Source organism: Taudactylus pleione, unplaced genomic scaffold (assembly GCF_031769625.1).
Source record: "Taudactylus pleione unplaced genomic scaffold, aTauple2 ptg001259l, whole genome shotgun sequence".
Taxonomy (NCBI): Eukaryota; Metazoa; Chordata; class Amphibia; order Anura; family Myobatrachidae; genus Taudactylus; species Taudactylus pleione.
This window is the reverse complement of record NW_028285659.1, coordinates 93797-355982: the sequence shown is the minus strand read 5'-3', so window position 1 is coordinate 355982 and position 262186 is coordinate 93797. Positions and strand designations below refer to the sequence as shown.

Here is a 262186-nt window from a genome sequence, read left to right as displayed (position 1 = left end):
TATCACTGACAGTCACAGTGTATAAGACAGTATATCACCACAGCAGGGATAGATATCACTGACAGTCACAGTGTATAAGACAGTATATCACCACAGCAGGGATAGATATCACTGACAGTCACAGTGTATAAGACAGTATATCACCACAGCAGGGATAGATATCACTGACAGTCACAGTGTATAAGACAGTATATCACCACAGCAGGGATAGATATCACTGACAGTCACAGTGTATAAGACAGTATATCACCACAGCAGGGATAGATATCACTGACAGTCAGTGTGTATAAGACAGTATATCACCACAGCAGGGATAGATATCACTGACAGTCACAGTGTATAAGACAGTATATCACCACAGCAGGGATAGATATCACTGACAGTCACAGAGTATAAGACAGTATATCATCACAGCAGGGATAGATATCACTGACAGTCACAGTGTATAAGACAGTATATCACCACAGCAGGGATAGATATCACTGACAGTCACAGTGTATAAGACAGTATATCACCACAGCAGGGATAGATATCACTGACAGTCACAGTGTATAAGACAGTATATCACCACAGCAGGGATAGATATAACTGACAGTCACAGTATATAAGACAGTATATCACCACAGCAGGGATAGATATCACTGACAGTCAGAGTATAAGACAGTATATCACCACAGCAGGGACAGATATCACTGACAGTCACAGTGTATAAGACAGTATATCACCACAGCAGGGATAGATATCACTGACAGTCACAGTGTATAAGACAGTATATCACCACAGCAGGGATAGATATCACTGACAGTCACAGTATATAAGACAGTATATCACCACAGCAGGGATAGATATCACTGACAGTCAGAGTATAAGACAGTATATCACCACAGCAGGGACAGATATCACTGACAGTCACAGCGTATAAGACAGTATATCACCACAGCAGGGATAGATATCACTGACAGTCACAGTGTATAAGACAGTATATCACCACAGCAGGGATAGATATCACTAACAGTCACAGAGTATAAGACAGTATATCACCACAGCAGGGATAGATATCACTAACAGTCAAGAGTATAAGACAGTATATCACCACAGCAGGGATAGATATCACTGACAGTCACAGTGTATAAGACAGTATATCACCACAGCAGGGATAGATATAACTGACAGTCACAGTGTATAAGACAGTATATCACCACAGCAGGGATAGATATCACTGACAGTCACAGCGTATAAGGCAGTATATCACCACAGCAGGGATAGATATAACTGACAGTCACAGTGTATAAGACAGTATATCACCACAGCAGGGATAGATATCACTGACAGTCACAGTGTATAAGACAGTATATCACCACAGCAGGGATAGATATAACTGACAGTCACAGTGTATAAGACAGTATATCACCACAGCAGGGATAGATATCAATGACAGTCACAGTGTATAAGACAGTATATCACCACAGCAGGGATAGATATCACTGACAGTCAGTGTATAAGACAGTATATCACCACAGTAGGGATAGATATAACTGACAGTCACAGTGTATAAGACAGTATATCACCACAGCAGGGACAGATATCACTGACAGTCACAGTGTATAAGACAGTATATCACCACAGCAGGGATAGATATAACTGACAGTCACAGTGTATAAGACAGTATATCACCACATCAGGGACAGATATCACTGACAGTCAGTGTATAAGGCAGTATATCACCACAGCAGGGATAGATATAACTGACAGTCACAGTGTATAAGACAGTATATCACCACAGCAGGGATAGATATCAATGACAGTCACAGTGTATAAGACAGTATATCACCACAGCAGGGATAGATATCACTGACAGTCAGTGTATAAGACAGTATATCACCACAGCAGGGATAGATATAACTGACAGTCACAGTGTATAAGACAGTATATCACCACAGCAGGGATAGATATAACTGACAGTCACAGTGTATAAGACAGTATATCACCACAGCAGGGATAGATATCACTGACAGTCACAGTGTATAAGACAGTATATCACCACAGCAGGGATAGATATTACTGACAGTCACAGTGTATAAGACAGTATATCACCACAGCAGGGATAGATATAACTGACAGTCACAGTGTATAAGACAGTATATCACCACAGCAGGGATAGATATAACTGACAGTCACAGTGTATAAGACAGTATATCACCACAGCAGGGATAGATATTACTGACAGTCACAGTGTATAAGACAGTATATCACCACAGCAGGGATAGATATAACTGACAGTCACAGTGTATAAGACAGTATATCACCACAGCAGGGATAGATATAACTGACAGTCAGTGTATAAGACAGTATATCACCACAGCAGGGATAGATATTACTGACAGTCACAGTGTATAAGACAGTATATCACCACAGCAGGGAAAGATATACCTGACAGTCACAGTGTATAAGACAGTATATCACCACAGCAGGGATAGATATAACTGACAGTCAGTGTGTATAAGACAGTATATCACCACAACAGGGATAGATATAACTGACAGTCACAGCGTATAAGACAGTATATCACCACAGCAGGGATAGATATCACTGACAGTCACAGTGTATAAGACAGTATATCACCACAGCAGGGATAGATATCACTGACAGTCAGTGTATAAGACAGTATATCACCACAGCAGGGATAGATATAACTGACAGTCACAGTGTATAAGACAGTATATCACCACAGCAGGGATAGATATAACTGACAGTCACAGTGTATAAGACAGTATATCACCACAGCAGGGAAAGATATACCTGACAGTCACAGTGTATAAGGCAGTATATCACCACAGCAGGGATAGATATAACTGACAGTCAGTGTGTATAAGACAGTATATCACCACAGCAGGGATAGATATCACTGACAGTCACAGTGTATAAGACAGTATATCACCACAGCAGGGATAGATATCACTGACAGTCAGTGTATAAGACAGTATATCACCACAGCAGGGATAGATATCACTGACAGTCAGTGTATAAGACAGTATATCACCACAGCAGGGATAGATATAACTGACAGTCAGTGTATAAGACAGTATATCACCACAGCAGGGATAGATATAACTGACAGTCAGTGTGTATAAGACAGTATATCACCACAGCAGGGATAGATATCACTGACAGTCACAGTGTATAAGGCAGTATATCACCACAACAGGGATAGATATAACTGACAGTCACAGCGTATAAGACAGTATATCACCACAGCAGGGATAGATATAACTGACAGTCACAGTGTATAAGACAGTATATCACCACAGCAGGGAAAGATATACCTGACAGTCACAGTGTATAAGGCAGTATATCACCACAGCAGGGATAGATATAACTGACAGTCACAGTGTATAAGGCAGTATATCACCACAGCAGGGATAGATATCACTGACAGTCACAGTGTATAAGGCAGTATATCACCACAGCAGGGATAGATATCACTGACAGTCAGTGTGTATAAGACAGTATATCACCACAGCAGGGATAGATATCACTGACAGTCAGTGTATAAGACAGTATATCACCACAGCAGGGATAGATATCACTGACAGTCACAGTGTATAAGACAGTATATCACCACAGCAGGGATAGATATCACTGACAGTCACAGTGTATAAGACAGTATATCACCACAGCAGGGATAGATATTACTGACAGTCACAGTGTATAAGACAGTATATCACCACAGCAGGGATAGATATTACTGACAGTCACAGTGTATAAGACAGTATATCACCACAGCAGGGATAGATATAACTGACAGTCACAGTGTATAAGACAGTATATCACCACAGCAGGGATAGATATCACTGACAGTCACAGTGTATAAGGCAGTATATCACCACAGCAGGGATAGATATCACTGACAGTCACAGTGTATAAGACAGTATATCACCACAGCAGGGATAGATATCACTGACAGTCTGACAGTCAGTGTATAAGACAGTATATCACCACAGCAGGGATAGATATCACTGACAGTCACAGTGTATAAGACAGTATATCACCACAGCAGGGATAGATATCACTGACAGTCAGTGTGTATAAGACAGTATATCACCACAGCAGGGATAGATATCACTGACAGTCACAGTGTATAAGACAGTATATCACCACAGCAGGGATAGATATCACTGACAGTCACAGAGTATAAGACAGTATATCACCACAGCAGGGATAGATATCACTGACAGTCACAGTGTATAAGACAGTATATCACCACAGCAGGGATAGATATAACTGACAGTCACAGTGTATAAGACAGTATATCACCACAGCAGGGATAGATATAACTGACAGTCACAGTGTATAAGACAGTATATCACCACAGCAGGGATAGATATCACTGACAGTCAGTGTATAAGACAGTATATCACCACAGCAGGGATAGATATAACTGACAGTCACAGTGTATAAGACAGTATATCACCACAGCAGGGATAGATATCACTGACAGTCAGTGTATAAGACAGTATATCACCACAGCAGGGATAGATATCACTGACAGTCACAGTGTATAAGACAGTATATCACCACAGCAGGGATAGATATAACTGACAGTCACAGTGTATAAGGCAGTATATCACCACAGCAGGGAAAGATATAACTGACAGTCAGTGTGTATAAGACAGTATATCACCACAGCAGGGATAGATATCACTGACAGTCAGTGTATAAGACAGTATATCACCACAGCAGGGATAGATATCACTGACAGTCAGTGAGTATAAGACAGTATATCACCACAGCAGGGATAGATATGACTGATAATCAGTGTATAAGACAGTATATCACCACAGCAGGGATAGATATCACTGACAGTCAGTGTATAAGACAGTATATCAAAACAGCAGGGATAGATATAACTGACAGTCACAGTGTATAAGACAGTATATCACCACAGCAGGGATAGATATAACTGACAGTCAGTGTGTATAAGACAGTATATCACCACAGCAGGGATAGATATAACTGACAGTCACAGTGTATAAGACAGTATATCACCACAGCAGGGATAGATATCACTGACAGTCACAGTGTATAAGACAGTATATCACCACAGCAGGGATAGATATAACTGACAGTCACAGTGTATAAGACAGTATATCACCACAGCAGGGATAGATATCACTGACAGTCACAGTGTATAAGACAGTATATCACCACAGCAGGGATAGATATTACTGACAGTCACAGTGTATAAGACAGTATATCACCACAGCAGGGAAAGATATACCTGACAGTCACAGTGTATAAGACAGTATATCACCACAGCAGGGATAGATATAACTGACAGTCAGTGTGTATAAGACAGTATATCACCACAGCAGGGATAGATATCACTGACAGTCACAGTGTATAAGACAGTATATCACCACAGCAGGGATAGATATCACTGACAGTCAGTGTATAAGACAGTATATCACCACAGCAGGGATAGATATAACTGACAGTCACAGTGTATAAGACAGTATATCACCACAGCAGGGATAGATATAACTGACAGTCACAGTGTATAAGACAGTATATCACCACAGCAGGGAAAGATATACCTGACAGTCACAGTGTATAAGGCAGTATATCACCACAGCAGGGATAGATATAACTGACAGTCAGTGTGTATAAGACAGTATATCACCACAGCAGGGATAGATATCACTGACAGTCACAGTGTATAAGACAGTATATCACCACAGCAGGGATAGATATCACTGACAGTCAGTGTATAAGACAGTATATCACCACAGCAGGGATAGATATCACTGACAGTCAGTGTATAAGACAGTATATCACCACAGCAGGGATAGATATCACTGACAGTCACAGTGTATAAGACAGTATATCACCACAGCAGGGATAGATATAACTGACAGTCAGTGTATAAGACAGTATATCACCACAGCAGGGATAGATATAACTGACAGTCAGTGTGTATAAGACAGTATATCACCACAGCAGGGATAGATATCACTGACAGTCACAGTGTATAAGGCAGTATATCACCACAACAGGGATAGATATAACTGACAGTCACAGCGTATAAGACAGTATATCACCACAGCAGGGATAGATATAACTGACAGTCACAGTGTATAAGACAGTATATCACCACAGCAGGGAAAGATATACCTGACAGTCACAGTGTATAAGACAGTATATCACCACAGCAGGGATAGATATAACTGACAGTCACAGTGTATAAGGCAGTATATCACCACAGCAGGGATAGATATCACTGACAGTCACAGTGTATAAGGCAGTATATCACCACAGCAGGGAAAGATATACCTGACAGTCACAGTGTATAAGACAGTATATCACCACAGCAGGGAAAGATATACCTGACAGTCACAGTGTATAAGACAGTATATCACCACAGCAGGGATAGATATAACTGACAGTCACAGTGTATAAGGCAGTATATCACCACAGCAGGGATAGATATCACTGACAGTCACAGTGTATAAGACAGTATATCACCACAGCAGGGATAGATATCACTGACAGTCACAGTGTATAAGACAGTATATCACCACAGCAGGGATAGATATCACTGACAGTCACAGTGTATAAGACAGTATATCACCACAGCAGGGATAGATATTACTGACAGTCACAGTGTATAAGACAGTATATCACCACAGCAGGGATAGATATAACTGACAGTCACAGTGTATAAGACAGTATATCACCACAGCAGGGATAGATATCACTGACAGTCACAGTGTATAAGGCAGTATATCACCACAGCAGGGATAGATATCACTGACAGTCACAGTGTATAAGACAGTATATCACCACAGCAGGGATAGATATCACTGACAGTCACAGTGTATAAGACAGTATATCACCACAGCAGGGATAGATATCACTGACAGTCACAGTGTATAAGACAGTATATCACCACAGCAGGGATAGATATCACTGACAGTCACAGTGTATAAGACAGTATATCACCACAGCAGGGATAGATATCACTGACAGTCACAGAGTATAAGACAGTATATCACCACAGCAGGGATAGATATCACTGACAGTCACAGTGTATAAGACAGTATATCACCACAGCAGGGATAGATATAACTGACAGTCACAGTATATAAGACAGTATATCACCACAGCAGGGATAGATATCACTGACAGTCAGTGTATAAGACAGTATATCACCACAGCAGGGATAGATATAACTGACAGTCACAGTGTATAAGACAGTATATCACCACAGCAGGGATAGATATCACTGACAGTCAGTGTATAAGACAGTATATCACCACAGCAGGGATAGATATCACTGACAGTCACAGTGTATAAGACAGTATATCACCACAGCAGGGATAGATATAACTGACAGTCACAGTGTATAAGGCAGTATATCACCACAGCAGGGAAAGATATAACTGACAGTCAGTGTGTATAAGACAGTATATCACCACAGCAGGGATAGATATCACTGACAGTCAGTGTATAAGACAGTATATCACCACAGCAGGGATAGATATCACTGACAGTCAGTGAGTATAAGACAGTATATCACCACAGCAGGGATAGATATGACTGATAATCAGTGTATAAGACAGTATATCACCACAGCAGGGATAGATATCACTGACAGTCAGTGTATAAGACAGTATATCAAAACAGCAGGGATAGATATAACTGACAGTCACAGTGTATAAGACAGTATATCACCACAGCAGGGATAGATATAACTGACAGTCAGTGTGTATAAGACAGTATATCACCACAGCAGGGATAGATATAACTGACAGTCACAGTGTATAAGACAGTATATCACCACAGCAGGGATAGATATCACTGACAGTCACAGTGTATAAGACAGTATATCACCACAGCAGGGATAGATATAACTGACAGTCACAGTGTATAAGACAGTATATCACCACAGCAGGGATAGATATCACTGACAGTCACAGTGTATAAGACAGTATATCACCACAGCAGGGATAGATATTACTGACAGTCACAGTGTATAAGACAGTATATCACCACAGCAGGGAAAGATATACCTGACAGTCACAGTGTATAAGACAGTATATCACCACAGCAGGGATAGATATAACTGACAGTCAGTGTGTATAAGACAGTATATCACCACAGCAGGGATAGATATCACTGACAGTCACAGTGTATAAGACAGTATATCACCACAGCAGGGATAGATATCACTGACAGTCAGTGTATAAGACAGTATATCACCACAGCAGGGATAGATATAACTGACAGTCACAGTGTATAAGACAGTATATCACCACAGCAGGGATAGATATAACTGACAGTCACAGTGTATAAGACAGTATATCACCACAGCAGGGAAAGATATACCTGACAGTCACAGTGTATAAGGCAGTATATCACCACAGCAGGGATAGATATAACTGACAGTCAGTGTGTATAAGACAGTATATCACCACAGCAGGGATAGATATCACTGACAGTCACAGTGTATAAGACAGTATATCACCACAGCAGGGATAGATATCACTGACAGTCAGTGTATAAGACAGTATATCACCACAGCAGGGATAGATATCACTGACAGTCAGTGTATAAGACAGTATATCACCACAGCAGGGATAGATATCACTGACAGTCACAGTGTATAAGACAGTATATCACCACAGCAGGGATAGATATAACTGACAGTCAGTGTATAAGACAGTATATCACCACAGCAGGGATAGATATAACTGACAGTCAGTGTGTATAAGACAGTATATCACCACAGCAGGGATAGATATCACTGACAGTCACAGTGTATAAGGCAGTATATCACCACAACAGGGATAGATATAACTGACAGTCACAGCGTATAAGACAGTATATCACCACAGCAGGGATAGATATAACTGACAGTCACAGTGTATAAGACAGTATATCACCACAGCAGGGAAAGATATACCTGACAGTCACAGTGTATAAGACAGTATATCACCACAGCAGGGATAGATATAACTGACAGTCACAGTGTATAAGGCAGTATATCACCACAGCAGGGATAGATATCACTGACAGTCACAGTGTATAAGGCAGTATATCACCACAGCAGGGAAAGATATACCTGACAGTCACAGTGTATAAGACAGTATATCACCACAGCAGGGATAGATATAACTGACAGTCACAGTGTATAAGGCAGTATATCACCACAGCAGGGATAGATATCACTGACAGTCACAGTGTATAAGACAGTATATCACCACAGCAGGGATAGATATCACTGACAGTCACAGTGTATAAGACAGTATATCACCACAGCAGGGATAGATATCACTGACAGTCACAGTGTATAAGACAGTATATCACCACAGCAGGGATAGATATTACTGACAGTCACAGTGTATAAGACAGTATATCACCACAGCAGGGATAGATATAACTGACAGTCACAGTGTATAAGACAGTATATCACCACAGCAGGGATAGATATCACTGACAGTCACAGTGTATAAGGCAGTATATCACCACAGCAGGGATAGATATCACTGACAGTCACAGTGTATAAGACAGTATATCACCACAGCAGGGATAGATATCACTGACAGTCACAGTGTATAAGACAGTATATCACCACAGCAGGGATAGATATCACTGACAGTCACAGTGTATAAGACAGTATATCACCACAGCAGGGATAGATATCACTGACAGTCAGTGTGTATAAGACAGTATATCACCACAGCAGGGATAGATATCACTGACAGTCACAGTGTATAAGACAGTATATCACCACAGCAGGGATAGATATCACTGACAGTCACAGAGTATAAGACAGTATATCACCACAGCAGGGATAGATATCACTGACAGTCACAGTGTATAAGACAGTATATCACCACAGCAGGGATAGATATCACTGACAGTCACAGTGTATAAGACAGTATATCACCACAGCAGGGATAGATATCACTGACAGTCACAGTGTATAAGACAGTATATCACCACAGCAGGGATAGATATCACTGACAGTCACAGTGTATAAGACAGTATATCACCACAGCAGGGATAGATATCACTGACAGTCACAGTGTATAAGACAGTATATCACCACAGCAGGGATAGATATCACTGACAGTCACAGTGTATAAGACAGTATATCACCACAGCAGGGATAGATATCACTGACAGTCACAGTGTATAAGACAGTATATCACCACAGCAGGGATAGATATAACTGACAGTCACAGTGTATAAGACAGTATATCACCACAGCAGGGATAGATATAACTGACAGTCACAGTGTATAAGACAGTATATCACCACAGCAGGGATAGATATCACTGACAGTCACAGTGTATAAGGCAGTATATCACCACAGCAGGGATAGATATCACTGACAGTCACAGTGTATAAGACAGTATATCACCACAGCAGGGATAGATATCACTGACAGTCACAGTGTATAAGACAGTATATCACCACAGCAGGGATAGATATCACTGACAGTCACAGTGTATAAGACAGTATATCACCACAGCAGGGATAGATATCACTGACAGTCACAGTGTATAAGACAGTATATCACCACAGCAGGGATAGATATCACTGACAGTCAGTGTGTATAAGACAGTATATCACCACAGCAGGGATAGATATCACTGACAGTCACAGTGTATAAGACAGTATATCACCACAGCAGGGATAGATATAACTGACAGTCACAGTATATAAGACAGTATATCACCACAGCAGGGATAGATATCACTGACAGTCAGTGTATAAGACAGTATATCACCACAGCAGGGATAGATATCACTGACAGTCACAGTGTATAAGACAGTATATCACCACAGCAGGGATAGATATCACTGACAGTCACAGTGTATAAGGCAGTATATCACCACAGCAGGGAAAGATATAACTGACAGTCACAGTGTATAAGACAGTATATCACCACAGCAGGGATAGATATCACTGACAGTCAGTGTATAAGACAGTATATCACCACAGCAGGGATAGATATCACTGACAGTCAGTGAGTATAAGACAGTATATCACCACAGCAGGGATAGATATGACTGATAATCAGTGTATAAGACAGTATATCACCACAGCAGGGATAGATATCACTGACAGTCAGTGTATAAGACAGTATATCACCACAGCAGGGATAGATATAACTGACAGTCACAGTGTATAAGACAGTATATCACCACAGCAGGGATAGATATCACTGACAGTCAGTGTGTATAAGACAGTATATCACCACAGCAGGGATAGATATAACTGACAGTCAGTGTGTATAAGACAGTATATCACCACAGCAGGGATAGATATAACTGACAGTCACAGTGTATAAGACAGTATATCACCACAGCAGGGATAGATATCACTGACAGTCACAGTGTATAAGACAGTATATCACCACAGCAGGGATAGATATCACTGACAGTCACAGTGTATAAGACAGTATATCACCACAGCAGGGAAAGATATACCTGACAGTCACAGTGTATAAGACAGTATATCACCACAGCAGGGATAGATATCACTGACAGTCACAGTGTATAAGACAGTATATCACCACAGCAGGGATAGATATCACTGACAGTCACAGTGTATAAGACAGTATATCACCACAGCAGGGATAGATATCACTGACAGTCACAGTGTATAAGGCAGTATATCACCACAGCAGGGATAGATATCACTGACAGTCACAGTGTATAAGGCAGTATATCACCACAGCAGGGATAGATATCACTGACAGTCACAGTGTATAAGGCAGTATATCACCACAGCAGGGATAGATATCACTGACAGTCACAGTGTATAAGGCAGTATATCACCACAGCAGGGATAGATATCACTGACAGTCACAGTGTATAAGGCAGTATATCACCACAGCAGGGATAGATATCACTGACAGTCACAGTGTATAAGGCAGTATATCACCACAGCAGGGATAGATATCACTGACAGTCACAGTGTATAAGGCAGTATATCACCACAGCAGGGATAGATATCACTGACAGTCACAGTGTATAAGACAGTATATCACCACAGCAGGGATAGATATCACTGACAGTCAGTGTATAAGACAGTATATCACCACAGCAGGGATAGATATCACTGACAGTCACAGTGTATAAGACAGTATATCACCACAGCAGGGATAGATATCACTGACAGTCACAGTGTATAAGACAGTATATCACCACAGCAGGGATAGATATACCTGACAGTCACAGTGTATAAGACAGTATATCACCACAGCAGGGATAGATATAACTGACAGTCAGTGTGTATAAGACAGTATATCACCACAGCAGGGATAGATATCACTGACAGTCACAGTGTATAAGACAGTATATCACCACAGCAGGGATAGATATCACTGACAGTCACAGTGTATAAGACAGTATATCACCACAGCAGGGATAAATATCACTGACAGTCACAGTGTATAAGACAGTATATCACCACATCAGGGATAGATATAACTGACAGTCAGTGTGTATAAGACAGTATATCACCACAGCAGGGATAGATATCACTGACAGTCACAGTGTATAAGACAGTATATCACCACAGCAGGGATAGATATAACTGACAGTCACAGAGTATAAGACAGTATATCACCACAGCAGGGATAGATATAACTGACAGTCAGTGTATAAGACAGTATATCACCACAGCAGGGATAGGTATCACTGACAGTCACAGTGTATAAGACAGTATATCACCACAGCAGGGATAGATATAACTGACAGTCACAGAGTATAAGACAGTATATCACCACAGCAGGGATAGATATAACTGACAGTCAGTGTATAAGACAGTATATCACCACAGCAGGGATAGATATCACTGACAGTCACAGTGTATAAGGCAGTATATCACCACAGCAGGGATAGATATCACTGACAGTCACAGTGTATAAGACAGTATATCACCACAGCAGGGATAGATATCACTGACAGTCACAGTGTATAAGACAGTATATCACCACAGCAGGGATAGATATCACTGACAGTCACAGTGTATAAGACAGTATATCACCACAGCAGGGATAGATATCACTGACAGTCAGTGTATAAGACAGTATATCACCACAGCAGGGATAGATATCACTGACAGTCACAGTGTATAAGACAGTATATCACCACAGCAGGGATAGATATCACTGACAGTCACAGTGTATAAGACAGTATATCACCACAGCAGGGATAGATATCACTGACAGTCAGTGTATAAGACAGTATATCACCACAGCAGGGATAGATATCACTGACAGTCACAGTGTATAAGACAGTATATCACCACAGCAGGGATAGATATCACTGACAGTCACAGTGTATAAGACAGTATATCACCACAGCAGGGATAGATATACCTGACAGTCACAGTGTATAAGACAGTATATCACCACAGCAGGGATAGATATAACTGACAGTCACAGTGTATAAGACAGTATATCACCACAGCAGGGATAGATATAACTGACAGTCAGTGTGTATAAGACAGTATATCACCACAGCAGGGATAGATATCACTGACAGTCACAGTGTATAAGACAGTATATCACCACAGCAGGGATAGATATCACTGACAGTCACAGTGTATAAGACAGTATATCACCACAGCAGGGATAGATATCACTGACAGTCACAGTGTATAAGACAGTATATCACCACATCAGGGATAGATATAACTGACAGTCAGTGTGTATAAGACAGTATATCACCACAGCAGGGATAGATATCACTGACAGTCAGTGTATAAGACAGTATATCACCACAGCAGGGATAGATATAACTGACAGTCAGAGTATAAGACAGTATATCACCACAGCAGGGATAGATATAACTGACAGTCACAGAGTATAAGACAGTATATCACCACAGCAGGGATAGATATAACTGACAGTCAGTGTATAAGACAGTATATCACCACAGCAGGGATAGATATAACTGACAGTCAGTGTATAAGACAATATATCACCACAGCAGGGATAGATATAACTGACAGTCAGTGTATAAGACAATATATCACCACAGCAGGGATAGATATCACTGACAGTCACAGTGTATAAGGCAGTATATCACCACAGCAGGGATAGATATCACTGACAGTCACAGTGTATAAGACAGTATATCACCACAGCAGGGATAGATATCACTGACAGTCACAGTGTATAAGACAGTATATCACCACAGCAGGGATAGATATCACTGACAGTCAGTGTGTATAAGACAGTATATCACCACAGCAGGGATAGATATCACTGACAGTCACAGTGTATAAGACAGTATATCACCACAGCAGGGATAGATATCACTGACAGTCACAGTGTATAAGACAGTATATCACCACAGCAGGGATAGATATCACTGACAGTCACAGTGTGTATAAGACAGTATATCACCACAGCAGGGATAGATATCACTGACAGTCACAGTGTATAAGACAGTATATCACCACAGCAGGGATAGATATAACTGACAGTCACAGTGTATAAGACAGTATATCACCACAGCAGGGATAGATATCACTGACAGTCACAGTGTATAAGACAGTATATCACCACAGCAGGGATAGATATCACTGACAGTCACAGTGTATAAGACAGTATATCACCACAGCAGGGATAGATATCACTGACAGTCACAGTGTATAAGACAGTATATCACCACAGCAGGGATAGATATCACTGACAGTCACAGTGTATAAGACAGTATATCACCACAGCAGGGATAGATATAACTGACAGTCACAGTGTATAAGACAGTATATCACCACAGCAGGGATAGATATCACTGACAGTCAGTGTATAAGACAGTATATCACCACAGCAGGGATAGATATCACTGACAGTCACAGTGTATAAGACAGTATATCACCACAGCAGGGATAGATATCACTGACAGTCACAGTGTATAAGACAGTATATCACCACAGCAGGGATAGATATAACTGACAGTCAGTGTGTATAAGACAGTATATCACCACAGCAGGGATAGATATCACTGACAGTCAGAGTGTATAAGACAGTATATCGCCACAGCAGGGATAGATATCACTGACAGTCACAGTGTATAAGACAGTTTATCACCACAGCAGGGATAGATATCACTGACAGTCACAGTGTATAAGACAGTATATCACCACAGCAGGGATAGATATAACTGACAGTCAGTGTGTATAAGACAGTATATCACCACAGCAGGGATAGATATCACTGACAGTCACAGTGTATAAGACAGTATATCACCACAGCAGGGATAGATATCACTGACAGTCACAGTGTATAAGACAGTATATCACCACAGCAGGGATAGATATAACTGACAGTCACAGTGTATAAGACAGTATATCACCACAGCAGGGATAGATATCACTGACAGTCACAGTGTATAAGACAGTATATCACCACAGCAGGGATAGATATCACTGACAGTCACAGTGTATAAGACAGTATATCACCACAGCAGGGATAGATATCACTGACAGTCACAGTGTATAAGACAGTATATCGCCACAGCAGGGATAGATATCACTGATAGTCACAGTGTATAAGACAGTATATCGCCACAGCAGGGATAGATATCACTGACAGTCACAGTGTATAAGACAGTATATCGCCACAGCAGGGATAGATATCACTGATAGTCACAGTGTATAAGACAGTATATCACCACAGTAGAGATAGATATAACTGACAGTGTGTATAAGACAGTATATCACCACAGCAGGGATAGATATAACTGACAGTCAGTGTGTATAAGACAGTATATCACCACAGCAGAGGTACCACAAGTCACATACAATGCATATAAATATACTTATTTATTTAGTATGTATTACCAGTTACTTATATAGCGCACACCTATTCCGCAGCACTTTACAGAGAATATTTTGCCATTCACATGTCCCTGCCCCAGTGGAGCTTACACTCTATATTCCCTACCACATGCTCACAAACATACAGCCAATTAACCTACTAGTATATTTTTGGACTGGAGTACACGGAGGAAACCCACACAAGCAGAGGTAGAATATACAAACTCTACACAGTTAGGGCCATAGTGGGAATCGAACCCATGACCTCAGTGCTGTGAGGCAGTAACGCTAACCATTACACCGTCTGTGCTGCCCCAGCACTAAATCAACTACTCAAGTCTCACAGGGCTGGTAGGATTTGTGCGCTGTATAACCTGGCCCCAAGGATACAGGGAGACTGGACCCAAAACTCCTGAGACCTGTAGCTTCAGAAAAGCCCCTGATTAATGGCTACTCAGCGTCTCATATAGGAGGAGGGTGAGGAGAAGCCACCCATAAACGGGAAAGCTCTTGTAAGTGATCACGCTCTGGACTGGGGGAGGGGCAGTCGGATGAGAGCCTACCTCCTCACTGCTGAATGAACCGCCAAGTGCCGCTGGCAGTACATGGTCCCCGAAGCCGGCTTTTAACCACCCCGGTGGTCTAGTGGGGGAGCGGGCGAACTAGTCGCCCCACTACAGTATCTTCTGGCGCGTCTCCACGGCCGGAATTTGCGTTACCAGAGCGTCATCCCGCATGACCGACCCCGAAGTTACGTCACCAGAGCATCATCCCACGTGACTGACCCCGAAGATACATCACTAGAACGTTATCCCGTGTGACCTGACATCCCCGAAGTTACGTCACCAGAGCATCATCCCGCGTAACTGGCTCCAATGTTACGTCACCAGAGCGCCATCCTGCGTAACCTGAACATTATATCACCAGAGCGCTATCCCACGTGACCAATCCCAATGTTACATCACCAGAGCGCCATCCCGCGTGACCTGACCGACCCAGATTTTACGTTACCAGAACGTTATCCCGCCTGACCAATGGTTGTCAACGCATGTGACTAACCCCAGCATTACGTCACCAGAGTGCCATCCCGCGTGACTGACCCAAAGTTACGTCACCAGAGCGCCATCCCGCGTGACTGACCCAACGTTACCAGAGCACCATCCTGTGTGACTGACCCAAAGTTATGTCACCAGAGTGCCATCCCGCATGACTGACCCAAAGTTACGTCACCAGAGCACCATCCCGCGTGACTGGCCCAAAGTTACGTCACCAGAGCGCCATCACGCGTGACTGACCCAACGTTACCAGAGCGCCATCCTGTGTGACTGACCCAAAGTTACGTCACCAGAGCGCCATCCGACGTGACTGACCCAAAGTTACGTCACCAGACCCACTTCACCAACTCAGATGTTACATCATCCGAACGCCATCCCACGTGACTGACCCCGAAGATACATCACTAGAGCATTATCTCGTGTGACCTGACATCCCCGAAGTTACGGCACCAGTGCGCCAACCCGAGTGAGCAACCCCAACTAAACGTCACCAGAGCACCACACCGCGTGACCAGCCCCGAAGTTACGCCACCAGAGCATCATCCTGCAAGACCTGACCGACCCCATTACACCACCAGAGCATCATCCCGCGTGACCGACCCCGAAGTTACGTCACCAGAGCATCAACCCGCATGACCTGACCTACTCCAAAATTACTTTACTAGAATGCCATCTCACGTGACTGACCCCAGAGGTACATCACCAGAGCGCCATCCTACGTGACCTGAATGACTCCAACATTATATGACCAGAGCACTATCCAGCATGACCAACCCCGTTACGTCACCAGAGCACCGTCCCACGTGGCAGACCCAGAAGTTACGTCACCAGAGCATCATCCCCGCGTGACCAACCCCGAAGTTACGTCACCATAGCATCATCCTGCGTGACCTGACAACCCCATTACGCAGCCAGAGCGCCATTCCACGTGACCAACCCAGAAGTTACATCACCAGAGCGCCATCCCATGTGACCAAGCCAGAAGTTACATCACCAGAGCATCGTCCCGCGTGACCGACCAGGGAGTTAAGTCACCAGAGGGACTTCCCGCGTGACCTGACCGACCCCGAAGTTACTTTACTAGAACGCCATCCCACGTGACCAACCCCAGAGATACATCACCAGAGCACCATCCTACGTGACCTGAACGACCCCAACATAACACCAGAGCGTTATCCCACGTGACCAACCCCAACGTTACGTCACTAGGAGCGCCATCCCACGTGACCTGACCAACCCAGATGTTACGTTACCAGAGCGTTATCCTGTGTGACCAATGGTTGTCAACGGATGTGACCAACCCCAACGTTACATCACCAGAGCGCCATCGAACGTGACCGACCCAACGTTACGTCACCAGAGCGCTATCCCGCGTGATCGACCCAGATGTTACATCATCAGAGCACCATCCCGTGTGACCGACCCAAATGTTACGAGCGCCATCCAAGTGGGCATAGAGGGGGAATATAATCCTGTGGAGAGCGCAGAGAGCCCGCAAGGGGCCAAATTTCTTATTTTCCTGGAAAGTGTGGGCAAAAACATCCACTTCCGCCCTCACTGACGTCACTTCCAGGTACAGCTGCTGGAGGAGTATTAGACTCTTCTACGTCACCAGAGAGCCATCCCGCGTGACCGACCCAAAGTCACGTCATAGTAGCGTCACGCGCGGGAACCTGCCGAACGTTACGTCACCAGAGGGTTTTCGCGGATGATCGATCCCGACATTTCGTCACCTGAACGGTCACGTGTGTGATGTACGTGTCATGTGACGCTACATACCGGCGTCTTAGTGATAGTTACTAGGACTGGGCCAATCAGGTGCGAGCAGTTGGCAGTCGGGCAGTGATTGGCTCGAGCAGCGCACGCGCACGCTTCCCGTGACGTCCATACTCAGGATTGGTAGAAATGGACATCAGATGTGTAAGTGGCAGCTCTGTCATCCAATAGACGAGCTACACAGTCCTCAGCAGCCCAATCACACAAGCCTCTTCTCCAGTGAGGGCGGGACGGAGTCTGAGTTAGCGCGGGAGTCAGACAGCTCGTATCCGGGCACTGAGGATGGGAGATCGGGAGATCAGGCGTCAGTAGTACCGGGATCACCCTCCTGCCCCTTCTACCTACCCTCCTGCCCCATCCTTCCCACCCATCTGCCCCTTCTACCTACCCTCCTGCCCCATCCTTCCCACCCATCTGCCTCTTCTACCTACCTACCTTCCTTCCCAATCCCACCCTCCTACCCATCCTTACCACACATCTGCCTCTTCTATCTACCTTCCTTCCCAATCCTACCCTCCTACCCCATCCTTCCCACCCATCTGCCTCTTCTACCTACCTTCCTTCCCAATCCCACCCTCCTACCCATCCTTACCACACATCTGCCTCTTCTATCTACCTTCCTTCCCAATCCTACCCTCCTACCCCATCCTTCCCACCCATCTGCCTCTTCTACCTACCTTCCTTCCCAATCCCACCCTCCTACCCATCCTTACCACACATCTGCCTCTTCTATCTACCTTCCTTCCCAATCCTACCCTCCTACCCCATCCTTACCACACACCTGCCCCATCTACCTACCTTCCTTCCCCATCTACCTATCCTCCTGCCCCATCCATCCCATCCTCCCCGTCTACCATCCCTCCAACCATCTACCTATCCTACTGCCCCATCCTTACCACCCTCTTGCCCATCTATGTACCCTCCTGCCCCATCTATCTACCTTCCTGCCCCATCTACCTATCCTCCTGCCCCATCCTTACCACACATCTGCCCCATCCTTCCTGCCCTCTTGCCCATCTACGTACCCTTCTGCCCCATCCTTCTTATACACCTGCCCCATCTATCTACCTTCCTGCCCCATCTACCTATCCTCCTGCCCCATCCTTACCACACATCTGCCCCATCTACCTACCTTCCTTCCAAATCCCACCCTCCTGCCCCATCCATCCCACACCGCTGCCCATCTACCATCCTTCAAACCATCTACCTATCCTACTACCCCATCCTTCCCACGCTCCTACCCCATCCATCCCACACCACTGCCCATCTACCTACCTTCCTGCCTGTCTACCATCCTTTCAACCATCTACCTACCCTCCTGCCCCATCCTTCTTATACACCTGCCCCATCTATCTATCTTCCTGCCCCATCTACCTATCCTCCTGCCCCATCCATCCCATCCTCCCCGTCTACCATCCCTCCAACCATCTACCTATCCTACTGCCCCATCCTTACCACCCTCTTGCCCATCTACGTACCCTCCTGCCCCATCTATCTACCTTCCTGCCCCATCTACCTATCCTCCTGCCCCATCCTTACCACACATCTGCCCCATCCTTCCTGCCCTCTTGCCCATCTACGTACCCTTCTGCCCCATCCTTCTTATACACCTGCCCCATCTATCTACCTTCCTGCCCCATCTACCTATCCTCCTGCCCCATCCTTACCACACATCTGCCCCATCTACCTACCTTCCTTCCAAATCCCACCCTCCTGCCCCATCCATCCCACACCGCTGCCCATCTACCATCCTTCAAACCATCTACCTATCCTACTACCCCATCCTTCCCACGCTCCTACCCCATCCATCCCACACCACTGCCTATCTACCTACCTTCCTGCCTGTCTACCATCCTTTCAACCATCTACCTACCCTCCTGCCCCATCCTTCTTATACACCTGCCCCATCTATCTATCTTCCTGCCCCATCTACCTATCCTCCTGCCCCATCCATCCCATCCTCCCCGTCTACCATCCCTCCAACCATCTACCTATCCTACTGCCCCATCCTTACCACCCTCTTGCCCATCTACGTACCCTCCTGCCCCATCTATCTACCTTCCTGCCCCATCTACCTATCCTCCTGCCCCATCCTTACCACACATCTGCCCCATCCTTCCTGCCCTCTTGCCCATCTACGTACCCTTCTGCCCCATCCTTACCACACATCTGCCCCATCTACCTACCTTCCTTCCAAATCCCACCCTCCTGCCCCATCCATCCCACACCGCTGCCCATCTACCATCCTTCAAACCATCTACCTATCCTACTACTCCATCCTTCCCACGCTCCTACCCCATCCATCCCACACCGCTGCCCATCTACCTACCTTCCTGCCTGTCTACCATCCTTTCAACCATCTACCTACCCTCCTGCCCCATCCTTCTTATACACCTGCCCCATCTATCTATCTTCCTGCCCCATCTACCTATCCTCCTGCCCCATCCTTACCACACATCTGCTCCATCTACCTTCCTTCCCAATCCCACCCTCCTGCTCCATCTTTCCTAACTGCACCATCTACCTGACCCTTCTCCGTCTCACCTCCCCCCTGTGTGTACCGATCCCTCTGACTGGTGTGTGTGTGGGGGTGGTTTGATGGTGACCTCTCTGACTGGGGGTGTATGTGGGGGGTAATGGCAATGACAATCCCTGTAACTGGGGGCTAGTGATGTTCCCTTTATTTCGGGAATGTGTGTGGGGGGCTGGCAGCCATCCTTGGGGGAGGTGATAGCGATCTCTTACTGTGGGGGGTAGTGATGTTTCCTTTGTTTCCGGGGGGCTGACTACAATCCCTCTGATGGGGGGTGATGATGATCCCTCTGGCTGGAGGGTGGTGGTTGGGTGTGTAATGGGGTGACAGTGACCCCTTTGACTGGGGGTGATGACAATCCGAGCTGTTAGATGACCCAAGTTGCAGCCCCCAGGGATTGGATCTCGCTGGTCCCTGACGTCCTCAGTGCGGCAATGTCCTGTGGTCACTGAGTGATGTCTGTTTTCGGTTACGTAACTAAGTCCTCTCGTTGCAGAGCTGGAGAAGGCAAAAGGCCAAGCTCAGCGGAGCCGCAATCTGAAAGAGGAGGCCGCAATATGCAACCAGCTGGGGGAGATCCTGGCTAAGAGCGGTGAGATAACACGTTACCCTGGACAAACGCAGTCATATGAGCGCCAAGTACCCCTTAGCTAGCTGCTGATGTACAGGAGATTTGGCGGTTTCTCTAACAGGTTTAGCGCATTAGCTGCGCTACTTGCCAGGCTTTGCGCACATTGTCTGCCGCGCTCTCCTTGCCCGCGCCCTCTGCAGCAAGTAGGCGAGTGCACGGGATGTCGCCTGACCCGTCTGCAGTACATGCACAATGTCATCTAATGCACAGCTGTAATGGCTAAAGGCCGCCATACACTGTGCGATATAGCAGCTGATCCGACGGATATCGCTGTTATATCGCACCGTGTGTGGGCATGATATCGGCCAATGCGCGCTCCCGTGGGGTCGTACATCGCACCCCCAGATCTTACTGCATGTTCACTTGATCTGGGGATGCGATGTACGATCCCATGCAGCGCTATGCGGGTGGGGGACGGGGTGCCGGCATATCTGGCGGTTGGCCAGCCGATTGCTCCTTGTGTGGGGACCCCGCCCGATATGTCGTCCGTCTGATCGCAAGGTGCATATCGCACCATATATGGGGGCCTTACTTGTCCATATGAGGCTGTTGAGGTGGTGTGGCCCAGTGTGTGGTGACCATTCTCTCATCTACTTCTACAGCCAGGTTCCAGGAGGCCGTGGAAGAGCATCGACAGGAGCTGGGAATCTGTGAGAGTTTGGCGGATGTTATTGGCTGTGCTGTGGCCCATCGGAAGATTGGCGAGTGTTTTGCAGAGTTGGGGAAGTATGAGGCTGCGCTGCAGGTAGGTGACCCCAGTGGGGGGCTTGGTGGGATTGGACACTTTGTTCCTCTGGCTGTGCGAGTCCTGAGTGTGTTGATGGTAGGTATAATAACTACATCCAGGGGAGGCAGGGCTGGTAGGATGTAAAGAAAAGAAGCCACCATCGGAACACCATCAAATGATTACCAGTTGATGGCGGCAAACATCGGAATGCTGCCATCGAATGGTAGAAATACTAACATCGAAAGAAAAACATTGATGATCGGCAAACATCGACCATTGATGTCCGTCCCTATGCTAGGGTGGGTTATGTATGTAGATGAGGCGTGTATGTTGTGCATTGATGGGCTACAGGGTTGGTCATGTATGTAGATGAAACGTGTATGCTGTGTATTGAGGGGTGCTAGAGTTGGTCATGTATGTAGATGAAGCGTGTGTGTTGTGTATTGAAGGGCGCTAGAGTTGGTAATGTATGTAGATGAAGCGTGTGTGTTTTGTATTGAAGGGTGCTAGAGTTGGTCATGTATGTAGATGAAGCAGACCATATTAAGTTAGCGGATATCACAGTGTAGGGATTACAGTCCATGGCAGGGTCCTTGGAGATGAATGTAAATAAATGGGGCGATTCGGATGTTCCCAGGGTGTGGGTGGCCGGCATTGTGTGATCTCCTTTATATAAGTCTTTGGTCCTCATTCAGAGTCGTTCGTATGCATCCGATGTTTCCAAACCACGCATGCGTACGGTTAGTTGTGCGCAGGTTAGAGGCCTGGCTGATCGTACAGCTTGAGGTTTGGTACGTGCTCTCACAAGCCTCAGAGTACAATCGATACTATCGATGTGACTGATGTTATGTCTGATGTTTCTATTTTGAGCCAGACAATGCAAGCAGCTAATAATCGTTTGTTGTAGCTAATAACACTGCTAATTAGCTTGTAATTGATTCAGCTGCGTTTGCATTAGCGAATAATAAGAATAAATTTCATGGTGACGGCTTATTCTATGCGTTTTTTTGGTAATTCTTGGAGTAATTTGCACACAACACAAGCGGCCGCAACTATCAGAAGAAAATTAACAAGTGGCCAAGCGCCTGGGGGAGGCGGCTGACGGCGGTGGTGCGCCTGGGGGAGGCGGCTGACGGCGGTGGTGCGCCTGGGGGAGGCGGCTGACGGCGGTGGTGCGCCTGGGGGAGGCGGCTGACGGCGGTGGTGCGCCTGGGGGAGGCGGCTGACGGCGGTGGTGCGCCTGGGGGAGGCGGCAGACGGGGGGGGGGTGTTTGTGGTGGTGTGTCTGGGTGAGGAGACTGACTGTGTCTCCACCCTTCCCTGCACAGCACCAGCGCCTTCATTTGGACTTGGCACGCTCCGTGTCCTCTGACATTGAGGAGCAGAGAGCCCTGGCAACCATCGGTCGCACTTACCTCTATATGTGTGAGGTTGGACAAGTGGAGAATCATCAACCAGCTGAAGAAGCCTTTGTGAGAAGTCTGACGGTCGTGGACGAGCGGCTGGAAGGTGAGAACACAACCACACGTCTCTCTGCTTCTACCGAAATCAACTTCAAGGGATATTTCTGCTCTCTCTTGTTTTTCACCTTTGTTTGCTGGGAACTTAGGGCCTGATTCAGACCCACTCGCGAGCGGCTGTCCGCTCGCAAGTGGGTCGATGTTATGGACTGAGCATGCGCACGACGGAGGGAGCTCCGTCGTGCGCATGCGCCAGACGCGACGAGCGAAGGAAAGTCCTTTGCTCGTTGTGTCCGATCAAAGGGGGCGTGCTGTCAATGTTGATTGACAGCACGCCCCCTTTGGTGGGCGTGCCTCCCTGACGGGGGCGTTCCCACGGGAACGCCTCCCGTCAAGCCGGCCCACTGACATCACTAGTGATGTCAGTGGGAGTGATTTTGGCTCTGATAGAGCTAAAATCACTCCGGAGCTTGCGGTTGAAAACCTCAACCGCAGGCTCCGGCTCGCAAATTCGATGGTCGCGATGGTCTCGACCATCGCGACCATCACAATGCACGCTTGTATAGCCTGTGGGTGGTGACCCACAGCTATACGAGCGTCCAGGAGGACGCTCCATGAAAATGGAGCCCGGCCCTCATTCAGAGCGTACGCTCTGCTCAGAGCGTACGGCTCTGAATGAGGGCCTTAATCTGCTTTATTGGGAAAAATAAATATATATTTAAAAAAATAAAAAAAATAGTTTATAAATCTGATCAGTACGTCCGATATTAGCTCCTCATACTCGCCCCCAGCTTAAATGATCAGACTCTGGCTGACCACTATCCAGCCTTCCCAGCCCACCTCGGTGTCTCCTCACCCCAAGTGGTGAGCTCAGAGGCCAGCAGGGTACATGTGACACTGAGGCCACGTCTCCTGTACCCTGCTGGCCTCGTCCTCTATAGCCTTAGTGGGCAGGGTCCTCGCTGTATGCACTCAGAGACATTTGTTCTGTTCTACGCGCTGAGGACGAGGCCGTAGAGTGATCTTCCTCCCCTCCCTGCGGCCGCAGGCCATGTACACCTTGCTAGCGATCCACCTCTGTGCACGTCTGCTGTCCATCCTAGTGACCACCCGAGGTCAGCAGATGCTGCTGTTATCCATGGAGGGAAATCACTGGTTGTATTTGTGTCTTCCAGGCAAAGTATCCACGAGAGATCTGAGCGAGATGAGAGCCCGTCTCTTCCTGAACCTGGGCTTCCTATATGAGATTATGGGCGAGAGCAATAAGTGCAGCTTGTACATCAGGAAGAGCATCTTCATCGCAGAGTAATTCCGGACGCTCTGAGTACATCTCCTCTCGGCTGTGACAGGGTCTCCCCTTCTCCTCACTCTCCTCCTCTCTCCCACAGGCAGAACCAGCTCCATGAAGATCTGTACAGGGCCAACGTCAATCTGGCCAGCATTCATCTGCGCAATGGCGAGCACTCCAAGGCCATCCGCTGCTGGGAGGCGGCCCGAGAGTGTGCCAGACGAATGCGAGACAAATATATGGAGAGTGAATGTTCTTGCAGCATTGGCCAGGTGAGGGCGCCTGGCGTTGTCACCGGTCTGTGTCTCTGTGTGCACAAACTATCAGACTGTCTCTTTGTATTGTCAGACGCTGCTGTCTCTGGGTGACCTCTCCGCGGGAAAGCGATCACTGAAGAAAGCCTTCCTTCTGGGCAGTCAGCGGCAGTCTGATCGGGACGTTGTGCGACGGAGCCTTAAGCATGGTATTTCCCCACGGTCATCTTTCTGTCTGCTGTGTGGAGCTCCGGTAATCCTGGGGGGTTATGGGGGGGTTCTTTTCGTTGTGTGTTCCTCCAGAGTGTTGTGGTGTGCCCCCTGTGTACGGTGCACCTCTGTCTGGGAAAGGGGGGCTCCTAGCGCTGTTAGCTCCATATCCTGTAGGCTTTAAAACAGTCGCGCACGGAGGTGCGCTCACATAAACGCACACGGTCCCGCTGCTCCTCACTATGTACTGGCTGTCTCTTTTCAGCTATTAGGGGGTGTCGTTTGGAAGAAGCGTTATCTGAACTAGCTGAAGGAGACCAGCAGGAGGCGCTGTCTTTACATGAGCAGCTTGGAGACCTGTACTGCAAAGTGGACTGTTACACTAAGGCTGTGGAGCATTACCAGATGCAGGTGAGGACTGACACTACTGAGCAGGACTGGCTCCTGTGAGGTGACCTGATATGGGTGTTATAGTGGCCATTTAATTATTAGCGCTGGGACCTCCTCCCCACATTCTGCAACCCTTAAATCCTCACCAGATCTTATCCCACCCCTCAGCATAATGGTCGCAGTCATGTGACTTCATCCTGTCGGCCTCCAGCTGAGATCGGACCCAGTGGTCATTTCGGTAGCTGTCCCCCCTACTGGGCTCTGCAATGTCAGCATGCAGAGCCTCTGGAAAGTCTTTGCGTTACTATGCACCGGCTCTGCCCTATCGTGTATCTATCTCCTGTCTCCTCATAGCTCCATTGTGCCGAGTCCTTGGGCCGCCCCGACCGGGAGATCGCAGTCATCCATGTGTCACTGGCTGCGACCTATAGTGATCTGAAAGACTACAAACAGGCTGTGAGCCACTACCGTGCTGAGCTAGGCCTGCGGAAAGGGAACCCCCATGAGGTGAGCGGGCATATGGTGATCTGGGGGGGGGAGAAGCCATGGGTGATTGGGAGCTATTCTGTGGTCGAAGGACTTGAGGTCAGTAAGAGGGTGGTGAAGAGGAATGAATGCCTGGACCTGAGGAAAGGGAGCCCCCATGAGGTGAGGAGGTATAAGGTGATCGGGGGAGGAGAGGAGAGGAACCCTAGTTTAGATGAGGCTCTATAACTTACTCATTATTGTATAGCAGATACCTGGACCTGAGGAAAGGGAGTCCCCATGAGGTGAGGAGGTATAAGGGGATCGGGGGGGAGGGAGAGGAACCCTAGTTTAGATGAGGCTCTATAACTTACTCAGTATTGCAGTGATTCCCAACCTCGGTCCTCAAGGCACCCTAACAGTCCTGGTGTTAGTGATAGCCATGCTTAAGCACAGATGGTTAAATCAAAATAACTGAAGTACTAATTAAGTCACCTGTGCTCAATTATGGCTATCCTTAAAACCTGGACTGTTAGTGTGCCTTGAGGACCGTGGTTGGGAACCCCTGCAGTATTGTATAGCAGATACCTGGCTTGTGGAGGTGTATGGGGGGAGTGGCTTGTGGAGGTGTATGGGGGGAGTGGCTTGTGGAGGTGTATGGGGGGGAGTGGCTTGTGGAGGTGTATGGGGGGGAGTGGCTTGTGGAGGTGTATGGGGGGGAGTGGCTTGTGGAGGTGTATGGGGGGGAGTGGCTTGTGGAGGTGTATGGGGGGAGTGGCTTGTGGAGGTGTATGGGGGGAGTGGCTTGTGGAGGTGTATGGGGGGAGTGGCTTGTGGAGGTGTATGGGGGGAGTGGCTTGTGGAGGTGTATGGGGGAGTGGCTTGTGGAGGTGTATGGGGGGAGTGGCTTGTGGAGGTGTATGGGGGGAGTGGCTTGTGGAGGTGTATGGGGGGAGTGGCTTGTGGAGGTGTATGGGGGGAGTGGCTTGTGGAGGTGTATGGGGGGAGTGGCTTGTGGAGGTGTATGGGGGGAGTGGCTTGTGGAGGTGTATGGGGGGAGTGGCTTGTGGCGGTGTATGGGGGGAGTGGCTTGTGGCGGTGTATGGGGGGGAGTGGCTTGTGGCGGTGTATGGGGGGAGTGGCTTGTGGCGGTGTATGGGGGGGAGTGGCTTGTGGCGGTGTATGGGGGGGAGTGGCTTGTGGCGGTGTATGGGGGGGAGTGGCTTGTGGCGGTGTATGGGGGGGAGTGGCTTGTGGCGGTGTATGGGGGGGAGTGGCTTGTGGCGGTGTATGGGGGGGAGTGGCTTGTGGCGGTGTATGGGGGGGAGTGGCTTGTGGCGGTGTATGGGGGGATGAACATATACTGGTTTGGCTCTTGCAGGAGTGTAGAACGTGGCTGAACATGGCACTGGCAGTAGAGGAGGATGGCCTGGGCTATGGGGAAGTGCAGAGCTGTCTGTCCAGTGCCTTGAAGTGCGCCCAGGAGATCGGGGATTCTCGGCTACAGGTGCGTCTACTTAATGTTTATTGGCAATTTATATAGCGCACACACATTCCACAGCGCTGTACAGAGAAAATATTCAGTCCCAGCCCCAGTGGTGCTTACACTATCTCTACATCTTACTATATCCATCTTACACTATATTCACTATCACATGTACACATGGAGAGAATATACAAACTCCACACAGGGTCGTGGTGGGGATGGAACCCAGGACCTCAGTGCTGTGAGGCAGTAATACTAACCATTACACCGTCTGCTGCCTATATCTTCTCTATATGTCTATGCAATGTAACCATACGTGCTCTTCCTATAAATGTACCCGGCCATGCTGCTCTCCCTGCAGTGTTACATACGTGCTCTCCCTATAAATGTACCCGGCCATGCTGCGCTCTCTGCAGTGTTACATACGTGCTCTCCCTATAAATGTACCCGGCCATGCTGCTTTCTCTGCAGTGTTACATACGTGCTCTTCCTATAAATGTACCCGGCCATGCTGCTCTCCCTGCAGTGTTACATACGTGCTCTCCCTATAAATGTACCCGGCCATGCTGCGCTCTCTGCAGTGTTACTTACGTGCTCTTCCTATAAATGTACCCGGCCATGCTGCTCTCTCTACAGTGTTACATACGTGCTCTCCCTATAAATGTACCCTGCCATGCTGCTCTCCCTGCAGTGTTACATATGTGCTCTCCCTATAAATGTACCCGGCCATGCTGCTCTCCCTGCAGTGTTACATACGTGCTCTCCCTATAAATGTACCCGGCCATGCTGCGCTCTCTGCAGTGTTACATACGTGCTCTTCCTATAAATGTACCCGGCCATGCTGCTCTCCCTGCAGTGTTACATACGTGCTCTCCCTATAAATGTACCCGGCCATGCTGCTCTCTCTGCAGTGTTACATACGTGCTCTCCCTATAAATGTACCCTGCCATGCTGCGCTCTCTGCAGTGTTACATACGTGCGCTCCCTATAAATGTACCCGGCCATGCTGCTCTCCCTGCAGTGTTACATACGTGCTCTCCCTATAAATGTACCCGGCCATGCTGCGCTCTCTGCAGTGTTACATACGTGCTCTTCCTATAAATGTACCCGGCCATGCTGCTCTCTCTGCAGTGTTACATACGTGCTCTTCCTATAAATGTACCCGGCCATGCTGCTCTCTCTGCAGTGTTACATACGTGCTCTCCCTATACATGTACCCGGCCATGCTGCTCTCTCTGCAGTGTAACATACGTGCTCTTCCTATAAATGTACCCGGCCATGCTGCTCTCTGCAGTGTTACATACGTGCTCTTCCTATAAATGTACCCGGCCATGCTGCGCTCTCTGCAGTGTTACATACGTGCTCTTCCTATAAATGTACCCTGCCATGCTGCTCTCTCTGCAGTGTTACATACGTGCTCTCCCTATAAATGTACCCGGCCATGCTGCTCCCTGCAGTGTTACTTACGTGCTCTCCCTATAAATGTACCCGGCCATGCTGCTCTCTCTGCAGTGTTACATACGTGCTCTCCCTATAAATGTACCCTGCCATGCTGCTCTCTCTGCAGTGTTACATACGTGCTCTCCCTATAAATGTACCCGGCCATGCTGCTCTCCCTGCAGTGTTACATACGTGCTCTCCCTATAAATGTACCCGGCCATGCTGCTCTCTGCAGTGTTACATACGTGCTCTCCCTATAAATGTACCCGGCCATGCTGCGCTCTCTGCAGTGTTACATGCGTGCTCTTCCTATAAATGTACCCGGCCATGCTGCTCTCTCTGCAGTGTTACATACGTGCTCTCCCTATAAATGTACCCGGCCATGCTGCGCTCTCTGCAGTGTTACATACGTGCTCTCCGTATAAATGTACCCGGCCGTGCTGCTCTCTCTGCAGTGTTACATACGTGTACGTGCTCTTCCTATATATGTACCCGGCCGTGCTGCTCTCTCTGCAGTGTTACATACGTGCTCTTCCTATAAATGTACCCGGCCATGCTGCTCTCTGCAGTGTTACATACGTGCTCTTCCTATAAATGTACCCGGCCATGCTGCTCTCCCTGCAGTGTTACATACGTGCTCTCCCTATAAATGTACCCGGCCATGCTGCTCCCTGCAGTGTTACATACGTGCTCTTCCTATAAATACCCGGCCATGCTGCTCTCTCTGCAGTGTTACATACGTGCTCTTCCTATAAATGTACCCTGCCATGCTGCGCTCTCTGCAGTGTTACATACGTGCTCTTCCTATAAATGTACCCGGCCATGCTGCTCTCTGCAGTGTTACATACGTGCTCTCCCTATAAATGTACCCGGCCATGCTGCGCTCTCTGCAGTGTTACATACGTGCTCTTCCTATAAATGTACCCGGCCGTGCTGCTCTCTCTGCAGTATTACATACGTGTACGTGCTCTTCCTATATATGTACCCGGCCGTGCTGCTCTCTCTGCAGTGTTACATACGTGCTCTTCCTATAAATGTACCCGGCCGTGCTGCTCTCTGCAGTGTTACATACGTGCTCTTCCTATAAATGTACCCGGCCATGCTGCTCCCTGCAGTGTTACATACTTGCTCTTCCTATAAATGTACCCGGCCATGCTGCTCTCCCTGCAGTGTTACATACGTGCTCTTCCTATAAATGTACCCGGCCATGCTGCTCTCTGCAGTGTTACATACGTGCTCTCCCTATAAATGTACCCGGCCATGCTGCGCTCTCTGCAGTGTTACATACGTGCTCTTCCTATAAATGTACCCGGCCATGCTGCGCTCTCTGCAGTGTTACATACGTGCTCTCCCTATACATGTACCCGGCCATGCTGCTCTCTCTGCAGTGTTACATACGTGCTCTTCCTATAAATGTACCCGGCCATGCTGCTCTCTCTGCAGTGTTACATACGTGCTCTCCCTATAAATGTACCCGGCCATGCTGCTCTCTCTGCAGTGTTACATACGTGCTCTCCCTATAAATGTACCCGGCCATGCTGCTCTCTCTGCAGTGTTACATACGTGCTCTCCCTATAAATGTACCCAGCCATGCTGCTCTCCCTGCAGTGTTACATACGTGCTCTCCCTATAAATGTACCCGGCCATGCTGCTTTCCCTGCAGTGTTACCTACGTGCTCTCCCTATAAATGTACCCGGCCATGCTGCTCCCTGCAGTGTTACATACGTGCTCTTCCTATAAATGTACCCAGCCATGCTGCTCTCTCTGCAGTGTTACATACGTGCTCTTCCTATAAATGTACCTGGCCATGCTGCTCCCTGCAGTGTTACATACGTGTACGTGCTCTCCCTATAAATGTACCCGGCCATGCTGCTCTCTGCAGTGTTACATACGTGCTCTCCCTATAAATGTACCCGGCCATGCTGCTCTCCCTGCAGTGTTACATACGTGCTCTCCCTATACATGTACCCGGCCATGCTGCTCTCTCTGCAGTGTTACATACGTGCTCTCCCTATAAATGTACCCGGCCAGGCTGCTCTCCCTGCAGTGTTACATACGTGTACGTGCTCTTCCTATATATGTACCCGGCCGTGCTGCTCTCTCTGCAGTGTTACATACGTGCTCTCCCTATAAATGTACCTGGCCGTGCTGCTCCCTGCAGTGTTACATACGTGCTCTCCCTATAAATGTACCCGGCCATGCTGCTCTCTGCAGTGTTACATACGTGCTCTCCCTATAAATGTACCCGGCCATGCTGCTCTCCCTGCAGTGTTACATACGTGCTCTCCCTATACATGTACCCGGCCATGCTGCTCTCTCTGCAGTGTTACATACGTGCTCTCCCTATAAATGTACCCGGCCAGGCTGCTCTCCCTGCAGTGTTACATACGTGTACGTGCTCTTCCTATATATGTACCCGGCCGTGCTGCTCTCTCTGCAGTGTTACATACGTGCTCTTCCTATACATGTACCCGGCCATGCTGCTCTCTCTGCAGTGTTACATACGTGCTCTCCCTATACATGTACCCGGCCATGCTGCTCTCCCTGCAGTGTTACATACGTGCTCTTCCTATAAATGTACCCGGCCATGCTGCGCTCTCTGCAGTGTTACATACGTGTATGTGCTCTTCCTATAAATGTACCCGGCCATGCTGCGCTCTCTGCAGTGTTACATACGTGCTCTCCCTATAAATGTACCCGGCCATGCTGCTCTCTGCAGTGTTACATACGTGCTCTGCCTATACATGTACCCGGCCATGCTGCTCTCCCTGCAGTGTTACATACGTGCTCTCCCTATACATGTACCCGGCCATGCTGCTCCCTGCAGTGTTACATACGTGCTCTCCCTATAAATGTACCCGGCCATGCTGCTCTCTCTGCAGTGTTACATACGTCCTCTCCCTATAAATGTACCCGGCCATGCTGCTCTCTCTGCAGTGTTACATACGTGCTCTTCCTATAAATGTACCCGGCCATGCTGCGCTCTCTGCAGTGTTACATACGTGCTCTTCCTATAAATGTACCTTGCCATGCTGCTCCCTGCAGTGTTACATACGTGCTCTTCCTATAAATGTACCCGGCCATGCTGCTCTCTCTGCAGTGTTACATACGTGCTCTCCCTATAAATGTACCCGGCCATGCTGCTCTCTGCAGTGTTACATACGTGCTCTTCCTATAAATGTACCCGGCCATGCTGCTCTCCCTGCAGTGTTACATACGTGCTCTTCCTATAAATGTACCCGGCCATGCTGCGCTCTCTGCAGTGTTACATACGTGTATGTGCTCTTCCTATAAATGTACCCGGCCATGCTGCGCTCTCTGCAGTGTTACATACGTGCTCTCCCTATAAATGTACCCGGCCATGCTGCTCTCTGCAGTGTTACATACGTGCTCTGCCTATACATGTACCCGGCCATGCTGCTCTCCCTGCAGTGTTACATACGTGCTCTCCCTATACATGTACCCGGCCATGCTGCTCCCTGCAGTGTTACATACGTGCTCTCCCTATAAATGTACCCGGCCATGCTGCTCTCTCTGCAGTGTTACATACGTCCTCTCCCTATAAATGTACCCGGCCATGCTGCTCTCTCTGCAGTGTTACATACGTGCTCTCCCTATAAATGTACCCGGCCATGCTGCTCTCTGCAGTGTTACATACGTGCTCTCCCTATACATGTACCCGGCCATGCTGCTCCCTGCAGTGTTACATACGTGCTCTCCCTATAAATGTACCCGGCCATGCTGCTCTCTCTGCAGTGTTACATACGTCCTCTCCCTATACATGTACCCGGCCATGCTGCTCCCTGCAGTGTTACATACGTGCTCTCCCTATACATGTACCCGGCCATGCTGCTCTCTCTGCAGTGTTACATACGTGCTCTCCCTATACATGTACCCGGCCATGCTGCTCTCCCTGCAGTATTACATACGTGCTCTCCCTATAAATGTACCCGGCCATGCTGCGCTCTCTGCAGTGTTACATACGTGCTCTTCCTATAAATGTACCCGGCCATGCTGCTCTCCCTGCAGTGTTACATACGTGCTCTCCCTATAAATGTACCCTGCCATGCTGCTCTCCCTGCAGTGTTACATACGTGCTCTCCCTATAAATGTACCCTGCCATGCTGCTCTCCCTGCAGTGTTACATACGTGCTCTCCCTATAAATGTACCCGGCCATGCTGCTCTCCCTGCAGTGTTACATACGTGCTCTCCCTATAAATGTACCCGGCCATGCTGCGCTCTCTGCAGTGTTACATACGTGCTCTTCCTATAAATGTACCCGGCCATGCTGCTCTCCCTGCAGTGTTACATACGTGCTCTCCCTATAAATGTACCCGGCCATGCTGCTCTCTCTGCAGTGTTACATACGTGCTCTCCCTATAAATGTACCCTGCCATGCTGCGCTCTCTGCAGTGTTACATACGTGCGCTCCCTATAAATGTACCCGGCCATGCTGCTCTCCCTGCAGTGTTACATACGTGCTCTCCCTATAAATGTACCCGGCCATGCTGCGCTCTCTGCAGTGTTACATACGTGCTCTTCCTATAAATGTACCCGGCCATGCTGCTCTCCCTGCAGTGTTACATACGTGCTCTTCCTATAAATGTACCCGGCCATGCTGCGCTCTCTGCAGTTTCTACTTCAGGGTCCATAGGGGGTCCACAGGGTTGACCTTGGGGTATAGGTTGGGAACCAAATCCGGGCACCACGCAGTTAAAGCTTTTAGCTCCCAGGATGCACTGGGTCCACTCTCCCTATAACCCCACCCCCAAGCCAGAGGCACCTCAGTTTAAGTTGGTGCCCGGCCGGAGTCGGGTCACCGTTAGCGCAGGGGGAGCTGATTAGCAGCCCCTAAGCTTATTTTATTTTTTTAGGGACAAAGTTTTTTCCATGGACTTTGGACTCTTCAGAGCGGCAGCGTCGGACTGTCCATAGGACGTCTAAGCTGCCACTCCGTCACCCCGCTGGCGCTGAGACGCCAGTACAGATCTGGGGATCTCAGCGGGACCCCAGAGTCTGTACTAGCCGGACTCTGTGGGCGCCCAGGACTGCTGCCGGATCCACGGGGAGCAGGTAAGGTCGCGGATCACCGCTTGCGGTGATCCGCGCATTTCAAATGCAGTCCTGTGCCTCCGGTCTCAGGGGACAGACCGGAGGCGCCGGCAGTGGCGGCGGGCCCCCCATACCCCGTGTGTCCACTAGACCACCAGGGACTTAACGATCGGTGCAGGGAGCCGGCGTCCCGGGGGTTAATAGCCGGCCAGGGGAGGCAGCCTTCCCTGTTACAGCGGCTCCTCCCCTCAGCTCAGCGCGCCTTTCAGTATCCATAGTCTGGCGTCGCTGAGCTGCTTCCTCCGCGGGCCACGCTTCCTCTGAGGTCTCCAGCGGCCATTTTATCTCTGTGGTGCAGCAGAAATCTCTCAGGATGGCAGTGAGTCCAGTCCCCCTGCGTACCTCACCATCAGGTCAGTGTACACAGCGCTGTAGCCTTCCCAGACACTGAATCTGGGCAGTTGAATGCAGTGTAATAGTGCAGTATATTATATGACATGTTTATGTATATATGTATATATCTGCATTGTATGTGACTTATGCTAGTGCTGACTGTACTTTATTCTCTCACCTGTCAGTGTATATCTATCCCTTTTCTTTATCTGCCCTAATACAGCTGTACTTAGGGTGGTTCTGAGACCTCACATTTATATACTTGTTAATATTTGTGTGGTTTGTCACATACTGTTGCGTGCTGCACGTTGCCATATTTTAGATGGAACTGTGTGTTGCATACGCTGAAAATGGGTCCCTGCAGCTAATTTTTGGCATCAGTCAGGACCAGTATAGCGCTGCTTAATATTTCCGCCAAGATTGGTCAGATATGTCTGACCAGGAGATAGAGCGTTATACTGCACCCATTTTTACTATCCTGCAAGTCATGTGCTGCAGGTGTTAGTGCGGAGGATTTGACTCATAAAGGGTTCTGTATGTGGCGTCATCTGGTGCCGGCCTCTTTCACGACCCCCTTGGGCGGTTTGTTTTCTCGGGATCCTCTCAATTGCGGATCGCCGGGCGGGCCCCATTGTTGTACCTCACTTGGGGTTACTTCACCATACTGCCCTTTTCATCTCAGGGTATCTCGCAGCTTCTTGCTCTCTTCCCCTGTGACACAGACTACCGCTCCCTGCAGGGGTTTTTCGCAGTATATGAATTCCCCCTGGTGCCACAATAGTCTGTCATTCCCCTTGCAGGGATTACCACAACAGCCACCCTGGGTGGATGTCGTTTTCTACGAAACGCTAATTGGCGTGGTTGACGCCCTGTGGTTACTTCCCAGTTGGCTCTGCCGTGAACTGGGTACTGTTCGGGGCTCTTTCCCTCTTACACGGGGGGAAGCCTATTTCAGGTATTATTATCCCTGCTTTAGGGCTGGTAGCAGGTCCATTCTGGTTAGAGTGAATGTTGACCTGCACCTGTATCATACACCCTCAGTATTGCGTGCCTTCGGGTTCCCTGTTGCTGACTAGCGGGTGGATCGCATAGCGGGACTCTGGCTGTTGCCAGATAGGAGGTGTTACAACAGTGTTTGGCCTCCTGTCCCAAATTCCCTGAGGGTCATCACGAGCCCCTCCTGGGGGGGATGGGCGTGTTACTCGTCTGATTACAGACGTTACTACGCCTCCCATTCCTGCGTGGTCGGATTCTTCGGATCCGTAGGTGGTAACTCTGCCTGAAATCAGTATACTTGCTTTCAGGAGTTGTTATCCATCCTACCATGGCTATAGCATGGTTGGTTAATACTATTGCATATTGGGTTGATGCATTTGTAACGTTTTTTCCCCTCCAACACGTCGGGGGTTCAAATGTATTTGGTCGCTCACGTAATATATGCTGTTGTCATAGGTGGAAATGCCTATATTGGATACCAGTCTCCTAACTTTCAGAGTTCCGGCTGCGACTGTATCCTCCGTAATACCCTATGGCTGAGCTCTGGGAATGCAGAGGTGCAGATACCATCTTTAGGGTTGATATTGTTTGGTCCTGACCTTGACAAGATTGTAGTAACATTGGCAGTATTACTAACGACAAGTTTACCGCTTTCAGCTATGCCCACTACAAGGCCTCAGACTAAGTCTGTTAAGTCTTTTTTGTCCTCTGGGTCAGCCTAAAGGTCTGTTTCTTCGTAGACTGTCGGCATCTACAAGGGCCGACATATCCAGTACCGAGCAGGCCTGGACTGCCAGCCGATCCTGCTTCTGAACCTACGGATATCTCTTCAGCCTGACGGGACAGGCCTACAACTGGGAGATACCGATTTTCTCAGTTCGCCCGGTATTAGTGTCAAGTTGCCGCGGCTACGTGGGTAGGAGGGTACGCCCTCTTTACAAGGGCCTTACAGATCCAGAAAGCTATGCAGTTGTTGCGGTAAGCGGAGCTAATTAGGCCATCCCCACTATCTCAGTGAGGGACTGGTTGTTCTGCTTTCTTTCTGGTGCGGTGGCTGAATGGTCCTCTTTGGCCTATTCTCTGTCTCAATTCCCTGAACCAGTTCCTAAAGCTACCTGGGCTCAGGAGGAAATCCCTATGCTCCATCATACGATGTTTGGAACCTGGGGACTTTATGGTATCACTGGATATACAGGACGCGTGCCTACGGGTACTTACAGAGACCTTTCCTCAGCATGGGCTGAGGTTTGCTGTATCACAGCAACACTTACAATTTTTCGGGCTCTGCCTGTTGGGACTGTCCTCAGCCCCACAGGGGTTTACCAGCGTTTTGGATTTTCTGACAGTTCTTCTGTTCAGTATATCCCAATGCTCCTGTACCTGGACGGCCTCCTGCTCTTAGCGGGATCACCGGGGTACTTTACGGCCAGGTCAGGATGACTGTGGCTTCTTCAGGGTGCAGACGTTTAATCAACGGGGAAAAAGTCCTCCCTGCATCCCTCTCTGGGTATTCTTCATCTAGGATCCCTGCTGGATTCTCAGAATCTGAGAATTCTTCTGGCGTAAGACGGAATCTCCTCTCTTCCATTAGGAGTACATGGTTGTCTGCGCAGTCGACAGATGTCTTTACACTCTGGGATGCATGGTGGAATGGGCTCAGTTCCATTCCAGGCCTTTCCATAATTGGCTCATCTCCAGATGGAATGAGTTTTTTCTGTCGGATAACTGTTCAAACGATGATGCTCTCTCCGGAGGCAAGTCGGTCCCTGTCCGTGTGGCTATGGCCATCTCGTCCAGGGTTTTCTTTGCTATGGACAGTGTCTGGATCGAATCCTTTTCAGTGCAGTTGGACGTCTGTCGATTCCACCCTGTCAATTAACTTACTCTGGCATAACTCTTGTTTCCCGGTGAACCTGAAAAGGTTCAGTCCGACAGGGTCAGGACAGTGGCTTCCTTTTTAGCAACACTGTTCGTTGGGTGGCAATGACAGGTATGTCACATATTCGGACATAGTCCGAGGGTCTCCTCCCGACCATCTCGGCAGCGTTCATTTCAGGAGCTCTCCATTGGGAAGCGGGAGTCCTCAGCCGTCACGACGTGCATCCCGGGGACTAGTCTCTTCCCCAAGAGAGGTTTCATCTCCTGGTGAGCAGGGGGGGCCCCCCTGAGGTGACCCTCATGGCCTTCTGACTTTATCACACTATGGTGTTACAGTTCAGCTTTGGGGATTCTGAAGCAACCTTCAGCGACTCTTTGTCGGTGAAGTGGTCCTTCCACTTTGTGTACCTGTGTTCTCCGGTCTCCCTTCTTCCTCAAGGTCTTTGGAAGTGTTTTCAATCGAGACGGAGATGCTTTCCTGCTGGTGGCTCCTGATTGCCCCAGATGTCAGGGGTACTTGGATCTTCGGAGTCTCTACATCGATACTCCATCCCTGATGCTTCACTGCCCGGACCTGTTGTCTCAGGGTCTTTGGTTTTGCCTTGGACCTGGGTCGTTTGTCTTTGACTGTGTCCTTACAGTGGTCTTACGGCTTCCCTGGCTTTGTCATCGTTGGAATGATTAGAGCACATGGATCAGCTTTTGCTGGGACCTACCACAAACTGTGGCAGCCATAAATCTTATGGTATTGTACCTGTCGATACAATCCTCCGGTGTCCAGGATTTCCAGATATTCTGGCATTCCTTCCGGCTGGCTTGGGTTTCACACTTGGCCTGGTCTTCCTGACAGTGCGGATCTCTACACTGTCAGTATGGTTAAGATATGGAATTGCTCCACTCTGGTATCCAGTTCATCCTTTGGAGTGTTTTCTTGATTATGCCTCCATTTGTCCTCCCTAGGGACTCCTGGGGAGTAAGTAGTGGTTCTTCGTTACCTCCGGGGACAGTCAATGGAACCGCTGGTTGTGATAGCCATTACATGGTCTATTGCTTAGGCTCTCTCTTTCTCTCAGGGTGTTTATATCAACCAGGAGAGTGTCTGAATTGGGAGCGTTCTCATGTGGCTCCCTCTTCTGGAGGGCATCATGTCAGGGTGGGAGTTGCTCTCGCCCTGTGTTGCTTCTTAGTGGTTTTCAGGTTCCATATTGTTCTGGAACTTATGGTACGGCCATTCTGTCCCCAGTCCTCTCGGCTGGTGTGGCCTCATTGACTGTGGTCTGGCCTCTTTGGATTTTTGTGATCCGTTCAGGTTCCTTACGGAAATCGGACTCCTTATTGGTGGTCTGAGATTTCTGGTTTTCACAGGAAAGGATGGCCGGCCTATAACCAAATGTTGGCTGGATGGCCTCGTAGGTCTTCCTCAGGGGCCTACCCATGGGTAGGCCTTCCTGTTGTTGATGCTTGTTTTTTCTCGGGCCATGTGTGCGGCTCGCTGTGGCGCCTCGGCTGTTTTACCTTACTAGGTGGCCACGTGGTCTTCTGTCCACACCTTTTTAAGGTTCTAGGCATTGGTTTCCTTTGCCTCTCAGGATGCTTCCTTTTTGGCGACGGATTCTCCTCTCAGCACAGGTGCGTCCCCACCCTTGGTTGAACTGCTTTGGGACATCCCCAAGGTCAACCCTGTGGACCCCCTATGGACCCTGAAGTAGAAAACAAGAGATATGGTAAGAACTTACCTTTGTTATCTCTGTTTCTACGAAGTCCATAGGGTCCACAGGGCGCCCGCCCTGACGCACCTGGCTTCATATGGGCTGTGTGGCTGGTCACCGGTTTTCCGTCTCCCATTTCGGTGAGTATGGTTATTGAGTGTTCCAGTTTTCTCTCTCTTTTTCTCTCCTCCTCCGGCCTTTGGCTACTTACAAACTGAGGTGCCTCTGGCTTGGGGGTGGGGTTATAGGGAGAGTGGACCCAGTGCATCCTGGGAGCTAAAAGCTTTAACTGCGTGGTGCCCGGATTTGGTTCCCAACCTATACCCCAAGGTCAACCCTGTGGACCCTATGGACTTCGTAGAAACAGAGATAACAAAGGTAAGTTCTTACCATATCTCTTGTTGTTACATACGTGCTCTTCCAATAATGTACCCTGCCATGCTGCTCTCTCTGCAGTGTTACATACGTGCTCTCCCTATAAATGTACCCGGCCATGCTGCTCCCTGCAGTGTTACTTACGTGCTCTCCCTATAAATGTACCCGGCCATGCTGCTCTCTCTGCAGTGTTACATACGTGCTCTCCCTATAAATGTACCCTGCCATGCTGCTCTCTCTGCAGTGTTACATACGTGCTCTCCCTATAAATGTACCCGGCCATGCTGCTCTCCCTGCAGTGTTACATACGTGCTCTCCCTATAAATGTACCCGGCCATGCTGCTCTCTGCAGTGTTACATACGTGCTCTCCCTATAAATGTACCCGGCCATGCTGCGCTCTCTGCAGTGTTACATGCGTGCTCTTCCTATAAATGTACCCGGCCATGCTGCTCTCTCTGCAGTGTTACATACGTGCTCTCCCTATAAATGTACCCGGCCATGCTGCGCTCTCTGCAGTGTTACATACGTGCTCTCCGTATAAATGTACCCGGCCGTGCTGCTCTCTCTGCAGTGTTACATACGTGTACGTGCTCTTCCTATATATGTACCCGGCCGTGCTGCTCTCTCTGCAGTGTTACATACGTGCTCTTCCTATAAATGTACCCGGCCATGCTGCTCTCTGCAGTGTTACATACGTGCTCTTCCTATAAATGTACCCGGCCATGCTGCTCTCCCTGCAGTGTTACATACGTGCTCTCCCTATAAATGTACCCGGCCATGCTGCTCCCTGCAGTGTTACATACGTGCTCTTCCTATAAATGTACCCGGCCATGCTGCTCTCTCTGCAGTGTTACATACGTGCTCTTCCTATAAATGTACCCTGCCATGCTGCGCTCTCTGCAGTGTTACATACGTGCTCTTCCTATAAATGTACCCGGCCATGCTGCTCTCTCTGCAGTGTTACATACGTGCTCTCCCTATACATGTACCCGGCCATGCTGCTCTCTCTGCAGTGTTACATACGTGCTCTCCCTATAAATGTACCCGGCCATGCTGCGCTCTCTGCAGTGTTACATACGTGCTCTCCCTATAAATGTACCCGGCCATGCTGCTCTCTCTGCAGTGTTACATACGTGCACGTGCTCTTCCTATAAATGTACCCGGCCATGCTGCTCTCTGCAGTGTTACATACGTGCTCTTCCTATAAATGTACCCGGCCATGCTGCGCTCTCTGCAGTGTTACATACGTGCTCTTCCTATAAATGTACCCTGCCATGCTGCGCTCTCTGCAGTGTTACATTCGTGCTCTCCCTATAAATGTACCCGGCCATGCTGCTCCCTGCAGTGTTACATACGTGCTCTTCCTATAAATGTACCCGGCCATGCTGCTCTCTCTGCAGTGTTACATACGTGCTCTTCCTATAAATGTACCCGGCCATGCTGCGCTCTCTGCAGTGTTACATACGTGCTCTCCCTATACATGTACCCGGCCATGCTGCTCTCTCTGCAGTGTTACATACGTGCTCTTCCTATAAATGTACCCGGCCATGCTTCTCTCTGCAGTGTTACATACGTGCTCTCCCTATAAATGTACCCGGCCATGCTGCTCTCTCTGCAGTGTTACATACGTGCTCTCCCTATAAATGTACCCGGCCATGCTGCTCTCTCTGCAGTGTTACATACGTGCTCTCCCTATAAATGTACCCAGCCATGCTGCTCTCCCTGCAGTGTTACATACGTGCTCTCCCTATAAATGTACCCGGCCATGCTGCTTTCCCTGCAGTGTTACCTACGTGCTCTCCCTATAAATGTACCCGGCCATGCTGCTCCCTGCAGTGTTACATACGTGCTCTTCCTATAAATGTACCCAGCCATGCTGCTCTCTCTGCAGTGTTACATACGTGCTCTTCCTATAAATGTACCTGGCCATGCTGCTCCCTGCAGTGTTACATACGTGTACGTGCTCTCCCTATAAATGTACCCGGCCATGCTGCTCTCTGCAGTGTTACATACGTGCTCTCCCTATAAATGTACCCGGCCATGCTGCTCTCCCTGCAGTGTTACATACGTGCTCTCCCTATACATGTACCCGGCCATGCTGCTCTCTCTGCAGTGTTACATACGTGCTCTCCCTATAAATGTACCCGGCCAGGCTGCTCTCCCTGCAGTGTTACATACGTGTACGTGCTCTTCCTATATATGTACCCGGCCGTGCTGCTCTCTCTGCAGTGTTACATACGTGCTCTCCCTATAAATGTACCTGGCCATGCTGCTCCCTGCAGTGTTACATACGTGCTCTCCCTATAAATGTACCCGGCCATGCTGCTCTCTGCAGTGTTACATACGTGCTCTCCCTATAAATGTACCCGGCCATGCTGCTCTCCCTGCAGTGTTACATACGTGCTCTCCCTATACATGTACCCGGCCATGCTGCTCTCTCTGCAGTGTTACATACGTGCTCTCCCTATAAATGTACCCGGCCAGGCTGCTCTCCCTGCAGTGTTACATACGTGTACGTGCTCTTCCTATATATGTACCCGGCCGTGCTGCTCTCTCTGCAGTGTTACATACGTGCTCTTCCTATACATGTACCCGGCCATGCTGCTCTCTCTGCAGTGTTACATACGTGCTCTCCCTATACATGTACCCGGCCATGCTGCTCTCCCTGCAGTGTTACATACGTGCTCTTCCTATAAATGTACCCGGCCATGCTGCGCTCTCTGCAGTGTTACATACGTGTATGTGCTCTTCCTATAAATGTACCCGGCCATGCTGCGCTCTCTGCAGTGTTACATACGTGCTCTCCCTATAAATGTACCCGGCCATGCTGCTCTCTGCAGTGTTACATACGTGCTCTCCCTATACATGTACCCGGCCATGCTGCTCTCCCTGCAGTGTTACATACGTGCTCTCCCTATACATGTACCCGGCCATGCTGCTCCCTGCAGTGTTACATACGTGCTCTCCCTATAAATGTACCCGGCCATGCTGCTCTCTCTGCAGTGTTACATACGTCCTCTCCCTATAAATGTACCCAGCCATGCTGCTCTCTCTGCAGTGTTACATACGTGCTCTTCCTATAAATGTACCCGGCCATGCTGCGCTCTCTGCAGTGTTACATACGTGCTCTTCCTATAAATGTACCTTGCCATGCTGCTCCCTGCAGTGTTACATACGTGCTCTTCCTATAAATGTACCCGGCCATGCTGCTCTCTCTGCAGTGTTACATACGTGCTCTCCCTATAAATGTACCCGGCCATGCTGCTCCCTGCAGTGTTACATACGTGCTCTTCCTATAAATATACCCGGCCATGCTGCTCTCTCTGCAGTGTTACATACGTGCTCTCCCTATACATGTACCCGGCCATGCTGCTCTCCCTGCAGTATTACATACGTGCTCTCCCTATACATGTACCCGGCCATGCTGCTCTCCCTGCAGTGTTACATACGTGCTCTCCCTATAAATGTACCCGGCCATGCTGCGCTCTCTGCAGTGTTACATACGTGTACGTGCTCTTCCTATAAATGTACCCGGCCATGCTGCTTTCCCTGCAGTGTTACATACGTGCTCTTCCTATAAATGTACCCGGCCATGCTGCTCTCTGCAGTGTTACATACGTGCTCTTCCTATAAATGTACCCGGCCATGCTGCTCTCTCTGCAGTGTTACATACGTGTACGTGCTCTCCCTATAAATGTACCCGGCCATGCTGCTCTCTCTGCAGTGTTACATACGTGCTCTCCCTATAAATGTACCCGGCCAGGCTGCTCTCCCTGCAGTGTTACATACGTGTACGTGCTCTTCCTATATATGTACCCGGCCGTGCTGCTCTCTCTGCAGTGTTACATACGTGCTCTCCCTATACATGTACCCGGCCATGCTGCTCTCCCTGCAGTGTTACATACGTGCTCTCCCTATAAATGTACCCGGCCTTGCTGCTGTCTCTGCAGTGTTACATACGTGCTCTCCCTATAAATGTACCCGGCCTTGCTGCTGTCTCTGCAGTGTTACATACGTGCTCTTCCTATAAATGTACCCGGCCATGCTGCTCTCTGCAGTGTTACATACGTGCTCTTCCTATAAATGTACCCGGCCATGCTGCGCTCTCTGCAGTGTTACATACGTGCTCTCCCTATAAATGTACCCGGCCTTGCTGCTGTCTCTGCAGTGTTACATACGTGCTCTTCCTATAAATGTACCCGGCCATGCTGCTCTCTGCAGTGTTACATACGTGCTCTTCCTATAAATGTACCCGGCCATGCTGCGCTCTCTGCAGTGTTACATACGTGCTCTCCCTATAAATGTACCCGGCCATGCTGCTCTCCCTGCAGTGTTACATACGTGTACGTGCTCTCCCTATAAATGTACCCGGCCATGCTGCTCTCTCTGCAGTGTTACATACGTGCTCTTCCTATAAATGTACCCGGCCATGCTGCTCTCTCTGCAGTGTTACATACGTGCTCTTCCTATAAATGTACCCGGCCATGCTGCTCTCTCTGCAGTGTTACATACGTGCTCTCCCTATAAATGTACCCGGCCATGCTGCTCTCCCTGCAGTGTTACATACGTGCTCTCCCTATAAATGTACCCGGCCATGCTGCTCTCCCTGCAGTGTTACATACGTGCTCTCCCTATACATGTACCCGGCCATGCTGCTCTCCCTGCAGTGTTACATACGTGCTCTTCCTATAAATGTACCCGGCCATGCTGCGCTCTCTGCAGTGTTACATACGTGCTCTCCCTATACATGTACCCGGCCATGCTGCTCTCTCTGCAGTGTTACATACGTGCTCTCCCTATACATGTACCCTGCCATGCTGCGCTCTCTGTAGTGTTACATACGTGCTCTTCCTATAAATGTACCCGGCCATGCTGCTCTCTCTGCAGTGTTACATACGTGCTCTCCCTATATATGTACCCGGCCATGCTGCTCTCTCTGCAGTGTTACATACGTGCTCTTCCTATAAATGTACCCGGCCATGCTGCTCTCTGCAGTGTTACATACGTGCTCTTCCTATAAATGTACCCGGCCATGCTGCTCTCTCTACAGTGTTACATACGTGCTCTTCCTATAAATGTACCCGGCCTTGCTGCTGTCTCTGCAGTGTTACATACGTGCTCTTCCTATAAATGTACCCGGCCATGCTGCTCTCTGCAGTGTTACATACGTGCTCTTCCTATAAATGTACCCGGCCATGCTGCGCTCTCTGCAGTGTTACATACGTGCTCTCCCTATAAATGTACCCGGCCATGCTGCTCTCCCTGCAGTGTTACATACGTGTACGTGCTCTCCCTATAAATGTACCCGGCCATGCTGCTCTCTCTGCAGTGTTACATACGTGCTCTTCCTATAAATGTACCCGGCCATGCTGCTCTCTCTGCAGTGTTACATACGTGCTCTTCCTATAAATGTACCCGGCCATGCTGCTCTCTCTGCAGTGTTACATACGTGCTCTCCCTATAAATGTACCCGGCCATGCTGCTCTCCCTGCAGTGTTACATACGTGCTCTCCCTATAAATGTACCCGGCCATGCTGCTCTCCCTGCAGTGTTACATACGTGCTCTCCCTATAAATGTACCCGGCCATGCTGCTCTCCCTGCAGTGTTACATACGTGCTCTTCCTATAAATGTACCCGGCCATGCTGCGCTCTCTGCAGTGTTACATACGTGCTCTCCCTATACATGTACCCGGCCATGCTGCTCCCTGCAGTGTTACATACGTGCTCTCCCTATAAATGTACCCGGCCATGCTGCTCTCTCTGCAGTGTTACATACGTGCTCTTCCTATAAATGTACCCGGCCATGCTGCTCTCTCTGCAGTGTTACATACGTGCTCTCCCTATAAATGTACCCGGCCATGCTGCTCCCTGCAGTGTTAAATACGTGCTCTCCCTATACATGTACCCGGCCATGCTGCTCTCTGCAGTGTTACATACGTGCTCTTCCTATAAATGTACCTTGCTATGCTGCTCCCTGCAGTGTTACATACGTGCTCTCCCTATAAATGTACCCGGCCATGCTGCTCTCTGCAGTGTTACATACGTGCTCTCCCTATAAATGTACCCGGCCATGCTGCTCTCTGCAGTGTTACATACGTGCTCTCCCTATACATGTACCCGGCCATGCTGCTCTCCCTGCAGTATTACATACGTGCTCTCCCTATACATGTACCCGGCCATGCTGCTCTCCCTGCAGTGTTACATACGTGCTCTCCCTATAAATGTACCCGGCCATGCTGCTCTCTGCAGTATTACATACGTGCTCTTCCTATAAATGTACCCGGCCATGCCGCTCTCTGCAGTGTTACATACGTGCTCTTCCTATAAATGTACCCGGCCATGCTGCTGTCTCTGCAGTGTTACATACGTGTACGTGCTCTCCCTATAAATGTACCCGGCCATGCTGCTCTCTCTGCAGTGTTACATACGTGCTCTCCATATACATGTACCCGGCCATGCTGCTCTCCCTGCAGTGTTACATACGTGCTCTCCCTATAAATGTACCCGGCCATGCTGCTCTCCCTGCAGTGTTACATACGTGCTCTCCCTATAAATGTACCCGGCCATGCTGCTCTCCCTGCAGTGTTACATACGTGCTCTCCCTATAAATGTACCCGGCCATGCTGCTCTCCCTGCAGTGTTACATACGTGCTCTCCCTATAAATGTACCCGGCCATGCTGCTCTCTCTGCAGTGTTACATACGTGCTCTCCCTATAAATGTACCCTGCCATGCTGCTCCCTGCAGTGTTACATACGTGCTCTCCCTATAAATGTACCCGGCCATGCTGCTCTCCCTGCAGTGTTACATACGTGCTCTCCCTATAAATGTACCTGGCCATGCTGCTCTCCCTGCAGTGTTACATACGTGCTCTTCCTATAAATGTACCCGGCCATGCTGCGCTCTCTGCAGTGTTACATACGTGTACGTGCTCTTCCTATAAATGTACCCGGCCATGCTGCTCTCTCTGCAGTGTTACATACGTGCTCTCCCTATAAATGTACCCGGCCATGCTGCTCTCTGCAGTGTTACATACGTGCTCTCCCTATACATGTACCCGGCCATGCTGCTCCCTGCAGTGTTACATACGTGCTCTTCCTATAAATGTACCCGGCCATGCTGCTTTCCCTGCAGTGTTACATACGTGCTCTTCCTATAAATGTACCCGGCCATGCTGCGCTCTCTGCAGTGTTACATACGTGCTCTCCCTATAAATGTACCCGGCCATGCTGCTCTCTCTGCAGTGTTACATACGTGCTCTTCCTATAAATGTACCCGGCCATGCTGCGCTCTCTGCAGTGTTAAATACGTGCTCTCCCTATAAATGTACCCGGCCATGCTGCGCTCTCTGCAGTGTTACATACGTGCTCTTCCTATAAATGTACCCGGCCATGCTGCGCTCTCTGCAGTGTTACATACGTGCTCTTCCTATACATGTACCCGGCCATGCTGCTCTCTCTGCAGTGTTACATACGTGCTCTTCCTATAAATGTACCCGGCCATGCTGCGCTCTCTGCAGTGTTACATACGTGCTCTCCCTATAAATGTACCCGGCCATGCTGCGCTCTCTGCAGTGTTACATACGTGCTCTTCCTATAAATGTACCCGGCCATGCTGCTCTCTGCAGTGTTACATACGTGCTCTTCCTATAAATGTACCCGGCCATGCTGCTCCCTGCAGTGTTACATACGTGCTCTCCCTATAAATGTACCCGGCCATGCTGCTCTCTCTGCAGTGTTACATACGTGCTCTTCCTATAAATGTACCCGGCCGTGCTGCTCTCTGCAGTGTTACATACGTGCTCTTCCTATAAATGTACCCGGCCATGCTGCTCTCTCTGCAGTGTTACATACGTGCTCTCCCTATACATGTACCCGGCCATGCTGCTCTCCCTGCAGTATTACATACGTGCTCTCCCTATACATGTACCCGGCCATGCTGCTCTCCCTGCAGTGTTACATACGTGCTCTCCCTATAAATGTACCCGGCCATGCTGCTCTCTGCAGTATTACATACGTGCTCTTCCTATAAATGTACCCGGCCATGCTGCTCTCTGCAGTGTTACATACGTGCTCTTCCTATAAATGTACCCGGCCATGCTGCTCTCTCTGCAGTGTTACATACGTGTACGTGCTCTCCCTATAAATGTACCCGGCCATGCTGTTCTCTCTGCAGTGTTACATACGTGCTCTCCATATACATGTACCCGGCCATGCTGCTCTCCCTGCAGTGTTACATACGTGCTCTCCCTATAAATGTACCCGGCCATGCTGCTCTCCCTGCAGTGTTACATACGTGCTCTCCCTATAAATGTACCCGGCCATGCTGCTCTCTCTGCAGTGTTACATACGTGCTCTCCCTATAAATGTACCCTGCCATGCTGCTCCCTGCAGTGTTACATACGTGCTCTCCCTATAAATGTACCCGGCCATGCTGCTCTCCCTGCAGTGTTACATACGTGCTCTCCCTATAAATGTACCCGGCCATGCTGCTTTCCCTGCAGTGTTACATACGTGCTCTCCCTATAAATGTACCCGGCCATGCTGCTCTCCCTGCAGTGTTACATACGTGCTCTCCCTATAAATGTACCCGGCCATGCTGCTCTCCCTGCAGTGTTACATACGTGCTCTTCCTATAAATGTACCCGGCCATGCTGCGCTCTCTGCAGTGTTACATACGTGTACGTGCTCTTCCTATAAATGTACCCGGCCATGCTGCTCTCTCTGCAGTGTTACATACGTGCTCTCCCTATAAATGTACCCGGCCATGCTGCTCTCTGCAGTGTTACATACGTGCTCTCCCTATACATGTACCCGGCCATGCTGCTCCCTGCAGTGTTACATACGTGCTCTTCCTATAAATGTACCCGGCCATGCTGCTTTCCCTGCAGTGTTACATACGTGCTCTTCCTATAAATGTACCCGGCCATGCTGCGCTCTCTGCAGTGTTACATACGTGCTCTCCCTATAAATGTACCCGGCCATGCTGCTCTCTCTGCAGTGTTACATACGTGCTCTTCCTATAAATGTACCCGGCCATGCTGCGCTCTCTGCAGTGTTAAATACGTGCTCTCCCTATAAATGTACCCGGCCATGCTGCGCTCTCTGCAGTGTTACATACGTGCTCTTCCTATAAATGTACCCGGCCATGCTGCGCTCTCTGCAGTGTTACATACGTGCTCTTCCTATACATGTACCCGGCCATGCTGCTCCCTGCAGTGTTACATACGTGCTCTTCCTATTAATGTACCCGGCCATGCTGCGCTCTCTGCAGTGTTACATACGTGCTCTCCCTTTACATATTCCCGGCCATGCTGCTCCCTGCAGTGTTACATACGTGCTCTCCCTATAAATGTACCCGGCCATGCTGCTCTCTCTGCAGTGTTACATACGTGCTCTCCCTATAAATGTACCCGGCCATGCTGCTCTCTCTGCAGTGTTACATACGTGCTCTCCCTATACATGTACCCGGCCATGCTGCTCTCCCTGCAGTGTTACATACGTGCTCTTCCTATAAATGTACCCGGCCATGCTGCGCTCTCTGCAGTGTTACATACGTGCTCTCCCTTTACATATTCCCGGCCATGCTGCTCCCTGCAGTGTTACATACGTGCTCTCCCTATAAATGTACCCGGCCATGCTGCTCTCTCTGCAGTGTTACATACGTGCTCTTCCTATAAATGTACCCGGCCATGCTGCGCTCTCTCAGTGTTACATACGTGCTCTCCCTATAAATGTACCCGGCCATGCTGCTCTCTCTGCAGTGTTACATACGTGCTCTCCCTATACATGTACCCGGCCATGCTGCTCCCTGCAGTGTTACATACGTGCTCTCCTTATAAATGTACCCGGCCATGCTGCTCTCTCTGCAGTGTTACATACGTGCTCTTCCTATAAATGTACCCGGCCATGCTGCTCTCTCTGCAGTGTTACATACGTGCTCTCCCTATAAATGTACCCGGCCATGCTGCTCCCTGCAGTGTTACATACGTGCTCTCCCTATAAATGTACCCGGCCATGCTGCTCTCTGCAGTGTTACATACCTGCTCTCCCTATACATGTACCCGGCCATGCTGCTCTCCCTGCAGTGTTACATACGTGCTCTCCCTATACATGTACCCGGCCATGCTGCTCTTTGCAGTGTTACATACGTGCTCTTCCTATAAATGTACCCGTCCATGCTGCTCTCTCTGCAGTGTTACATACGTGCTCTCCCTATAAATGTACCCGGCCATGCTGCTCTCTCTGCAGTGTTACATACGTGCTCTTCCTATAAATGTACCCGGCCATGCTGCTCTCTCTGCAGTGTTACATACGTGCTCTTCCTATAAATGTACCCGGCCATGCTGCGCTCTCTGCAGTGTTACATACGTGCTCTCCCTATAAATGTACCCGGCCATGCTGCGCTCTCTGCAGCGTTACATACGTGCTCTTCCTATAAATGTACCCGGCCATGCTGCTCTCTGCAGTGTTACATACGTGCTCTCCCTATAAATGTACCCGGCCATGCTGCTCTCTGCAGTGTTACATACGTGCTCTCCCTATAAATGTTCCCGGCCATGCTGCTCTCTGCAGTGTTACATACGTGCTCTTCCTATAAATGTGCCCGGCCATGCTGCTCCCTGCAGTGTTACATACGTGCTCTTCCTATAAATGTACCCGGCCATGCTGCTCTCTCTGCAGTGTTACATACGTGCTCTCCCTATAAATGTACCCTGCCATGCTGCTCTCTCTGCAGTGTTACATACGTGCTCTCCCTATACATGTACCCGGCCATGCTGCTCTCCCTGCAGTATTACATACGTGCTCTCCCTATACATGTACCCGGCCATGCTGCTCTCTGCAGTGTTACATACGTGCTCTTCCTATAAATGTACCCGGCCATGCTGCTCTCCCTGCAGTGTTACATACGTGCTCTCCCTATAAATGTACCCGGCCATGCTGCTCTCTCTGCAGTGTTACATACGTGCTCTCCCTATAAATGTACCCTGCCATGCTGCTCCCTGCAGTGTTACATACGTGCTCTCCCTATAAATGTACCCGGCCATGCTGCTCTCCCTGCAGTGTTACATACGTGCTCTCCCTATAAATGTACCCGGCCATGCTGCTTTCCCTGCAGTGTTACATACGTGCTCTCCCTATAAATGTACCCGGCCATGCTGCTCTCCCTGCAGTGTTACATACGTGCTCTCCCTATAAATGTACCCGGCCATGCTGCTCTCCCTGCAGTGTTACATACGTGCTCTTCCTATAAATGTACCCGGCCATGCTGCGCTCTCTGCAGTGTTACATACGTGTACGTGCTCTTCCTATAAATGTACCCGGCCATGCTGCTCTCTCTGCAGTGTTACATACGTGCTCTCCCTATAAATGTACCCGGCCATGCTGCTCTCTGCAGTGTTACATACGTGCTCTCCCTATACATGTACCCGGCCATGCTGCTCCCTGCAGTGTTACATACGTGCTCTTCCTATAAATGTACCCGGCCATGCTGCTTTCCCTGCAGTGTTACATACGTGCTCTTCCTATAAATGTACCCGGCCATGCTGCGCTCTCTGCAGTGTTACATACGTGCTCTCCCTATAAATGTACCCGGCCATGCTGCTCTCTCTGCAGTGTTACATACGTGCTCTTCCTATAAATGTACCCGGCCATGCTGCGCTCTCTGCAGTGTTAAATACGTGCTCTCCCTATAAATGTACCCGGCCATGCTGCGCTCTCTGCAGTGTTACATACGTGCTCTTCCTATAAATGTACCCGGCCATGCTGCGCTCTCTGCAGTGTTACATACGTGCTCTTCCTATACATGTACCCGGCCATGCTGCTCCCTGCAGTGTTACATACGTGCTCTTCCTATTAATGTACCCGGCCATGCTGCGCTCTCTGCAGTGTTACATACGTGCTCTCCCTTTACATATTCCCGGCCATGCTGCTCCCTGCAGTGTTACATACGTGCTCTCCCTATAAATGTACCCGGCCATGCTGCTCTCTCTGCAGTGTTACATACGTGCTCTCCCTATAAATGTACCCGGCCATGCTGCTCTCTCTGCAGTGTTACATACGTGCTCTCCCTATACATGTACCCGGCCATGCTGCTCTCCCTGCAGTGTTACATACGTGCTCTTCCTATAAATGTACCCGGCCATGCTGCGCTCTCTGCAGTGTTACATACGTGCTCTCCCTTTACATATTCCCGGCCATGCTGCTCCCTGCAGTGTTACATACGTGCTCTCCCTATAAATGTACCCGGCCATGCTGCTCTCTCTGCAGTGTTACATACGTGCTCTTCCTATAAATGTACCCGGCCATTGCGCTCTCTGCAGTGTTACATACGTGCTCTCCCTATACATGTACCCGGCCATGCTGCTCTCCCTGCAGTGTTACATACGTGCTCTTCCTATAAATGTACCCGGCCATGCTGCGCTCTCTGCAGTGTTACATACGTGCTCTCCCTATAAATGTACCCGGCCATGCTGCTCTCTCTGCAGTGTTACATACGTGCTCTTCCTATAAATGTACCCGGCCATGCTGCGCTCTCTGCAGTGTTACATACGTGCTCTCCCTATAAATGTACCCGGCCATGCTGCGCTCTCTGCAGTGTTACATACGTGCTCTCCCTATAAATGTACGCGGCCATGCTGCTCTCCCTGCAGTGTTACATACGTGCTCTCCCTATAAATGTACCCGGCCATGCTGCTCTCTCTGCAGTGTTACATACGTGCTCTTCCTATAAATGTACCCGGCCATGCTTCTCTCTGCAGTGTTACATACGTGCTCTCCCTATACATGTACCCGGCCATGCTGCGCTCTCTGCAGTGTTACATACGTGCTCTCCCTATACATGTACCCGGCCATGCTGCGCTCTCTGCAGTGTTACATACGTGCTCTCCCTATACATGTACCCGGCCATGCTGCTCTCCCTGCAGTGTTACATACGTGCTCTCCCTATAAATGTACCCGGCCATGCTGCTCTCTCTGCAGTGTTACATACGTGCTCTCCCTATAAATGTACCCTGCCATGCTGCTCTCCCTGCAGTGTTACTTACGTGCTCTTCCTATAAATGTACCCGGCCATGCTGCTCTCTCTGCAGTGTTACATACGTGCTCTTCCTATAAATGTACCCGGCCATGCTGCTCTCTCTGCAGTGTTACATACGTGCTCTCCCTATACATGTACCCGGCCATGCTGCTCTCTCTGCAGTGTTACATACGTGCTCTCCCTAAACATGTACCCTGCCATGCTGCGCTCTCTGTAGTGTTACATACGTGCTCTTCCTATAAATGTACCCGTCCATGCTGCTCTCTCTGCAGTGTTACATACGTGCTCTCCCTATAAATGTACCCGGCCATGCTGCTCTCTCTGCAGTGTTACATACGTGCTCTTCCTATAAATGTACCCGGCCATGCTGCTCTCTGCAGTGTTACATACGTGCTCTTCCTATAAATGTACCCGGCCATGCTGCTCTCTCTGCAGTGTTACATACGTGCTCTCCCTATAAATGTACCCTGCCATGCTGCTCTCTCTGCAGTGTTACATACGTGCTCTCCCTATACATGTACCCGGCCATGCTGCTCTCCCTGCAGTATTACATACGTGCTCTCCCTATACATGTACCCGGCCATGCTGCTCTCTGCAGTGTTACATACGTGCTCTTCCTATAAATGTACCCGGCCATGCTGCTCTCTGCAGTGTTACATACGTGCTCTTCCTATAAATGTACCTGGCCATGCTGCTCTCTCTGCAGTGTTACATACGTGTACGTGCTCTCCCTATAAATGTACCCGGCCATGCTGCTCTCTCTGCAGTGTTACATACGTGCTCTCCATATACATGTACCCGGCCATGCTGCTCTCCCTGCAGTGTTGCATACGTGCTCTCCCTATAAATGTACCCGGCCATGCTGCTCTCCCTGCAGTGTTACATACGTGCTCTCCCTATAAATGTACCCGGCCATGCTGCTCTCCCTGCAGTGTTACATACGTGCTCTCCCTATAAATGTACCCGGCCATGCTGCTCTCCCTGCAGTGTTACATACGTGCTCTCCCTATAAATGTACCTGGCCATGCTGCTCTCTCTGCAGTGTTACATACGTGCTCTCCCTATAAATGTACCCTGCCATGCTGCTCCCTGCAGTGTTACATACGTGCTCTCCCTATAAATGTACCCGGCCATGCTGCTCTCCCTGCAGTGTTACATACGTGCTCTCCCTATAAATGTACCCGGCCATGCTGCTCTCCCTGCAGTGTTACATACGTGCTCTCCCTATAAATGTACCCGGCCATGCTGCTCTCCCTGCAGTGTTACATACGTGCTCTTCCTATAAATGTACCCGGCCATGCTGCGCTCTCTGCAGTGTTACATACGTGTACGTGCTCTTCCTATAAATGTACCCGGCCATGCTGCGCTCTCTGCAGTGTTACATACGTGCTCTTCCTATAAATGTACCCGGCCATGCTGCGCTCTCTGCAGTGTTACATACGTGCTCTCCCTATAAATGTACCCGGCCATGCTGCTCTCTCTGCAGTGTTACATACGTGCTCTTCCTATAAATGTACCCGGCCATGCTGCGCTCTCTGCAGTGTTACATACGTGCTCTCCCTATAAATGTACCCGGCCATGCTGCGCTCTCTGCAGTGTTACATACGTGCTCTTCCTATACATGTACCCGGCCATGCTGCTCCCTGCAGTGTTACATACGTGCTCTTCCTATAAATGTACCCGGCCATGCTGCTCTCCCTGCCGTGTTACATACGTGCTCTTCCTATATATGTACCCGGCCATGCTGCGCGCTCTGCAGTGTTACATACGTGCTCTCCCTATACATGTACCCGGCCATGCTGCTCCCTGCAGTGTTCCATACGTGCTCTCCCTATAAATGTACCCGGCCATGCTGCTCTCTCTGCAGTGTTACATACGTGCTCTTCCTATAAATGTACCCGGCCATGCTGCTCTCTCTGCAGTGTTACATACGTGCTCTCCCTATAAATGTACCCGGCCATGCTGCTCCCTGCAGTGTTACATACGTGCTCTCCCTATACATGTACCCGGCCATGCTGCTCTCTGCAGTGTTACATACCTGCTCTCCCTATACATGTACCCGGCCATGCTGCTCTCCCTGCAGTGTTACATACGTGCTCTCCCTATACATGTACCCGGCCATGCTGCTCTCTGCAGTGTTACATACGTGCTCTTCCTATAAATGTACCCGGCCATGCTGCTCTCTCTGCAGTGTTACATACGTGCTCTCCCTATAAATGTTCCCGGCCATGCTGCTCTCTCTGCAGTGTTACATACGTGCTCTTCCTATAAATGTACCCGGCCATGCTGCTCTCTCTGCAGTGTTACATACGTGCTCTTCCTATAAATGTACCCGGCCATGCTGCGCTCTCTGCAGTGTTACATACGTGCTCTCCCTATAAATGTACCCGGCCATGCTGTGCTCTCTGCAGTGTTACATACGTGCTCTTCCTATAAATGTACCTTGCCATGCTGCTCCCTGCAGTGTTACATACGTGCTCTTCCTATAAATGTACCCGGCCATGCTGCTCTCTCTGCAGTGTTACATACGTGCTCTCCCTATAAATGTACCCGGCCATGCTGCTCTCTGCAGTGTTACATACGTGCTCTTCCTATAAATGTACCCGGCCATGCTGCTCCCTGCAGTGTTACGTACGTGCTCTTCCTATAAATGTACCCGGCCATGCTGCTCTCTCTGCAGTGTTACATACGTGCTCTCCCTATAAATGTACCCGGCCATGCTGCTCTCTCTGCAGTGTTACATACGTGTACGTGCTCTCCCTATAAATGTACCCGGCCATGCTGCTCCCTGCAGTGTTACATACGTGCTCTCCCTATACATGTACCCGGCCATGCTGCTCTCTCTGCAGTGTTACATACGTGCTCTCCCTATAAATGTACCCGGCCATGCTGCTCTCTGCAGTGTTACATACGTGCTCTCCCTATACATGTACCCGGCCATGCTGCTCCCTGCAGTGTTACATACGTGCTCTTCCTATAAATGTACCCGGCCATGCTGCTTTCCCTGCAGTGTTACATACGTGCTCTTCCTATAAATGTACCCGGCCATGCTGCTCTCTCTGCAGTGTTACATACGTGCTCTCCCTATAAATGTACCCGGCCATGCTGCTCTCTGCAGTGTTACATACGTGCTCTCCCTATACATGTACCCGGCCATGCTGCTCCCTGCAGTGTTACATACGTGCTCTTCCTATAAATGTACCCGGCCATGCTGCTCTCTCTGCAGTGTTACATACGTGCTCTCCCTATAAATGTACCCGGCCATGCTGCTCCCTGCAGTGTTACATACGTGCTCTCCCTATACATGTACCCGGCCATGCTGCTCTCTCTGCAGTGTTACATACGTGCTCTCCCTATAAATGTACCCGGCCATGCTGCTCTCTGCAGTGTTACATACGTGCTCTCCCTATACATGTACCCGGCCATGCTGCTCCCTGCAGTGTTACATACGTGCTCTTCCTATAAATGTACCCGGCCATGCTGCTTTCCCTGCAGTGTTACATACGTGCTCTTCCTATAAATGTACCCGGCCATGCTGCGCTCTCTGCAGTGTTACATACGTGCTCTCCCTATAAATGTACCCGGCCATGCTGCTCTCTGCAGTGTTACATACGTGCTCTTCCTATAAATGTACCCGGCCTTGCTGCTCCCTGCAGTGTTACATACGTGCTCTTCCTATAAATGTACCCGGCCATGCTGCTCTCTGCAGTGTTACATACGTGCTCTTCCTATAAATGTACCCGGCCATGCTGCTCTCTGCAGTGTTACATACGTGCTCTTCCTATAAATGTACCCGGCCATGCTGCGCTCTCTGCAGTGTTACATACGTGCTCTTCCTATACATGTACCCGGCCATGCTGCTCCCTGCAGTGTTACATACGTGCTCTTCCTATAAATGTACCCGGCCATGCTGCGCTCTCTGCAGTGTTACATACGTGCTCTCCCTATAAATGTACCCGGCCATGCTGCTCTCTCTGCAGTGTTACATACGTGCTCTTCCTATAAATGTACCCGGCCATGCTGCGCTCTCTGCAGTGTTACATACGTGCTCTCCCTATAAATGTACCCGGCCATGCTGCGCTCTCTGCAGTGTTACATACGTGCTCTCCCTATAAATGTACACGGCCATGCTGCGCTCTCTGCAGTGTTACATACGTGCTCTCCCTATAAATGTACGCGGCCATGCTGCTCTCCCTGCAGTGTTACATACGTGCTCTCCCTATAAATGTACCCGGCCATGCTGCTCTCTGCAGTGTTACATACGTGCTCTTCCTATAAATGTACCCGGCCATGCTGCTCTCTGCAGTGTTACATACGTGCTCTTCCTATAAATGTACCCGGCCATGCTGCGCTCTCTGCAGTGTTACATACGTGCTCTCCCTATAAATGTACCCGGCCATGCTGCTCTCCCTGCAGTGTTACATACGTGTACGTGCTCTCCCTATAAATGTACCCGGCCATGCTGCTCTCTCTGCAGTGTTACATACGTGCTCTTCCTATAAATGTACCCGGCCATGCTGCTCTCTCTGCAGTGTTACATACGTGCTCTTCCTATAAATGTACCCGGCCATGCTGCTCTCTCTGCAGTGTTACATACGTGCTCTCCCTATAAATGTACCCGGCCATGCTGCTCTCCCTGCAGTGTTACATACGTGCTCTCCCTATAAATGTACCCGGCCATGCTGCTCTCCCTGCAGTGTTACATACGTGCTCTCCCTATACATGTACCCGGCCATGCTGCTCTCCCTGCAGTGTTACATACGTGCTCTTCCTATAAATGTACCCGGCCATGCTGCGCTCTCTGCAGTGTTACATACGTGCTCTCCCTATACATGTACCCGGCCATGCTGCTCTCTCTGCAGTGTTACATACGTGCTCTCCCTATACATGTACCCTGCCATGCTGCGCTCTCTGTAGTGTTACATACGTGCTCTTCCTATAAATGTACCCGGCCATGCTGCTCTCTCTGCAGTGTTACATACGTGCTCTCCCTATAAATGTACCCGGCCATGCTGCTCTCTCTGCAGTGTTACATACGTGCTCTCCCTATAAATGTACCCTGCCATGCTGCTCTCCCTGCAGTGTTACATACGTGCTCTCCCTATAAATGTACCCGGCCATGCTGCTCTCTCTGCAGTGTTACTTACGTGCTCTCCCTATAAATGTACCCTGCCATGCTGCTCTCCCTGCAGTGTTACTTACGTGCTCTTCCTATAAATGTACCCGGCCATGCTGCTCTCTCTGCAGTGTTACATACGTGCTCTTCCTATAAATGTACCCGGCCATGCTGCTCTCTCTGCAGTGTTACATACGTGCTCTCCCTATACATGTACCCGGCCATGCTGCTCTCTCTGCAGTGTTACATACGTGCTCTCCCTAAACATGTACCCTGCCATGCTGCGCTCTCTGTAGTGTTACATACGTGCTCTTCCTATAAATGTACCCGGCCATGCTGCTCTCTCTGCAGTGTTACATACGTGCTCTCCCTATAAATGTACCCGGCCATGCTGCTCTCTCTGCAGTGTTACATACGTGCTCTTCCTATAAATGTACCCGGCCATGCTGCTCTCTGCAGTGTTACATACGTGCTCTTCCTATAAATGTACCCGGCCATGCTGCTCTCTCTACAGTGTTACATACGTGCTCTTCCTATAAATGTACCCGGCCATGCTGCGCTCTCTGCAGTGTTACATACGTGCTCTCCCTATACATGTACCCGGCCATGCTGCTCTCTCTGCAGTGTTACATACGTGCTCTCCCTATACATGTACCCGGCCATGCTGCGCTCTCTGCAGTGTTACATACGTGCTCTCCCTATACATGTACCCTGCCATGCTGCGCTCTCTGTAGTGTTACATACGTGCTCTTCCTATAAATGTACCCGGCCATGCTGCTCTCTCTGCAGTGTTACATACGTGCTCTCCCTATACATGTACCCGGCCATGCTGCTCTCTCTGCAGTGTTACATACGTGCTCTCCCTAAACATGTACCCTGCCATGCTGCGCTCTCTGTAGTGTTACATACGTGCTCTTCCTATAAATGTACCCGGCCATGCTGCTCTCTCTGCAGTGTTACATACGTGCTCTCCCTATAAATGTACCCGGCCATGCTGCTCTCTCTGCAGTGTTACATACGTGCTCTTCCTATAAATGTACCCGGCCATGCTGCTCTCTGCAGTGTTACATACGTGCTCTTCCTATAAATGTACCCGGCCATGCTGCTCTCTCTACAGTGTTACATACGTGCTCTTCCTATAAATGTACCCGGCCTTGCTGCTGTCTCTGCAGTGTTACATACGTGCTCTTCCTATAAATGTACCCGGCCATGCTGCTCTCTCTGCAGTGTTACTTACGTGCTCTCCCTATAAATGTACCCGGCCATGCTGCTCTCTCTACAGTGTTACATACGTGCTCTTCCTATAAATGTACCCGGCCTTGCTGCTGTCTCTGCAGTGTTACATACGTGCTCTTCCTATAAATGTACCCGGCCATGCTGCTCTCCCTGCAGTGTTACTTACGTGCTCTTCCTATAAATGTACCCGGCCATGCTGCTCTCTCTGCAGTGTTACATACGTGCTCTTCCTATAAATGTACCCGGCCATGCTGCGCTCTCTGCAGTGTTACATACGTGCTCTCCCTATACATGTACCCGGCCATGCTGCTCTCTCTGCAGTGTTACATACGTGCTCTCCCTAAACATGTACCCTGCCATGCTGCGCTCTCTGTAGTGTTACATACGTGCTCTTCCTATAAATGTACCCGGCCATGCTGCTCTCTCTGCAGTGTTACATACGTGCTCTCCCTATAAATGTACCCGGCCATGCTGCTCTCTCTGCAGTGTTACATACGTGCTCTTCCTATAAATGTACCCGGCCATGCTGCTCTCTGCAGTGTTACATACGTGCTCTTCCTATAAATGTACCCGGCCATGCTGCTCTCTCTACAGTGTTACATACGTGCTCTTCCTATAAATGTACCCGGCCTTGCTGCTGTCTCTGCAGTGTTACATACGTGCTCTTCCTATAAATGTACCCGGCCATGCTGCTCTCTGCAGTGTTACATACGTGCTCTTCCTATAAATGTACCCGGCCATGCTGCTCTCTCTGCAGTGTTACATACGTGCTCTCCCTATACATGTACCCGGCCATGCTGCTCTCTCTGCAGTGTTACATACGTGCTCTCCCTAAACATGTACCCTGCCATGCTGCGCTCTCTGTAGTGTTACATACGTGCTCTTCCTATAAATGTACCCGGCCATGCTGCTCTCTCTGCAGTGTTACATACGTGCTCTCCCTATAAATGTACCCGGCCATGCTGCTCTCTCTGCAGTGTTACATACGTGCTCTTCCTATAAATGTACCCGGCCATGCTGCTCTCTGCAGTGTTACATACGTGCTCTTCCTATAAATGTACCCGGCCATGCTGCTCTCTCTACAGTGTTACATACGTGCTCTTCCTATAAATGTACCCGGCCTTGCTGCTGTCTCTGCAGTGTTACATACGTGCTCTTCCTATAAATGTACCCGGCCATGCTGCTCTCTCTGCAGTGTTACATACGTGCTCTTCCTATAAATGTACCCGGCCATGCTGCTCTCTGCAGTGTTACATACGTGCTCTTCCTATAAATGTACCCGGCCATGCTGCTCTCTCTACAGTGTTACATACGTGCTCTTCCTATAAATGTACCCGGCCTTGCTGCTGTCTCTGCAGTGTTACATACGTGCTCTTCCTATAAATGTACCCGGCCATGCTGCTCTCTGCAGTGTTACATACGTGCTCTTCCTATAAATGTACCCGGCCATGCTGCTCTCTCTGCAGTGTTACATACGTGCTCTCCCTATACATGTACCCGGCCATGCTGCTCTCTCTGCAGTGTTACATACGTGCTCTCCCTAAACATGTACCCTGCCATGCTGCGCTCTCTGTAGTGTTACATACGTGCTCTTCCTATAAATGTACCCGGCCATGCTGCTCTCTCTGCAGTGTTACATACGTGCTCTCCCTATAAATGTACCCGGCCATGCTGCTCTCTCTGCAGTGTTACATACGTGCTCTTCCTATAAATGTACCCGGCCATGCTGCTCTCTGCAGTGTTACATACGTGCTCTTCCTATAAATGTACCCGGCCATGCTGCTCTCTCTACAGTGTTACATACGTGCTCTTCCTATAAATGTACCCGGCCTTGCTGCTGTCTCTGCAGTGTTACATACGTGCTCTTCCTATAAATGTACCCGGCCATGCTGCTCTCTCTGCAGTGTTACATACGTGCTCTTCCTATAAATGTACCCGGCCATGCTGCTCTCTCTGCAGTGTTACATACGTGCTCTCCCTATAAATGTACCCGGCCATGCTGCTCTCCCTGCAGTGTTACATACGTGCTCTCCCTATAAATGTACCCGGCCATGCTGCTCTCCCTGCAGTGTTACATACGTGCTCTCCCTATACATGTACCCGGCCATGCTGCTCTCCCTGCAGTGTTACATACGTGCTCTTCCTATAAATGTACCCGGCCATGCTGCGCTCTCTGCAGTGTTACATACGTGCTCTCCCTATACATGTACCCGGCCATGCTGCTCTCTCTGCAGTGTTACATACGTGCTCTCCCTATACATGTACCCTGCCATGCTGCGCTCTCTGTAGTGTTACATACGTGCTCTTCCTATAAATGTACCCGGCCATGCTGCTCTCTCTGCAGTGTTACATACGTGCTCTCCCTATAAATGTACCCGGCCATGCTGCTCTCTCTGCAGTGTTACATACGTGCTCTTCCTATAAATGTACCCGGCCATGCTGCTCTCTGCAGTGTTACATACGTGCTCTTCCTATAAATGTACCCGGCCATGCTGCTCTCTCTACAGTGTTACATACGTGCTCTTCCTATAAATGTACCCGGCCTTGCTGCTGTCTCTGCAGTGTTACATACGTGCTCTTCCTATAAATGTACCCGGCCATGCTGCTCTCTGCAGTGTTACATACGTGCTCTTCCTATAAATGTACCCGGCCATGCTGCGCTCTCTGCAGTGTTACATACGTGCTCTCCCTATAAATGTACCCGGCCATGCTGCTCTCTCTGCAGTGTTACATACGTGCTCTTCCTATAAATGTACCCGGCCATGCTGCTCTCTCTGCAGTGTTACATACGTGCTCTTCCTATAAATGTACCCGGCCATGCTGCTCTCTCTGCAGTGTTACATACGTGCTCTCCCTATAAATGTACCCGGCCATGCTGCTCTCCCTGCAGTGTTACATACGTGCTCTCCCTATAAATGTACCCGGCCATGCTGCTCTCTGCAGTGTTACATACCTGCTCTCCCTATAAATGTACCCGGCCATGCTGCTCTCTGCAGTGTTACATACGTGCTCTTCCTATAAATGTACCCGGCCATGCTGCTCTCTCTGCAGTGTTACATACGTGCTCTTCCTATAAATGTACCCTGCCATGCTGCTCTCTCTGCAGTGTTACATACGTGCTCTCCCTATAAATGTACCCGGCCATGCTGCTCTCTCTGCAGTGTTACATACGTGCTCTTCCTATAAATGTACCCGGCCATGCTGCTCTCTCTGCAGTGTTACATACGTGCTCTTCCTATAAATGTACCCGGCCATGCTGCGCTCTCTGCAGTGTTACATACGTGCTCTCCCTATAAATGTACCCGGCCATGCTGCGCTCTCTGCAGTGTTACATACGTGCTCTTCCTATAAATGTACCTTGCTATGCTGCTCCCTGCAGTGTTACATACGTGCTCTCCCTATAAATGTACCCGGCCATGCTGCTCTCTGCAGTGTTACATACGTGCTCTCCCTATAAATGTACCCGGCCATGCTGCTCTCTGCAGTGTTACATACGTGCTCTTCCTATAAATGTACCCGGCCATGCTGCTCCCTGCAGTGTTACATACGTGCTCTCCCTATAAATGTACCCGGCCATGCTGCTCTCTCTGCAGTGTTACATACGTGCTCTTCCTATAAATGTACCCGGCCGTGCTGCTCTCTGCAGTGTTACATACGTGCTCTTCCTATAAATGTACCCGGCCATGCTGCTCTCTCTGCAGTGTTACATACGTGCTCTCCCTATAAATGTACCCGGCCATGCTGCTCTCTCTGCAGTGTTACATACGTGCTCTCCCTATACATGTACCCGGCCATGCTGCTCTCCCTGCAGTATTACATACGTGCTCTCCCTATACATGTACCCGGCCATGCTGCTCTCCCTGCAGTGTTACATACGTGCTCTCCCTATAAATGTACCCGGCCATGCTGCTCTCTGCAGTATTACATACGTGCTCTTCCTATAAATGTACCCGGCCATGCTGCTCTCTGCAGTGTTACATACGTGCTCTTCCTATAAATGTACCCGGCCATGCTGCTGTCTCTGCAGTGTTACATACGTGTACGTGCTCTCCCTATAAATGTACCCGGCCATGCTGCTCTCTCTGCAGTGTTACATACGTGCTCTCCATATACATGTACCCGGCCATGCTGCTCTCCCTGCAGTGTTACATACGTGCTCTCCCTATAAATGTACCCGGCCATGCTGCTCTCCCTGCAGTGTTACATACGTGCTCTCCCTATAAATGTACCCGGCCATGCTGCTCTCCCTGCAGTGTTACATACGTGCTCTCCCTATAAATGTACCCGGCCATGCTGCTCTCCCTGCAGTGTTACATACGTGCTCTCCCTATAAATGTACCCGGCCATGCTGCTCTCTCTGCAGTGTTACATACGTGCTCTCCCTATAAATGTACCCTGCCATGCTGCTCCCTGCAGTGTTACATACGTGCTCTCCCTATAAATGTACCCGGCCATGCTGCTCTCCCTGCAGTGTTACATACGTGCTCTCCCTATAAATGTACCCGGCCATGCTGCTCTCCCTGCAGTGTTACATACGTGCTCTCCCTATAAATGTACCCGGCCATGCTGCTCTCCCTGCAGTGTTACATACGTGCTCTTCCTATAAATGTACCCGGCCATGCTGCGCTCTCTGCAGTGTTACATACGTGTACGTGCTCTTCCTATAAATGTACCCGGCCATGCTGCTCTCTCTGCAGTGTTACATACGTGCTCTCCCTATAAATGTACCCGGCCATGCTGCTCTCTCTGCAGTGTTACATACGTGCTCTCCCTATAAATGTACCCGGCCATGCTGCGCTCTCTGCAGTGTTAAATACGTGCTCTCCCTATAAATGTACCCGGCCATGCTGCGCTCTCTGCAGTGTTACATACGTGCTCTTCCTATAAATGTACCCGGCCATGCTGCGCTCTCTGCAGTGTTACATACGTGCTCTTCCTATACATGTACCCGGCCATGCTGCTCTCTCTGCAGTGTTACATACGTGCTCTCCCTATACATGTACCCTGCCATGCTGCGCTCTCTGTAGTGTTACATACGTGCTCTTCCTATAAATGTACCCGGCCATGCTGCTCTCTCTGCAGTGTTACATACGTGCTCTCCCTATAAATGTACCCGGCCATGCTGCTCTCTCTGCAGTGTTACATACGTGCTCTTCCTATAAATGTACCCGGCCATGCTGCTCTCTGCAGTGTTACATACGTGCTCTTCCTATAAATGTACCCGGCCATGCTGCTCTCTCTACAGTGTTACATACGTGCTCTTCCTATAAATGTACCCGGCCTTGCTGCTGTCTCTGCAGTGTTACATACGTGCTCTTCCTATAAATGTACCCGGCCATGCTGCTCTCTGCAGTGTTACATACGTGCTCTTCCTATAAATGTACCCGGCCATGCTGCGCTCTCTGCAGTGTTACATACGTGCTCTCCCTATAAATGTACCCGGCCATGCTGCTCTCCCTGCAGTGTTACATACGTGTACGTGCTCTCCCTATAAATGTACCCGGCCATGCTGCTCTCTCTGCAGTGTTACATACGTGCTCTTCCTATAAATGTACCCGGCCATGCTGCTCTCTCTGCAGTGTTACATACGTGCTCTTCCTATAAATGTACCCGGCCATGCTGCTCTCTCTGCAGTGTTACATACGTGCTCTCCCTATAAATGTACCCGGCCATGCTGCTCTCCCTGCAGTGTTACATACGTGCTCTTCCTATAAATGTACCCGGCCATGCTGCGCTCTCTGCAGTGTTACATACGTGCTCTCCCTATAAATGTACCCGGCCATGCTGCTCTCCCTGCAGTGTTACATACGTGCTCTCCCTATACATGTACCCGGCCATGCTGCTCTCTGCAGTGTTACATACCTGCTCTCCCTATAAATGTACCCGGCCATGCTGCTCTCTGCAGTGTTACATACGTGCTCTCCCTATAAATGTACCCGGCCATGCTGCTCTCTGCAGTGTTACATACGTGCTCTCCCTATAAATGTACCCGGCCATGCTGCTCTCTGCAGTGTTACATACGTGCTCTTCCTATAAATGTACCCGGCCATGCTGCTCTCTCTGCAGTGTTACATACGTGCTCTTCCTATAAATGTACCCTGCCATGCTGCTCTCTCTGCAGTGTTACATACGTGCTCTCCCTATAAATGTACCCGGCCATGCTGCTCTCTCTGCAGTGTTACATACGTGCTCTTCCTATAAATGTACCCGGCCATGCTGCTCTCTCTGCAGTGTTACATACGTGCTCTTCCTATAAATGTACCCGGCCATGCTGCGCTCTCTGCAGTGTTACATACGTGCTCTCCCTGTAAATGTACCCGGCCATGCTGCGCTCTCTGCAGTGTTACATACGTGCTCTTCCTATAAATGTACCTTGCTATGCTGCTCCCTGCAGTGTTACATACGTGCTCTCCCTATAAATGTACCCGGCCATGCTGCTCTCTGCAGTGTTACATACGTGCTCTCCCTATAAATGTACCCGGCCATGCTGCTCTCTGCAGTGTTACATACGTGCTCTTCCTATAAATGTACCCGGCCATGCTGCTCCCTGCAGTGTTACATACGTGCTCTCCCTATACATGTACCCGGCCATGCTGCTCTCTCTGCAGTGTTACATACGTGCTCTTCCTATAAATGTACCCGGCCGTGCTGCTCTCTGCAGTGTTACATACGTGCTCTTCCTATAAATGTACCCGGCCATGCTGCTCTCTCTGCAGTGTTACATACGTGCTCTCCCTATAAATGTACCCGGCCATGCTGCTCTCTCTGCAGTGTTACATACGTGCTCTCCCTATACATGTACCCGGCCATGCTGCTCTCCCTGCAGTATTACATACGTGCTCTCCCTATACATGTACCCGGCCATGCTGCTCTCCCTGCAGTGTTACATACGTGCTCTCCCTATAAATGTACCCGGCCATGCTGCTCTCTGCAGTATTACATACGTGCTCTTCCTATAAATGTACCCGGCCATGCTGCTCTCTGCAGTGTTACATACGTGCTCTTCCTATAAATGTACCCGGCCATGCTGCTGTCTCTGCAGTGTTACATACGTGTACGTGCTCTCCCTATAAATGTACCCGGCCATGCTGCTCTCTCTGCAGTGTTACATACGTGCTCTCCATATACATGTACCCGGCCATGCTGCTCTCCCTGCAGTGTTACATACGTGCTCTCCCTATAAATGTACCCGGCCATGCTGCTCTCCCTGCAGTGTTACATACGTGCTCTCCCTATAAATGTACCCGGCCATGCTGCTCTCCCTGCAGTGTTACATACGTGCTCTCCCTATAAATGTACCCGGCCATGCTGCTCTCCCTGCAGTGTTACATACGTGCTCTCCCTATAAATGTACCCGGCCATGCTGCTCTCTCTGCAGTGTTACATACGTGCTCTCCCTATAAATGTACCCTGCCATGCTGCTCCCTGCAGTGTTACATACGTGCTCTCCCTATAAATGTACCCGGCCATGCTGCTCTCTCTGCAGTGTTACATACGTGCTCTCCCTATAAATGTACCCGGCCATGCTGCTCTCCCTGCAGTGTTACATACGTGCTCTCCCTATAAATGTACCCGGCCATGCTGCTCTCCCTGCAGTGTTACATACGTGCTCTTCCTATAAATGTACCCGGCCATGCTGCGCTCTCTGCAGTGTTACATACGTGTACGTGCTCTTCCTATAAATGTACCCGGCCATGCTGCTCTCTCTGCAGTGTTACATACGTGCTCTCCCTATAAATGTACCCGGCCATGCTGCTCTCTCTGCAGTGTTACATACGTGCTCTTCCTATAAATGTACCCGGCCATGCTGCGCTCTCTGCAGTGTTAAATACGTGCTCTCCCTATAAATGTACCCGGCCATGCTGCGCTCTCTGCAGTGTTACATACGTGCTCTTCCTATAAATGTACCCGGCCATGCTGCGCTCTCTGCAGTGTTACATACGTGCTCTTCCTATACATGTACCCGGCCATGCTGCTCTCTCTGCAGTGTTACATACGTGCTCTTCCTATAAATGTACCCGGCCATGCTGCGCTCTCTGCAGTGTTACATACGTGCTCTCCCTATAAATGTACCCGGCCATGCTGCGCTCTCTGCAGTGTTACATACGTGCTCTTCCTATAAATGTACCCGGCCATGCTGCTCTCTGCAGTGTTACATACGTGCTCTTCCTATAAATGTACCCGGCCATGCTGCTCCCTGCAGTGTTACATACGTGCTCTCCCTATAAATGTACCCGGCCATGCTGCTCTCTCTGCAGTGTTACATACGTGCTCTTCCTATAAATGTACCCGGCCGTGCTGCTCTCTGCAGTGTTACATACGTGCTCTTCCTATAAATGTACCCGGCCATGCTGCTCTCTCTGCAGTGTTACATACGTGCTCTCCCTATACATGTACCCGGCCATGCTGCTCTCCCTGCAGTATTACATACGTGCTCTCCCTATACATGTACCCGGCCATGCTGCTCTCCCTGCAGTGTTACATACGTGCTCTCCCTATAAATGTACCCGGCCATGCTGCTCTCTGCAGTATTACATACGTGCTCTTCCTATAAATGTACCCGGCCATGCTGCTCTCTGCAGTGTTACATACGTGCTCTTCCTATAAATGTACCCGGCCATGCTGCTCTCTCTGCAGTGTTACATACGTGTACGTGCTCTCCCTATAAATGTACCCGGCCATGCTGCTCTCTCTGCAGTGTTACATACGTGCTCTCCATATACATGTACCCGGCCATGCTGCTCTCCCTGCAGTGTTACATACGTGCTCTCCCTATAAATGTACCCGGCCATGCTGCTCTCCCTGCAGTGTTACATACGTGCTCTCCCTATAAATGTACCCGGCCATGCTGCTCTCCCTGCAGTGTTACATACGTGCTCTCCCTATAAATGTACCCGGCCATGCTGCTCTCCCTGCAGTGTTACATACGTGCTCTCCCTATAAATGTACCCGGCCATGCTGCTCTCTCTGCAGTGTTACATACGTGCTTTCCCTATAAATGTACCCTGCCATGCTGCTCCCTGCAGTGTTACATACGTGCTCTCCCTATAAATGTACCCGGCCATGCTGCTCTCCCTGCAGTGTTACATACGTGCTCTCCCTATAAATGTACCCGGCCATGCTGCTCTCTCTGCAGTGTTACATACGTGCTCTCCCTATAAATGTACCCGGCCATGCTGCTCTCCCTGCAGTGTTACATACGTGCTCTCCCTATAAATGTACCCGGCCATGCTGCTCTCCCTGCAGTGTTACATACGTGCTCTTCCTATAAATGTACCCGGCCATGCTGCGCTCTCTGCAGTGTTACATACGTGTACGTGCTCTTCCTATAAATGTACCCGGCCATGCTGCTCTCTCTGCAGTGTTACATACGTGCTCTCCCTATAAATGTACCCGGCCATGCTGCTCTCTGCAGTGTTACATACGTGCTCTCCCTATACATGTACCCGGCCATGCTGCTCCCTGCAGTGTTACATACGTGCTCTTCCTATAAATGTACCCGGCCATGCTGCTTTCCCTGCAGTGTTACATACGTGCTCTTCCTATAAATGTACCCGGCCATGCTGCGCTCTCTGCAGTGTTACATACGTGCTCTCCCTATAAATGTACCCGGCCATGCTGCTCTCTCTGCAGTGTTACATACGTGCTCTTCCTATAAATGTACCCGGCCATGCTGCGCTCTCTGCAGTGTTAAATACGTGCTCTCCCTATAAATGTACCCGGCCATGCTGCGCTCTCTGCAGTGTTACATACGTGCTCTTCCTATAAATGTACCCGGCCATGCTGCGCTCTCTGCAGTGTTACATACGTGCTCTTCCTTTACATATTCCCGGCCATGCTGCTCCCTGCAGTGTTACATACGTGCTCTCCCTATAAATGTACCCGGCTATGCTGCTCTCTCTGCAGTGTTACATACGTGCTCTTCCTATAAATGTACCCGGCCATGCTGCGCTCTCTCAGTGTTACATACGTGCTCTTCCTATAAATGTACCCGGCCATGCTGCTCCCTGCAGTGTTACATACGTGCTCTCCCTATAAATGTACCCGGCCATGCTGCTCTCTCTGCAGTGTTACATACGTGCTCTCCCTATACATGTACCCGGCCATGCTGCTCCCTGCAGTGTTACATACGTGCTCTCCTTATAAATGTACCCGGCCATGCTGCTCTCTCTGCAGTGTTACATACGTGCTCTTCCTATAAATGTACCCGGCCATGCTGCTCTCTCTGCAGTGTTACATACGTGCTCTCCCTATAAATGTACCCGGCCATGCTGCTCCCTGCAGTGTTACATACGTGCTCTCCCTATAAATGTACCCGGCCATGCTGCTCTCTGCAGTGTTACATACCTGCTCTCCCTATACATGTACCCGGCCATGCTGCTCTCCCTGCAGTGTTACATACGTGCTCTCCCTATACATGTACCCGGCCATGCTGCTCTTTGCAGTGTTACATACGTGCTCTTCCTATAAATGTACCCGTCCATGCTGCTCTCTCTGCAGTGTTACATACGTGCTCTCCCTATAAATGTACCCGGCCATGCTGCTCTCTCTGCAGTGTTACATACGTGCTCTTCCTATAAATGTACCCGGCCATGCTGCTCTCTCTGCAGTGTTACATACGTGCTCTTCCTATAAATGTACCCGGCCATGCTGCGCTCTCTGCAGTGTTACATACGTGCTCTCCCTATAAATGTACCCGGCCATGCTGCGCTCTCTGCAGCGTTACATACGTGCTCTTCCTATAAATGTACCCGGCCATGCTGCTCTCTGCAGTGTTACATACGTGCTCTCCCTATAAATGTACCCGGCCATGCTGCTCTCCCTGCAGTGTTACATACGTGCTCTTCCTATAAATGTACCCGGCCATGCTGCTCCCTGCAGTGTTACATACGTGCTCTTCCTATAAATGTACCCGGCCATGCTGCTCTCTCTGCAGTGTTACATACGTGCTCTCCCTATAAATGTACCCTGCCATGCTGCTCTCTCTGCAGTGTTACATACGTGCTCTCCCTATACATGTACCCGGCCATGCTGCTCTCCCTGCAGTATTACATACGTGCTCTCCCTATACATGTACCCGGCCATGCTGCTCTCTGCAGTGTTACATACGTGCTCTTCCTATAAATGTACCTGGCCATGCTGCTCTCTCTGCAGTGTTACATACGTGTACGTGCTCTCCCTATAAATGTACCCGGCCATGCTGCTCTCTCTGCAGTGTTACATACGTGCTCTCCATATACATGTACCCGGCCATGCTGCTCTCCCTGCAGTGTTACATACGTGCTCTCCCTATAAATGTACCCGGCCATGCTGCTCTCCCTGCAGTGTTACATACGTGCTCTCCCTATAAATGTACCCGGCCATGCTGCTCTCCCTGCAGTGTTACATACGTGCTCTCCCTATAAATGTACCCGGCCATGCTGCTCTCCCTGCAGTGTTACATACGTGCTCTTCCTATAAATGTACCCGGCCATGCTGCGCTCTCTGCAGTGTTACATACGTGTACGTGCTCTTCCTAGAAATGTACCCGGCCATGCTGCTCTCTCTGCAGTGTTACATACGTGCTCTCCCTATAAATGTACCCGGCCATGCTGCTATCTGCAGTGTTACATACGTGCTCTCCCTATACATGTACCCGGCCATGCTGCTCTCCCTGCAGTGTTACATACGTGCTCTTCCTATAAATGTACCCGGCCATGCTGCGCTCTCTGCAGTGTTACATACGTGCTCTCCCTATAAATGTACCCGGCCATGCTGCTCTCTCTGCAGTGTTACATACGTGCTCTTCCTATAAATGTACCCGGCCATGCTGCGCTCTCTGCAGTGTTACATACGTGCTCTCCCTATAAATGTACCCGGCCATGCTGCGCTCTCTGCAGTGTTACATACGTGCTCTTCCTATAAATGTACCCGGCCATGCTGCGCTCTCTGCAGTGTTACATACGTGCTCTTCCTATACATGTACCCGGCCATGCTGCTCCCTGCAGTGTTACATACGTGCTCTTCCTATAAATGTACCCGGCCATGCTGCTCTCCCTGCCGTGTTACATACGTGCTCTTCCTATAAATGTACCCGGCCATGCTGCGCTCTCTGCAGTGTTACATACGTGCTCTCCCTATACATGTACCCGGCCATGCTGCTCCCTGCAGTGTTACATACGTGCTCTCCCTATAAATGTACCCGGCCATGCTGCTCTCTCTGCAGTGTTACATACGTGCTCTTCCTATAAATGTACCCGGCCATGCTGCTCTCTCTGCAGTGTTACATACGTGCTCTCCCTATAAATGTACCCGGCCATGCTGCTCCCTGCAGTGTTACATACGTGCTCTCCCTATACATGTACCCGGCCATGCTGCTCTCTGCAGTGTTACATACCTGCTCTCCCTATAAATGTACCCGGCCATGCTGCTCTCTGCAGTGTTACATACCTGCTCTCCCTATACATGTACCCGGCCATGCTGCTCTCCCTGCAGTGTTACATACGTGCTCTCCCTATACATGTACCCGGCCATGCTGCTCTCTGCAGTGTTACATACGTGCTCTTCCTATAAATGTACCCGGCCATGCTGCTCTCTCTGCAGTGTTACATACGTGCTCTCCCTATAAATGTTCCCGGCCATGCTGCTCTCTCTGCAGTGTTACATACGTGCTCTTCCTATAAATGTACCCGGCCATGCTGCTCTCTCTGCAGTGTTACATACGTGCTCTTCCTATAAATGTACCCGGCCATGCTGCGCTCTCTGCAGTGTTACATACGTGCTCTCCCTATAAATGTACCCGGCCATGCTGTGCTCTCTGCAGTGTTACATACGTGCTCTTCCTATAAATGTACCTTGCCATGCTGCTCCCTGCAGTGTTACATACGTGCTCTTCCTATAAATGTACCCGGCCATGCTGCTCTCTCTGCAGTGTTACATACGTGCTCTCCCTATAAATGTACCCGGCCATGCTGCTCTCTGCAGTGTTACATACGTGCTCTTCCTATAAATGTACCCGGCCATGCTGCTCCCTGCAGTGTTACATACGTGCTCTTCCTATAAATGTACCCGGCCATGCTGCTCTCTCTGCAGTGTTACATACGTGCTCTCCCTATAAATGTACCCGGCCATGCTGCTCTCTCCTGCAGTGTTACATACGTGTACGTGCTCTCCCTATAAATGTACCCGGCCATGCTGCTCTCTCTGCAGTGTTACATACGTGCTCTTCCTATAAATGTACCCGGCCATGCTGCTCTCTCTACAGTGTTACATACGTGCTCTTCCTATAAATGTACCCGGCCTTGCTGCTGTCTCTGCAGTGTTACATACGTGCTCTTCCTATAAATGTACCCGGCCATGCTGCTCTCCCTGCAGTGTTACATACGTGCTCTCCCTATAAATGTACCCGGCCATGCTGCTCTCCCTGCAGTGTTACATACGTGCTCTCCCTATAAATGTACCCGGCCATGCTGCTCTCCCTGCAGTGTTACATACGTGCTCTCCCTATAAATGTACCCGACCATGCTGCTCTCCCTGCAGTGTTACATACGTGCTCTCCCTATAAATGTACCCGGCCATGCTGCTCTCCCTGCAGTGTTACATACGTGCTCTCCCTATAAATGTACCCGGCCATGCTGCTCTCCCTGCAGTGTTACATACGTGCTCTCCCTATAAATGTACCCGGCCATGCTGCTCTCCCTGCAGTGTTACATACGTGCTCTCCCTATAAATGTACCCGGCCATGCTGCTCTCCCTGCAGTGTTACATACGTGCTCTTCCTATAAATGTACCCGGCCATGCTGCGCTCTCTGCAGTGTTAAATACGTGCTCTCCCTATAAATGTACCCGGCCATGCTGCTCTCCCTGCAGTGTTACATACGTGCTCTTCCTATAAATGTACCCGGCCATGCTGCGCTCTCTGCAGTGTTAAATACGTGCTCTCCCTATAAATGTACCCGGCCATGCTGCGCTCTCTGCAGTGTTACATACGTGCTCTTCCTATAAATGTACCCGGCCATGCTGCGCTCTCTGCAGTGTTACATACGTGCTCTTCCTATACATGTACCCGGCCATGCTGCTCTCTCTGCAGTGTTACATACGTGCTCTCCCTATACATGTACCCTGCCATGCTGCGCTCTCTGTAGTGTTACATACGTGCTCTTCCTATAAATGTACCCGGCCATGCTGCTCTCTCTGCAGTGTTACATACGTGCTCTCCCTATAAATGTACCCGGCCATGCTGCTCTCTCTGCAGTGTTACATACGTGCTCTTCCTATAAATGTACCCGGCCATGCTGCTCTCTGCAGTGTTACATACGTGCTCTTCCTATAAATGTACCCGGCCATGCTGCTCTCTCTACAGTGTTACATACGTGCTCTTCCTATAAATGTACCCGGCCTTGCTGCTGTCTCTGCAGTGTTACATACGTGCTCTTCCTATAAATGTACCCGGCCATGCTGCTCTCTGCAGTGTTACATACGTGCTCTTCCTATAAATGTACCCGGCCATGCTGCGCTCTCTGCAGTGTTACATACGTGCTCTCCCTATAAATGTACCCGGCCATGCTGCTCTCCCTGCAGTGTTACATACGTGTACGTGCTCTCCCTATAAATGTACCCGGCCATGCTGCTCTCTCTGCAGTGTTACATACGTGCTCTTCCTATAAATGTACCCGGCCATGCTGCTCTCTCTGCAGTGTTACATACGTGCTCTTCCTATAAATGTACCCGGCCATGCTGCTCTCTCTGCAGTGTTACATACGTGCTCTCCCTATAAATGTACCCGGCCATGCTGCTCTCCCTGCAGTGTTACATACGTGCTCTCCCTATAAATGTACCCGGCCATGCTGCTCTCCCTGCAGTGTTACATACGTGCTCTTCCTATAAATGTACCCGGCCATGCTGCTCTCTCTGCAGTGTTACATACGTGCTCTCCCTATAAATGTACCCGGCCATGCTGCTCTCCCTGCAGTGTTACATACGTGCTCTCCCTATAAATGTACCCGGCCATGCTGCTCTCCCTGCAGTGTTACATACGTGCTCTCCCTATAAATGTACCCGGCCATGCTGCTCTCTGCAGTGTTACATACCTGCTCTCCCTATAAATGTACCCGGCCATGCTGCTCTCTGCAGTGTTACATACGTGCTCTTCCTATAAATGTTCCCGGCCATGCTGCTCTCTCTGCAGTGTTACATACGTGCTCTTCCTATAAATGTACCCTGCCATGCTGCTCTCTCTGCAGTGTTACATACGTGCTCTCCCTATAAATGTACCCGGCCATGCTGCTCTCTCTGCAGTGTTACATACGTGCTCTTCCTATAAATGTACCCGGCCATGCTGCTCTCTCTGCAGTGTTACATACGTGCTCTTCCTATAAATGTACCCGGCCATGCTGCGCTCTCTGCAGTGTTACATACGTGCTCTCCCTGTAAATGTACCCGGCCATGCTGCGCTCTCTGCAGTGTTACATACGTGCTCTTCCTATAAATGTACCTTGCTATGCTGCTCCCTGCAGTGTTACATACGTGCTCTCCCTATAAATGTACCCGGCCATGCTGCTCTCTGCAGTGTTACATACGTGCTCTCCCTATAAATGTACCCGGCCATGCTGCTCTCTGCAGTGTTACATACGTGCTCTTCCTATAAATGTACCCGGCCATGCTGCTCCCTGCAGTGTTACATACGTGCTCTCCCTATAAATGTACCCGGCCATGCTGCTCTCTCTGCAGTGTTACATACGTGCTCTTCCTATAAATGTACCCGGCCATGCTGCTCTCTCTGCAGTGTTACATACGTGCTCTTCCTATAAATGTACCCGGCCGTGCTGCTCTCTGCAGTGTTACATACGTGCTCTTCCTATAAATGTACCCGGCCATGCTGCTCTCTCTGCAGTGTTACATACGTGCTCTCCCTATAAATGTACCCGGCCATGCTGCTCTCTCTGCAGTGTTACATACGTGCTCTCCCTATACATGTACCCGGCCATGCTGCTCTCCCTGCAGTATTACATACGTGCTCTCCCTATACATGTACCCGGCCATGCTGCTCTCCCTGCAGTGTTACATACGTGCTCTCCCTATAAATGTACCCGGCCATGCTGCTCTCTGCAGTATTACATACGTGCTCTTCCTATAAATGTACCCGGCCATGCTGCTCTCTGCAGTGTTACATACGTGCTCTTCCTATAAATGTACCCGGCCATGCTGCTGTCTCTGCAGTGTTACATACGTGTACGTGCTCTCCCTATAAATGTACCCGGCCATGCTGCTCTCTCTGCAGTGTTACATACGTGCTCTCCATATACATGTACCCGGCCATGCTGCTCTCCCTGCAGTGTTACATATGTGCTCTCCCTATAAATGTACCCGGCCATGCTGCTCTCCCTACAGTGTTACATACGTGCTCTCCCTATAAATGTACCCGGCCATGCTGCTCTCCCTGCAGTGTTACATACGTGCTCTCCCTATAAATGTACCCGGCCATGCTGCTCTCCCTGCAGTGTTACATACGTGCTCTCCCTATAAATGTACCCGGCCATGCTGCTCTCTCTGCAGTGTTACATACGTGCTCTCCCTATAAATGTACCCTGCCATGCTGCTCCCTGCAGTGTTACATACGTGCTCTCCCTATAAATGTACCCGGCCATGCTGCTCTCCCTGCAGTGTTACATACGTGCTCTCCCTATAAATGTACCCGGCCATGCTGCTCTCCCTGCAGTGTTACATACGTGCTCTCCCTATAAATGTACCCGGCCATGCTGCTCTCCCTGCAGTGTTACATACGTGCTCTTCCTATAAATGTACCCGGCCATGCTGCGCTCTCTGCAGTGTTACATACGTGTACGTGCTCTTCCTATAAATGTACCCGGCCATGCTGCTCTCTCTGCAGTGTTACATACGTGCTCTCCCTATAAATGTACCCGGCCATGCTGCTCTCTCTGCAGTGTTACATACGTGCTCTTCCTATAAATGTACCCGGCCATGCTGCGCTCTCTGCAGTGTTAAATACGTGCTCTCCCTATAAATGTACCCGGCCATGCTGCGCTCTCTGCAGTGTTACATACGTGCTCTTCCTATAAATGTACCCGGCCATGCTGCGCTCTCTGCAGTGTTACATACGTGCTCTTCCTATACATGTACCCGGCCATGCTGCTCTCTCTGCAGTGTTACATACGTGCTCTTCCTATAAATGTACCCGGCCATGCTGCGCTCTCTGCAGTGTTACATACGTGCTCTCCCTATAAATGTACCCGGCCATGCTGCGCTCTCTGCAGTGTTACATACGTGCTCTTCCTATAAATGTACCCGGCCATGCTGCTCTCTGCAGTGTTACATACGTGCTCTTCCTATACATGTACCCGGCCATGCTGCTCCCTGCAGTGTTACATACGTGCTCTCCCTATAAATGTACCCGGCCATGCTGCTCTCTCTGCAGTGTTACATACGTGCTCTTCCTATAAATGTACCCGGCCGTGCTGCTCTCTGCAGTGTTACATACGTGCTCTTCCTATAAATGTACCCGGCCATGCTGCTCTCTCTGCAGTGTTACATACGTGCTCTCCCTATACATGTACCCGGCCATGCTGCTCTCCCTGCAGTATTACATACGTGCTCTCCCTATACATGTACCCGGCCATGCTGCTCTCCCTGCAGTGTTACATACGTGCTCTCCCTATAAATGTACCCGGCCATGCTGCTCTCCCTGCAGTGTTACATACGTGCTCTCCCTATAAATGTACCCGGCCATGCTGCTCTCTCTGCAGTGTTACATACGTGCTCTCCCTATAAATGTACCCGGCCATGCTGCTCTCCCTGCAGTGTTACATACGTGCTCTCCCTATAAATGTACCCGGCCATGCTGCTCTCCCTGCAGTGTTACATACGTGCTCTTCCTATAAATGTACCCGGCCATGCTGCGCTCTCTGCAGTGTTACATACGTGTACGTGCTCTTCCTATAAATGTACCCGGCCATGCTGCTCTCTCTGCAGTGTTACATACGTGCTCTCCCTATAAATGTACCCGGCCATGCTGCTCTCTGCAGTGTTACATACGTGCTCTCCCTATACATGTACCCGGCCATGCTGCTCCCTGCAGTGTTACATACGTGCTCTTCCTATAAATGTACCCGGCCATGCTGCGCTCTCTGCAGTGTTACATACGTGCTCTCCCTATAAATGTACCCGGCCATGCTGCTCTCTCTGCAGTGTTACATACGTGCTCTTCCTATAAATGTACCCGGCCATGCTGCGCTCTCTGCAGTGTTAAATACGTGCTCTCCCTATAAATGTACCCGGCCATGCTGCGCTCTCTGCAGTGTTACATACGTGCTCTTCCTATAAATGTACCCGGCCATGCTGCGCTCTCTGCAGTGTTACATACGTGCTCTTCCTTTACATATTCCCGGCCATGCTGCTCCCTGCAGTGTTACATACGTGCTCTCCCTATAAATGTACCCGGCTATGCTGCTCTCTCTGCAGTGTTACATACGTGCTCTTCCTATAAATGTACCCGGCCATGCTGCGCTCTCTCAGTGTTACATACGTGCTCTTCCTATAAATGTACCCGGCCATGCTGCTCCCTGCAGTGTTACATACGTGCTCTCCCTATAAATGTACCCGGCCATGCTGCTCTCTCTGCAGTGTTACATACGTGCTCTCCCTATACATGTACCCGGCCATGCTGCTCCCTGCAGTGTTACATACGTGCTCTCCTTATAAATGTACCCGGCCATGCTGCTCTCTCTGCAGTGTTACATACGTGCTCTTCCTATAAATGTACCCGGCCATGCTGCTCTCTCTGCAGTGTTACATACGTGCTCTCCCTATAAATGTAACCGGCCATGCTGCTCCCTGCAGTGTTACATACGTGCTCTCCCTATAAATGTACCCGGCCATGCTGCTCTCTGCAGTGTTACATACCTGCTCTCCCTATACATGTACCCGGCCATGCTGCTCTCCCTGCAGTGTTACATACGTGCTCTCCCTATACATGTACCCGGCCATGCTGCTCTTTGCAGTGTTACATACGTGCTCTTCCTATAAATGTACCCGTCCATGCTGCTCTCTCTGCAGTGTTACATACGTGCTCTCCCTATAAATGTACCCGGCCATGCTGCTCTCTCTGCAGTGTTACATACGTGCTCTTCCTATAAATGTACCCGGCCATGCTGCTCTCTCTGCAGTGTTACATACGTGCTCTTCCTATAAATGTACCCGGCCATGCTGCGCTCTCTGCAGTGTTACATACGTGCTCTCCCTATAAATGTACCCGGCCATGCTGCGCTCTCTGCAGCGTTACATACGTGCTCTTCCTATAAATGTACCCGGCCATGCTGCTCTCTGCAGTGTTACATACGTGCTCTTCCTATAAATGTACCCGGCCATGCTGCTCTCTGCAGTGTTACATACGTGCTCTCCCTATAAATGTACCCGGCCATGCTGCTCTCCCTGCAGTGTTACATACGTGCTCTTCCTATAAATGTACCCGGCCATGCTGCTCCCTGCAGTGTTACATACGTGCTCTTCCTATAAATGTACCCGGCCATGCTGCTCTCTCTGCAGTGTTACATACGTGCTCTCCCTATAAATGTACCCGGCCATGCTGCTCTCCCTGCAGTATTACATACGTGCTCTCCCTATACATGTACCCGGCCATGCTGCTCTCTGCAGTGTTACATACGTGCTCTTCCTATAAATGTACCCGGCCATGCTGCTCCCTGCAGTGTTACATACGTGCTCTTCCTATAAATGTACCTGGCCATGCTGCTCTCTGCAGTGTTACATACGTGTACGTGCTCTCCCTATAAATGTACCCGGCCATGCTGCTCTCTCTGCAGTGTTACATACGTGCTCTCCATATACATGTACCCGGCCATGCTGCTATCCCTGCAGTGTTACATACGTGCTCTCCCTATAAATGTACCCGGCCATGCTGCTCTCCCTGCAGTGTTACATACGTGCTCTCCCTATAAATGTACCCGGCCATGCTGCTCTCCCTGCAGTGTTACATACGTGCTCTCCCTATAAATGTACCCGGCCATGCTGCTCTCCCTGCAGTGTTACATACGTGCTCTTCCTATAAATGTACCCGGCCATGCTGCGCTCTCTGCAGTGTTACATACGTGTACGTGCTCTTCCTAGAAATGTACCCGGCCATGCTGCTCTCTCTGCAGTGTTACATACGTGCTCTCCCTATAAATGTACCCGGCCATGCTGCTATCTGCAGTGTTACATACGTGCTCTCCCTATACATGTACCCGGCCATGCTGCTCTCCCTGCAGTGTTACATACGTGCTCTTCCTATAAATGTACCCGGCCATGCTGCGCTCTCTGCAGTGTTACATACGTGCTCTCCCTATAAATGTACCCGGCCATGCTGCTCTCTCTGCAGTGTTACATACGTGCTCTTCCTATAAATGTACCCGGCCATGCTGCGCTCTCTGCAGTGTTACATACGTGCTCTCCCTATAAATGTACCCGGCCATGCTGCGCTCTCTGCAGTGTTACATACGTGCTCTTCCTATAAATGTACCCGGCCATGCTGCGCTCTCTGCAGTGTTACATACGTGCTCTTCCTATACATGTACCCGGCCATGCTGCTCCCTGCAGTGTTACATACGTGCTCTTCCTATAAATGTACCCGGCCATGCTGCTCTCCCTGCCGTGTTACATACGTGCTCTTCCTATAAATGTACCCGGCCATGCTGCGCTCTCTGCAGTGTTACATACGTGCTCTCCCTATACATGTACCCGGCCATGCTGCTCCCTGCAGTGTTACATACGTGCTCTCCCTATAAATGTACCCGGCCATGCTGCTCTCTCTGCAGTGTTACATACGTGCTCTTCCTATAAATGTACCCGGCCATGCTGCTCTCTCTGCAGTGTTACATACGTGCTCTCCCTATAAATGTACCCGGCCATGCTGCTCCCTGCAGTGTTACATACGTGCTCTCCCTATACATGTACCCGGCCATGCTGCTCTCTGCAGTGTTACATACCTGCTCTCCCTATAAATGTACCCGGCCATGCTGCTCTCTGCAGTGTTACATACCTGCTCTCCCTATACATGTACCCGGCCATGCTGCTCTCCCTGCAGTGTTACATACGTGCTCTCCCTATACATGTACCCGACCATGCTGCTCTCTGCAGTGTTACATACGTGCTCTTCCTATAAATGTACCCGGCCATGCTGCTCTCTCTGCAGTGTTACATACGTGCTCTTCCTATAAATGTTCCCGGCCATGCTGCTCTCTCTGCAGTGTTACATACGTGCTCTTCCTATAAATGTACCCGGCCATGCTGCTCTCTCTGCAGTGTTACATACGTGCTCTTCCTATAAATGTACCCGGCCATGCTGCGCTCTCTGCAGTGTTACATACGTGCTCTCCCTATAAATGTACCCGGCCATGCTGTGCTCTCTGCAGTGTTACATACGTGCTCTTCCTATAAATGTACCTTGCCATGCTGCTCCCTGCAGTGTTACATACGTGCTCTTCCTATAAATGTACCCGGCCATGCTGCTCTCTCTGCAGTGTTACATACGTGCTCTCCCTATAAATGTACCCGGCCATGCTGCTCTCTGCAGTGTTACATACGTGCTCTTCCTATAAATGTACCCGGCCATGCTGCTCCCTGCAGTGTTACATACGTGCTCTTCCTATAAATGTACCCGGCCATGCTGCTCTCTCTGCAGTGTTACATACGTGCTCTCCCTATAAATGTACCCGGCCATGCTGCTCTCTCCTGCAGTGTTACATACGTGTACGTGCTCTCCCTATAAATGTACCCGGCCATGCTGCTCTCTCTGCAGTGTTACATACGTGCTCTCCATATACATGTACCCGGCCATGCTGCTCTCCCTGCAGTGTTACATACGTGCTCTCCCTATAAATGTACCCGGCCATGCTGCTCTCCCTGCAGTGTTACATACGTGCTCTCCCTATAAATGTACCCGGCCATGCTGCTCTCCCTGCAGTGTTACATTCGTGCTCTCCCTATAAATGTACCCGGCCATGCTGCTCTCCCTGCAGTGTTACATACGTGCTCTCCCTATAAATGTACCCGGCCATGCTGCTCTCTCTGCAGTGTTACATACGTGCTCTCCCTATAAATGTACCCTGCCATGCTGCTCCCTGCAGTGTTACATACGTGCTCTCCCTATACATGTACCCGGCCATGCTGCTCTCTCTGCAGTGTTACATACGTGCTCTCCCTATAAATGTACCCGACCATGCTGCTCTCCCTGCAGTGTTACATACGTGCTCTCCCTATAAATGTACCCGGCCATGCTGCTCTCCCTGCAGTGTTACATACGTGCTCTTCCTATAAATGTACCCGGCCATGCTGCGCTCTCTGCAGTGTTACATACGTGTACGTACTCTTCCTATAAATGTACCCGGCTATGCTGCTCTCTGCAGTGTTACATACGTGCTCTCCCTATACATGTACCCGGCCATGCTGCTCTCCCTGCAGTGTTACATACGTGTACGTGGTCTTCCTATAAATGTACCCGGCCATGCTGCTCTCTCTGCAGTGTTACATACGTGCTCTTCCTATAAATGTACCCGGCCATGCTGCTCTCTGCAGTGTTACATACGTGCTCTTCCTATAAATGTACCCGGCCATGCTGCTCTTCCTGCAGTGTTACATACATGCTCTCCCTATAAATGTACCCGGCCATGCTGCTCTCTCTGCAGTGTTACATACGTGCTCTTCCTATAAATGTACCCGGCCATGCTGCTCTCTCTGCAGTGTTACATACGTGCTCTTCCTATAAATGTACCCGGCCATGCTGCTCTCCCTGCAGTGTTACATACGTGCTCTCCCTATAAATGTACCCGGCCATGCTGCTCTCTGCAGTGTTACATACGTGCTCTTCCTATAAATGTACCCGGCCATGCTGCTCTCTCTGCAGTGTTACATACGTGCTCTCCCTATAAATGTACCCGGCCATGCTGCTCTCTGCAGTGTTACATACTTGCTCTCCCTATAAATGTACCCGGCCATGCTGCTCTTTCTGCAGTGTTACATACGTGCTCTCCCTATACATGTACCCTGCCATGCTGCGCTCTCTGCAGTGTTACATACGTGCTCTCCCTATAAATGTACCCGGCCATGCTGCTCTCTGCAGTGTTACATACGTGCTCTCCCTATAAATGTACCCGGCCATGCTGCTCTCTGCAGTGTTACATACGTGCTCTTCCTATAAATGTACCCTGCCATGCTGCTCTCTCTGCAGTGTTACATACGTGTACGTGCTCTTCCTATAAATGTTCCCACATATGAGCCCTGAGACTCCCGCGCTTATTACCAGAGCGTTGCGCTCCCTCTCTAGTTTCCTCTCCTCTCCGCCTCTCAGTGGATGCTCTCATGCACATAAGGGTTACATGGCTATTACATTATACATACATGTATTACCCCATGACATTGTTATCTCTGTCTGCAGAGGAAAGTGCTCCACCAGCTCCTGGCTCTGCAGAGGAAGTGGGACGCTGCGGGCGCTGGCAGCACAGAAGCGCAGTTACGAGAGATAAGTGGGGCCTCGGATGACGAGAGCAGTGAGGAGGAGGAGGAGGAAGAGATGGAGAACAGTGAGGCGCTGCAGGAGAGCGACCTGGAGCTGTCACAGAGCGGTACGTTTATTTGCTGCCGTCCATGTTATCTGCCCGTTATGTGCCGCCTGCCCCTATGGAAATGACGACACGCTGTAGGTCAGGGATATGACTGTACAGGGCTTCCGGCCTGTCACTCTCACTCTGCCTGCTGCAGGTCAGGGATATGACTGTACAGGGCTTCCGGCCTGTCACTCTCACTCTGCCTGCTGCAGGTCAGGGATATGACTGTACAGGGCTTCCGGCCTGTCACTCTCACTCTGCCTGCTGCAGGTCAGGGATATGACTGTACAGGGCTTCCGGCCTGTCACTCTCACTCTGCCTGCTGCAGGTCAGGGATATGACTGTACAGGGCTTCCGGCCTGTCACTCTCACTCTGCCTGCTGCAGGTCAGGGATATGACTGTACAGGGCTTCCGGCCTGTCACTCTCATGCTACCTGCTGCAGGTCAGGGATATGACTGTACAGGGCTTCCGGCCTGTCACTCTCATGCTGCCTGCTGCAGTTCAGGGATATGACTGTACAGGGCTTCCGGCCTGTCACTCTCGCTCTGCCTGCTGCAGGTCAGGGATATGACTGTACAGGGCTTCCGGCCTGTCACTCTCACTCTGCCTGCTGCAGGTCAGTGATATGACTGTAGCACAACCAATGCATTCCTGTAAACGTCTTCCAATCTGTCACTCTCATTCTGCCTGCTGCAGGTCAGAAACCCTTCTTTATATCTTGTCTGTTATTCAAATTTCTACTTCAGGGTCCATAGGGGGTCCACAGGGTTGACCTTGGGGTATAGCTGGATCTGGATTTGCTGCTCCCAGGATGCACTTGGGTCTGTCCTCCTTTATACCCCGCCCCCGGCCACAGGCACCTCAGTTTTAGTTGGTGCCCGGCCGGAGTCGGGTCACCCTGTCGCAGTGGGGCTGCAGGAGCAGCCCCTAAGCTTTATTTTAAAAGAGACATTTTTTTATTTTTTTCTACTTTTTTTTACACTTTTAGAGCGGCAGCATCAGACTGTCCTTTAGGACGTCCACGCTGCCGCTCCTTCTCCCCGCTGGCGCCGCGACGCCAGTATAGCTCTGGGGATCGCGGCGGGACCCCAGAGCCTGTACTAGCCGGGCTCTGGGGACTCCCTTGACTGCTGCCGGACGCGACGGGCATCAGGTAAGCCGCGGGTCGCCGCGTGCGGCGGCCCGCGGATACTTCAATGCAGTCAGGAGCCTCCGGTCTCTGGGGACAGACCGGAGGCGCTAGCGGCGGCGGGGGGCTCCCCCTCTATTGAGGAATATCCCGCGTGTTTGCTAGACCACCAGGGTAACAGGCTGGTAACGGGACCGGCAACCCGGGGGTTAATTGCTAGCCAGGGGAGGCAGCCTTCCCTGTCTAGCGGCTCCTCCCCTCAGTTCAGTGCGCCTTTCAACTAGCAGTCTGGCGTCGCTGAGCTGCTCTTATCTCTCGGCCACTCCTCCTCTGAGGTCTCCGGCGGCCATCTTTACTGGCAGGCATCGCAGACTCCCAGGCGGTATCAAGTGGACCGGTCCCCCTGTGTACCTCTCCCCTGCTAAAGGACAGTGTACACAGCGCTATAGCCCTCCCAGACACTGAATCTGGGCGGTTGATTGTAGCGGAAGGTGCAGTGAGTATAACTTTTCTGCATTGTATGTGACTATTGCTAGTGCTGCCTGTCTGTGACTTATTCTCCATTACTGTCAACTTATAACTATCCCTTTCCTTCTCCTACGGCCCGCAGGTGTGTGGGGGAAGGGCGTTTTTCTGAGACCCTCACTTATATAAAACACGTATTTGTGGGGTCAGTCACATCCTGTTGTGTGCTACACAGTACCATATCTGGGCTGTTGTGTCGCATACTGGTGAGTGCGCGGGTGTTAATACCGTAATTCCTCTGGTGATACCTGTTTCTTGTGATTTACGGTATCATGTCTGATGAGGAGACTGAGCGCTCTGTGGCTCCTGTGTTATTTTCCTGCAGACGCTGTGCTGCTGGAGTTGATGGGGAGGACTTATCTCGGGATGGTCTGTGCGGGCGGTGCCAGCTGGTACCGGGCCCCTCCAACCCCCCTGTATCACAGGACCCTCCTTGGACGATGTTTTCACAGGTGCTGGCGTCTATTGCGGACCGGTTATCGGTCCCATCAGCGGTCCCTTCTAGGGCGCTGCCGCAGCCCACCATCCCCCATTCCCTGGGTGTTCCACAAATGTTGCGGTCTCCCCTCGGGGCCCAGACTGTGGGTCCTTACTCGGGACTGCCTGTGTATGTGCAGTCTCCCCCAGTGACGCGTCAGTCTGTAGTGCCTTTGCAGAGTTTTGCTCCGACGGCTCCTCCGCCTTGGGTGGATGTTCTCTCCAGCTCCGTACAGAGTCTGGCGGCCTCATCCTCTGCGTTTCAGTCGATGTTGCAAAGTGATGTGCCACCAAGGGCGTCTAAACGTCCGGTTGTGAGTTCACTAGCTGCGCAGTTGTCGGACTCGGAAGTGTCCTCGGATGATGGAGAAATCCATGAAGACTCTGACTCTGATGCCATGGGGCAGGAGGTGGAAGCTAAGTCCTCCATTAATGTTCCAGCCTTAGTTAGGGCGGTGCGGGCTATCCTACATGGTGAGGATGATGCGCCGGCTCCTAGGTCGAAGTTTCCTAATTTTAAAAAGACCAAGGTGACTTCAACTGTGTTCCCCCTGTCTGATCAATTATCGGATCATATGGCGGCGGCCTGGCAATTACCTAGTAAGAGGTTCCATCCACAGAAGAGGTTGGCGGCGAACTATCCTTTTCCTGAAGCTCATTGCAGTAAATGGGAGACTCCGCCGGCGGTGGATTCCCACGTTACTCGCTTGATCAAAAGCGCGACGCTGCCATTGCCGTCTATCTCTTCTTTGAAGGATCCCACGGACAGGAAGGTGGAGACTTGTTTAAAGTCCATTTATTCTCTTTCCGGGGCGGTGGCTCGCCCGTCTATGGCTATCTCCTGGGTGGCTAAAGCCATTGAGGCATGGGCCAATGCCTTGGAGGATACCTTTCCTGATGATGCTCCGGATATCCAGAGAGCGTTAGTGGGACAGATGCGGGATGCAGCTTCCTATATTGGGGAAGCGTCTTTGGATGCCAGCCTGCTCACTTCTAGGGTGTCGGCTGCAGCGGTGTCTGCTTGGCGCTCCCTGTGGCTGAGGTCCTGGAGAGCTGATGCAGATTCAAAAAAGGGTCTGGAGGCCTTGCCTTTTAATGGTGATTTACTATTTGGTCTGGATTTGGACAAAATAGTGGATACTTTGGCTAAGTCCAAGTCGGCTTTCCTCCCTTCGGCCTCTGCGCCGGCTAAAGTGAGGAGCTCTGCCTTTCGGGTTCAGGGTAAGGCCAAGGGCCAGTCCTTCCCGAGACATTTGGCGACCAAGGCCGCACCCAAGCCCAAGAAGCAAGCATGGAGTGCTCGGCGCCCTTCTTCCAAGCAGGAGGATAAGCCTGCGGCCTGATGGGACGGGCCTCTCTCTGGGGGACCCCAGAGTGGGAGGCCGACTTCTCCAATTCGCCCAGTGTTGGCACAATACCACCACGGATGCCTGGGTTCGAGAAGTAGTCTCTCAGGGGTACGCCCTGTCTTTTCGGTTCAGGCCGCCCCACCAGTTTTTCTGTACGAGTCCTTCTCTGGACAAGACCAAAGCTGGTCAGATTCAGGTAGCTATAGAATACTTGCTACAAGCAGTGGTCATTGTTCGCGTTCCGCAGTCTCAGCGCGGGACGGGGTACTATTCTACTCTGTTTCTGGTACAGAAACCCAATGGTTCTCATCGCCCTATCCTGAATTTGAAGCCTCTGAACAGATACCTCAGCGTTCCCAGGTTCAGGATGGAAACGTTACGTTCCATCATTCTGGCGATGGAACCCGGGGATTATATGGTCTCCCTCGATATCCAGGACGCCTATCTCCATGTGCCCATAGCACCGGCACATCAGCGGTATCTGAGGTTTGCTATCCAGAACCATCACTACCAATTTCGGGCGTTGCCTTTCGGCCTTTCCACGGCTCCGAGGGTGTTCACCAAGGTGATGGCAGTTATGGCTGCCCACCTTCGGGGTCAGGGTATACGACTGTTGCCGTACCTGGACGATCTTCTGCTGCTGGCGAGCTCCCCGGAGGTGCTTCTTCGACATCTCCACCTGTCCATTGCTTGTCTTCAAGCACACGGGTGGTTGATAAATTGGAAGAAGTCCTCCCTGATTCCATCTCAGCGGATGGTTCATTTGGGAGCCCTGCTGGATTCTCGTCAGCAACGGATTTTCCTGACTCCGGAGAAGGTCTCCTCCCTGCAGCTGCGGATACACAGTTGCCTGAGCAGTTGCCGCCTGTCGGTCCATTCAGCTATGAGAGTTCTGGGGTCCATGGTGTCGACATTCGACATGGTGGAATTTGCCCAGTTCCATTCCCGGCCCCTGCAGGGGCTGATTCTATCGGAATGGAACGGGTTACCTCACCGGATCCGCTCTCAGATGCTGGTGTTGTCCCCGGAGGTTCGGCAGTCTTTGGCTTGGTGACTTCAGACAGCGCATCTGGTCGAGGGGCGCCCCTTTTGGATCCCGGACTGGGTGCTGCTCACGACGTATGCCAGTCTCCGGGGTTGGGGGGCAGTGACCGGCTCATTCTCCCTTCAGGGTCGTTGGTCCGCGGAAGAAGCACTTCTCCCCATCAACATCCTGGAACTGCGGGCTGTGTACAGGGCCCTGCAGTCGTCCGGCCCCGCTCTTCACGGAAGGGCGGTTCAGGTGCAGTCCGACAACGCCACCACGGTGGCGTACATCAACCACCAAGGGGGAACTCGCAGTCGGGCAGCAATGTCGGAGGTGTCTCTCATTCTTGCTTTGGCGGAGTGTCACGTTCCAGCGATCTCGGCAGTCTTCATTCCCGGAGTCCTCAATTGGGAGGTGGACTTCCTCAGCCGGCACGACGTGCATCCCGGGGAATGGTCGCTTCACCCAGAGGTGTTTCAGCTACTCGTGGACAGGTGGGGGCTGCCGGAGCTGGACTTGATGGCCTCCCGTCACAATCACAAGTTGCCCGTTTACGGGTCAAGGACAAGAGACGCAGGCGACTGTCTGGTAGAAGCACTGTCGGTGAAATGGACGTTTCACCTGGCGTATCTGTTTCCTCCGATATCCCTGCTTCCTCGGGTTCTGCGTAAATTCAAGCAGGACGGCGGCACGCTCGTGCTGGTGGCTCCGGCGTGGCCCAGACGTCCTTGGTACTCCGATCTGAGGTGCCTCTCCATCGACGCTCCATACCTTCTTCCTCAGCGTCGGGACCTGTTGTCTCAAGGGCCCTGCCTTTACCCGCATCTCGGTCGGCTGTCTTTGACGGCGTGGCTCTTGAGACAGCCGTCTTGAGGTCTAGGGGTTTCTCCAGTTCGGTCATTGGTACCATGCTTAGGTCACGCAAGCCTGCTTCCACGCGGATTTACCACAGGGTGTGGCGCACTTATTTTCAGTGGTGTGAATCCAGAAACTATGATCCGCAGGTGTTCCGGGTTTCCAGAATCTTGGAGTTTCTTCAGTCAGGTTTGGACCTCGGCTTACGCCTGGCCTCTCTGAAGGTTCATCTGTCTGTTTTGTCCGTGTGGTTTCAGCGACGGATTGCTACACTGCCAGATGTTCACACCTTTTTCCAAGGTGTTCTCAGGATCCAGCCTCCCTTCGTGCCTCCGGTGGCTCCGTGGGACTTGGCGGTGGTACTGAGGGTCTTGCAGGGTCCTCCTTTTGAGCCGCTTGAGTCGGTGGAGCTCAAGTGGCTGACGTTTAAGACCATTTTTCTCCTGGCAATTGCTTCTGCCAGGAGGGTTTCAGAATTGGGGGCGCTTTCCTGTCGCCCTCCTTTTCTGATTTTTCACCAGGACAGGGCAGTGCTCCGCACGCGTCCTGAGTTTTTGCCCTAAGTGGTTTCAAAGTTCCACATTTGTCAGGAACTTGTTGTGCCAGCTTTTCAGTCACCTGATCTTTCGGCTGGTGAGGCTTCCTTGGATGTGGTCCGGGCACTTAGAATCTATGTGGACCGGACTGCTTCGGTTAGGAAGTCGGATTCTTTGTTTGTCCTCTTCGGTTTTCACAAGAGGGGTTGGCCTGCCAGCAAGCAAACGTTAGCCCGTTGGCTTTGTTCAGTTATTTGTGAGGCTTATGCACAGGAGGGTTTACCTGTGCCAGCCTCTGTTAAGGCTCATTCCACTCGTTCTGTGAGTCCCTCTTGGGCTGCTAGACGTGGCGCCTCCACTGTTCAGCTGTGTAAGGCGGCTACTTGGTCTTCCATTCAGACGTTTTTGAGATTTTATGCGTTTGATACCTTCGCCTCTCAGGATGCATCCTTTGGGCGCCGGGTACTCCTTTCAGCACAGGAGCGTCCCCGCCCTTAGTTGAACTGCTTTGGGACATCCCCAAGGTCAACCCTGTGGACCCCCTATGGACCCTGAAGTAGAAAACAAGAGATATGGTAAGAACTTACCTTTGTTATCTCTGTTTCTACGAAGTCCATAGGGTCCACAGGGCGCCCGCCCTGACGCACCTGGCTTCAAATGGGCTGTGTGGCTGGTCACCGGTTTTCCATCTCCCTTTTCTGTGAGTATGGTTTCTTGTGTGTTCCAGTCTTCCTTCTCTCTGTTTAGTCTCCTCCTCCGGCCTTAGCTGCTTACCAACTGAGGTGCCTGTGGCCGGGGCGGGGTATAGAGGAGGACGGACCCAAGTGCATCCTGGGAGCAGCAAAGCTTTAACTGCGTGGTGCCCGTGGATCCAGATCCAGCTATACCCCAAGGTCAACCCTGTGGACCCTATGGACTTCGTAGAAACAGAGATAACAAAGGTAAGTTCTTACCATATCTCTTGTTATAATGTCAGATTGTGCCTTTATAATAGATAACGTTACAATAACATTATTCAGATAGAGGAACGGTCTGGTTTGTAATCTGCACCGTGATGAAAGTCGGCCGCTTCCCTACCCACACTCGTTCCTAGGAGGTGGGGGAGCTAGCGGTTGCACCACCAGTTACATGCGGCCGGTACCCAGGCCCAGCGCTGCAGGTGACACTGTGACCATGCCGTAGACACTTTGTTGCATCAACCGGGGGCTCTGTGGTTGCAGCTGTCCAGTTGCCCTGCGGTGGGCTTCTCTCATTTCCTTAGGCCTCTGCCCTGTATTGATACCCCTAAATCTCTATACTTGAATGTCGCTATTTAGCGCTACAAGTCACATAAGAAATAATTGCTTTCCAATCCAATTGTAGTTCCAAAGCCCTAAAAGTATAACGCGCTGTGATCTAGACAATTAGCGCAAAAAGCAAGTAAATACTAAGGTACATGCCGATACATACGCGTGCGCACTGACCCTGTATGCAGTATTTCAATCCTGAATCTGCGGTCAACGTCACCCAAGGATATGGAGGAAATGACTGACTACTGCCCCAGCTCACAAGCCTATATTCTGTACAGGTTTCAGAGACAGCAAAGGCACAGAATAGCAGATGCTCATTGGTTCTGGCTTCAGGTCACTCCGTTCATTGGTTAGTTCATACAGCGTCACTAGGGGTATGTCCCAGTTCCTCAGTTGCTTTGGGTGGTTTTCCCGCCGAAGAACTGGTTTAAACTAATTAAACACACTACATACAGATATTATTATTATTATTACCAGTTTTCTACTTCAGGGTCCATAGGGGGTCCACAGGGTTGACCTTGGGGTATAGGTTGGGAACCAAATCCGGGCACCACGCAGTTAAAGCTTTTAGCTCCCAGGATGCACTGGGTCCACTCTCCCTATAACCCCACCCCCAAGCCAGAGGCACCTCAGTTTAAGTTGGTGCCCGGCCGGAGTCGGGTCACCGTTAGCGCAGGGGGAGCTGATTAGCAGCCCCTAAGCTTATTTTATTTTTTTAGGGACAAAGTTTTTTCATGGACTTTGGACTCTTCAGAGCGGCAGCGTCGGACTGTCCATAGGACGTCTAAGCTGCCGCTCCGTCACCCCGCTGGCGCTGAGACGCCAGTACAGATCTGGGGATCTCAGCGGGACCCCAGAGTCTGTACTAGCCGGACTCTGCGGGCGCCCAGGACTGCTGCCGGATCCACGGGGAGCAGGTAAGGTCGCGGATCACCGCTTACGGTGATCCGCGCATTTCAAGTGCAGTCCTGTGCCTCCGGTCTCAGGGGACAGACCGGAGGCGCCGGCAGTGGCGGCGGGCCCCCCATACCCCGTGTGTCCACTAGACCACCAGGGACTTACGATCGGTGCAGGGAGCCGGCGTCCCGGGGGTTAATAGCCGGCCAGGGGAGGCAGCCTTCCCTGTTACAGCGGCTCCTCCCCTCAGCTCAGCGCGCCTTTCAGTATCCATAGTCTGGCGTCGCTGAGCTGCTTCCTCCGCGGGCCACGCTTCCTCTGAGGTCTCCAGCGGCCATTTTATCTCTGTGGTGCAGCAGAAATCTCTCAGGATGGCAGTGAGTCCAGTCCCCCTGCGTACCTCACCATCAGGTCAGTGTACACAGCGCTGTAGCCTTCCCAGACACTGAATCTGGGCAGTTGAATGCAGTGTAATAGTGCAGTATATTATATGACATGTTTATGTATATATGTATATATCTGCATTGTATGTGACTTATGCTAGTGCTGACTGTCTGTACTTTATTCTCTCACCTGTCAGTGTATATCTATCCCTTTTCTTTATCTGCCCTAATACAGCTGTACTTAGGATGGTTCTGAGACCTCACATTTATATACTTGTTAATATTTGTGTGGTTTGTCACATACTGTTGCGTGCTGCACGTTGCCATATTTTAGATGGAACTGTGTGTTGCATACGCTGAAAATGGGTCCCTGCAGCTAATTTTTGGCATCAGTCAGGACCAGTATAGCGCTGCTTAATATTTCCGCCAAGATTGGTCAGATATGTCTGACCAGGAGATAGAGCGTTATACTGCACCCATTTTTACTATCCTGCAAGTCATGTGCTGCAGGTGTTAGTGCTGAGGATTTGACTCATAAAGGGTTCTGTATGTGGCGTCATCTGGTGCCGGCCTCTTTCACGACCCCCTTGGGCGGTTTGTTTTCTCGGGATCCTCTCAATTGCGGATCGCCGGGCGGGCCCCATTGTTGTACCTCACTTGGGGTTACTTCACCATACTGCCCTTTTCATCTCAGGGTATCTCGCAGTTTCTTGCACTCTTCCCCTGTGACACAGACTATCGCTCCCTGCAGGGGTTTTTCGCAGTATATGAATTCCCCCTGGTGCCACAATAGTCTGTCATTCCCCTTGCAGGGATTACCACAACAGCCACCCTGGGTGGATGTCGTTTTCTACGAAACGCTAATTGGCGTGGTTGACGCCCTGTGGTTACTTCCCAGTTGGCTCTGCCGTGAACTGGGTACTGTTCGGGGCTCTTTCCCTCTTACACGGGGGGAAGCCTATTTCAGGTATTATTATCCCTGCTTTAGGGCTGGTAGCAGGTCCATTCTGTTTAGAGTGAATGTTGACCTGCACCTGTATCATACACCCTCAGTATTGCGTGCCTTCGGGTTACCTGTTGCTGACTAGCGGGTGGATCGCATAGCGGGACTCTGGCTGTTGCCAGATAGGAGGTGTTACAACAGTGTTTGGCCTCCTGTCCCAAATTCCCTGAGGGTCATCACGAGCCCCTCCTGGGGGGGATGGGCGTGTTACTCGTCTGATTACAGACGTTACTACGCCTCCCATTCCTGCGTGGTCGGATTCTTCGTATCCGTAGGTGGTAACTCTGCCTGAAATCAGTATACTTGCTTTCAGGAGTTGTTACCCATCCTACCATGGCTATAGCATGGTTGGTTAATACTATTGCATATTGGGTTGATGCATTTGTAACGTTTTTTCCCCTCCAACACGTCGGGGGTTCAAATGTATTTGGTCGCTCTCGTAATATATGCTGTTGTCATAGGTGGAAATGCCTATATTGGATACCAGTCTCCTAACTTTCAGAGTTCCGGCTGCGACTGTATCCTCCGTAATACCCTATGGCTGCGCTCTGGGAATGCAGAGGTGCAGATACCATCTTTAGGGTTGATATTGTTTGGTCCTGACCTTGACAAGATTGTAGTAACATTGGCAGTATTACTAACGACAAGTTTACCGCTTTCAGCTATGCCCACTACAAGGCCTCAGACTAAGTCTGTTAAGTCTTTTTTGTCCTCTGGGTCAGCCTAAAGGTCTGTTTCTTCGTAGACTGTCGGCATCTACAAGGGCCGACATATCCAGTACCGAGCAGGCCTGGACTGCCAGCCGATCCTGCTTCTGAACCTACGGATATCTCTTCAGTCTGACGGGACAGGCCTACAACTGGGAGATACCGATTTTCTCAGTTCGCCCGGTATTAGTGTCAAGTTGCCGCAGCTACGTGGGTAGGAGGGTACGCCCTCTTTACAAGGGCCTTACAGATCCAGAAAGCTATGCAGTTGTTGCGGTAAGCGGAGCTAATTAGGCCATCCCCACTATCTCAGTGAGGGACTGGTTGTTCTGTTTTCTTTCTGGTGCGGTGGCTGAATGGTCCTCTTTGGCCTATTCTCTGTCTCAATTCCCTGAACCAGTTCCTAAAGCTACCTGGGCTCAGGAGGAAATCCCTATGCTCCATCATACAATGTTTGGAACCTGGGGACTTTAGGGTATCACTGGATATACAGGACGCGTGCCTACGGGTACTTACAGAGACCTTTCCTCAGCATGGGCTGAGGTTTGCTGTATCACAGCAACACTTACAATTTTTCGGGCTCTGCCTGTTGGGACTGTCCTCAGCCCCACAGGGGTTTACCAGCGTTTTGGATTTTCTGACAGTTCTTCTGTTCAGTATATCCCAATGCTCCTGTACCTGGACGGCCTCCTGCTCTTAGCGGGATCACCGGGGTACTTTACGGCCAGGTCAGGATGACTGTGGCTTCTTCAGGGTGCAGACGTTTAATCAACGGGGAAAAAGTCCTCCCTGCATCCCTCTCTGGGTATTCTTCATCTAGGATCCCTGCTGGATTCTCAGAATCTGAGAATTCTTCTGGCGTAAGACGGAATCTCCTCTCTTCCATTAGGAGTACATGGTTGTCTGCGCAGTCGACAGATGTCTTTACACTCTGGGATGCATGGTGGAATGGGCTCAGTTCCATTCCAGGCCTTTCCATAATTGGCTCATCTCCAGATGGAATGAGTTTTTTCTGTCGGATAACTGTTCAAACGATGATGCTCTCTCCGGAGGCAAGTCGGTCCCTGTCCGGGTGGCTATGGCCATCTCGTCCAGGGTTTTCTTTGCTAGGGACAGTGTCTGGATCGAATCCTTTTCAGTGCAGTTGGACGTCTGTCGATTCCACCCTGTCAATTAACTTACTCTGGCATAACTCTTGTTTCCCGGTGAACCTGAAAAGGTTCAGTCCGACAGGGTCAGGACAGTGGCTTCCTTTTTAGCAACACTGTTCGTTGGGTGGCAATGACAGGTATGTCACATATTCGGACATGGTCGGGAGGAGACCCTCGGACTATCTCGGCAGCGTTCATTTCAGGAGCTCTCCATTGGGAAGCGGGAGTCCTCAGCCGTCACGGCGTGCATCCCGGGGCCTAGTCTCTTCCCCAAGAGAGGTTTCATCTCCTGGTGAGCAGGGGGGGCCCCCCTGAGGTGACCCTCATGGCCTTCTGACTTTATCACACTATGGTGTTACAGTTCAGCTCTGGGGATTCTGAAGCAAACTTCAGCGACTCTTTGTCGGTGAAGTGGTCCTTCCACTTTGTGTACCTGTGTTCTCCGGTCTCCCTTCTTCCTCGAGGTCTTTGGAAGTGTTTTCAATCGAGACGGAGATGCTTTCCTGCTGGTGGCTCCTGATTGCCCCAGATGTCAGGGGTACTTGGATCTTCGGAGTCTCTACATCGATACTCCATCCCTGATGCTTCACTGCCCGGACCTGTTGTCTCAGGGTCCTTGGTTTTGCCTTGGACCTGGGTCGTTTGTCTTTGACTGTGTCCTTACAGTGGTCTTACGGCTTCCCTGGCTTTGTCATCGTTGGAATGATTAGAGCACATGGATCAGCTTTTGCTGGGACCTACCACAAACTGTGGCAGCCATAAATCTTATGGTATTGTACCTGTCGATACAATCCTCCGGTGTCCAGGATTTCCAGATATTCTGGCATTCCTTCCGGCTGGCTTGGGTTTCACACTTGGCCTGGTCTTCCTGACAGTGCGGATCTCTACACTGTCAGTATGGTTAAGATATGGAATTGCTTCACTCTGGTATCCAGTTCATCCTTTGGAGTGTTTTCTTGATTATGCCTCCATTTGTCCTCCCTAGGGACTCCTTGGGAGTAAGTAGTGGTTCTTCGTTACCTCCGGGGACAGTCAATGGAACCGCTGGTTGTGATAGCCATTACATGGTCTATTGCTTAGGCTCTCTCTTTCTCTCAGGGTGTTTATATCAACCAGGAGAGTGTCTGAATTGGGAGCGTTCTCAGGTGGCTCCCTCTTCTGGAGGGCATCATGTCAGGGTGGGAGTTGCTCTCGCCCTGTGTTTCTTCTTAGTGGTTTTCAGGTTCCATATTATTCTGGAACTTATGGTACGGCCATTCTGTCCCCAGTCCTCTCGGCTGGTGTGGCCTCATTGACTGTGGTCTGGCCTCTCTGGATTTATGTGATCCGTTCAGGTTCCTTACGGAAATCGGACTCCTTATTGGTGGTCTGAGATTTCTGGTTTTCACAGGAAAGGATGGCCGGCCTATAACCTAATGTTGGCTTATATGGCCTCGTAGGTCTTCCTCGGGGGCCTACCCATGGGTAGGCCTTCCTGTTGTTGATGCTTGTTTTTTCTCGGGCCATGTGACCCTCGTGTGCGGCTCGCTGTGGCGCCTCGGCTGTTTTGCCTTACTAGGTGGCCACGTGGTCTTCTGTCCACACCTTTTTAAGGTTCTAGGCATTGGTTTCCTTTGCCTCTCAGGATGCTTCCTTTTTGGCGACGGATTCTCCTCTCAGCACAGGAGCGTCCCCACCCTTGGTTGAACTGCTTTGGGACATCCCCAAGGTCAACCCTGTGGACCCCCTATGGACCCTGAAGTAGAAAACAAGAGATATGGTAAGAACTTACCTTTGTTATCTCTGTTTCTACGAAGTCCATAGGGTCCACAGGGCGCCCGCCCTGACGCACCTGGCTTCATATGGGCTGTGTGGCTGGTCACCGGTTTTCCGTCTCCCATTTCGGTGAGTATGGTTATTGAGTGTTCCAGTTTTCTCTCTTTTTCTCTCCTCCTCCGGCCTTTGGCTACTTACAAACTGAGGTGCCTCTGGCTTGGGGGTGGGGTTATAGGGAGAGTGGACCCAGTGCATCCTGGGAGCTAAAAGCTTTAACTGCGTGGTGCCCGGATTTGGTTCCCAACCTATACCCCAAGGTCAACCCTGTGGACCCTATGGACTTCGTAGAAACAGATAACAAAGGTAAGTTCTTACCATATCTCTTGTTATTTATATTGCGCACACATATTCCGCAGCGCTTTACATAGAATATTTGGCCATTCACATCAGTCCCTGCCCCAGTGGAGCTTACAATCTATATTCCCTATCACATGCACACACACATACACACTAGGGTTAATTTTGTTGGAAGCCAATTAACCTACCAGTATATTTTTGGAGTGTGGGAGGAAACCGGAGTACCCGGAGGAAACCCACGCAAGCACAGGGAGAATATACAAACTCCGCACAGTTTGGGCCGTGGTGGGAGTTGAACCCACGACCTCAGTGCTGTGAGCCAGTAATGCTAACCATTACACCGTCTGTTTAGATATACATTCTAATCACTAATTGCCTATAAATCATAACTTGCGGACGCATGATGCGATCTCCTTGATGATAGAACCGGAGATCTGCGAATAAACAGGGATTTAGAATGGTACCAAACATGGCTTATCTCCTAGTTTCTGTACCTTGAATATCATATACATTACATTTCACAACATAAGTATTAGCAAATAAAACCTCTAATATTAACCTTAATGTGAGGGAACCTTTTTATAAGTGATTGCATGTGTGAGTGTGAGAATATTGTGTAAATTCGCTAGTATACGTTGTGTGTCTGTGTTTGGTACTTATCTGTGCTTTGATGTACAGCACAACTGTGCGTTGTGCGTCTTCTATATTTTATATGTATTATCTAATGTGCGTGTAAGTTTTGATAGGACTTTCAACAATATGCGGTAGCAAAACAGACGCACGACGCTAATAATCAAATATAGCATCATACATGATGGTATCGTACTTAGGATGCAAATTGGCGTCGTCAGAGGCGACACAAAATGGTGTCGCCAGATATTAATTTACAAGATTTGGTCTCATCCAATCATCATGCTTCGACAGTCCACCCTTTGATAGCAACCAAATCGCTATCTCACTCTAGGCTTAATCTATTCAGTCATACACTATAAAATATTATTCAATGTTATATTATGGGATGGCACAATTCGGTCATTAAACCATCAATAATGCGCCCCTGGGAAGGACATAAAACTACCCTTTTCTACTTCAGGGTCCATAGGGGGTCCACAGGGTTGACCTTGGGGTATAGGTTGGGAACCAAATCCGGGCACCACGCAGTTAAAGCTTTTAGCTCCCAGGATGCACTTGGGTCCACTCTCCCTATAACCCCACCCCCAAGCCAGAGGCACCTCAGTTTAAGTTGGTGCCCGGCCGGAATCGGGTCACCGTTTAGTGCAGTGGGGAGCTGATTAGCAGCCCCATAGCTTTATTTTTTCTAAAGGACAGAGTTTTTTATTTTTCCTTTGGATTCTTCAGAGCGGCAGCGTCAGACTGTCCATAGGACGTCTAAGCTGCCGCTCCGTCACCCCGCTGGCGCTGAGACGCCAGTACAGATCTGGGGATCTCAGCGGGACCCCAGAGTCTGTACTAGCTGGACTCTGCGGGCGCCCAGGACTGCTGCCGGATCCACGGGGAGCAGGTAAGGCGCGGGTCACCGCTTGCGGTGATCCGCGCATTTGAAATGCAGTCCTGTGCCTCCGGTCTCTGGGGACAGACCGGAGGCGCCGGCAGTGGCGGCGGGCCCCCCATACCCCGTGTGTCCACTAGACCACCAGGGACTTAGTGTTCGGTGCAGGGAGCCGGCGTCCCGGGGGTTAATAGCCGGCCAGGGGAGACAGCCTTCCCTGTTACAGAGGCTCCTCCCCTCAGCTCAGCGCGCCTTTCAGTATCTATAGTCTGGCGTCGCTGAGCTGCTTCCTCCGCGGGCCACGCTTCTTCTGAGGTCTCCAGCGGCCATTTTCTCTGTGGTGCAGCAGAGATCTCCGGAGATGGCAGTGAGCCCAGTCCCCCTGCGTACCTCACCATCAGGTCAGTGTACACAGCGCTGTAGCCTTCCCAGACACTGAATCTGGGTAAGTTGCATGCAGTGTAATAGTGCAGTATATTATATGACATGTTTATGTATATATGTATATATCTGCATTGTATGTGACTTATGCTAGTGCTGACTGTACTTTATTCTCTCACCTGTCAGTGTATATCTATCCCTTTCCTTATCTGCCCTAATACAGCTGTACTTGGGGTGGTTCTGAGACCTCACATTTATATACTTGTTAATATTTGTGAGGTTTGTCACATACTGTTGCGTGCTGCACGTTGCCATATTTTGAGTGGAACTGTGTGTTGCATACGCTGAAAATGGGTCCCTGCAGCTAATTTTTAGTTTCAGTCAGGACCAGTATAGCGCTGCTTGATCACAAGGCTTGGTCAGATATGTCTGACCAGGAGATAGAGCGTTATACTGCACCCATTTTTACTATCCTGCAAGTCATGTGCTGCAGGTGTTAGTGCTGAGGATTTGACTCATAAAGGGTTCTGTATGTGGCGTCATCTGGTGCCGGCCTCTTTCACGACCCCCTTGGGCGGTTTGTTTTCTCGGGATCCTCTCAATTGCGGATCGCCGGGCGGGCCCCATTGTTGTACCTCACTTGGGGTTACTTCACCATACTGCCCTTTTCATCTCAGGGTATCTCGCAGTTTCTTGCACTCTTCGCCTGTGACACAGACTACCGCTCCCTACAGGGGTTTTTCGCAGTATATGAATTCCCCCTGGTGCCACAATAGTCTGTCATGCCCCTTGCAGGGATTACCACAACAGCCACCCTGGGTGGATGTCGTTTTTCTATGAAACGCAAATTGGCGTGGTTGACGCCCTGTGCTTACTTCCCACTTGGCTCTACCGTGAACTGGATACTGTTTTGGGCTCTTTCCCTCTTACACGGGGGGAAGCCTATCTCAAGTATTATTATCCCTGTTTTAGGGCTGGTGGTAGGTCCATTCTGCACCTGTATCATACACCCTCAGTATTACGTGCCTTTTGGATCCCTGTTGCTGACTAGCGGGTGGATCGCATGGCGGGACTCTGGCTGTTGCCAGATATGAGGTATTACAACAGTGTTTGGTCTCCTGTCCCAAATTCCCTGAGGGTCATCATGAGCCCCTCCTGGGGTGGATGGGCGTGTTACTCGTCTGATTACAGATGTTACTACGCATCCCATTCCTGCGTGGTCGGATTCTTCTGATCCGTAGGTGGTAACTCTGCCTGAAATCAGTATACTCGCTTTCAGGGGTTGTTACCCATCCTACCATGGTGATAGCATGGTTGGTTAATACTATTGCATATTGAGCTGATGCATTTGTAATGTTTTTTCCCCTCCAACACGTCTGGGGTTCAAATGTATTTGGTTGCTCACGTAATATATGCAGTTGTCATAGGTGGAAATGCCTATATTGGATACCAGCTCCTAATTTTCAGAGTTCCGGCTGCGACGGTATCCTCCGTAATACCCTATGGCTGCGCTCTGGGAATGCAGAGGTGCAGATACCATCTATAGGGTATATCTTGTTGGGTCCTGACCTTGACAGTGGCAGTACAAATTTCCCGCCGTCAGCTATGCTCACTACGGGGCCTCAGACTATTAAGTCTTTTTGTCCTCTGGGTCAGCCTAAAGGTCTGTTTCTTCATAGACTGTCGGCCTTTACAAGGGCCGACATATCCAGTTCCGAGCAGACCTGGACTGCCAGCCGATCCTGCTTCTGAACCTACGGATATATCGTCAGCCTGACGAGACACGCCTACCACTGGGAGATGGCGATTTCTCAGTTTGCCCGGTACTAGGGTCTAGTTGCCGCGGCTATGTGGGTAGGAGGGTACGCACTCTCTTTGCTCAGGCGGCCTATTTCCATGTGATGGTACGCAGGCCCTTATTCGGAACAGGGCCTTACAAATCCAGAAAGCTATACAGTTGTTGCGGTAAGCGGAGCTAATTGGGCCATCCCCACTTTCTCAGCGAGGGACTGGTTGTTCTGCTTTCTTTCTGGTGCGGTGGCTGAATGGTCCTCTTTGGCCTATTCTCTGTCTCAATTCCCCGAACCAGTTCCTAAAGCTACCTGGGCTCAGGAAGCAATCCCTATGCTCCATCATACTATGTTTGGAACCTGGGGACTTTATGGTATCACTGGATATACAGGACGCGTGCCTACGGGTACTTACAGAGACCTTACCTCAGCATGGACTGAGGTTTGCTGTATCACAGCACTTACGATTTTTCGGGCTCTGCCTGTTGGGACTGCTCTCAGCCCCACAGGGGTTTACCAGCGTTTTGGATTTTCTGACAGTTCTTCTGTTCAGTATATCCCAATGCTCCTGTACCTGGATGGCCTCCTGCTCTTAGCAGGATCACCGGGGTACTTTACAGCCGGGTCTGACTGACTGACAGGGGGGTTGACTGCAGACGTTTAATCAATGGGGAAAAAGTCCTCCCTGCATCCCTCTCTGGGTATTCTTCACCTAGGAGCCCTGCTGGATTCTCAGAATCTGAGAATTCTTCTGGCATAAGACGGCATCTCCACTCTTCCATTAGGAGTACATGGATGTCTGCGCAGTCGACATATGTCTTTACACTCTGGGATGCATGGTCCACTATTCAGTGTCTGCCTTTGGAAGGGTGGAATGGGCTTAGTTCCATTCCAGGCCTTTCCATAATTGGCTTATCTCCAGATGGAACAAGTTATTTCTGTCTGATCACTGTTCAAACGATGATGCTCTCCCCGGAGGCAAGTCGGTCCCTTTTCGGGTGACTATGGCCATCTCGTCCAGGGTATTCTTTGCTAAGGACAGTGTCTGGTTCGCATCCATTTCAGTGCAGTTGGATGTCTGTCGATTCCACCCTGTCAATTAACTGGTTGGAACTTTAGCCTGTCTTGGGCCTTCACTCTGGCATAACCCTTGTTTCCCGGTGAACCTGAAAAAGTTCAGTCCGACAGGGTCAGAACAGTATATGCCTCACACGTGGCTCTGGTGCTGCGGATCAGACGCTGGCTCCTTGTGCTCTATGCAGCCTGGGAAGGAGAGGAGGGAGCTGTAGTATAGGCCTCACACGTGGCTTTGGTGCTGCGGATCAGACGCTGGCTCCTTGTGCTCTATGCAGACTGGGAAGGAGAGGAGTGAGCTGTAGTATAGGCCTCACACGTGGGTCTGGTGCTGCGGATCAGACGCTGGCTCCTTGTGCTCTATGCAGACTGGGAAGGAGAGGAGGGAGCTGTAGTATAGGCCTCACACGTGGGTCTGGTGCTGCGGATCAGACGCTGGCTCCATGTGCTCTATGCAGACTGGGAAGGAGAGGAGGGAGCTGTAGTATAGGCCTCACACGTGGCTCTGGTGCTGCGGATCAGACGCTGGCTCCTTGTGCTCTATGCAGACTGGGAAGGAGAGGAGGGAGCTGTAGTATAGGCCTCACACGTGGGTCTGGTGCTGCGGATCAGACGCTGGCTCCTTGTGCTCTATGCAGACTGGGAAGGAGAGGAGTGAGCTGTAGTATAGGCCTCACACGTGGGTCTGGTGCTGCGGATCAGACGCTGGCTCCTTGTGCTCTATGCAGACTGGGAAGGAGAGGAGGGAGCTGTAGTATAGGCCTCACACGTGGGTCTGGTGCTGCGGATCAGACGCTGGCTCCATGTGCTCTATGCAGACTGGGAAGGAGAGGAGGGAGCTGTAGTATAGGCCTCACACGTGGCTCTGGTGCTGCGGATCAGACGCTGGCTCCTTGTGCTCTATGCAGACTGGGAAGGAGAGGAGGGAGCTGTAGTATAGGCCTCACACGTGGGTCTGGTGCTGCGGATCAGACGCTGGCTCCTTGTGCTCTATGCAGACTGGGAAGGAGAGGAGGGAGCTGTAGTATAGGCCTCACACGTGGGTCTGGTGCTGCGGATCAGACGCTGGCTCCATGTGCTCTATGCAGACTGGGAAGGAGAGGAGGGAGCTGTAGTATAGGCCTCACACGTGGCTCTGGTGCTGCGGATCAGACGCTGGCTCCTTGTGCTCTATGCAGACTGGGAAGGAGAGGAGGGAGCTGTAGTATAGGCCTCACACGTGGGTCTGGTGCTGCGGATCAGACGCTGGCTCCTTGTGCTCTATGCAGACTGGGAAGGAGAGGAGGGAGCTGTAGTATAGGCCTCACACGTGGGTCTGGTGCTGCGGATCAGACGCTGGCTCCTTGTGCTCTATGCAGACTGGGAAGGAGAGGAGGGAGCTGTAGTATAGGCCTCACAAGTGGGTCTGGTGCTGCGGATCAGACGCTGGCTCCTTGTGCTCTATGCAGACTGGGAAGGAGAGGAGGGAGCTGTAGTATAGGCCTCACACGTGGCTCTGGTGCTGCGGATCAGACGCTGGCTCCTTGTGCTCTATGCAGACTGGGAAGGAGAGGAGGGAGCTGTAGTATAGGCATCACACGTGGGTCTGGTGCTGCGGATCAGACGCTGGCTCCTTGTGCTCTATGCAGACTGGGAAGGAGAGGAGGGAGCTGTAGTATAGGCCTCACACGTGGGTCTGGTGCTGCGGATCAGACGCTGGCTCCTTGTGCTCTATGCAGACTGGGAAGGAGAGGAGGGAGCTGTAGTATAGGCCTCACACGTGGGTCTGGTGCTGCGGATCAGACGCTGGCTCCTTGTGCTCTATGCAGACTGGGAAGGAGTGGAGGGAGCTGTAGTATAGGCCTCACACGTGGGTCTTGTGCTGCGGATCAGACGCTGGCTCCTTGTGCTCTATGCAGACTGGGAAGGAGAGGAGGGAGCTGTAGTATAGGCCTCACACGTGGGTCTGGTGCTGCGGATCAGACGCTGGCTCCTTGTGCTCTATGCAGACTGGGAAGGAGAGGAGGGAGCTGTAGTATAGGCCTCACACGTGGGTCTGGTGCTGCGGATCAGACGCTGGCTCCTTGTGCTCTATGCAGACTGGGAAGGAGAGGAGGGAGCTGTAGTAAAGGCCTCACACGTGGGTCTGGTGCTGCGGATCAGACGCTGGCTCCTTGTGCTCTATGCAGACTGGGAAGGAGAGGAGGGAGCTGTAGTATAGGCCTCACACGTGGCTCTGGTGCTGCGATCAGACGCTGGCTCCTTGTGCTCTATGCAGACTGGGAAGGAGAGGAGGGAGCTGTAGTATAGGCCTCACACGTGGCTCTGGTGCTGCGGATCAGACGCTGGCTCCTTGTGCTCTATGCAGACTGGGAAGGAGAGGAGGGAGCTGTAGTATAGGCCTCACACGTGGCTCTGGTGCTGCGATCAGACGCTGGCTCCTTGTGCTCTATGCAGACTGGGAAGGAGAGGAGGGAGCTGTAGTATAGGCCTCACACGTGGCTCTGGTGCTGCGGATCAGACGCTGGCTCCTTGTGCTCTATGCAGACTGGGAAGGAGAGGAGGGAGCTGTAGTATAGGCCTCACACGTGGCTCTGGTGCTGCGGATCAGACGCTGGCTCCTTGTGCTCTATGCAGACTGGGAAGGAGAGGAGGGAGCTGTAGTATAGGCCTCACACGTGGCTCTGGTGCTGCGGATCAGACGCTGGCTCCTTGTGCTCTATGCAGACTGGGAAGGAGAGGAGTGAGCTGTAGTATAGGCCTCACACGTGGGTCTGGTGCTGCGGATCAGACGCTGGCTCCTTGTGCTCTATGCAGATTGGGAAGGAGAGGAGGGAGCTGTAGTATAGGCCTCACACGTGGGTCTGGTGCTGCGGATCAGACGTTGGCTCCTTGTGCTCTATGCAGACTGGGATGGAGAGGAGGGAGCTGTAGTATAGGCCTCACACGTGGGTCTGATGCTGCGGATCAGACGCTGGCTCCTTGTGCTCTATGCAGACTGGGAAGGTGTGGAGGGAGCTGTAGTATAGGCCTCACACGTGGCTCTGGTGCTGCGGATCAGACGTTGGCTCCTTGTGCTCTATGCAGACTGGGAAGGAGAGGAGGGAGCTGTAGTATATGCCTCACACGTGGGTCTGGTGCTGCGGATCAGACGCTGGCTCCTTCTGCTCTATGCAGACTGGGAAGGAGAGGAGGGAGCTGTAGTATAGGCCTCACACGTGGGTCTGGTGCTGTGGATCAGACGCTGGCTCCTTGTGCTCTATGCAGACTGGGAAGGAGAGGAGGGAGCTGTAGTAAAGGCCTCACACGTGGGTCTGGTGCTGCGGATCAGACGCTGGCTCCTTGTGCTCTATGCAGACTGGGAAGGAGAGGAGAGAGCTGTATTATAGGCCTCACACGTGTGTCTGGTGCTGCGGATCAGACGCTGGCTCCTTGTGCTCTATGCAGACTGGGAAGGAGAGGAGGGAGCTGTAGTATAGGCCTCACACGTGGGTCTGGTGCTGCGATCAGACGCTGGCTCCTTGTGCTCTATGCAGACTGGGAAGGAGAGGAGGGAGCTGTTGTATAGGCCTCACACGTGGCTCTGGTGCTGCGGATCAGACGCTGGCTCCTTGTGCTCTATGCAGACTGGGAAGGAGAGGAGGGAGCTGTAGTATAGGCCTCACACGTGGCTCTGGTGCTGCGGATCAGACGCTGGCTCCTTGTGCTCTATGCAGACTGGGAAGGAGAGGAGGGAGCTGTAGTATAGGCCTCACACGTGGGTCTGGTGCTGCGGATCAGACGCTGGCTCCTTGTGCTCTATGCAGACTGGGAAGGAGAGGAGAGAGCTGTATTATAGGCCTCACACGTGGCTCTGGTGCTGCGGATCAGACGCTGGCTCCTTGTGCTCTATGCAGACTGGGAAGGAGAGGAGGGAGCTGTAGTATAGGCATCACACGTGGGTCTGGTGCTGCGTATCAGACGCTGGCACCTTGTGCTCTATGCAGACTGGGAAGGAGAGGAGGGAGCTGTAGTATAGGCCTCACACGTGGGTCTGGTGCTGCGGATCAGACGCTGGCTCCTTGTGCTCTATGCAGACTGGGAAGGAGAGGAGGGAGCTGTAGTAAAGGCCTCACACGTGGGTCTGGTGCTGCGGATCAGACGCTGGCTCCTTGTGCTCTATGCAGACTGGGAAGGAGAGGAGGGAGCTGTAGTATAGGCCTCACACGTGGCTCTGGTGCTGCGGATCAGACGCTGGCTCCTTGTGCTCTATGCAGACTGGGAAGGAGAGGAGAGAGCTGTAGTATAGGCCTCACACGTGGGTCTGGTGCTGCGGATCAGACGCTGGCTCCTTGTGCTCTATGCAGACTGGGAAGGAGAGGAGAGAGCTGTGTAGTATAGGCCTCACACGTGGGTCTGGTGCTGCGGATCAGACGCTGGCTCCTTGTGCTCTATGCAGACTGGGAAGGAGAGGAGGGAGCTGTAGTATAGGCCTCACACGTGGGTCTGGTGCTGCGGATCAGACGCTGGCTCCTTGTGCTCTATGCAGACTGGGAAGGAGAGGAGGGAGCTGTAGTATAGGCCTCACACGTGGCTCTGGTGCTGCGGATCAGACGTTGGCTCCTTGTGCTCTATGCAGACTGGGAAGGAGAGGAGGGAGCTGTAGTATAGGCCTAACACGTGGGTCTGGTGCTGCGGATCAGACGCTGGCTCCTTGTGCTCTATGCAGACTGGGAAGGAGAGGAGGGAGCTGTAGTATAGGCCTCACACGTGGCTCTGGTGCTGCGGATCAGACGCTGGCTCCTTGTGCTCTATGCAGACTGGGAAGGAGAGGAGGGAGCTGTAGTATAGGCCTCACACGTGGCTCTGGTGCTGCGGATCAGACGCTGGCTCCTTGTGCTCTATGCAGACTGGGAAGGAGAGGAGGGAGCTGTGTAGTATTGGCCTCACACGTGGCTCTGGTGCTGCGGATCAGACGTTGGCTCCTTGTGCTCTATGCAGACTGGGAAGGAGAGGAGGGAGCTGTAGTATAGGCCTCACACGTGGGTCTGGTGCTGCGGATCAGACGCTGGCTCCTTGTGCTCTATGCAGACTGGGAAGGAGAGGAGGGAGCTGTAGTATAGGCCTCACACGTGGGTCTGGTGCTGCGGATCAGACGCTGGCTCCTTGTGCTCTTTGCAGACTGGGAAGGAGAAGAGAGAGCTGTAGTATAGGTCTCACACGTGGCTCTGGTGCTGCGGATCAGACGTTGGCTCCTTGTGCTCTATGCAGACTGGGAAGGAGAGGAGGGAGCTGTAGTATAGGCCTCACACGTGGGTCTGGTGCTTCGGATCAGACGTTGGCTCCTTGTGCTCTATGCAGACTGGGAAGGAGAGGAGGGAGCTGTAGTATAGGCCTCACACGTGGGTCTGGTGCTGCGGATCAGACGTTGGCTCCTTGTGCTCTATGCAGACTGGGAAGGAGAGGACTGAGTTGTAGTATAGGTCTCACACGTAGGTCTGGTGCTGCGGATCAGACGCTGGCTCCTTGTGCTCTATGCAGACTGGGAAGGAGAGGAGGGAGCTGTAGTATATGCCTCACACGTGGCTCTGGTGCTGCGGATCAGACGCTGGCTCCTTGTGCTCTATGCAGACTGGGAAGGAGAGGAGGGAGCTGTAGTATAGGCCTCACACGTGGCTCTGGTGCTGCGGATCAGACGCTGGCTCCTTGTGCTCTATGCAGACTGGGAAGGAGAGGAGGGAGCTGTAGTATAGGCCTCCCACGTGGCTCTGGTGCTGCGGATCAGACGCTGGCTCCTTGTGCTCTATGCAGACTGGGAAGGAGAGGAGGGAGCTGTAGTTTAGGCCTCACACGTGGGTCTGGTGCTGCGGATTGACGCTGGCTCCTTGTGCTCTATGCAGACTGGGGAGGAGGGAGCTGTTGTATAGGCCTCACACGTGGGTCTGGTGCTGCGGATCAGACGCTGGCTCCTTGTGCTCTATGCAGACTGGGAAGGAGAGGAGGGAGCTGTAGTATAGGCCTCACACGTGGGACTGTTGCTGCGGATCAGACGCTGGCTCCTTGTGCTCTATCCAGACTGGGAAGGAGAGGAGGGAGCTGTAGTATAGGCCTCACACGTGGGTCTGTTGCTGCGGATCAGACGCTGGCTCCTTGTGCTCTATGCAGACTGGGGAGGACTGAGTTGTAGTATAGGCCTCACACGTGGGTCTGGTGCTGCGGATCAGACGCTGGCTCCTTGTGCTCTATGCAGACTGGGAAGGAGAGGAGGGTGCTGTAGTATAGGCCTCACACGTGGATCTGCTGCTGCGGATCAGACGCTGGCTCCTTGTGCTCTATGCAGACTGGGAAGGAGAGGAGTGAGCTGTAGTATAGGCCTCACACGTGGGTCTGGTGCTGCGGATCAGACGCTGGCTCCTTGTGCTCTATGCAGATTGGGAAGGAGAGGAGGGAGCTGTAGTATAGGCCTAACACGTGGGTCTGGTGCTGCGGATCAGACGTTGGCTCCTTGTGCTCTATGCAGACTGGGAAGGAGAGGATGGAGCTGTAGTATAGGCCTCACACGTGGGTCTGATGCTGCGGATCAGACCCTGGCTCCTTGTGCTCTATGCAGACTGGAAAGGAGAGGAGAGAGCTGTAGTATAGGTCTCACACGTGGCTCTGATGCTGCGGATCAGACCCTGGCTCCTTGTGCTCTATGCAGACTGGAAAGGAGAGGAGAGAGCTGTAGTATAGGTCTCACACGTGGGTCTGGTGCTGCGGATCAGACGCTGGCTCCTTGTGCTCTATGCAGACTGGGAAGGAGAGGAGGGAGCTGTAGTATAGGCCTCACGTGGCTCTGGTGCTGCGGATCAGACGCTGGCTCCTTGTGCTCTATGCAGATTGGGAAGGAGAGGAGGGAGCTGTAGTATAGGCCTCACACGTGGGTCCGGTGCTGCGGATCAGACGCTGGCTCCTTGTGCTCTATGCAGACTGGGAAGGAGAGGAGAGAGCTGTAGTATAGGCCTCACACGTGGGTCTGGTGCTGCGGATCAGACGCTGGCTCCTTGTGCTCTATGCAGACTGGGAAGGAGAGGAGGGAGCTGTAGTTTAGGCCTCACACGTGGGTCTGGTGCTGCGGATCAGACGCTGGCTCCTTGTGCTCTATGCAGACTGGGAAGGAGAGGAGGGAGCTGTAGTTTAGGCCTCACACGTGGGTCTGGTGCTGCGGATTGACGCTGGCTCCTTGTGCTCTATGCAGACTGGGGAGGAGGGAGCTGTAGTATAGGCCTCACACGTGGGTCTGGTGCTGCGGATCAGACGCTGGCTCCTTGTGCTCTATGCAGACTGGGAAGGAGAGGAGGGAGCTGTAGTATAGGCCTCACACGTGGGACTGTTGCTGCGGATCAGACGCTGGCTCCTTGTGCTCTATCCAGACTGGGAAGGAGAGGAGGGAGCTGTAGTATAGGCCTCACACGTGGGTCTGTTGCTGCGGATCAGACGCTGGCTCCTTGTGCTCTATGCAGACTGGGGAGGACTGAGTTGTAGTATAGGCCTCACACGTGGGTCTGGTGCTGCGGATCAGACGCTGGCTCCCTGTGCTCTATGCAGACTGGGAAGGAGAGGAGGGTGCTGTAGTATAGGCCTCACACGTGGATCTGCTGCTGCGGATCAGACGCTGGCTCCTTGTGCTCTATGCAGACTGGGAAGGAGAGGAGAGAGCTGTAGTATAGGCATCACACGTGGGTCTGGTGCTGCGGATCAGACGCTGGCTCCTTCTGCTCTATGCAGACTGGCAAGGAGAGGAGGGAGCTGTAGTATAGGCCTCACACGTGGGTCTGGTGCTGCGGATCAGACGCTGGCTCCTTGTGGTCTATGCAGACTGGGAAGGAGAGGAGAGAGCTGTAGTATAGGCCTCACACGTTGGTCTGGTGCTGCGGATCAGATGTTGGCTCCTTGTGCTCTATGCAGACTGGGAAGGAGAGGAGGGAGCTGTAGTATAGGCCTCACACGTGGGTCTGGTGCTGCGGATCAGACGCTGGCTCCTTGTGCTCTATGCAGACTGGGAAGGAGAGGAGGGAGCTGTAGTATAGGCATCACACGTGGGTCTGGTGCTGCGTATCAGACGCTGGCACCTTGTGCTCTATGCAGACTGGGAAGGAGAGGAGGGAGCTGTAGTATAGGCCTCACACGTGGGTCTGGTGCTGCGGATCAGACGCTGGCTCCTTGTGCTCTATGCAGACTGGGAAGGAGAGGAGGGAGCTGTAGTAAAGGCCTCACACGTGGGTCTGGTGCTGCGGATCAGACGCTGGCTCCTTGTGCTCTATGCAGATTGGGAAGGAGAGGAGGGAGCTGTAGTATAGGCCTCACACGTGGGTCTGGTGCTGCGGATCAGACGTTGGCTCCTTGTGCTCTATGCAGACTGGGATGGAGAGGAGGGAGCTGTAGTATAGGCCTCACACGTGGGTCTGATGCTGCGGATCAGACGCTGGCTCCTTGTGCTCTATGCAGACTGGGAAGGTGTGGAGGGAGCTGTAGTATAGGCCTCACACGTGGCTCTGGTGCTGCGGATCAGACGTTGGCTCCTTGTGCTCTATGCAGACTGGAAGGAGAGGAGGGAGCTGTAGTATATGCCTCACACGTGGGTCTGGTGCTGCGGATCAGACGCTGGCTCCTTCTGCTCTATGCAGACTGGAAGGAGAGAGGAGGGAGCTGTAGTATAGGCCTCACACGTGGGTCTGGTGCTGCGGATCAGACGCTGGCTCCTTGTGCTCTATGCAGACTGGGAAGGAGAGGAGGGAGCTGTAGTAAAGGCCTCACACGTGGGTCTGGTGCTGCGGATCAGACGCTGGCTCCTTGTGCTCTATGCAGACTGGGAAGGAGAGGAGAGAGCTGTATTATAGGCCTCACACGTGTGTCTGGTGCTGCGGATCAGACGCTGGCTCCTTGTGCTCTATGCAGACTGGGAAGGAGAGGAGGGAGCTGTAGTATAGGCCTCACACGTGGGTCTGGTGCTGCGATCAGACGCTGGCTCCTTGTGCTCTATGCAGACTGGGAAGGAGAGGAGGGAGCTGTTGTATAGGCCTCACACGTGGCTCTGGTGCTGCGGATCAGACGCTGGCTCCTTGTGCTCTATGCAGACTGGGAAGGAGAGGAGGGAGCTGTAGTATAGGCCTCAAACGTGGCTCTGGTGCTGCGGATCAGACGCTGGCTCCTTGTGCTCTATGCAGACTGGGAAGGAGAGGAGGGAGCTGTAGTATAGGCCTCACACGTGGGTCTGGTGCTGCGGATCAGACGCTGGCTCCTTGTGCTCTATGCAGACTGGAAAGGAGAGGAGAGAGCTGTAGTATAGGTCTCACACGTGGGTCTGGTGCTGCGGATCAGACGCTGGCTCCTTGTGCTCTATGCAGACTGGGAAGGAGAGGAGGGAGCTGTAGTATAGGCCTCACACGTGGGTCTGGTGCTGCGGATCAGACGCTGGCTCCTTGTGCTCTTTGCAGACTGGGAAGGAGAAGAGAGAGCTGTAGTATAGGTCTCACACGTGGCTCTGGTGCTGCGGATCAGACGTTGGCTCCTTGTGCTCTATGCAGACTGGGAAGGAGAGGAGGGAGCTGTAGTATAGGCCTCACACGTGGGTCTGGTGCTTCGGATCAGACGTTGGCTCCTTGTGCTCTATGCAGACTGGGAAGGAGAGGAGGGAGCTGTAGTATAGGCCTCACACGTGGGTCTGGTGCTGCGGATCAGACGTTGGCTCCTTGTGCTCTATGCAGACTGGGAAGGAGAGGACTGAGTTGTAGTATAGGTCTCACACGTAGGTCTGGTGCTGCGGATCAGACGCTGGCTCCTTGTGCTCTATGCAGACTGGGAAGGAGAGGAGGGAGCTGTAGTATATGCCTCACACGTGGCTCTGGTGCTGCGGATCAGACGCTGGCTCCTTGTGCTCTATGCAGACTGGGAAGGAGAGGAGGGAGCTGTAGTATAGGCCTCACACGTGGCTCTGGTGCTGCGGATCAGACGCTGGCTCCTTGTGCTCTATGCAGACTGGGAAGGAGAGGAGGGAGCTGTAGTATAGGCCTCCCACGTGGCTCTGGTGCTGCGGATCAGACGCTGGCTCCTTGTGCTCTATGCAGACTGGGAAGGAGAGGAGGGAGCTGTAGTTTAGGCCTCACACGTGGGTCTGGTGCTGCGGATTGACGCTGGCTCCTTGTGCTCTATGCAGACTGGGGAGGAGGGAGCTGTAGTATAGGCCTCACACGTGGGTCTGGTGCTGCGGATCAGACGCTGGCTCCTTGTGCTCTATGCAGACTGGGAAGGAGAGGAGGGAGCTGTAGTATAGGCCTCACACGTGGGACTGTTGCTGCGGATCAGACGCTGGCTCCTTGTGCTCTATCCAGACTGGGAAGGAGAGGAGGGAGCTGTAGTATAGGCCTCACACGTGGGTCTGTTGCTGCGGATCAGACGCTGGCTCCTTGTGCTCTATGCAGACTGGGGAGGACTGAGTTGTAGTATAGGCCTCACACGTGGGTCTGGTGCTGCGGATCAGACGCTGGCTCCTTGTGCTCTATGCAGACTGGGAAGGAGAGGAGGGTGCTGTAGTATAGGCCTCACACGTGGATCTGCTGCTGCGGATCAGACGCTGGCTCCTTGTGCTCTATGCAGACTGGGAAGGAGAGGAGTGAGCTGTAGTATAGGCCTCACACGTGGGTCTGGTGCTGCGGATCAGACGCTGGCTCCTTGTGCTCTATGCAGATTGGGAAGGAGAGGAGGGAGCTGTAGTATAGGCCTAACACGTGGGTCTGGTGCTGCGGATCAGACGTTGGCTCCTTGTGCTCTATGCAGACTGGGAAGGAGAGGATGGAGCTGTAGTATAGGCCTCACACGTGGGTCTGATGCTGCGGATCAGACCCTGGCTCCTTGTGCTCTATGCAGACTGGAAAGGAGAGGAGAGAGCTGTAGTATAGGTCTCACACGTGGCTCTGATGCTGCGGATCAGACCCTGGCTCCTTGTGCTCTATGCAGACTGGAAAGGAGAGGAGAGAGCTGTAGTATAGGTCTCACACGTGGGTCTGGTGCTGCGGATCAGACGCTGGCTCCTTGTGCTCTATGCAGACTGGGAAGGAGAGGAGGGAGCTGTAGTATAGGCCTCACGTGGCTCTGGTGCTGCGGATCAGACGCTGGCTCCTTGTGCTCTATGCAGATTGGGAAGGAGAGGAGGGAGCTGTAGTATAGGCCTCACACGTGGGTCCGGTGCTGCGGATCAGACGCTGGCTCCTTGTGCTCTATGCAGACTGGGAAGGAGAGGAGAGAGCTGTAGTATAGGCCTCACACGTGGGTCTGGTGCTGCGGATCAGACGCTGGCTCCTTGTGCTCTATGCAGACTGGGAAGGAGAGGAGGGAGCTGTAGTTTAGGCCTCACACGTGGGTCTGGTGCTGCGGATCAGACGCTGGCTCCTTGTGCTCTATGCAGACTGGGAAGGAGAGGAGGGAGCTGTAGTTTAGGCCTCACACGTGGGTCTGGTGCTGCGGATTGACGCTGGCTCCTTGTGCTCTATGCAGACTGGGGAGGAGGGAGCTGTAGTATAGGCCTCACACGTGGGTCTGGTGCTGCGGATCAGACGCTGGCTCCTTGTGCTCTATGCAGACTGGGAAGGAGAGGAGGGAGCTGTAGTATAGGCCTCACACGTGGGACTGTTGCTGCGGATCAGACGCTGGCTCCTTGTGCTCTATCCAGACTGGGAAGGAGAGGAGGGAGCTGTAGTATAGGCCTCACACGTGGGTCTGTTGCTGCGGATCAGACGCTGGCTCCTTGTGCTCTATGCAGACTGGGGAGGACTGAGTTGTAGTATAGGCCTCACACGTGGGTCTGGTGCTGCGGATCAGACGCTGGCTCCCTGTGCTCTATGCAGACTGGGAAGGAGAGGAGGGTGCTGTAGTATAGGCCTCACACGTGGATCTGCTGCTGCGGATCAGACGCTGGCTCCTTGTGCTCTATGCAGACTGGGAAGGAGAGGAGAGAGCTGTAGTATAGGCATCACACGTGGGTCTGGTGCTGCGGATCAGACGCTGGCTCCTTCTGCTCTATGCAGACTGGCAAGGAGAGGAGGGAGCTGTAGTATAGGCCTCACACGTGGGTCTGGTGCTGCGGATCAGACGCTGGCTCCTTGTGGTCTATGCAGACTGGGAAGGAGAGGAGAGAGCTGTAGTATAGGCCTCACACGTTGGTCTGGTGCTGCGGATCAGATGTTGGCTCCTTGTGCTCTATGCAGACTGGGAAGGAGAGGAGGGAGCTGTAGTATAGGCCTCACACGTGGGTCTGGTGCTGCGGATCAGACGCTGGCTCCTTGTGCTCTATGCAGACTGGGAAGGAGAGGAGGGAACTGTAGTATAGGCCTCACACGTGGCTCTGGTGCTGCGGATCAGACGTTGGCTCCTTGTGCTCTATGCAGACTGGGAAGGAGAGGAGGGAGCTGTAGTATAGGCCTAACACGTGGGTCTGGTGCTGCGGATCAGACGCTGGCTCCTTGTGCTCTATGCAGACTGGGAAGGAGAGGAGGGAGCTGTAGTATAGGCCTCACACGTGGCTCTGGTGCTGCGGATCAGACGCTGGCTCCTTGTGCTCTATGCAGACTGGGAAGGAGAGGAGGGAGCTGTGTAGTATTGGCCTCACACGTGGCTCTGGTGCTGCGGATCAGACGCTGGCTCCTTGTGCTCTATGCAGACTGGGAAGGAGAGGAGGGAGCTGTGTAGTATTGGCCTCACACGTGGCTCTGGTGCTGCGGATCAGACGTTGGCTCCTTGTGCTCTATGCAGACTGGGAAGGAGAGGAGGGAGCTGTAGTATAGGCCTCACACGTGGGTCTTGTGCTGCGGATCAGACGCTGGCTCCTTGTGGTCTATGCAGACTGGGAAGGAGAGGAGGGAGCTGTGTAGTATTGGCCTCACACGTGGCTCTGGTGCTGCGGATCAGATGTTGGCTCCTTGTGCTCTATGCAGACTGGGAAGGAGAGGAGAGAGCTGTGTAGTATAGGCCTCACACGTGGGTCTGGTGCTGCGGATCAGACGCTGGCTCCTTGTGCTCTATGCAGACTGGGAAGGAGAGGAGGGAGCTGTAGTATAGGCCTCACACGTGGGTCTGGTGCTGCGGATCAGACGCTGGCTCCTTGTGCTCTATGCAGACTGGGAAGGAGAGGAGGGAGCTGTAGTATAGGCCTCACACGTGGCTCTGGTGCTGCGGATCAGACGTTGGCTCCTTGTGCTCTATGCAGACTGGGAAGGAGAGGAGGGAGCTGTAGTATAGGCCTAACACGTGGGTCTGGTGCTGCGGATCAGACGCTGGCTCCTTGTGCTCTATGCAGACTGGGAAGGAGAGGAGGGAGCTGTAGTATAGGCCTCACACGTGGCTCTGGTGCTGCGGATCAGACGCTGGCTCCTTGTGCTCTATGCAGACTGGGAAGGAGAGGAGGGAGCTGTGTAGTATTGGCCTCACACGTGGCTCTGGTGCTGCGGATCAGACGTTGGCTCCTTGTGCTCTATGCAGACTGGGAAGGAGAGGAGGGAGCTGTAGTATAGGCCTCACACGTGGGTCTGTTGCTGCGGATCAGACGCTGGCTCCTTGTGCTCTATGCAGACTGGGAAGGAGAGGAGGGAGCTGTGTAGTATTGGCCTCACACGTGGCTCTGGTGCTGCGGATCAGATGTTGGCTCCTTGTGCTCTATGCAGACTGGGAAGGAGAGTAGAGAGCTGTAGTATAGGCCTCACACGTGGGTCTGGTGCTGCGGATCAGACGCTGGCTCCTTGTGGTCTATGCAGACTGGGAAGGAGAGGAGAGAGCTGTAGTATAGGCCTCACACGTTGGTCTGGTGCTGCGGATCAGATGTTGGCTCCTTGTGCTCTATGCAGACTGGGAAGGAGAGGAGGGAGCTGTAGTATAGGCCTCACACGTGGGTCTGGTGCTGCGGATCAGACGCTGGCTCCTTGTGGTCTATGCAGACTGGGAAGGAGAGGAGAGAGCTGTAGTATAGGCCTCACACGTTGGTCTGGTGCTGCGGATCAGATGTTGGCTCCTTGTGCTCTATGCAGACTGGGAAGGAGAGGAGGGAGCTGTAGTATAGGCCTCACACGTGGGTCTGGTGCTGCGGATCAGACGCTGGCTCCTTGTGCTCTATGCAGACTGGGAAGGAGAGGAGGGAGCTGTAGTAAAGGCCTCACACGTGGGTCTGGTGCTGCGGATCAGACGCTGGCTCCTTGTGCTCTATGCAGACTGGGAAGGAGAGGAGGGAGCTGTAGTATAGGCCTCACACGTGGGTCTGGTGCTGCGATCAGACGCTGGCTCCTTGTGCTCTATGCAGACTGGGAAGGAGAGGAGGGAGCTGTAGTATAGGCATCACACGTGGGTCTGGTGCTGCGGATCAGACTTTGGCTCCTTGTGCTCTATGCAGACTGGGAAGGAGAGGAGGGAGCTGTAGAATAGGCCTCACACGTGGCTCTGGTGCTGCGGATCAGACGCTGGCTCCTTGTGGTCTATGCAGACTGGGAAGGAGAGGAGAGAGCTGTAGTATAGGCCTCACACGTTGGTCTGGTGCTGCGGATCAGACGTTGGCTCCTTGTGCTCTATGCAGACTGGGAAGGAGAGGAGGGAGCTGTAGTATAGGCCTCACACGTGGGTCTGGTGCTGCGGCTCAGACGCTGGCTCCTTGTGCTCTATGCAGACTGGGAAGGAGAGGAGGGAGCTGTAGTATAGGCCTCACACGTGGGTCTGGTGCTGCGGATCAGACGCTGGCTCCTTGTGCTCTATGCAGACTGGGAAGGAGAGGAGGGAGCTGTCGTATAGGCCTCACACGTGGGTCTGGTGCTGCGGATCAGACGCTGGCTCCTTGTGCTCTATGCAGACTGGGAAGGAGAGGAGGGAGCTGTAGTATAGGCCTCACACGTGGGTCTGGTGCTGCGGATCAGACGCTGGCTCCTTGTGCTCTATGCAGACTGGGAAGGAGAGGAGGGAGCTGTAGTATAGGCCTCACACGTGGGTCTGGTGCTGCGGATCAGACGCTGGCTCCATGTGCTCTATGCAGACTGGGAAGTAGAGGAGGGAGCTGTAGTATAGGCCTCACACGTGGGTCTGGTGCTGCGGATCAGACGCTGGCTCCTTGTGCTCTATGCAGACTGGGAAGGAGAGGAGGGAGCTGTAGTATAGGCCTCACACGTGGGTCTGGTGCTGCGGATCAGACGCTGGCTCCTTGTGCTCTATGCAGACTGGGAAGGAGAGGAGGGAGCTGTAGTATAGGCCTCACACGTGGCTCTGGTGCTGCGGATCAGACGCTGGCTCCTTGTGCTCTATGCAGACTGGGAAGGAGAGGAGAGAGCTGTAGTATAGGCCTCACACGTGGGTCTGGTGCTGCGGATCAGACGCTGGCTCCTTGTGCTCTATGCAGACTGGGAAGGAGAGGAGAGAGCTGTGTAGTATAGGCCTCACACGTGGGTCTGGTGCTGCGGATCAGACGCTGGCTCCTTGTGCTCTATGCAGACTGGGAAGGAGAGGAGGGAGCTGTAGTATAGGCCTCACACGTGGGTCTGGTGCTGCGGATCAGACGCTGGCTCCTTGTGCTCTATGCAGACTGGGAAGGAGAGGAGGGAGCTGTAGTATAGGCCTCACACGTGGCTCTGGTGCTGCGGATCAGACGTTGGCTCCTTGTGCTCTATGCAGACTGGGAAGGAGAGGAGGGAGCTGTAGTATAGGCCTAACACGTGGCTCTGGTGCTGCGGATCAGACGCTGGCTCCTTGTGCTCTTTGCAGACTGGGAAGGAGAGGAGGGAGCTGTGTAGTATTGGCCTCACACGTGGCTCTGGTGCTGCGGATCAGACGTTGGCTCCTTGTGCTCTATGCAGACTGGGAAGGAGAGGAGGGAGCTGTAGTATAGGCCTCACACGTGGGTCTGGTGCTGCGGATCAGACGCTGGCTCCTTGTGCTCTATGCAGACTGGGAAGGAGAGGAGGGAGCTGTAGTATAGGCCTCACACGTGGGTCTGGTGCTGCGGATCAGACGCTGGCTCCTTGTGCTCTTTGCAGACTGGGAAGGAGAAGAGAGAGCTGTAGTATAGGTCTCACACGTGGCTCTGGTGCTGCGGATCAGATGTTTGCTCCTTGTGCTCTATGCAGACTGGGAAGGAGAGGAGGGAGCTGTAGTATAGGCCTCACACGTGGGTCTGGTGCTGCGGATCAGACGCTGGCTCCTTGTGCTCTATGCAGACTGGGAAGGAGAGGAGAGAGCTGTGTAGTATAGGCCTCACACGTGGGTCTGGTGCTGCGGATCAGACGCTGGCTCCTTGTGCTCTATGCAGACTGGGAAGGAGAGGAGGGAGCTGTAGTATAGGCCTCACACGTGGGTCTGGTGCTGCGGATCAGACGCTGGCTCCTTGTTCTCTATGCAGACTGGGAAGGAGAGGAGGGAGCTGTAGTATAGGCCTCACACGTGGCTCTGGTGCTGCGGATCAGACGTTGGCTCCTTGTGCTCTATGCAGACTGGGAAGGAGAGGAGGGAGCTGTAGTATAGGCCTCACACGTGGGTCTGGTGCTGCGGCTCAGACGCTGGCTCCTTGTGCTCTATGCAGACTGGGAAGGAGAGGAGGGAGCTGTAGTATAGGCCTCACACGTGGGTCTGGTGCTGCGGATCAGACGCTGGCTCCTTGTGCTCTATGCAGACTGGGAAGGAGAGGAGGGAGCTGTAGTATAGGCCTCACACGTGGGTCTGGTGCTGCGGATCAGACGCTGGCTCCTTGTGCTCTATGCAGACTGGGAAGGAGAGGAGGGAGCTGTCGTATAGGCCTCACACGTGGGTCTGGTGCTGCGGATCAGACGCTGGCTCCTTGTGCTCTATGCAGACTGGGAAGGAGAGGAGGGAGCTGTAGTATAGGCCTCACACGTGGGTCTGGTGCTGCGGATCAGACGCTGGCTCCTTGTGCTCTATGCAGACTGGGAAGGAGAGGAGGGAGCTGTAGTATAGGCCTCACACGTGGGTCTGGTGCTGCGGATCAGACGCTGGCTCCATGTGCTCTATGCAGACTGGGAAGTAGAGGAGGGAGCTGTAGTATAGGCCTCACACGTGGGTCTGGTGCTGCGGATCAGACGCTGGCTCCTTGTGCTCTATGCAGACTGGGAAGGAGAGGAGGGAGCTGTAGTATAGGCCTCACACGTGGGTCTGGTGCTGCGGATCAGACGCTGGCTCCTTGTGCTCTATGCAGACTGGGAAGGAGAGGAGGGAGCTGTAGTATAGGCCTCACACGTGGCTCTGGTGCTGCGGATCAGACGCTGGCTCCTTGTGCTCTATGCAGACTGGGAAGGAGAGGAGAGAGCTGTAGTATAGGCCTCACACGTGGGTCTGGTGCTGCGGATCAGACGCTGGCTCCTTGTGCTCTATGCAGACTGGGAAGGAGAGGAGAGAGCTGTGTAGTATAGGCCTCACACGTGGGTCTGGTGCTGCGGATCAGACGCTGGCTCCTTGTGCTCTATGCAGACTGGAAAGGAGAGGAGGGAGCTGTAGTATAGGCCTCACACGTGGGTCTGGTGCTGCGGATCAGACGCTGGCTCCTTGTGCTCTATGCAGACTGGGAAGGAGAGGAGGGAGCTGTAGTATAGGCCTCACACGTGGCTCTGGTTCTGCGGATCAGACGTTGGCTCCTTGTGCTCTATGCAGACTGGGAAGGAGAGGAGGGAGCTGTAGTATAGGCCTAACACGTGGGTCTGGTGCTGCGGATCAGACGCTGGCTCCTTGTGCTCTATGCAGACTGGGAAGGAGAGGAGGGAGCTGTAGTATAGGCCTCACACGTGGCTCTGGTGCTGCGGATCAGACGCTGGCTCCTTGTGCTCTTTGCAGACTGGGAAGGAGAGGAGGGAGCTGTGTAGTATTGGCCTCACACGTGGCTCTGGTGCTGCGGATCAGACGTTGGCTCCTTGTGCTCTATGCAGACTGGGAAGGAGAGGAGGGAGCTGTAGTATAGGCCTCACACGTGGGTCTGGTGCTGCGGATCAGACGCTGGCTCCTTGTGCTCTATGCAGACTGGGAAGGAGAGGAGGGAGCTGTAGTATAGGCCTCACACGTGGGTCTGGTGCTGCGGATCAGACGCTGGCTCCTTGTGCTCTTTGCAGACTGGGAAGGAGAAGAGAGAGCTGTAGTATAGGTCTCACACGTGGCTCTGGTGCTGCGGATCAGATGTTTGCTCCTTGTGCTCTATGCAGACTGGGAAGGAGAGGAGGGAGCTGTAGTATAGGCCTCACACGTGGGTCTGGTGCTGCGGATCAGACGCTGGCTCCTTGTGCTCTATGCAGACTGGGAAGGAGAGGAGAGAGCTGTGTAGTATAGGCCTCACACGTGGGTCTGGTGCTGCGGATCAGACGCTGGCTCCTTGTGCTCTATGCAGACTGGGAAGGAGAGGAGGGAGCTGTAGTATAGGCCTCACACGTGGGTCTGGTGCTGCGGATCAGACGCTGGCTCCTTGTGCTCTATGCAGACTGGGAAGGAGAGGAGGGAGCTGTAGTATAGGCCTCACACGTGGCTCTGGTGCTGCGGATCAGACGTTGGCTCCTTGTGCTCTATGCAGACTGGGAAGGAGAGGAGGGAGCTGTAGTATAGGCCTAACACGTGGGTCTGGTGCTGCGGATCAGACGCTGGCTCCTTGTGCTCTATGCAGACTGGGAAGGAGAGGAGGGAGCTGTAGTATAGGCCTCACACGTGGCTCTGGTGCTGCGGATCAGACGCTGGCTCCTTGTGCTCTTTGCAGACTGGGAAGGAGAGGAGGGAGCTGTGTAGTATTGGCCTCACACGTGGCTCTGGTGCTGCGGATCAGACGTTGGCTCCTTGTGCTCTATGCAGACTGGGAAGGAGAGGAGGGAGCTGTAGTATAGGCCTCACACGTGGGTCTGGTGCTGCGGATCAGACGCTGGCTCCTTGTGCTCTATGCAGACTGGGAAGGAGAGGAGGGAGCTGTAGTATAGGCCTCACACGTGGGTCTGGTGCTGCGGATCAGACGCTGGCTCCTTGTGCTCTTTGCAGACTGGGAAGGAGAAGAGAGAGCTGTAGTATAGGTCTCACACGTGGCTCTGGTGCTGCGGATCAGATGTTTGCTCCTTGTGCTCTATGCAGACTGGGAAGGAGAGGAGGGAGCTGTAGTATAGGCCTCACACGTGGGTCTGGTGCTTCGGATCAGACGTTGGCTCCTTGTGCTCTATGCAGACTGGGAAGGAGAGGAGGGAGCTGTAGTATAGGCCTCACACGTGGGTCTGGTGCTGCTGATCAGACGTTGGCTCCTTGTGCTCTATGCAGACTGGGAAGGAGAGGACTGAGTTGTAGTATAGGTCTCACACGTGGGTCTGGTGCTGCGGATCAGACGCTGGCTCCTTGTGCTCTATGCAGACTGGGAAGGAGAGGAGGGAGCTGTAGTATATGCCTCACACGTGGCTCTGGTGCTGCGGATCAGACGCTGGCTCCTTGTGCTCTATGCAGACTGGGAAGGAGAGGAGGGAGCTGTAGTATAGGCCTCACACGTGGCTCTGGTGCTGCGGATCAGACGCTGGCTCCTTGTGCTCTATGCAGACTGGGAAGGAGAGGAGGGAGCTGTAGTATAGGCCTCACACGTGGCTCTGGTGCTGCGGATCAGACGCTGGCTCCTTGTGCTCTATGCAGATTGGGAAGGAGAGGAGTGAGCTGTAGTATAGGCCTCACACGTGGGTCTGGTGCTGCGGATCAGACGCTGGCTCCTTGTGCTCTATGCAGATTGGGAAGGAGAGGAGGGAGCTGTAGTATAGGCCTCATACGTGGGTCTGATGCTGCGGATCAGACGTTGGCTCCTTGTGCTCTATGCAGACTGGGAAGGAGAGGAGGGAGCTGTAGTATAGGCCTCACACGTGGGTCTGATGCTGCGGATCAGACGCTGGCTCCTTGTGCTCTATGCAGACTGGGAAGGAGAGGAGGGAGCTGTAGTATAGGCCTCACACGTGGGTCTGATGCTGCGGATCAGACCCTGGCTCCTTGTGCTCTATGCAGACTGGGAAGGAGAGGAGAGAGCTGTAGTATAGGTCTCACACGTGGCTCTGGTGCTGCGGATCAGACGCTGGCTCCTTGTGCTCTATGCAGACTGGGAAGGAGAGGAGGGAGCTGTAGTATAGGCCTCACGTGGCTCTGGTGCTGCGGATCAGACGCTGGCTCCTTGTGCTCTATGCAGACTGGGAAGGAGAGGAAGGAGCTGTAGTATAGGCCTCACACGTGGGTCCGGTGCTGCGGATCAGACGCTGGCTCCTTGTGCTCTATGCAGACTGGGAAGGAGAGGAGAGAGCTGTAGTATAGGCCTCACACGTGGGTCCGGTGCTGCGGATCAGACGCTGGCTCCTTGTGCTCTATCCAGACTGGGAAGGAGAGGAGGGAGCTGTAGTATAGGCCTCACACGTGGGTCTGTTGCTGCGGATCAGACGCTGGCTCCTTGTGCTCTATGCAGACTGGGGAGGACTGAGTTGTAGTATAGGCCTCACACGTGGGTCTGGTGCTGCGGATCAGATGCTGGCTCCTTGTGCTCTATGCAGACTGGGAAGGAGAGGAGGGTGCTGTAGTATAGGCCTCACACGTGGATCTGGTGCTGCGGATCAGACGCTGGCTCCTTGTGCTCTATGCAGACTGGGAAGGAGAGGAGAGAGCTGTAGTATAGGCCTCACACGTGGGTCTGGTGCTGCGGATCAGACGCTGGCTCCTTGTGCTCTATGCAGACTGGGAAGGAGAGGAGGGAGCTGTAGTATAGGCCTCACACGTGGGTCTGGTGCTGCGGATCAGACGCTGGCTCCTTGTGCTCTATGCAGACTGGGAAGGAGAGGAGGGAGCTGTATTATAGGCCTCACACGTGTGTCTGGTGCTGCGGATCAGACGCTGGTTCCTTGTGCTCTATGCAGACTGGGAAGGAGAGGAGTGAGCTGTAGTATAGGCCTCACACGTGGGTCTGGTGCTGTGGATCAGACGCTGGCTCCTTGTGCTCTATGCAGATTGGGAAGGAGAGGAGGGAGCTGTAGTATAGGCCTCACACGTGGGTCTGATGCTGCGGATCAGACGTTGGCTCCTTGTGCTCTATGCAGACTGGGAAGGAGAGGATGGAGCTGTAGTATAGGCCTCACACGTGGGTCTGATGCTGCGGATCAGACGCTGGCTCCTTGTGCTCTATGCAGACTGGGAAGGGGAGGAGGGAGCTGTAGTATAGGCCTCACACATGGGTCTGATGGTGCGGATCAGACCCTGGCTCCTTGTGCTCTATGCAGACTGGAAAGGAGAGGAGGGAGCTGTAGTATAGGCCTCACACGTGGGTCTGGTGCTGCGGATCAGACGCTGGCTCCTTGTGCTCTATGCAGACTGGGAAGGAGAGGAGAGAGCTGTAGTATAGGTCTCACACGTGGCTCTGGTGCTGCGGATCAGACGCTGGCTCCTTGTGCTCTATGCAGACTGGGAAGGAGAGGAGGGAGCTGTAGTATAGGCCTCACTTGGCTCTGGTGCTGCGGATCAGACGCTGGCTCCTTGTGCTCTATGCAGACTGGGAAGGAGAGGAGGGAGCTGTGGTATAGGCCTCACACGTGGGTCCGGTGCTGCGGATCAGACGCTGGCTCCTTGTGCTCTATGCAGACTGGGAAGGAGAGGAGAGAGCTGTAGTATAGGCCTCACACGTGGGTCTGGTGCTGCGGATCAGACGCTGGCTCCTTGTGCTCTATGCAGACTGGGAAGGAGAGGAGGGAGCTGTAGTATAGGCCTCACACGTGGGACTGTTGCTGCGGATCAGACGCTGGCTCCTTGTGCTCTATGCAGACTGGGAAGGAGAGGAGGGAGCTGTAGTATAGGCCTCACACGTGGGTCTGTTGCTGCGGATCAGACGCTGGCTCCTTGTGCTCTATGCAGACTGGGAAGGAGAGGAGGGAGCTGTAGTATAGGCCTCACACGTGGGTCTGGTGCTGCGGATCAGACGCTGGCTCCTTGTGCTCTATGCAGACTGGGAAGGAGAGGAGGGAGCTGTAGTATAGGCCTCACACGTGGGTCTGGTGCTGCGGATCAGACGCTGGCTCCTTGTGCTCTATGCAGACTGGGAAGGAGAGGAGAGAGCTGTAGTATAGGCCTCACACGTGGGTCTGGTGCTGCGGATCAGACGCTGGCTCCTTGTGCTCTATGCAGACTGGGAAGGAGAGGAGAGAGCTGTAGTATAGGCCTCACACGTGGGTCTGGTGCTGCGGATCAGACGCTGGCTCCTTGTGCTCTATGCAGACTGGGAAGGAGAGGAGAGAGCTGTAGTATAGGCCTCACACGTGGGTCTGGTGCTGCGGATCAGACGCTGGCTCCTTGTGCTCTATGCAGACTGGGAAGGAGAGGAGGGAGCTGTAGTATAGGCCTCACACGTGGGACTGTTGCTGCGGATCAGACGCTGGCTCCTTGTGCTCTATGCAGACTGGGAAGGAGAGGAGAGAGCTGTAGTATAGGCCTCACACGTGGGTCTGGTGCTGCGGATCAGACGCTGGCTCCTTGTGCTCTATGCAGACTGGGAAGGAGAGGAGGGAGCTGTAGTATAGGCCTCACACGTGGGACTGTTGCTGCGGATCAGACGCTGGCTCCTTGTGCTCTATGCAGACTGGGAAGGAGAGGAGGGAGCTGTAGTATAGGCCTCACACGTGGGTCTGGTGCTGCGGATCAGACGCTGGCTCCTTGTGCTCTATGCAGACTGGGAAGGAGAGGAGAGAGCTGTAGTATAGGCCTCACACGTGGGTCTGGTGCTGCGGATCAGACGCTGGCTCCTTGTGCTCTATGCAGACTGGGAAGGAGAGGAGGGAGCTGTAGTATAGGCCTCACACGTGGGACTGTTGCTGCGGATCAGACGCTGGCTCCTTGTGCTCTATGCAGACTGGGAAGGAGAGGAGGGAGCTGTAGTATAGGCCTCACACGTGGGTCTGTTGCTGCGGATCAGACGCTGGCTCCTTGTGCTCTATGCAGACTGGGGAGGACTGAGTTGTAGTATAGGCCTCACACGGGGGTCTGGTGCTGCGGATCAGACACTGGCTCCTTGTGCTCTATGCAGACTGGGAAGGAGAGGAGGGTGCTGTAGTATAGGCCTCACACGTTGGTCTGGTGCTGCGGATCAGATGTTGGCTCCTTGTGCTCTATGCAGACTGGGAAGGAGAGGAGAGAGCTGTAGTATAGGCCTCACACGTGGGTCTGGTGCTGCGGATCAGACGCTGGCTCCTTGTGGTCTATGCAGACTGGGAAGGAGAGGAGAGAGCTGTAGTATAGGCCTCACACGTTGGTCTGGTGCTGCGGATCAGATGTTGGCTCCTTGTGCTCTATGCAGACTGGGAAGGAGAGGAGGGAGCTGTAGTATAGGCCTCACACGTGGGTCTGGTGCTGCGGATCAGACGCTAGCTCCTTGTGGTCTATGCAGACTGGGAAGGAGAGGAGAGAGCTGTAGTATAGGCCTCACACGTTGGTCTGGTGCTGCGGATCAGATGTTGGCTCCTTGTGCTCTATGCAGACTGGGAAGGAGAGGAGGGAGCTGTAGTATAGGCCTCACACGTGGGTCTGGTGCTGCGGATCAGACGCTGGCTCCTTCTGCTCTATGCAGACTGGGAAGGAGAGGAGGGAGCTGTAGTAAAGGCCTCACACGTGGGTCTGGTGCTGCGGATCAGACGCTGGCTCCTTGTGCTCTATGCAGACTGGGAAGGAGAGGAGGGAGCTGTAGTATAGGCCTCACACGTGGGACTGTTGCTGCGGATCAGACGCTGGCTCCTTGTGCTCTATCCAGACTGGGAAGGAGAGGAGGGAGCTGTAGTATAGGCCTCACACGTGGGTCTGTTGCTGCGGATCAGACGCTGGCTCCTTGTGCTCTATGCAGACTGGGGAGGACTGAGTTGTAGTATAGGCCTCACACGTGGGTCTGGTGCTGCGGATCAGATGCTGGCTCCTTGTGCTCTATGCAGACTGGGAAGGAGAGGAGGGTGCTGTAGTATAGGCCTCACACGTGGATCTGGTGCTGCGGATCAGACGCTGGCTCCTTGTGCTCTATGCAGACTGGGAAGGAGAGGAGAGAGCTGTAGTATAGGCCTCACACGTGGGTCTGGTGCTGCGGATCAGACGCTGGCTCCTTGTGCTCTATGCAGACTGGGAAGGAGAGGAGGGAGCTGTAGTATAGGCCTCACACGTGGGTCTGGTGCTGCGGATCAGACGCTGGCTCCTTGTGCTCTATGCAGACTGGGAAGGAGAGGAGGGAGCTGTATTATAGGCCTCACACGTGTGTCTGGTGCTGCGGATCAGACGCTGGTTCCTTGTGCTCTATGCAGACTGGGAAGGAGAGGAGTGAGCTGTAGTATAGGCCTCACACGTGTGTCTGGTGCTGCGGATCAGACGCTGGCTCCTTGTGCTCTATGCAGATTGGGAAGGAGAGGAGGGAGCTGTAGTATAGGCCTCACACGTGGGTCTGATGCTGCGGATCAGACGTTGGCTCCTTGTGCTCTATGCAGACTGGGAAGGAGAGGATGGAGCTGTAGTATAGGCCTCACACGTGGGTCTGATGCTGCGGATCAGACGCTGGCTCCTTGTGCTCTATGCAGACTGGGAAGGGGAGGAGGGAGCTGTAGTATAGGCCTCACACATGGGTCTGATGGTGCGGATCAGACCCTGGCTCCTTGTGCTCTATGCAGACTGGAAAGGAGAGGAGGGAGCTGTAGTATAGGCCTCACACGTGGGTCTGGTGCTGCGGATCAGACGCTGGCTCCTTGTGCTCTATGCAGACTGGGAAGGAGAGGAGAGAGCTGTAGTATAGGTCTCACACGTGGCTCTGGTGCTGCGGATCAGACGCTGGCTCCTTGTGCTCTATGCAGACTGGGAAGGAGAGGAGGGAGCTGTAGTATAGGCCTCACTTGGCTCTGGTGCTGCGGATCAGACGCTGGCTCCTTGTGCTCTATGCAGACTGGGAAGGAGAGGAGGGAGCTGTGGTATAGGCCTCACACGTGGGTCCGGTGCTGCGGATCAGACGCTGGCTCCTTGTGCTCTATGCAGACTGGGAAGGAGAGGAGAGAGCTGTAGTATAGGCCTCACACGTGGGTCTGGTGCTGCGGATCAGACGCTGGCTCCTTGTGCTCTATGCAGACTGGGAAGGAGAGGAGGGAGCTGTAGTATAGGCCTCACACGTGGGACTGTTGCTGCGGATCAGACGCTGGCTCCTTGTGCTCTATGCAGACTGGGAAGGAGAGGAGGGAGCTGTAGTATAGGCCTCACACGTGGGTCTGTTGCTGCGGATCAGACGCTGGCTCCTTGTGCTCTATGCAGACTGGGAAGGAGAGGAGGGAGCTGTAGTATAGGCCTCACACGTGGGTCTGGTGCTGCGGATCAGACGCTGGCTCCTTGTGCTCTATGCAGACTGGGAAGGAGAGGAGGGAGCTGTAGTATAGGCCTCACACGTGGGTCTGGTGCTGCGGATCAGACGCTGGCTCCTTGTGCTCTATGCAGACTGGGAAGGAGAGGAGAGAGCTGTAGTATAGGCCTCACACGTGGGTCTGGTGCTGCGGATCAGACGCTGGCTCCTTGTGCTCTATGCAGACTGGGAAGGAGAGGAGAGAGCTGTAGTATAGGCCTCACACGTGGGTCTGGTGCTGCGGATCAGACGCTGGCTCCTTGTGCTCTATGCAGACTGGGAAGGAGAGGAGAGAGCTGTAGTATAGGCCTCACACGTGGGTCTGGTGCTGCGGATCAGACGCTGGCTCCTTGTGCTCTATGCAGACTGGGAAGGAGAGGAGGGAGCTGTAGTATAGGCCTCACACGTGGGACTGTTGCTGCGGATCAGACGCTGGCTCCTTGTGCTCTATGCAGACTGGGAAGGAGAGGAGAGAGCTGTAGTATAGGCCTCACACGTGGGTCTGGTGCTGCGGATCAGACGCTGGCTCCTTGTGCTCTATGCAGACTGGGAAGGAGAGGAGGGAGCTGTAGTATAGGCCTCACACGTGGGACTGTTGCTGCGGATCAGACGCTGGCTCCTTGTGCTCTATGCAGACTGGGAAGGAGAGGAGGGAGCTGTAGTATAGGCCTCACACGTGGGTCTGGTGCTGCGGATCAGACGCTGGCTCCTTGTGCTCTATGCAGACTGGGAAGGAGAGGAGAGAGCTGTAGTATAGGCCTCACACGTGGGTCTGGTGCTGCGGATCAGACGCTGGCTCCTTGTGCTCTATGCAGACTGGGAAGGAGAGGAGGGAGCTGTAGTATAGGCCTCACACGTGGGACTGTTGCTGCGGATCAGACGCTGGCTCCTTGTGCTCTATGCAGACTGGGAAGGAGAGGAGGGAGCTGTAGTATAGGCCTCACACGTGGGTCTGTTGCTGCGGATCAGACGCTGGCTCCTTGTGCTCTATGCAGACTGGGGAGGACTGAGTTGTAGTATAGGCCTCACACGGGGGTCTGGTGCTGCGGATCAGACACTGGCTCCTTGTGCTCTATGCAGACTGGGAAGGAGAGGAGGGTGCTGTAGTATAGGCCTCACACGTTGGTCTGGTGCTGCGGATCAGATGTTGGCTCCTTGTGCTCTATGCAGACTGGGAAGGAGAGGAGAGAGCTGTAGTATAGGCCTCACACGTGGGTCTGGTGCTGCGGATCAGACGCTGGCTCCTTGTGGTCTATGCAGACTGGGAAGGAGAGGAGAGAGCTGTAGTATAGGCCTCACACGTTGGTCTGGTGCTGCGGATCAGATGTTGGCTCCTTGTGCTCTATGCAGACTGGGAAGGAGAGGAGGGAGCTGTAGTATAGGCCTCACACGTGGGTCTGGTGCTGCGGATCAGACGCTAGCTCCTTGTGGTCTATGCAGACTGGGAAGGAGAGGAGAGAGCTGTAGTATAGGCCTCACACGTTGGTCTGGTGCTGCGGATCAGATGTTGGCTCCTTGTGCTCTATGCAGACTGGGAAGGAGAGGAGGGAGCTGTAGTATAGGCCTCACACGTGGGTCTGGTGCTGCGGATCAGACGCTGGCTCCTTCTGCTCTATGCAGACTGGGAAGGAGAGGAGGGAGCTGTAGTAAAGGCCTCACACGTGGGTCTGGTGCTGCGGATCAGACGCTGGCTCCTTGTGCTCTATGCAGACTGGGAAGGAGAGGAGGGAGCTGTAGTATAGGCCTCACACGTGGGTCTGGTGCTGCGATCAGACGCTGGCTCCTTGTGCTCTATGCAGACTGGGAAGGAGAGGAGGGAGCTGTAGTATAGGCATCACACGTGGGTCTGGTGCTGCGGATCAGACTTTGGCTCCTTGTGCTCTATGCAGACTGGGAAGGAGAGGAGGGAGCTGTAGAATAGGCCTCACACGTGGCTCTGGTGCTGCGGATCAGACGCTGGCTCCTTGTGGTCTATGCAGACTGGGAAGGAGAGGAGAGAGCTGTAGTATAGGCCTCACACGTTGGTCTGGTGCTGCGGATCAGACGTTGGCTCCTTGTGCTCTATGCAGACTGGGAAGGAGAGGAGGGAGCTGTAGTATAGGCCTCACACGTGGGTCTGGTGCTGCGGCTCAGACGCTGGCTCCTTGTGCTCTATGCAGACTGGGAAGGAGAGGAGGGAGCTGTAGTATAGGCCTCACACGTGGGTCTGGTGCTGCGGATCAGACGCTGGCTCCTTGTGCTCTATGCAGACTGGGAAGGAGAGGAGGGAGCTGTAGTATAGGCCTCACACGTGGGTCTGGTGCTGCGGATCAGACGCTGGCTCCTTGTGCTCTATGCAGACTGGGAAGGAGAGGAGGGAGCTGTCGTATAGGCCTCACACGTGGGTCTGGTGCTGCGGATCAGACGCTGGCTCCTTGTGCTCTATGCAGACTGGGAAGGAGAGGAGGGAGCTGTAGTATAGGCCTCACACGTGGGTCTGGTGCTGCGGATCAGACGCTGGCTCCTTGTGCTCTATGCAGACTGGGAAGGAGAGGAGGGAGCTGTAGTATAGGCCTCACACGTGGGACTGTTGCTGCGGATCAGACGCTGGCTCCTTGTGCTCTATCCAGACTGGGAAGGAGAGGAGGGAGCTGTAGTATAGGCCTCACACGTGGGTCTGTTGCTGCGGATCAGACGCTGGCTCCTTGTGCTCTATGCAGACTGGGGAGGACTGAGTTGTAGTATAGGCCTCACACGTGGGTCTGGTGCTGCGGATCAGATGCTGGCTCCTTGTGCTCTATGCAGACTGGGAAGGAGAGGAGGGTGCTGTAGTATAGGCCTCACACGTGGATCTGGTGCTGCGGATCAGACACTGGCTCCTTGTGCTCTATGCAGACTAGGAAGGAGAGGAGAGAGCTGTATTATAGGCCTCACACGTGTGTCTGGTGCTGCGGATCAGACGCTGGTTCCTTGTGCTCTATGCAGACTGGGAAGGAGAGGAGTGAGCTGTAGTATAGGCCTCACACGTGGGTCTGGTGCTGCGGATCAGACGCTGGCTCCTTGTGCTCTATGCAGATTGGGAAGGAGAGGAGGGAGCTGTAGTATAGGCCTCACACGTGGGTCTGATGCTGCGGATCAGACGTTGGCTCCTTGTGCTCTATGCAGACTGGGAAGGAGAGGATGGAGCTGTAGTATAGGCCTCACACGTGGGTCTGATGCTGCGGATCAGACGCTGGCTCCTTGTGCTCTATGCAGACTGGGAAGGGGAGGAGGGAGCTGTAGTATAGGCCTCACACATGGGTCTGATGGTGCGGATCAGACCCTGGCTCCTTGTGCTCTATGCAGACTGGAAAGGAGAGGAGGGAGCTGTAGTATAGGCCTCACACGTGGGTCTGGTGCTGCGGATCAGACGCTGGCTCCTTGTGCTCTATGCAGACTGGGAAGGAGAGGAGAGAGCTGTAGTATAGGTCTCACACGTGGCTCTGGTGCTGCGGATCAGACGCTGGCTCCTTGTGCTCTATGCAGACTGGGAAGGAGAGGAGGGAGCTGTAGTATAGGCCTCACGTGGCTCTGGTGCTGCGGATCAGACGCTGGCTCCTTGTGCTCTATGCAGACTGGGAAGCAGAGGAGGGAGCTGTGGTATAGGCCTCACACGTGGGTCCGGTGCTGCGGATCAGATGCTGGCTCCTTGTGCTCTATGCAGACTGGGAAGGAGAGGAGAGAGCTGTAGTATAGGCCTCACACGTGGGTCTGGTGCTGCGGATCAGACGCTGGCTCCTTGTGCTCTATGCAGACTGGGAAGGAGAGGAGGGAGCTGTAGTTTAGGCCTCACACGTGGGTCTGGTGCTGCGGATTGACGCTGGCTCCTTGTGCTCTATGCAGACTGGGGAGGAGGGAGCTGTAGTATAGGCCTCACACGTGGGTCTGGTGCTGCGGATCAGACGCTGGCTCCTTGTGCTCTATGCAGACTGGGAAGGAGAGGAGGGAGCTGTAGTATAGGCCTCACACGTGGGACTGTTGCTGCGGATCAGACGCTGGCTCCTTGTGCTCTATGCAGACTGGGAAGGAGAGGAGGGAGCTGTAGTATAGGCCTCACACGTGGGTCTGTTGCTGCGGATCAGACGCTGGCTCCTTGTGCTCTATGCAGACTGGGAAGGAGAGGAGAGAGCTGTAGTATAGGCCTCACACGTTGGTCTGGTGCTGCGGATCAGATGTTGGCTCCTTGTGCTCTATGCAGACTGGGAAGGAGAGGAGGGAGCTGTAGTATAGGCCTCACACGTGGGTCTGGTGCTGCGGATCAGACGCTAGCTCCTTGTGGTCTATGCAGACTGGGAAGGAGAGGAGAGAGCTGTAGTATAGGCCTCACACGTTGGTCTGGTGCTGCGGATCAGATGTTGGCTCCTTGTGCTCTATGCAGACTGGGAAGGAGAGGAGGGAGCTGTAGTATAGGCCTCACACGTGGGTCTGGTGCTGCGGATCAGACGCTGGCTCCTTGTGCTCTATGCAGACTGGGAAGGAGAGGAGGGAGCTGTAGTAAAGGCCTCACACGTGGGTCTGGTGCTGCGGATCAGACGCTGGCTCCTTGTGCTCTATGCAGACTGGGAAGGAGAGGAGGGAGCTGTAGTATAGGCCTCACACGTGGGTCTGGTGCTGCGATCAGACGCTGGCTCCTTGTGCTCTATGCAGACTGGGAAGGAGAGGAGGGAGCTGTAGTATAGGCATCACACGTGGGTCTGGTGCTGCGGATCAGACTTTGGCTCCTTGTGCTCTATGCAGACTGGGAAGGAGAGGAGGGAGCTGTAGAATAGGCCTCACACGTTGGTCTGGTGCTGCGGATCAGACGTTGGCTCCTTGTGCTCTATGCAGACTGGGAAGGAGAGGAGGGAGCTGTAGTATAGGCCTCACACGTGGGTCTGGTGCTGCGGCTCAGACGCTGGCTCCTTGTGCTCTATGCAGACTGGGAAGGAGAGGAGGGAGCTGTAGTATAGGCCTCACACGTGGGTCTGGTGCTGCGGATCAGACGCTGGCTCCTTGTGCTCTATGCAGACTGGGAAGGAGAGGAGGGAGCTGTAGTATAGGCCTCACACGTGGGTCTGGTGCTGCGGATCAGACGCTGGCTCCTTGTGCTCTATGCAGACTGGGAAGGAGAGGAGGGAGCTGTCGTATAGGCCTCACACGTGGGTCTGGTGCTGCGGATCAGACGCTGGCTCCTTGTGCTCTATGCAGACTGGGAAGGAGAGGAGGGAGCTGTAGTATAGGCCTCACACGTGGGTCTGGTGCTGCGGATCAGACGCTGGCTCCTTGTGCTCTATGCAGACTGGGAAGGAGAGGAGGGAGCTGTAGTATAGGCCTCACACGTGGGTCTGGTGCTGCGGATCAGACGCTGGCTCCATGTGCTCTATGCAGACTGGGAAGTAGAGGAGGGAGCTGTAGTATAGGCCTCACACGTGGGTCTGGTGCTGCGGATCAGACGCTGGCTCCTTGTGCTCTATGCAGACTGGGAAGGAGAGGAGGGAGCTGTAGTATAGGCCTCACACGTGGGTCTGGTGCTGCGGATCAGACGCTGGCTCCTTGTGCTCTATGCAGACTGGGAAGGAGAGGAGGGAGCTGTAGTATAGGCCTCACAAGTGGGTCTGGTGCTGCGGATCAGACGCTGGCTCCTTGTGCTCTATGCAGACTGGGAAGGAGAGGAGGGAGCTGTAGTATAGGCCTCACACGTGGCTCTGGTGCTGGGGATCAGACGTTGGCTCCTTGTGCTCTATGCAGACTGGGAAGGAGAGGAGGGAGCTGTAGTATAGGCCTCATACGTGGGTCTGGTGCTGCGGATCAGACGCTGGCTCCTTGTGCTCTATGCAGACTGGGAAGGAGAGGAGGGAGCTGTAGTATAGGCCTCACACGTGGGTCTGGTGCTGCGGATCAGACGCTGGCTCCTTGTGCTCTATGCAGACTGGGAAGGAGTGGAGGGAGCTGTAGTATAGGCCTCACACGTGGGTCTGGTGCTGCGGATCAGACGCTGGCTCCTTGTGCTCTATGCAGACTGGGAAGGAGAGGAGGGAGCTGTAGTATAGGCCTCACACGTGGGTCTGGTGCTGCGGTCAGACGTTGGCTCCTTGTGCTCTATGCAGACTGGGAAGGAGAGGAGGGTGCTGTAGTATAGGCCTCACACGTGGGTCTGGTGCTGCGGATCAGACGCTGGCTCCTTCTGCTCTATGCAGACTGGGAAGGAGAGGAGGGAGCTGTAGTATAGGCCTCACACGTGGGTCTGGTGCTGCGGATCAGACGCTGGCTCCTTGTGCTCTATGCAGACTGGGAAGGAGAGGAGGGAGCTGTAGTAAAGGCCTCACACGTGGGTCTGGTGCTGCGGATCAGATGCTGGCTCCTTGTGCTCTATGCAGACTGGGAAGGAGAGGAGGGAGCTGTAGTATAGGCCTCACACGTGGGTCTGGTGCTGCGATCAGACGCTGGCTCCTTGTGCTCTATGCAGACTGGGAAGGAGAGGAGGGAGCTGTAGTATAGGCCTCACACGTGGCTCTGGTGCTGCGGATCAGACGCTGGCTCCTTGTGCTCTATGCAGACTGGGAAGGAGAGGAGGGAGCTGTAGTATAGGCCTCACACGTGGCTCTGGTGCTGCGGATCAGACGCTGGCTCCTTGTGCTCTATGCAGACTGGGAAGGAGAGGAGGGAGCTGTAGTATAGGCCTCACACGTGGGTCTGGTGCTGCGGATCAGACGCTGGCTCCTTCTGCTCTATGCAGACTGGGAAGGAGAGGAGGGAGCTGTAGTATAGGCCTCACACGTGGGTCTGGTGCTGCGGATCAGACGCTGGCTCCTTGTGCTCTATGCAGACTGGGAAGGAGAGGAGGGAGCTGTAGTAAAGGCCTCACACGTGGGTCTGGTGCTGCGGATCAGACGCTGGCTCCTTGTGCTCTATGCAGACTGGGAAGGAGAGGAGGGAGCTGTAGTATAGGCCTCACACGTGGGTCTGGTGCTGCGGATCAGACGCTGGCTCCTTGTGCTCTATGCAGACTGGGAAGGAGAGGACGGAGCTGTAGTATAGGCCTCACACGTGGGTCTGGTGCTGCGGATCAGACGCTGGCTCCTTGTGCTCTATGCAGACTGGGAAGGAGAGGAGGGAGCTGTAGTATAGGCCTCACAAGTGGGTCTGGTGCTGCGGATCAGACGCTGGCTCCTTGTGCTCTATGCAGACTGGGAAGGAGAGGAGGGAGCTGTAGTATAGGCCTCACACGTGGCTCTGGTGCTGGGGATCAGACGTTGGCTCCTTGTGCTCTATGCAGACTGGGAAGGAGAGGAGGGAGCTGTAGTATAGGCCTCATACGTGGGTCTGGTGCTGCGGATCAGACGCTGGCTCCTTGTGCTCTATGCAGACTGGGAAGGAGAGGAGGGAGCTGTAGTATAGGCCTCACACGTGGGTCTGGTGCTGCGGATCAGACGCTGGCTCCTTGTGCTCTATGCAGACTGGGAAGGAGTGGAGGGAGCTGTAGTATAGGCCTCACACGTGGGTCTGGTGCTGCGGATCAGACGCTGGCTCCTTGTGCTCTATGCAGACTGGGAAGGAGAGGAGGGAGCTGTAGTATAGGCCTCACACGTGGGTCTGGTGCTGCGGATCAGACGTTGGCTCCTTGTGCTCTATGCAGACTGGGAAGGAGAGGAGGGTGCTGTAGTATAGGCCTCACACGTGGGTCTGGTGCTGCGGATCAGACGCTGGCTCCTTCTGCTCTATGCAGACTGGGAAGGAGAGGAGGGAGCTGTAGTAAAGGCCTCACACGTGGGTCTGGTGCTGCGGATCAGACGCTGGCTCCTTGTGCTCTATGCAGACTGGGAAGGAGAGGAGGGAGCTGTAGTATAGGCCTCACACGTGGGTCTGGTGCTGCGATCAGACGCTGGCTCCTTGTGCTCTATGCAGACTGGGAAGGAGAGGAGGGAGCTGTAGTATAGGCCTCACACGTGGCTCTGGTGCTGCGGATCAGACGCTGGCTCCTTGTGCTCTATGCAGACTGGGAAGGAGAGGAGGGAGCTGTAGTATAGGCCTCACACGTGGCTCTGGTGCTGCGGATCAGACGCTGGCTCCTTGTGCTCTATGCAGACTGGGAAGGAGAGGAGGGAGCTGTAGTATAGGCCTCACACGTGGCTCTGGTGCTGCGGATCAGACGCTGGCTCCTTCTGCTCTATGCAGACTGGGAAGGAGAGGAGGGAGCTGTAGTATAGGCCTCACACGTGGGTCTGGTGCTGCGGATCAGACGCTGGCTCCTTGTGCTCTATGCAGACTGGGAAGGAGAGGAGGGAGCTGTAGTAAAGGCCTCACACGTGGGTCTGGTGCTGCGGATCAGACGCTGGCTCCTTGTGCTCTATGCAGACTGGGAAGGAGAGGAGGGAGCTGTAGTATAGGCCTCACACGTGGGTCTGGTGCTGCGGATCAGACGCTGGCTCCTTGTGCTCTATGCAGACTGGGAAGGAGAGGAGGGAGCTGTCGTATAGGCCTCACACGTGGGTCTGGTGCTGCGGATCAGACGCTGGCTCCTTGTGCTCTATGCAGACTGGGAAGGAGAGGAGGGAGCTGTAGTATAGGCCTCACACGTGGGTCTGGTGCTGCGGATCAGACGCTGGCTCCTTGTGCTCTATGCAGACTGGGAAGGAGAGGAGGGAGCTGTAGTATAGGCCTCACACGTGGGTCTGGTGCTGCGGATCAGACGCTGGCTCCATGTGCTCTATGCAGACTGGGAAGTAGAGGAGGGAGCTGTAGTATAGGCCTCACACGTGGGTCTGGTGCTGCGGATCAGACGCTGGCTCCTTGTGCTCTATGCAGACTGGGAAGGAGAGGAGGGAGCTGTAGTATAGGCCTCACACGTGGGTCTGGTGCTGCGGATCAGACGCTGGCTCCTTGTGCTCTATGCAGACTGGGAAGGAGAGGAGGGAGCTGTAGTAAAGGCCTCACACGTGGGTCTGGTGCTGCGGATCAGACGCTGGCTCCTTGTGCTCTATGCAGACTGGGAAGGAGAGGAGGGAGCTGTAGTATAGGCCTCACACGTGGGTCTGGTGCTGCGGATCAGACGCTGGCTCCTTGTGCTCTATGCAGACTGGGAAGGAGAGGACGGAGCTGTAGTATAGGCCTCACACGTGGGTCTGGTGCTGCGGATCAGACGCTGGCTCCTTGTGCTCTATGCAGACTGGGAAGGAGAGGAGGGAGCTGTAGTATAGGCCTCACAAGTGGGTCTGGTGCTGCGGATCAGACGCTGGCTCCTTGTGCTCTATGCAGACTGGGAAGGAGAGGAGGGAGCTGTAGTATAGGCCTCACACGTGGCTCTGGTGCTGGGGATCAGACGTTGGCTCCTTGTGCTCTATGCAGACTGGGAAGGAGAGGAGGGAGCTGTAGTATAGGCCTCATACGTGGGTCTGGTGCTGCGGATCAGACGCTGGCTCCTTGTGCTCTATGCAGACTGGGAAGGAGAGGAGGGAGCTGTAGTATAGGCCTCACACGTGGGTCTGGTGCTGCGGATCAGACGCTGGCTCCTTGTGCTCTATGCAGACTGGGAAGGAGTGGAGGGAGCTGTAGTATAGGCCTCACACGTGGGTCTGGTGCTGCGGATCAGACGCTGGCTCCTTGTGCTCTATGCAGACTGGGAAGGAGAGGAGGGAGCTGTAGTATAGGCCTCACACGTGGGTCTGGTGCTGCGGATCAGACGTTGGCTCCTTGTGCTCTATGCAGACTGGGAAGGAGAGGAGGGTGCTGTAGTATAGGCCTCACACGTGGGTCTGGTGCTGCGGATCAGACGCTGGCTCCTTCTGCTCTATGCAGACTGGGAAGGAGAGGAGGGAGCTGTAGTAAAGGCCTCACACGTGGGTCTGGTGCTGCGGATCAGACGCTGGCTCCTTGTGCTCTATGCAGACTGGGAAGGAGAGGAGGGAGCTGTAGTATAGGCCTCACACGTGGGTCTGGTGCTGCGATCAGACGCTGGCTCCTTGTGCTCTATGCAGACTGGGAAGGAGAGGAGGGAGCTGTAGTATAGGCCTCACACGTGGCTCTGGTGCTGCGGATCAGACGCTGGCTCCTTGTGCTCTATGCAGACTGGGAAGGAGAGGAGGGAGCTGTAGTATAGGCCTCACACGTGGCTCTGGTGCTGCGGATCAGACGCTGGCTCCTTGTGCTCTATGCAGACTGGGAAGGAGAGGAGGGAGCTGTAGTATAGGCCTCACACGTGGCTCTGGTGCTGCGGATCAGACGCTGGCTCCTTCTGCTCTATGCAGACTGGGAAGGAGAGGAGGGAGCTGTAGTATAGGCCTCACACGTGGGTCTGGTGCTGCGGATCAGACGCTGGCTCCTTGTGCTCTATGCAGACTGGGAAGGAGAGGAGGGAGCTGTAGTAAAGGCCTCACACGTGGGTCTGGTGCTGCGGATCAGACGCTGGCTCCTTGTGCTCTATGCAGACTGGGAAGGAGAGGAGGGAGCTGTAGTATAGGCCTCACACGTGGGTCTGGTGCTGCGGATCAGACGCTGGCTCCTTGTGCTCTATGCAGACTGGGAAGGAGAGGAGGGAGCTGTCGTATAGGCCTCACACGTGGGTCTGGTGCTGCGGATCAGACGCTGGCTCCTTGTGCTCTATGCAGACTGGGAAGGAGAGGAGGGAGCTGTAGTATAGGCCTCACACGTGGGTCTGGTGCTGCGGATCAGACGCTGGCTCCTTGTGCTCTATGCAGACTGGGAAGGAGAGGAGGGAGCTGTAGTATAGGCCTCACACGTGGGTCTGGTGCTGCGGATCAGACGCTGGCTCCATGTGCTCTATGCAGACTGGGAAGTAGAGGAGGGAGCTGTAGTATAGGCCTCACACGTGGGTCTGGTGCTGCGGATCAGACGCTGGCTCCTTGTGCTCTATGCAGACTGGGAAGGAGAGGAGGGAGCTGTAGTATAGGCCTCACACGTGGGTCTGGTGCTGCGGATCAGACGCTGGCTCCTTGTGCTCTATGCAGACTGGGAAGGAGAGGAGGGAGCTGTAGTATAGGCCTCACAAGTGGGTCTGGTGCTGCGGATCAGACGCTGGCTCCTTGTGCTCTATGCAGACTGGGAAGGAGAGGAGGGAGCTGTAGTATAGGCCTCACACGTGGCTCTGGTGCTGGGGATCAGACGTTGGCTCCTTGTGCTCTATGCAGACTGGGAAGGAGAGGAGGGAGCTGTAGTATAGGCCTCATACGTGGGTCTGGTGCTGCGGATCAGACGCTGGCTCCTTGTGCTCTATGCAGACTGTGAAGGAGAGGAGGGAGCTGTAGTATAGGCCTCACACGTGGGTCTGGTGCTGCGGATCAGACGCTGGCTCCTTGTGCTCTATGCAGACTGGGAAGGAGTGGAGGGAGCTGTAGTATAGGCCTCACACGTGGGTCTGGTGCTGCGGATCAGACGCTGGCTCCTTGTGCTCTATACAGACTGGGAAGGAGAGGAGGGAGCTGTAGTATAGGCCTCACACGTGGGTCTGGTGCTGCGGATCAGACGCTGGCTCCTTGTGCTCTATGCAGACTGGGAAGGAGAGGAGGGAGCTGTAGTATAGGCCTCACACGTGGGTCTGGTGCTGCCGATCAGACGTTGGCTCCTTGTGCTCTATGCAGACTGGGAAGGAGAGGAGGGTGCTGTAGTATAGGCCTCACACGTGGGTCTGGTGCTGCGGATCAGACGCTGGCTCCTTCTGCTCTATGCAGACTGGGAAGGAGAGGAGGGAGCTGTAGTATAGGCCTCACACGTGGGTCTGGTGCTGCGGATCAGACGCTGGCTCCTTGTGCTCTATGCAGACTGGGAAGGAGAGGAGGGAGCTGTAGTAAAGGCCTCACACGTGGGTCTGGTGCTGCGGATCAGACGCTGGCTCCTTGTGCTCTATGCAGACTGGGAAGGAGAGGAGGGAGCTGTAGTATAGGCCTCACACGTGGGTCTGGTGCTGCGATCAGACGCTGGCTCCTTGTGCTCTATGCAGACTGGGAAGGAGAGGAGGGAGCTGTAGTATAGGCCTCACACGTGGCTCTGGTGCTGCGGATCAGACGCTGGCTCCTTGTGCTCTATGCAGACTGGGAAGGAGAGGAGGGAGCTGTAGTATAGGCCTCACACGTGGCTCTGGTGCTGCGGATCAGACGCTGGCTCCTTGTGCTCTATGCAGACTGGCAAGGAGAGGAGGGAGCTGTAGTATAGGCCTCACACGTGGGTCTGGTGCTGCGGATCAGACGCTGGCTCCTTGTGGTCTATGCAGACTGGGAAGGAGAGGAGAGAGCTGTAGTATAGGCCTCACACGTTGGTCTGGTGCTGCGGATCAGATGTTGGCTCCTTGTGCTCTATGCAGACTGGGAAGGAGAGGAGGGAGCTGTAGTATAGGCCTCACACGTGGGTCTGGTGCTGCGGATCAGACGCTGGCTCCTTGTGCTCTATGCAGACTGGGAAGGAGAGGAGGGAGCTGTAGTATAGGCCTCACACGTGGGTCTGGTGCTGCGGATCAGACGCTGGCTCCTTCTGCTCTATGCAGACTGGGAAGGAGAGGAGGGAGCTGTAGTATAGGCCTCACACGTGGGTCTGGTGCTGCGGATCAGACGCTGGCTCCTTGTGCTCTATGCAGACTGGGAAGGAGAGGAGGGAGCTGTAGTAAAGGCCTCACACGTGGGTCTGGTGCTGCGGATCAGACGCTGGCTCCTTGTGCTCTATGCAGACTGGGAAGGAGAGGAGGGAGCTGTAGTATAGGCCTCACACGTGGGTCTGGTGCTGCGGATCAGACGCTGGCTCCTTGTGCTCTATGCAGACTGGGAAGGAGAGGACGGAGCTGTAGTATAGGCCTCACACGTGGGTCTGGTGCTGCGGATCAGACGCTGGCTCCTTGTGCTCTATGCAGACTGGGAAGGAGAGGAGGGAGCTGTAGTATAGGCCTCACAAGTGGGTCTGGTGCTGCGGATCAGACGCTGGCTCCTTGTGCTCTATGCAGACTGGGAAGGAGAGGAGGGAGCTGTAGTATAGGCCTCACACGTGGCTCTGGTGCTGGGGATCAGACGTTGGCTCCTTGTGCTCTATGCAGACTGGGAAGGAGAGGAGGGAGCTGTAGTATAGGCCTCATACGTGGGTCTGGTGCTGCGGATCAGACGCTGGCTCCTTGTGCTCTATGCAGACTGGGAAGGAGAGGAGGGAGCTGTAGTATAGGCCTCACACGTGGGTCTGGTGCTGCGGATCAGACGCTGGCTCCTTGTGCTCTATGCAGACTGGGAAGGAGTGGAGGGAGCTGTAGTATAGGCCTCACACGTGGGTCTGGTGCTGCGGATCAGACGCTGGCTCCTTGTGCTCTATGCAGACTGGGAAGGAGAGGAGGGAGCTGTAGTATAGGCCTCACACGTGGGTCTGGTGCTGCGGATCAGACGTTGGCTCCTTGTGCTCTATGCAGACTGGGAAGGAGAGGAGGGTGCTGTAGTATAGGCCTCACACGTGGGTCTGGTGCTGCGGATCAGACGCTGGCTCCTTCTGCTCTATGCAGACTGGGAAGGAGAGGAGGGAGCTGTAGTAAAGGCCTCACACGTGGGTCTGGTGCTGCGGATCAGACGCTGGCTCCTTGTGCTCTATGCAGACTGGGAAGGAGAGGAGGGAGCTGTAGTATAGGCCTCACACGTGGGTCTGGTGCTGCGATCAGACGCTGGCTCCTTGTGCTCTATGCAGACTGGGAAGGAGAGGAGGGAGCTGTAGTATAGGCCTCACACGTGGCTCTGGTGCTGCGGATCAGACGCTGGCTCCTTGTGCTCTATGCAGACTGGGAAGGAGAGGAGGGAGCTGTAGTATAGGCCTCACACGTGGCTCTGGTGCTGCGGATCAGACGCTGGCTCCTTGTGCTCTATGCAGACTGGGAAGGAGAGGAGGGAGCTGTAGTATAGGCCTCACACGTGGGTCTGGTGCTGCGGATCAGACGCTGGCTCCTTCTGCTCTATGCAGACTGGGAAGGAGAGGAGGGAGCTGTAGTATAGGCCTCACACGTGGGTCTGGTGCTGCGGATCAGACGCTGGCTCCTTGTGCTCTATGCAGACTGGGAAGGAGAGGAGGGAGCTGTAGTAAAGGCCTCACACGTGGGTCTGGTGCTGCGGATCAGACGCTGGCTCCTTGTGCTCTATGCAGACTGGGAAGGAGAGGAGGGAGCTGTAGTATAGGCCTCACACGTGGGTCTGGTGCTGCGGATCAGACGCTGGCTCCTTGTGCTCTATGCAGACTGGGAAGGAGAGGAGGGAGCTGTCGTATAGGCCTCACACGTGGGTCTGGTGCTGCGGATCAGACGCTGGCTCCTTGTGCTCTATGCAGACTGGGAAGGAGAGGAGGGAGCTGTAGTATAGGCCTCACACGTGGGTCTGGTGCTGCGGATCAGACGCTGGCTCCTTGTGCTCTATGCAGACTGGGAAGGAGAGGAGGGAGCTGTAGTATAGGCCTCACACGTGGGTCTGGTGCTGCGGATCAGACGCTGGCTCCATGTGCTCTATGCAGACTGGGAAGTAGAGGAGGGAGCTGTAGTATAGGCCTCACACGTGGGTCTGGTGCTGCGGATCAGACGCTGGCTCCTTGTGCTCTATGCAGACTGGGAAGGAGAGGAGGGAGCTGTAGTATAGGCCTCACACGTGGGTCTGGTGCTGCGGATCAGACGCTGGCTCCTTGTGCTCTATGCAGACTGGGAAGGAGAGGAGGGAGCTGTAGTATAGGCCTCACAAGTGGGTCTGGTGCTGCGGATCAGACGCTGGCTCCTTGTGCTCTATGCAGACTGGGAAGGAGAGGAGGGAGCTGTAGTATAGGCCTCACACGTGGCTCTGGTGCTGGGGATCAGACGTTGGCTCCTTGTGCTCTATGCAGACTGGGAAGGAGAGGAGGGAGCTGTAGTATAGGCCTCACACGTGGGTCTGGTGCTGCGGATCAGACGCTGGCTCCTTGTGCTCTATGCAGACTGTGAAGGAGAGGAGGGAGCTGTAGTATAGGCCTCACACGTGGGTCTGGTGCTGCGGATCAGACGCTGGCTCCTTGTGCTCTATGCAGACTGGGAAGGAGTGGAGGGAGCTGTAGTATAGGCCTCACACGTGGGTCTGGTGCTGCGGATCAGACGCTGGCTCCTTGTGCTCTATACAGACTGGGAAGGAGAGGAGGGAGCTGTAGTATAGGCCTCACACGTGGGTCTGGTGCTGCGGATCAGACGCTGGCTCCTTGTGCTCTATGCAGACTGGGAAGGAGAGGAGGGAGCTGTAGTATAGGCCTCACACGTGGGTCTGGTGCTGCCGATCAGACGTTGGCTCCTTGTGCTCTATGCAGACTGGGAAGGAGAGGAGGGTGCTGTAGTATAGGCCTCACACGTGGGTCTGGTGCTGCGGATCAGACGCTGGCTCCTTCTGCTCTATGCAGACTGGGAAGGAGAGGAGGGAGCTGTAGTATAGGCCTCACACGTGGGTCTGGTGCTGCGGATCAGACGCTGGCTCCTTGTGCTCTATGCAGACTGGGAAGGAGAGGAGGGAGCTGTAGTAAAGGCCTCACACGTGGGTCTGGTGCTGCGGATCAGACGCTGGCTCCTTGTGCTCTATGCAGACTGGGAAGGAGAGGAGGGAGCTGTAGTATAGGCCTCACACGTGAGTCTGGTGCTGCGATCAGACGCTGGCTCCTTGTGCTCTATGCAGACTGGGAAGGAGAGGAGGGAGCTGTAGTATAGGCCTCACACGTGGCTCTGGTGCTGCGGATCAGACGCTGGCTCCTTGTGCTCTATGCAGACTGGGAAGGAGAGGAGGGAGCTGTAGTATAGGCCTCACACGTGGCTCTGGTGCTGCGGATCAGACGCTGGCTCCTTGTGCTCTATGCAGACTGGCAAGGAGAGGAGGGAGCTGTAGTATAGGCCTCACACGTGGGTCTGGTGCTGCGGATCAGACGCTGGCTCCTTGTGGTCTATGCAGACTGGGAAGGAGAGGAGAGAGCTGTAGTATAGGCCTCACACGTTGGTCTGGTGCTGCGGATCAGATGTTGGCTCCTTGTGCTCTATGCAGACTGGGAAGGAGAGGAGGGAGCTGTAGTATAGGCCTCACACGTGGGTCTGGTGCTGCGGATCAGACGCTGGCTCCTTGTGCTCTATGCAGACTGGGAAGGAGAGGAGGGAGCTGTAGTAAAGGCCTCACACGTGGGTCTGGTGCTGCGGATCAGACGCTGGCTCCTTGTGCTCTATGCAGACTGGGAAGGAGAGGAGAGAGCTGTATTATAGGCCTCACACGTGTGTCTGGTGCTGCGGATCAGACGCTGGCTCCTTGTGCTCTATGCAGACTGGGAAGGAGAGGAGGGAGCTGTAGTATAGGCCTCACACGTGGGTCTGGTGCTGCGATCAGACGCTGGCTCCTTGTGCTCTATGCAGACTGGGAAGGAGAGGAGGGAGCTGTAGTATAGGCATCACACGTGGGTCTGGTGCTGCGGATCAGACGCTGGCTCCTTGTGCTCTATGCAGACTGGGAAGGAGAGGAGGGAGCTGTAGAATAGGCCTCACACGTGGGTCTGGTGCTGCGGATCAGACGCTGGCTCCTTGTGCTCTATGCAGACTGGGAAGGAGAGGAGAGAGCTGTATTATAGGCCTCACACGTGTGTCTGGTGCTGCGGATCAGACGCTGGCTCCTTGTGCTCTATGCAGACTGGGAAGGAGAGGAGGGAGCTGTAGTATAGGCCTCACACGTGGGTCTGGTGCTGCGATCAGACGCTGGCTCCTTGTGCTCTATGCAGACTGGGAAGGTGAGGAGGGAGCTGTAGTATAGGCATCACACGTGGGTCTGGTGCTGCGGATCAGACGCTGGCTCCTTGTGCTCTATGCAGACTGGGAAGGAGAGGAGGGAGCTGTAGAATAGGCCTCACACGTGGCTCTGGTGCTGCGGATCAGACGCTGGCTCCTTGTGGTCTATGCAGACTGGGAAGGAGAGGAGAGAGCTGTAGTATAGGCCTCACACGTTGGTCTGGTGCTGCGGATCAGACGTTGGCTCCTTGTGCTCTATGCAGACTGGGAAGGAGAGGAGGGAGCTGTAGTATAGGCCTCACACGTGGGTCTGGTGCTGCGGATCAGACGCTGGCTCCTTGTGCTCTATGCAGACTGGGAAGGAGAGGAGAGAGCTGTAGTATAGGCCTCACACGTGGCTCTGGTGCTGCGGATCAGACGCTGGCTCCTTGTGCTCTATGCAGACTGGGAAGGAGAGGAGGGAGCTGTAGTATAGGCCTCACACGTGGGTCTGGTGCTGCGGCTCAGACGCTGGCTTCTTGTGCTCTATGCAGACTGGGAAGGAGAGGAGGGAGCTGTAGTATAGGCCTCACACGTGGGTCTGGTGCTGCGGATCAGACGCTGGCTCCTTGTGCTCTATGCAGACTGGGAAGGTGTGGAGGGAGCTGTAGTATAGGCCTCACACGTGGGTCTGGTGCTGCGGATCAGACGCTGGCTCCTTGTGCTCTATGCAGACTGGGAAGGAGAGGAGGGAGCTGTAGTATAGGCCTCACACGTGGGTCTGGTGCTGCGGATCAGACGCTGGCTCCTTGTGCTCTATGCAGACTGGGAAGGAGAGGAGGGAGCTGTAGTATAGGCCTCACACGTGGCTCTGGTGCTGCGGATCAGACGTTGGCTCCTTGTGCTCTATGCAGACTGGGAAGGAGAGGAGGGAGCTGTAGTATATGCCTCACACGTGGGTCTGGTGCTGCGGATCAGACGCTGGCTCCTTCTGCTCTATGCAGACTGGGAAGGAGAGGAGGGAGCTGTAGTATAGGCCTCACACGTGGGTCTGGTGCTGCGGATCAGACGCTGGCTCCTTGTGCTCTATGCAGACTGGGAAGGAGAGGAGAGAGCTGTATTATAGGCCTCACACGTGTGTCTGGTGCTGCGGATCAGACGCTGGCTCCTTGTGCTCTATGCAGACTGGGAAGGAGAGGAGGGAGCTGTAGTATAGGCCTCAAACGTGGGTCTGGTGCTGCGATCAGACGCTGGCTCCTTGTGCTCTATGCAGACTGGGAAGGAGAGGAGGGAGCTGTTGTATAGGCCTCACACGTGGCTCTGGTGCTGCGGATCAGACGCTGGCTCCTTGTGCTCTATGCAGACTGGGAAGGAGAGGAGGGAGCTGTAGTATAGGCCTCACACGTGGCTCTGGTGCTGCGGATCAGACGCTGGCTCCTTGTGCTCTATGCAGACTGGGAAGGAGAGGAGGGAGCTGTAGTATAGGCCTCACACGTGGGTCTGGTGCTGCGGATCAGACGCTGGCTCCTTGTGCTCTATGCAGACTGGGAAGGAGAGGAGAGAGCTGTATTATAGGCCTCACACGTGGCTCTGGTGCTGCGGATCAGACGCTGGCTCCTTGTGCTCTATGCAGACTGGGAAGGAGAGGAGGGAGCTGTAGTATAGGCATCACACGTGGGTCTGGTGCTGCGTATCAGACGCTGGCTCCTTGTGCTCTATGCAGACTGGGAAGGAGAGGAGGGAGCTGTAGTAAAGTCCTCACACGTGGGTCTGGTGCTGCGGATCAGACGCTGGCTCCTTGTGCTCTATGCAGACTGGGAAGGAGAGGAGGGAGCTGTAGTATAGGCCTCACACGTGGCTCTGGTGCTGCGGATCAGACGCTGGCTCCTTGTGCTCTATGCAGACTGGGAAGGAGAGGAGAGAGCTGTAGTATAGGCCTCACACGTGGGTCTGGTGCTGCGGATCAGACGCTGGCTCCTTGTGCTCTATGCAGACTGGGAAGGAGAGGAGAGAGCTGTGTAGTATAGGCCTCACACGTGGCTCTGGTGCTGCGGATCAGACGCTGGCTCCTTGTGCTCTATGCAGACTGGGAAGGAGAGGAGGGAGCTGTAGTATAGGCCTCACACGTGGGTCTGGTGCTGCGGATCAGACGCTGGCTCCTTGTGCTCTATGCAGACTGGGAAGGAGAGGAGGGAGCTGTAGTATAGGCCTCACACGTGGCTCTGGTGCTGCGGATCAGACGTTGGCTCCTTGTGCTCTATGCAGACTGGGAAGGAGAGGAGGGAGCTGTAGTATAGGCCTAACACGTGGGTCTGGTGCTGCGGATCAGACGCTGGCTCCTTGTGCTCTATGCAGACTGGGAAGGAGAGGAGGGAGCTGTAGTATAGGCCTCACACGTGGCTCTGGTGCTGCGGATCAGACGCTGGCTCCTTGTGCTCTTTGCAGACTGGGAAGGAGAGGAGGGAGCTGTGTAGTATTGGCCTCACACGTGGCTCTGGTTCTGCGGATCAGACGTTGGCTCCTTGTGCTCTATGCAGACTGGGAAGGAGAGGAGGGAGCTGTAGTATAGGCCTCACACGTGGGTCTGGTGCTGCGGATCAGACGCTGGCTCCTTGTGCTCTATGCAGACTGGGAAGGAGAGGAGGGAGCTGTAGTATAGGCCTCACACGTGGGTCTGGTGCTGCGGATCAGACGCTGGCTCCTTGTGCTCTTTGCAGACTGGGAAGGAGTAGAGAGAGCTGTAGTATAGGTCTCACACGTGGCTCTGGTGCTGCGGATCAGATGTTTGCTCCTTGTGCTCTATGCAGACTGGGAAGGAGAGGAGGGAGCTGTAGTATAGGCCTCACACGTGGGTCTGGTGCTTCGGATCAGACGTTGGCTCCTTGTGCTCTATGCAGACTGGGAAGGAGAGGAGGGAGCTGTAGTATAGGCCTCACACGTGGGTCTGGTGCTGCTGATCAGACGATGGCTCCTTGTGCTCTATGCAGACTGGGAAGGAGAGGACTGAGTTGTAGTATAGGTCTCACACGTGGGTCTGGTGCTGCGGATCAGACGCTGGCTCCTTGTGCTCTATGCAGACTGGGAAGGAGAGGAGGGAGCTGTAGTATATGCCTCACACGTGGCTCTGGTGCTGCGGATCAGACGCTGGCTCCTTGTGCTCTATGCAGACTGGGAAGGAGAGGAGGGAGCTGTAGTATAGGCCTCACACGTGGCTCTGGTGCTGCGGATCAGACGCTGGCTCCTTGTGCTCTATGCAGACTGGGAAGGAGAGGAGGGAGCTGTAGTATAGGCCTCACACGTGGCTCTGGTGCTGCGGATCAGACGCTGGCTCCTTGTGCTCTATGCAGATTGGGAAGGAGAGGAGTGAGCTGTAGTATAGGCCTCACACGTGGGTCTGGTGCTGCGGATCAGACGCTGGCTCCTTGTGCTCTATGCAGATTGGGAAGGAGAGGAGGGAGCTGTAGTATAGGCCTCACACGTGGGTCTGATGCTGCGGATCAGACGTTGGCTCCTTGTGCTCTATGCAGACTGGGAAGGAGAGGAGGGAGCTGTAGTATAGGCCTCACACGTGGGTCTGATGCTGCGGATCAGACGCTGGCTCCTTGTGCTCTATGCAGACTGGGAAGGAGAGGAGGGAGCTGTAGTATAGGCCTCACACGTGGGTCTGATGCTGCGGATCAGACCCTGGCTCCTTGTGCTCTATGCAGACTGGGAAGGAGAGGAGAGAGCTGTAGTATAGGTCTCACACGTGGCTCTGGTGCTGCGGATCAGACGCTGGCTCCTTGTGCTCTATGCAGATTGGGAAGGAGAGGAGGGAGCTGTAGTATAGGCCTCACACGTGGGTCTGATGCTGCGGATCAGACGTTGGCTCCTTGTGCTCTATGCAGACTGGGAAGGAGAGGATGGAGCTGTAGTATAGGCCTCACACGTGGGTCTGATGCTGCGGATCAGACGCTGGCTCCTTGTGCTCTATGCAGACTGGGAAGGAGAGGAGGGAGCTGTAGTATAGGCCTCACACATGGGTCTGATGCTGCGGATCAGACCCTGGCTCCTTGTGCTCTATGCAGACTGGAAAGGAGAGGAGGGAGCTGTAGTATAGGCCTCACACGTGGGTCTGGTGCTGCGGATCAGACGCTGGCTCCTTGTGCTCTATGCAGACTGGGAAGGAGAGGAGAGAGCTGTAGTATAGGTCTCACACGTGGCTCTGGTGCTGCGGATCAGACGCTGGCTCCTTGTGCTCTATGCAGACTGGGAAGGAGAGGAGGGAGCTGTAGTATAGGCCTCACACGTGGGTCTGGTGCTGCGTATCAGACGCTGGCTCCTTGTGCTCTATGCAGACTGGGAAGGAGAGGAGGGAGCTGTAGTATAGGCCTCACACGTGGCTCTGGTGCTGCGGATCAGACGCTGGCTCCTTGTGCTCTATGCAGATTGGGAAGGAGAGGAGTGAGCTGTAGTATAGGCCTCACACGTGGGTCTGGTGCTGCGGATCAGACGCTGGCTCCTTGTGCTCTATGCAGATTGGGAAGGAGAGGAGGGAGCTGTAGTATAGGCCTCACACGTGGGTCTGATGCTGCGGATCAGACGTTGGCTCCTTGTGCTCTATGCAGACTGGGAAGGAGAGGAGGGAGCTGTAGTATAGGCCTCACACGTGGGTCTGATGCTGCGGATCAGACGCTGGCTCCTTGTGCTCTATGCAGACTGGGAAGGAGAGGAGGGAGCTGTAGTATAGGCCTCACACGTGGGTCTGATGCTGCGGATCAGACCCTGGCTCCTTGTGCTCTATGCAGACTGGGAAGGAGAGGAGAGAGCTGTAGTATAGGTCTCACACGTGGCTCTGGTGCTGCGGATCAGACGCTGGCTCCTTGTGCTCTATGCAGATTGGGAAGGAGAGGAGGGAGCTGTAGTATAGGCCTCACACGTGGGTCTGATGCTGCGGATCAGACGTTGGCTCCTTGTGCTCTATGCAGACTGGGAAGGAGAGGATGGAGCTGTAGTATAGGCCTCACACGTGGGTCTGATGCTGCGGATCAGACGCTGGCTCCTTGTGCTCTATGCAGACTGGGAAGGAGAGGAGGGAGCTGTAGTATAGGCCTCACACATGGGTCTGATGCTGCGGATCAGACCCTGGCTCCTTGTGCTCTATGCAGACTGGGGAGGACTGAGTTGTAGTATAGGCCTCACACGTGGGTCTGGTGCTGCGGATCAGACACTGGCTCCTTGTGCTCTATGCAGACTGGGAAGGAGAGGAGGGTGCTGTAGTATAGGCCTCACACGTTGGTCTGGTGCTGCGGATCAGATGTTGGCTCCTTGTGCTCTATGCAGACTGGGAAGGAGAGGAGAGAGCTGTAGTATAGGCCTCACACGTGGGTCTGGTGCTGCGGATCAGACGCTGGCTCCTTGTGGTCTATGCAGACTGGGAAGGAGAGGAGAGAGCTGTAGTATAGGCCTCACACGTTGGTCTGGTGCTGCGGATCAGATGTTGGCTCCTTGTGCTCTATGCAGACTGGGAAGGAGAGGAGGGAGCTGTAGTATAGGCCTCACACGTGGGTCTGGTGCTGCGGATCAGACGCTAGCTCCTTGTGGTCTATGCAGACTGGGAAGGAGAGGAGAGAGCTGTAGTATAGGCCTCACACGTTGGTCTGGTGCTGCGGATCAGATGTTGGCTCCTTGTGCACTATGCAGACTGGGAAGGAGAGGAGGGAGCTGTAGTATAGGCCTCACACGTGGGTCTGGTGCTGCGGATCAGACGCTGGCTCCTTGTGCTCTATGCAGACTGGGAAGGAGAGGAGGGAGCTGTAGTATAGGCCTCACACGTGGGTCTGGTGCTGCGGATCAGACGCTGGCTCCTTGTGCTCTATGCAGACTGGGAAGGAGAGGAGGGAGCTGTCGTATAGGCCTCACACGTGGGTCTGGTGCTGCGGATCAGACGCTGGCTCCTTGTGCTCTATGCAGACTGGGAAGGAGAGGAGGGAGCTGTCGTATAGGCCTCACACGTGGGTCTGGTGCTGCGGATCAGACGCTGGCTCCTTGTGCTCTATGCAGACTGGGAAGGAGAGGAGGGAGCTGTAGTATAGGCCTCACACGTGGGTCTGGTGCTGCGGATCAGACGCTGGCTCCATGTGCTCTATGCAGACTGGGAAGTAGAGGAGGGAGCTGTAGTATAGGCCTCACACGTGGGTCTGGTGCTGCGGATCAGACGCTGGCTCCTTGTGCTCTATGCAGACTGGGAAGGAGAGGAGGGAGCTGTAGTATAGGCCTCACACGTGGGTCTGGTGCTGCGGATCAGACGCTGGCTCCTTGTGCTCTATGCAGACTGGGAAGGAGAGGAGGGTGCTGTAGTATAGGCCTCACACGTGGGTCTGGTGCTGCGGATCAGACGCTGGCTCCTTCTGCTCTATGCAGACTGGGAAGGAGAGGAGGGAGCTGTAGTATAGGCCTCACACGTGGGTCTGGTGCTGCGGATCAGACGCTGGCTCCTTGTGCTCTATGCAGACTGGGAAGGAGAGGAGGGAGCTGTAGTAAAGGCCTCACACGTGGGTCTGGTGCTGCGGATCAGACGCTGGCTCCTTGTGCTCTATGCAGACTGGGAAGGAGAGGAGGGAGCTGTAGTATAGGCCTCACACGTGGGTCTGGTGCTGCGGATCAGACGCTGGCTCCTTGTGCTCTATGCAGACTGGGAAGGAGAGGAGGGAGCTGTAGTATATGCCTCACACGTGGCTCTGGTGCTGCGGATCAGACGCTGGCTCCTTGTGCTCTATGCAGCCTGGGAAGGAGAGGAGGGAGCTGTAGTATAGGCCTCACACGTGGCTCTGGTGCTGCGGATCAGACGCTGGCTCCTTGTGCTCTATGCAGACTGGGAAGGAGAGGAGTGAGCTGTAGTATAGGCCTCACACGTGGGTCTGGTGCTGCGGATCAGACGCTGGCTCCTTGTGCTCTATGCAGATTGGGAAGGAGAGGAGGGAGCTGTAGTATAGGCCTCACACGTGGGTCTGATGCTGCGGATCAGACGTTGGCTCCTTGTGCTCTATGCAGACTGGGAAGGAGAGGAGGGAGCTGTAGTATAGGCCTCACACGTGGGTCTGATGCTGCGGATCAGACGCTGGCTCCTTGTGCTCTATGCAGACTGGGAAGGAGAGGAGGGAGCTGTAGTATAGGCCTCACACGTGGGTCTGGTGCTGCGGATCAGACGCTGGCTCCTTGTGCTCTATGCAGACTGGGAAGGAGTGGAGGGAGCTGTAGTATAGGCCTCACACGTGGGTCTGGTGCTGCGGATCAGACGCTGGCTCCTTGTGCTCTATGCAGACTGGGAAGGAGAGGAGGGAGCTGTAGTATAGGCCTCACACGTGGGTCTGGTGCTGCGGATCAGACGCTGGCTCCTTGTGCTCTATGCAGACTGGGAAGGAGAGGAGGGAGCTGTAGTATAGGCCTCACACGTGGCTCTGGTGCTGCGGATCAGACGTTGGCTCCTTGTGCTCTATGCAGACTGGGAAGGAGAGGAGGGAGCTGTAGTATAGGCCTCACACGTGGGTCTGGTGCTGCGGATCAGACGTTGGCTCCTTGTGCTCTATGCAGACTGGGAAGGAGAGGAGGGAGCTGTAGTATAGGCCTCACACGTGGGTCTGGTGCTGCGGATCAGACGCTGGCTCCTTGTGCTCTATGCAGACTGGGAAGGAGAGGAGGGAGCTGTAGTAAAGGCCTCACACGTGGGTCTGGTGCTGCGGATCAGACGCTGGCTCCTTGTGCTCTATGCAGACTGGGAAGGAGAGGAGGGAGCTGTGTAGTATAGGCATCACACGTGGGTCTGGTGCTGCGTATCAGACGCTGGCTCCTTGTGCTCTATGCAGACTGGGAAGGAGAGGAAGGAGCTGTAGTATAGGCCTCACACGTGGGTCTGGTGCTGCGGATCAGACGCTGGCTCCTTGTGCTCTATGCAGACTGGGAAGGAGAGGAGGGAGCTGTTGTAAAGGCCTCACACGTGGGTCTGGTGCTGCGGATCAGACGCTGGCTCCTTGTGCTCTATGCAGACTGGGAAGGAGAGGAGGGAGCTGTAGTATAGGCCTCACACGTGGCTCTGGTGCTGCGGATCAGACGCTGGCTCCTTGTGCTCTATGCAGACTGGGAAGGAGAGGAGAGAGCTGTAGTATAGGCCTCACACGTGGGTCTGGTGCTGCGGATCAGACGCTGGCTCCTTGTGCTCTATGCAGACTGGGAAGGAGAGGAGGGAGCTGTAGTATAGGCCTCCAACGTGGGTCTGGTGCTGCGGATTAGACGCTGGCTCCTTGTGCTCTATGCAGACTGGGAAGGAGAGGAGGGAGCTGTAGTATAGGCATCACACGTGGGTCTGGTGCTGCGGATCAGACTTTGGCTCCTTGTGCTCTATGCAGACTGGGAAGGAGAGGAGGGAGCTGTAGAATAGGCCTCACACGTGGCTCTGGTGCTGCGGATCAGACGCTGGCTCCTTGTGGTCTATGCAGACTGGGAAGGAGAGGAGAGAGCTGTAGTATAGGCCTCACACGTTGGTCTGGTGCTGCGGATCAGACGTTGGCTCCTTGTGCTCTATGCAGACTGGGAAGGAGAGGAGGGAGCTGTAGTATAGGCCTCACACGTGGGTCTGGTGCTGCGGCTCAGACGCTGGCTCCTTGTGCTCTATGCAGACTGGGAAGGAGAGGAGGGAGCTGTAGTATAGGCCTCACACGTGGGTCTGGTGCTGCGGATCAGACGCTGGCTCCTTGTGCTCTATGCAGACTGGGAAGGAGAGGAGGGAGCTGTAGTATAGGCCTCACACGTGGGTCTGGTGCTGCGGATCAGACGCTGGCTCCTTGTGCTCTATGCAGACTGGGAAGGAGAGGAGGGAGCTGTCGTATAGGCCTCACACGTGGGTCTGGTGCTGCGGATCAGACGCTGGCTCCTTGTGCTCTATGCAGACTGGGAAGGAGAGGAGGGAGCTGTAGTATAGGCCTCACACGTGGGTCTGGTGCTGCGGATCAGACGCTGGCTCCTTGTGCTCTATGCAGACTGGGAAGGAGAGGAGGGAGCTGTAGTATAGGCCTCACACGTGGGTCTGGTGCTGCGGATCAGACGCTGGCTCCATGTGCTCTATGCAGACTGGGAAGTAGAGGAGGGAGCTGTAGTATAGGCCTCACACGTGGGTCTGGTGCTGCGGATCAGACGCTGGCTCCTTGTGCTCTATGCAGACTGGGAAGGAGAGGAGGGAGCTGTAGTATAGGCCTCACACGTGGGTCTGGTGCTGCGGATCAGACGCTGGCTCCTTGTGCTCTATGCAGACTGGGAAGGAGAGGAGGGTGCTGTAGTATAGGCCTCACACGTGGGTCTGGTGCTGCGGATCAGACGCTGGCTCCTTCTGCTCTATGCAGACTGGGAAGGAGAGGAGGGAGCTGTAGTATAGGCCTCACACGTGGGTCTGGTGCTGCGGATCAGACGCTGGCTCCTTGTGCTCTATGCAGACTGGGAAGGAGAGGAGGGAGCTGTAGTAAAGGCCTCACACGTGGGTCTGGTGCTGCGGATCAGACGCTGGCTCCTTGTGCTCTATGCAGACTGGGAAGGAGAGGAGGGAGCTGTAGTATAGGCCTCACACGTGGGTCTGGTGCTGCGGATCAGACGCTGGCTCCTTGTGCTCTATGCAGACTGGGAAGGAGTGGAGGGAGCTGTAGTATATGCCTCACACGTGGCTCTGGTGCTGCGGATCAGACGCTGGCTCCTTGTGCTCTATGCAGCCTGGGAAGGAGAGGAGGGAGCTGTAGTATAGGCCTCACACGTGGCTCTGGTGCTGCGGATCAGACGCTGGCTCCTTGTGCTCTATGCAGACTGGGAAGGAGAGGAGTGAGCTGTAGTATAGGCCTCACACGTGGGTCTGGTGCTGCGGATCAGACGCTGGCTCCTTGTGCTCTATGCAGATTGGGAAGGAGAGGAGGGAGCTGTAGTATAGGCCTCACACGTGGGTCTGATGCTGCGGATCAGACGTTGGCTCCTTGTGCTCTATGCAGACTGGGAAGGAGAGGAGGGAGCTGTAGTATAGGCCTCACACGTGGGTCTGATGCTGCGGATCAGACGCTGGCTCCTTGTGCTCTATGCAGACTGGGAAGGAGAGGAGGGAGCTGTAGTATAGGCCTCACACGTGGGTCTGGTGCTGCGGATCAGACGCTGGCTCCTTGTGCTCTATGCAGACTGGGAAGGAGTGGAGGGAGCTGTAGTATAGGCCTCACACGTGGGTCTGGTGCTGCGGATCAGACGCTGGCTCCTTGTGCTCTATGCAGACTGGGAAGGAGAGGAGGGAGCTGTAGTATAGGCCTCACACGTGGGTCTGGTGCTGCGGATCAGACGCTGGCTCCTTGTGCTCTATGCAGACTGGGAAGGAGAGGAGGGAGCTGTAGTATAGGCCTCACACGTGGCTCTGGTGCTGCGGATCAGACGTTGGCTCCTTGTGCTCTATGCAGACTGGGAAGGAGAGGAGGGAGCTGTAGTATAGGCCTCACACGTGGGTCTGGTGCTGCGGATCAGACGCTGGCTCCTTCTGCTCTATGCAGACTGGGAAGGAGAGGAGGGAGCTGTAGTATAGGCCTCACACGTGGGTCTGGTGCTGCGGATCAGACGCTGGCTCCTTGTGCTCTATGCAGACTGGGAAGGAGAGGAGGGAGCTGTAGTAAAGGCCTCACACGTGGGTCTGGTGCTGCGGATCAGACGCTGGCTCCTTGTGCTCTATGCAGACTGGGAAGGAGAGGAGGGAGCTGTGTAGTATAGGCATCACACGTGGGTCTGGTGCTGCGTATCAGACGCTGGCTCCTTGTGCTCTATGCAGACTGGGAAGGAGAGGAGGGAGCTGTAGTATAGGCCTCACACGTGGGTCTGGTGCTGCGGATCAGACGCTGGCTCCTTGTGCTCTATGCAGACTGGGAAGGAGAGGAGGGAGCTGTTGTAAAGGCCTCACACGTGGGTCTGGTGCTGCGGATCAGACGCTGGCTCCTTGTGCTCTATGCAGACTGGGAAGGAGAGGAGGGAGCTGTAGTATAGGCCTCACACGTGGCTCTGGTGCTGCGGATCAGACGCTGGCTCCTTGTGCTCTATGCAGACTGGGAAGGAGAGGAGGGAGCTGTAGTATAGGCCTCACACGTGGGTCTGGTGCTGCGGATCAGACGCTGGCTCCTTGTGCTCTATGCAGACTGGGAAGGAGAGGAGGGAGCTGTAGTATAGGCCTCCAACGTGGGTCTGGTGCTGCGGATCAGACGCTGGCTCCTTGTGCTCTATGCAGACTGGGAAGGAGAGGAGGGAGCTGTAGTATAGGCCTCACACGTGGCTCTGGTGCTGCGGATCAGACGTTGGCTCCTTGTGCTCTATGCAGACTGGGAAGGAGAGGAGGGAGCTGTAGTATAGGCCTAACACGTGGGTCTGGTGCTGCGGATCAGACGCTGGCTCCTTGTGCTCTATGCAGACTGGGAAGGAGAGGAGGGAGCTGTAGTATAGGCCTCACACGTGGCTCTGGTGCTGCGGATCAGACGCTGGCTCCTTGTGCTCTATGCAGACTGGGAAGGAGAGGAGGGAGCTGTAGTATAGGCCTCACACGTGGGTCTGGTGCTGCGGATCAGACGCTGGCTCCTTGTGCTCTATGCAGACTGGGAAGGAGAGGAGGGAGCTGTCGTATAGGCCTCACACGTGGGTCTGGTGCTGCGGATCAGACGCTGGCTCCTTGTGCTCTATGCAGACTGGGAAGGAGTGGAGGGAGCTGTAGTATAGGCCTCACACGTGGGTCTGGTGCTGCGGATCAGACGCTGGCTCCTTGTGCTCTATGCAGACTGGGAAGGAGAGGAGGGAGCTGTAGTATAGGCCTCACACGTGGGTCTGGTGCTGCGGATCAGACGCTGGCTCCATGTGCTCTATGCAGACTGGGAAGTAGAGGAGGGAGCTGTAGTATAGGCCTCACACGTGGGTCTGGTGCTGCGGATCAGACGTTGGCTCCTTGTGCTCTATGCAGACTGGGAAGGAGAGGAGGGAGCTGTAGTATAGGCCTCACACGTGGGTCTGGTGCTGCGGATCAGACGTTGGCTCCTTGTGCTCTATGCAGACTGGGAAGGAGAGGAGGGAGCTGTAGTATAGGCCTCACACGTGGGTCTGGTGCTGCGGATCAGACGCTGGCTCCTTGTGCTCTATGCAGACTGGGAAGGAGAGGAGGGAGCTGTAGTATAGGCCTCACACGTGGGTCTGGTGCTGCGGATCAGACGCTGGCTCCTTGTGCTCTATGCAGACTGGGAAGGAGAGGAGGGAGCTGTAGTAAAGGCCTCACACGTGGGTCTGGTGCTGCGGATCAGACGTTGGCTCCTTGTGCTCTATGCAGACTGGGAAGGAGAGGAGGGAGCTGTAGTATAGGCCTAACACGTGGCTCTGGTGCTGCGGATCAGACGCTGGCTCCTTGTGCTCTATGCAGACTGGGAAGGAGAGGAGGGAGCTGTAGTATAGGCCTCACACGTGACTCTGGTACTGCGGATCAGACGTTGGCTCCTTGTGCTCTATGCAGCCTGGGAAGGAGAGGACTGAGCTGTAGTATAGGCCTCACACGTGGGTCTGGTGCTGCGGATCACTCAGGCGTTGGCTTTTTGTGGTCTGCGCTTGTATTAACGCACACAAAGAACAACACTGTTACTGTAACTATTTATTAAAATTTATCAATAAATTTAAAAAATCCATAAATAAAAACTGAACTGGAATGTATGTATGGTACTAATACCTGTGAATTCTTATTATCATGCAGAGTTTATTTCCGTGTGCTGGAGGGATTATCCCTTTTTTTCTGTGGTTAGGAGTAAATCCCGCTCTTTAAGCTGATGTGAGCGACCACTTTTCTTTTTATCTGTGTTACAGAAGACGATCTGGAAGGATACGAGAAATCTGTCCCAGGGAAGAGGAGAGCAAATCGGGTGAGTAGAGATCGGATCTCTGTACATGGGTATAAATAAAGGATAATAATACACTATAATGGGTCATTGCATGTTCATACAGTAGAATCTGTTAATAAAATAATTTCAGCGATAGATTGTTAGCTCATCAGTCGAGGAATAGTTACTGATTCTTTTTTTTTCTTAGTGGAACCGTCGTAATGAGAAGGGGGAGACTGTCCTGCACAGGGCCTGTATTGAGGGGAACATGAAGCTGGTCCAGTGCCTGTTGGAAAAGGTAAGCCCCTTTCCGCATGTCCTGTCCCCCAAATATGTGGGCTGTGTGCCCCTTATTGCATGTGATATGTCCTAATGACGGGGGCTGGGTGTCGCTATGCTGTATGTGCTGTTCCCCCGTGACGAGGGCTGGGTGTCGCTGTGGTGTGTGTGACGTTCCCCCATGACGGGGGCTGGGTGTCACTGTGGTGTGTGTGACGTTCCCCCATGACGAGGGCTGGGTGTCGCTGTGGTGTGTGTGACGTTCCCCCATGACGAGGGCTGGGTGTCTCTGTGGTGTGTGTGACGTTCCCCCATGACGGGGGCTGGGTGTCGCTGTGGTGTATGTGACGTTCCTCCATGACGAGGGCTGGGTGTCGCTGTGCTGTATGTGGCGTTCCCCCATGACGAGGGCTGGGTGTCGCTATGCTGTATGTGCCGTTCCCCCGTGACGAGGGCTGGGTGTCGCTGTGGTGTGTGTGACGTTCCCCCATGATGAGGGCTGGGTGTCGCTGTGGTGTGTGTGACGTTCCCCCATGACGAGGGCTGGGTGTCGTTGTGGTGTATATGACGTTCCCCCATGACGGGGGCTGGGTGTCGCTGTGGTGTATGTGACGTTCCCCCATGATGGGGGCTGGGTGTCGCTGTGGTGTGTGTGACGTTCCCCCATGAAGAGGGCTGGGTGTCGCTGTGGTGTGTGTGACGTTCCCCCATGACGGGGGCTGGGTGTCGCTGTGGTGTGTGTGACGTTCCCCCATGACGAGGGCTGGGTGTCGCTGTGGTGTGTGTGACGTTCCCCCATGACGAGGGCTGGGTGTCGTTGTGGTGTATGTGACGTTCCCCCATGACGAGGGGCTGGGTGTCGCTTTGGTGTATGTGACGTTCCCCCATGACGGGGGCTGGGTGTCGCTGTGGTGTATGTGACTTTCCCCCATGATGAGGGCTGGGTGTCGCTGTGGTGTATGTGACGTTCCCCCATGACGGGGGCTGGGTGTCGCTGTGGTGTGTGTGACGTTCCCCCATGATGTGGGCTGGGTGTCGCTGTGGTGTGTGTGACGTTCCCCCATGACGAGGGCTGTGTGTCGCTGTGGTGTATGTGACGTTCCCCCATGATGAGGGCTGGGTGTCGCTGTGGTGTGTGTGACGTTCCCCCATGATGAGGGCTGGGTGTCGCTGTGGTGTATGTGACGTTCCCCCATGACGGGGGCTGGGTGTCGCTGTGGTGTGTGTGACGTTCCCCCATGATGAGGGCTGGGTGTCGCTGTGGTGTGTGTGACGTTCCCCCATGATGAGGGCTGGGTGTCGCTGTGGTGTGTGTGACGTTCCCCCATGACGGGGGCTGGGTGTCGCTGTGGTGTTTGTGACGTTCCCCCATGACGAGGGCTGGGTGTCGTGGTGTGTGTGACGTTCCCCCATGACGATGGCTGAGTGTTGCTGTGGTGTATGTGACGTTCCCCCATGACGAGGGCTGGGTGTCGCTGTGGTGTATGTGACGTTCCCCCATGACGAGGGCTGGGTGTCGCTGTGGTATGTGTGACGTTCCTCCATGACGGGGGATGGGTGTCGCTGTGGTGTATGTGACGTTCCCCCATGAAGGGGGCTGGGTGTCGCTATGGTATGTGTGACGTTCCTCCATGACGGGGGCTTGTTGTCGCTGTGGTGTATGTGACGTTCCCCCATGACGGGGGCTGGGTGTCGCTATGCTGTGTGTGACGTTCCCCCATGACGAGGGCTGGGTGTCGCTGTGGTGTGTGTGACGTTCCCCCATGACGAGGGCTGGGTGTCGCTGTGGTGTATGTGACGTTCCACCATGACGGGGGCTGGGTGTCGCTGTGGTGTATGTGACGTTCCACCATGACGGGGGCTGGGTGTCTTTGTGGTGTGTGTGACTTTCCACCATGACGGGGGCTGGGTGTCGTTGTGGTGTGTGTGACTTTCCCCCATGACGGGGGCTGGGTGTCGCTGTGGTGTGTGTGACGTTCCCCCATGACGGGGGCTGGGTGTCGCTGTGCTGTGTGTGACGTTCCCCCATGACGAGGGCTGGGTGTCGCTGTGGTGTATGTGACGTTCCCCCATGACGAGGGCTGGGTGTCGCTGTGGTGTGTGTGACGTTCCTCCATGACGGGGGCTGGGTGTCGCTGTGGTGTGTGTGACGTTCCTCCATGACGGGGGCTGGGTGTCGCTGTGGTGTGTGTGACGTTCCCCCATGACGAGGGCTGGGTGTCGCTGTGGTGTGTGTGACGTTCCTCCATGGCGAGGGCTGGGTGTCGCTGTGGTGTGTGTGACGTTCCCCCATGACGAGGGCTGGGTGTAGCTGTGGTGTGTGTGACGTTCCTCCATGACGGGGGCTGGGTGTCGCTGTGGTGTATGTGACGTTCCTCCATGGCGAGGGCTGGGTGTCATTTACTGCTCTGATGGGAGAGGAGCTGGGGCGTTGTAATTACTATAATAACCCTATTTATAAATGTACAGGGGCACCCGCTGAACCCGCGAGATTACTGTGGGTGGACAGCGCTGCATGAGGCCTGTAACCACGGTCACCTAGGTGAGTGTCACCTTTTTATGCTGCTTTCATTATTGGGATATCTATGATATTTCTCCTCTAGAGACGCTGGCACTCTGGCTATAGATGGCGGCTGTGTGGATAACGGGACACTTTAAACTAGAACGTATTTGATCAGGGCCCCTCTGTGTCCCCGACTACCATATATTTATACCATAGGAGTCGGACTCTCTGCCAGGTTGCTCTTTCTCTGCACGGCGGGCACACGGCGGATTACGGTGGAATCGGTTCTAATGAGGGAATCGGTCTACACAGAGGAATCACCACAGCCAGGACGTGTTTGTGATTGGGATCCCTGAGCGCAGAGTCATTGGATATTGCCGTGCACCAGGAACCGCTGCGCTGGTGCGCGTTTGGCCTGTCCTAGGATGGACCCTCGCTAGGAAGTTGCAGTTGCTCCCCCTTACTCCCTGATTGGGCTGCGTTGCTGTTGCTGGCCGGGGACTGTAGTGTCTGTGACGGGGACTGTAGTGTCCCTTTATTAAAGGGAAGCTCTGTAGTGCTGTCATTGCCTGTGTTTCCCTTGTCCCCAGCGCCTTCCCTTTCTGCACGCTATGTCTGGGAAGGGTGATGCTGAGTGTTCTTTCCCTTTACCCCATTCCGTTCTCGGAGAGGGATTATTAGGAATTCATGTCATTGATCTTTCTATCTCCGTCTCTCTCAAGACAACTATTCCAGTTCCAGGATCTAAGGGGTAAATTTACTAAAGTGAGCGTTTGTAGAAGTAGTAATGTTGCCCATAGCAACCAATCAAATTCTAGCCATTTCCTCTTTCGTCCAATCTGGGAATCGCTGACCCTGGAATATGCGGGAGGGGCCAAGGAGTGGGCACTAAAAATAATTGACTGACTGAAACTCCCCCTCCCTTATATACCCTGCCCTTTCCCTAGCTCTCCAGTTATTTGTTTAGTGCCAGCAGGAGTAGGAACACAGAAGTATAGGGCTTTGTTTGTTTCTAGCCTAAAGGAATCTTAGAGCCTGAATCCCCTTATGGGATCAAAGCTGGAGGAGTGGGAGTTAGGAGCAGTACTGGTAGCCAGTATCTGCTCACCCCCTACTGCATCCCGCTCCGGGCCTCGGAAGAGGGTCACCAGGCACCCACGGGTGTGCTGGGATCCTAGGATATTAATAAAAGTCCCCCATAGGTTTTCCCGGGGGCTGCAGATGTGACTGGCTGCCACAGTTTACTTGGAGAGTAATGCTGGGCAGCTAAACGGCAAACTACGTGCACGGGCAGGGTCCGCTACGCTCTGTGAGCTACGGTTTTTCCTAAGGGGGTACAGGAGGCACTGTAAGGAGGAGGTGTTAAGGGGCCCTATCCATTAGCAGATGTTTTTCTGAGCAATGAAAGACAAAAGATATCCCTTGAAAATTCCGGTGACGATATCAGTCATGTACATGACAGATTTTGGCGAACGATGAACGATATCGCATGACATCATTCAGGGAGTGGATGTTTTTCTCTGCAGCTGCTAATAATATCTTTCATCGTTCGTCGCTTACCGCATATAAACTGCACGTTATTGCTAAAATTGTCCGGCTATATGCGATAATTGACCAACACGTTGGAGAGATGATACTGTAGATGCGATTTATCGGCTGCGGGAGTGCTCATCTGTCATCGTTCAGGGACTATCCATTAGTAGATATAATGAACGATCTGTTAATGGATAGGCCCCTGTACCGGCATAGGCATTCTAGTTGGGAAGACTGTTCTCCCGATAGTTCGGGTGTTACAGAGCTTATCCAGGCCCTTCGCCAGACTTTAAAAATTGAAGACGAGGGGTCTTATGATGAAGCGGCTTCTGTAGGGTTATTTAAGAGAAGAAAAACACATGTTTTGAATGTTCCTTTATTTATGCATTTTTTTGATGTGCTGGGGGAATCCTGGGCTAAGCCAGATAAACGTGTTACGCTTCCAGGAGGATTTAAGTTTACTTAACCTTTAGCTGAGAAAGATACGGCTCCATGAGAGGTTCCTCCAGCAGTGCATCCACAGATTGCCCATTTAGCAAAGACTACGGTTCTTCCAATGGCTACTGCAGCCACAAGTGTAAGTGTAAGCATCTGCTCAAATCCTTGTTTTCTTTAATATGTGCTACCCTGCGTCCGGTGTTGGCAGGGGCTGGGCTACCAAAAAGTCTCAACCTGCACTTAAGGGTGAGTAGGTTCAGGATGGAGTCGTTACGTTCAATAATTGATACTATGACAGTAGGAGAATTTCTCGCGTCCTAAGATATAAAGGATGCTTATCTCCATGTACCTATTTGGGAACGAGACCACAAACTACTGCGGTTTGCGATAGGCCCCTGGCACTTTCAGTTTTGGGCACTGCCCTTCATGTTTTCTGCCGCACCAATGGTAGCTTTTCTGCATCAACAGGGAATTACAATAATTGCCTATTTAGACGACTTGCTAATGAGGGCACCTTCAGAGGAACTCTTGAAGGATCATTTGCAGGTTGTCATGACAACTCTGGAACTTCACGGTTGGGTTCTTAATCTACCCAAATCCAAATTGGTTCCAACACAGAAATTGGTCTTTTTGAACCTTCCTGGTGCACATTCTTCTGTCTCTACACAGGGTGTCCATGCTACACTGCATGCAGCTATTGGGGAAGATGGTGGCCGCTTTCGAAGCGGTTCCGTTTGCACGCTTCCATTCCAGGCCCCTTCAGCATTTCATTCTTCAGCGCTGGAGGATCCCTGTCTAGAGCGAAAGTTTTTCCCCCTGTCTGTTCAGGTGCGCCAATCCCTGGGTTGGTGGCTCTGCGCTCACAATCTGTCAGAGGTTGTCAATTCTCTCCCTGGGAATGGACGCTAGTAACTACGGACGCCAGTCTCCAGGGATGGGGTCCAGTGGTTCTAGGGTCCCAGGCCCAGGGGGTTCGGTCTCTCGAAGAGAGGATGTTGTCAATCAATGTGCTAGAGCTGCAAGCAGTCTATCATGTTCTTGTTCAGGCATAGGATCTTCTCAGAGACAGACCCTTACAGAGAGTCGGACAATGCCACAGCCATGACCTATATCAACAGACAAGGATGAACCAGGAGTCCTTTGGTTATGGCAGAGACCACCCAGATTATGATGTGGGCAGGGAGATTTGTTCCAGCCATAATCAGCCTTTTCTTCTTCAGGGTCCATACGGATCCACAGGGATACCATGGGGATATTATGGTTGGAGACCATGCACCAAACAGTTAAAGCTTCAGCTCCCAGGATGCCTCGGGTCCTCCATATATACCCCGCCCCTAGCCATAGGACTTCAGTTGTTCGTTTGGTGCGGCAGGATCAAGACGCACCTTTGTAACGGGACTTCTCTGGCAGTCCTAAGCTTTTATCTTCTGTTTTTGGGTTGGCAGTACTAAGCGTCTGAATGAAGACTCATATACTGCGACTCCATAGACCTCCGCCGGGCCGCAACACCAGTAACTGGGCTGGTGATTTCGGCGGGTAGTGGCTAAGCTTGCTAGCCGCAATGCTGCGACCTGGATTGAAATCGGATGTACGGAGATGTCTAAGGCAGGGCGTTTCCTCACTTCTGGTTTCAGAGACGCACCAGAAGCCGCTGCAGTCAGGGCCCGGGATTGTCTGCGTCCTCATTACACCACTGGGGCCTTATCGTCTGACACCGGGGATCGGCAGCAGATGCTTGTTCTTCCATGAGGCCAGCGTACTCGGCTAGTTAACGCAGCTTAGGGGAGGTAGGTGCTCCCCTGGCAGCTCCTCCCCTGACGCAGATGCAGTCCATACGAAGGGTTTTGCGCATCTGGGTGGTTTCGCCTACCCTCCGCATGTAATGACTCTCATGGTCCACGCTTAGTACGCCTTGTAGCTGTTGGTCTCAGGAGGGTTTGGGTCAGTCTCCCTGTACAGCCATGGCCAAAAGTTTTGAGAATGACACAAGTATTGCTTTTCACAAACTTTGCTGCTTCAGTGTTATTAGACCTTACAGCATGACATAAGTGTCAGATGTTACTATGGTATACTGAGGTAACATTACAGCATGACATAAGTGTCAGATGTTACTATGGTATACTGAGGTAACATTACAGCATGACATAAGTGTCAGATGTTACTAATGATACTGAGGTAACATTACAGCATGACATAAGTGTCAGATGTTACTATGGTATACTGAGGTAACATTACAGCATGACATAAGTGTCAGATGTTACTACGGTATACTGAGGTAACTTTACATAAGTGTCAGATGTTACTATGGTATACTGAGGTAACATTACATAAGTGTCAGATGTTACTATGGTATACTGAGGTAACATTACAGCATGACATAAGTGTCAGATGTTACTATGGTATACTGAGGTAACATTACAGCATTACATAAGTGTCAGATGTTACTATGGTATACTGAGGTAACATTACAGCATTACATAAGTGTCAGATGTTACTATGGTATACTGAGGTAACATTACATAAGTGTCAGATGTTACTATGGTATACTGAGGTAACATTACAGCATGACATAAGTGTCAGATGTTACTATGGTATACTGAGGTAACATTACAGCATGACATAAGTGTCAGATGTTACTATGGTATACTGAGGTAACATTACAGCATGACATAAGTGTCAGATGTTACTATGGTATACTGAGGTAACATTACAGCATTACATAAGTGTCAGATGTTACCATGGTATACTGAGGTAACATTACAGCATGACATAAGTGTCAGATGTTACCATGGTATACTGAGGTAACATTACAGCATTACATAAGTGTCAGATGTTACCATGGTATACTGAGGTAACATTACAGCATGACATAAGTGTCAGATATTACTATGGTATACTGAGGTAACATTACAGCATTACATAAGTGTCAGATGTTACCATGGTATACTGAGGTAACATTACAGCATGACATAAGTGTCAGATGTTACTATGGTATACTGAGGTAACATTAGACAATGACATAAGTGTCAGATGTTACTATGGTATACTGAGGTAACATTACAGCATGACATAAGTGTCAGATGTTACTATGGTATACTGAGGTAACATTACAGCATTACATAAGTGTCAGATGTTACTATTGTATACTGAGGTAACATTACAGCATTACATAAGTGTCAGATGTTACTATGGTATACTGAGGTAACATTACATAAGTGTCAGATGTTACTATGGTATACTGAGGTAACATTACAGCATTACATAAGTGTCAGATGTTACTATTGTATACTGAGGTAACATTACAGCATTACATAAGTGTCAGATGTTACTATGGTATACTGAGGTAACATTACATAAGTGTCAGATGTTACTATGGTATACTGAGGTAACATTACAGCATGACATAAGTGTCAGATGTTACTATGGTATACTGAGGTAACATTACAGCATGACATAAGTGTCAGATGTTACTATGGTATACTGAGGTAACATTACAGCATGACATAAGTGTCAGATGTTACTATGGTATACTGAGGTAACATTACAGCATGACATAAGTGTCAGATGTTACTATGGTATACTGAGGTAACATTACAGCATTACTTAAGTGTCAGATGTTACTATGGTATACTGAGGTAACATTACAGCATTACTTAAGTGTCAGATGTTACTATGGTATACTGAGGTAACATTACAGCATTACATAAGTGTCAGATGTTACTATGGTATACTGAGGTAACATTACATAAGTGTCAGATGTTACTATGGTATACTGAGGTAACATTACAGCATTACATAAGTGTCAGATGTTACTATGGTATACTGAGGTAACATTACATAAGTGTCAGATGTTACTATGGTATACTGAGGTAACATTACAGCATTACATAAGTGTCAGATGTTACTATGGTATACTGAGGTAACATTACATAAGTGTCAGATGTTACTATGGTATACTGAGGTAACATTACAGCATTACATAAGTGTCAGATGTTACTATGGTATACTGAGGTAACATTACATAAGTGTCAGATGTTACTATGGTATACTGAGGTAACATTACAGCATGACATAAGTGTCAGATGTTACTATGGTATACTGAGGTAACATTACAGCATTACATAAGTGTCAGATGTTACAGTGGTATACTGACGTAACATTACAGCATTACATAAGTGTCAGATGTTACTATGGTATACTGAGGTAACATTACATAAGTGTCAGATGTTACTATGGTATACTGAGGTAACATTACAGCATTTCATAAGTGTCAGAGGCTTTTATTGACAACTACATTAAGTTTATGCAAAGAGTGAATATTTGCAGTGTTGACCCTTCTTCTTCAAGACCTCTGCAATTCGCCCTGACATTCTGTCACTCAACTTCTGGGCCACATACTGACTGATGGCCGCCCATTCTTACCTAATCATTGCTTGGAGTTTGTCAGAATTTGTGGGTTTTTGTTTGTACACCCCTCTTCTTGAGGTTTGACCACAAGTTCTCACTGGGATTAAGGTCTGGGGAGTTTCCTGTCCATGGACCCAAAACTGCGATGTTTTGTTCCCTGAGCCACTTGGTTATCACTTTTGCCTTATGGCGAGGTGCTCCATCATGCTGGAAAAGGCATTGTTCCTCACCAAACTGTTCTTGGATGCTTGGGAGAAGTTGCTCTTGGAGGATGTTTTGGTACCATTCTTTATTCATGGCTGTGTTCTTAGGCAAAATTGTACCTCCTACTGTTGATGCTCATGTGACGCATTTAATCAGAAATGCTACATTGCCTATTCCGTCAGCATCTTCTCTGAAGGATTCCACGGATAAAGATTGAAGCGTGTCCCAAAACAAATTTTTCTATCATCTGGAGCTGTTACCCGTCCAGTTATGGCTGGAGCCTGGGTAGCTAAAGCTGTTGAAGAATGGATGGTGGCATTGGAAGATTCACTACCAAATGCTGCCAGAGAACAGATGATGTTTATCCCATATATGGGAAGTGGCTTCCTATCTGGGAGGAGCAGCTGTAGGTGCTGGAATTCTAGCTTCTAAGGAATCATCAGCATCAATAGTGTTATGCAGGGCCCTTTGGTTAAGATCCTGGAAAGCTGATACAGGATCAAAGAGGGTGCTGGAAGTCTTAGCTTTCTATGGAAAAGTACATTTTGGAGCAGAGTTGGATAAAATAGCCATTTTGGCGGGTTCAGAGTCAGCAGGTCTGCCATCTATGGCCACTAGAAAGTGGTTTATTTTCGGTCCTTCCGTTCTCCAGGACGAGCAAGGTAACAGCCTTCCTCTAAGACGGCTAGTTTTCACAGAATATCAAGGCGACAAACTGAGAGGTCTGACCCGGCAAGACATCCAGCTTTTAAGTTGGATGACAGCCCTCTGTCTGATGGGAGGGGCTCCTCCTGGTTGATATCAGGGTGGGAGGCCAACTTCAGTTTGCAGATTGTTGGCATCAAACAGATGCCTGGGTCCGAGAAGTGGTCTCTCGGATATGCCGTCACTCTCCAGGAGGCGTCCTCCCCAGAAGTTTTTTACATCGATCCTCAAGCAGATGCGGTAAAGGCTTTAGCCTTTCAGGAAGCAATAGGGAAGGGGTTGTTATTCCAATCTGTTTCTGATACAGAAACCGAATGGGGCTTATCGCCCTATACTAAATCTAAAAACCCTCAACAGGTTTATCCATGTACCCAAGTTTCATATGGAAACTCTCGAATCAATTATTTTGGCAAAGGAGTTGGGGGACTACTTGGTTTCCCTGGACATCCAGGATGCATTTCTGCATGTTCCTATTATACCATCCCACCAACAATTTGTATAGTTTGCTGTCCTACAACAACATTACCAATTTCAGGCTCTACCCTTTGGCCTATCTACGGCTCCCCGGGTATTTACCAAAATAATGGCAATCATGACGGCCTGTCTCAGGCGTCAGGGATTCAGAATTCTGACATATCTGGATGACCTTCTGATACTGGCACAGACTTCGGCTGTTTACAAAACCATCTTCATCTGACCATAGCCTGCCTACAAAAGCTCTGCTGGATCATCAACTGGAAGAATTCACTTTCTCCAACACAGCAGATTATACATCTGGGAGCCCTTCTGGATTCTCGGGCACAGACAGTGTTTCTGCCAGAGAACAAGATTGTGGCGCTCTCGTTGCAAATACGCAAGCTGCTTCACAAGCAAAGGGTATCCATTCTGTTAGCAATACAGGTCCTGGGATCAATTGTATCCAACTTCGACATGGTGAACTATGCTCCGTTCCATTCCAGGTCTCTGCAAAGATTGATTCTCTCCAAGTGGAACGGACAGTATCATCAAATAAAGTCCCAGAGCATCCTTCTTACTCCAGAGGTTCGGCACTCCCTCCTGAGGGGGCTGAGAAAGGATCATCTGAACAAAGGGCGCCCATTCTGGATTCCAATTGGGTGCTTCTTACCACAGACGCCAGTCTTCACAGATGGGGGACAGTGACAGATCATCACACCTTTCAGGGAAGATGGACAAATCAGGAAAGTCATCTGCCAATAAACATTCGGGAACTGCGAGCAGTATACAAAGCACTTGTCATGGCACAGGACCTGCTCCAGGGCAAGCCCGTCCAGGTCCAATGCGACAACAGTGACCTACCTCAATCATCATGGAGACACAAGAGGTTAGGCAGCCATGAAAGAAATGACAAGGGTTCTGATTTGGGCAGAACATCATCTTCTGGCTATATTGGCAATAGTCATACCGGGAGTACTTAATTGGGAAGCAGACTTCCTAAGTCGCCAGGATATACATGCCGGAGAGTGGTCTCTCCATCCGGGAGTGTTTCAGCTCCTGGTAAACTAATGGGGTCTACCAGAAATGGATCGCATGGCGTCACGTCACAACCACAAGGTCCCCAGGTACGGGTCCAGGTCCATAGACCCATCAGCAGACTTTGTGGATGCACTGGAAGTAAGATGGGACTACAAGCTGGCGTATCGCTTTCCTCCAATTTCCCTCCTCTCAAGAGTTCTCAGGAAATTCAAGCAGGAAGGAGGAACAGTAATACTGGTGGCTCTGGCTTTGCCCTGACATCACTGGTTCACCGACATACAGAATCTATCCATAGACAGTCCGTATCCTCTTCCTCTATGGCAGGATCTGCTAACGCAGGGTCCCTGCCGACATCCGGACTTACCTCATCTGGCTTTGATGACGTGGCTCTTGAATCTTCCATCTTAAGAGCAAAAGGTTTTTCCAGTTCTGTAATTCAAACAATGCTTAGAGCACGACAGCCTGCCTCTGCCCGCATCTATTACAGGGTTTGGCATTCTTTTGGTCAGTGGTGTGCCTACAGAAAGCATGATCCTAAGGTGTTCAGGATTTCCAGGATACTGGCTTTTCTCCAGACTGGATTAGACCTTGGTCTCTGTCTGCCTTTATTGACAGTGCAGGTTTCTGCACTCTGGTTCCAAAGAAAGATTGCTTCTTTGCCAGATATTAGAATTTTTTTCAGGGAGTTCTGAGAGTTCAGCCTCCTTTTGTCCACCGTGGGATCTGTCTTGGGTTCTGAAGGGGCTACAGGTTTCCCCATTTGTACCTCTTGACTCTGTGGGTTTGAAGTGGTTGACAGCAAAGACACTTTTTCTCCTCGCTATCTCTTCTGCTCGCAGTCTCTCTGATTTGGCAGCGTTTTCTTATCGTTCCTTATTTTTTATTTTTCTCCAGGGTAAAGCTGTTCTTCATACAAGGGAGTGTTACCTTCCTAAGGTAGTGTCCTGTTTTCATGTGAATGAAGAAATTGTAGTTCCAGCTTTTCAGGCTCCAGATCTTTCTGTAGGTGAAGCCTCCCTGGAGGTAGTTCTTGCTCTCCATATCTCTGTGGAGCGTACAAATTCTGTTAGAAAATCAGAGTCTCTTTTTGTATTATATGGTTTTCACAAACGAGGATGGCCAGCTAATAATCAGACTCTGGCGAGATGGCTACACATGACTATCTCTCAGGTGTACACACAGGCTGATCTTCATGTCCCAAGCACGGTGACAGTACATTCTACTAGGTCTGTAGGGCCATCGTGGGCTTTTAGTCATGGTGTCTCTGCTGAACAATTGTGCAAGGCAGCCACGTGGTCTGTCTGGCCACTTTTCTTAGGTTCTACGCCTTTGCTACTTTTGCCTCTCAGGATGCTTCCTTTGGGCGACGTGTACTCCATTCTGCTCAGGAGCATCCCCCACCCTAGGGGAACTGCTGTGGACTTCAGGGTCCATAGGGATCCCTATGGACCCTGAAGAAGAAAATCAGAGTTATGGTAGACTTACCATTGATAACTTTCTTCGAGGTCCATAGGGTCCACAGGGCACCCAGCCTGACGCACCTGGCTGCATGGGTAATTTTTTCTTTTGGTCACAGATTCCCTCATTTTGTTTCTGGTGTGCGATTGCTCTTCCTTCTCCTCTTTCCTTCTCCTGCCTTGACGCTAGTTAACTAAACTGAAGTCCTATGGCTAGGGGCAGGGTATATATGGAGGAGGACCCGAGGCATCCTAGGAACTGAAGCTTTAACGGTTTGGTGCCTAATCTCCAACCATAATATCCCCATGGTACCCCCTGTGGACCTTGAAGAAAAGGAGTTCCCTAGGTAAGTCTACCATATCTCCCATACCACTTTGGGTATCTCCTTCCCCCAATTCCCATGTAATCAAGAGGATCAAGCCAAGAAAAGGCTCACGTCATTCTATTAGCACCAGACTGGCCACGGAGGTCATGGTACTCTGATCTTCTGTCTATGGTGGCCAACCAACTGTGGAGGCTTCCACTAAGAAAAGATCTACTGTCACAAGGTCCATTCCTTCATCCCAATTTACCTCAATTGGCTTTAACGGCGTGGCACTTGAGATTAGTCTTTTGAGGTCCGAGGGTTTTTTTTTCAGCCGTTATCCAGGCTGTTAAAGGCGCGTAAGTCATCCACTACTATGATTTATTATAGGGTGTGCAAAGCTTACATCCGGTGGTGCGAAACGAACTGGGAAGGTTTTGGCTTCCCAGTTTCACTTGCTGGGTATTCTTTTTTACAAGATGGATTGTCCAAAGGCCTTTTGCCCATCTTCCCTGAGGGGTCAGTTGTCGGCCTTGTCTATATTATTTCAGAGACGTCTAGCGTCCATACCAGACGTCAGAACTTTCCTGAAGGCAATATTGCATGTCCAGCCACATTTTGTTTCACCAGTCCCGCCTTGGGTCCTTTAATTTAGTTTTGGCTGCTCTTCAGCGGGCTCCTTTTGAGCCACTTGAGAAGGTGGAATAAGGTGGTTAACTTTCTAAAGAAGATTTTCTTTTGGCAATTGCCTCAGCTCGCAGATTTTCGGAGTTGGCGGCTTTGTCGGCTATCTTCCTCTTTTTTTGATTTTTCATATGGACCAAGCGGTTCTCCGCACTCGGCCAGCCTTTGTTCCTAAGGTGATTTCAAGATTTCACCTAAATCAGGAGATCGTAGTTCCAGTATTCCATCCACCTGATCCAGAGAGTCCTGTCCGGTTTCTGGATGTGGTACGAGCACTCAGAATATATGTGGATAGGATTTCTGCCTACGTAAGACAGCCTGATAGTGCTCTATGACGCCCATAAAAGAGGCTGGTCAGCATCTAAACATCTAAGCAGTCTATTGCTTGTTGGATTACTTCCACTATCAAGCAGGCCTATAATTAGCTTGGGCGAGTCAGTACCTGATCCCATTCGCGCACATTCTTGGGCAGCTCGGCAGGGTGCCTCGATTGTGCAGGGCGGCCACCTGGTCCTCAGTGCGCACATTTACCGAATTTCATTGGTTACACACATTGTGGCTACAGATGCGAGTTTTGCGTACAGCACTGCCTGTATGTAATCACCCTCCCTCTTAGAGCTTGCTTGGGGGAAGTCCCAGCGTCAGTGCTTCCCAGATTGGACGAGATAGGAAACAAGATTCTGGTTTCTCACCGTAGAACCAATTCCTCTGAGTCCATCTGGGAATCGCCGAGTCCCCTCCCTGATGTGTGTGATGGATTCTTATGTACATCTCTTATTCTGCCCCGTTTGGCTTTGCTAGTCAGATAACCGGAGAGCTAGGGAAAGGGGGAGGGTATATAAGGGAGGGGGAGTTTCAGTCAGTCAGTTATTTTTAGTGCCCACTCCTCGGCCCCTCCCTCATATCCCAGCGTCGCTGATTCCCAGATAGACTCTGAGGAATTGATTCTACGGTGAGTAATCCAGAATCTTGTAATCTTATAGAAGGTGCTAGATAAGTGTTAAGTAGAATCTGATTGGTTGCTATGGGCAATATCTCCACTTATATATACCCGCACTTTAGTAAATATACGTCTCTTAGGGATGGCTGAGGCTGTAAGCTAGATTCTACGTTAAAGAGCACATGTTGCTGCAGGAGTCTCTCTTACACCCATTTTAGTCTCTGGCTGGGTCAGCAAAGCAGCTGGAAGATGGGCGGAGAAGCAGAGTGATGGCGACTTGTAACACTACTGTCTGCAACCTCCAGATCAAAATGACTTCCTTCAGCTGATCATGTCCAGGAGTCTACAAATTACCTGGCTGAGGCAGCCATTGATGCTGGCTTCATTTGCTGGAGAGTCTCAACGTCATCAGTAGTTTGGCCTGAGCTGCACAAGATTATTGCACTTGCCACAGGGAGGAAGAGCTCTTTTCTTCCATCCCCTGCACCCAAGACATCCGGGGGACGCTCCTTTCAGCATTCCAGAAGAACACGCTCCCAATCTTTCAGAGGTCAGTTTCCCTCTGCCATATGGGGTAGGTCTAGAGGGCATCAGTCCGGATGCCAGACCATTGCGAAAACCCTCGGCATGATGGTTACCTTTCCACATAGGGGATTTTGTGGTGGCAGCCTGTCTTTTTCTGTTCCGGTACAGTTGGTTAAAGATCTCTTCAGATGTTTGGGTCAGGGATGTAGTATCCTTGGGACACAAAATAGAGGCCATTGGTCCTCCTCGGAGGTTCTTCTCGACAGGTCTTCCTGCATCTCTTCCAAAACAGAAGGCCCTTCAGGGTGCTGTTCATGCTCTATCACAGAGGTTCCCAAACGCGGTCCTCAAGGCTCCATAAACAGTTCAGGTGTTAGAGATATCCATGGCTGAGCACAGGTGGTTAAATCAAATTGACTGAGGTAATAATGAAGTCACCTGCCATGGATATCTCTAACACCTGTGCTGAGCCATGGAACACCTGAACTGTTGGGGAGCCTTGAGGATGGTGATTGGGAACCTCTGCTCTATCATCTTCAGGTGTCCTAGTCCCTCTCCCAATAGAGCGAGAAAAGATTGTGTTTTATTTAAATCTTTTCGTGGTCCCGAAACCAGACGGGTTGGTTCGACCCACCCTGAATCTGAAATCATTAAACGCTCTCTTCAAACTTCTAATGTTCAATATGAAATCTTTGCTTTCAGGCATGGAACAAAGGGAGTTTGTCCCTGGACATAAAAGATTCATATCTCCACATCCCCATCTGGGCTCTAAGGTTCGTAATCCGGGAAGAATATTATAAATTCAGGTCTTTACCATTTGGCTTCTCATCTGCCCCACAAGTTCATACAAAGGTCATAGAGCAGTCATGATCGCTCACCTGCGAGCAATCAATGGCCTGATTCAGAGCTGTACGCTTTTGCAAACGCAATTGCTAACACATTCTTATGCATCAGCCGGCAGAATCAGACACCCACCGGAGCCCTCGTAGCTGCCCACAACTGCACAAACGCAGCATCGGATGCAGATCCCCAAAACATCGACTCCTCCAGTGAGTCTATGGTTACTGAGAATTGACATGCCGGAGCTTTGTGCACGCTTTTGTTAGTACACGCCTAGGAAACTGCCTTGACACGCCTGCGTTTTTGCCAGAACTCCCTGTAGCCACCCACAAAACTATCTCTTCCTGACCATAAATTGCAAATGAATCCTCACAACGAGCGCAATTCATTTGCCTCACGTGCGCAATGAGTCGCCAGGAGGACACAAAGGGCCTGATTCAGACCCGGTCGCAAGCGCTGTACGCTCGCAACCGGGTCGATGGTGGGCCAGTGCACATGCGCACGACAGAGCCGGCTCCGTCGTGCGCATGCGTGAAACCCAGATAGTGACGGGCTGTCCGTCGCTCCGAGTCTCGCAACAAAGGGGGCGAGCTGCCGATGTAGAGTGACAGCTCGCCCCCTTTGGTGGGCGGGGCGGGGGAGGGCTGCCCAAGCGGAGGCGTTCCCATGTGAACGCCTCCGTTTGGGGGCGGCCCCACTGACATCACGAGTGATGTCAGTGGGAGAGATTTCGGCTCTGTTAGAGCCGAAATCTCTCTGGGGCTTGCGGCAACGAGACCCTACTACAAGGGTCTTGTCACAAGCCCGATGGACCATTGAGACCATCTTCCTGGCCGCTCGCTATAGCTGTGGGTGGTCACCCACAGCTATGCGAGCAGCCGGGAGGCTGTTCTAAAAAAAAAAATAGCCCGGCCCTGATTCAGAGCGAGCACTCTGTCAGAGCGAGCTGCTCTGAATCAGGGTCAGAGTTATTTGCCAGAGAACATGAAGAAAATGGTTTCCATCACGTGGGTAGAGTGACACGTACCTGCATGGTCGGCCATTTTCATTCCCTTGGGTAACAATTGAGTGGCCGATCTATCTCCGTAGTTAAGATCACATTTTGCTACAGGGCGTCTGACATGTCCATCCCCTGTTTGTTCCTCCTATTGGGATTTAAATCTGTCTCAAGCGATTATGGTTCTGGCCTTAACAGGGGAGGACTCCAGATGACTTCTTTTTTTGGATGTTGTCCGTGCTCTCCAGAACGACATCCTCAGAATTGCGTAGAACAGAGAGTTTGTTCCTTACGGATTGTCACAACCTGTGCTGGGCGGCCTCTCAGCATACGGCGGCTCCTTGGCTTTGTGCCCTTATATTGTTTATATTGTTCAGAGTCGGCTTCTCTGCTTACTGCTCACTACTCTAGGTCGTTGGCCGCCTCTTGGGCTGTGTGTCATGGGGCTGGCGCTGATCAGTGGTGCCAGGCCTCCACCTGGTCTTCCGTGCACACATTGTTGACACTAACCAAGGATATGGCAGGCTTGTGTATAGACATGGGTAAGCCCTGTTCAAACGCTTTCAAGTTTAAATTGCCAGGATCCACACATTACCCTCTATACCCAAAGTTCCAGTGTCCCCCATAGAGTCAGACAAATGGATTTTACGGTGAGTACTAAAATTCTGTAATTAGGGTGCACTTCTCCTTACTGTTATCCCCCCACTCCTGTCAGGGCCCCTCTCTCCCCTGCCCCCTTTGTGGGCACCTACACTCCTTGCCTCCATCGGGGACCCTCTCCTGCCCCCTTTGTGGGCGCCTGCACTCTCCCTCAGTTCCCCTCTCCTGCCCCCTCACCTGCACTCTCCCTCAGTACCCCTCTCCTGCCCCCTTTGTGGGCGCCTGCTCTCTCCCTCAGTTCCCCTCTCCTGCCCCCTTTGTGGGCGCCTGCACTCTCCCTCAGTACCCCTCTCCTGCCCCTCTGTGGGCGCCTGCACTGTCCCTCAGTTCCCCTCTCCTGCCCCCTCTGTGGGCGCCTGCACTCTCCCTCAGTTCCCCTCTCCTGCCCCCTCTGTGGGCGCCTGCACTCTCCCTCAGTTCCCCTCTCTTGCCCCCTCTGTGGGCTCCTGCACACTCCCTCAGTTCCCCTCTCCTGCCCCTCTGTGGGGGCCTGCACTCTCCCTCAGTTCCCCTCTCCTGCCCCCTTTGTGGGCGCCTGCACTCTCCCTCAGTTCCCCTCTCCTGCCCCCTCTGTGGGCGCCTGCACTCTCCCTCAGTTCCCCTCTCTTGCCCCCTCTGTGGGCTCCTGCACACTCCCTCAGTTCCCCTCTCCTGCCCCTCTGTGGGGGCCTGCACTCTCCCTCAGTTCCCCTCTCCTGCCCCCTTTGTGGGCGCCTGCACTCTCCCTCAGTTCCCCTTTGTGGGCGCCTGCACTCTCCCTCAGTTCCTCTCTCCTGCCCCCTTTGTGGGCGCCTGCACTCTCCCTCAGTTCCCCTTTGTGGGCGCCTGCACTCTCCCTCAGTTCCCCTCTCCTGCCCCTCTGTGGGTGCCTGCACTCCCTCAGTTCCCCTCTCTGCCCCTCTGTGGGCGCCTGCACTCTCCCTCAGTACCCCTCTCCTGCCCCTCTGTGGGTGCCTGCACTCTCCCTCAGTTCCCCTCTCCTGCCCCTCTGTGGGGGCCTGCACTCTCCCTCAGTTCCCCTCTCCTGCCCCCTTTGTGGGCGCCTGCACTCTCCCTCAGTTCCCCTTTGTGGGCGCCTGCACTCTCCCTCAGTTCCTTTCTCCTGCCCCCTTTGTGGGCGCCTGCACTCTCCCTCAGTTCCCCTTTGTGGGCGCCTGCACTCTCCCTCAGTTCTCCTCTCCTGCCCCTCTGTGGGCGCCTGCACTCCCTCAGTTCCCCTCTCTGCCCCTCTGTGGGCGCCTGCACTCTCCCTCAGTACCCCTCTCCTGCCCCTCTGTGGGTGCCTGCACTCTCCTTCAGTTCCCCTCTCCTGCCCCTCTGTGGGGGCCTGCACTCTCCCTCAGTTCCCCTCTCCTGCCCCCTTTGTGGGCGCCTGCACTCTCCCTCAGTTCCCCTCTCCTGCCCCCTTTGTGGGCGCCTGCACTCTCCCTCAGTTCCCCTCTCCTGCCCCCTTTGTGGGCGCCTGCACTCTCCCTCAGTTCCCCTCTCCTGCCCCCTTTGTGGGCGCCTGCACTCTTCTTCAGTTCCCCTTTGTGGGCGCCTGCACTCTCCCTCAGTTCCCTTCTCCTGCCCCTCTGTGGGCGCCTGCACTCTCCCTCAGTTCCCCTCTCTGCCCCTCTGTGGGCGCCTGCACTCTCCCTCAGTTCTCCTCTCCTGCCCCTCTGTGGGCACCTGCTCTCTCCCTCAGTTCCCCTCTCTTGCCCCCTCTGTGGGCTCCTGCACTCTCCCTCAGTTCCCCTCTCCTGCCCCTCTGTGGGGGCCTGCACTCTCCCTCAGTTCCCCTCTCCTGCCCCCTTTGTGGGCGCCTGCACTCTCCCTCAGTTCCCCTTTGTGGGCACCTGCACTCTCCCTCAGTTCCTCTCTCCTGCCCTCTCTGTGGGCGCCTGCACTCTCCCTCAGTTCCCCTCTCCTGCCCCCTTTGTGGGCTCCTGCACTCTCCCTCAGTACCCCTCTCCTGCCCCTCTGTGGGCGCCTGCACTCTCCCTCAGTTCCCCTCTCCTGCCCCTCTGTGGGCGCCTGCACTCTCCCTCAGTTCCCCTCTCCTGCCCCCTCTGTGGGCGCCTGCACTCTCCCTCAGTTCCCCTCTCCTGCCCCCTCTGTGGGCTCCTGCACTCTCCCTCAGTTCCCCTCTCCTGCCCCTCTGTGGGGGCCTGCACTCTCCCTCAGTTCCCCTCTTCTGCCCCCTTTGTGGGCGCCTGCACTCTCCCTCAGTTCCCCTTTGTGGGCGCCTGCACTCTCCCTCAGTTCCCCTCTCCTGCCCCCTTTGTGGGCTCCTGCACTCTCCCTCAGTTCCCCTCTCTTGCCCCCTCTGTGGGCTCCTGCACACTCCCTCAGTTCCCCTCTCCTGCCCCTCTGTGGGGGCCTGCACTCTCCCTCAGTTCCCCTCTCCTGCCCCCTTTGTGGGCGCCTGCACTCTCCCTCAGTTCCCCTCTCCTGCCCCCTCACCTGCACTCTCCCTCAGTTCCTCTCTCCTGCCCTCTCTGTGGGGGCCTGCACTCTCCCTCAGTTCCCCTCTCCTGCCCCCTCACCTGCACTCTCCCTCAGTTCCCCTCACCTGCCCCCTTTGTGGGCTCCTGCACTCTCCCTCAGTTCCCCTCTCCTGCCCCTCTGTGGGCGCCTGCACTCTCCCTCAGTTCCCCTCTCCTGCCCCCTTTGTGGGCGCCTGCACTCTCCCTCAGTTCCCCTCTCCTGCTCCCTCAGTTCCCCTCTCCTGCCCCCTCACCTGCACTCCCTCAGTACCCCTCTCCTGCCCCCTTTGTGGGCGCCTGCACTCTCCCTCAGTTCCCCTCTCCTGCCCCCTTTGTGGGCGCCTGCACTCTCCCTCAGTTCCCCTCTCCTGCCCCTCTGTGGGCGCCTGCACTCTCCCTCAGTTCCCCTCTCCTGCCCCCTTTGTGGGCGCCTGCACTCTCCCTCAGTTCCCCTCTCCTGCCCCTCTGTGGGCGCCTGCACTCCCTCAGTTCCCCTCTACTGCCCCTTTGGGGGGGCCTGCACTCTCCCTCAGTTCCCCTCACCTGCCCCCTTTGTGGGTGCCTGCACTCTCCCTCAGTTCCCCTCTCCTGCCCCTCTGTGGGCGCCTGCACTCTCCCTCAGTTCCCCTCTACTGCCCCTCTGGGGGGGCCTGCACTCTCCCTCAGTTCCCCTCACCTGCCCCCTTTGTGGGTGCCTGCACTCTCCCTCAGTTCCCCTCACCTGCCCCCTTTGTGGGTGCCTGCACTCTCCCTCAGTTCCCCTCCTGCCTCTCTGTGGGGGCCTGCACTCTCCCTCAGTTCCCCTCTCCTGCCCCCTTTGTGGGCGCCTGCACTCTCCCTCAGTTCCCCTCTCCTGCCCCCTTTGTGGACGCCTACACTCTCCCTCATTTCCCCTCTCCTGCCCCTCTGTGGGCGCCTGCACCCTCCGTCAGTTCCCCTCTCCTGCCCCTCTGTGGGCACCTGCACTCTCCCTCAGTTTCCCTCTCCTGCCCCTCTGTTGGCACCTGCACTCTCCCTCAGTTCCCCTCTCCTGCCCCTCTGTGGGCGCCTGCGCTCTCCCTCAGTTCCCCTCTCCTGCCCCTCTGTGGGCGCCTGCGCTCTCCCTCAGTTCCCCTCTCCTGCCCCTCTGTGGGCGCCTGCGCTCTCCCTCAGTTCCCCTCTCCTGCCCCTCTGAGGGCGCCTGCGCTCTCCCTCAGTTCCCCTCTCCTGCTCCTCTGTGGGCACCTGCGCTCTCCCTCAGTTCCCCTCTCCTGCTCCTCTCACCGCTGTGTGTTCTCTGCAGATATTGTGCAGTTGCTGTTAGACCGCGGAGCCAACATTAATGACCCGGGGGGGCCGATGTGTGAGGGGATCACCCCTCTCCATGACGCCCTCTCCAGTGGAAACTTTGACGTAGCCCAGCTGCTGATAAACCGGGGGGCATCTGTTACCCAGAAGAACACCAAGGTACTTATCCCTCTCTTACCTATTACCCTGATATTTGCTCTCTGCAGTCTATTAGATGTTACTATGTTACCTTCTGATTATCATGTGTCCCTATTGGGGGAAAATATCTCATAGAAAATAATTTGTGAAATAAGAGTAATTCCACGTTCCCTGCGCCCTAGTATTATCAATCATCCCAATGCCGCCCAGAGATTGGTATTATCTCCTGCCAGCCCTGAGATTGGGATTATACTGTCCAGCCTTGAGATTATACTCCCCCCTGCCAGCTCTTAGATTGGGATTATACTCCCCCCTGCCAGCCCTGAGATTGGGATTATACTCCCCCCTAAACCCCCCCTGCCAGCCCTGAGATTGGGATTATACACCCCCCCCCCGCCAGCCCTGAGATTGGGATTATACACCCCCCCCCCTGCCAGCCCTGAGATTGGGATTATACACCCCCCCCTGCCAGCCCTGAGATTGGGATTATACTCCCCCCTGCAAACTCTGAGATTGGGATTATACTGTCGTCCCCCCTGCCAGCCCTGAGATTGGGATTATACTGTCCAGCCCTGAGATTGGGATTATACTCCCCCCTGCCAGCTCTGAGATTGGGATTATACTCTCCATCTCGCCATAGTGCGGAGCCTTTATTTAGTGATATCAGTAACTCTCTGTTAGTCGTCCTCGAACAACCTCTGTGACCAAACTTTGTATCGGCGCTGAATTCCCTCCTCCTTGCAATAACTCTGCCCCCAGGGTATGACCGCGTTACATAGTCACCATTTGTCTCCATGTTGTCTTCAACAATGAGACAGAGGGACGTGGAGTCGGGGGACAATACCCATCAGGATGATAGATTAGGGTCCGGTCGTGTTGGCGTTACCGCATTATGTAACACGTGGAGTCGGGGAACAATACCCATCAGGATGATAGATTAGGGTCCGGTCGTGTTGGCGTTACCGCATTATGTAACACGTGGAGTCGGAGGACAACACCCATCAGGATGATAGATTAGGGTCCGGTCGTGTTGGCGTTGCCGCATTATGTAACACGTGTAGTCGGGGGACAATACCCATCAGGATGATAGATTAGGGTCCGGTCGTGTTGGCGTTGCCGCATTATGTAACACGAGGAGTCGGGGGACAATACCCATCAGGATGATAGATTAGGGTCCGGTCGTGCTGGTGTTACCGCACTATGTAACACGTGGAGTCGGGGGACAATACCCATCAGGATGATAGATTAGGGTCCGGTCGTGCTGGCATTACCGCATTATGTAACACGTGGAGTCGGGGGACAAGACCCATCAGGATGATAGATTAGGGTCCGGTCGTGTTGGCGTTGCCGCATTATGTAACACGTGGAGTCGGGGGACAAGACCCATCAGGATGATAGATTAGGGTCCGGTCGTGTTGGCGTTACCGCATTATGGAACACGTGGAGTCGGGGGACAATACCCATCAGGATAATAGATTAGGGTCCGGTCGTGTTGGCGTTACCGCATTATGTAACACGTGGAGTCGGGGGACAATACCCATCAGGATGATAGATTAGGGTCCGGTCGTGTTGGCGTTACCGCATTATGTAACACGTGAGGAAGCAGTTTGTCACTTTGCTGACACAGAGGCAGAATATAAACGCTGCGTTTCTTTAGCTTAAAGTAAAACGCGCTGACACTTTGGCGAATGCATCATGATAGGTGGGAATGATGTCTGCTTAGCCATGTCCCCTATCTGCAGGCCGCATCTCCCCTTCCTCCAGTTATACAGGGACGCCCCCCGCCTCCCCCCCCATATCTCATGTCACCATCCTTGCTGTGTCCGCAGGGAGCGCCCCACGCACCACCTCCCGTTATACTGGGTCAGGGCCCCTCCCCCATATCTCATGTCACCATCCTTGCTGTGTCCGCAGGGAGCGCCCCCCCTCCGCAGCCTGCATGAGTGGGGTCAGATGTACGGGAAGCATCTGGACCAGGAGACCAGGAAGATCTGTAGAGAGACGGAGAAGCTGCTGCGCGATGCTCTGGCCGGGAAGGGTAAGACGTCAATGGACGCGGTTTGTCGGTTATTCCTTCTGGCCACGCCTTCAGCGACGTTATCCCCTCCCCCTACATCCTCATGCTATATGGGTATTGGATAATGAGAGGGTCACACACATCAGAGCGCCCCGGGGTGAGATACGGGGACTGTACGGTTATGTGAGAAGCTGTAATGTCACCAGCATAGGAAGAAGATAATAACCATATAATAGTCACCCCATTATCATACAGTGAGCACAGCACAGAGGAACTAGCGGTATACAGTATATAGTTATCCTTCTTTTTAATCATTGTACTCTGTTATAGTAATAACAATCTTATGTTTCTACTTCAGGGTCCATAGGGGGTCCACAGGGCTGACCTTGGGGTATAGCTGGATCTGGATCCACGGGCACCACGCAGTTAAAGCTTTGCTGCTCCCAGGATGCACTTGGGTCCATCCTCCTCTATACCCCGCCCCCGAGCCACAGGCACCTCAGTTTTAGTTGGTGTCTGGCCGGAGTCGGGTCACCCTGAGCAGTGGGGCTTTTTATTTTTATTAAAAAAGATTTTATTCTTTATTTTTACTATCTTCAGAGCGGCAGCATCAGACTGTCCATCTGGACGTCCACGCTGCCGCTCCAACAGCCCCGCTGGCGCTGCAACGCCAGTACTGATCTGGGGATCACAGCGGGACCCCGGAGTCAGTACTAGCGTGGCTCCGGGATCTCCCACTGACTGCTGCCGGATTCTACGGGGCCAGGTAAGCCGCGTGCAGCGCTTCGCGCTGTGCGCGGGGAACAAATGCAGTCTTTCAGCCGCTGGTCTCAGGGGACAGACCGGCGGCGCTAGTAGCGACAGCGGGCTCCCCCACTCTAGTATACCACGCGTGTCTGCTGGCCTCCAGGGTGTAGGTACCGGCGGGGAACCGGCTTCCCTGTGGGTTTAGTACTAGCAGGGGAGGCAGCCTTCCCTGCTTTAGTGGCTCCTCCCCTCAGCCCAGCGCGCCTTCTCTCATGTGTGCTGGCGTCGCCGGGCTGTTATCTCCTGGCCACTCCTCCTCAGTGCTCTCCGGCGGCCATCTTCCAGGCAGCGTCGCAGAGCTCCCAGGCGGCATCCAGTGGACCAGTCCCCCTGCGTACCTCTCCCCTGATCAGGACGGTGTTCGCAGCGCTATAGCCCTCCCAGACACTGAATCTGGGAGGGTGATTGTAGCGGAAGGTGCAGTGAGTAATACTTCTCGTCAACAACGGATTTTCCTGACTCCGGAGAAGGTCTCCTCCCTGCAGCTGCGGATACACAGTTGCCTGAGCAGTTGCCGCCTGTCGGTCCATTCGGCTATGAGAGTTCTGGGGTCCATGGTGTCGACATTCGACATGGTGGAATTTGCCCAGTTCCATTCCCGGCCCCTGCAGGGGCTGATTCTATCGGAATGGAACGGGTTACCTCACCGGATCCGCTCTCAGATGCTGGTGTTGTCCCCGGAGGTTCGGCAGTCTTTGGCTTGGTGGCTTCAGACAGCGCATCTGGTCGAGGGGCCGCCCCTTTTGGATCCTGGACTGGGTCCTGCTCACGACGGATGCCAGTCTCCGGGGTTGGGGGGCAGTGACTGGCTCATTATCGCTTCAGGGTCGTTGGTCCGTGGAAGAAGCACTTCTCCCCATCAACATCCTGGAACTGCGGGCATTATACAGGGCCCTGCAGTCGTCCGGCCCCGCTCTTCACGGAAGGGCGGTTCAGGTGCAGTCCGACAACGCCACCACGGTGGCGTACATCAAACACCAAGGAGGAACTCGCAGTCGGGCAGCGATGTCGGAGGTGTCTCGCATTCTTGCTTGTGCGGAGTGTCACATTCCAGCGATCTCGGCAGTCTTCATTCCCGGAGTCCACAATTGGGAGGCGGACTTCCTCAGCCGTCACGACGTGCGTCCCGGGGAATGGTCGCTTCACCCAGAGGTGTTTCAGCTACTCGTGGACAGGTGGGGGTTGCTGGAGGTGGACTTGATGGCCTCCCGTCACAATCACAAGTTGCCCGTTTACGGGTCAAGGACAAGAGACGCAGGCGCCTGTCTGGTAGAAGCACTGTCGGTGAAATGGACGTTTCACCTGGCATATCTGTTTCCTCCGATATCCCTGCTTCCTCGGGTTCTGCGGAAATTCAAGCAGGACGGCGGCACGCTCGTGCTGGTAGCTCCGGCGTGGCCCAGACGTCCTTGGTACTCCGATCTGCGGTGCCTCGCCATCGACGCTCCGTACCTTCTCCCTCAGCGTCGGGACCTGTTGTCTCAAGGTCCCTGCCTTTACCCGGATCTGGGTCGGCTGTCTTTGACGGCGTGGCTCTTGAGACAGCCGTCTTGAGGTCTAGGGGTTTCTCCAGTTCGGTCATTGGTACCATGCTTAGGGCACGCAAGCCTGCTTCCGCACGGATCTACCGCAGGGTGTGGTGCACTTATTTTCAGTGGTGTGAATCCAGAAACTATGATCCGCAGGTGTTCCGGGTTTCCAGAATCTTGGAGTTTCTTCAATCGGGTTTGGACCTCGGCTTATGCCTGGCCTCTCTGAAGGTTCATGTGTCTGCTTTGTCCGTGTGGTTTCAGCGACGGATTGCTACACTACCAGATGTTCACACCTTTTTCCAGGGTGTTCTCAGGATCCAGCCTCCCTTCGTGCCTCCGGTGGCTCCTTGGGACTTGGCGGTGGTGCTACGGGTCTTGCAGGGTCCTCCTTTTGAGCCGCTTGAGTCGGTGGAACTCAAGTGGCTGACGTTTAAGACCGTTTTTCTCCTGGCAATTGCTTCTGCCAGGAGGGTATCAGAATTGGGGGCGCTTTCCTGTCGCCCTTCTTTTCTGATTTTTCACCAGGACAGAGCGGTGCTCCGCACTCGTCCTGAGTTTTTGCCCAAAGTGGTCTCAAAGTTCCACATTAATCAGGAACTTGTTGTGCCAGCTTTTCAGTCACCTGATCTTTCAGCTGGTGAGGCTTCCTTAGATGTAGTCTGGGCACTTAGAATCTATGTGGACCAGACTGCTTCGGTTAGGAAGTCTGATTCATTGTTTGTCCTCTTCGGTTTTCACAAGAGGGGTTGGCCTGCCAACAAGCAAACGTTAGCCCGTTGGCTTCGTTCAGGTGTTTGTGAGGCTTATGCACAGGAGGGTTTACCTGTGCCAGCCTCTGTTAAGGCTCATTTCACTCGTTCTGTGGGTCCCTCTTGGGCTGCTAGACGTGGCGCCTCTGCTGTTCAGCTGTGTAAGGCGGCCACTTGGTCTTCAATTCAAACGTTTTTGAAGTTCTATGCATTTGACACCTTCGCCTCTCAGGATGCATCCTTCGGGCGCCGGGTGCTCCTTTCAACACAGGAGCGTCCCCGCCCTTAGTTGAACTGCTTTGGGACATCCCCAAGGTCAACCCTGTGGACCCCCTATGGACCCTGAAGTAGAAAACAAGAGATATGGTAAGAACTTACCTTTGTTATCTCTGTTTCTACGAAGTCCATAGGGTCCACAGGGTGCCCGCCCTGACGCACCTGGGTTCATATGGGCTGTGTGGCTGGTCACCGGTTTTCCGTCTCCCATTTCTGAGAGTATGGTTTCTTGTGTTTTCCAGTCTTCCTTCTCTCTGTTTAGTCTCCTCCTCCGCCCTTGGTTGCTTACCAACTGAGGTGCCTGTGGCTCGGGGACGGGGTATAGAGGAGGACGGACCCAAGTGCATCCTGGGAGCAGCAAAGCTTTAACTGCATGGTGCCTGTGGATCCAGATCCAGCTATACCCCAAGGTCAACCCTGTGGACCCTATGGACTTCGTAGAAACAGAGATAACAAAGGTAAGTTCTTACCATATCTCTTGTTATATAGCGCTCTTCTCCCATAGCACTCAAAGGCGCTTATAGTGCTTAGTATTTGATATAAAGCATCAGTAGACATGACTTATTATCCGGTGACCCCTTGTTCCATACACTAGTGATAATACAGCCGCCTATTGTGTCTCTACAAGAGCCGTGCGCAGCGCTCAGTCTCCCCTAGTGATAACCCTCTGATCTGTGCTCACTAATCTGTGATTCTAGGAGATCTCTGTATGGCGTATTAGGAAGGAGTACAGCGCTATAGAGGCTGGTTCTCTGAGCTGGCAGCAGTGCGTTCTGGGAGATCTCTGTATGGCGTATTAGGCAGGAGTACAGCGCTATAGAGGCAGGTTGTGAGCTGGGAGCAGTGCATGCTGGGAGATCTCTGGCGTATTAGACAGGAGTACAGCGCTATAGGGGCTGGTTCTGACCTGGGAGCAGTGCATTCTGGGAGATCTCTGTATGGCGTATTAGGCAGGAGTACAGCGCTATAGAGGCTGGTTCTGAGCTGGGAGCAGTGCATGCTGGGAGATCTCTGGCGTATTAGACAGGAGTACCCCGCTATAGGGGCTGGATCTGAGCTGGGAGCAGTGCATGCTGGGAGATCTCTGTATGGCGTATTAGGCAGGAGTACAGCGCTATAGGGGCTGGTTGTGAGCTGGGAGCAGTGCATGCTGGGAGATCTCTGAATGGAGTATTAGGCAGGAGTACCGCGCTATAGAGGCAGGTTCTGAGCTGGGAGCAGTGCATTCTGGGAGATCTCTGAATGGCGTATTAGGCAGGAGTACAGCGCTATAGAGGCTGGTTGTGAGCTGGGAGCAGTGAATTCTGGGAGATCTGTGAATGGCGTATTAGGCAGGAGTACAGCGCTATAGGGGCTGGTTGTGAGCTGGGAGCAGTGCATTCTGGGAGATCTCTGAATAGCGTATTAGGCAGGAGTACAGCGCTATAGAGGCTGTTTGTGAGCTGGGAGCAGTGCATTCTGGGAGATCTGTGAATGGTGTATTAGGCAGGAGTACCGCGCTATAGAGGCAGGTTCTGAGCTGGGAGCAGTGCATTCTGGGAGATCTCTGAATGGCGTATTAGGCAGGAGTACAGCGCTATAGGGGCTGGTTGTGAGCTGGGAGCAGTGCATTCTGGGAGATCTCTGAATGGCGTATTAGGCAGGAGTACAGCGCTATAGGGGCTGGTTGTGAGCTGGGAGCAGTGCATTCTGGGAGATCTCTGAATGGCGTATTAGGCAGGAGTACAGCGCTATAGGGGCTGGTTCTGAGCTGGGAGCAGTGCATGCTGGGAGATCTCTGAATAGCGTATTAGGCAGGAGTACAGCGCTATAGGGGCTGGTTGTGAGCTTGGAGCAGTGCATTCTGGGAGATCTCTGAATGGCGTATTAGGCAGGAGTACAGCGCTATAGAGGCTGGTTGTGAGCTGGGAGCAGTGCATGCTGGGTGATCTCCGAATGGCGTATTAGGCAGGAGTACAGCGCTATAGGGGCTGGTTCTGAGCTGGGAGCAGTGCATTCTGGGAGATCTCTGAATAGCGTATTAGGCAGGAGTACAGCGCTATAGAGGCTGGTTGTGAGTTGGGGAGCAGTGCATTCTGGGACATCTCTGAATAGCGTATTAGGCAGGAGTACAGCGCTATAGAGGCTGGTTGTGAGCTGGGAGCAGTGCATTCTGGGAGATCTCTGAATAGCGTATTAGGCAGGAGTACGGCGCTATAGAGGCTGGTTGTGAGCTGGGAGCAGTGCATGCTGGGAGATCTCTGAATAGCGTATTAGGCAGGAGTACAGCGCTATAGAGGCTGGTTGTGAGCTGGGAGCAGTGCATGCTGGGAGATCTCTGAATGGCGTATTAGGCAGGAGTACAGCGCTATAGGGGCTGGTTGTGAGCTTTGAGCAGTGCATGCTGGGAGATCTGTGAATGGCGTATTAGGCAGGAGTACAGCGCTATAGAGGCTGGTTGTGAGCTGGGAGCAGTGCATTCTGGGAGATCTCTGAATGGTGTATTAGGCAGGAGTACAGCGCTATAGGGGCTGGTTGTGAGCTGGGAGCAGTGCATTCTGGGAGATTTCTGAATGGTGTATTAGGCAGGAGTACAGCGCTATAGGGGCTGGTTGTGAGCTGGGAGCAGTGCATTCTGGGAGATCTCTGAATAGCGTATTAGGCAGGAGTACAGCGCTATAGAGGCTGGTTCTGAGCTGGGAGCAGTGCATTCTGGGAGATCTCTGAATGGTGTATTAGGCAGGAGTACAGCGCTATAGAGGCTGGTTCTGAGCTGGGAGCAGTGCATGCTGGGAGATCTGTGAATGGCGTATTAGGCAGGAGTACAGCGCTATAGGGGCTGGTTGTGAGCTGGGAGCAGTGCATGCTGGGTGATCTCTGAATAGCATATTAGGCAGGAGTACAGCGCTATAGGGCTGGTTGTGAGCTGGGAGCAGTGCATGCTGGGAGATCTCTGATTAGCGTATTAGGCAGGAGTACAGCGCTATAGGGGCTGGTTGTGAGCTGGGAGCAGTGCATTCTGGGAGATCTCTGAATGGCGTATTAGGCAGGAGTACAGCGCTATAGAGGCTGGTTGTGAGCTGGGAGCAGTGCATGCTGGGAGATCTGTGAATGGCGTATTAGGCAGGAGTACACCGCTATAGGGGCTGCTTGTGAGCTGGGAGCAGTGCATTCTGGGAGATCTCTGAATAGCGTATTAGGCAGGAGTACAGCGCTATAGAGGCTGGTTGTGAGCTGGGAGCAGTGCATTCTGGGAGATCTCTGAATGGTGTATTAGGCAGGAGTACAGCGCTATAGGGGCTGGTTGTGAGCTGGGAGCAGTGCATTCTGGGAGATCTCTGAATGGCGTATTAGGCAGGAGTACAGCGCTATAGAGGCTGGTTGTGAGCTGGGAGCAGTGCATTCTGGGAGATCTCTGAATAGCGTATTAGGCAGGAGTACAGCGCTATAGGGGCTGGTTGTGAGCTGGGAGCAGTGCATTCTGGGAGATCTCTGAATGGCGTATTAGGCAGGAGTACAGCGCTATAGGGGCTGGTTCTGAGCTGGGAGCAGTGCATGCTGGGAGATCTCTGAATGGTGTATTAGGCAGGAGTACAGCGCTATAGGGGCTGGTTGTGAGCTGGGAGCAGTGCATGCTGGGTGATCTCTGAATAGCGTATTAGGCAGGAGTACAGCGCTATAGAGGCTGGTTGTGAGCTGGGAGCAGTGCATGCTGGGTGATCTCTGAATAGCGTATTAGGCAGGAGTACAGCGCTATAGGGGCTGGTTGTGAGCTGGGAGCAGTGCATGCTGGGTGATCTCTGAATAGCGTATTAGGCAGGAGTACAGCGCTATAGGGGCTGGTTGTGAGCTGGGAGCAGTGCATTCTGGGAGATCTCCGAATGGCTTATTAGGCATTATACAAGGGGGCCAAATACATTTACTTCTGCGCATGTGGGGTAAATACTGTCTGCTTCTGCATGTAGCCCACAAATGCTGGATGGCTTTATCCTTGCACTGTGTGTAGCTCTCATTCTCATTACATCTGCCCCCCGGCATTGTGTGCAGCCTGGTTTTATCCTAGTGCAAAGTTACTTGTTTGTTTTTTTTTTCTGCTTTTATCCTGAGTTATTGTGCAGTCAGAGGCTTAGGGTAGGCTCTCTAGTTAATCCTGAGTAAATGTCACGTGTTTTCCTTCTAGTTGCTCCTGTCCTACAACTGACTCCAGACCTTCAGGACAGTGACCTGTTTGATGCCGAGGGCTCTCAGCCGCCCAGCGCAGACCCTTTCCGTTCTTCCAGGAAGCAGCATCAGAAGGACAAGGCAGGGGCATCGCTACCCAAGAACCTGCAGGGTCTAGAAGAGGGAGAGGAGGATCATCATATTACTTTTCATGGGTCTCCGCCACTCCTGGCCAGCACCCAAATCAGCAGAGAGGGATCCATTCCAGAGGACAACCCTGAACAGCTTCTGACTCCTCTGAAACCGGTTAAAAAGAGGCCCCGATTGAGAGCTCCGCGTTCGCCATCGGGTTCTGAGGCTGCTAGAGAAATACCGGCTGTGTCTGATTCACTCTTTACCTCTGTGCATCACACCAGACTTTCCAAGGGCGGCATGGAAGCATACCAGAAAGCAATCCATGGTCTGGGTAGTGCCAAATCTCGTCTACTCAGTCAATCCTTGGCACAGCAAGAGAGCATGTCTGAGGACACGGTACCCAAAGGGGCGCTGGTGGCCCCAGAGGAGTATCTGGGCGATGACTGGCTGGAGGATGACTTAAAGGAGGAGTCACGTTTAAAGAAAAGGGGTCGCAGGTCCCCCACCAACTTTGACATTGAAGAGGTGGAAGAAACAGAGGATGAGTTGTCTGAGGAACTTCCACTGTGGAGAGAGAGGCCAGCACCTCGCACCGTGACGCTATCCCGGAAACGCTCCCGTCAGACCAAGCTGACGCAGATTGTAGACCGAGCTGTGGTGGGGCGTACAAAGGGTGGTGGGCAAAGCAATGTGGGTATCCCGCGTGTCCTGGACAGAGCACTGAATAATACCATAGACAGTGGTGGCTCCTTTATTCCTGCTAAACTTCAGGTTAGTCATTCGGAGGGGATCGCTCTGCAAGATCGGCTTATAGTCGGACTGCTCTTTGCATGAGGTGTATGGGAGAGTCCCTCGTCTGATGCAGAGTGCGGAGTCCGTTCTTACTAGACCGTGAATGTAGTGATGCACAGCTGGATGTGTCCGCTTCATACAATGTCCTCTCATAGTCTCGGCCAACTCTTGGCAGAGCTCTATAATCTCTTATTCCCTATTCCCTTCTAGGCTCCGACAGTGACTATGAGTGCCTCTCTGCCTCCACCAATTAGAGTGCGGGTCCGAGTTCAGGACAACATCTTCCTTATTCCAATCCCCCACAGGTACGTGTTCAGTCCATAAACCTTCCCCAGGTGTCACCTCTCTACGAGTGAGTTATAACGACTACCATGTGGCTGGTCTGCGCTATCCACCATTATGTATCCTCTGATCTATCCCGGGGACTGGCTAAGTGCTGCCTGCAGAACGTTTCTCATGGATGTTCTGTATGCAGAGAGAAGGTTGGTTGGTTTCATGGCTGTAACACTCTCTCCTCCACCCAGTGACGCAGACACCAAAGAAGTCTCCTGGCTGGCTGAGCAGGCCTCGCAGCGGTATTACCAGAGCTGTGGTCTGCTGCCTCGCCTCACTCTGAAGAAAGAAGGAGCCCTGTTGGCCCCACAGGACCTAATTCTTCATGTTCTACAGAGCAATGAGGAGGTCAGTTCACGGCGTTCTCTAAGGCCTTGCCTGCTTGTCCCGATCTCCCTGAATTAACCAACTCTCATCCTGGTAACACACAATAGTTTTTATGGTTGTTTTTCTCAGGTTCTGGCTGAGGTGACCTCATGGGACCTGCCACCCCTCACTGATCGATACAGGAAGGCCTGCCAGAGCCTTGTCGTAGGTATGATTCTACCCAATACATAGATATGGCACGAGCCCGGCCTCTTCCTGCCCTCCTGTGATCCTCTGTATGTCTTGCAGAGGAGAACCGCTTGGTGCTCAGGGCCCTGGAGCAGCAGGAGATGAGCCCATTGATGTCCTTGTGCCGCCTGTCCCTGAAAGCCCGAGACCTCTGTCCATTAATACGAGCACTGAAACTCCAGTCCTCTCTGCGCCAGCTGCATCTGAACGGTAACCTGTTGGGGGATCTAGAGGTGGAAGAGCTTCTGGGGATGCTGGGCACCATGCCCAACTTAACCCACCTCAAGCTGTCTTGCAACCGGCTGACCCATGAAGGCATCAAGAAGCTGGTTCCGGCATCCGTTATGCCCGATAATAAAGCTTTTACGGTGAGACACTGAATACAGAAGTTACTCACCTGACTTTATTTGAGGTTTAGCTAGTAAAGCTAATAGTTTTCTGCCACTCTAGAATCTTGAGGAACTGGACCTGAGCATGAACCCTCTGGGGGATGGGTTATCGCAACCTCTGGCTTCCCTGCTCCACCACTGCCCTGTGCTGACCACCTTGCACCTGCAGGCCTGCCAGCTCTCCACCAAGTTTGTTCAACAGTATCGTCTTCTACTGGCTGATGCCTTCAGAGGTCAGATGATAGAATGTGGCTCCTCTGCACCTGCCCTGCTTTCATCTAATGACTCCTCCCGTACAGCCCCATCACATATACACCTTCGCCCTCATCATTCAACTGTCTATAGAATGTCCCGTACTCCTGGGGCCTGGGCACTCTCTCCGGGCACTTTGCAGTCACTCCCCTCATGCTCATTCCATGCCCCTACTCTAGATGTCTCTCCCTCCCTGAAACCATCGGTGCATCTGTCTCATGTGGCATACCTAACTGCCCCTAACTGTGGACCCTGCAAGTGATGCTTGGGGTGATGATGGGATTTTAGGTTGAAAATGAAATCTTTCTTTTCCATACTCCATGGCAGCCATTACTACGGGTCGGAGCCCATTATAGATATGATGGGTAGAATCAGAGAGTTTTAATAGATGCCCTCTGGGATGGTCTGTTAGGCAGGCAGGTAGTTTGATTTTCTTAAGGATTCAAGGGTTATCATTCTCTGTAGTATCCCGGGGACCCCCAGCATGCTGCGTATCCAAGGACTGGTATGGCAATCCTGGGCGCTACAGTCTGCGGCCTCAGGAGCTGACGCTCGGGAAACTTGGCAGACCCATCACTGCCCGATTGATGTGTATAGAATGAGTAACCCTCACATCAGTCAGCGATGAGCGACTTTCTCACATCGTTCCACCTTCTGGATGCTACTATTTATATCCTAGGACGACACCTCCAGCTCACATATCTGCCGACATCATCTCCCACGAACCTTCACAGGGCCGACACTGATGGCAGAGTAAGTAATTTCTATGGCCATGTTGGGACAACGTCCCAGTGATGGATAAATCAGAAACCAGAACCTCACCAGTGATTCTGCAGACAGATAGGTGATTTGGGTATCAGTTCACAAATTCCTCCACCGCGATTTAAGTTTCTGGGAGTAATGATTGATGGTATGTACAAATAAGTAACAGATGTTTGAATATACATTAACTGGCACAATACGTATTCAGAACCTGATTCCGAGGATTACACAGTGCCGATATTTACGGAGATCGAGCAATTGTTTTCCCTTGGGCAGAGATTGCATTGCAGTTATGCTCGCATAGGGGATTCACTCACAAAGTATTTGGGGGAGGTAACGGGGAGTGGATAGGCAGGCGCATCGCGATTATTTAAATTCAGTTTCATGTGTGTGAATAAATTAACCATTGCAATCTCTGCGTGTCAGGAGAGACGCAGTGTTTGAGGCAGATCAGACCATGGTCCTGATGTTTATGCTGTTGTACATCGTAGGATGCATATGTGAAGGCAGCAGTAGGCGTCCCTATGCCCAGGTAAGCTTTGGAGACATTGAGGGCATTAGCGCCAATCTATGAATCGGACTCTCAGCCGTAAGAAATGTCTCACATTACTGGGAAAGTTTTCATCCATTGTAAAAGTCCTGCACAGGGCAAGAAGGCACCCTGCAAGATGGCACGGGGTAAGATGGCATGGCGCTAGCCACAGTTACAGCTACAAGGGCCTTCTGTGGATCCCAACGTCCCACTATCTGATCTGGTGGCAGCAGCTGGTCATGAAAACACAAGCGTGGTCCATGTTACACCCAGACTGACTAAATGTAGCCACGGATTCTAATCACACAGAAATGGCTGCGGACAAGGTGAAGATACAGAAATGAGAGCAGTGGGAAGATGCATCTGCAGCCAATATGGAAATCATCTCCATATATTGCATTTGGCAAAGGTTTGCTAACGCGCGGTCCTCACGGCTCCCCGACAGTTCAGGTGTTAGAGATATCCATGGTTAAACACAGGTGACTTCATTATTACTTCAGTCAATTTGATTGAACCACCTGTGCTCAACCATGGATATCTCTAAAACCTGAACTGTTGGGGTGCCTTGAGGGCCGCATTTGGGAACCTCTGGCCTATGTTAACAGACAGCAGAACACTTGTGGCCTTTATATTCCTCAAACGGCCACCAGGAGCCAAACCATACTTCTGATATTCTGGCCAGAAGTAAACCTAAAGTCACTGTTTGCTCTCCATGCCACAGGGAGATGTACTGACAGATGGTCTGAGCCAGACTCCAGGGATTCCAGAGAGTGCTCTCTAAAGCAACAAGTCTTTCAGCTACTCACAAACCAATATGGGCTTCTACAAGTGGAGAGAATGGTAACTGGTCTGAATCTCGCAAATAATAATCGTATGCTAAACACTTACTCTGCTATCTGCAGCTTCAAGGGAAAGTAATGTTCCAGTATTGGGCAGTGGCTGGGCCGCTGGATGGACAGCCGTGTGTACCTTTTTCTAGTCACTATCATTAGATGTCTTGTCCGCTGCTGACTCTCCAACAGCCACTGAATCCATGTTCCTTATGCAGACAATGTGGCGGTGGTATATATATTACACTGCCCAGGATATTGCTTGGGTACATCCCAATGTAATGGCTGCCATGGAGTATTTGGAAGATAAGGAATTACCTTGGAGTATTTGGAAGATAAGGAATTACCTGCAAGTTACAATTTGTGATTACTGCAGAGAATGTTATGCCATTAGCTAGACGGCTATCAGGGCCCCTAATAAACCGAGGCTGGATCTAGCCTGATCTCTTGGACCCTTCTTGGTTAATATATGGGGCTGGCGCAGTGATAGAGGTTTTACATATGAATAAATGTATCATTCTTCTCAGGTGCCATACACTTGAAGATTCTGTCTCTTTCTCATAATCCTTTGGGGTCTACTGGGGTGGAGCTCCTGCTGAAGACGCTCTCTCATGAGACGATCTCCCGATTAGACCTGCGATCAGTGACTGCGGGGGACACTCTGATCATGGAGCCTCTGGTTCGATACCTGTCTCAGGTAAGTACTCCCAGCAAGAACAGACGAGGCTGAGGAAGAGAGGATGACGCTGCGTTGACATAAAGGGAATAAAAGATAAATAATTAGACTTATTTATTATATAGTGCACACAAAGCATATGCAATAAGTCCTCCAATCGGAGTAAGGTTAATTACACGGTACCTTATATTCTATGTACTTATACGGTACCGTGTATTATATGTACTTATACGGTACCGTGTATTATATGTACTTATACGGTACCGTGTATTATATGTACTTATACGGTACCGTGTATTATATGTACTTATACGGTACCGTGTATTATATGTACTTATACGGTACCGTGTATTATATGTACTTATACGGTACCGTGTATTATATGTACTTATACGGTACCGTGTATTATATGTACTTATACGGTACCGTGTATTATATGTACTTATACGGTACCGTGTATTATATGTACTTACACGGTACCGTGTATTATATGTACTTATACGGTACCGTGTATTTCACGCTGCTTTAGTATCCCAGCTTCTGTGCCACCAGCAGGTAAGTTGTGCGCCTCAGCAGATGGAGGATCTGATATATACAATGTCGGCGTTCGTGGACTCAGTAATCGCGCCTGCCACGGGTCACCGCCACATTCCTGTTCAGCTTGAAAAAGTCCACAGTTGTGGCCAAAATGCGTCGCTAGTGAAACCTCCCCCCACCCACACACTTATCCACCCAGCAGCTACTAGTGCCCCCTGTGCCCACGGAGCAGGTATCCTGGCATCGGTTATATCGCCCGTCTGAGCCCGCAGCGCGGTTATTGAATGGATCCTCCTGCTCTGCCTGTACAGCTCCACTCTGGTCCATTACAGGCGGGACGTGTTGTATCACAGACATTGCCAGGATGGACTACCGACATGTGCCGACACGGCGCGGACTTTCCATCTGCTGAGACACGCACCTTACCTGATGGTGACGCAGGAGCTGGGATACTAACACGGACTAAACGGCCCAGTGATACACGTGTGTATGTATGTGTGTGTATGTATGTATGTGTGTGTATATATATATATATAATCTCCTGCCTTGGATACTTTCTATGTAGTGTTGGGTGTGAGGGGAAATGAATCTCTGTCTTTATACAAGCGATAGAGAGCTCTGATCATACAGCTACAGGACTTTACCTGCTGATATCTACAATATATATATTTATTTATGACTTGTTCATTCCATATTTTTGGCTACACTGATTTCTACTTCAGGGTCCATAGGGGGTCCACAGGGTTGACCTTGGGGGTATAGCTGGATCTGGATCCACGGGCACCACGCAGTTAAAGCTTTGCTGCTCCCAGGATGCACTTGGGTCCGTCCTCCTCTATACCCCGCCCCGGCCACAGGCACCTCAGTTTTAGTTGGTGCCCGGCCGGAGTCGGGTCACCCTGTCGCAGTGGGGCTGCAGGAGCAGCCCCTAAGCTTTATTTTAAAAGAGACATTTTTTATTTTTTTCTACTTTTTTACACTTTTAGAGCGGCAGCATCAGACTGTCCTTTAGGACGTCCACGCTGCCGCTCCTTCTCCCCGCTGGCGCCGCGACGCCAGTACAGCTCTGGGGATCGCGGCGGGACCCCAGAGCCTGTACTAGCCGGGCTCTGGGGACTCCCTTGACTGCTGCCGGACGCGACGGGGATCAGGTAAGCCGCGGGTCGCCGCGTGCGGCGGCCGCGGATACTTTAATGCAGTCAGGAGCCTCCGGTCTCTGGGGACAGACCGGAGGCGCTAGCGGCGGCGGCGGGCTCCCCCTCATTTGAGGAATACCCCGCGTGTCCGCTAGACCACCAGGGTATCAGGCTGGTAGCGGGACCGGCAACCCGGGGGTTAATTGCTAGCCAGGGGAGGCAGCCTTCCCTGTCTAGCGGCTCCTCCCCTCAGCTCAGCGCGCCTTTCAACTAGCAGTCTGGCGTCGCTGAGCTGCTCTTATCTCTCGGCCACTCCTCCTCTGAGGTCTCCGGCGGCCATCTTTACTGGCACATCGCAGACTCCCAGGCGGTATCAAGTGGACCGGTCCCCCTGTGTACCTCTCCCCTGCTAAAGGACAGTGTACACAGCGCTATAGCCCTCCCAGACACTGAATCTGGGCGGTTGATTGTAGCGGAAGGTGCAGTGAGTATAACTGTTCTGCATTGTATGTGACTATTGCTAGTGCTGCCTGTCTGTGACTTATTCTCCTTACTGTCAGCTTATAACTATCCCTTTCCTTCTCCTACGGCCCGGCAGGTGTGTGGGGGAAGGGCGTTTTTCTGAGACCCTCACATATATAAAACACGTATTTGTGGGGTCAGTCACATACTGTTGTGTGCTACACAGTACCATTTCTGGGCTGTTGTTTCGCATACTGGTGAGTGCGCGGGTGTTAAAACCGTAATTCCTCTGGTGATACCTATTTCTTGTGTATTTACGGTATCATGTCTGATGAGGAGACTGAGCGCTCTGTGGCTCCTGTGTTATTTTCCTGCAGACGCTGTGCTGCTGGAGTTGATGGGGAGGACTTATCTCAGGATGGTCTGTGCGGGCGGTGCCAGCTGGTACCGGGCCCCTCCAACCCCCCTGTATCACAGGACCCTCCTTGGGCGATGTTTTCACAGGTGCTGGCGTCTATTGCGGACCGGTTATCGGTCCCATCAGCGGTCCCTTCTAGGGCGTTACCGCAGCCCACCATCTCCCATTCCCCGAGGGTTCCACAAATGTTGCGGTCTTCCCCCGGGGCCCAGACTGTGGGTCCTTACTCGGGACTGCCTGTGTATGTGCAGTCTTCCCCAGGGACGTGTCAGTCTGTAGTGCCTTTGCAGAGTGTTGCTCCGACGGCTCCTCCGCCTTGGGTGGATGTTCTATCCAGCTCCGTACAGAGTCTGGCGGCTTCATCCTCGGCGTTTCAGTCTATGTTGCAAGGGGATGTGCCACCAAGGGTGTCTAAACGTCCGGTTGTGAGTTCACTAGCTGCGCAGTTGTCGGACTCGGAAGTGTCCTCAGATGATGGAGAAATCCATGAGGACTCTGACTCTGATGTCATGGGGCAGGAGGTGGAAGCTAAGTCCTCCATTAATGTTCCAGCCTTAGTTAGGGCGGTGCGGGCTATCCTACATGTTGAGGATGATGCGCCGGCTCCTAGGTCGAAGTTTCCTAATTTTAAAAAGGCCAAGGTGACCTCAACTGTGTTCCCCCTGTCTGATCAATTATCGGATCATATGGCGGCGGCCTGGCAATTACCTAGTAAGAGGTTCCATCCACAGAAAAGGTTGGCGGCGAACTATCCTTTTCCTGAAGCTCATTGCAGGAAATGGGAAACTCCGCCGGCGGTGGATTCCCACGTTACCCGCTTGATCAAAAGCGCGACGTTGCCATTGCCGTCTATCTCCTCTTTGAAGGATCCCACGGACAGGAAGGTGGAGACTTGTTTAAAGTCCATTTATTCTCTTTCCGGGGCGGTGGCTCGCCCGTCCATGGCTATCTCCTGGGTGGCTAAAGCCATTGAGGCATGGGCCAATGCCTTGGAGGATACCTTTCCTGATGAGGCTCCGGATATCCAGAGAGCGTTAGTGGGACAGATGCGGGATGCAGCTTCCTATATTGGGGAAGCGTCTTTGGATGCCAGCCTGCTCACTTCTAGGGTGTCGGCTGCAGCGGTATCTGCTCGGCGCTCCCTGTGGCTGAGGTCCTGGAGGGCTGATGCAGATTCAAAAAAGGGTCTGGAGGCTTTGCCTTTTAATGGTGATTTACTATTTGGTCCGGATTTGGACAGAATAGTGGATACTTTGGCTAAGTCCAAGTCGGCTTTTCTCCCTTCGGCCTCTGCGCCGGCTAAGGTGAGGAGCTCTGCCTTTCGGTCCTTTCGGGTTCAGGGTAAGGCCAAGGGCCAGTCCTTCCCGAGACATTCGGCGACCAAGGCCGCACCCAAGCCCAAGAAGCAGGCATGGAGTGCTCGGCGCCCTTCTTCCAAGCAGGAGGATAAGCCTGCTGCCTGATGGGACGGGCCTCTCTCTGGGGGACCCCAGAGTGGGAGGCCGACTTCTCCAATTCGCCCAGTGTTGGCACAATACCACCACGGATGCCTGGGTTCGAGAAGTAGTCTCTCAGGGGTACGCCCTGTCTTTTCGGTTCAGGCCGCCCCACCAGTTTTTCTGTACGAGTCCTTCTCTGGACAAGACCAAAGCTGGTCAGATTCAGGTAGCTATAGAATCCTTGCTACAAGCAGGGGTCATTGTTCCCGTTCCGCAGTCTCAGCGCGGGACGGGGTACTATTCTACTCTGTTTCTGGTACAGAAACCCAATGGTTCTCATCGCCCTATCCTGAATTTGAAGTCTCTGAACAGATACCTCAGAGTTCCCAGGTTCAGGATGGAAACGTTACGTTCCATCATTCTGGCGATGGAACCCGGGGATTATATGGTCTCCCTCGATATCCAGGACGCATATCTCCATGTGCCCATAGCACCGGCACATCAGCGGTATCTGAGGTTTGCTATCCTGAAACATCACTACCAATTTTGGGCGTTGCCTTTTGGCCTTTCCACGGCTCCGAGGGTGTTCACCAAGGTGATGGCGGTTATGGCTGCCCACCTTCGGGGTCAGGGTCTACGTCTGTTGCCGTACCTGGACGATCTTCTGCTGCTGGCGAGCTCCCCGGAGGTGCTTCTTCGACATCTCCACCTGACCATTGCTTGTCTTCAAGCACACGGGTGGTTGATAAACTGGAAGAAGTCCTCCCTGATTCCATCACAGCGGATGGTTCATTTGGGAGCCCTGCTGGATTCTCGTCAGCAGCGGATTTTCCTGACTCCAGAGAAGGTCTCCTCCCTGCAGCTGCGGATACACAGTTGCCTGAGCAGTTGCCGCCTGTCGGTCCATTCAGCTATGAGAGTTCTGGGGTCCATGGTGTCGACATTCGACATGGTGGAATTTGCCCAGTTCCATTCCCGGCCCCTGCAGGGGCTGATTCTATCGGAATGGAACGGGTTACCTCACCGGATCCGCTCTCAGATGCTGGTGTTGTCCGCGGAGGTTCGGCAGTCTTTGGCTTGGTGGCTTCAGACGGTGCATCTGGTCGAGGGGCGCCCCTTTTGGATCCCGGACTGGGTCCTGCTCACGACGGATGCCAGTCTTCGGGGTTGGGGGGTAGTGACCGGCTCATTATCGCTTCAAGGTCGTTGGTCCGCGGAAGAAGCACTTCTCCCCATCAACATCCTGGAACTGCGGGCTGTGTACAGGGCCCTGCAGTCGTCCGGCCCCGCTCTTCACGGAAGGGCGGTTCAGGTGCAGTCCGACAACGCCACCACGGTGGCGTACATCAACCACCAAGGGGGAACTCGCAGTCGGGCAGCAATGTCGGAGGTGTCTCGCATTCTTGCTTGGGCGGAGTGTCATGTTCCAGCGATCTCGGCAGTCTTCATTCCCGGAGTCCTCAATTGGGAGGCGGACTTCCTCAGCCGTCACGATGTGCATCCCGGGGAATGGTCGCTTCACCCAGAGGTGTTTCAGCTACTCGTGGACAGGTGGGGGCTGCCGGAGCTGGACTTGATGGCCTCCCGTCACAATCACAAGTTGCCCGTTTACGGGTCAAGGACAAGAGACGCAGGCGCCTGTCTGGTAGACGCTCTGTCGGTGAAATGGACGTTTCACCTGGCGTATCTGTTTCCTCCGATATCCTTACTTCCTCGGGTTCTGCGGAAATTCAAGCAGGACGGCGGCACGCTCGTGCTGGTGGCTCCGGCGTGGCCCAGACGTCCTTGGTACTCCGATCTGAGGTGCCTCTCCATCGACGCTCCGTACCTTCTTCCTCAGCGTCGGGACCTGTTGTCTCAGGGGCCCTGCCTTTACCCGGATCTGGGTCGGCTGTCTTTGACGGCGTGGCTCTTGAGACAGCCGTCTTGAGGTCTAGGGGTTTCTCCAGTTCAGTGATTGGTACCATGCTTAGGGCACGCAAGCCTGCCTCCGCGCGGATTTACCACAGGGTGTGGCGCACTTATTTTCAATGGTGTGAATCCAGAAACTATGATCCGCAGGTGTTCCGGGTTTCCAGAATCTTGGAATTTCTTCAATCGGGTTTGGACCTCGGCTTACGCCTGGCCTCTCTGAAGGTTCATGTGTCTGCTTTGTCCGTGTGGTTTCAGCGACGGATTGCTACACTGCCAGACGTTCACACCTTTTTCCAAGGTGTTCTCAGGATCCAGCCTCCCTTCGTGCCTCCGGTGGCTCCGTGGGACTTGACGGTGGTACTGAGGGTCTTGCAGGGTCCTCCTTTTGAGCCGCTTGAGTCGGTGGAGCTCAAGTGGCTGACGTTTAAGACCATTTTTCTCCTGGCAATTGCTTCGGCCAGGAGGGTTTCAGAATTGGGGGCGCTTTCCTGTCGCCCTCCTTTTCTGATTTTTCACCAGGACAGGGCAGTGCTCCGCACGCGTCCTGAGATTTTGCCCAAAGTGGTTTCAAAGTTCCACATTAATCAGGAACTTGTTGTGCCAGCTTTTCAGTCACCTGATCTTTCGGCTGGTGAGGCTTCCTTGGATGTGGTCCGGGCACTTAGAATCTATGTGGACCGGACTGCTTCGGTTAGGAAGTCGGATTCTTTGTTTGTCCTCTTTGGTTTTCACAAGAGGGGTTGGCCTGCCAACAAGCAAACGATAGCCCGTTGGCTTCGTTCAGTTATTTGTGAGGCTTATGCGCAGGAGGGTTTAACTGTGCCAGCCTCTGTTAAGGCTCATTCCACTCGTTCTGTGGGTCCCTCTTGGGCTGCTAGACGTGGCGCCTCCGCTGTTCAGCTGTGTAAGGCGGCTACTTGGTCTTCAATTCAGACGTTTTTTAGGTTTTATGCGTTTGACACCTTCGCCTCTCAGGATGCATCCTTTGGGCGCCGGGTACTCCTTTCAGCACAGGAGCGTCCCCGCCCTTAGTTGAACTGCTTTGGGACATCCCCAAGGTCAACCCTGTGGACCCCCTATGGACCCTGAAGTAGAAAACAAGAGATATGGTAAGAACTTACCTTTGTTATCTCTGTTTCTACGAAGTCCATAGGGTCCACAGGGCGCCCGCCCTGACGCACCTGGCTTCAAATGGGCTGTGTGGCTGGTCACCGGTTTTCCGTCTCCCATTTCTGTGAGTATGGTTTCTTGTGTGTTCCAGTCTTCCTTCTCTCTGTTTAGTCTCCTCCTCCGGCCTTAGCTGCTTACCAACTGAGGTGCCTGTGGCCGGGGCGGGGTATAGAGGAGGACGGACCCAAGTGCATCCTGGGAGCAGCAAAGCTTTAACTGCGTGGTGCCCGTGGATCCAGATCCAGCTATACCCCCAAGGTCAACCCTGTGGACCCTATGGACTTCGTAGAAACAGAGATAACAAAGGTAAGTTCTTACCATATCTCTTGTTATATCTCTGGGTTTATTGTTACTGTGTTATATGTATATGATCTGGTATAACCAATTATCCTCACTCTGATTGGAGGACTTATTACAGCTGGTGTACGTGTACAATATGTATGAGTATAATTACGTGTACACTATGTATGGTTTTCTACTTCAGGGTCCATAGGGGGTCCACAGGGTTGACCTTGGGGTATAGGTTGGGAACCAAATCCGGGCACCACGCAGTTAAAGCTTTTAGCTCCCAGGATGCACTTGGGTCCACTCTCCCTATAACCCCACCCCCAAGCCAGAGGCACCTCAGTTTAAGTTGGTGCCCGGCTGATTAGCAGCCCCTAAGCTTTATTTTTTCTAAAGTACAGAGTTTTTTATTTTTCCTTTGGATTCTTCAGAGCGGCAGCGTCAGACTGTCCATAGGACGTCTAAGCTGCCGCTCCGTCACCCCGCTGGCGCTGAGACGCCAGTACAGATCTGGGGATCTCAGCGGGACCCCAGAGTCTGTACTAGCCGGACTCTGCGGGCACCCTGGACTGCTGCCGGATCCACGGGGAGCAGGTAAGGTCGCTGATCACCGCTTGCGGTGATCCGCGCATTTGAAATGCAGTCCTGTGCCTCCGGTCTCTGGGGACCCAGAGACCGGAGGCGCCGGCAGTGGCGGCGGGCCCCCCATACCCCGTGTGTCCACTAGACCACCAGGGACTTAGTGTTCGGTGCAGGGAGCCGGCGTCCCGGGGGTTAATAGCCGGCCAGGGGAGACAGCCTTCCCTGTTACAGCGGCTCCTCCCCTCAGCTCAGCGCGCCTTTCAGTATCCATAGTCTGGCGTCGCTGAGCTGCTTCCTCCGCGGGCCGCGCTTCTTCTGAGGTCTCCAGCGGCCATTTTCTCTGTGGTGCAGCAGAGATCTCCGGAGATGGCAGTGAGCCCAGTCCCCCTGCGTACCTCACCATCAGGTCAGTGTACACAGCGCTGTAGCCTTCCCAGACACTGACTCTGGGTAAGTTGCATGCAGTGTAATAGTGCAGTATATTATATGACATGTTTATGTATATATGTATATATATCTGCATGGTATGTGACATAATGCTAGTGCTGACTGTCTGTACTTTATTCTCTCACCTGTCAGTGTATATCTATCCCTTTCCTTATCTGCCCTAATACAGCTGTACTTAGGGTGGTTCTGAGACCTCACATTTATATACTTGTTGATATTTGTGAGGTTTGTCACATACTGTTGCGTGCTGCTCGTTGCCATATTTTGAGTGGAACTGTGTGTTGCATACGCTGAAAATGGGTCCCTGCAGCTAATCTTAGCATCAGTCAGGAACAGTATAGCGCTGCTTGATATTTCCGCCAAGCTTGGTCAGATATGTCTGACCAGGAGATGGAGCGTTATACTGCGCCCATTTCTACTTCAGGGTCCATAGGGGGTCCACAAGGTTGACCTTGGGGTATAGGTTGGGAACCAAATCCGGGCACCACGCAGTTAAAGCTTTTAGCTCCCAGGATGCACTGGGTCCACTCTCCCTATAACCCCACCCCCAAGCCAGAGGCACCTCAGTTTAAGTTGGTGCCCGGCCGGAGTCGGGTCACCGTTAGCGCAGGGGGAGCTGATTAGCAGCCCCTAAGCTTATTTTATTTTTTTAGGGACAAAGTTTTTTCATGGACTTTGGACTCTTCAGAGCGGCAGCGTCGGACTGTCCATAGGACGTCTAAGCTGCCGCTCCGTCACCCCGCTGGCGCTGAGACGCCAGTACAGATCTGGGGATCTCAGCGGGACCCCAGAGTCTGTACTAGCCGGACTCTGCGGGCGCCCAGGACTGCTGCCGGATCCACGGTGATCCGCGCATTTCAAATGCAGTCCTGTGCCTCCGGTCTCAGGGGACAGACCGGAGGCGCCGGCAGTGACGGCGGGCCCCCCATACCCCGTGTGTCCACTAGACCACCAGGGACTTACGATCGGTGCAGGGAGCCGGCGTCCCGGGGGTTAATAGCCGGCCAGGGGAGACAGCCTTCCCTGTTACAGCGGCTCCTCCCCTCAGCTCAGCGCGCCTTTCAGTATCCATAGTCTGGCGTCGCTGAGCTGCTTCCTCCGCGGGCCACGCTTCCTCTGAGGTCTCCAGCGGCCATTTTATCTCTGTGGTGCAGCAGAAATCTCTCAGGATGGCAGTGAGTCCAGTCCCCCTGCGTACCTCACCATCAGGTCAGTGTACACAGCGCTGTAGCCTTCCCAGACACTGAATCTGGGCAGTTGAATGCAGTGTAATAGTGCAGTATATTATATGACATGTTTATGTATATATGTATATATCTGCATTATATGTGACTTATGCTAGTGCTGACTGTACTTTATTCTCTCACCTGTCAGTGTATATCTATCCCTTTTCTTTATCTGCCCTAATACAGCTGTACTTAGGGTGGTTCTGAGACCTCACATTTATATACTTGTTAATATTTGTGTGGTTTGTCACATACTGTTGCGTGCTGCACGTTGCCATATTTTAGATGGAACTGTGTGTTGCATACGCTGAAAATGGGTCCCTGCAGCTAATTTTTGGCATCAGTCAGGACCAGTATAGTGCTGCTTAATATTTCCGCCAAGATTGGTCAGATATGTCTGACCAGGAGATAGAGCGTTATACTGCACCCATTTTTACTATCCTGCAAGTCATGTGCTGCAGGTGTTAGTGCTGAGGATTTGACTCATAAAGGGTTCTGTATGTGGCGTCATCTGGTGCCGGCCTCTTTCACGACCCCCTTGGGCGGTTTGTTTTCTCGGGATCCTCTCAATTGCGGATCGCCGGGCGGGCCCCATTGTTGTACCTCACTTGGGGTTACTTCACCATACTGCCCTTTTCATCTCAGGGTATCTCGCAGCTTCTTGCACTCTTCCCCTGTGACACAGACTACCGCTCCCTACAGGGGTTTTTCGCAGTATATGAATTCCCCCTGGTGCCACAATAGTCTGTCATTCCCCTTGCAGGGATTACCACAACAGCCACCCTGGGTGGATGTTGTTTTCTACGAAACACTAATTGGCGTGGTTGACGCCCTGTGGTTACTTCCCAGTTGGCTCTGCCGTGAACTGGGTACTGTTCGGGGCTCTTTCCCTCTTACACGGGGGGAAGCCTATTTCAGGTATTATTATCCCTGCTTTAGGGCTGGTAGCAGGTCCATTCTGTTTAGAGTGAATGTTGACCTGCACCTGTATCATACACCCTCAGTATTGCGTGCCTTCGGGTTACCTGTTGCTGACTAGCGGGTGGATCGCATAGCGGGACTCTGGCTGTTGCCAGATAGGAGGTGTTACAACAGTGTTTGGCCTCCTGTCCCAAATTCCCTGAGGGTCATCACGAGCCCCTCCTGGGGGGGATGGGCGTGTTACTCGTCTGATTACAGACGTTACTACGCCTCCCATTCCTGCGTGGTCGGATTCTTCGTATCCGTAGGTGGTAACTCTGCCTGAAATCAGTATACTTGCTTTCAGGAGTTGTTACCCATCCTACCATGGCTATAGCATGGTTGGTTAATACTATTGCATATTGGGTTGATGCATTTGTAACGTTTTTTCCCCTCCAACACGTCGGGGGTTCAAATGTATTTGGTCGCTCTCGTAATATATGCTGTTGTCATAGGTGGAAATGCCTATATTGGATACCAGTCTCCTAACTTTCAGAGTTCCGGCTGCGACTGTATCCTCCGTAATACCCTATGGCTGCGCTCTGGGAATGCAGAGGTGCAGATACCATCTTTAGGGTTGATATTGTTTGGTCCTGACCTTGACAAGATTGTAGTAACATTGGCAGTATTACTAACGACAAGTTTACCGCTTTCAGCTATGCCCACTACAAGGCCTCAGACTAAGTCTGTTAAGTCTTTTTTGTCCTCTGGGTCAGCCTAAAGGTCTGTTTCTTCGTAGACTGTCGGCATCTACAAGGGCCGACATATCCAGTACCGAGCAGGCCTGGACTGCCAGCCGATCCTGCTTCTGAACCTACGGATATCTCTTCAGTCTGACGGGACAGGCCTACAACTGGGAGATACCGATTTTCTCAGTTCGCCCGGTATTAGTGTCAAGTTGCCGCAGCTACGTGGGTAGGAGGGTACGCCCTCTTTACAAGGGCCTTACAGATCCAGAAAGCTATGCAGTTGTTGCGGTAAGCGGAGCTAATTAGGCCATCCCCACTATCTCAGTGAGGGACTGGTTGTTCTGTTTTCTTTCTGGTGCGGTGGCTGAATGGTCCTCTTTGGCCTATTCTCTGTCTCAATTCCCTGAACCAGTTCCTAAAGCTACCTGGGCTCAGGAGGAAATCCCTATGCTCCATCATACAATGTTTGGAACCTGGGGACTTTAGGGTATCACTGGATATACAGGACGCGTGCCTACGGGTACTTACAGAGACCTTTCCTCAGCATGGGCTGAGGTTTGCTGTATCACAGCAACACTTACAATTTTTCGGGCTCTGCCTGTTGGGACTGTCCTCAGCCCCACAGGGGTTTACCAGCGTTTTGGATTTTCTGACAGTTCTTCTGTTCAGTATATCCCAATGCTCCTGTACCTGGACGGCCTCCTGCTCTTAGCGGGATCACCGGGGTACTTTACGGCCAGGTCAGGATGACTGTGGCTTCTTCAGGGTGCAGACGTTTAATCAACGGGGAAAAAGTCCTCCCTGCATCCCTCTCTGGGTATTCTTCATCTAGGATCCCTGCTGGATTCTCAGAATCTGAGAATTCTTCTGGCGTAAGACGGAATCTCCTCTCTTCCATTAGGAGTACATGGTTGTCTGCGCAGTCGACAGATGTCTTTACACTCTGGGATGCATGGTGGAATGGGCTCAGTTCCATTCCAGGCCTTTCCATAATTGGTTCATCTCCAGATGGAATGAGTTTTTTCTGTCGGATAACTGTTCAAACGATGATGCTCTCTCCGGAGGCAAGTCGGTCCCTGTCCGGGTGGCTATGGCCATCTCGTCCAGGGTTTTCTTTGCTAGGGACAGTGTCTGGATCGAATCCTTTTCAGTGCAGTTGGACGTCTGTCGATTCCACCCTGTCAATTAACTTACTCTGGCATAACTCTTGTTTCCCGGTGAACCTGAAAAGGTTCAGTCCGACAGGGTCAGGACAGTGGCTTCCTTTTTAGCAACACTGTTCGTTGGGTGGCAATGACAGGTATGTCACATATTCGGACATGGTCGGGAGGAGACCCTCGGACTATCTCGGCAGCGTTCATTTCAGGAGCTCTCCATTGGGAAGCGGGAGTCCTCAGCCGTCACGGCGTGCATCCCGGGGACTAGTCTCTTCCCCAAGAGAGGTTTCATCTCCTGGTGAGCAGGGGGGGCCCCCCTGAGGTGACCCTCATGGCCTTCTGACTTTATCACACTATGGTGTTACAGTTCAGCTCTGGGGATTCTGAAGCAAACTTCAGCGACTCTTTGTCGGTGAAGTGGTCCTTCCACTTTGTGTACCTGTGTTCTCCGGTCTCCCTTCTTCCTCGAGGTCTTTGGAAGTGTTTTCAATCGAGACGGAGATGCTTTCCTGCTGGTGGCTCCTGATTGCCCCAGATGTCAGGGGTACTTGGATCTTCGGAGTCTCTACATCGATACTCCATCCCTGATGCTTCACTGCCCGGACCTGTTGTCTCAGGGTCCTTGGTTTTGCCTTGGACCTGGGTCGTTTGTCTTTGACTGTGTCCTTACAGTGGTCTTACGGCTTCCCTGGCTTTGTCATCGTTGGAATGATTAGAGCACATGGATCAGCTTTTGCTGGGACCTACCACAAACTGTGGCAGCCATAATTCTTATGGTATTATACCTGTCGATACAATCCTCCGGTGTCCAGGATTTCCAGATATTCTGGCATTCCTTCCGGCTGGCTTGGGTTTCACACTTGGCCTGGTCTTCCTGACAGTGCGGATCTCTACACTGTCAGTATGGTTAAGATATGGAATTGCTTCACTCTGGTATCCAGTTCATCCTTTGGAGTGTTTTCTTGATTATGCCTCCATTTGTCCTCCCTAGGGACTCCTTGGGAGTAAGTAGTGGTTCTTCGTTACCTCCGGGGACAGTCAATGGAACCGCTGGTTGTGATAGCCATTACATGGTCTATTGCTTAGGCTCTCTCTTTCTCTCAGGGTGTTTATATCAACCAGGAGAGTGTCTGAATTGGGAGCGTTCTCAGGTGGCTCCCTCTTCTGGAGGGCATCATGTCAGGGTGGGAGTTGCTCTCGCCCTGTGTTTCTTCTTAGTGGTTTTCAGGTTCCATATTATTCTGGAACTTATGGTACGGCCATTCTGTCCCCAGTCCTCTCGGCTGGTGTGGCCTCATTGACTGTGGTCTGGCCTCTTTGGATTTATGTGATCCGTTCAGGTTCCTTACGGAAATCGGACTCCTTATTGGTGGTCTGAGATTTCTGGTTTTCACAGGAAAGGATGGCCGGCCTATAACCAAATGTTGGCTTGGATGGCCTCGTAGGTCTTCCTCAGGGGCCTACCCATGGGTAGGCCTTCCTGTTGTTGATGCTTGTTTTTTCTCGGGCCATGTGACCCTCGTGTGCGGCTCGCTGTGGCGCCTCGGCTGTTTTGCCTTACTAGGTGGCCACGTGGTCTTCTGTCCACACCTTTTTAAGGTTCTAGGCATTGGTTTCCTTTGCCTCTCAGGATGCTTCCTTTTTGGCGACGGATTCTCCTCTCAGCACAGGAGCGTCCCCACCCTTGGTTGAACTGCTTTGGGACATCCCCAAGGTCAACCCTGTGGACCCCCTATGGACCCTGAAGTAGAAAACAAGAGATATGGTAAGAACTTACCTTTGTTATCTCTGTTTCTACGAAGTCCATAGGGTCCACAGGGCGCTCGCCCTGACGCACCTGGCTTCATATGGGCTGTGTGGCTGGTCACCGGTTTTCCGTCTCCCATTTCGGTGAGTATGGTTATTGAGTGTTCCAGTTTTCTCTCTCTTTTTCTCTCCTCCTCCGGCCTTTGGCTACTTACAAACTGAGGTGCCTCTGGCTTGGGGGTGGGGTTATAGGGAGAGTGGACCCAGTGCATCCTGGGAGCTAAAAGCTTTAACTGCGTGGTGCCCGGATTTGGTTCCCAACCTATACCCCAAGGTCAACCCTGTGGACCCTATGGACTTCGTAGAAACAGAGATAACAAAGGTAAGTTCTTACCATATCTCTTGTTTTTTACTATCCTGCAAGCCATGTGCTGCAGGTGTTAGTGCGGAGGATTTAACTCTTAAAGGGTTCTGTATGTGGCGTCATTGGGTGCCGGCCCCTTTCACGACCCCTTTGGGCGTTTTGTTTTCTCGGGATCCTCTCAATTGCGGATCGCCGGGCGCGCCCCATTGTTGTACCTCACCTGGGGGTTACTTCACCATACTGCCCTTTTCATCTCAGGGTATCTCGCAGTTTCTTGCACTCTTCCCCTGTGACACAGACTACCGCTCCCTACAGGGGTTTTTCGAGGATATGAATTCCCCCTGGTGCCACCATATTCTGTCATGCCCCTTGCAGGGATTACCACAACAGCCACACTGGGTGGATGTCGTTTTTCTATGAAACACAAATTGGCGTGGTTGACGCCCTGTGGTTACTTCCCACTTGGCTCTACCGTGAACTGGATACTGTTTTGGGCTCTTTCCCTCTTACACGGGGGGAAGCCTATCTCAAGTATTATTATCCCTGTTTTAGGGCTGGTAGCAGGTCCATTCTGGTTAGAGTGAATGTTGACCTGCACCTGTATCATACACCCTCAGTATTACGTGCCTTCGGGTTCCCTGTTGCTGACTAGCGGGTGGATCGCATGGCGGGACTCTGGCTGTTGCCAGATATGAGGTATTACAACAGTGTTTGGTCTCCTGTCCCAAATTCCCTGAGGGTCATCATGAGCCCCTCCTGGGGTGGATGGGCATGTTACTCGTTTGATTACAGACGTTACTACGCCTCCCATTCCTGCGTGGTCGGATTCTTCTGATCCGTAGGGGGTAACTCTGCCTGAAATCAGTATACTCGCTTTCAGGGGTTGTTACCCATCCTACCATGGCTATAGCATGGTTGGTTAATACTATTGCATACTGAGCTGATGCATTTGTAATGTTTTTTCCCCTCCAACACGTCTGGGGTTCAAATGTATTTGGTCGCTCACGTAATATATGCAGTTGTCATAGGTGGACATGCCTATATTGGATACCAGCTCCTAACTTTCAGAGTTCCGGCTGCGACGGTATCCTCCGTAATACCCTATGGCTGCGCTCTGGGAATGCAGAGGTGCAGATACCATCTATAGGGTATATCTTGTTGGGTCCTGACCTTGACAGTGGCAGTACAAATTTCCCGCCTTCAGCTATGCTCACTATAGGGCCTCAGACTATTAAGTCTTTTCTACTTCAGGGTCCATAGGGTATCCACAGGATACCTTGGGGTATAGGTGTGACGTCAGTCGCAGGGCACCAAAGAGTTAAGCTTTCAGCCTCCCAGGATGCACTAGGTCCCCCTCCTATACCCCGCCCCCGGGCCAAGGCACCTCAGTTTAGTTTGGTGCCCGGCCGGAGTCGGGTGCACCTGTTGGAGTGGGGGCTAGAAGAGCCCCTGAAGCTTTTTCTTCATGCAGCTGTGGCTGCACATCTGGATGAACAGCATGGACAGTCAGTCCTGACGTCCATGCTGTCTTCCCTACACCCCGCCGGTACCAGAACGCCGGTACTGATCCGGGGATGCTGGTGGGCGTCTGGGGTCACAGCTAGCGGTGACCCCAGATGCTCCGGACCATGGCCGGATTCAAGGGGGACAGAGGTAAGCAGCGGGGTCCCGCGGTGGGTCCCCGCTGATCACATGGTCCTAAGTCCCCAGGCAGGGGGCTCCCTGGGGACTGGCTGCAGCGTGGAGCCAGGCGACCAACCTGCGCTTCCACTACCCCCTGGGACAGCGGACCGCAGCAGAGCGGTAGCGCTGCGGCGTCCCAGGGGTTAAATGCATGCCAGGGGAGCGCGCCTTCCCTGTCTCACAGCCGGCGCCTCCCCCGCTGCACACAGCCCTCTCTGCACTGTGCTGACTGGTCCTGTGTCAGCGCTCCTCCCCCAGGCCAGCTTCTCTCTGCTCCTCGGCGGCCATCTTCTCTGCAACGCATGGTGAACGCTGCTGGAAGTCTGGAAGGAAGCATCGTGGTCTGGGTCCCCCCGCATACCTCTCCTCCGCTGTGGCTCAGGTCTGTGTATGCAGCGCTGTGTCCTACCAGGCCCTGTGTCTGTGTAGTTGAGTGATCAGCGCTGTTAGTGCAGGAATTGTTATTTCTCTGCATTGTATGTGACTGTGCTAGCGCTGCCTGTAACTATTCTTCTCTAAACTGTCAGCTTTATTACTGTCCCTGTTCTTTCTGCTAAAGCCCTTGCGGTGCGGTGCTGCAGGGTGGTCTCTCGCCTATTTAATACTTAATTGGTGAGAGAGGTCACATACGTGGTGCCATCATGTCTGAAAGTGATTTTCCCCTCCGGCTACAGTGTACCACGTGCAAAGTACCGTTAGCGGAGGGGGAGGGTAGCGCGGAGGGCCTTTGCCGGCAGTGTTTGTCCATGGCGCGGCCTATTACGGTTACAGCACCGGTACAGGAGCCGCCCTGGGCTTGTTTCGCTCAGGCGTTAACAGCTTTAGTGGGCCAGTTAGCTCCGCAGCCCGCGTTTACTCCGATGGGTTTGTCCCAGCAGTCTGTGGTGTCGTCACCCATGCAGGGGTTCCCACGACAATTGGTGGTACCCCACAGTCTCCCTATTTCCCCGCTCCCGGGTTCTCAGGAGCCAGCGTGGGTTAACTCCCTGACGAGTTCTTTACAGCACTTGTCGGATGTGTTGCAAGGGGAGTCTGTGATGCGGCCTCATAAAAGGCCGGTGGCGTCTCTGACCGCTCCTTATGAGGATGACGAAGGGACGTCTGATGATGGGGAGATTCTGGATCCTTACGATCAGGAACCTTTCCATACTAAGGACGCTGATGCTAAGTCCAAAGTATATATTCCTGGACTTATTCGGGCGTTCCGCACAGCCTTTGTGATTGAGGACGAAGTTCCCCCAGCGGCTAAATCTAAGTATGCCTTTTTCAAAGATGTGAAGGGCGATGCCACAGTCTTTCCTCTTTCGGGTCAGTTGGTGGACCATTTAGAGGAGGCGTGGAAACAACCTGGCAAAAGATACCAGCCGCAGAGACGCCTGGCGGTGGCTTATCCGTTAGCGGATAATTATTTTGCTAAGTGTGAATCCCCTCCACAGGTGGATTCTCACGTGACCCGTCTTGTCCGTAGTGCCACATTGCCGATGCCATCCATGTCCTCCCTTAAGGATGCTACGGACCGCAAGGTAGAAATCTGCCTGAAGTCCGCTTATTCCCTTGCAGGGGGGGCAGCACGGCTGGCTATGGCCATTTGCTGGGTTGCCAGAGCGATGGAGCGCTGGGCGGACTCATTAGAGGCTTCTTTTGAATCCGACTGTCCGGCCGAACAAGCGGAGTTGATTGGCAATCTCCGTGATTCGGCCACCTACATCAACGAGGCGGCTCTAGACATTAGTACTCTGGTGTCTAGAATTTCTTCAGCAGCGGTAGCTGCTCGTCGCACCTTGTGGCTGCGATTCTGGAAGGCGGACGCAGATCCAAGAAAGGTCTGGAAGCGTTGCCGTTTACCGGAGAAGTTCTCTTCGGTCCGGATCTGGATAAGATTGTTGCCACGCTGGCGGCAGCCAAATCTGCTTGTCTCCCGTCGGCCGCTGCTCCTTCTGGTTCTGGCCCATCGTCCTTTCGGTCATCTAGGGCCCAGGGCAGGCCCAAACCACAGTCGTTTCCTCGACAGGCTGGCCCTAATAAATCGGTCAAGCCCCGGAAACAGGCATGGAGTACCAGATGTCCGGCCCCCAAGCCAGATGACAAGCCTGCGGCCTGACGGTCCGGGTCTCCCCTTGGGGGATCCCAGGGTGGGAGGCCGCCTGCTGCAGTTCTCCCGGTGTTGGTCGTTCACTACGACAGACACTTGGGTTCTGGAGGTGGTCTCTCACGGGTACGCCTTCTCCTTCCGGCACAGACCCCCGGCTCGATTCTTCACCACGGGTCTACCATCAGACCGGAACAAGGCTACGGAGCTGCGGAAGGTATTGCACACTATGCTCCAGGCTGGAGTTATAGTGCCTGTTCCATTCTCCCAGAGGGGCCAGGGTTTCTATTCAAATCTATTTTTGGTACAGAAACCCAATGGGTCATATCGTCCGATTCTCAACCTCAAAGCACTCAACAAGTCTTTGCGGGTCCCGAAGTTTCGGATGGAGACCCTACGGTCCATCATTCTGGCGCTGGAACCTGGGGACTACATGGTGTCATTGGACATACAGGACGCTATGGCGGTCATGGCGGCTTCTCTGCGGCTGCAAGGAGTCCGCATGTTGCCGTACTTGGACGACCTGTTATTGGTGGCAGGATCTCCAGAGCTCCTGTTACACCACTTGGACCTGACCATTGCACTGCTGCAACGGCACGGCTGGCTAATCAACTGGCAGAAGTCCACTCTAATCCCGTCTCGGAGGATTCTGCATCTTGGAGCCTTATTGGACTCGGGACAGCAAAGGATCTTCGTGACGGAGGACAAGATCTCTGCTTTACAGTCAAGGGTGCGCAGTTGTCTGCACAGCCGCCGGGTGTCCTTACACTCGGCGATGAGGTTACTGGGCTCCATGGTGTCGGTGTTCGACATGGTGGAATACGCCCAGTTTCACTGTAGACCTCTGCAGCACCTGATCCTGTCCAAGTGGAACGGGCTGCCTCAGTCTCTGAAGTTCCAGACGATTGTGCTCACCCCGGAGGTTCGCCTGTCCCTTGCGTGGTGGTTAAAGACGACCCACCTCAACAAGGGACGTCCGTTCTGGGTTCCAAATTGGGTCCTGTTGACAACGGACGCCAGTCTTCGGGGCTGGGGAGCAGTTTCGGGTCCACACTTGTTCCAGGGCAGGTGGACACCGACAGAAGCGGAGCTTCCAATAAATATCTTGGAACTCCGTGCGGTCTTCAATGCTCTCCTGCAGGCACAGCGGTTTCTCCAGGGTCACCCGGTGCAGGTCCAGTCGGACAATGCTACCACCGTGGCCTACATAAACAGGCAAGGAGGAACTCGCTGTCGGGCGGCTCTCGTAGAGGTCTCTCGGATCCTGGTTTGGGCGGAGCGCAATCTTCCGGCCATATCAGCGGTCTTCATCCCGGGAGTGCTAAATTGGGAGGCGGACTTTCTAAGTCGCCAGGACGTTCATCCAGGGGAATGGTCCCTGCACCCGGACGTTTTTCAACTACTGGTGGACAGGTGGGGTCTTCCAGAAATCGACCTCATGGCGTCCCGGCACAACAACAAGTTGCCGGTGTACGGGTCTCGCACAAGAGACGAAGGGGCGTCTCTGGTGGATGCTCTGTCCGTCCGGTGGACGTTCAGGTTCGCATACCTGTTCCCTCCGGTCTCCCTTCTTCCACGGGTAATCCGGAAATTCAAACAGGAAGGAGGGACGCTTCTGTTGATAGCTCCCGCGTGGCCCAGACGGCACTGGTTCTCAGACCTTCAGGGTCTGTCCGTGGACAGTCCTCTGCGGTTGCTGCTACGACCGGACCTTCTGTCTCAGGGTCCTTGTCTTCACCCGGACCTGACTCGGCTGTCTTTGGCGGCGTGGCTGTTGAGACGGCCATGCTGAGGTCCTGGGGGTTTGCCAGCTCTGTGGTGCGTACCATGTTACGAGCTCGGAAACCGTCTTCCGCGAGGATATACCATCGCGTGTGGCATACGTTCTTCCAGTGGTGTCGACCGAGAGGTTATGCACCGCGGGAGTTTCGTCTGTCTCGGATTCTCGCCTTCCTGCAAGCGGGACTAGATCATGGGCTTCGCCTTGCTTCTTTGAAGGTACAGGTTTCGGCCCTATCTGTCTGGTTTCACCGTAGGATTGCTACAATCCCGGATGTGCGCACCTTTGTGCAAGGTGTTCTCCGTATTCAGCCGCCCTTTGTTCCACCTGTGGCGCCTTGGGATTGGGCTGTGGTCCTGAGGGCTCTCCAAGGACCGCCGTTTGAACCACTGGGCTCAGTGGATATTAAATGGCTAACAGCTAAGACTGTTTTCCTTCTGGCCGTTGCTTCAGCCAGACGTGTTTCTGAGTTAGGGGCTCTTTCTTGTAGACCCCCTTTCTTGGTTTTTCATGGGAACAGGGCAGTGCTCCGCACTCGGCCCGAGTTTCTTCCCAAAGTTGTTTCCCAGTTTCATGTTAACGAGGAAATAGTTGTTCCGGCCTTTAACTCACCGGGTCTTTCCGTGGGTGAGGCCTCTTTGGATGTTGTGCGGGCCTTAAGGACTTATGTTGACCGCACTTCTTTGTTTAGGAAGTCGGACGCTTTGTTGTCCTCTATGGCTTCTGTAAAAAGGGTTGGCCTGCTTCAAAGCAAACTTTGGCAGCCTGGATCCGTATGGCTATTTCTGAAGCTTATCTTCATGAAGGCCTACCGGTCCCTCCTTCTCTGAAGGCTCATTCCACTAGGTCTGTGGGTCCTTCGTGGGCAGCTCGACGTGGTGCCTCGGCAGTTCAGATCTGCAAGGCTGCTACGTGGTCTTCTGTCCATACCTTCGTGAGGTATTACAGGTTTGACACCTTCGCCTCTCAGGATGCTTCCTTCGGGCGGCGGATTCTCCTTTCTGCACAGGAGCGTCCCCACCCTTAAAGGATACTGCTTTGGGACATCCCCAAGGTATCCTGTGGATACCCTATGGACCCTGAAGTAGAAAATATGAGATATGGTAAGAACTTACCCTTGTTATCTCTATTTCTACGAAGTCCATAGGGTTCCACAGGACTCCCGCCCTGTCGCACCTGTGCTGCAGATGGGCTTTGCTCTGGTCACCGGTTTTCCGTCTCCCTCTGGTGAGAATGTGATTCTTGTATGTGTCCAGATCTTTGTTCTCTCTCTTCCTTCTCCTCCTCCGGCCTATGGCTTGGTAACTAACTGAGGTGCCTTGGCCCGGGGGCGGGGTATAGGAGGGGGACCTAGTGCATCCTGGGAGGCTGAAAGCTTAACTCTTTGGTGCCCTGCGACTGACGTCACACCTATACCCCAAGGTATCCTGTGGAACCCTATGGACTTCGTAGAAATAGAGATAACAAGGGTAAGTTCTTACCATATCTCATATTTTTGTCCTCTGGGTCAGCCTAAAGGTCTGTTTCTTCATAGACTGTCGGCCTTTACAAGGGCCGACATATCCAGTTCCGAGCAGGCCTGGACTGCCAGCCGATCCTGCTTCTGAACCTACGGATATATCGTCAGCCTGACGAGACAGGCCTACCACTGAGAGATGGCGATTTTCTCAGTTTGCCCGGTACTAGTGTCTAGTTGCCGCGGCTACGTGGGTAGGAGGGTACGCACTCTCTTTGCTCAGGCGGCCTATTTCCATGTGATGGTACTCAGGCCCTTATTCGGAACAGGGCCTTACAAATCCAGAAAGCTATACAGTTGTTGCGGTAAGCGGAGCTAATTGGGCCATCCCCACTTTCTCAGCGAGGGACTGGTTGTTCTGCTTTCTTTCTGGTGCGGTGGCTGAATGGTCCTCTTTGGCCTATTCTCTGTCTCATTTCCCTGAACCAGTTCCTAAAGCTACCTGGGCTCAAGAGGCAATCCCTATGCTCCATCATACTATGTTTGGACCCTGGGGACTTTATGGTATCACTGGATATACAGGACGCGTGCCTACGGGTACTTACAGAGACCTTACCTCAGCATGGACTGAGGTTTGCTGTATCACAGCACTTACGATTTTTCGGGCTCTGCCTGTTGGGACTGCTCTCAGCCCCACAGGGGTTTACCAGCGTTTTGGATTTTCTGACAGTTCTTCTGTTCAGTATATCCCAATGCTCCTGTACCTGGATGGCCTCCTGCTCTTAGCAGGATCACCGGGGTACTTTACAGCCGGGTCAGGTTGACACTGGCTTCTTCAGGGTGCAGACGTTTAATCAATGGGGAAAAAGTCCTCCCTGCATCCCTTTCTGGGTATTCTTCACCTAGGAGCCCTGCTGGATTCTCAGAATCTGAGAATTCTTCTGGCGTAAGACGGCATCTCCACTCTTCCATTAGGAGTACATGGATGTCTGCGCAGTCGACATATGTCTTTACACTCTGGGATGCATGGTCCACTATTCAGTGTCTGCCTTTGGAAGGGTGGAATGGGCTTAGTTCCATTCCAGGCCTTTCCATAATTGGCTTATCTCCAGATGGAACAAGTTTTTTCTGTCTGATCACTGTCCAAACGATGATGCTCTCCCCGGAGGCAAGTCGGTCCCTTTTCGGGTGACTATGGCCATCTCGTCCAGGGTATTCTTTGCTAAGGACAGTGTCTGGTTCGCATCCATTTCAGTGCAGTTGGATGTCTGTCGATTCCACCCTGTCAATTAACTTGTTGGAACTTTAGCCTGTCTTGGGCCTTCACTCTGGCATAGCCCTTGTTTCCCGGTGAACCTGAAAAAGTTCAGTCCGACAGGGTCAGAACAGTGGCTTCCTTTTTAGCAATACTGTTCGTTGGGTGGCAATGTCAGGTATGTCATACATTCGGACATTGTCTGAGGGTCTCCTCCCGACCATCTCGACAGTGTTCATTTCAGGTGCTCTCCATTGGGAAGCGGGAGTCCTCAGCCATCACGACGTGCATCCAGGGGACTAGTCTCTTCCCCAAGAGAGGTTTCATCTCCTGGTGAGCAGGGGGGGGGGTCCTCCTGAGGTGACCCTCATGGCCTTCTGACTCTATCACACTATGGTGTTACAGTCCAACTCTGGGGATTCTGAAGCAACCTTCAGTGACTCTTTGTCGGTGAAGTGGTTCTTCCAATTTGCGTACCTGTGTTCTCCGGTCTCCATTCTTCCTCGAGGGAAGTGTTTCAATCGAGACGGAGATGCTTTCCTGCTGGTGGCTCCTGATTGCCCCAGATGTCAGGGGTACTTGGTCTTTCGGAGTCTCTCCATCGATACTCCATTCCTGATGCTTCACTGCCCAGACCTGTTGTCTCAGAGTCCTGGGGTTTGCCTTGGACCTGGGTAGTTTGTCTTTGACTGCGTCCCTACAGTGGTCTTACGGCTTCCCTGGCTTTGTCATCGTTGGAATGATTAGAGCACATGGATCAGCTTTTGCTGGGACCTACCACAAACTGTGGCAGCCATAATTCTTATGGTATTATACCTGTCGATATGATCCTCTGGGGTCCAGGATTTCCAGATATTCTGGCATTCCTTCCGGCTGGCTTGGGTTTCACCCTCGGCCTGGCCTTCCTGACAGTGCAGATCTCTACACTGTCAGTATGATTAAGATATGGAATTGCTCCGCTCTGATATCCAGTTCATCCTTTGGAGTGTTTTCTGGATTATGCCTCCATTTGTCCTCCGTAGGGACTCCTTGGGAGTTAGTAGTGGTTCTTCGTTGACTCCGGGGAAAGTTAATGGAACCGCTGGTTGTGATAGCCATTACATGGTCTATTGCTATATGTGTGGTTATAATGAATGAGTAGAATTACGTGTACAATATGTATGGTTATAATGAATGAGTATAATTACGTGTACACTATGTATGGTTATAATGAATGAGTAGAATTACGTGTACACTATGTATGGTTATAATGAATGAGTAGAACTACGTGTACACTATGTATGGTTATAATGAATGAGTAGAATTACGTGTACAATATGTATGGTTATAATGTAGGAGTATAATTACGTGTACAATATGTATGGTTATAATGAATGAGTAGAATTACATGTACAATATGTATGGTTATAATGAATGAGTAGAATTACGTGTACAATATGTATGGTTATAACTTATAATGAATGAGTATAATTACGTGTACACTATGTATGGTTATAATGAATGAGTATAATTACGTGTACAATGTGTATGGTTATAACTTATAATGAATGAGTATAATTACATGTACAATGTGTATGGTTATAACTTATAATGAATGAGTATAATTACGTGTACACTATGTATGGTTATAATGAATGAGTATAATTACGTGTACAATATGTATGGTTATAATGAATGAGTAGAATTACGTGTACACTATGTATGGTTATAATGAATGAGTATAATTACGTGTACAATATGTATGGTTATAATGAATGAGTATAATTACATGTACAATATGTATGGTTATAATGAATGAGTATAATTACATGTACACTATGTATGGTTATAATGAATGAGTATAATTACATGTACAATGTGTATGGTTATAATGAATGAGTATAATTACGTGTACACTATGTATGGTTATAATGAATGAGTAGAATTACGTGTACAATGTGTGTGGTTATAATGAGTATAATTACGTGTACAATATGTATGGTTATAATGAGTATAATTACGTGTACAATATGTATGGTTATAATGAATGAGTATAATTACGTGTACACTATGTATGGTTAGAATGAATGAGTATAATTACGTGTACACTATGTATGGTTATAATGAATGAGTATAATTACGTGTACAATATGTATGGTTATAATGAATGAGTAGAATTACATGTACAATATGTATGGTTATAATGAATGAGTAGAATTACGTGTACAATATGTATGGTTATAACTTATAATGAATGAGTAGAATTACATGTACAATGTGTATGGTTATAACTTATAATGAATGAGTATAATTACATGTACAATGTGTATGGTTATAATGAATGAGTATAATTACGTGTACAATATGTATGGTTATAATGAATGAGTATAATTACGTGTACAATATGTATGGTTATAATGAATGAGTATAATTACGTGTACAATATGTATGGTTATAATGAATGAGTAGAATTACATGTACAATATGTATGGTTATAATGAATGAGTATAATTACGTGTACACTATGTATGGTTATAATGAATGAGTAGAATTACGTGTACAATATGTATGGTTATAATGAATGAGTATAATTACATGTACACTATGTATGGTTATAATGAATGAGTATAATTACATGTACAATGTGTATGGTTATAATGAATGAGTATAATTACGTGTACACTATGTATGGTTATAATGAATGAGTAGAATTACGTGTACAATGTGTGTGGTTATAATGAGTATAATTATGTGTACAATATGTATGGTTATAATGAATGAGTATAATTACGTGTACACTATGTATGGTTATAATGAATGAGTAGAATTACATGTACAATATGTATGGTTATAATGAATGAGTATAATTACGTGTACACTATGTATGGTTATAATGAATGAGTAGAATTACGTGTACAATATGTATGGTTATAATGAATGAGTAGAATTACGTGTACAATATGTATGGTTATAATGAATGAGTATAATTACATGTACACTATGTATGGTTATAATGAATGAGTATAATTACATGTACAATGTGTATGGTTATAATGAATGAGTATAATTACGTGTACACTATGTATGGTTATAATGAATGAGTAGAATTACGTGTACAATGTGTGTGGTTATAATGAGTATAATTACGTGTACAATATGTATGGTTATAATGAATGAGTATAATTACGTGTACACTATGTATGGTTATAATGAATGAGTATAATTACGTGTACACTATGTATGGTTATAATGAATGAGTATAATTACGTGTACACTATGTATGGTTATAATGAATGAGTAGAATTACGTGTACAATATGTATGGTTATAATGAATGAGTAGAATTACGTGTACACTATGTATGGTTATAATGAATGAGTATAATTACGTGTACAATATGTATGGTTATAATGAATGAGTATAATTACGTGTACAATATGTATGGTTATAATGAATGAGTAGAATTACGTGTACAATATGTATGGTTATAATGAATGAGTATAATTACGTGTACAATATGTATGGTTATAATGAGTATAATACGTGTACAATGTGTGTGGTTATAATGAGTATAATTACGTGTACAATATGTATGGTTATAATGAATGAGTAATTACGTGTACAATATGTATGGTTATAACTTATAATGAATGAGTAGAATTATGTGTACACTATGTTTCTACTTCAGGGTCCATAAGGGGTCCACAGGGTTGACCTTGGGGTATAGGTTGGGAACCAAATCCGGGCACCACGCAGTTAAAGCTTTTAGCTCCCAGGATGCACTTGGGTCCACTCTCCCTATAACCCCACCCCCAAGCCAGAGGCACCTCAGTTTAAGTTGGTGCCCGGCCGGAATCGGGTCACCGTTTAGTGCAGTGGGGAGCTGATTAGCAGCCCCTAAGCTTTATTTTTTCTAAAGGACAGAGTTTTTTATTTTTCCTTTGGATTCTTCAGAGCGGCAGCGTCAGACTGTCCATAGGACGTCTAAGCTGCCGCTCCGTCACCCCGCTGGCGCTGAGACGCCAGTACAGATCTGGGGATCTCAGCGGGACCCCAGAGTCTGTACTAGCCGGACTCTGCGGGCGCCCAGGACTGCTGCCGGATCCACGGGGAGCAGGTAAGGCGCGGGTCACCGCTTGCGGTGATCCGCGCATTTGAAATGCAGTCCTGTGCCTCCGGTCTCTGGGGACAGACCGGAGCCGCCGGCAGTGGCGGCGGGCCCCCCATACCCCGTGTGTCCACTAGACCACCAGGGACTTAGTGTTCGGTGCAGGGAGCCGGCGTCCCGGGGGTTAATAGCCGGCCAGGGGAGACAGCCTTCCCTGTTACAGCGGCTCCTCCCCTCAGCTCAGCGCGCCTTTCAGTATCTATAGTCTGGCGTCGCTGAGCTGCTTCCTCCGCGGGCCACGCTTCTTCTGAGGTCTCCAGCGGCCATTTTCTCTGTGGTGCAGCAGAAATCTCTGGAGATGGCAGTGAGTCCAGTCCCCCTGCGTACCTCACCATCAGGTCAGTGTACACAGCGCTGTAGCCTTCCCAGACACTGACTCTGGGTAAGTTGCATGCAGTGTAATAGTGCAGTATATTATATGACATGTTTATGTATATATGTATAAATCTGCATTATATGTGACTTATGCTAGTGCTGACTGTACTTTATTCTCTCACCTGTCAGTGTATATCTATCCCTTTCCTTATCTGCCCTAATACAGCTGTACTTGGGGTGGTTCTGAGACCTCACATTTATATACTTGTTAATATTTGTGAGGTTTGTCACATACTGTTGCGTGCTGCACGTTGCCATATTTTGAGTGGAACTGTGTGTTGCATACGCTGAAAATGGGTCCCTGCAGCTAATTTTTAGTTTGTCAGGACCAGTATAGTGCTGCTTGATCACAAGGCTTGGTCAGATATGTCTGACCAGGAGATAGAGCGTTATACTGCACCCATTTTTACTATCCTGCAAGCCATGTGCTGCAGGTGTTAGTGCGGAGGATTTAACTCTTAAAGGGTTCTGTATGTGGCGTCATCGGGTGCCGGCCCCTTTCACGACCCCCTTGGGCGGTTTGTTTTCTCGGGATCCTCTTAATTGCGGATCGCCGGTCGGGCCCCATTGTTGTACCTCACTTGGGGTTACTTCACCATACTGCCCTTTTTCATCTCAGGGTATCTCGCAGTTTCTTGCACTCTTCGCCTGTGACACAGACTACCGCTCCCTACAGGGGTTTTTCGAGTATATGAATTCCCCCTGGTGCCACAATAGTCTGTCATGCCCCTTGCAGGGATTACCACAACAGCCACCCTGGGTGGATGTCGTTTTTCTATGAAACGCAAATTGGCGTGGTTGACGCCCTGTGGTTACTTCCCACTTGGCTCTGCCGTGAACTGGATACTGTTTTGGGCTCTTTCCCTCTTACACGGGGGGAAGCCTATCTCAAGTATTATTATCCCTGTTTTAGGGCTGGTAGCAGGTCCATTCTGCACCTGTATCATACACCCTCAGTATTACGTGCCTTTTGGGTCCTTGTTGCTGACTAGCGGGTGGATCGCATGGCGGGACTCTGGCTGTTGCCAGATATGAGGTATTACAACAGTGTTTGGCCTCCTGTCCCAAATTCCCTGAGGGTCATCATGAGCCCCTCCTGGGGTGGATGGGCGTGTTACTCGTCTGATTACAGATGTTACTACGCATCCCATTCCTGCGTGGTCGGATTCTTCTGATCCGTAGGTGGTAACTCTGCCTGAAATCAGTATACTCGCTTTCAGGGGTTGTTACCCATCCTACCATGGCGATAGCATGGTTGGTTAATACTATTGCATACTGAGCTGATGCATTTGTAATGTTTTTTCCCCTCCAACACGTCTGGGGTTCAAATGTATTTGGTTGCTCACGTAATATATGCAGTTGTCATAGGTGGAAATGCCTATATTGGATACCAGCTCCTAATTTTCAGAGTTCCGGCTGCGACGGTATCCTCCGTAATACCCTATGGCTGCGCTCTGGGAATGCAGAGCTGCAGATACCATCTATAGGGTATATCTTGTTGGGTCCTGACCTTGACAGTACAAATTTCCCGCCGTCAGCTATGCTCACTACGGGGCCTCAGACTATTAAGTCTTTTTGTCCTCTGGGTCAGCCTAAAGGTCTGTTTCTTCATAGACTGTCGGCCTTTACAAGGGCCGACATATCCAGTTCCGAGCAGGCCTGGACTGCCAGCCGATCCTGCTTCTGAACCTACGGATATATCGTCAGCCTGACGAGACAGGCCTACCACTGAGAGATGGCGATTTTCTCAGTTTGCCCGGTACTAGTGTCTAGTTGCCGCGGCTACGTGGGTAGGAGGGTACGCACTCTCTTTGCTCAGGCGGCCTATTTCCATGTGATGGTACTCAGGCCCTTATTCGGAACAGGGCCTTACAAATCCAGAAAGCTATACAGTTGTTGCGGTAAGCGGAGCTAATTGGGCCATCCCCACTTTCTCAGCGAGGGACTGGTTGTTCTGCTTTCTTTCTGGTGCGGTGGCTGAATGGTCCTCTTTGGCCTATTCTCTGTCTCATTTCCCTGAACCAGTTCCTAAAGCTACCTGGGCTCAGGAGGCAATCCCTATGCTCCATCATACTATGTTTGGAACCTGGGGACTTTATGGTATCACTGGATATACAGGACGCGTGCCTACGGGTACTTACAGAGACCTTACCTCAGCATGGACTGAGGTTTGCTGTATCACAGCACTTACGATTTTTCGGGCTCTGCCTGTTGGGACTGCTCTCAGCCCCACAGGGGTTTACCAGCGTTTTGGATTTTCTGACAGTTCTTCTGTTCAGTATATCCCAATGCTCCTGTACCTGGATGGCCTCCTGCTCTTAGCAGGATCACCGGGGTACTTTACAGCCGGGTCTGACTGACTGACAGGGGGGTTGACTGCAGACGTTTAATCAATGGGGAAAAAGTCCTCCCTGCATCCCTCTCTGGGTATTCTTCACCTAGGAGCCCTGCTGGATTCTCAGAATCTGAGAATTCTTCTGGCATAAGACGGCATCTCCACTCTTCCATTAGGAGTACATGGATGTCTGCGCAGTCGACATATGTCTTTTCACTCTGGGATGCATGGTCCACTATTCAGTGTCTGCCTTTGGAAGGGTGGAATGGGCTTAGTTCCATTCCAGGCCTTTCCATAATTGGCTTATCTCCAGATGGAACAAGTTATTTCTGTCTGATCACTGTTCAAACGATGATGCTCTCCCCGGAGGCAAGTCGGTCCCTTTACGGGTGACTATGGCCATCTCGTCCAGGGTATTCTTTGCTAAGGACAGTGTCTGGTTCGCATCCATTTCAGTGCAGTTGGATGTCTGTCGATTCCACCCTGTCAATTAACTGGTTGGAACTTTAGCCTGTCTTGGGCCTTCACTCTGGCATAACCCTTGTTTCCCGGTGAACCTGAAAAAGTTCAGTCCGACAGGGTCAGAACAGTGGCTTCCTTTTTAGCAATACTGTTCGTTGGGTGGCAATGTCAGGTATGTCATACATTCGGACATTGTCTGAGGGTCTCCTCCCGACCATCTCGACAGTGTTCATTTCAGGTGCTCTCCATTGGTAAGCGGGAGTCCTCAGCCGTCACGACGTGCATCCAGGGGACTAGTCTCTTCCCCAAGAGAGGTTTCATCTCCTGGTGAGCAGGGGGGGGGGTCCTCCTGAGGTGACCCTCATGGCCTTCTGACTCTATCACACTATGGTGTTACAGTCCAACTCTGGGGATTCTGAAGCAACCTTCAGTGACTCTTTGTCGGTGAAGTAGTTCTTCCAATTTGCGTACCTGTGTTCTCCGGTCTCCATTCTTCCTCGAGGGAAGTGTTTCAATCGAGACGGAGATGCTTTCCTGCTGGTGGCTCCTGATTGCCCCAGATGTCAGGGGTACTTGGTTTTTCGGAGTCTCTCCATCGATACTCCATTCCTGATGCTTCACTGCCCAGACCTGTTGTCTCAGGGTCCTGGGGTTTGTCTTGGACCTGGGTCGTTTGTCTTTGACTGCGTCCCTACAGTGGTCTTACGGCTTCCCTGGCTTTGTCATCGTTGGAATGATTAGAGCACATGGATCAGTTTTTGCTAGGACCTACCACAAACTGTGGCAGCCATAATTCTTATGGTATTATACCTGTCGATATGATCCTCTGGTGTCCAGGATTTCCAGATATTCTGGCATTCCTTCCGGCTGGCTTGGGTTTCACCCTCGGCCTGGCCTTCCTGACTGCGGATCTCTACACTGTCAGTATGATTAAGATATGGAATTGCTCCGCTCTGGTATCCAGTTCATCCTTTGGAGTGTTTTCTGCATTATGCCTCCATTTGTCCTCCCTAGGGACTCCTTGGGAGTTAGTAGTGGTTCTTCGTTGACTCCGGGGAAAGTTAATGGAACCGCTGGTTGTGATTGCCATTACATGGTCTATTGCTTTGGCTTTCTCTCTTTCTCTCAGGGAGTTTATATCACCCAGGTGAGTGTCGGAACTGGGAGCGTTCTCATGTGGCTCCCTCTTCTGGAGGGCATCTTGTCAGGGTGTGAGTTGCTCTCACCCTGTGTTTCTTCTTAGTGATTTTTAGGTTCCATATTATTCTGGAACTTATGGTGAGGCCATTCAGTCCCCGGTCTTATCGGCTGGTGTGGCCTCATTGACTGTGGTCCGGCCTCTGTGGATTTATGTGATCCGTTCAAGTTCCTGACGGAAATCGGACTCCTTATTGGTGGTCTGAGATTTCAGGTTTTAACAGGAAAGGATGGCCGGCCTATGGCCAAATGTTGGCTGGACGGCCTCGTATGTCTTCTTCAGGGGCCTACCCATGGGTAGGCCTTTCTGTTGTTGATGCTTGTTTTTTCTCGGGCCATGTAACCCTCGTGGGTGGCTCGCTGTGGCGCCTTGGCTGTTTTGCCTTGCTAGATGGCCACGTGGTCTTCTGCCCACATCTTTTTAAGGTTCTAGGCATTGGTTTCCTTTGCCTCTCCGGATGCTTCCTTTTTGGCGGCGGATTCTCCTCTCAGCACAGGAGCGTCCCCTCCCTTGGTTGAACTGCTTTGGGACATCCCCAAGGTCAACCCTGTGGACCCCCTATGGACCCTGAAGTAGAAAACAAGAGATATGGTAAGAACTTACCTTTGTTATCTCTGTTTCTACGAAGTCCATAGGGTCCACAGGGCGCCCGCCCTGACGCACCTGGCTTCAAATGGGCTGTGTGGCTGGTCACCGGTTTTCCGTCTCCCATTTCTATGAGTATGGTTATCGAGTGTTCCACTTTTCTCTCTCTTTTTTTCTCCTCCTCCGGCCTTTGGCTACTTACAAACTGAGGTGCCTCTGGCTTGGGGGTGGGGTTATAGGGAGAGTGGACCCAAGTGCATCCTGGGAGCTAAAAGCTTTAACTGCGTGGTGCCCGGATTTGGTTCCCAACCTATACCCCAAGGTCAACCCTGTGGACCCTATGGACTTCGTAGAAACAGAGATAACAAAGGTAAGTTCTTACCATATCTCTTGTTATGGTTATAATGAATGAGTAGAATTACGTGTACAATATGTATGGTTATAATGAATGAGTAGAATTACGTGTACACTATGTATGGTTATAATGAGTAGAATTACGTGTACACTATGTATGGTTATAATGAATGAGTAGAATTACGTGTACAATATGTATGGTTATAATGAGTAGAATTACGTGTACACTATGTATGGTTATAATGAATGAGTATAATTACGTGAGTCTCTCGTTCCCTATATGTCGGTGCCCATCTCTTTTTCCTTTGGCAACTAGGGCTGGCACATACCTCCGTGTCACTGCTGCAGACTATTACATTACAGCTCTCCATCCCCTGGCGCCTAGTATCTATTTAGAAGCGGCGGGTGAACGCGGTTGAATACACTACTCCGTATTTTGCTGCAGCCGCGACTATCTTTATACTAATTCTGCAGCCGATGACCTTCCTACCGGCTGCGGAGCTAATCAGTCGCTGTGCTTATTAAGATGCGTCATCCGAGATTGCACCAACTCTATGGAGGCGCTGACGCTCCATCTGAACACGGCCGCCTGAGTCAGCGCTGACTGCGACGCACCCGTGTCTGGCTAGTCCATGGTATGTCCTAGGCACGCTATACACAGCTTTTGCATTCAAATTGGTTCTGCGTCTTAGAACAGTAACCATTTGCGCAGTTCGACTGACACGTGCGCAGACAAACCATGGTTACTGCGTTCTCCTTTGTATCAGGCCCTGCGGGTGGCGCCAGCGCCCATGCCGGGTACAACAGCTGATACTGTGACTTCCCTTGCTCTCCGCAGGACGGCTGCAGCTTATCTCACCTGGCGCTCTCCTCCAATAACCTATCGGATGACTGTGTGCGGGATCTGGCCAGGTAATGTCTCGTTTCCTCCTCGCTGTAGCGTTATAGTGGTACGTCTCTCCAATAATGACGCTTCCTTCTCAGGTGTCTCCCCGTCTGTCCCTCTCTGACCGCTCTCGATCTGTCTGGAAATCCCAGAGTGGGAAATAATGGATTTGAATATCTTCTGAATGGGATTTGGGAGAGAAATTGTGAAATGGCAGAACTCAACCTCACGGGTAAGACCTCCAGGGAAAAGCTACCGGGGACCCCGGAAATATGGTGTCTGGTGTAACACAAGTCCTCATTCATTGGTCAGCGACTAAGGGCTTTATATGTAAGGGTGAAGAGGTTGTGCTGGATTGTAGGAGGTTACAGAGGGGGGACTCACATGCTGCGCGGTGAGAGAAGGATGATACGAGTGATGAGGATGGGTTGGAGAGTGGAAAGATGACCATGTGCAGATGGTAGTCCAGGGGGGAGAGAGAAGGAGATGATACGAGCGATGAGGATGGGTTGGAGAGGGGAAAGGTGACCATGTGCAGATGGTAGTCCAGGGGGGAGAGAGAAGGAGACGATACAAGCGATGAGGATGGGTTGGAGAGGGGAAAGGTGACCATGTGCAGATGGTAGTCCAGGGGGGAGAGAGAACGAGATGATACGAGCGATGAGGATGGGTTGGAGAGTGGAAAGGTGACCATGTGCAGATGGTAGTCCAGGGGGGAGAGAGAACGAAATGATACGAGCGATGAGGATGGGTTGGAGAGGGGAAAGGTGACCATGTGCAGATGGTAGTCCAGGGAGGAGAGAGAAGGAGATGATACGAGCGATGAGGATGGGTTGGAGAGTGGAAAGGTGACCATGTGCAGATGTTAGTCCAGGGGGGAGAGAGAAGGAGATGATACGAGCGATGAGGATGGGTTGGAGAGTGGAAAGGTGACCATGTGCAGATGGTAGTCCAGGGAGGAGAGAGAAGGAGATGATACGAGCGATGAGGATGGGTTGGAGAGTGGAAAGGTGACCATGTGCAGATGTTAGTCCAGGGAGGAGAGAGAAGGAGATGATATGAGCGATGAGGATGGGTTGGAGAGGGGAAAGGTGACCATGTGCAGATGGTAGTCCAGGGGGGAGAGAGAACGAGATGATACGAGCGATGAGGATGGGTTGGAGAGTGGAAAGGTGACCATGTGCAGATGGTAGTCCAGGGGGGAGAGAGAAGGAGATGATATGAGCGATGAGGATGGGTTGGAGAGGGGAAAGGTGACCATGTGCAGATGGTAGTCCAGGGGGGGAGAGAGAAGGAGACGATACAAGCGATGAGGATGGGTTGGAGAGGGGAAAGGTGACCATGTGCAGATGGTAGTCCAGGGGGGAGAGAGAACGAGATGATACGAGCGATGAGGATGGGTTGGAGAGTGGAAAGGTGACCATGTGCAGATGGTAGTCCAGGGGGGAGAGAGAACGAAATGATACGAGCGATGAGGATGGGTTGGAGAGGGGAAAGGTGACCATGTGCAGATGGTAGTCCAGGGAGGAGAGAGAAGGAGATGATACGAGCGATGAGGATGGGTTGGAGAGTGGAAAGGTGACCATGTGCAGATGTTAGTCCAGGGGGGAGAGAGAAGGAGATGATACGAGCGATGAGGATGGGTTGGAGAGTGGAAAGGTGACCATGTGCAGATGGTAGTCCAGGGAGGAGAGAGAAGGAGATGATACGAGCGATGAGGATGGGTTGGAGAGTGGAAAGGTGACCATGTGCAGATGTTAGTCCAGGGAGGAGAGAGAAGGAGATGATATGAGCGATGAGGATGGGTTGGAGAGGGGAAAGGTGACCATGTGCAGATGGTAGTCCAGGGGGGAGAGAGAACGAGATGATACGAGCGATGAGGATGGGTTGGAGAGTGGAAAGGTGACCATGTGCAGATGGTAGTCCAGGGGGGAGAGAGAGAAGGAGATGATACAAGTGATGAGGATGGGTTGGAGAGTGGAAAGGTGACCATGTGCAGATGGTAGTCCAGGGGGGAGAGAGAAGGAGATGATACGAGCGATGAGAATAGGTTGGAGAGGGGAAAGGTGACCATGTGCAGATGGTAGTCCAGGGGGGAGAGAGAAGGAGATGATACGAGCGATGAGGATGGGTTGGAGAGTGGAAAGGTGACCATGTGCAGATGTTAGTCCAGGGGGGAGAGAGAAGGAGATGATACGAGCGATGAGGATGGGTTGGAGAGTGGAAAGGTGACCATGTGCAGATGTTAGTCCAGGGGAGAGAGGGAAGTGCATGGATATAGGTTTTAGTGGCTCTGGGATGAGGAATCCTAGCGATGATCGGACTGAGAGTGACCTGAAATGAGCTGTAATTCTATTACACCCCACTAGAGGGCACCACAACCTCGTACACTGATTCCATTTGTTCCCTCTGACAGGTTGCGGTATCCGAGGACCCCTAAATAGCGCCTCCCTGGATGTGCTCTCATCCCTCCTGCGGGAGCTACGGCTGGGCTCCCACTGCTTCTCCAAGAAGGACGGAGGGACCCTTGCACAGGCGTGGCCTGCGGACTCTGCGGTTCTGTGTCGCCAGCACAAGCTGTTCCTTAAGAGACTGACCTGAAGCTCCAGCTGTATATGCCCATGTTCCACTGGAAGAAGGTGATGGAGCTTCCATCCATGGTCATGTCTGCTGCCCATGTGCTGGAGACCCTGGATCTGCCCTGGAAGAGACTGGGATTAGTATCAGCCAGCAGGAGCATTCATCTACAGAACATAGACCTTTATTCTACGGAGCGTCCTCAGACTATGGGACATGACTTCCCCTCATAGCACCACCATGTGCAGTTACTAGTAATGTCCCCACCATTCATCCATCATTCTGGATTCGTGTCCTGTCTTATGTAACAGCTGTGACTATTGGTGGCACTTGGTAACGTGTCTGTGTGATGATCCTGGAATTGGGACCCCCCCCCCCCCCCCAATCTGGTCACATGCTGCTACTCTCTGTGACTGGTGCAGATGCAGGAGGGACTCCCGTTACCATCCAGGGACGGAGCTGCACCAATCAGGAGGCGGCTCAGTCTGCAATAAGAAGCTGGCTGCATACACTGCTCACTTGGATTGGTCAGTGAGATTGTCCGTCAGCCTCATTTATATTCCTCCAACCAATGATTGGACGGAGCAACTCTCGGGTATTTGCCCCCAGTATGACCTGTGTGTCCAGTAAGACGTGGTATGGAATCTCCGTATGCGACCGGAATCCACACTCTCCCTGGGGTGGACGGGAGGAATATTAACCTTCATAATTGTAGTGTTTTTAATCATTATAGTGCAGTCCCTGTGCTAACGTGTTTTACCGGATATTTTATGCCTAAGGGTCTATGATGCAGATGTGCAGGAATATATAATATGCTATAATTATTTCTATTGTATTTCTCTGTATTAAAGGGATATTCTCTGGCTCCGCATCAGTGCTGAATGATTTCATGAAAGATTTTCTACAGTAGCCAATTGCCCGTAGCCAGAAAGCGCAGGGAGGTCCCCGGATCTAGAGGCCAGAAGGTGCAGGGAGGTCCCCGGATCTAGAGGCCAGAAGGCGCAGGGAGGTCCCCGGATCTAGAGGCCAGAAGGCGCAGGGAGGTCTCTGGAGTTAGAGACCACAAAGCACAAAGTTTCCCGCAACTAGAGGTTCCAAAGTGCAGGGAGGTCCTTACGCCAGAGCCCATAATAGAATTAGGAGCAGATTGCTCGTTGTTTGTGGGAGCGACGTTCCCTGCCTTTTCCCAGGACAGGACCAGCCGTGTATTGGGGTCTGTAGGTGTTACAGAGGTTTCTCGTTGTTTTGCTTTATGTATATATAGTTTTATTAGTGCTGAATTTGTCTCCATGTGCTACAAACAGTTTGTCTTATTCTAAGAATGTGCCCATAGAGCTTACACTCTAGCAGTGTTACCTGTTATCTATAATAGCTCCCAGGATGCATTTGTCCATCCTCCCTATACCCCGAGCCAGAGGCACCTCAGTTATAGTTGGTGCCCGGCCGGAGTCGGGTCACTGTTTATGCAGAGGGGGTGATTAGCAGCCCCAAAGCTAATTTTATTTGATGATTTTTTGGTTCTTTTTTCTTCTATCTTCAGAGCGCACAGCAGCAGCATACTGTCCACAGGACATCTGCGCTGCCGCTCCATCACCTCGCCAGTGCCACGACGCCAGTAATGATCTGGGGATCTCAGCGGGCCCCGAGGGATAACCCAGACTGCAGCTGGATGCATGGGGACACGTAAGGTGGGTCACCGCAAGGGCATAGAGACCGGAGGAGCTGACCATGGAAATACCCTGCGCTCCACTAGACCACCAGGGAAATGTTTTTTGGTGTGGGAACCAGCGTCCCAGGGGTTAATAGTCAGCCAGGGGAGACAGCCTTCCCTGTTTAGCGGGTCCTGCCCTCAGCTTTCGGGTCCCATTACTTTTGGCCCCTTAAAAAGTGGGAGGCACATATAGAAACAGTTGTAATTCCTACACCGTTCACCTGATTTGGATGTAATTACCCTCAAATTAAATCTGAAAGTCTGCAGGTAAAGCACATCTTGTTTGTTTCATTTCAAAGCCATTGTGGTGGTGACTAGAGGCCAAAATATGAAAATTCTGTCACTGTCCCAATATTTATGCACCTGACTGTGTGTGTGTGTATATAGATAGATAGATAGTTGCAATCCTCAGTCCGGCACTCCGTGAGTCATAAAACTTAAATCAATATGTCCAATAGCGCTGCGGTGCCCTCCTTGAATCCAAAAAATGGAAACCATATATCTCAAAGCAATAGGTGGCACTCGTCAGACTTGTACAAATATAAAAAACTTCCTTTATTCCAACATGTTTTGGGGACAACCCCCATCCTCAGGGACAAATGTATAATGAACATACAACACATACAAACATATATAGACACTCCCATCCCAGTCTGTGTAAAAACTGCCTAATGCACACACCTGTGTCTGATCAGCCCAAGAGAGATCGTGGGGCATGTATCACACATCCCGCTGAACCCTCCCGGCCATATCCCACAGGTGTGTGTGTCATAGTAACCATCATTGCTAATGACATAAACCTACACCCAGATATCACAACGAAATATGTTAACATATGCTTTCCATAATGTAATTTGTCACTGTGTATTCCATAATCTGTAAACAGAATTATACACATTTGTATTGCTAAACTTTAAAAAGATGTTACAAAATTGCATCACATAATGCTATGTATATACAACAGTGAATATATTTCAAGAACTTCCTGTAAACAGTAATTGCTGCAAATAAGAGTATATAGTGCAAATAATGGAAATGGGTTTAAAGGCACCTATTCACAGATAACATTGGATAACATCTTTTTAAAGTTGTGCAATACAAATGTGTATAATTATGTTTACAGATTATGGAATACACAGTGACAAATGACATTATGGAAAGCATATGTTAACATATTTCGTGTGATAACTGGGTACACACACACACACATAAATGACTCACGACTCCAAAGGATCTGCGTTCAACGTTTCAGTCGGTGTGACTTGTCAAGAACAACAGTGAAATGACACACAATATACCTAAATACCCAATGACATCCCATAATGTCCATGCTTGCCATCCGCCGAGTAAGTGACGTCATGGGCGGGACCGGCGCATCCATGCTGACGCGGCTTCTGAGAGCTGCAGGTGCCGCATGTTGGTTCCCAAGGCAACCCGGCCCTAAGTAGGAACTGTGTGTTATGACGCGGCTAATACGAGCGTCGGGTGCTACTGTGGATCACCATGGCAACCCGGCTCTGTACGAACGCTGCGTTAAGGGAAAACAAACCAGCAATCTGAGTAACACATGCTCAGTACAGGTCAACGTGTACATATCATAATATATGAATACATGTAAAATGGTCACAGTCAAATCAGTATGAGTTCAACAGAAATAAATACAGAGATGTACCGGCAATGGAATAGATTTACTAACAAGACAAACTGTAAAGGAACAGTGAGAGGACAGACCTGAAAGGTGAGTGAACAAAAAACAGATATACAGCAGGTGGTGCGTAAATTAATAAAATAAGAATAGAAACCAAAATGTGAGAAACGTGCTGTAGCCAGGCTATGATGGAAACAAAGAAATATGGAATGTAAGTAACTATAGCACGTCCATGGCCAGGTGAGTGGTGCTATGGGAACAGCACCTGAAGACTGACATACTGATATAAGAACAGAAGTAAGCACGAGCATCTATATAAAGTAGCCGTGGGCTAGCAGGTAAGTGGCTATGAAACACTAACATGGAAAAGACTGAGAATAAATATATAAGGCATCCAGAAAATAAATAGATGGGCGATAGGGAAAGTGTAACCATGGATCCTGCCATCTTACAGCACCAGGTACCCGAGGAGCTGCCCATCCAAGTACTAGCCCGGCCGACACTGCTTAGCTTCAAAAATCGGACACTATAAGGCGTATCCAATGTAGACTGGCTGTAATCCAGGTGTGAGAGTCTATAATAATTTATAGTGTTTATGTAAAATATACTGTATGATTTATCAGAAAAAGCCATTTTCCTTTACACAAATATCATGAGATTGAAGCACATTACGGTATACTGGGCGAGCAGCTGAAGGATCCCAGAATAGGATACTAAGTCTGGACACTGAAAAAATGACAAACTGAAGACGCAATGACACATCCTATGTACTTGTTAAACCAATCATATGTATTCTATTCTGTCACAACCATTTTTGGCAAATGTTTGTGACAGCAGTTTTCTGAACTTATAAAAGTTGGCTCAAAGAGGATGTACCTCTGAGAGCTGAGTGGATTCATCACAGTGTGTGTTGAGTTTCCTTATCTTCCCAGCCGGCTGTATGGAGAATTGATAAAGCACAGGAGTAGTGTTTTGCATACCGTGATCCAGGGGTAGGAAGCCTCGTCACCCCAACATTTCTGGGGGACTCGTCTGGGATCCCCAACTGCCTGTCTGTACTGACGAATATCCACTTAAAAATTTGGAACTGCAGAAGCAAATTCCGATCGGTGACTATTGAGAAATATGCGCATTTGCACTTTTCAATGCTCTCTTCTGCGCTTCCTAATTAGTATTGGGTTCAGTATGGATGGGCTAATCGGGGATCTATGAATATATTGTATGCCAAACCTGCTCTTTTAAAGTATAAGTTGTCTTGTCTTGAGGTGAGTGAAAGGAGTGTGATTGTATGTGTGCTAACTGTGAGATGTATATAAAGGAACCAGATCTTTAAATGGTCAACCAAAGACTGCACCTCTCATCTGCTATTAGAGGCTTGTCCTGTCTTTTGAGACGTGTGATCCCTGGGTTGAGACATTCACTGATCTCCTTGCTCTCATAGTAGCTGTAAAAAGTGACACCTAGTGCCTAAACATGGCAAAAGTGTTTAGGAGTGCAGAGAAAGGTGCCCATTGATTCAGGATAAGGTCCTTCACGTTTCCCCATTGGTACCCCTAGGGGGTGCCTGGGGCTGAAGGGTTGTACATATTATTCATCTGTGTAGCATGCCAGAAGGATTAGAACAGTGGGTCATAATCTGTGGGAGTGTTATAGTGACATTGAGGACCTGTTATCCCTGTCCTTAAAAAGACAATACAGTATTCCCAGAGTCTGATATATGAACCACATATAGCTAAAGTGTGAGGGGTGTACTTGTGTAGTGATATTACAGTAAACCAGATCATTTATAAGTCCTGATCTAATAGCTGTAATAAATCAGAGGATCCCTGTGGCATATATTTGCCTTAAAGGGTGTCAACATATTTGGCTACCAGGATAGATAAGGACTGGGCTGGACTAATAAATTAGCTACCCAGTAATTTCTGCAGGGATAGTTCAGTAGTAGCTTGTCCAGTTATTAGGGGGTTGCCAGCTGATGGGCATTTGAAGCTGATAAGACAGGTTTTGTTGTATAGTTACCCAGTAGGAACGCAGGAATAAGTGAATGTTCTTTTGAATAAAATAAAGATTCCTCAGGGGATTCAGGAAAAACTAGGAGCGGTAACCCATAATAGGGGCTCAGGGCAGTACAGGCATGGTAAGAGAATTACCATGTGCTCCTGCGGATCTAGTCGAATCCAGGGAGGGGAAAAGTGCACATAAAGATATTCAAAAGATACTACAGAAAGCAGGGATGCCCAGTGTGGGTTCCATGGATCCTGTAAGGTGGGAACCTCTGCAAAAGAAAACAAGGCTTGGATAGAGTGTAAGAAAGTAGGCAGCAAGTACAGGCCTGGTTAGAGGTAGCCAAAGACATACATAAAGAACAGGAGGTAACACAAGACACTGAGTTTATGGAAGATTGTGGTCCAAATACTGTGAGGCCTGTCCCAGTGATCCCTTTTGTGAATCAACAGGCATCACTAACAGCCCCTGATTTAAGCCCAAAATACCCAAGTTTGGCTCCACTTACCACACCAGTAAGGGATGGCAGGAAATGCCCAGGATGTGGTAAATGTGTACCTAATGCTAATTGTCCATTTTGTGGGAATCAAGTGCTCTGGCCAGGGGAACCCTGTGATCAACAAGGCTTAACCAGATCACCTCATAATCCATCACCTCCACACTTATCACCAGTTACACCACCAGCTCCTCCACTGCCTTATGCAGGAGGAAATTTCAGCCCCATTCCCATACAAGGGTGGGCAGGTACCTTAATGCCTTGGATGTTTAATAAAAACAGACACAGGACACAGGTGTGCAAGAAGCCACAGGCAATAATGATGAACCTTGCGGCTGTGAACACTGTGGGGGTGAACAGATGTGTTTTGGTATGGGGGTGGACCTGTCCCTTTCTGAAAATACATCTATAGAGGCTTATTCTGTAACTACACAGGAGGTGTTTGAACCAAATCCCCAGAATGCAGCAGTTATGATAAGAGTAAGAACCCAAATTCAGTATAGACCCTAGACCAGGGGTTCCCAACCACGGTCCTCAAGGTACACTAACAGTCCAGGTTTTAAGGATAGCCATAGTTCAGCACAGGTGACTTAATTAGTAGCTTAGTTATTTTGATTTAACCATCTGTGGTTAAGCATGGATATCACTAACACCAGGACTGTTAGTGTGCCTTGAGGACCGAGGTTGGGAATCACTGCCCTAGACAGACCAGAGCTAATAGGATATTATCTCCAGAAGAAGCAAAAAGGAAAGGGTTATGTTTCTTCTGTCATAAAGCAGGGCACATGAAAAGGGATCGTCAGAAATATAAGTAATGGGCAGAGAAAAGGGAGCAATTTGGAGTAAGGGTTCAAACAGCACATAGCCCATAGGAAACAGGCTGTCCAGTGTCAGGTCCCCCACAATCCATTATTAATACCTCAGGTCCCAAGGGAATAATACAATTGACACTACCTGGGGGGAACAAATTGACTGTAGAATAGACGCTGGCACAAGCCGTACCGTTTTAAGGGCAGAAGATGTTCCCAAGAAATATGTAACAAATCAGACAATTCCTTGAACAGGACTAACAGGACATACTGTATCCTTACATGTTAGTAAAGCCCATAAAAGTTGCAGTGGGGTCAGAAGAAATTAAAGTCCCTGTAGAATTCCTGACCTCCACATCCTGTCCAGTTAATTTGTTAGGAGCAGATATCCTTAATGAATTACAAGCTACCATTGAGTACAGGGATGGCAATGTAATACTGAAAGGAATCACAGGGCAGGATCTTCAATGTCAGCTAGCAGCAGCAATATATTTGCTGCAACACCAGACACAGATAGAAGTGATGATCCCTGACTGGCTTTCAGGAGTCTCTAAAAAAATTATGGTCTAAAGGTAAAACAGATGTGGGATTACTGGATGTACAACCGGTTACACTCACCTTAAAACCAGGTGTAGTGCCAGTAAAGATTAAATAATACCCATTAACCAGAGATCAGGGAAAGGCCATACAGCAGCAGATTGCTGCATATCAGAAAACAGGGGTTATAAGAGAATGTAGGTCCCCATGGAGCACCCCTTTATTTCTGGTAAAAAGGAAGGTGGGGGCAGATGGTAAACAGGAATACCGGATGGTGCATGATCTAAGAGAGGTAAACAAATGGTTGGTGGTGGACGTACCTATAGTGCCTAATCCACTCACCTTATTAAACCAAATGCCAGCAACAGCAACTCATTTCACAGTAATAGACTTGGCTAATTTATTTATTTTCTGTACCTCTTACATCAGAGTGTCAGCTTTATTTAGCTTTTACAAGTATGGGCAAAGAGAATTGCTGGACTAGATAACCCCAAGGAGGGGAAACTTCTCCATCTGCATTTACAGAGGCAATGTCCATCATGCTGCAAGGGTGGAGACCACAGTTTGAGACCACCCAGTTGTTGCAGTATGTGGATGATTTGCTCCTGTGTGCAGATACAGAGGGACAATGTCAAAGTGAAACCAAATCATTACTTATTTTTCTGTGTGAACAACATTGCAGAGTGTCAAAAGAAAAATTGCAAACAGCTCAAGCACAAGTCACCTTTTTAGGACATTGTATTTCTCAAGGTACAAGACATTTAACACAAGATAGGATATCAGCTATACAGAAAGTGCCAGAGCCCACTACCACCAGGAGCATTTCTAGTTCTAACAAGGTATTGCAGGGAATGGATTGCCAACGCATCCCTCATAATGCAGTCCCTCCATGATGCATTGACAGATACAAAAGACAAAACAGTAATTAATATCAGATTAGAAGAAAGCTTTTATGCAGATAAAAACTGCAGTTACCCAAGCACCAGCACTAGGATTACCCAGATATGACAGGCCTTTTATGTTATTCTATCATGAAACACAAGGACATGCTGAAGGGGTATTAGTGCAGGAACATGGGGTAAACAACGGCCCCTTGCACATTATTCATTGCAGCTTGATAGGTAAATCAAAGTAGCACCCTCTTGTATAAGAGCAGTAGCAGCTGCAGCTATGCTTAAAGACAAGGCAGCAGATTTAGTGCTGGACCACTCATTGATCATACAGGTTCCCCACTCAGTAACAGAAACACTTAACCAGGCCAGAACTAAGCATCTTTCTGCAGCCAGGTTAACTAAGTATGAGGTAGCCCTACCAGTGTGACCATTAAGAGGTGCACAGTGTTGAATCCTGCTACGTTGTTTCCAACGCAGGATTCAAAAGAGGGGAATAGTGAGGGAGGCATACATACACCTGTTGATAACATACCAGGTAATGGCAATAAGGAACACAACAGTGAGGATGATGAGGGGGATAATGTACTGCAAATACAGTCACATAAAAATACAAATCAAAATTTTTCTGACCATGATTGTCTTGAACTTCTGTAAATGGAAATGAAGAAACTAGAAAATGTGACAGATGTTCCCTTATCTAATCCAGACTGGGAATTGTTTGTAGATGGCTCTAGATATTATCATGAAGGGTCCCCAAGAACAGGGTATGCAGTCACCACCTTGGATGAGGTATTGATTCAGCAACCACTCCCACCTTCCTGCTCAGCACAGGAAGCAGAGTTGAGGGCACTCACTGAGGCATGTATAATGGCTGAAAATCAGACAGCAAACATTTACACTGACTCCAGGTACGCCTGGGGTGTGGCCCATGATTTCGGGCCTATTGAAAGAGTAAGGATTTTACGGGCTTGGCTGGTAAAACCATTAAGCATGCTGAGCTCATTAGATCGTTGTTTGCAGCCTTACAGCTTCCAAGTAGAGTAGCCATTTTAAAGGTGCAAGCACACACCAAGGAGAAAACAGCTGAGCCCAAGGGGAATGCCAAAGCAGATGCTGTGGCTAAGCAAGCTGCCCTGTTACCTATCCCAGCCCTCTATGGTATAGAAACAGACACAAAGAAAGACCCCTTGGACATACAGGCTTTACACCAGTATCAAGAACAAGCCACAGAAGGCAAAAAGAGAGGCTGGGAGAAAGAGGGAGCCACTTGTGTTAATATGCATTGGGCTAAAGCCACCAGGTGGTGCCTCCTAAGGGCCTTATATCCCCTGATGACCCAGCTGGCCCACGGTCCAGTGCATAATTCAAGGGAGGCCATGGTAAACACGGTGCTCCAGCACTGGATAGCACCGGGCTTTAATGCAGCAGCTACAGCATACGTAGCATCATGCCAGGTGTGTGGGAAACACAATCCAGGACAGACCGGAATAGTACCACAAAGACATACACCAAAGCCATTATACCCATTTCAGAGACTGCAGATAGACTATATTCAGTTGCCTAGGGAGGGGACATATGAGTACGCCCTCTTCTGTACAGACCTCTTCTCTAACTGGCCAGTGGCATGTAGATACTAAATGATACAAACTAAAACCAAATACTAAATACTAAATGATACAAACTAAAACCTCAAACTAAAGATACAAAAGATTATGGCACAGGCAGGGAAGACATGGGTGGACTGTCTGCCCATAGCTTTATATTCAGTTAGAATCACGCCCAGTAGCAAACATAAGTTGTCACCTTATGAGATACTATTCTTAAGACCTCCTAAGACAGTTTGTTAGTTCCCCCCAACAGTTGCAGCACAATCATGCAGATTTAACACACTATGTAGCTTCTCTTTGTAATCAAGTGAATAACATCCATTTTTTAGTTTTCTCCTCCCTTCCAGACCCAGAAGCAGTACCTGGTGTACATTCATTGGAATCGGGCGATTGGGTATACACTAAGAGACACGTCAGAAAGTCTCTGGAGCCAAGATTTGATGGCCCATATCAGGATCTGTTGACTACACCAACTTCAGTGAAAATTGGAGGAAAGAGCACGTGGATACACGCCTCACATTGCAAGAAGTTGACGGTCAAGATTGAACTACCATCATGAATCCTTTTTGTGTAATAATGTTGGCTATACTTAGTCTAAGGGTATTGCACACACACCAGGGGACAACAGGAGGACAAATAGAGTACTCTAGGGTAGTCTATGGTAACCAGACTTACCAGTTACACAGATTTAATGTATCCTGGTCAGGAGGTTCGATATATGTAAAAAGTTTGGGACAATATAATATAAGGCATCTCTACTGGGCACCAAGGGAGCATGATAATATTACTATCATAAGTGGAATAAAAATTAAGTGTTGTACTGATAAGTTTACAGGTTATAAAGAATTTAAGAAAATGTGGGCATAGGGTATTCAGTGTGTCAATAGTACAGACCCTGGTATACCCATAGGAAACCCAACAACTATAGAAAGAGGTGTAGTGCTAGTTTGCACTAATACCACACAATTACCAAATAATTCAGTAATAATGACAATGATGTACGTCCTAAGTAGCAAGCCCACTATAAGGAATGACTCACTAGTTAAAGTTCCCTCCACTTGTGTAAATGTGGGTACCCAAAGACAAACCACTATATTAAGATTTAATATTTCTTTCCCTCCAGATCCAAAATGCTATAGCGGACAAAAGAGAGAATGGTATGATACATTGCTAGGAGCATCAGGTACAGGTATAGGGTTACTTAATAGTATAGATACAGAAACTTTAGCCAGCAAAATGAGTAATGCAGGAGAAGATATGAGAAGATTAGTTATAATGCCAGCTACATGGATGCCTACAGTATTTACCCCATTACAGGCCAGTATATCTTGGGATAATGAATATTTACAGGTGTTCAATAGCACATTGTTTAACACACTTTACCTGTCAACAAATGTTTCTGAACTGTTTAATTGGACTAAATGTTCTCTCAGAACCATGCATCAAAATATGCAAAAGGGTAAAACACTGTTAATGACAGGTAACGAACAAGTATACAGAAGGATGTTTAATATATCTTCTTTGTTATGGATACAAATTCAGGGAAAGAAGATGTTGTGTACTGACAACTTTTGCACGGGTGAAGTACATGTGTATAATGTCACACAGAGACAGGTGATGTGTAAGTACTTCATCTTACCAGTCCCCTTATAGACAACTACTGGAGGGACTCAGTTTTGGAATCCCCAGATTAGAGGTACACACAGACACCAGTTATAGGACACATGGCTTATCCCTATGTACTGATACTGATGATGGATTAGTATGTCCTCAGCAAACACAGCTATATGAGCCTTGTAAGTTATAACACTGGGAATTGCATGATAAAGAGGTGGATATGTTTATAGAGGCAGAGCCTCAGGTTGTATGCCTAGTCACATATGATATGAATACCACTTCCCTCTATAATTGACCAAATCCTTTTTCTGGATGCTTATTTAACGTTACACACCTCAGGTAGAAGAACACTACTTATGTGATCTATGCAAAGAGACAAGAAGATGTACAGTTTGGAGATTAACTGTAAGGTTATGGGGAGGTATCTCAGTCACCTGAAATTCAAAGTATCATTAATGCCATCAATAATACAGGAAAACTTGCTCACCACTTACAGAAAGTAACTATTCTGCCATCATGCACAAATGCAGACAGTTGTAGAAGCAGAGAAATTGGTGGAAGTAGCGACACAATTATAAGATAATTTACAGCACCATTGGTGGGATGTGTTCACAGGTAACTCACCTTCAGTCACAAGGATGTTTAGTGGTCTCATTCACCCAGTAATCGTTATAGTCATTGTATTAATTTTGCTCATTATGTGGAATTGCTATCTATCTTATAATATCAGGAAAATGGTAAATAAAGCATCTGCACGGTAGGGACTCTCTCTGTCACACATAAGAAGAGAGCCTCCGAGTGGGAAAAGAGAAACCGAAAGATTGCATAAGAAAAGAGGTGTTTTAAACCTCTAGGATGGGGGCCGGCATGTATGCAAATTACTTGTGGGAGTTAGCCTATGGCAAGCAGGGGCGGGTTTGTAACAGGAACATTATATAGTGGGATAAAAGTGTGGGCCAAAGCCTCTTTGTTCCAGATTCCTCCAGGACAGGGAAGTGCATTTTGTCAGTTGTCATTTTCCTTAATAAAACTCTCTTAGTGCTTCTCCTTCTTCTTCTCTTCTTCTCTCCTCCTTTTCCTTATTGTATTTAGTCTCTTTTCATTTACTTCATATCATTGCTTTTACTTTTCCTTTCTGTCCTCAATCACTGTCTTTTCTGATTTCTTGTTCTGCTGGGGGTGGGTGTAGCTATGTCCTGCCTAGTAATGAGCCTCCCCAGACCCTGGTCCTTGGCTCCACAGTGCCCCCATGTTATTAGGGGCTGCAGGTGTGGTTCCCCTATTGATAGTTCTATCCCCCCTCAGGCTGCAGCAGCTTTGTGGAAGGTGTGCCAGTGTGGGGGAGGGGTGCTTCCCTTCAGTCCTTAATGCCCCTGGTCAATATCATCTTTGTGGCTGCAGTGGCCAGCACCATAGGCAAATGCAGGAGGGGTTTATGAGTGCCTTACCTGAACCCCCCCTCAGCCCACACCATGATGACTACAATAGAAATAGCATATAATACTAAAGTTGCATGTTTTTTAGGATCCCCTCAGTGTCACAAATGAAATAACTAGCACTACAGTCCCTGTTGATCTTTTAAATGTGTCAGCCAGTAGAAAAAGTTAAAAGCCAGTAATGAATATTGTTGTGCACCAACTAGATCTGGAACACATGCACTGTACGGGGTGCACTGATATGGATCACCTATTGGATCAATTATTAATACTGGATAATACACCATCCAGTACATAAGGGGACCAGTCTGTGCATCTATGTCCAGGACAGAGCATGGTTTCTTTTTCTGCCCTCTCCCAGATTCCCCAACTTGCTCATATGATCTGTAAAGGAGCCGGCACATGAAATAAAAAGATTCAGCTCAGACAGGATGGCCCTACTTCTACATATAATTACTTACTGTGTCTGCTGGTCCTGTATATGCCAGAATTATATCATTCAGTACATTCGTATGATGTATTTTATAGATGGTCTAAGTGCTGATTATGGCTCTTAATGGTAGAAAACAGTTGCAGCAAACAGTGTCAGTATTATGCTGGGCATTGAGGTATCATTGGGGGAATAGAATGCTTTAGTGATGCGTTATATGACAGTAAGGGGTAATGGCTTTGACACTGCTTTATTTATCTATAGCACCTAAGATCTAGCTTTTATCTCCTTTGAATCATTATTATCAGCCAATAGAGGAGATTGTATTATATACTGTATTCTGAGCATTTAACTTACAAAATAGACAGAATACATGTGCTACAGTGAATTTCTACAGGGTGCACAGCTTATTATTGCAATCACTGCCCCAAGCAGCTATCACCGGGAAGCTCCATTCTCAGCTATGCTCCTACTTCCACAAATATACATTGCTGGAGGTCACGCAGCCTTCGCGTCCTGCCTATGAGGGGTACAACGCGAGCAAAGCAGCTAGTTCAGTTCGTCAGGGCTAACAGCAGGCGTCTGGGGAAAATGCTTCGCCTTTAATAATTCCACCTGTACGCAGGGACGAAAATGTCATTTTCGTCACCTCTGCTTGCGTTGTGGTGGCAATCACCCAGTTGCCAAGTGTTTCAAGGGGGGTGCCCAGCAGCAGCCTGCACAGCCAGCAAAAGGCACAAGTGCTAAGTAAAGTTCCATCCCCTGTCCGTGTCACAGCGATAGCAAAATGGTTGAGTTGGTACCCGGTTCTGCAGGACGCAGAATTTTCGTTAAAAGGCTTCAGTTTTGGTTTTCGTTTACCTATTTGCAGGGATGTCGACACATATTCGCCTAGAAATTTGAAGTCTGCCTTTGAATTGCCTCACATTCTTAGGGAAAAAGTGGCTGGCGAGGTTAGCGTCAGGCGCATTGCAGGGCCTTTTGCAGAACCCCCATTAGGGATCTTGTGAATTCCCCGGTGGGAGTGGTTCCCAAGAAAATTCCAGGAAAATACAGGCTCATGCAACATCTGTCTTATCCGCCAGGCTCGTCAGTAAATTATGCCATACCAGTTGAGGTTTCCTCGGTGGTGTACCAGTCTTTTGACGATGCTTTGGATGTCATTAGGTGTTATGGTCCGGGCGCACTGATGGCTAAGATAGATGTTGAGTCAGCTTTTCGTCTACTTCCTTTGCACCCAGAGTCATTCCAGTTTATGGGTTTTTAGCTTGGACAACGGATATTGCATAGACAAATGCTTGCCTATGGGGTGTTCTGTGTCCTGTGCGTTTTTCGAGCATTTTAGCACCTTCCTACACTGGTGCGCGGAATTTATTTATTTAATTTTTGCGGTAGTCATGGAATAGCCCACTATCTCGATGACTTTCTGTGTGTCGGCCCTTCCGGTTCAGGCAGATGCAGTTATCTTTTGTTTTCTTTACGAGCGCTGTTTTTTCATTTGGAGTTACCGTTGCTGCGGACAAAACGGAGGGCCCTTCCCCTTGTCATTCCTGGGTATCGAGATCTGTACCTCAGCGGGTTCTTGTCGCATTCCTCTCGATAAGCCTGTCAAGTTGCGTAATGCCATAGCGGAATGCACGGCTTCCAGTAGAATTACCCTGCAGCAGGCGCAATCCCTCCTGGGCCTGTAAAGTAATTCCAATGGGCAGAGCTTTTTCACGTAAATTGGAAAGGGCCACGGCTGGTGTCACTAACCGAGACATTTGCTACGTTTATCCTCAGAGATTAAGCAGGACCTCTCTGTCTGGGTCTCGTTTCTTCGGGATTTTAATGGCGTTCGGTTGTGGATGTCTCCAGCCGCTGACAATTTGCAGCTGCAGCTGTTCACCGACGCAGCAGGCACCACAGGGTTCGGATGTTACCTTGATGGCTCCTGGTGCGTTGGCCGTTGGCTGGAAGAATTGGTGGGAAAGGGTTTGACTAAGGACTTACTCCTTCTCAAACTCTTTCCCATAATGGTTTCCTTGGAAATCTGGGGGGAATGGTTACGCAATCGCAGCATCATTATCAGGTGTGACAACCTGGGCGTGGTCCATGCGATACAATCAGCAACATGCGGCTTCCCTGCTGGTTTTGCGCTTGCTAGCGCAGCTGTGCTCACATGTTTGCGCTGTAACATCATGTTTAAGGCAAGACACGTTCCTGGGGTGGAGAATGAGATAGACGATGCGTTATCACGTTTCCAGTGGGCTAGGTCCCGATCTGTGGCCCCTGGTGCTGACGTTGTGCTTTGCCCCTCTTATGTTTGGCAGGTGATCGAGCCGGCATGGAGGGCTTAGCAGAACAGTCTTTAGCCCCCTCCACGTTGCGAGCATATCGGCAGGCATGGAATGAATGGGAAGATTATTCCCGTAGCAGCAAACAGGCAGGTAAGAGTCAGCATCGTTCGATGCTTTCTTTTATTTGGAGTCTCCATTTGGCTGGCAGATCCAGGGCTTCTGTTGCGCGCTCTTTGGGGGGCATTGCATTTTATTGTAAATTGAAGGGCCAACCTGACTTTACTAAAAGTTTTCTGATTGTGAAGGCTTTAAAGGGTTGGGCACGGGTCTCCCGGCCAGTAGCTGACCTTAGGAGACCTGTGGACGCTCATCTGCTTCCGGCAGTATTAGGGGCGGTTCTCGGAGTGGCTCTTACTGCGTATGAGGCGGTCCTGATTCAAGTGGTGTTTTCAGAGGCTTTTCACGGCACCTTGAGGGTATCGGAGCTGGTGGCATCATCCAAATGGGTTGATGCCGCCATGCTCCTCTCGGATATCCTGGTCAGTGAGAGGTCTGTTCTCTGTAGGATTCGGCGGTCAAAGACCGACCAGACTGGTAGGGGTGGGTGGATCTCGTTGGGTCCATCTAGGTACGAACATATCTGCCCCGTGGCACTAGCTATGCGGTATGAGTTATTGCGGCCGGATGTTCCTGGTTCATGACTCATGCATATGGACAGGACTCCGCTTACCAAATACCAGTTTGGTTGGTTTTTGAAGAGGTGTGTATCAGTTTTAGGCCTCCCGCCTCAAGATTTTGGTACACACTCGTTTCTGATCGGAGCCGCAACTTCGGCGGCAGCTGCGGGTTTCTCGGCATCAGAAATTAAGGCCCTAGGACGTTGGAAATCGGATAGTTATAAAGGTTACATTCGACCTAGGCGTGAAGGCCCTTTGTTTTAAAGTCATTTCACAGTCTGTTCCGGTTACGTTTATATTTTATGCTTGCCTGGTTTTTGTCTTGTCTCATGTACTGTCCTGTCTTGTCTGTTACCCCTGTCCGTCCTACTCGGGATTAGCTACTCGCCATTGCTGGCAATGGGAGTCTTGAGGGATTTTACAATTTTTACCTGAACTGACGGATTCAATTCGGCTATTCTCAATCATTTAATTAGGCCATAGTCCATCCCTCAGCAGGTTTTTATTTTACCTCTTGCCGAGTTCACCTGTTTTTTCCCAATTCCCCCCCACCCATTCTTCCCCTTTGTGTCTTCTGTTTGTCTCAGCCACTTCAAATAGTAAAGTCGGCGACCAATAGAAAATTTTTCTTTTTGGCAGATACTCACTTATGTTCTATCAGATCCCACTAATACACCATAAAATTTTATTGTTTTATGACAATTACTAATTTTTTATTTACTGCTTTCCTCCACCTTTAGGATTGCTCTTTGACACGCAGGAAATTTGGGTTATAGGCCACTCATATATTTTCTGGGCTGCTAGGTTTGAGTTCAGATCAAGCTCCAATTTTTGAATATTCAGCTAGGGTCCGTTGCATAGGTTCCAGAGGTATGAGATGGCATTCCTTTTGTCCTAAACTGTTAGAGTATGCAAGGCTTTTTGGTAGGCCACGTATTTTGGTGGCTTATTTAGGAGGCAACGACTTAGGGCAGAGGTCCACTGTAGAATTACTAGTTGATATTGTCAACGATTTGGCGAGGGTGCTATCGGCCTGGCCCTTGTGTAAATTAATTTGGTCTTGCATTGTACCTCGACAGGTCTGGCGTGGGGTTAGGAGTTTTCCTGCTAATGACGAAGCTAGGAAGAAACTTAATTTCGCAGTTGCCAAATTTGTGATGGCCAATTATGGCCGTTTCATTTACCATAAGAACATTCAATTTCGATTTAGTTATATGTATAGACCTGATGGAGTTCATTTAACAGAGGAGGGTTGGTCATTGTTTATTGGGGATCTTTTTGAGGAGTTGGCGTTATTGGGGTAGTACTTGGTATGGTGGCGGTGCAGCGGTTCTATAAGCAGAACCTTGCTGTGGCGGGAAAGAACGGCAGGTCGCCATTCCGGGTGCAATTATGATTTAAGGGCGCTCCCTTCGTTGACTGGTAGTTGGCTGTACCAACCTAACGGGGGGCAGTATCACCACCTAAACGGGTGGGAAGTCAAGATGGGGGTGAGCGTTACCTTTTGTTGATGATATGAGTTACATGGTTATGTGTATGCACTCTGGGCGATCTACGCCTGCTATGCCTTTTGTTGTTTGTGTGTGGGCATAGCAGATCTGGCTGATTTCTGGCCGTCCTTTCTTTGCCACCATACATCCTTAAATAAATAATAATTATTATTGCTCCAATAAATCGCCATCAAGTTATCTGCCAAATCCACATCTCAGTGTCTTTATTTTATGTTAGTATGATAAGTGGTTTGCACACATGACAACACCTCATCCGATAGAAGGTTTAGAGAAACCGAAAGATTGCATAAGAAAAGAGGTGTTTTAAACCTCTAGGATGGGGGCAGGCATGTATGCAAATTACTTGTGGGAGTTAGCCTATGGCAAGCAGGGGCGGGTTTGTAACAGGAACATTATATAGTGGGATAAAAGTGTGGGCCAAAGCCTCTTTGTTCCAGATTCCCCACCCTCCCTCCCCTATAAATTTTGTATGTGGTGGGTTTGGTTTTGGGTGGCGGGAAAGAACGGCAGGTCGCCAGTCCGGGTGCAATTATGATTTAAGGGCGCTCCCTTCGTTGACTGGTAGTTGGCTGTACCAACCTAACGGGGGGCAGTGTCACCACCTAAACGGGTGGGAAGTCAAGATGGGGGTGAGCGTTACCTTTTGTTGATGATATGAGTTACATGGTTATGTGTATGCACTCTGGGCGATCTACGCCTGCTATGCCTTTTGTTGTTTGTGTGTGGGCATAGCAGATCTGGCTGATTTCTGGCCGTCCTTTCTTTGCCACCATACATCCTTAAATAAATAATAATTATTATTGCTCCAATAAATCGCCATCAAGTTATCTGCCAAATCCACGTCTCAGTGTCTTTATTTTATGTTAGTATGATAAGTGGTTTGCACACATGACAACACCTCATCCGATAGAAGGTTTAGTGTTCAGCGTGTGAAAGAATTACATTTATCACACCTGAGCAGAAATGTGTTTTCTGTAGTACTGATGTCGGAAGAAACCCTCTTTCTAGGGAAAGATGCGCCGGGATTCTTGGTATTCTAGTGATGAATGATGCTTGTATCTACTTGCATAGGGTGCCTATGGAAGTAATATAGTTACTATGAAAGCCATGACTCCAGTAAGGGAAAGATAGTATGTTTTAATAAAAAGAGGATTGTGACAGTCTATAATAATTTATAGTGTTTATGTAAAACATACTGTATGATTTATCAGAAAAAGCCATTTTCCTTTACACAAATATCATGAGATGGAAGCACATTACGGTATACTGAACGAGCAGTTACAAGACAACAGCAGCTGAAGGATCCCAGAATAGAATACTTAGGCCCTCATTCAGACCCGGACGCAAGTGACCATTCGTACGTTCGGCGTACGTAAAAAAATATTTAAATTCAAGCACACGCTCGTATTTTCGCACGCAGACAAACATCCTCCCCAAACTCAGGCGACCCCTCCTCTAACTAATGAGCGTGCCAAATAGCGAGCGTATATCACCAAAGTGGCTTGAAGGGAACGCACGCACTAGTACTACCCGGAAGTTGGACTGTCAGATTTCGATTACCTGCTCGTTGATTCTGCCTACCTCCCTCCATCGTATCATGCCAATCAATATATCAATTAGCTTAATTGTTTTTTGTTTTTTTGTTTTTTTTTACACAATGCAATAAACTTTATTCATGTCCGTGTTTGTTTTTACCCGCAGAATACGTACGGCTGAAACCTTCGCTTTTAATTGTCAAAATACATGTTAGCCCCAATTAAACAATTTTTCTATTTCTTTGGATCCCTGCATATTTCCCGGGGTTCATTTCTTTATGTAAATTAGCTTACGCATGTCACTGCATCAAGCCTATCATAAGTCTCAACAGATTTCTGGCCCTGTCGAACACATGACTCATACACTAACCAATAGAATTGCTCCTGTTAATTTCCCAAATACATTAGCCAATCATTAAATTTGGGTGCACTTTATCAAAAATGATTTTTATGAAAAACACCATTGCCATCATGAGAGCCTCCGCATTCACCAGGCGCGAGCTGCTGGTGCTTATGGAGGTCTTGGATAGGCGGATCACCAGCCAGCCTCCACCCATCACCAACCGCGAGAAGCGTTCCGCATATGCGGAGGTACGGGCCCGCCTGCGCTCCTTCGGCACACGCCGCCATATCGGGCAGCTGGACTGCAGGTGGTCGGACCTGCAACGGCGGACGCCCCGCTTGCTGGCATGCTTTCGAATGCAGATCGCAGAAAGTAAGTTTTATGGACTGTGGTTTTCATGTTTGTCTTTGTGGCCCTAACTGCGTGTGCATGTTTTCCCTGTATTTCATATTTATTCATTCTCCTCATATCTGCATGGCCATGTTTTCCCTGTATTTCATATTTATTCATTCTCCTCATATCTGCATGGCCAGGTTTTCCCTGTATTTCATATTTATTCATTCTCCTCATATCTGCAAGGCCATGTTTTCCCTGTATTTCATATTTATTCATTCTCCTCATATCTGCTTTTTTTTTTTTTTTTGGGGTGGATTTGAAATTGTTTTGTGGCGCGGATTTGTGTTGAAACGAACCACAATTTGTTTCACATCTTTTAGGGGCCCAGCGAAGACTACGCCGTCAGCGTCCGGCCAGACGTCGATCACGGCCACTCTCCCCAACCCCCAGCCAACACTCCAACTCCAGTCATTCCCCTATTCCCCACTCCTCCCCAGCCTTCCTAGACCCTCAGCCTGAAATTTTGGGCCTCCTTCCCCTCCGTCCCAACCCCATTCCCCCTCTCCTCCAACCACCCCTCTTAGAATGACCCCGTCCCCGGAGTCGGTCATTACCCCGCCCCGATCTTTGGGGAATGGAGCCACCTCCGAGGAGGACGATGGAGGGCCTTCCGTAGCTGGCGTTGGGTCTTCCGGTATGTTTTTCTTTGTGGTTTTTTATCGACACAAACTGTTTGTATGTAATCATGGGTGGTTCCTTTTTTGGGGTTTTTTGGCTAAACTTTTGGGGATTTTGGCGATTGCCTTTACCTGTTACTGCTGTTTTCCACATACACATATCACACCTGTCGGAATTTGTACATAGGCCTTGTATTTTTGGCCTACACCATTTTAGTTTGATGAGTTTTAATGCTGTTTTTTTTTTTTTTTTTTTTTTTTGGTGGAGTTTGGATTTGGCTTTTTTTTTAATGTGGTTTCACTATTGTTGTATTAATCCCCACACTTTTCTCACCCACAGAGGAACAGAGGCGTCGGGCCGAATTATCCGCCTGTGTGGCCCAGATGCACAACAATATCATCGGGGTGCTGGTGGTCCTTGACCGTATGTCGGTCCTCCTTAGGGATTAGTTGTTTTTTTTTGGCCCATTATGTAAATAAATTGTTATTTTTGAAGTAACGTTCTGGCTCATTCGTTTTTTCTAAATCACAGATTGTTTACCCTGACATAAGTAGACTGTTCCAGCAAGGATTTCCATTTTTTTACACTAAGATTGTGTGTTGTATTTTTATGTCAAACAGCCACAAGAAACACCTAACAGTAACAATCTGATTTCCCTTTTTTGGTGTAGTCACAATTAGATATTTCTACATTTTACAGGTTCCTAGTTGGGGTGCAAGCTGCTTAGGCCAATCTTACGAAGCAAAATGATTGTACAGGCTTCCTTTTGGTGTTGGTTTGGACCCTGAAAAAAAATTAAATTTTAGCTCAACTGGCGTCAGTACTGGATTACCCCTTAGTCAAATGTAACGTGTGTGAACCTGGTTACACTTGCTGGTAACGTTCCAAAAAAGGTACAACATTTCACTCTCAAAACATTTATTATCAACATAACTGAAAAATCAAAGTGGTCACTCACAAACAAAACACACAGTGATAATCTCAAATACAACACATACCAAAAAAACCACATCACAAAACAAAAAATCAAGAACTGGTTGACGAAGGACCATGCCAACATGATTCCACAAATATGGCGTTGCAATAAGGGTTCCAGAATATATCCCCAAAATGTCCACATACAGGTTTTGTAAGGGTAGCAGGAAGTAGTCATCGTTGGAGTGCCAAAGATTATGTTAAAAAACAGAAGATGGAGAAAAAAAATTATCAAAAAATTAGATGTTCTCAAACAAACCCAACCACATTAGGTATCAACACTGTTTTTTTTCAAATAATTACCTAAAAAATCTGGCCACCACATCATCGCGTATGGCCCCCCCACATACTGACCTCCGACCAACCTCGGGGGGGCCATCCTCAGGTAAGGCATCCTCTGGCTGCATTGGGACACCACTCCTTATGGCGATGTTGTGAAATATCCCACACAGGACCACAATTTTCGAAACCATATCCGGCAAATGCATGAGTTCGCCACCAGAGCGGTGGAGGCATCTGAATCGGCCTTTTAAAAGGCCGATACAGCACTCCACCACTTGCCTGGTGGCTGTAAGTGCGGAATTATACTCACTTTGTGGCCCTGGTGTGGGAGCCAAATAAGGAGCTTAACATTGTTATGTACTAAAGGTCTCCACTTACCCAGAAGCCATGCATCACCAGCTTGTAGGTTGGTTAATTTGTGCCATATCCCTGATTGCCGAAGGAGTCATGTGCACTTCCTGGTAATTTTGCATTCAGGGACAGGATCTGGAGGGAGGCATCACATACCACCATTACATTGAGGGAGTGATCGTGTTTCCGGTTTCTAAATATTGCCTCCAGCCATGCTGGAGGCTGAAGTGGTATGTGAGTACCATCCACAACCCCTATGATGTGTGGGAAGCCAGCTATTTGGTAAAAATTGGCCTTGGCCACACTAAGGGCACCCATATCCAAAGGCATTTGAATAAAATGATGGAGGTGCTTGAAAAGTGCCTCCATCACTGCCCTCAGGATCCGGGAAAAGGAGGATTATGAGATGCCCGCCACTATTCCCACCGTTGTTTGGAACGATCCTGAGGCACAGAAATGTAACACCGCCATAAATTGCGCAAGTGGTGGAATTGCTGTAGGACTGTCAAGTTGCCGCTCAAGATCACTCTCTATTAATGAGAGAGTGTCTATGATGATTTTTGGAGGAAGACGGTATCATCTTAAAACCTCATCATCTGGCATTCCAAAAAGGGTGACACGTGTTCGAAATATCTGGGGCCTTGCACGCCTACGATGCCTACGCCTGGGACGAGATTGAGGTTGGTCGGCTTCCGGGAGCAGGGCGAGAACAATCCGACCCATATCAACCTGAAATGACAACATTGGAATGTCAGGCTTTTTACCCCACCCATTAAAAATAAATTTTACTTAGCTTGAAAATACAATCCATTGATGCTTACATGCCGGGGTATTGTCATGATATGTTGTAACTGCAAATAATCACAACAAAAATATACATCATTTTATGCTGGCCATGTCATTATCAAAAATTTAAGCAAGAAAAAACAGAAAAGGGGGGACACACACATTTGGGCAAAGAGCAAAATGACGTTGCGCACACTACGTCAAATTGAGGCCAAATGTAAGCAACCAATGCTCCCGAAAAAACACAAACAATTTTAAGGGATGAATAAACATTTCACAAAGCGCTAATTAGTTCGCTAATACAAGTCACAATAGTAAGTAGTAAAAATGCGCTAATTAGTTCGCTAATACAAGTCACAATAGTAAGTAGTAAAAATGCGCTAATTAGTTCGCTAATACAAGTCACAATAGTAAGTAGTAAAAATGCGCTAATTAGTTCGCTAATACAAGTCACAATAGTAAGTAGTAAAAATGCGCTAATTAGTTCGCTAATACAAGTCACAATAGTAAGTAGTAAAAATGTGCTAATTAGTTCGCTAATACAAGTTACAATGCCGCCGCGTAAATAAAAATGTAAAAAACACAGTTCGATTTTGCAGAAACAAACGTTACATGTGTAAGGCCAACCAAAGTTGCGTACAGACAAACAAGAACATTTCCAAAACAGTTTAACAAATGAACTTACCAAGAGATAATATATAAGAATCCGGATCAAAAGGTCTTTGGGGCAGAGCCAAAATAAAAGCTAAGAGAGATGAAATGACGGGAAAAACTTATTAGAAAAATCGACACCAGAATGAGAGACAAATTGACCCAAAGTTAGACTTCCCCAAACTTACCAAAACTGGAAACGACCCAAAAAATTAAAAAGGGAAAAAAAACGAACGGAAATCAAAAAAAGAATAAATCCCCCCAAAAAATGCTATCTCCTACACCAGCCAACAATCAACTCCAACCAACGTAACCTCCAACATTCAATAAACGCCACCTCGATTCGAGACGCCCCAAGCCATAAATAGTGTTTAGTTTCCCGCACAAATTAAGGAGGGATCATAGGAACGCACAATCAATGATGTGGCCGCAAAATAAGGACGCATGTATAAATACGTCACGAGACAAAAACACAATTCTGGTGTATTTCTTGTTTGAAGCTCACACATGGCTACAGACCAGGGAAACAATGGACAACAGTCTGGCGGTAAGTATTTCAGGCATTTTGACTCAATGATTAATTAGAAACATAATATTGTGCAAGTTGTGAAGTTGAGAATTCTCCAAATTTACACAAATAGGTGAGGAGGATGACATGGAAGAGGCTGCTGGGCCCAGTATTCCGGGCAAAGCTGCCAAAAAGAAAAGGCAGCCACAATTCACAAGAAAGGAGATGGAGGTTTTGATTCAGAAATGTGTGGACATCCTGCCACAGGCAGACAGGAATATGAGTGCTAGCCAGAAGTGGAGAATGTGGGAAGAGGTAGCCGTGGATGTCAATAGGGTGGGTGATTATGTCCGTCTAGCCCGGGATGTCAAACGGCGGTAAGTAAACACTTGACCACCCTAAAACCAAAAACCAAATAAAAAAAAAAGTAATGGTTCCAATTTCATCCCACAGATGGGCCGACTTCAAATATCGCCTGAAGCAAAAACTGGCGGACAGGGCTAGGCATGCAAGGGGGACAGGTGGGGGTCCCACCCCTATGTCATTGGAGTTGACTGATTTAGAAGAGCTGGCACAGGGGTGTGTGCAGCCTGTGGAGGTGTTTGGCGTGTCCAACATGGATACGGACATGCCAGACTTTGCGGCTCTTCATGTTGTCCCAGGTAAATGTTGTGATGTCACCAACTCTGAAATGTTATTGTGCCAATATGTAGATTCTAATGTGAGTCTTTTCTAATTTTTCCAACAGAGACACAGGCGGATGAGTCTGCTCCAGAGGGGAGCCTTGGCCGCAGAATTTCTGCTGGCTCTGCAGGGGAGGAACCAGAACATCCGGCTGAGGACCCTGCAGAAGCCAGTCCAGGGCAATCCCCCTCGCAGGCAGTGTCCCTCCTCACAGAACTCAATTTTAAATCGGATTTCCATACGGAGATTCTGCAGAGGATGGACGCCAGTCTGGTACGGGTGGCTGAGGCCCTGGAGCAAAATGCTGTGGCCAACGTGACCATTGGTCAGGCCCTGGCGGAAAATACCAGGGCCAACATCCGCATCGCCACTGCCCTGGAGCAGCTCGTTCGCCAGCACATGGTGGAGCCGACCTCCCTTCCTGCCGGAACATCAGGATCCTCCACCTCTGGCACAACATCAGCCAATCCTCCAAATGTGCCTAGCCCTGTGCCTAGTCCAGAGGCCACAACATCTGCCTCTGGACAGGCCAGCCCGATGACATCCCGAACCCGGTCTGGCGCCCTCCCTCCCCCAGCCAAACGGGCGAAAAAACGGTGACACCATTGGCTACTTTTCCCACACTCCTTCTGTGTTTGCCTCATATTCCTTTCTGGCCAAAACTTCCCTCTCCTTTCTTGTGAATTGTTTTTAATTTTTGAATTTTCGTTTACCCAAAAATTATTGTTTGCACAATTAATAAATATTGTGGAATGAAAAATGTTTTAGTTAAATATGTGCATTTTTTTTGTGGGATACCAATAAATTTACCACAAATGTACGACTTTGTATTCTGACATTATTGTAAAAATGGGTTACATTTAATCCGGGCCCACAAGCCAACAACGTTCAACCGAAAAAATTACAAATTGGAAAAAAAGGGCTCGTTAAGGAACGTTTAAAACATTACCTAAGGAGGAAAAATCACCTTGCAAACACAAAATGAGGGACCAAACCTAAACATGATGACATTATTGTTACAATAGTCCAAAAACGAACACATTGCGGCCAAAATACACCCCCACAAATGTACGCTAATTGATTGTGTAATCCAGACATTAGCAGCTATGATTTCCACCTGCGTTCGGTTTTGTGCTATCCAAAAAAACTGCTTTCCAAACACATACCAAGCCAGTTTTCAATCCAACACTAATTGAGTTTCTGACAAGCCGTGATTAATCGATGCTACATCGTGGAGTGCCGGGACGGAGGAGAAGGCCATCGCCACTGTGGTCGAGTTATCCAGCCCCTAAGCTGTGCGAGCATTTTGAAGGGAAAGAGGATCATCCAGTGACGTATGAGTTGGTACGAACACATTTGACGTTCGCATTTGTTAATGTATGTACGCCCAAAAAACGCCTCGCCACGCCTGCGTTTCTCCATCTCCACCCCCGTCAACGCCCAAAAACGGCCTGTTCTGTCAATCACATTTGACATGTCACTTCCTGTACGCTATTTGACGAACGAGACAAAAAAACCTCGCAATCTGCCGTACGCACATGCGCAGTGTAACACCGACGCGTGCGCGGTTACTCGACATCGGAACGCAACGAGCGTACTGCTGTTAACGAACGGCTCTGAATCAGGGCCTAAGTCTGGACACTGTGAAAAAACGACAAACTGAAGACGCAATGACACATCCTATGTACTTGTTAAACCAATCATATGTATTCTATTTTGTCAAACTATTTTTGGCAAATGTTTGTGACAGCAGTTTTCTGAACTTATAAAAGTCGGCTCAAAGAGGATGTACCTCTGAGAGCTGAGTGGATTCATCACAGTGTGTGTTGAGTTTCCTTATCTTCCCAGCCGGCTGTAAGGAGAATTGATAAAGCACAGGAGTAGTGTTTTGCATACCGTGATCCAGGGGTAGGAAGCCTCGTCACCCCAACACAGGCGTGTATAATCCAGAGTATAGGTACGGCCTGATTGAGACAAAAACATCCACAAGGAACGGGAAAGAATGACAAGGGAATGATCAGTGACCAAAAGCAATGAGACAATAATAGGCATGAGGTAAAAGTATCAAATCCAACCATGGCGGTAATTCATAGCCAGTAAGTAGTATTAGAGCAATATTGCTCCAGCCAGAGATAAAAACGCACTTTAGTAAAAGCATGAAAAAGATAATTGTTCATTGAGTCCGAATGGGGAAACTGTATTCATTTTATAAATCCAAAATGTCTCAAGTTGGAGGTCTTTTCTCTCTATCACCGCTTCTTGTCTGGAGGGATGTGACCGATGACTTTATATATACCAAAGTGGATAAAGAGTGTCGTAGGTTCTTGAAATGGCGTGCCACAGGCTGGTCTACATCTTTTCCTTCCAATGCTTGTCCTATTGCTGCTCGGTGTTGGGCTATACGAATGGGGCCATGCAGGTGGTTTTTCCCATGTAGACCAGGCCACAGCGGCAGCGAATCATGTAGATAATGTACTTGGAGGTGCAGGACAGAACATGTTTGATGGGTATGCGTTTTCCGGAGTGTGGATGTACAACATCAGGGCCTGTTTCTAAATAACCGCAGGTGGCACAACCTGTACAATGATAACATCCCGGTTTGTACTTCAGGGTCCATAGGGGGTCCACAGGGTTGACCCTGGGGTATAGCTGGATCTGGATCCACAGGCACCACGCAGTTAAAGCTTTAGCTGCTCCCAGGATGCACTTGGGTCCGTCCTCTAAACCCCGCCCCCGAGCCACAGGCACCTCAGTTTAAGTTGGTGCCCGGCCAGAGTCGGGTCACCCTGCGGGGGGGGCTGCAGGAGCAGCCCCTAGAAAGCTTTTTTATTAGGAGTCATTTTTTTTTTTTTTAACATATTTGGCTCTTTAGAGCGGCAGCAATGGACTGTCTATATAGACGTCCATGCTGCCGCTTGTACTCCCCGCTGGCGCCATGACGCCAGTACTGCACTGGGGATCGCGGCAGATGGCCAGAGTCCGTACTAGCCGGACTCTGGGGACCTCTCTGGACTGCTCCCGGAGATGCCGGGGAGAAGGTAAGACGCGTGTCGCTGATTAGTGGCAGCTCGGGGGTTCCCTTAAATGCAATCCTTGGCCCCCAGTTCTAGGGGACAGACCGGGGAGTGTTAGCGGTGGCGGTGGGCTCCCCCTCCTCGGAGGTATACCCTGTGAGACCACTAGGGTATAATACGCAGCAAGCGGGAAGCTGGCACCCTGGTGTTAATAGCTAGCTAGGGGAGGAAGCCTTCCCTGTTTAGCGGCTCCTCCCCTCAGCTCAGCGCTCCTTTCAGAACGTAGTCTGGCGTCGCTGAGCTGCAGATTCCTTGGCCACTCCTCCTCTGAGGTCTCTGGCGGCCATTTTCTCTGTGGCAGCGCAGATCTCTCAGGGAGCACGCGGACCGGTCCCCCTGTGTACCTCTCCCCTGACAAGGACAGTGTACACAGCGCTATAGCCCTCCCAGACACTGAATCTGGGAGGTTGATTGTAGCGGAAGGTGCAGTGAGTATAACTTCTCTGCATGGTATGTGACTATTGCAAGTGCTGCTGTCTGTGCTAATTTCTACTTCCTGTCAGCTTATACCTATCCCTTTCCTTCTCCTACAAGCCCTACAGGTGTGCGGGGGAGGGGTGTTTCTACTGACCTCACTTATATAGATCACGTATTTGTGAGGTCCGTCACATACAGTTGTGTGCTTCACAGGGCCATATTGTGGGCTGTTGTTCAGCACATGGGTGAGTGCGCTTGATTCGGCTCTGTTGCCAGATATATTTATTTATATAATATATTTTGTCATGTCGGAAGAGGAGATTGAGCACTCCGTGGCTCCGGTGTTGGTCTCCTGCGAACGCTGTTCTGCAGGAGTGGACAGGGAGGATTTGTCACAGGATGGCCTGTGTAGACTGTGCCAGGTGGTTCCTGGCCCATCAAAACCTCCTATGATGCAGGAACCACCATGGGCGATGTTTTCTCAGGTGCTGGTGTCTATTGCAGACCGTCTGTCGGTCCCGACTGCTGTCCCTACTAGGGCGTTGCCCCAGCCAGCTATCCCCCATTCCCCGGGTGTCCCGCAATTATTGCGGAGCCCCCCCGGGTCTCAGTCTGTTGGTCCTTATGCGGGGTTACCTATGTATATACAGGCTTCTCCTGTGACGCAGTAGTCTGTGGTGCCCTTCCAGGCCCCTCTGGCGACTCCTCCTCCCTGGGTGGATGTGCTCTCCAACTCAGTACAAAATTTGGCGGCAGCGTCTTCGGCTTTTCAGTCAATGTTGCAGAGTGACATGCCTTCAAGGGCGTCAGAATGTGCACTAATGGTGCAGGCGGCGCATTTATCCGATAGGGGCACTTAGATGATGGGGAGGTTCATGAAGACACTGACTCTGACACCTCGGTCCAGGAGGTAGATACCACGTCGTCCATTAATGTGCGAGCACTGGTTACGGCGGTGCGAGCCATTCTCCTAATAGAGGATGAGGCACCAGCTCCTAAGTCGAAGTATCCTAGTTTAAAAAAAACTAAGGTGGCTTCTGCTGTGTTTCCCCTGTCTGATCAGTTGACGGATCACATGGCGGTGGCTTGGCAGGCGCACAGTAAGATTCCTACCACAGAAGTGGTTGGCTTTTAATTATCCTTTTCCTGATGCACATTGTAAAAAATGGGAAACTCCACCGGCGGTGGATTCCCATGTCACCCGTTTAATAAGGAGCGCTACTTTGCGGTTACCGTCTATATCCTCGCTGAAGGATCCCACGGACAGAAAAAGTTGAGACTTGCTTAAAGTCCATTTACTCCCTCTCAGGGGCTGTGGCCCGACCGTCCATGGCCATCTCCTGGGTGGCCAAGGCCATTGAGGGTTGGGCCAACGCATTAGAGGATACCTTTCCGGACGACGCTCCGGATGTCCAGAGGGCGTTGTTAGAACAGATGAGAGACGCTGCTTCCTACATTGGAGAAGCCTCTTTGGATGCTAGTCTGCTGACCTCCCGAGTATCGGCTGCAGCCCTGTCTGCCCGCCGATCCTTATGGCTGAGGTCCTAGAGAGCGGACTCTGATTCAAAGAAAGGTCTGGAGGCCTTACCTTTCAATGGAGAATTGCTATTTGGTCCGGACTTGGACAAATTAGTGGATACCCTGGCTAAATCCAAGTCAGCTTTCCTCCCTTCAGCAGCAACACCTGCCCAGTTCCGGAGCTCGGCCTTTCGTTCCTTTCGGGTTCAGGGTAAGGCAAAGGGTCAGTCCTTCCAGAGGCAGTCGGCAGCTAAGACCGCCTCTAAACCCAAGAAGCAAGCCTGGAGTGCTCGGCGCCCTTCTTCCAAGCAGGAGAATAAACCTGCTGCCTGATGGGACGGGCCGCCCTCTGGGGGACCTCAGAGTGGGAGGCCGACTTCTCCAATTCGCCCAGTGTTGGCACAATACCACCACGGATGCCTGGGTTCGAGAAGTAGTCTCTCAGTCTTTTCGGTTCAGGCCGCCCAACCAGTTTTTTTGCACGAGTCCTTCTCTGGACAAGACCAAAGCTTCCCAGATTCAGGTGGCTTTACAATCCTTGCTACAAGCAGGGGTCATTGTTCTCGTTCCCGCAGTCTCAACACGGGACAAGATACTATTCTACTCTGTTTCTGGTACAGAAGCCCAATGGTTCTCATCGCCCTATCCTGAATTTGAAGTCTCTGAACAAATACCTCAGCGTTCCCAAGTTCAGGATGGAAACGTTACGTTCCATCATTCTGGCGATGGAACCCGGGGATTACATGGTCTCCCTGGATATCCAGGACGCCTATATCCATGTGCCCATAGCACCGGCACACCAGCGGTATCTGAGGTTTGCTATCCTGCAACATCACTACCAGTTGCATTTTGGCCTTTCCACGGCTCTGAGGGTGTTCACCAAGGTGATGGCAATTATGGCCGCCCACCTTCAGGGCCAGGGTATACGGCTGCTGCCGTATCTGGATGATCTTCTGCTGGCGAGCTCCCCGGAGGTACTTCTTCAACATCTCCACCTGACCATTGCTTGTCTTCAAGCACACGGGTGGTTGATAAATTGGAACAAGTCATCTCTGATCCCATCGCAACGGATGGTCCATTTGGGAGCCCTTCTGGATTCTCATCAGCAGAGGATTTTCCTGACTCCAGAAAAGGTGTCCTCCCTACAACTGAGGATACACAGTTGCCTGAGCAGTTGCAGGGTGTCGGTCCACTCGGCAATAAGTCCTAGGGTCCATGTTGTCGGCATTCGACATGGTGGAGTTTGCCCAGTTCCATTCCAGGCCCCTGCAGGGGCAGATTCTGTCCGAATGGAACGGGTTACCACACCGGATCCGATCCCAGACGCTGGTCTTGTCCCTGGAAGTGCACCAGTCTCTAGCTTGGTGGCTTCAGACTGCTCATCTCATCGAGGATCGCCCCTTTTGGATCCCAGATTGGGACTGCTCACAACAGATGCCAGTCTCCGGAGTTGGGGGGCAGTGACTGCCTCGTTGTCTCTTCAGGGCCGTTGGTCTGCAGAGGAAGTGGTTCTTCCCATAAACGTTCTGGAGCTGCAGGCCGTGTATAGGGCTCTGCTGTCATCCGGCACCGCTCTTCACGGAAGTGCGGTACAGGTGCAATCAGACAACGCCACCACGGTGGCATACATCAATCACCAGGGAGGAACTCTCAGTCGAGCGGCGAGGTTAGAGGTGTCTCACATCCTGGCTTGGGAAGAGTGCCACCTTCCTGTGATCTTCGCAGTCTTCATCCCAGCAGTCCTCAAATGGGAGGTGGACTTCCTCAGCCATCACGACGTGCAACCAGGGGAATGGTCGCTTCACCCAGAGGTGTTTCAACTTCTCGTGGACAAATGGGGACTGCCGGAGTTGGACCTGATGGCCTCCCGTCACAACTACAAGTTACCCATTTACAGCTCAAGGACAAGGGACGCGGGCGCAAGTCTGGTGGACGTGCTGTTGGTGAAGTGGACATTTCACCTAGCGTACCTGTTTCCTCTGCTCTCCCTGCTGCCTCGGGTACTAAGAAAAATCAAACAGGATGGAGGCACATTTCTGCTGGTGGCCCCAGTGTGGCCCAGACGTCCTTGGTACTCCAATCTCAGGAGCTTGTCCATCAACGTTCCATACATTCTACCTCAGCATCGGGACCTGCTGTCTCAGGGGCCCTGCCTTTACCCGGATCTGGGTCGACTGTCTTTGACGGCGTGGCTCTTGAGATTTTCAACCTCTGTCATCCGTACCATGCTCAGGGCGCGTAAACCTGCCTCACAGGGTGTGGCACACTTCCTTTCAGTGGTGTGATTCCAGAAACTTTGATCCTCAGGTGTTCAGGGTTTTTAGGATTTTGGCATTTCTCCAGTCAGGTCTTGACCTGGGCTTACGTCTGGCTTCCCTGAAGGTTCATGTGTCAGCTCTGTCTGTGTGGTTCCAAAGTAGGATCGCTACACTGCCTGATGTTCACACCTTTTTCCAGGGTGTTCTTCGAATCCAGCCTCCCTTTGTGCCTCCAGTGGCTCCGTGGGACTTGGCGGTGGTTCTTCGGGTCCTGCAGGGACCCCTGTTTGAGCCTCTTGAGTCAGTTGACCTCAAGTGGTTAACACTTAAGACTCTTTCTCCTGGCTATTGCTTCAGCCAGGAGGGTGTCTGAGTTGTGGCGCTTTCCTGTAGTCCCCCCTTCTTAATTTTTCACCAGGACAGAGCGGTGCTTCGCACTAGTGGAACTTAGAGACAACTTTAGGCAAAAATTCAGGACATCAATCAGGAACTTGTGGTGCCAGCTTTTCAGTCACCTGACCTTACAGCTGGTGAGGCTTCGTTGGACGTTGTCCATGCTCTCAGAATTTATGTGGACCGGACTGCTTCTGTTAGAAAATCCGATTCTTTGCTTGTTCTCTTTGGTTTTCACAGGAGGGGTTGGCCTGCCAACAAACAAACTGTTGCCCGTTGGCTTTGTTCTGTTATTTGTGAGGCTTATATACAGGAATGTTTACCTGTCCCAGCCTCTGTTAAGGCTCATTCCACGCGGTCCGTGGGTCCTTCTTGGGCTGCTAGATGTGGTGCCTCCACTGTTCAGCTGTGCAAGGCAGCCACTTGGTCTTCAATTCAGACGTTTTTTGAGGTTTTATGCGTTTGACACCTTCGCCTCTCAGGATGCATCCTTTGGGCGCAGGATTCTCCTTTCTGCACAGGAGCGTCCCCGCCCTTAGTTGAACTGCTTTGAGACATCCCCAAGGTCAACCCTGTGGACCCCCTATGGACCCTGAAGTAGAAAACAAGAGAGATGGTAAGAACTTACCTTTGTTATCTCTGTTTCTACAAAGTCCATGGGTCCACAGGGCGCCCACCCTGACGCACCTGGCTTCAAATGGGCTGTGTGGCTGGTCACTGGTTTTCAGTCTCCCTTTTCTGGGAGTATGGGTTTCTTGTGTGTTCCAGTCTTCCTTCTCTCTGTTTAGTCTCCTCCTCCAGCCTTAGCTGCTTACCAACTGGGGTGCCTGTGGCTTGGGGGCGGGGTATAGAGGAGGACAAACCCAAGTGCATCCTGGGAGCAGCTAAAGCTTTAACTGCGTGGTGCCCGTGGATCCAGATCCAGCTATACCCCAAGGTCAACCCTGTGGACCCTATGGACTTTGTAGAAACAGAGATAACAAAGGTAAGTTCTTACCATATCTCTTGTTTTTTTTGGTTAGTAAGTGATCAGTGTTTGAAGGCCCACAACTGACATCATTGTGTATGAGCCAGTCCTTTAGATTTCTTCCACGTTTATAGCCAAGCATGATCTTTGAGTTGATTAGGGGTTTGATGGTGTTGTCTGTATTAACAATAGGCCATAAACGTTTAGAGGTGGCATTGATGAATTTACTGGCCACATTGTGTTGGTTCACAAATAACATGGTGTTGGTGTTCTTAAGTACGGAGTTGGTTGGCCTGATTGCTGGTTTGTATAGGAGAGGGCCCGATGCATCCTGAGATGAAGAATTTAACGGTG

The 262186-nt window shown here is 51.5% G+C and overlaps 1 protein-coding gene across 1 annotated transcript; it reads left to right on the top strand.

The window, feature by feature from the left end:
* Positions 1–18849: 18849 nt before the first annotated feature.
* TONSL (tonsoku like, DNA repair protein) lies at positions 18850–229284 on the top strand. The gene is made up of 26 exons (XM_088462520.1): positions 18850–18978; positions 21704–21799; positions 22441–22583; positions 23894–24074; positions 25201–25330; positions 25414–25585; positions 25662–25776; positions 26043–26188; positions 26522–26674; positions 28014–28139; positions 82777–82963; positions 156054–156109; positions 156276–156365; positions 158816–158888; positions 177789–177952; positions 179846–179969; positions 187472–188358; positions 188590–188684; positions 188904–189060; positions 189169–189247; positions 189328–189635; positions 189718–189889; positions 192560–192729; positions 225797–225870; positions 225943–226076; positions 228261–229284. Exons 1-26 carry the CDS (start codon positions 18957–18959, stop codon positions 228443–228445), a joined length of 4239 nt encoding a protein of 1412 aa, XP_088318646.1. The 5' UTR covers positions 18850–18956; the 3' UTR covers positions 228446–229284.
* Positions 229285–262186: the final 32902 nt, after the last annotated feature.

What these genes read in the sequence shown, in the direction of transcription:
- TONSL (XM_088462520.1), top strand. Translation starts at nt 18,957, where the DNA reads ATGGGAGATCGGGAGATCAGGC. An exon ending in GTTCTTGCAGCATTGGCCAG is followed by an intron (nt 25,586 to 25,661) that starts GTGAGGGCGCCT and finishes TTGTATTGTCAG; the next exon opens with ACGCTGCTGTCTCTGGGTGA. An exon ending in TCGGGGATTCTCGGCTACAG is followed by an intron (nt 28,140 to 82,776) that starts GTGCGTCTACTT and finishes CTCTGTCTGCAG; the next exon opens with AGGAAAGTGCTCCACCAGCT.